The sequence below is a fragment of the Neoarius graeffei genome, chromosome 8 (assembly GCF_027579695.1).
Source record: "Neoarius graeffei isolate fNeoGra1 chromosome 8, fNeoGra1.pri, whole genome shotgun sequence".
Classification (NCBI taxonomy): Eukaryota; Metazoa; Chordata; class Actinopteri; order Siluriformes; family Ariidae; genus Neoarius; species Neoarius graeffei.
Genome location: NC_083576.1, coordinates 76,200,488 through 76,488,845, shown reverse-complemented (window position 1 = coordinate 76,488,845; position 288,358 = coordinate 76,200,488). Strand labels below are relative to the sequence as shown.

The 288,358-nt window shown below is 42.3% G+C and overlaps 5 protein-coding genes across 12 annotated transcripts; 4 read left to right on the top strand and 1 right to left on the bottom strand.

Annotated features, from left to right (window-relative positions):
* The first annotated feature begins 93,912 nt into the window (after positions 1 to 93,912).
* exoc3l1 (exocyst complex component 3-like 1) lies at positions 93,913 to 142,528 on the top strand. 2 transcript variants are annotated; one of them, XM_060928270.1, is made up of 13 exons: positions 93,913 to 94,103; positions 97,496 to 97,674; positions 98,413 to 98,632; positions 111,220 to 111,638; positions 116,271 to 116,560; positions 121,359 to 121,476; positions 121,580 to 121,705; positions 125,592 to 125,692; positions 128,797 to 128,913; positions 129,049 to 129,256; positions 133,444 to 133,599; positions 134,336 to 134,469; positions 141,840 to 142,528. In XM_060928270.1, the coding sequence occupies exons 1-13, from the start codon at positions 94,064 to 94,066 to the stop codon at positions 142,024 to 142,026; spliced, it is 2,295 nt and encodes a 764-aa protein (XP_060784253.1). In that variant the 5' UTR covers positions 93,913 to 94,063; the 3' UTR covers positions 142,027 to 142,528. The 2 variants fall into 2 exon arrangements, with proteins under 2 accessions (XP_060784253.1, XP_060784252.1); XM_060928269.1 differs by having other exon boundaries at positions 129,049 to 129,319; positions 141,840 to 142,499.
* A 2,466-nt stretch (positions 142,529 to 144,994) lies between these two features.
* On the top strand, positions 144,995 to 190,212 carry prmt7 (protein arginine methyltransferase 7). Its single transcript, XM_060928268.1, has 17 exons — positions 144,995 to 145,208; positions 150,210 to 150,246; positions 150,451 to 150,600; positions 150,707 to 150,815; positions 158,183 to 158,295; positions 159,778 to 160,007; positions 165,933 to 166,113; positions 166,262 to 166,386; positions 168,360 to 168,483; positions 172,901 to 172,984; positions 173,083 to 173,130; positions 173,243 to 173,332; positions 175,772 to 175,933; positions 179,091 to 179,165; positions 180,721 to 180,881; positions 189,413 to 189,509; positions 189,643 to 190,212. Exons 1-17 carry the CDS (start codon positions 145,093 to 145,095, stop codon positions 189,799 to 189,801), a joined length of 2,061 nt encoding a protein of 686 aa, XP_060784251.1. The 5' UTR covers positions 144,995 to 145,092; the 3' UTR covers positions 189,802 to 190,212.
* A 3,912-nt stretch (positions 190,213 to 194,124) lies between these two features.
* On the bottom strand, positions 194,125 to 215,511 carry ciapin1 (cytokine induced apoptosis inhibitor 1). 2 transcript variants are annotated; one of them, XM_060928264.1, is made up of 9 exons: positions 215,426 to 215,511; positions 209,776 to 209,938; positions 205,585 to 205,728; positions 205,172 to 205,254; positions 202,998 to 203,148; positions 198,897 to 198,970; positions 194,932 to 195,050; positions 194,691 to 194,772; positions 194,125 to 194,564 (listed from the first exon to the last, which is right to left on the bottom strand). In XM_060928264.1, the coding sequence occupies exons 2-9, from the start codon at positions 209,930 to 209,932 to the stop codon at positions 194,454 to 194,456; spliced, it is 921 nt and encodes a 306-aa protein (XP_060784247.1). In that variant the 5' UTR covers positions 209,933 to 209,938; positions 215,426 to 215,511; the 3' UTR covers positions 194,125 to 194,453. The 2 variants fall into 2 exon arrangements, with proteins under 2 accessions (XP_060784247.1, XP_060784246.1); XM_060928263.1 differs by having other exon boundaries at positions 215,385 to 215,507.
* Positions 215,512 to 216,163: 652 nt separating this feature from the next.
* On the top strand, positions 216,164 to 248,018 carry coq9 (coenzyme Q9 homolog (S. cerevisiae)). Of its 2 annotated transcripts, none has more exons than XM_060928266.1 (9): positions 216,164 to 216,272; positions 225,846 to 226,029; positions 229,528 to 229,663; positions 229,748 to 229,890; positions 240,234 to 240,318; positions 240,411 to 240,515; positions 246,168 to 246,323; positions 246,408 to 246,461; positions 247,549 to 248,018. In XM_060928266.1, the coding sequence occupies exons 1-9, from the start codon at positions 216,215 to 216,217 to the stop codon at positions 247,582 to 247,584; spliced, it is 957 nt and encodes a 318-aa protein (XP_060784249.1). In that variant the 5' UTR covers positions 216,164 to 216,214; the 3' UTR covers positions 247,585 to 248,018. The 2 variants fall into 2 exon arrangements, with proteins under 2 accessions (XP_060784249.1, XP_060784248.1); XM_060928265.1 differs by having other exon boundaries at positions 225,843 to 226,029.
* Positions 248,019 to 252,674: 4,656 nt separating this feature from the next.
* polr2c (RNA polymerase II subunit C) lies at positions 252,675 to 279,595 on the top strand. 5 transcript variants are annotated; one of them, XM_060928260.1, is made up of 10 exons: positions 252,806 to 252,888; positions 261,879 to 262,275; positions 263,464 to 263,513; positions 263,629 to 263,697; positions 263,836 to 263,888; positions 266,308 to 266,436; positions 266,580 to 266,631; positions 269,168 to 269,336; positions 277,561 to 277,635; positions 279,289 to 279,595. In XM_060928260.1, exons 3-10 carry the CDS (start codon positions 263,492 to 263,494, stop codon positions 279,431 to 279,433), a joined length of 714 nt encoding a protein of 237 aa, XP_060784243.1. In that variant the 5' UTR covers positions 252,806 to 252,888; positions 261,879 to 262,275; positions 263,464 to 263,491; the 3' UTR covers positions 279,434 to 279,595. The 5 variants fall into 5 exon arrangements, with proteins under 5 accessions (XP_060784241.1, XP_060784242.1, XP_060784243.1 ...); XM_060928262.1 differs by lacking the exon at positions 261,879 to 262,275 and adding an exon at positions 263,227 to 263,275 and having other exon boundaries at positions 252,833 to 252,888; XM_060928261.1 differs by lacking the exon at positions 252,806 to 252,888 and having other exon boundaries at positions 261,879 to 262,017; positions 262,109 to 262,275.
* The last annotated feature ends 8,763 nt before the right edge of the window (positions 279,596 to 288,358 follow it).

The following is a 288,358-nucleotide window of genomic DNA, read 5'->3' as shown; positions in this document are numbered from 1 at the left end:
TTACAATTAAAATGATTCATACAGGTAGCGGTCTGAGTGAATGACCTTGACGTCCGTAACGTCACAGCAGAAGTTGATCAGTCTCACCGCCATTTCCGCTATACTAAAACACAGAGCTAACTGCAACTCCGATCCTCCATTTTGAGCTAATTTATTGCCATGCCACATAGATATGTTGCTGCACCCTCCAGTAACACAACAGAAGGTGGATTTACGTTGCATTCATGGTCCAAGAATGTCCAAACTACAAAGATTTGGACACGTTTTGCAAGAAATTCACGGATTGGGCGCCTACAAAGTGGTCTCTCCTCTGCTCTGCACATTTTACTGAGGGCTCGTACGAAACCTCTGATCTGTTGAGGAGTGTTGGCTATAAGCCTGTATTGAAAGAGGGTGCAGTACCAACAATTAAAGAAAAAGAAAACTACAAGAAAAGGAAAGTAAGTTCAGTTGCACCAGTTCTCCCAGAGTGTGAGCCGAGCAGTTATGGCGGAGTACTTAGTATGGAGAAAATGGAGAATGAGTGGACCAGTCGTCAGATTTCTCTGCTGGGTATGCTTGCCTCAGCAGCAATATCTTGCCCTTACGTGGAAGAAGCGAATGAACGAAGAACTGAAAGTCAGATTGTTTCAAAACAATCGGCCACAAGCTCAGCCTTCAAGAAGCGAGAACACAGATGGGTAAGATGCGACTCTCATTTGGTTACATAACAACAACAAAAACAACAACACTCGTTGTTTACCTGCATTTAGATTAATCCATGTAACTTGTATTGTGTATTTAAGTTACCAGTATAAGATTATTTAATTTGCTTCAGAATGTGATTGTCTCAGTTCATCTGATTATTTAATTAGCCTTTTACGTCTTATCAGTGAAAATGCATGCATGTACATGTATGTTGCATAAGTTATAATGCCTATCCTGTTTTAATGAGAGTCACATGAGACTGTCAGTTCAATTCCATCCAATTCTCTAGACAGCTTTGTTTTCTGGCTTTATTTCGTAAGGTGGGGGCCTCCGTGGCCGACGTGTTACTATCGGATTCACTTTCCGATAGTTCAAACTGATATGGTTCTACATGTATAGCAGTAGCATGTACACACAGTCCAATTAAAGGATTATCACAGTCAGATGTATTACTATATGAGGAATCTGAAGAATCTCCAACAAATGCGAACGAAGAGGCCATTGCAACCACTCTCCCCTGCTGAGCCTGGCTTTGGTCTATAGCACCGGTTTCCGCTGTGATGTCATGCACTCAAGGCTGACTGGCTCAGCGGGGCAGCTCGAATGCCAACTTTGCAGTCGATTTTAACTCTCAAAAATATATTTTTTAAATTCCCAATTATGCAGCAGACAAGAGTCAAGGATGGAGATACTATCCACTCAGAAATGTATTTAAAAATAAAGGTTCTGCGTATCTCCTTTAAGTAATGCATAAGCAGAAAACGTGCAATGTGTAGCAGTGAACAATATTTCATTTGAACAAGATTCAATTATTAATAACATTTCAATGGTGACCTGTAAGGGCAAAACACATTAGCTTACACAACAACAAAATACCAGAGGGGAACAGTCAGGGCCTTCTAGGCCTTCAGAGAAGGCTCAAACATATCAGAATTTCAAATATTAGCCAATCCAATCCAATCCAAATGGTAGCCAATCCAACAACCCATGTTTTTGGGATGTGCAAGGAATTTCTTTAATTCTTTCATTCTTTCATAATTTCATTATAATTATTCTCTTCTAGAGCGGCACGGTGATGTAGTGGTTTGCACTATCGCCTCACAGCAAGAAGGTCCTGGGTTCGAGCCCAGAGGCTGGTGAGGGCCTTTCTGTGTTGAGTTTGCATGTTCTCCCCATGTCTGTATGGGTTTGCTCCGGTTTCCCCCAAAGACATGCAGGTTAGGTTAATTGGTGGCTCTAAATTGACCGTAGGTGTGAATGTGAGTGTGAATGGTTGTTTATCTCTATGTGTCAGCCCTGAGATGACCTGGCGACTTGTCCAGGGTGTAGCCCACCTCTCACCCATAGTCAGCTGGGATAGGCTTCAGCTTGCCTGCGACCCTGTACAGGACAAAGCGGCTACAGATAATGGATGGATGGATATTCTCTTCTAATTTGGCCTCATTTTCTATCAAATTTGCTTCAGAAACATTAAAATAGAGTTGATGATGATGATGATGATGATGATGATGAGTTTATTTAGTACAATAATGTACAAAATACAAGTATAGTGCACATTAAAATACATGGATAGCACAGTAAAGTGTAAGCATAAACACATTAGTGTACACAACAACAAAATACCAGAGGGGAACAGTCAGGGCTTTCTAGGCCTTCAGAGAAGGCCCAAACATATCAGAATTTCAAATATTAGCCAATCCAGTCCAATCCAATCCAATCCAAATGGTAGCCAATCCAATGGAAATAACCATTGTGATCCAAGTATATCAAGTGCCAAAAAAGGGGCTATGGACAAAAGGGGGGGAAGGTGTCCAGGAGGAATACAAAATAAAATATGGCATGAACTAGAAGGTTAACTAGGACATAATAAAAGGATTTTGTGAATGCTGATAAAATTGATCAAATAAAAGATTATTGACATTGGATTTAAAACTATGTAAAACAGTTATGGACTGCAACTGACTTGGTGTGAGATGTGAGATATCTTGGAGCATTACCAAATAACATGATGTTATCCAATGAGATTTTTTTGTTTGTTGCCTCTAGGCTGAGAAGAGTTTCGAGCTGCTCACTCATTGGTTAGGACGTCAGTGCCGGGACAGAAGGCCATGGGAGTGTATGTTTATGTAGGAACTGACAGATGAATTAACCAATCAGTATTTTTCACTCTGACTTAACTATTCATTTCACTGTGTAATTTACTTAATTACTTTTAAAATCAACACAGCGGAGCGACCTGGCACCCTGCCGTTAATCCCTTGCAAAATCCTTTACCCTGCTGCTTTCTTGGTGTGTCTGGCTAAGTTTTGGCTGAGCTCAAGTCCCAGCTCTAATAGTAACGTTTGCCACTGCAAAACACAACCGCAAAATCAGAAATATGTCACCGTTAACTCTTGTTAAGTCTTGTCTTGTGATATGATTTTGAATTTTTTTTTGCTCTTATGGACCAACTAATCAAAAATTTATTTCTTCATGCTCATCACACATGGACTAATCTGCTTTCAATGAGTCATTTGGTCAAGTAAAGAATCTGAGCTATGTTTCATGACGCTGGGGCATCTGTTCATCACAGGCATCCGGTTATTTAGCACAAAAGTCTTTTAGCACAAGTTCTAAAGTCTCTAAGCACAACTCTATGTTCTTTCGCACAACTCTGGATTATGGTCACAGTAATCGAAAAAAAATACTCGTCTTGATATAGGAAGGGGTTTATTTATGTTATAACATCAATGAAACAGACTTCATGTTAAAACTGTTAAAAATGTTATAATCACGTTGTCTGTTATCACCCAAATGAGGATGGGTTCCCTTTTGAGTCTGGTTCCTCTCGAGGTTTCTTCCTCATGTCGTCTGAGGGAGTTTTTCCTTGAAACCGTTGCCTCAGGCTTGTTCACTGGGGATAGATTAGGGATAAAATTAGCTCATGTTTAAAGTCGTTAAAATTCTGTAAAGCTGCTTTGCGACAATGCCTATTGTTAAAAGCGCTATAAAAATAAGCTTGGCTTGACTTTATTATGATCGCTTAGGGACTGGAAGCCAGAATTTCTGCTGTGGTGCATGTTAAGGATCAGTTGTTGATCCCTGAAACGTAGAATGAAAATCTGTGTCACAGTCAGGTCCAGTCCATCCATGTCTTAGATTGTGGGACTTCCGTGCTGGCTCTAGGCCAGATCCAGGACAGGAATTCAGTCCTGCCTTGCTGAAGGCCATTTCCTGAAGTGGCACTCCCACACCTGCTACCACTCCTCTCCCATCAGCCAGGGCTTTTTAAGAACTCTTTGGAGCTACTCTATTTGCCAAACTGTCTCTTGTAGACTTTCCTCACCTCGCTACAGCTCATTGGTATTGTGTCTTCTTGATTCCCCTTGCCTGAATTTTTCCTTGGTTTTTTGTCAAGTTTTTCTGTCCAGTTTTTTTGTCCCTGTTTTCGCCTGCCTGTTCTTTTGGATTGTGTCTTTTGCTACCTCTGCCTGGATTTCCCTTGTCCCTGTGCTCATCAGTTTTTGTGAAGATTTTTCTTCCCTGTTTTTTGTCCCAGATAGTGTCTACCTGCTCCTCTGTGTTTTTGACCTCCTGGCCTGTTTTTTGACTACCGATTTTTGCCTGAGCCCTACTATACCTTTTGCCTTTCTGCCATCTATTTCATTAAAGAAGCTTTCTCTTTACACTGCCTGTTTTCTGAGTCTGCTCTTGGGTCCTCACTTCACCTCAGCTCACCACTCGTGACAGCACAGTCTGGCCAACATGGACCAAGCAGATTTCATCCAACTAAGAGCAGCGGTGCAGAAACAGGGAGCTCTCCTTGGGACCCACCAACAGGACATCCAACAGGTGAATCAAAACCTTGTCATCATCTCTGACACTCTCAATCTTCTTGCCACTCAGCTACAACAGCTTCAAGTAATGTCTGCTCCTACACAACCCCCTCCACCTACCACTCCTCCAGCTCCTGCTCCAGCCCTCTTCAGAGAGCTGAGACTTCCCACCCCACAGCCATATGACGGAGAACCGGGTACCTGCAGGTCATTTTTATCTTAATGCTCGCTAACCCTTGAGCTTCAACCACTGGCCTTCCATACAGAGTGTTCCTGAGTGGCTTACACCATCACTCTCCTCGCTGGCAAAGCTAGGGAGTGGGGAACAGCTATGTGGGATGCCAATGCACCATGCTGCACCAGCTTCAAGGATTTCACAGAGGAGATGAGGCGAACCTTTGATTGCTCTCTGTCTGGCAGAGAGGCAGCAAGAGAAATCATGGGGCTGCGGCAGGGTGCCCGGTCCGCTTTTGACTATGCGATTGAGTTTTGCACTTTGGCAGCATCTTGTGGCTGGAATGAGTGCCTTGTTTGACGCATTTTTGAATGGGCTGTCAGACTCCATCAAGGATGAGCTGGTCTCATGAGAACTGCCACCTGATCTCCCCGGTCTCATGGACCTCACCAGTCGTATTGACTCCCGGATCAGACAGCGGGTGAAAGAGAGAACTCGGACTAGTCTTGCTACCCCTCAGCCTCCCATTCCTTCCACTGAGCCAATGCAGGTAGACCGAGTCCACATCTCACCTGAGGAACGACAGCGCTGTCGGGATATGAGGGCATGTTTTTATTGCGGACAGCTGTGGCATTTCTGCCAATCTTGCCCTTTAAAAGGAAGAGCCCACCAGTGAGTTTAGGGGCCCTGGTGGGCAATGTCCAGAATCAGCCCCCTACCGATCGACCACTACTCCCAGTGGTCATTATCCATGGCAATCAGCCCCACAACCTCCAGGCACTCATTGATTCAAGGGCTGACAGAAACCTGATCTGCTCTATCACCGCCAAGCGCTTGGGGATTCCACTACTGGCTCTGAATCCGTCCCTCACTGTCCTGACCTTTAACGATACTGGTCTGACCACCATCACCCATAGAACAGCCCCGGTCACCTTAAGAATTTCTGACAACCACTCTGAATCCATCCAGTTTTTTGTCATGAGTAATCCCCATGTGCCCATAGTTCTTGGTCTGCCCTGGCTAACTCTACATAACCCCCATGTCAATTGGACTAACAACACCATTTTAGGATGGAGTCAATTCTGTTTATCATCATGCCTGAGATCTGCCCTACCTCACACCGAGCTGCTCCAGCCCACCATTGGTGAAGATCCTGACCTCTCTAATGTGCCTCCCAAGTATAATGACTTAAAACCTGTGTTCAGCAAGTCTCAAGCTGTTTCCCTTCCTCCCCATAGGCCCTATAACTGTGGAATTGACCTTCTCCCTGGGACTGCACCACCTAAGGGGTGACTTTACTCTCTCTCTCCTTCTGAAAGGCAAGTCAAGGATAAATACATCACTGAGTCCTTAGCAGCTGGAATTATTCATCCCTCCTCTTCTCCTGCAGGGGCAGGATTCTTTTTTTGTGGAGGACAAATCCTTGCGCTCTTGCATTGATTACCATGGGCTAAATGACATCACCATCAAGAACCATTACCCCCTACCTCTCATGTCTACAGTGTTTGAGTTACTCCAGAAAGCACAGATTTTCACCAAGCTAGACCTACATAATGCTTACCACCTCGTAAGGATCAGGGAATGGGATGAATGGAAGACGGCGTTTAACACCCCCACAGGCCACTACGAATATCTTGTGGTTCCGTTCGGCCTGACTAACGCTCCCATGGTCTTCCAGGCCCTCGTTAATGATGTCCTGAGGGACTACCTTAACATTTGTTTTTGTTTATCCAGATGATATATTGATTTTTTCCCCTCTCCCTTGATGAACACCGCATCCACGTCAGGCAGGTCCTTCAGTGACTCCTGGAAAATAAACTCTTTGTTAAGGCTGAGAAATGTGAGTTCCATAGAAGTTATGTCTCCTTTCTGGGTTTCATTGTCTCCCCCACACAGATTCAGATGGACCCCCTGAAACTCAAGGCAGTTGCTGACTGGCCTACCCTGTCCTCTTGGTGAGAACTCCAGCGGTTTCTTGGGTTTGCAAATTTCTACAAGCGATTCATCAGGAACTTAAGTATGGTGGCTGGGCCCCTCATGGCTCTAACTTCCACCAAGGTCCCTTTCAGCTGGGAGGAAGGGGCCGAGAAGGCGTTCTCCGAGCTCAAACGAAGGTTCATGTCAGCACCTATACTCACTATTCCAGATCCGTCCCGGCAGTTTGTGGTTGAGGTCGATGCTTTGGAGTCAGGAGTGGGGGCCATATTGTCCCAAAGATTGGCTAGTGACAACAAGCTTCATCCTTGCTCCTTCATCTCTCGTCGGCTTTACCCCTCTGAGAGAAACTATGATGTTGGCAATAGGGAACTGTTGGCCATTAAACTGGCCTTGGAAGAATGGAGACATTGGTTGGAGGGGTCAGACCTTCCCTTCATTGTATGGACAGATCACAAGAACCTTGAATACCTCAGGACTGCCAAGTGCCTCAATTCTCGTCAGGCCCGATGGTCTCGCTTCTTTTCTCACTTCAAGTTCACATTTTCCTTCCACCCAGGCTCTAAGAATGATAAGCCCGATGCCTTGTCCAGAATGTTCTCTCCCCTCCAGGAGGACTCGACCTCCCCTAAGACCATCCTTCCTCCACGGTGCCTGGTGGGGGCTGCTCTGTTAGAGGTGGAAACCCTGGTCCAGAAGGCCCATGAGCAGGACCCAGGGCCCAGTAATGCACCTCCTAACCATATTTTTGTTCCTGTTTCTGTGCGGGCACAGGTGTTGCAGTGGGGTCATGATTCCAGAATGGTGTGCAACCCAGGAGCAGCCCGGACTCTGGCACTCATTCGACAGCATTTTTGGTGGCCATCCATCAAGGAGGACATCCAGAGGTTTGTGGCAGCTTGCGACATCTGTGCCAGGAACAAGACTGGCTGCTGCTGACCTGCTGAGACCCCTTCCTGTTCCCCACCAGCCCTGGTTACACATAGCCCTAGATTTCATCACAGGACTCCCTAATTCAGGTGGCAATACTTGTATCCTCACTGTTGTCTACTGTTTTTCTAAAGCTGTTCACTTTATCCCTCTCCCCAAGCTTCCCACTGCCAAGGAGACCACCGAATTGCTGATACTCCATGTTTTCCGTCTACACGGACTCCCCTCAGACATCGTATCAGACCGTGGACCCCAGTTCTCTGCCCAATTCTGGAAGGCTTTCTGTAAACTCATTGGTGCTTTTCACAGTCTGTCTTCAGGTTTTCACCCTCAGACCAATGGACAGATGGAACGGGCCAATCAGGAGCTGGAAATGGCTTTCAGGTGGATGGTGTCCAAGGATGCTGCCTCCTGGAGCAAGACCCTTCCTTGGATAGAGTATGCTTACAACTCCTTACCCACCTCTGCTACAGGTCTTTCCCCCTTCCAGTGCTCTCTGGGTTACCAGCCACCACTCTTCCCTGTCCAAGAAGAAGAAGTCGCCGTGCCCTTTGCCCAGATGTTTGTGCGCTGCTGCAGGAGAACGTGGGCGTTGACCAGGAAAAAGCTCCTACGTTCTGTCAAGATGTTTAAAGAGCAAGCCGACAAACACCGCTAGGCAGCTCCCATCTATCCCCAAAACGAGAACGGGTTCCAGAGTGGAAAAATCTGGCAACGGCGCCGTTGCGAAGTCATCTGGATGAGTAGAACGGATTTGTTTACGATGACGTCACAACCACATGACTAGAACAAGCAGCACTCTCGCTGTTTTGTATGAACCACTGCATTGCATTCACTTTTGTATACAGCTTTTCTTTTAAATAAACAAGTAACTGAACCATTTCTTGAATTTCTTTTTTTTATTGGATAAGACTGCTTTTCAAAATGTTCACACACAATATAAAAAGTTATATAAATTATATAAAAATGCTTTTCAAAATGTTCACACACAATAAGAAAATTAAGTTATATAAAACTATGCACACTAATAAAACTAATTTGTACACACAGAAGGCACGATTTCCTCGCGTAGTCGCAGCCATCTTCTTGTTGTTGTTGTGTGCTTGTTCCTGTGAGTGCTTCATGCCGGGTAGAAGAAGGGGTTTATGCGCATGCGTCCTACTTCTTCTATTGTTCTGGTGTCTCCGATGGGACCGTCTTACAGCGCACGTAGAGGTGTGGCATGTGTATTGCATCATTTTCAGCAAGTGTTGCGTTGCCATATGTACCTGATATTTTATTGATCCGTTGCCCATGTGGACGCGATAATTTTTTTAATAAAATCTCGTTGCCGTTGTCATGTGGATGTAGCCTAAGAACCCTTTATTCGTCACATGCACACTTCAAGCACAGTGAAATTCATCCTCTGCATTTAACCCGTCTGAAGCAGTGAACACACGCACACACAGACTCAGAGCAGTGGGCAGCCACACCAAAGCACCCGGAGAGCAAGTTCTGCTGTCTCGCTGTGAGAACACCAGCAAACAGGAAGCAAACAAACAGCCATGTGTTTCCTATAAACTCTTCAGCCTTTAAAAGACAACATGGGTGATAATGATTGACAGCTAGTGGTGGGACATTAGCATGGTGTCGCTCTCACTCGTCCTCAATACCACTAGCATGCTGCTAGCCAGACTTGGGCATTTTACGGCCCGCGGGCCGCATCCGGCCCTTTGGTTCATTCTGACCAGCCCGCGTAAGGTTAATGAGAAATTACAAAATAAACGTATTTTCTAATTTTACCTCATGCATGGACTGAATGTGCATTGCTTTTATTTTGAAGTTGTGTTCAACAAAAACGCAATGCGCGCGACATGAAAATGACATGAAATCCCACGAAACCTAATCGCGCGATAACTACTTCCATAATTTGTCCAGACCAACCACAAACTTGTACGTCCTCCTTCAAACGGTCCAGCCAATCACATCGTGTGACGTCACCAGCAGGCGCCGGAGCCGATCTCTGGCGAAAAACACCAAATGAGGTGATTAGACTACAAATGTGGGCATCATTATTATAATATGATGTATCTTGCTTGATATTTGGAGTAGAAAGACAATATTGTGATGTCTTTATTGTGTTTTGGGGTGAATGTGACTGAAAAAAAATGGTACAAACGTTCACATTTTGTTAACCATTGTTTTGGGAAATTTGATTGAATAAATGACATTTTTTTGTAAGGCGACCTCGTTTTTTCCAGACTCTTTCCAGTCTTAGCAGTTTGTAAGAACAATGTTATTTATTGCTTTATATAAAGAAATACAATTAATATTATGCAGAATTTAGTTCAGCCTTTTGGTCCGGCCCTCCACAAAATTTTCTGTTTCTCATGTGGCCCCATGGAAAAAATAATTGCCCACCCCTGTGCTAGACGCTGTAGCATTTCTGAATGATGAGTTTGAACGTTTTCTTTCATAATTTGTCATTCTTCCTCACTTACAGTGACAAAGTTGCCATTTTGCCGAGTCGCTTGAGGTGATTATCGAAAAATAGCCTGAATTTCTCAACCAGTCAGCGCGCACTATTTTCTATAATCACATCTGTCTTTATATATACTAAGTAATAATATAGGTTATTATATAACACTGTAATAACAAAGTGTCAGTTTAAATGTAATGACATGATAGAATTTTTATCAGTCATGAAAATTTTTTTTTCTACATGAAAAAGTCATATTTGTGAATGAAATTGGTCAAAGCGATCTCTGCTCATGTCCTCCATAAACACATGAGTGAAATCAAACGCATGGCGATTTAAAGACATGACGAAGTCACTCAGTTATTAGACACTCCGTTTATAAAAATATCGCTTGTGTGTAACTTGTAGGCTGTGCGTGTGTTTCGCAGGGTTTCTACCTGCAAGCAAGTGGAATACAGAAGTCAGAAGATAGTGTCGCTTTTTAGTGCTCATTGGTGTTGGATCTGAACGACCCTCTGCTTTTGTGTGTGTGCAGAGAGGGATGGACCTTTAGGGTGTGGGGGGGCTTTAGTTCTCCAACAGCCCCTCTCTTTTCAAACGCATCCCCCGAGCCGGGCCTGGGAGCCACTGGGCGCTGCTCACATCCTCGGAAAAATCAGGGGATGAGAAAAAGTTTATGGAAGCGAGTAGGAGTTTATTCAGCCGGCCCCACCGAGGGCTTTTTCACAGCCCTGAGAGGGCGACTGTCTAAGGGAGCAATCAAGCATGCGTTGGGAATGAGCTCGCTCGCCTTCCTACCTGTGACGGCCCCCTTCAAGTGCGCCTAAGAGAGCCACTGAGTCAGAAGGGGTGGGGGGTGGAGGGGGTAGGGGTGGAGGAGTACAATAGATGGAGGGAACAAACAATCCAGAGAAGTCTATCATTCTGTGCGCTGTTATCTTAGGCGATGAATGTGAGAGGAGTCCCCCTTTTCTCCCCTGATGGTCAGTAGTGTTTTCAGCAGCCAGCGACACTCCTCTCACTCTATTCAGTGCCTCTCGACAGGTTCACAAGGGCAACAAGTGCAGTATATTAAAAAAAAGTGAGGGGGAGAGAGAGAGAGAGAAATAACTTCACTTGTCTGGAGTCGAGGATGCTCAGGCAGGCTTCACAAAAAAACTTTGTTCTTTAATTTCTTGAGCCTTTTCAGAGATAAATGATTTATTTTAGATAGGATACTGATTGAAGACGTTTCTTTCTGAATTAGATGCCAAGGTGCAGAAAGTACAAACTATACAGCCAATATATTAAATGAGAACTGAAGTCATTTTTAAACTTGCTTTATTTCTTAATTATCGTGTTTATTCAGTTACGTTTTCGGTTTTAGTAACCTTATATCGTGACTCGTATTGGCAGCTAATTGCAATTAAATATTATACTTATCGGCCTATTCGGTTTTTAGCCGTGTTGAATTTAGTTCGTTTGGTCCACGGCAGGCGTCGCTTATCTGCGCGATCTTCACGAGACTTGTGCGAGGCTTCCAAACGTCAAGTGTCAGCCAGGTGTCAGTGCCGCCATTTTGAAAACTGTTTTCTAAATGAAGTATTGCACAAAAACGAGTTTAAATGACGATTACTGCCTACTTTTTTCAAACTTTCCTGATTGCTATCAAAACAAACAAAACTTCCAGCTTGATTACATCAGCATTCGAAAGAGGGCGCGCGCGTCTTTTGACAATGTTGGCAGATGTCGGTCATTTTGATTTCCGCTGTACGTTTTACTTCCGTCCTACGATGTCTCGCACAGGTCTCAACGAATCTCGTTTACGGCCATCGCTTTGACATACGGACTGATATATTACAGAGCATATTTCAAACACTCACTATAGCAGTGACAAAATGGCTATCAAAAATGCATTCCGATATTTAATAAAATGAGATAAAGAGAATTTTGATAATAAAAAATTTGCCTTAAGTTCTCCTTTAATTATCAATTAGCTTCTGTTTTTCCCGTCTGCCTCTCTGTTCGTCCTTGTGGTAAAGTGATGCTTGATGCTTCCTGGCCACCAGCGCTCTCCTCACAGACGCACCGCTCGCCCTGCCTGTGGGAAAGGGGAAACCATGACTTATCCGAACATATGGTTTCCCAATTCAAGTCAAAATGTCTGAGCCCTGTTGCATCTGGTGCCATTTTAGTTGGCTAAAAATGCCACACAGGGCTGTGACGAAAGGCGAAGAAGCGGAGGAAAATACAGTCGTTACACACCCATGGGTTCGGTTTCTCACCTCATTAGCCACTGGCCCCCGTGACCAATTAGGCTTTGTCATCGTTGCTGGGGTCATTATGCTCTCATTTTGCAGTGCGCTCATTCAGCTGTCTCCAGGGAGAAAACAAAGGCTGGCGTGAAAAACGCTCGCTGGCGGGGAGGCGCAGAAAGGCGATGTTCCTTTTATAAATTGATCGAAAAATTGGATAGAAAGAGATCTCAAAAAGTAATTAGAGCATTTTGTGGGCCATGTCATTGCCATTTCAGGGGATATATATATATATATATATATATATATATATATATATATATATATATATATATATATATGTGTGTGTGTGTGTGTGTGTGTGTGTGTGTGTGAGGGTAGGGGGTGTTACATCTCCATAACCGGAATTTCTTCAAACTTCAGTTGTCACGTGATCATAATACCTAATGGGTGAAAAGCTGCCAAAAGTTACACTGGACCTCACACAAACCAACACAAGTGATACCACCATGAGTACGGATTATGTCCAACCCAGGCACAAGTCATGTGAGAGGTTTAATTCTGTTTAAATGCATTGATGACTCGGTGCAGGTCAGCGAATGGCCACCGGGCCCCAAACAGAGGCCGGAGGGAAAGGGTAGTGCCGGTGTCAATCACTGAGTCAGACAGGACAAAAGGCTGTAATTGGCGTGAGTCCACCTCAAACCCCCTCCACATACACCTCACAGCACTCCTGCTGCGCCTGACCACAAGCTCACACACACACGGCTCAGAGCTGCACTCGCACACACTCACTATACAACTATGCTGCAGGGACCGTGGCAGAGACAGCGTGTTACAACACGTTTACAACAGCGTGGAAATGCAGCGCAGGTCAATGATGAGTAATCGCACCGACACAGAGCCTCGGCGGGAAAAAAAACTGTCTGATGCCATGTAACAAAAAAAAAAAGATGTGAGTTTGACAAAATGGTGCCAGTGCTCATCGGTGTTTCATATTAAAGTATTTTAAAATTGCATTGTCCTTTTACATAGTTACAGACAAATATATACAGATTACACAGAGTACTCATTTCTGATTACTTCAACAATACATTGGATTTCCCTGAAAGATTCAAAAGTAATAATAAGAAGAAGAAGAAGAAGGAGAGGAAGGAGGAGAAGAAGCATGATGAAGATGATGAAGCACGATAATGATGATGATGATGATGATGAAGGAGAAGAAGAAGGAGGAGGAAAAGAAGAAGCATGATGAAGGAGAAGAAGAAGTATGATGAAGGAGAAGAAGAAGTATGATGAAGGAGAAGAATAAGTATGATGAAGGAGAAGAAGAAGAAGAAGCACAATGATGATGATGATGATGATGATGAAGGAGAAGAAGCATGATGATGATGATAATGATGAAGCATGATGATGAAGGAGAAGAAGAAGCATAATGATGATGAAGATGAAGCATGATGAAGGAGAAGAAGAAAAAGAAGCATGATGATGATGATGAAGGAGAAGAAAAAGAAGCATGATGTGATGATGAAGGAGAAGAAAAAGAAGCATGATGATGATGAAGGAGAAGAAAAAGAAGCATGATGATGATGATGAAGGAGAAGAAAAAGAAGCATGATGTGATGATGGAGAAGAAAAAAAAGCATGATGATGATGAAGGAGAAGAAAAAGAAGCATGATGATGATGATGAAGGAGAAGAAAAAGAAGCATGATGATGATGAAGGAGAAGAAGAAGCATGATGATGATGAAGGAGAAGAAAAAGAAGCATGATGTGATGATGAAGGAGGAGAAGAAGAAGCATGATGATGATGAAGGAGAAGAAAAAGAAGCATGATGATGATGATGAAGGAGAAGAAAAAGAAGCATGATGATGATGAAGGAGAAGAAAAAGAAGCATGATGATGATGAAGGAGAAGAAAAAGAAGCATGATGTGATGATGAAGGAGAAGAAAAAGAAGCATGATGTGATGATGAAGGAGAAGAAAAAGAAGCATGATGTGATGATGAAGGAGAAGAAAAAGAAGCATGATGATGATGAAGGAGAAGAAAAAGAAGCATGATGTGATGATGAAGGAGAAGAAAAAGAAGCATGATGATGGAGAAGAAAAAGAAGCATGATGATGATGAAGGAGAAGAAAAAGAAGCATGATGTGATGATGAAGGAGAAGAAAAAGAAGCATGATGATGATGATGAAGGAGAAGAAAAAGAAGCATGATGATGATGAAGGAGAAGAAAAAGAAGCATGATGTGATGATGAAGGAGAAGAAAAAGAAGCATGATGATGGAGAAGAAAAAGAAGCATGATGATGATGAAGGAGAAGAAAAAGAAGCATGATGTGATGATGAAGGAGAAGAAAAAGAAGCATGATGATGATGATGATGAAGGAGAAGAAAAAGAAGCATGATGTGATGATGAAGGAGAAGAAGCATGATGATGATGAGGAGGAGGAGGATGAAGCATGATGATGAAGGAGAAAAAGGAAGAAAAGTTGGAAAAAAGCAGAAAAAGAAAAAAATGAAATAGGCAAATGCAATGCAAATGCAAAGAAGACAAAAAAGAGGTAGATGAAAAAGATGTAAATAAGTAGAAAAAATTAAGAAAAACAAGCGAAAGAAAGAAAGAGATGAAAAGGAAGAAAAAGAAGATTCAAATGAAATAAAGAAGAAAAGGTGAAGAAGAAAAACAGAATCAAAAATGAAAAACATGATGAAAATGAAGAAAGGGAAGAAAAAGATGATGAAAGAAAAGCCAATCCTCAGACAAACTTTTAAAATGAAAGTATAAGTACAAAGGTTCTCCTGGTGACACATGACATTTCTTGAACCAATTCTTCTTCTTCCTGTTTATTAATGTATTAATTCCACTCGTGCCTGCACTCGTTATCATGCATTACTTCAGCAGCTTTATTAGTGATGAATGCCGTTGCATGAACTGATGTTTGTTTAAAAGTTACCCAGCTTGAATCTGCTCTGATGTGAAGGGTGAAGTGTTCCAGCTGATGGATCAAAGCATGTGTAGTTTTATGCTTATGATAAATATTAAATAAATAAACTCAATAAGAAGAATAAGTAGCAAATAACAGGAAAAGGCACAAGGGCATCTTATCCTACCATATCCTACAGTATGTTCTGTCTCAGAACCTGCCACATGGAGAGAAATATATTATATTATATTATATTATATTATATTATATTATATTATATTATATTATATTATATTATATTATATTATATTATATTATATTATACAGACACGAGTGTTTTACTGGGAAATACACCACTCATATTTTTCATACGAGCTCCATCCGGGACACGGAGAACCCAAACTGGGACATAAATCTCTATATGTCAGTCGTGAGCAAATCGGTGAATAGTTTTGATAAATTTAGGTACTTTTTGTTTGTGAATGTGTCGATAAAATAAAAAGAAAATCACACATTGGCTTGAAGATATGAAGTTTATCTTCTCACGTTGAAAAATTCGCATTTTTCATATGAAATACATCACGGATCTGAGTGACATATTTAAATAATATTGGCTGGCGTTGAGTGGTATATCAGATATATTCCATTCAGCTAGCATGATATTGAACGAGTCGAAGACAAGCCAATATTATTATTATTATTATTATTATTATTATTATTATTATTATACATTCCTTTCAGGTGTTCAATGCGTCTTTCTCTTTCAAAATTCTCTCAAAAACTTTTGTATTTAATGAAGCAAACCTGGCGGCCATGTTTGTTTACAAATTGTCCCAGTCGCTCGCTAGCGCGGAAGTTTTACATCTCCGACGTGTGACGTCATGTTGTCTTGACAACCATGCAATATCGTAAACCATATTCGACGCTCATTCTCCATCGGGTAGAGTGACGTAATACATGTACGATAAGCGATATGCTAACAATATTGCATGCTATCAAACCAAATGAATGAAACCTGCTAGAAGGGAATAGAACACGTTTTTATTCCATCAAAAAAGTGTCCTGCATGTATAATAATTCCCGATATTTCACTCCGATGATGTCACTCCCAGTGTTTTCCCGCTGACTAGACACACGTTGTCAAAATGATGAACTGGTTCAAAATTATTATTTTTTTTTAAATTGTGGATGTGTCTATATAATATAAAGAACATTGCACGGTGGCATGAAGATACAAAGTTTATCTTCTCATGTTGAAAATATTTTCACTCATTTGCTTCGCTTACTCGTGAACATGTTCACTACTCAAAGATGAACTTCATATCTTCATGCAACCGTGTAATATCCTCCCTCTCTATATATATAATTTTTTTTAATATAGTGATGTTATACACATTAAAAGTCCTATCTAACCTTTCTCCGGGTCTCATAAAACTTTAACTGCTTCAACATGTTACCTTTTTCTAACACCTTGAGTGAAATTGTTTAACATTTTACACTTTTATTGCAGTTATTTTCTGACCTCTGCGAACTCACAATCGAGATCTTTCAGTCCATAGCCTTGACATGTCGCCCTGTTTCACCATTTATTATTTATTCTATAGTGTCACATCTCTAATAAAAGATCTCGACAAGAGCCCAGCGAGTTCTCTCTCTCTCCATCTCACTCTGTCTTTCTCTCTCTGAATGAATGAATGAATGATTGAATGAATGGGAAACCAGTCCTTAACAGCAGGCTGAACATTAGACTAATTCCTTGTGTTTAATACAAAAGGAGCAATTATATGCTAATCAGCTCAACTCGGCGCTGGCTCGGCTCCATCCGTCTGTCTCATTGGAGGCTAAAGGACCGGCCTGCTTCCTCTTACACACACACACACACACACACACGGGCAAATCTGCTTAGATGTGTGTCGAATAAGCATTTGTTAGGAAATGTCAACGTGAAACAGACACTGATGTGGCTTATCTGTGGTTCCTCAATCTTATTAAAGCTCATTAAGTTCATTTCCTTTTGCGAACTGACAAACCTAGATACTCGTTCTCGATCAAATCGGGAGCAAACTTGTTTGATCAGTGTTAAGATAAAGTGATGGAAATGGTGTTGTTTAATACATGCTACAAAAATGAAGTGTAGATATTCTTTTGTTAAAAAAAGAGAAAGAAAGAAAGAAAGAAAGAAAGAAAGAAAGAAAGAAAGAAAGAAAATTTGCTATTGATCCTTTTACCTCATAAGCAAATTGCACCACACTATTTTTGTATATACTGTTTTTTTTTAAATTATCATATTTATACATATTGTACCACTGTACAGTTATTTATCTGCATACTGCCACCTTGCACACTGTCATAATTTTTATGTTTAATGTTTTTGTTTTTTATTTTGTGTTTAACCGTAATTCTCTGCATGCCTTTAAATTGCCCCAGGGGACAAATAAAGTGTTTTGAATTGAATAAGAAGCGGCTTTAGGACATGCCACCAAAAAGCCAAAAACTTTATCAGGAAGTACCTTGTGGTGGGACTGACATTGGACTGTTTGGACATTGGACCAAGGCAGTCGGTTACATATCTTGGTGTAAATCTGGATCAATCTCTCTCTGGCGAATTAATTGCGAAGAGAGTGATCTCAAAGACTTCCGCCAAAACAACATTTTTATACCGGAACTGTCGAAACTTTAATCTGAAAACCAGGAAGCTAATTGTATCTGCCTTGGTCCAGTGTCATTTTGACTATGCTTGCTCTTCTTGGTACAATGGCCTGACTAAGAAGAGCAAGTCAAGGTTACAAGTTGCCCAAAATAAGGTGATAAGGTTCATATTAGACCTCTCTCCCAGAGCACACATTGGTGTAGCAGAGTTCTCCAAAGTCGGTTTGCTGCCTGTACAGTATAGAGTTGAGCAACTCCAACTAAATCACATGTTTAACATTAAGCGTGGAAATGCTCCTTCATACCTGAAAGGTCAATTTCATAGTGCAGCACAAACACATAATACAAGACAGAGTCAATCAGCTTTTTTTGTCCCTAGGGTGAATGGGTTCGGAAAGAATTCTTTTTCATTTTGTGGTGTTAAATGCTGGAATGGATTGCCAATCGAAGCAAGACAAATAGATTCAAAGTTTACTTTCAAAAAATGTGTAAGGAACACCTAATGGCCAAAATAATGAATGAAGAAAATAACGATTTTAGTTACTATTAGTTATGTATGTATTAGGTGCCAAAATGTACAGTAATTTTCATTTTTTACAATGGTCAAATACTTATTATCTTACGAGTAGCTATTATCTCATCTCATCTCATTATCTCTAGCCGCTTTATCCTTCTACAGGGTCGCAGGCGAGCTGGAGCCTATCCCAGCTGACTACGGGCGAAAGGCGGGGTACACCCTGGACAAGTCGCCAGGTCATCACAGGGCTGACACATAGACACAGACAACCATTCACACTCACATTCACACCTACGCTCAATTTAGAGTCACCAGTTAACCTAACCTGCATGTCTTTGGACTGTGGGGGAAACCGGAGCACCCGGAGGAAACCCACGCGGACACGGGGAGAACATGCAAACTCCACACAGAAAGGCCCTCGCCAGCCCCGGGGCTCGAACCCAGGACCTTCTTGCTGTGAGGCGACAGCGCTAACCACTACACCACCGTGCCGCCCCGAGTAGCTATTATGTCAATTTTAATTATGTTTTTTTAAATACAATTTTTGTCTCTAGTGATAAATTAGTTTAATCATAGTATGTTTATAATTTAAATATTTACGTTGTCAATTCTATTATTTTTATGTGCTAAGTTTGCCACAACCATCTTGTCATCTTGAGGACCACAATGGAAATAAGTGTATTTTAATGCTTTTTGTGTCATCCTCGGCGATATGTACATGTATGTTTTTATCATATATATTTATATTGCCAAATCAAATCAAAGTACAGTGCACATTTAATGTTAAAGCTATATTACAGAATGCATCCTAAAGGGAAAAAAAAAAGCAAACACGGCGCCTTTCACTCTTTGCCCCGTCCCAATTCACTGTCAGACCCCTTTGTTTTAAAATGAACTTCCCTAAGTGGTTTCATTAAGTCCAGAGTCCACCACCCCAAAGCCTTAGCTTCACCCCCTGTTGAATCGGTCCCCACCTCCTCCAAAAGACCCCGAGAGTCTTTCTCCATCAAATGTACATTTACTAGTCGCTCGGCTTGAGACATCTGCTCCGTGCAACCAGTCAATATTGTTCCTCCTGCTCCCCCTCCCCGCTTCAAAGCAGCCAGTTCATTAGCTCTGTCGGCTTTACAAGTGCAGGCTAGCGCCTCTGAAAGTGAGCAGCCACAATGCAGGCCTCATTAGCCAGTGATTTATCATCAGGCAAAAGCCCAGGTTAACCTCTGACCAGCGCGGGCCTCCTTTCACCCTCTCAAAGACTCTATTGTCAGCTCCCCAGGGCTCCTGACTCCCTGAAAGGAGGAGAAAGATGATCCAGTTAAAGTCACGTTATTCCACTCGCCACAGCAGAGATAAATGGAGATGGGCTTGGCAGACTTTACTTCATAGAGAAACCTTGCTTAGATCGCTTTTGCTGTGTGCAAACAGCACTGTTATTAGTGATAACATTCATGCAGCTAAAATATGCCCCACTGTTATGCCACGTTCTCATAACATTCACTACACGACCATGAATCTTCTTTTCATAATCTGAAAAAAAAAAACATGGTGATCAGGAAAACACAAATACTGTACCTCTTTCACATATTCCACTTTTAACATTCAGATGAGGAATAAAAGCTAGTATCTGCCAGCTAGTTAGCTAGTTTCTTGTAATGTAACAGCATTGTTGACATTCAGTGTTAGCAAAATATATTTATTACGTTAAATGTTCATTTGAATCCCAGGACAAGTTCTGACTTACCGTACATACATTAAGTATACATCATGGACTACTGTATATTGTAGCAAGCGTGCTAATGCTTGCTAATAATTAGTGAAAGTTGGTGCAAGATTGTTGTCATGTGACCTGATCAGACATGCTAGTCATCACTGACTGTTAGCCAAATCACCGATTTGAAATGCTGTTGACCAAAAATGGCTTAAAAAATAATGATATAAATAGTTTCAACATGGGCAGCGCAGTGGTGTAGTGGTTAGCACTGTTGCCTCACAGCCAGAAGGTTCTGGGTTCGAGCCCAGTGGCTGACAGGGGCCTTTCTGTGCGGAGTTTGCATGTTCTCCCCGTGTCCATGTGGGTTTCCTCCAGGTGCTCCGGTTTCCCCCGAAGACATGCAGGTTAGGCTAATTGGTGGCTCTAAATTGACCGTAGATGTGAGTGTGAATGGTTGTCTGTGTCTATGGCCCTGTCCACACGGCAACGGATTCAGGTGAATCTGATAAAATTGTTTATCGTTTCGGCCTGGCGTCCACACGGCACCGGCGTTTTGGGTGCCCCAAAACGAAATCTTTTGAGAACGGGTTCCAGAGTGGAATGATCTGGCAACGGCGCCGTTGCGAAGTCATCTGGATGAGTAGAACGGATTTGTTTACGATGACGTCACAACCACATGTGCTTCACGCCGGGTAGAAGTGTAACGAACTCGATGCGAGTTGTCAACAAGTCCTATAACTTGGTTCGTGAAACGCGCTTACAAAATATTTTCACTGTGAATATTTATTGTGTAATGGTGCAAAGTGAGAGAGAGAGAGAGAGAGAGAGAGTGAGAGTCAATCCCGCCAGCAAAAATAGGGAAAAAAGGAGTGATCTCACCTCTTCAGATGTTGGTTTAAGTCCTACAATACATTCCTCAAAAAGGGCGTAGAAGAACAAATTAATCCATCAACGTGTAGCATTCAATTTATTCCGGACCATTAAAAACGCCGCCTTCCGCGTAGAATCATACGTCATCCTCGCCGCCATATTGGATGGGTCAAAGCGGAGAATAAAGATGCCTCATTCATGTGCTGCGTTTAACTGTACCAACAGGTTTACCGTCCAAACGAGATCACATGGGATTACCTTTCACAGGTGAGACTGGAAAAATACTTTTCATTGTATTTGGTCATTACAACGTAATTTTACGAACAGATTTTTCTGACTTTGTGGCTAATATGAAGTCTCGCGCATAATAGTTTATACACATGCGTCCTTACTTCTTCTATTGTTGTGGTGTCTCCGATGGGACCGTCTTACAGCGCACCTAGAGGTGTGGCATGTGTATTGCATCGTTTTCAGCAAGCGTTGCGTTGCCATATGTACCTGATATTTTACTGATCCGTTGCCCATGTGGATGCGATATTTTTTTTTTAAATCTCGTTGCCGTTGTCGTGTGGATGTAGCCTATGTGTCAGCCCTGTGATGACCTGGTGACTTGTCCAGGGTGTACCCCGCCTCTCGCCCATAGTCAGCTGGGATAGGCTCCAGCTTGCCCGCAACCCTGCAAAGGATAAGCAGTTACGGATAATGGATGGATGTTTCAACATTTAAAAAAAAAAAAAACTATAAGCAGTAAGCCATAATAAATTAAACAAAGTGTGAGATGACCTTTTGCTTTAAAAAAAAATAGTCATGTCAGGTATAGTGAGTGCAGTTTTATGCGGAAATGAGCTGTAGGTTTTACTGAGCATCTTGCAGAACCAGCCACAGTTCTTCTGGACACTTTGACTGTCGCACTTGCTTCTTAATTTTGCCTCAAAACGCAGTAGCCTTCATTATGTTTTCTTTTTTAATCTGAAAAGTGCTCTCTTATGTAATTGTAATATGCTGCTCAGATACAAACTTTTTTTTTTTTTTTCCCTGTAACATTTAATTTTGTGCTGGAAAATGAAGGAACGTTTGGACTCTAAAATGTTTTTGGACAGACTCGATAATGTCAAAGTCATAAAATAGAAATGCCAAGACTTTTGCACAGTACTGTATATTGAACATTTTGTCAATCTACTTTTGCACAGGACTGTATATATTATCAACTCCTTTAAATCTCATGAGATATCATGAAAACAGAACTTTATATGAGAAATTACAAGTGAATTATTATCTACAGTGGATGGTATATATTACAGGAGATGTGTTAATGTTGGCAATAATGAAAGAAAGCTAACATGCGAGCTGTCAGTGTGTTACACTTATTTCCTTATGAACGAACCATCACTCTAACGCTTGGCTATGACTTAACAGAGTGTAGTGGATCATGTTGCTTATAACAAATAAGTCCAAATGAGCCTTAATTACTAGCCTTAATTTGTTGTTAGCATTTTGCTACAAATGCTAAAGCCTGGCACAGGGTTAGCAAGTAATATATGCTTATTATTCTATCCATGTTCACTGGATATGAGCAGTCGCATGCTCTGGGTGGCGACTCGGCTACTAGGATATCAGCTCATATACTGTGAGTAGAGAAAAACAAAATGGCGGAGCGTGTTGCTGAACCAACCGAGGACGAAATAAAAACTCAACCTGAAAACAAAACCCCAAAAATACAAAAAAAGCAACAAAATATGGAATAAAAGTATTTGATAATTTGATAATTATCCTCCTAGGGCTTAGCGGTCACATGCGTGGACAGCACTTTTTAGAAATTCGGAACAAGAATCCACATATGTGGACATACTTTTTCTCTAAAAGTACATCTTATCAAAAGATGATGCTTAGTTTTTATTCTAATCAGGTTCTAATAAGCCCAAATAGCAAAGAGAAATAAAAAATGCATGTAAAAAAACAGCTTGGGCCTTAGGAGGTTAAGTATCTTTTTTTATTTTTTCAAGAATTATTATTATCTCATTTTTCACAAATTGCTCCTGTCATTTCGCCGGTTTGTCTACATTCTTCATCTTTAAGCATTAAAATTTGTTGAATTTTTTTCGACTGGTTCAAAAGGTCAAAGAAGTTTGAAAGTTACAGCATTAAAATATCCAAGGAAGAATTAAATAAATGTTTAAGGCTATTCTATACTTCAGCATGACGGCAAGATGGCACTTTCTACAAAAAAACAACACTAAAGTCAATTCGTGCCACCATCAATAGGTTTTTAAGAAGTCCGACGAAGAGGAAATTATTTTGTCGGAGTTTTTGTTTAAAGATTTTACTTATCGGCGGCACGGTGGTGTAGTGGTTAGCGCTGTCGCCTCACAGCAAGAAGGTCCGGGTTCGAGCCCCGTGGCCGTCGAGGGCCTTTCTGTGTGGAGTTTGCATGTTCTCCCCGTGTCCGCGTGGGTTTCCTCCGGGTGCTCCGGTTTCCCCCACAGTCCAAAGACATGCAGGTTAGGTTAACTGGTGACTCTAAATTGAGCGTAGGTGTGAATGTGAGTGTGAATGGTTGTCTGTGTCTATGTGTCAGCCCTGTGATGACCTGGCGACTTGTCCAGGGTATACTGCCTCTCGCCTGGGATAGGCTCCAGCTTGCCTGCGACCCTGTAGAACAGGATAAAGCAGCTAGAGATAATGAGATGAGATAAAAATAAAAATGCTCTGTTTATCAAAACCCAGTGAACGTGGATAGAATAAAACAGTTATTCCACCCAATCTGGTCGTACGTCATATCTTATATCAGCTCATATGCGACTCGATTTCGTGGAATAATTGTTAATTATGCAGATTTATACCACAGTGCTGTTGAATTCTTGAAGCTGATTGTTGATTAATTTTCTACAACAGCAGCTCTGAGATTAGCTCTAGCTTCAAGTCAAGTCACAGGTTCAGATTAACGCACTCGTTTTGATATGTTATTGTTTCTATAGCAACAGCTCATTCACCAGAACTTGCTTCATGGATATTCCAAAAATAAAAAAATTAAAATAAATGTAACTATAAACTGATAAAAAAAAGTACTTAAATAAATTACAAATTGCAATCCTTGGCTAATTGCTGTGGCATAAAAGGAATAAAACTCTTGAAGCTTTGTGGTTCAGTAAGTCCACTTCACTGTGTCGTTGATTGCTTTCCTATTACAACACACCTTGCTGTGTTTTAGTTCTGACATAAAATATAGTTGCGTAAGTTTCTCTTTTTGCTTTATACAGTCTATTTACTGAGACGAACAAATGTTATACATCGATGATGAAAACTACTCATTTATACTGTAGTCACCAAAGACTTCATTCACAGCCAACTGTGAAATTCTGATTCAGATTTTATTTTTCGAATTTTATATATATATATATATATATATATATATATATATATATATATATATATATATATATATATATACACACACTGACATGGTGAGTAAGTTTCGTGCCTGTCTGTCATGGCTGGGGTTTGGCAGTCACAGCGTCCGGCTGCATCCTGTGCTGCATTGTACGAGTCTTTATGTGTTAAACGCTGAATCCTTAAACTGCTGTCTCTCTTTGACAAGTCACACAAAGAGGATGTTGTGGCTTCCATATGGTCTTCACCCAACCCTCTGCTACATATAAATCTCGCCATAGACCAGCGGGATAATGCATCACCCGTGATTTGTAAACTGTTTTGTTAACCAGCGTATTATCAGAAAGAGGGAGAAAGGAGGGTCGGCGTTGAAAATGCGAACAGTTGGTGTGATGTAAGAGATGCGGTACTGGGGTTTCTTTCCTGCTCACCCTTTTCCCTCCCTCCTCCATACACCCACACCGGCGCAGGCTAACGAGGCATGACTGAGTCGTACCAGCTGCTCGGATCTGTCGCTCATGGGTGGTGCTGCCCCCTGTCAGACCCGCAGCGCTCCACCCACAGAGAGACACAGACAGGGGCCAAGGAGTTGGTTTTCAGTCATTAACTTTTAATTTTACAATCGTGATTGGATTCAGTCAGGTTCCAGTCTGAATTCGTCTTGTACAGGGTTAATTAACTCATAAAAGGTTCTGTTCAAGAAATAATTCAGCCAACAATGAAACTTACAATCAAGTTTATCCCTTCATAAAAAATACAGGATATCAGACAAGAACATGTTTGATAGAATAGAATGCCTTTGTCATTGTATTGTTAAAGGTGAACTGAAGTCATTTTTAAATTTGCTTTATTTCTTAATTAACGTGTTATTCAATGACGTTTTCGGTTTTAGTAACCTTATATCGTGACTCGTATTGGCAACTAATTGCAATTAAATATTATATTTATCGGCCTATTCGGCTTTTAGCCATGTTGAATTTAGTTCGTTTGGTCCACAGCAGGCGTCGCTTATCCGCGCGATCTTCACGAGACTTGTGCGAGACTTCGAAACGTGAAGTGTCAGCCAGGTGTCAGTGCCGCCATTTTGAAAACTGTTTTCCAAATGAAATATTGCACAAAAACGAGTTTAAATGACGATTACTGCCTACTTTTTTCAAACTTTCCTGATTGCTATCAAAATAAACAAAACTTCCGGCTTGATTACATCAGCATTCGAAAGAGGGCGCACGCGTCTTTTGACAACGTTGGCAGAAGTTGGTCACTTTGATTTCCGCTGTACGTTTTACTTCCGTCCTACGATGTCTCGCACAGGTCTCAACGAATCTCATTTATGGCTATTGCTTTGACATATGGACTGATATATTACAGAGCATATTTCAAACACTCATAACTTGCTATAGCAGCAACAAAATAGCGATCAAAAATGCATTCCTATATTTAATAAAATGAGATAAATAGAATTTTGATAATAAAACATTTGGAATGCAACTTGAGTAAGGTGCCATTAGTACAAAAAATATATATATTGTACCATACAAAAACAGCAATAACAAAAAGGGCAAGAAATAAATAGAAGTAAATACAAAGATAACAAATGACTGTAACAGCAAAAAAAAAAAAGAAAAAAAGATTATTTAAATAATATTGGCTGGCATTGAGTGGTATATCAGATATATTCCATTCAGCTAGCAGGATATTGAACGAGTCGAAGACGAGTACACGCTCTCTTCATATCAGCATTCTTGAAGGCTAACATGAGCTTAACCATGAGTTGGCGCTGTCAGTGCAGCAGTGAAGTAACTTTCCAGCCGGTGTAGCGTTCATCAGTAGTGTTAAAGCGGTCAAGCCAGTGCTATCGAGAGCAAGTAGCACAGGCTAATGACCGAGAAACTAAGATTTCTGTCTCATGACTCTTCTTGCACACTGCACGCTCGCTACAGTATTTTTCACTCAGACTTAAATATTCATTTCCCTGTGTAATTTACTTCGTTACTTTTAAAATCAACATCGACAACTACACACAACGGAACGACCTGGCAGCCTGCCGCTAATCCCTTGCAAAATCCTTTGCCCTGTTGCTTTTTTGGTGTCTGGCTAAGTTTTGGCTGAGCTCAAGTCCCAGCTCTAATAGTAACAGTTCACCACTGCTTGTAAATATGAGTGAAGAATATCTAAAAAAGGTTTGGGAGCCTTTCAGATGTTCAACACATCTTTCTCTTCCCCAGCGAACAAAGAAATGCTTCTGCGCATGCACAGCAGAAAACGTTCTCACTGGATAATCTCGAAAAGTTTCATCCAGTTGGTTGATTACTAATCTTAAAAAAATTCTTATGATACACAACTGAATAAATTTTCACTTACTTATGATGTTTTGATATCTTTCTTAGCTGATCTCTTGATCACATCTAACACTTGGCGTCTCTGGCCACCGCCGGATGGTGCATGTGACCTAGAAATCAGCTGATCCCATGAATGGCTCATTCAGCGGTGGTCAGAGACGCCAAGCGTAAGATGTGATCAAGATGTCAGCAAAGAAAGACATCGAAACATCATAAGTAAGTGAAAATTTCTTCAGTTGTGTATAATAAGAACTTTTTTAAGATTGGTTCTCATTGGATAGTCGCATCAGAGCTGACATGTGACGTCATGTTGTCTTGACAACCATGCAATATCATAAACTATATTTGACACTCATTCTCCATTGGGTAGAGTGATGTAATACACGTAGGATAAGTGATATGCTAATAATATTGCATGCTATCAAACCAAATGAATAAAACCTGCTAGAAGTGAATAGAACACGTTTTAATTCCATTGAAAAAGTGTCCTGTATCTATAATAATTCACTTTGTTGCACATATATGAGAAGTAACGCTCATCTGGTATGACTGAGTCTGTTTAAGGTGTGTATTGCTGTCGGGAAGAAGTTGTGATTGAATCTGTTAGTCTGAGTTTTGATAATATTGTTAACAAGTAAAGAAAGCCTTTAGGAAGCTAGTATAGTATTATTAGGTGCTTTTGGACTGGAGGAACTTCTTCATAGTTCTTAGAACTGTTGGATGAAGTTCCCCCCCTTTTTTTTGGTGAGTCCTGCAGGACCTGAAAATGATCGTAGATCTTAGAACGCCCTTTTGAGAGATTTTTTTAGCTCCTACTTTAGGGTAGGTTCTCTCCCACGTAGGAAAAATGACTGAGCAATTTTTCCAGAGATAAAAGTATTTTCCTCAAAAATAGTTAATTTTGCACTATTTTGAGTTTAGAGAGTAAAATTTGGAGTGGGAGTGGGAGTAGTACAGTTTCTCTCAAGAGAGTTGGTTGTGGCTCTGTCTGAATTGAGAAAAATAGTACAGGAGAATTTCAAGACACACTGAATTGAGTCAAATCCCACCACAAAGAGTAAAATATTAACACCGAATTGAGACGAATTGACTCTGGAAAAACAGCTCTATCAAAAGAGCAACTTTGACTCTTTTTCGAGAGGCACCAAATGTTATCTGGCAAAGAGTAAAATTTTCTTCAGTTTGAGGGAATTTTACTCAGGCAAATGTCCTGTGCGGCACAAGAGGAATCGTGAGTGACGTACAGTGGTGCTTGAAAGTTTGTGAACCCTTTAGAATTTTCTATATTTCTGCATAAATATGACCGAAAACATCATCAGATTTTCACACAAGTCCTAAAAGTAGATAAAGAGAACCCAGTTAAACAAATGAGACAAAAAATATTATACTTGGTCATTTATTTATTGAGGAAAATGATCCAATATTACATATCTATGAGTGACAAAAGTATGTGAACCTCTAGGATTAGCAGTTAATTTGAAGGTGAAATTAGAGTCAGGTGTTTTCAATCAATGGGATGACAATCAGGTGTGAGTGGGCACCCTGTTTTATTTAAAGAACAGGGATCTATCAAAGTCTGATCTTCACAACACATGTTTGTGGAAGTGTATCATGGCACGAACAAAGGAGATTTCTGAGGACCTCAGAAAAAGCGTTGTTGATGCTCATCAGGCTGGAAAAGGTTACAAAACCATCTCTAAAGAGTTTGGACTCCACCAATCCACAGTCAGACAGATTGTGTACAAATGGAGGAAATTCAAGACCATTGTTACCCTCCCCAGGAGTGGTCGACCAACAAAGATCACTCCAAGAGCAAGGCGTGTAATAGTCGGCAAGGTCACAAAGGACCCCAGGGTAACTTCTAAGCAACTGAAGGCCTCTCTCACATTGGCTAATGTTAATGTTCTTGAGTCCACCATCAGGAGAACACTGAACAACAATGATGTGCATGGCAGGGTTGCAAGGAGAAAGCCACTGCTCTCCAAAAAGAACATTGCTGTTCGTCTGCAGTTTGCTAAAGATCATGTGGACAAGCCAGAAGGCTATTGGAAAAATGTTTTGTGGATGGATGAGACCAAAATAGAACTTTTTGGTTTAAATGAGAAGCGTTATGTTTGGAGAAAGGAAAACACTGCATTCCAGCATAAGAACCTTATCCCATCTGTGAAACATGGTGGTGGTAGTATCATGGTTTGGGCCTGTTTTGCTGCATCTGGGCCAGGACGGCTTGTCATCATTGATGGAACAATGAATTCCGAATTATACCAGCGAATTCGAAAGGAAAATGTCAGGACGTCTGTCCATGAACTGAATCTCAAGAGAAGGTGGGTCATGTAGCAAGACAACGACCCGAAGCACACAAGTCGTTCTACCAAGGAATGGATAAAGAAGAATAAAGTTAATGTTTTGGAATGGCCAAGTCAAAGTCCTGACCTTAATCCAATCGAAATGTTGTGGAAGGACCTGAAGCGAGCAGTCCATGTGAGGAAACCCACCAACGTCCCAGAGTTGAAGCTGTTCTGTACGGAGGAATGGGCTAAAATTCCTCCAAGCCGGTGTGCAGGACTGATCAACAGTTACCGGAAACAGTTAGTTGCAGTTATTGCTGCACAAGGGGGTCACACCAGATACTGAAAGCAAAGGTTCACATAGTTTTGTCACTCACAGATATGTAATATTGGATCATTTTCCTCAATAAATAAATGACCAAGTATAATATTTTTGTCTCATTTGTTTAACTGGGTTCTCTTTATCTACTTTTAGGACTTGTGTGAAAATCTGATGATGTTTTAGGTTATATTTATGCAGAAAGATAGAAAATTCTAAAGGGTTCACAAACTTTCAAGCACCATTGTATATGCAATGGAGGAAATACAGCAAGATTTAGACACATCTAAACGAACTAGAAAAATCTTTGCTTGCATTTCTTACAAATGGCACGCAAGCAAGCCAGTGTTTTCAAATTTCTTCCTGTCTCAGAAAATGTCCTACCCGAGTTAACTGCACAAACGCACCACAAATCCTTCTCTATTTCATACATGGCCATAAATATACAGTGCCTTGCAAAAGTATTCATCCCCCTTGGTGTTTGTCCTGTTTTGTCACATTATAAGCTGGAATTAAAATGGATTTTTGAGGGGTTAGCGCCATTTGATTTACACAACATGCCGACAACTTTAAAGGTGCACATTGTTTTTTTTTATTGTGACACAAACAATAATTAAGATGAAAAAACATAAATCTGGATAAGTATTTAAGTGCATAAGTATTCACCCCTTTCGTATGAAACCCCTAAATAAGAGCTGGTCCAACCAGTTCACTTCATAAGTCACATAATTAGTTGATTAAGATCCACCTGTGTGCAATCAAAGTGTCACATGATCTGTCACATGATGTCTGTATAAATCAACCTGTCCTGGAAGGACCCTGACTCTGATGCATTACTAAGCAAGCAGCATGAAAACCAAGGAGCCTCTAAACAGGTCAGAGACAAGTTATGGAGAAGTATAGATCAGGGTTGAGTTATAAAAAATATCCCAAACTTTGAATATCCCATGGAGCACCATTAAATCCATTATAGCAAAATGGAAAGAATATGGCACCACTATAAACCTGACAAGAGAAGGCCGCCCACCAAAACTCACAGACCGGGCAAGGAGGGAATTAATCAGAGATGCAACAAAGACACCAAAAATAACAATGGAGGAGCTGCAGAGATCCACAGAGGAGATGGGAGTATCTGTCTATAGGACCACTTTAAGCCATACACATCACAGAGTGGGGCTTTTTGGAAGAGTGGCCAGAAAAAAGTCATTGCTTTAAAAATCACATTTGGAGTTTGCCCAACAGCATGTGGCAGACTCCCCAAACACATGGAAGAAGATTCTCTGGTCAAATGAGACAAAAATTGAACTTTTTGGCCATCATGGGAAATGCCATGTGTGCTGCAAACCCAATACCCTGAGAACAACATTCCAACAGTGAAGCATGGTGGTGGCATCATCATGCTGTGGGGAAGTTTTTCATCTGCAAGGACAGGAAAGCTGGTCAGGACTAAAGGAAAGATGGATGGCACTAAATGCAGGGCAATTCTGGAGGAAAACCTGTTTGAGCCAGCCAGAAGTTTCAGACTGGGATGAAGGTTCACAGTCCAGCAGGACAATGACCCTAAACATACTGCTAAAGCTACACTGGAGTGGTTTAAAGGGAAACATTGAAATGTTTTGGAATGGCCTAGTCAAAGCCCAGACCTCAATCCAATTGAGAATCTGTGGCATAACTTGAAGATTGCTGTACACCAACACAACCCATCTAACTTGAAGGAGTTGGAGCAGTTTTGCCTTGAAGAATGGGCAAAAATCCCAGTGGCTAGATGTGCTAAGCTAATAGAGACATACCCCAAGAGACTTGCAGCTGTAATTGTAGCAAATGGTGGCTCTATAAGTATTGACTTGGGGGGAGAGGATACGTATGCACACTCCAGATTTCTGTTTTTTTCATCTTAATTATTGTTTATGTCACAATTTAAAAAAGAAAAACAATGTGTATCTTTAAAGTGGTAGGCATGTTGTGCAAATCAAATGGTGCTAACCCCCCAAAAATCCATTTTAATTCCAGCTTGTAATGCAACAAAACAGGACAAACACCAAGGGGGAATGAATTCTTTTGCAAGGCACTGTATTTTCTTTTTTTAATCTGAAAAGTGGTCTCTTATGTAATATGCTGCTCAGATACAAACTCTGTTTTCTGTCACATTTAATTTTGTGCTGGAAAATGAACGAACGTTTGGAACTCTAAAATGTTTTTGTACTGACTCGATAATGTAGAAGTCATCAAATAGAAACCTATAACAAAGTTTGCATGAAAAAAATATATAGGGTGCCTAAGACTTTAGCACAGTACTGTAGGTATGTACATAAACTCGACATGGGTTAAGCGATATAGGATTTAAGACAGTTGATTGTTCTTGCTTGCTTACAGCACATGCGTTAAACTAAAGCATGAGCCGGAGAGCCGGAGCTGGAGGACTGAATCAGTGATAGCCCTGAAATACAAAAGACAGCTCTAAAAGCTACAAGCTGAAACTCCTTGAGTGATGAAGTGAAGGGGATTTACACAGTATAGAAATCAATATGAGAAAAAAACAAAACAGGACAATCTTTGTGATTTAAAGATTTAGATTTAGAGATTGTGGTCTGAGTCATCATATATATTGATAGATATTCTCATCTCATTATCTGTAGCCGCTTTATCCTGTTCTACAGGGTCGCAGGCAAGCTGGAGCCTATCCCAGCTGACTACGGGCGAAAGGCGGGGTACACCCTGGACAAGTCGCCAGGTCATCACAGGGCTGACACATAGACACAGACAACCATTCACACTCACATTCACACCTACGGTCAATTTAGAGTCACCAGTTAACCTAACCTGCATGTCTTTGGACTGTGGGGGAAACCGGAGCACCCGGAGGAAACCCACGCGGACATGGGGAGAACATGCAAACTCCGCACAGAAAGGCCCTCGCCGGCCACGGGGCTCGAACCCGGACCTTCTTGCTGTGAGGCGACAGCGCTAACCACTACACCACCGTGCCACCCCCTGATAGATATTTTATCAATAATAAAATTATTGTTATATTCTATGTTAATGTAATGCCTCTTGTGTTGTAAGCCTAGAAGTGAAACGTGACGTTAAACTGGGGGGGGGGGGGGGAATTAAGGGGGGAAAAAATCCCCGTTTTAAACAATTTTTTTTTTTTGCTACTATTAATTTTCAATTCTATTTTCCTCTCAAGTTGCATCCTATTTACTTATTTCCTTTTTTTTTCTCGACACCATCTCATCTCATTATCTGTAGCCGCTTTATCCTGTTCTACAGGGTCGCAGGCAAGCTGGAGCCTATCCCAGCTGACTACGGGCGAAAGGCGGGGTACACCCTGGACAAGTCGCCAGGTCATCACAGGGCTGACACATAGGTGGGGTTTACATTAGACCGTATCAGCGGATCATCAGATTAACGTTTTTAAAACGATTAGCGTGCACACAGCAACGCCAATACACGGATACGCTCGGCTCCGCAGGCATCCTGCGCTCCAAATCACTCCGCCCTGAACAGCAAGTGCCCTCTGGAGGGTGCGCACTCCGGCCCTGCGCAGCTCACAGAGCGCGCGAGTGAAGCGCACGAGCAGTGATTCGGGACTGAGCCGCTGTGTGTGTGATCTCAGTGCATATCGGGCATGCGCATCACTTACCACTTGCAAGTGGAAGGATGGCAAGCCTAAAGACAATCATAACTACACAATGGGCAGTATTTGCATCAGTATTTGCAGTATTTTCATACTTTTATACTCTTTAATGAAAGGTGATACAAGGCGGAAGTCCACGCCGTTTTTCAGCAGTGTAATATGACCAACGCCAGCGAATCAGGAAGGTGGATGTCACAGTGACGTTGTCCAATGACGACGCCAGCTAGAGCTCAGCACAGCGTATCCGCATATTCTCAATGTTTACACAGCACCGGACCAGACACGATCTGGATTGAATACGTGGACCCTGCCGGATTCCCGTTTCCCGGCGTTTCCAGGCGTTTTAATGTAAACGGACAGTGCATCCGCGAAGAAAATGAGACCGATACGGTCTAATGTAAACTTGGCCATAGACACAGACAACCATTCACACTCACATTCACACCTACGGTCAATTTTAGAGTCACCAGTTAACCTAACCTGCATGTCTTTGGACTGTGGGGGAAACCGGAGCACCCCTCGACACCATTAAAATTAAAAAAAAAAACAACATTTGACTCTTTGAAATTTTCACCTGCTTTCGCAACTTAACAGTTCAAACATTATTGAACTGACACTTTCAGCTGACGTCATGTGATTAAAATAATGGCGTCGTTTTTTCCGGTCTAATCCTTATTTCGACACTTTCAGGATCAAACATGCCGAAACAGTACTTCAGAGCAAATGGAAATGTTGGAAATTGTGTCAGAGGAGAAAAGTATTTCTGACAGGCTTACACTACAACTAAATAGTTTCTTTGCTATGGCAGGGTTTTCTCTTTTTCTCTTTTTATTTATTTATTTTTTTCACCCTTTGGACGGCTGGTAGAACTGTCGCATTGGAACTGCTGAATCTGTGGCTCACTTTGGTTAAAAGATGGAGCCGAATTAATTCTCTGAAATTATGGAACTCTTCAAATGTACCGTGTGTGTGTGTGTGTGTGTGTGTGTGTGTGTGTGTGTGGCTTAAAACCAGAGGATTTGTAGGCAATAAACTCTACAAACCATCAAGACGTTTGTATTGAAATTTCATTGAACATAATCCAATATGTGATTTTTCAGATACACAGAAAAAAAGAACCTTGGGGAAAAGAATTAATAATTGTGTCTTTTTTTTTTGTAAAAATGTTGCAGATATTTTTTAAAATCACCTGAAATTTTTTTTTCCTGTTGTAACTTATATATTTTTTAGTTTGGAAATAAATGAGGGGCGGCACGGTGGTGTAGTGGTTAGCGCTGTTGCCTCACAGCAAGAAGGTCCGGTTTCGAGCCCCGTGGCCGGCGAGGGCCTTTCTTTGCGGAGTTTGCATGTTCTCCCCGTGTCCGCGTGGGTTTCCTCCGGGTGCTCCGGTTTCCCCCACAGTCCAAAGACATGCAGGTTAGGTTAACTGGTGACTCTAAATTGACCGTAGGTGTGAATGTGAGTGTGAATGGTTGTCTGTGTGTCAGCCCTGTGATGACCTGGCGACTTGTACCCTGCCTCTCGCCTGGGATAGGCTCCAGCTTGCCTGCGACCCTGTAGAACAGGATAAAGCAGCTAGAGATAATGAGATGAGATGAAATAAATGAAAAAAATACAAGTTGATGCTATTATTTTTAGTTTTATCCAAGGTTCTGTTGTTGTTGTTGTTTCAGTATAGTACGCTCACTATTAAATAGCAAAATAAGCAATCTATTTATTCAAATCATGAGATTTCTATAGATTTCTTTCACTTTCCACAATAGATCCAAGCTGACATTGTGAACATAATGTGTTTTTGAGTTATTAAAGTTTACATTAAATCTATTTAGTTCATTTAACCAATAACATAATAATAATTATTGGAGATTGGAAAAAAATCTGTAGATTTAATCGATCCTTAAAGCACTTTGCATGAGTTAAAAAGTGTTTGATCAGAAACAGATGTGAAATTGTATGGAAATTGGGGAGGGGGGAGGAGTTAAAATGCTTAGAAAATAGCTTAGTTTAATTGTTATCCAGTTATCAGTGCTTAGTATTTTAAAAATACTGGCACATATTTCTGGTCACGCCTCATTTTGAAATATCGTTCTTCTTAAGAGGTTATTTATGTATAAATCTACAGACTTTTTTTTTCAATCTCCGATAGTTATAATTATGTTATTGGTTACGTGAACTAAATAGATTTAATGTAAATCTTTAATAACTCGAACACACATATGTTCACAATGTCATCTTGGAGCTATTGTGTTCTCGGGTGGAACGTTAAAGAAATCTATAGAAATCTCATTATTTGAATAAATATATTGTTTATTTTACTATTTAAATAGTGAGCCTACTATCCTGAAACAACAACAACAACAACAGAACCTTGGATAAAACTAAAAATAATAGCATCAACTTGTATTTTTTTTCATTTATTTCTTTTCCCCAAGGTTCTTTTTTTCCATGTATCCGAATTAGATCACATATCGGATTATGTTCAATGAAACTTCAGTACAAACGTCTTGATGGTTTGTAGAGTTTATTGCCTACAAATCCTCTGGTTTTAAGCCACACACACACACACACACACACACACACACACACACACGGTACATTTGAAGAGTTCCATAATTTCAGAGAATTAATTCGGCTCCATCTTTTAACCAAAGTGAGCCGCAGATTCAGCAGTTCCAATGCGACAGTTCTACCAGCCGTCCAAAGGGTGAAAAAAATAAATAAAGAAAAAGAGAAAACCCTGCCATAGCAAAGAAACTATTTAGTTGTAGTGTAAGCCTGTCAGAAATCCTTTTCTCCTCTGACACAATTTCCAACATTTCCATTTGCTCTGAAGTACTGTTTCGGCATGTTTGATCCCGAAAGTGTCGAAATGAGATTCCAGAAATACGAGTGGGCCTTTTCAGAGTGTTTATAGGTTTATAAAAACGGCTTTCTCGTCAAGCTCAGAGTTGTGTGGTCCGATTGGGCCATTCTCTCGAGCATCACTTGAAACATCCATTGCGGTTTTGGTGAGTCCGTTGTGCTAAGACTTTAAGGCCTTCGCTTTGTAGTGCTTAGTTTGGTTAGCATACAGAAGATTTAGAACAAAAAAAAAAAAAATCCCTGATACTTTCTCTCTCTCGCTCTCTCTCTAACACACATACCCAACCCCAGACAAACACACTGCTTTACAAAAGTCCCTCAGAGCTTTAAAGAGGGACAAAATGGAAAAGTTGTACATCCGCTAAGCAAACAGAACAGTCTAATGGATGGATCCCCTTCTTCTCCGCCCATTGCAATTATGCTGAGGATATACCTCGATTGGTTCACATCAACAAGACTCGCACTAATCCCTCACATACATGTACATATCACATTCAGCAGCATGACTTCACAGCCACCCAGGCAGCCCGAGAGCAGGCGTGGAGACCTCCAGGAGGGACAAGCGGCCTCCTTCAGCTCTGAATGAGCTAATGGAGGATATGTTAATGGAGCTAGAGATTATGGGATTACCACTTGTCTAACAGTTATTACAGATGTTGGTAAACGGGAATTAAGGGCTCAGTTAATGCTGTCCTATTCATCTGATGACCGATCCAGCAGCGCTGGAGCTGCGTTTGATACAGACGATGGGGGAAATGATGTTTTTGTGCTGTGGTGGTCCTCGTTCAGGGCTGGATCAAGCCACACACACTGGCGCAAAGACACAATGTATACACGGTCCGTCAATTGTCAGTTTGTTGACATACCAAGCCTTTGATTGTGTTAATCTTGTCTTAATTAATTATTTACACCTCCAATGTTTTCATCATTACATAAGTGCAGCGCGACACGTTCTCCCTCGCTGATAAACTGCAGGTAAACAGTTTGAAGAGTGACGCCATCCAGACTACAGCATTCACCATGTGTAAGAATGTCTGTTTCAGAGTAACTAATATCCCCCTTTGTAAGCAGTTCCAGTCAGTCATTAAGATTATCTCGGTATGACAAAAGAGAGGTTGGAAACACCAAACAGAGAAGGCTAATCAAACAGCGCTTTGTCTGAGAGGCTTTGGCATGTTAGTGAGGTCCATACCAATTTGGAGATTTATGAACTGTTTCAATCAAACTCTCACTTTCTCTCTGGTCTGGGAAAATCACAGAGCTCTGTCTTTCTGGTTTTTATGTGTTCGGATCAAAGCATTAACCATGTCTGGAACGGCTCGAATCAGCTTCTCTATTTACCACATTATCGTACAACAATATATGAATTGAGCACACGTTCAGTAATGCTAATGCTAATACTAGCACAACTACACTCGACAGACTATCACGAAGCATGATGGGTGTCACCTGACCAGATATAGCGGTCTTATCAGGTTGTATCGCTTTATCAGTGTCAGCCTTCTGTTAGCACTCTGTGCTTAGATTGTGTTCTGTGACTTTGGAACACAATTGGAATAAAACTTCTGTTATGGGCAATTCCATGTAAATGTCAACCTCACCATGCAAAAATAAAGCAACATGTAATACATCAAAACCACTCCCAGAGATATCACCTAGGCCTGTATTTTACAGATGTGAATAAGTTGAACCAATTTGTAACCAACATAATATGTCACTGTCAGTCTTTCTTTCTTATAATGTAAAACCCAAGTTAAAATCAACTTTGATCATGTACAATTCTATATTATTGCCACAAGCCACAGAAATGTATGCTAAAATCCACAAAACAGCAAAACAATAGCCCTCCTAAATATTATTTAAGAACTTTGATAGTTTTAGCTGATATTTAGAGAGTTTTTCAAAGGGTTATGGTGGTTAAATTGCTGATTTTCTAAACATATGCCATGTCTATTTCAGACGCGTCACATCCATAACGGAATTTCGTCACATCCATAACGCTGACTTTTCCTTCCGAAACTCTGCATGAAATACAAAATATTTTAAACAAAGATTTTTTAATATTCACCTTGGACCCCTCTATCAAATGGATATCTCCATTTTGACATTAGGTTTACAATTTCACAGAGTTTGATAAAAATGTACAGTCACCCAAGAAGTGTGATACTTTTTCTGTCACATCCATAACGCATCTTTTATTGGCATTTTCTGGCATGCCCTAGATGTACTATGGGAATTGTTCTTGTTCTATCACTTCTCCAGTATGGTACAGCCTTAAAATATGCAACACCTGTTTAAATACTGGGAGACAATAAAACATGCACTGGGTAATTTGTTGCCATTTTGAGTTCAAGTGTCACGTCCATAACGCTGGAATTGCTCTATATCCAATATATCAGTATGTCCACACACACACCAGGACTGAGAACAATACATTAGTACATGGCCCATTCTATAACTGCAGGTACATTTTCAAGCGTTGACTCTGTTCGTCATCGTCAACTCTGTTATCGTTAAACCGGAACAGAATTGACGATAACAGAGTTGACGTTGTTTCCCCCCACCGTTTTTTGTCTTAACTCCACATGCTAACCTCAAACTAGCCACCAAAAACAGAATTTTGTGGATTTTAATCATACTATTGTTTTTCAAAAACAAGTGAGAGATTCACTCCGATATCACAATAACAGCTTTGACGAATAAGTAATCTACTGTTGGTGTATCCTCAACATTTTGTTCAAATTAATGAGAGAAGAATCATAACATACCCATACCTCACTGCCTTTCTGAAGTTTCCCGCCAGAGGAAGTGACGTCTCTCGGTGCGGGTGTCGTGCGTATTATTAAAAGTCTTTGTGGATTTTATGTGGTTTTATAACAGAGTTAACAGAGTTGACCAGAACATTGGGACGGATAAAAATGTATTTTTTATGACTGAAATTTCACATAATACAGAAAATAGACTTCCCATGCAATTGATTTTTTTAAACAGTTCATAGGGTAAGCAAAAAAGCAAAACAAAACAGATTGTTAGACTGAATCACTTCATGTTTATTCGAGTTGAATGGATGAATCAGGAGTCGAAGACGGCCAATAATGTGGGGGGAGGCGTGGGAGTCATTTAGTGAAGGTTTTATGGATAAATTGGGTCTAAAATGTACATCAAGCACTGCTGTTGGTGAAAGTTTGTCATAATTTGCATTATTGTTCAAAACTGATTCAATAAAGATTTCTTTTGTGGAAAAATAACAAAAGGTTTATCTCGGAGATGTGAAAAGTAACCCGAATTCTAGAATGACCTGCATAAACAGCTTCAAAAGGTGTCACTATTTGCAAAATGGCGTAAAATGTTTTACAAACTACTGTCTCATCTCATCTCATTATCTCTAGCCGCTTTATCCTGTTCTACAGGGTCGCAGGCAAGCTGGAGCCTATCCCAGCTGACTACGGGCGAAAGGCGGGGTACACCCTGGACAAGTCACCAGGTCATCACAGGGCTGACACATAGACACAGACAACCATTCACACTCACATTCACACCTACGGTCAATTTAGAGTCACCAGTTGACCTAACCTGCATGTCTTTGGACTGTGGGGGAAACCGGAGCACCCGGAGGAAACCCACGCGGACACGGGGAGAACATGCAAACTCCGCACAGAAAGGCCCTCGCCGGCCACGGGGCTCGAACCCGGACCTTCTTGCTGTGAGGCGACAGCGCTAACCACTACACCACCGTGCCGCCCTACAAATTACTGTATGAGTTATAAATGAAATTGTACTGACACATAAGTTTAAGAAGATCAAAATCATTTACAGAGTTGTCACAGGCGGTTAATGACTTATAAGCTCTGTATTACTCAGTGATGATGCTTTGGTATAGTTCTATAAATGTAGTAATTGTGCATGGCTTAAGTTTAGGGCTATAAAGTTCCTCGAGTAAACAGAAGAAACTCTATAATGATGACACTCAGTAGCAGGGGCGCTGTTGGGGGGGAAAGTTAGAATGATTCTAAAACCTCACTCACAACCCGCCGTAAGTGTTTTGGACACGCACGGGTTGCAGGGTTTGGTAGCTCGCAGCCATGTGATTAGCACATGACAATCACTCATAACTTGCGTGTGACGCAAGCCAGGAGTGGGTATAAAACCAGCGTGTCTGCAGCATTCTGCATCTGTCTTTCGGCTGAAGAACATTGGATAATTTGTGGGAAAATTTTCAGTTTCAAGTTTAGAAAATGGCACCCAAGAAGAAGCGAGCAAAAGTGAAGTAACCCAGCCTGAAACAGCAGAGGGGGAGGAGGAGGAAGAATTTGATGATGATGCACCAGCGAGCCCTGCACGGACAGGGAGAAGTATGCCTTCAAGCCGGCAGAAGGCACAGCACCCCGCCAGAGGGATTTATTTCAGTATCTATATGCTTATGTAATTAATATTATATATGCTGATTTTCATGTATGTTTTAGCTAACGACGCCCAGAAGTGAGGACATTGCAGTCCCATCATCGCTGTCAGGCCATTGTGCCATGCTCAGTGATAAAGACAAGGACATCCCGACACCCCGTCCCACCGCTCAGCAGGAGTCGGAGCAGGACAGCAGCTCGGAGTCAAAGTGTGTTTCAGTGCCCAAACTGTTGGGTTATTTAGTTGGGATTTTTTACAATGTAATAAAATGCGTTATTCCCTTATACTCATGTTTTATTATTTGACGTTTGCATGGTAAATTAACATATACTCAGATAAAAACAGCAAATGAGGTGGTCTTCTTCCCTTCTACAATGCTACACGCTACATGATCGGTTCCTTGGTTCCTCCACCAATATATATATACCCAGAGTTTTGCTCCTCGTGTCGCGTACAGGTCACTTGTGCTGTGTGCACGCCACACATAGGGGTAGAAAGTGAGATGTACTTCTGTCTTGGGGGCCACACAAATAGTAAGTGTGGATACTTGTGTAGTACTTCTGAGGCACGTCACTCGGACAATGACCGTGCGTCACTCGTGCGTCTTACTGTCATCGCAAAAAGCCCCTACTAGCCTTGCTGCTGACTTGGTTCAGGCGTACAAAAGGAGTACGGGTTCCGTACGTAGTGTATGTGTTCTTGATTTTTCGCAAGACCTGTAGAATTTGCATATGCAGGACCAAAAGTGTCCACGGCCAGTCTGCGACCTTCTACCGTGCTGAACAGACGCGAGTGTCGCGCAAGTCTCAAGCACGGTTTTGCCAAATTTTTTACTGTATAGTAGCATGTATGGTGAGTTGTGAGTGAGCCTTAAGGACCCAGCATTGATAAAAGGCCTTCAGAGGACAATATTAATATTATTACCATGTGTAAATTAATTTTATAAAAATATTTTAAATAATTTTGTCTCTGGGCGGCACGGTGGTGTAGTGGTTAGCGCTGTCGCCTCACAGCAAGAAGGTCCTGGGTTCGAGCCCCGGGGCCGGCGAGGGCCTTTCTGTGTGGAGTTTGCATGTTCTCCCCGTGTCCGCGTGGGTTTCCTCCGGGTGCTCCGGTTTCCCCCACAGTCCAAAGACATGCAGGTTAGGTTAACTGGTGACTCTAAATTGACCGTAGGTGTGAATGTGAGTGTGAATGGTTGTCTGTGTCTATGTGTCAGCCCTGTGATGACCTGGCGACTTGTCCAGGGTGTACCCCGCCTTTCGCCCGTAGTCAGCTGGGATAGGCTCCAGCTTGCCTGCGACCCTGTAGAAGGATAAAGCGGCTAGAGATAATGAGATGAGATGAGATGAATTTTGTCTCTTATATTGAGCAAATACAACAACAGACCTTTTTGTCTGGTTTTCGATTTTCCGCAAAATTATTAGAATAGATTGTCTTTATATTTCACCCCCTCTCCCTTTTCATTACATGGAAAGTCTTGCATAGGTGGAGCCAGAGCGTGACACTGCATTATGTTTGTTGCTTTCCAATCCAGCACTAATGTTTGCTGTGCACGGTAGAAGCAGACTTGATGGTGAACCATCAGTAGATTGATACCATCATGAAGAAGTCAGGTGACCAGAAATGTAAAGAGAGGCAGCAGAAAGCTAAGAGAGAGGAAAAGGGCCAACAGTTAAGGCCAATTTATGCTGACAACCCAGTCCTCGCAGATAGCGTCGCAGACAGTGTCTGCGTAGCCCCCCCACCTTCGCAGACACTCTGAGCGCACCTCCCAAAAATTGTGACCACCACAGAAGCCTCGCAGACAGCGTCGCAGACAAGAGGGCTCTGATTGGTCCACTCTACATCCGCTGTACACGCACTTCCGCTTCCCTACTTTCCCGGTTTGTTTTGTTTTCACTACCACCATTTTTAAAAACACGAGCGAAGATGGAGCAGCACGAAGAGCGGTTGATCGAGGAAGTGAGGAAGTACGTACATCTATACGACTCCAGTTCTAGTCATTATAAGTAACCGGAGGATAAACACTCCACTAACCACACCCACCAAGTACTCCTAGCAATTTTGCGACTTCGCGCCCCCTTGCATTGTGGCGGTGAATAACATCACGCACGCCTATTACTCCCCGCTCAACGATAAATTACAACTGTCTGTGAAAAGCTATCTGCGAAAGCCTTGTCGCAAGAGCATGCAGAGTCACCCAGGGTTTTTTTTTTTCAAAGAAAGGTAGGCTATACATTTATTCACTGACCTTCCTTTGGTGGCAGAAGGTCAGGATGACATTCCAGTGGTGTAGCAGCCACAGTCCCACCAAAAGATGCATGAAAATAAGTCCTACACCGCAACGTCACCGGGCAACATCGCTCGGAACACCGCGCCATGGATCCACAAAGCGAGCACAGACGCACCGCCACACAGAGCACTGGTATGTCCCAAACCACCTGTACAGCTGTCGCAATGCCGCCGAGCAACATTGCTTGGAACACCGCGCCAAGCACAACAACACCGCCACATAGCGCTGGACAACCACAATGTTAAAAGAGCAACGAGTTCACTGCAGTCCATAGCGAGGAGCACAGGCATCACCCACAGCGAACCAAGGCCTGGAGGGAACCGACGCCCAAAACTGGGTCTGGAGCTACACCACAACCGGCGAACAAAACACTCAAACAAAAACAAAAAACAAACATTGAACTATACAAACACCAAAAAAAAAAAGGGAAAATTAAATTAAATTAAATAAAAAGCTCCAGTGAGAAGCGGCAGCCAGAATGCGCACAGCGTACTCTCAACCGGAAACGTTAGTTAACCTAACATGCTAACGTTGATGCTCAGAAGATTATTACTGTGGCTTAACCACTGCTTGGATGATCAAGCGAACAACTTAATTTATAATGCACTGTCGTTTTACTTAAATATTTCATAGGTTACCTTTATTGCTATTGAAAATGAGACGAGTAATGAATGCAATTTTGGTCTGCAAAGAACTCAGTGAATTTGTAGGTCCATTATACAGCTAGTGCACCAGCTAGGTTAACGTGCATGCTAATAACTAGCTTGTTCACTCATGAGGTCTGCCCTCAACATGCACAGATGCAGCCTCAGGATTAGGAAACCCTCCCTCAACCCCCCTCCCAGCTGAAACAGAAGCAAGTGAGCAGTATTTCGTTGATGATGTATTTACAGAGCAATCTGTGAATAAAGGACTTTGGGGTTAAGGCTCATGGAGACCGATTTTTAGTATTTATGTTGCATTAACCATGTGAGCAGCAGAGGTGGACAAAGTACCCAACTTCATTGCTTAAGTCAATGTACAGATCCCACTGGTCAAATGTTACTCTGATACAAGTGAAAGTTGTCCAGTCAAATTTTTACTTAAGTCAAAGTACTGAAGTACTTGCTTTTAAAAATACTTAAGTATTCAAAGTACATTTTCTGTCAATGCATCGTTGTATTATTGCCACAACGCTTACAAAACCTAATGCCGTTACCAAAGACAGAAATGTGAATTCACAAAATGAACGCATGCTGTGCCATCATGGTGGTTTAACGTTAAGCTAGCTAGTCACTGAAGCTCCACCTGACATGCTAGCAAACTCTTTTCAAACTCAAAATCATATTAGCTAATGTTACTAGAAAAGAAAGATTTCTACATTCTGTTTATTTGGCAAGATTATGCTAAAACATATTTCTGAAAGGACTTCAGATAAGTTAACATTATTCATGTTAGCGTAACTCCGTTTTTACATGCTAACTAACAGTGTCTAAGTTAACTAGCTATGTATTAACATTAACCATGGACAAGGCTACGGCAACTTGGTGGGCAAATCCATTTGACTAACCAGACTGCATAGCTATGTTTGCAATGTTATCGCTAGCTCTAAAAGCACAGCCAACTTCATTGCAAGCTTTCTCTTGGAATAAGATGTTTATATACCTCAATATGCTTCTGCAGGTTAGATGGCGAGTTTTTGTTGGCCGTGATTGTGGTTCATTTTAGGTGAACAAAGCAAACATTTAAAACGAAACATATCTTTAATCCTTTCAGAAAACTGAAACATGGGTTCCAGGTAAAGCCATGAGTGTGTGCATTCACCAGAAGAACCACCTCCTTCCATTCTGCCATCAGCTGATTGTGTTCACATAATGGTGCGGAGAAATAATTGATATTGATTTTATACAGTCTATGGACGAGACGTGACCCTAGTGATTACTGATAGTGTCTCAGTGTCACCTGGGGAAAAAATCAATCACATTTTAGAAAAGAAAAGAAAAAAACATCCACTTTCAAAGCTGCTTCATAGTAACGAGTAACGAGGACCTTGATAGAAATGTAGTGGAGTGAAAAGTACGATATTTGTCTTTCAAATGTAGTGAAGTTAAAGTCATAAGTGTCCAAAAAAAATACTCAAGTAAAGTACAGATACTCAAAAAGTGTACTTAAAGGATATGGGACATGGATTTTTTTCTGGGTATAATTATGTATAAAGGACATAAGAACTGCCCTCTAAATCACTGCAGGGCGTCAAAAATGTGAAAATCACCACATTATTCAACTTTTTTTATACATCAGCGTAAAACAATGATTCGTTAATGAGCTAGGTGGTCACGTGACCCGTGACGTCACAAAAACTTTCCAAGGAGCCAGCGCTTGGGAATCTAATGTAAACAGGTTACCGAAATGGACACCATCGACAGTGACATTCCTGATGTTTCACAGAGATGTGAAGTTAGACCCTATCAATTCGAACCGATAGCTGGAAATTCACATGAACATGGATCTTGTCTTTACTCTGACGGGTCGGATGATTCTGAGAGTGAGAGTTCATTCAATCCCCATGAAACTGAAAGCGGTTGGCTCGATAACACTTCCTGGTAAGTTAAAAACAATTCTGCTCAAAGGCTAATGATCTGTTGAAAGAAGTATTATTTTTGTATCATACATTGAAAGTTAGGCGGCACGGTGGTGTAGTGGTTAGCGCTGTCGCCTCACAGCAAGAAGGTCCTGGGTTCGAGCCCCGGGGCCGGCGAGGGCCTTTCTGTGTGGAGTTTGCATGTTCTCCCCGTGTCCGCGTGGGTTTCCTCCGGGTGCTCCGGTTTCCCCCACAGTCCAAAGACATGCAGGTTAGGTTAACTGGTGACTCTAAATTGACCGTAGGTGTGAATGGTTGTCTGTGTCTATGTGTGTCAGCCCTGTGATGACCTGGCGACTTGTCCAGGGTGTACCCCGCCTTTCGCCCGTAGTCAGCTGGGATAGGCTCCAGCTTGCCTGCGACCCTGTAGAAGGATAAAGCGGCTAGAGATAATGAGATGAGATGAGACATTGAAAGTTCATCATAGATCTAGCTAAAGTCCGTTGCAAGCTAGTTTTTTTTTTTTTTTGCTGATATTTTTCGAGATTGATTGAGATACAATGCTTCCAGAGTCCGAGATGAAAACATTCAAAATGGCAAAACGAGTCAGAATTATGATAATCAATAATTGATACACCCAAAATTATAATACTAATCCTTACCTCGGCTTTCAGTCGCTTAGCGCAGAGGTCTTCAACAGGGGGGTCGTGAAATCGCACCAGATCACTCATATCAACAAAAATATTCCTGCCCTGTCCCCTGGCCTCCGTGCAGGGATGCAAACAGCGCGCCTTTCGGCGGATGCCGCCTTTTTCACGGCTGAATCGCGCAGATCCGATTTTTTTTTTTTTTAAATAGCGATATTAATTCATGAAACATGAAACAGGAAGTATAAGGATGAGAAAAAAACAGTTTAAATCGGGAAGCTGCGCACATTTGTGCAGCCTGGCGCAAATGTGCTCAGCTTCCCGATTTAAACTGTTTTTTTTTCTCATCCTCATACTTCCTGTTTCATGAATTAATATCGCTCAGTACCTGAGTATTAATGTTGAAAGAATCCTCAGTGAAATGGTCCGAACACAGTTTGTGGGAAACAGTAGGTACAAAGTTTTTTCTACGGCAGTAGTGAGCCCACACTTTCCTCAGCTTCGGGTCCTTGGGGAATGCAAAAAAACTTACTCCAGGGCATTTCCCATTGGAATTATTGCAACCATAAGCAGCACAATATACCATGATGTTCAATGTACTTTAAAGACTATAAAAACAATTTTTTTGTCATCCACTTCTCCATTCATCTACCCGCTTGTGCTGTGCCCGAAAGTTTTTGTGACGTATGATCACGTGACAGCGGCTCTTCCGGTTGTAAAATATGCATATCGGAGCTCGAGCAGAAATGCCATATAATCATCACGAATATAACGATTTTGCTGAATTTAATAAATGATTTTGTATTTGTTGATGCAATTAATTCATATTTTTAATGGAAAGAAACTGATATAGCGTGCATTTATGTTTCATGTCCCATGTCCTTTAAGTACAGAACTCAAGTAAATGTACTTCGTTACTGTCCACCTCTGGTGAGCAGCTAGCTATAGCAAGCAAGTACAATTTTAGCTGATCACGTTCATATAGACATTCCAGTAATGAAATGGACAAAAACTGGCTAAAAAGATTGTTAGATAGCTTGACTTAAAATGTACAGTGCCTTGCAAAAGTATTCATCCCCCTTAGTGTCTGTCCTGTTTTGTCGCATTACAAGCTGGAATTAAACTGGATTTTTGGGGGCTTAGCACCATTCGATTTACACATCATGCCTACAACTTTAAAGGTGCACATTGTTGTTTTATTGTGACACAAACAATAATTAAGATGAAAAAAACAAAATCTGGAGTTTGTATAGGTATTCACCCCCCCAAAAGTCAATACTTTATAGAGCCACCTTTTGCTGCAATTACAGCTGCAAGTCTCTTGGGGTACGGTATGTCTCTATTAGCTTAGCACATCTAGTCACTGGGATTTTTGCCCATTCCTCAAGGCAAAACTGCTCCAACTCCTTCAAGTTAGATGGGTTGCGTTGGTGTACAGCAATCTTCAAGTTCTGCCACAGATTCTCAATTGGATTGAGGTCTGGGCTTTGATTAGGCCATTCCAAGACATTTAAATGTTTCCCTTTAAACTACTCCAGTGTAGCTTTAGCAGCATGTTTAGGGTCATTGTCCTGCTGGACCATGAACCTTCATCCCAGTCTCAAACCTCTGGCCGACTCAAACAGGTTTTCCTCCAGAATTGCCCTGTATTTAGTGCCATCCATCTTTCCTTCAGTCATAACCAGCTTTCCTGTCCCTACAGATGAAAAACATCCCCACAGCATGATGCTGCCACCACCATGCTTCACTGTAGGGATGGCGTTCTCAGGGTGTTGGGTTTGCGCCACACATGGCATTTCCCACGATGGCCAAAAAGATCAATTTTTGTCTTATTTGACCAGAGAATCTTCTTCCATGTGTTTGGGGAGTCTGCCACATGCTGTTGGGCAAACTCCAAGTGTTTTTTTCAGCAATGGCTTTTTTTTCAAGCCACTCTTCCAAAAAGCCTTGCTCTGTGGAGTATACAGCTTAAAGTGGTCGTGTGAACAGATACTCCCATCTCCGCTGTGGATCTCTGCAGCTCCTTCAGTGTTATCTTTGGTGTCTTTGTTGCATCTCTGATTAATGCCCTCCTTGCCCGGTCTGTGAGTTTTGGAGGGCGGCCTTCTCTTGTCAGGTTTGTAGTGGTGCCATATTCTTTCCATTTTGCTATAATGGATTTAATGGTGCTCCGTGGGATATTCAAAGTTTGGGATATTTTTTATAACCCAACCCTGATCTATACTTCTCCATAACTTGTCTCTGACCTGTTTAGAGGCTCCTTGGTTTTCATGCTGCTTGCTTAGTAGTGTTGCAGAGTCAGGGTCCTTCCAGGACAGGTTGATTTATACAGACATCATGTGACAGATCATGTGACACTTTGATTGCACACAGGTGGATCTTAATCAACTAATTATGTGACTTATGAAGTGAACCAGTTGGACCAGCTCTTATTTAGGGGTTAAAAAAACAATGTGCACCTTTAAAGTTGTCGGCATGTTGTGTAAATCAAATGGTGCCAACCCCGCAAAAATCCATTTTAATTCCAGTTTGTAATGCGACAAAACAGGACAAACACCAAGGGGGATGAATACACAACAAATTCAGAAGTGTTAAATTTTGGGTGTTAGTGAAATTTGAGCAAAAGTAGAGTTAATTTTACTCTGATAGAGTTAAATCCATTATATTTGACTTCAGTTGATAAGTTGGTGTCAAAATCAGGTGTAAAAACAAAGCGTCACTAAATCAAACCTGTCAGTGTAATTGTACAAATACTAACTCTGAACTTCTAACTCTCAACTCCGATCCTGGGTTTTACACTTGAAGTGTTCATGTCACCCCGCCCACTGCATAGACACACATCAATTGGCTAAAGCCAGAAGATCTATGCGCGCTTCACCAACTGCTGCATGAGGGACCGTGCTAATGACCTGCGTTTATTTTGATGAATACTTTCATGCATACTGTATACAGGAACAAAGTAATGAACATGCTTTGATTTTTGTTGACCAGTTGACTTACTTTAGACCATTTCAGAAGCAATATTCTAATGAGAGTGAAAGGACATATACTGTTCCATATTGTTACATTTTTTAATGTGACTTCATTTTTTTGGGGTGCAAATGTTTAAAATAAATGTTCAGTTGTAAAACACAAAATATATCCACCTTTATTTCAGCAAACTTTAATTTGAAAATCATTTCCAGGAAGAGCTGTATTTATACCTTTTAACACTGGCGGCTCGTTAATAGGGGTGATTTGGGCGACGCACTCCCAAACAGGGAGGGAGATTTTTTTTTTATCACTACTACTACCACGGCAACAGTAATGTCATTGTCCAATCAGGCTAAGGTCGCGCCTGGTGTAGCCATGCCCTTTTGGGGTGATTTCTGTCAGGTTCAGATTTGCCCCAAAATCTCCCATTGACACTAATGGTACGTACATTTTTTTCGAAAATCATCCTCCCAATGCATTTTCTATTGGGTTTTATGTGCTCGCACAAGCAGCGTGCTTACGTTATACGCCTGTTGCGCCACGCAAGTGTTGCCAGATCGGGGGGTTTTAAGTGCGTTTTGGCGGGTTTTGAACATAATTTTGGGCTGGAAAACGCAACTTGCGCGGGAAATGTGTGAACATTCTATGAAGAAGATGGTGGCGAGTGTTGAGTGCAACAATACGATAGCATCTCTGAAAGAAGTTCCCTTTAGTCATCGTACCATTGAGGAGAAAACGGCAATCAAACAGCTAGGACCTCCTAGACCGAATTTAAACATCAAGCAAGTGTCTACGAAGGGGGAGAAGACCTACTCAAGAGGTTTTAACAAGAACTGGTACCACCGGAAAACTTGGCTAGCTGGCTGTGATGTAGTCAATGCTCTTTTTTGCTACCCTTGCGTTCTCTTCCACCCTGGAAGTAGCACAGCAGACGGTACAGTGATATCTGATATTTGAATTTACTAGGCAAAAGGTTTTTTTTTTGTGTGTGTGTGTGTGTGTGTGTGTGTGTGTGTGTGTGTGTGTGTGTGTTTTACCAATGGAAGTTGTATGGCAGTTTAACATTGCCATGTTTTTGTTTTACCAATGGCAGTTTAACATTGCCATGTTTTTGTTTTACCAATGGCAGTTTAACATTGCCATGCTTGGAATATTTCAGTAGCCTCAAGTTCTCTCTGACTTGGTGTAAATTAAGCATATTTTCAGTTTTTATATATTGTACAGTATCTGTGTTCATTGGAGCCAGCAGCACCTTACCTTTTTTCCAACTTGTTAAGCCAAGTTGCACTGACTACAAAACCTTGTGTAACCTTGTGTGTATATAGCTAAATAACTAAAGCCTTTTGTGTTCATTGACATGCTTGTAATACTTTAAATTTCCTTTTAAGGCATGGCTTTCTGGAGGAATTCTTGGGGAAAAAAACTGCAGAATTTATTTAGAATTATTATTTGTTGTTAAAATGGTGCAATTCCATATAAAAAAAAAAACACATAATTAAGCTGCACATGTTTGTTTGATGGTTATGCTTTTCTTCATCTTTTTTAAAACTTAAATAAACACTTGTTTTGGATTTATATCCTGCCACTTTAATTGCATTCTTTAGAATGAAGAAATTAGAATATGTTTATAATTAAGAATTTGTGTCTACTTATTATAGAATACTGGAAAAATATGAGAAAATAAATGAGTAATGTAATATTAATTGATTGTGATGCCAAATGTTTGGCTTTGAAGGCTTCACAATGAATCTTCCTTGGTTTTAGCCTGGCAAGCCAGACTAAATGTGAATATTTGCCACTCGTAGGCAAAAATATTTTTGGCCGCTAGGCGGGTGGGTCTAGTTTACTCGGCTACCTTAGTTTGCCACCTTTAACTTGTTCAGTGTTGCCACCTAGTGGAGAGAAGAGATATTGTCTATATTGATATCTGAATTTACCAGGCAAAAACAAGTTCGGCCAATTGATTTGCTACCTACTGTAGGTCAATTTACTTCAGTCCTGTGGACATTTATGGTCCGTGTAGACATAACGGGGGAAAATTGCCCCCCCTGAAAAAAAGTTCAGGAGCCGCCACTGCCTTTTAAGTGTTATGGGGCTAAAGGCCTCTGCATGCTCGTGCGACAAGGCTTTCGCAGATAGCTTTTCGCAGACAGTTGTAATTTATTGTTGAGCGGGGATAATAGGCGTGCGCGATGTTATTCACCGGCACAACGCAAGGGGGCGCGAAGTCGCTAGGAGTAGTTGGTGGGTGTGGTTAGTGGAGTGTTTATCCTCCGGTTACTTATAATGACTAGAACTTTTTTTTTTATAATGACTAGAACTGGAGTCGTATAGATGTACGTACTTCCTCAATCAACCGCTCTTCATGCTGCTCCATCTTCGCTCGTGTTTTTAAAAATGCCGGTCGTGAAAACAAACCAAACCGGGAAAGTAGGGAAGCGGAAGTGCGTGTACAGCAGATGTAGAGTGGACCAATCAGAGCCCTCTTGTCTGCGGCGCTGTCTGCGAGGCTTCTGCGGTGGTCACAATTTTTGGGAGGTGCGCGCAGAGCGTCTGCGAAGGTGGGGGGGCTACGCAGACACTGTCTGCGACGCTATCTGCGAGGACTGGGTTGTCAGCATAAATTGGCCTTAACACTTTTATAGTCAACAAATGATCCTCTGAGAGAGTTAATGTCTAACACTATATATCAGTGTTGAGAAAAACTAACACTGGATGTTGTGAATAAGTGTTAACTTTTAACTCCAAAAAAAGTGAAAAATGACACCAAATTAGTGTTAAGATACCAACACTGCAAAAAGAGTTAAATTAACACTCATGGGGTGGACCCATATAGACACTTTAAAAGTGTTGAAATTAAATCTGACAGTGTTAATTTGGGTATGCGGATTTTGCTGTGTACTTTTGCAAGGCACTGTAAAGGGAATAATGCCATTGCCACTTTTAAGATCACCCTTTTAAGATATTTGCTTCCCTTTATCTCATCTCATTATCTCTAGCCGCTTTATCCTGTTCTACAGGGTCGCAGGCAAGCTGGAGCCTATCCCAGCTGACTACGGGCAAAAGGCGGGGTACACCCTGGACAAGTCGCCAGGTCATCACAGGGCCGACACATAGACACAGACAACCATTCACACTCACATTCACACCTACGCTCAATTTAGAGTCACCAGTTAACCTAACCTGCATGTCTTTGGACTGTGGAGGAAACCGGAGCACCCGGAGGAAACCCACGCGGACACGGGGAGAACATGCAAACTCCACACAGAAAGGCCCTCGCCGGCCACGGGGCTCGAACCCGGACCTTCTTGCTGTGAGGTGACAGCGCTAACCACTACACCACCGTGCCGCCCTGCTTCCCTTTATGATCAGCTAATGTTACTAACCAAGCACGCAGCTCATTCCATCCAAATATTAGTAATACATACACATAGTTCTCACCAGACACTGTGTTAGTACGATTTATATGACAGATTCTGAATTATGTACCTTATGGTTAAGGTTATGGATACTTTAGAGCCAGGGCCCTCTTCAAGCCATAATGCAGCCAGAGAGAGAGAGAGAAAGAATACCCTTTTCTGTTTTTGATGCGTCCATTTGCAGGGAGCATGGTGTGACCAATATGTTGATGTAAAATTCATTATGGTGTTCAAAAAAATGTTCCCCTCTGTTGCACAACAAAGCCCATAAGTCACTTTAAAACTGTATGTCAAGTATGTACAGTGGTTATCGAGCTCATCTGGGGCTGTTGAACATTAAATATTTGCGGTTGAGGGATTTATTCTCTGCCATTTGACCTCTTTGTATGTTTAGATGTTTTGCCATTATTCACATTTATATTTGTTGTTATTGTTGAAGTCTTTATTCAATAAGTTGATGAACATTGAGTTTTTCTCACTGCATTGCTGATTACTGTATTTACTGTATTTTCTATTAAACTGGCACAGCCGAAAAAGAAAAAGGGTGGAAAAAATACTCTGTGGATTTCTTGCAGCACACCTTGTAATCTTCTTCTATCAGTTAAATAGTTATTCATCAACCTAGAAATTTAACTGCATATAATGAGACAGGACACGAAGGAGACATAAGGATTAATTTGGAAGTCTGTTTGCAAGAACAAAGCCAATCTACACTAAGGCTGTGTCCGAAATCACTCACTCATTCACTATTCCCTACTCCCTATATAGGGAATTACTATATAGAGGACTATATAGTGAGCTCATTGGTAAAATGAAAGGGAAAAAACCCCACTTTTGGACAGTACTCTGTCACGCCGTTATTTACGTAATTACTGTCGCACAATTAAAACATGCCAGATCAGTCGACTGGTGGGTTTTCAAAATAATAAATACACGCATGTCTTTTTGTGATAAATCCATATTATACTGAGCGCATTTCCCACATTAATCAATACAAAGTACTTTGTGTCTGTTGCATCTTTCAGTTCTTTTAAATCAAGGCTGAATACTTTTCTTCTTTGCCGCTGCCTTTTACAGTGGTGCTTGAAAGTTTGTGAACCCTTTAGAATTTTCTATATTTCTGCATAAATATCACCTAAAACAACATCAGATTTTCACACAAGTCCTAAAAGTAGATAAAGAGAACCCAGTTAAACAAATGAGACAAAAATATTATATGTGATTATTTATTTATTGAGGAAAATGATCCAATATTACATATCTGTAAGTGGCAAAAGTATGTGAACCTTTGCTTTCAGTATCTGCTGTGACCCCCTTGTGCAGCAATAACTGCAACTAAACGTTTCCTGGAACTGTTGATCAGTCCTGCACACCGGCTTGGAGGAATTTTCGCCCATTCCTCCATACAGAACAGCTTCAACTCTGGGATGTTGGTGGGTTTCCTCGCACGAACTGCTCGCTTCAGATCCTTCCACAAAATTTCGATTGGATTAAGGTCAGGACTTTGACTTGGCCATTCCAAAACATTAACTTTATTCTTCTTTAACCATTATTTGGTAGAATGACTTGTGTGCTTAGGGTCGTTGTCTTGCTGCATGATCCACCTTCTCTTGAGATTCAGTTCATGGACAGATGTCCTGACATTTTCCTTTAGAATTTGCTGGTATAATTCAGAATTCATTGTTCCGTCAATGATGGCAAGCCATCCAGCCCAGATGCAGAAAAACAGGCCCAAACCATGATACTACCACCACCATGTTTCACAGATGGGATAAAGTTCTTATGCTGGAATGCAGTGTTTTCCTTTCTCCAAACATAACGCTTCTCATTGAAACCAAAAAGTTCTATTTTGGTCTCATCCATCCACGAAATATTTTTCCAATAGCCTTCTGGCTTGTCCATATGATCTTTAGCAAACTGCAGATGAGCAGCAATGTTCTTTTTGGAGAGCAGTAGCTTTCTCCTTGTAACCCTGCCATGCACACCATTGTTGTTCAGTGTTCTCCTGATGGTGGACTCAAGAACATTAACATTAGCCAATGTGAGAGAGGCCTTCAGTTGCTTAGAAGTTACCCTGGGGTCCTTTGTGACCTCGTTGACTATTACACGCCTTGCTCTTGGAGTGATCTTTGTTGGTTGACCACTCCTGGGGAGGGTAACAATGGTCTTGAATTTCCTCCATTTGTACACAATCTGTCTGACTGTAGATTGGTGGAGTCCAAACTCTTTAGAGATGGTTTTGTAACCTTTTCCAGCCTGAGGAGCATCAACAATTTTTCTGAGGTCCTCAGAAATCTACTTTGTTCATGCCATGATACACTTCCACAAACATGTGTTGTGAAGATCAGACTTTGATAGAGCCCTGCTCTTTAAATAAAACAGGGTGCCCACTCACACCTGATTGTCCCACCTGCAGAAATATAGAAAATTCTAAAGGGTTCACAAACTTTCAAGCACCACTGTATTCAATCAAATTTGAGGATTTTGATTAATTCTTCGTTCTGCACTCTAACTTTTATTCTTGTATTTTATGTCTTATTCTATTTTAGCTTTTCTATTCTCTTTCTATTTTTAATTGTACTTGAATGTCCATTTATAACGTGTTTCGTCCTCCATCCATTCACCCCAACACACTTTTTTTCTTTCAGCGTGACCACAGTGCATGATGGGATACATCGCTTGGTTAGTGACCATTGGTTGTACACTACTTTTCACGGTGCATTGTGGGATACTATGAGTCCAGTATATAGGGTGTAATAACTCAAACTATACATTCGGACAGCACTACAAAATGGCGGGCTCACTATATAGTCCACTATATAGTGAGTAGGGAGTGATTTCGGACACAGGGTAAGTTTATACTTGTTGACTGGGCAGCATGGTGGTGTAGTGGTTAGCATGGTCGTCTCACAGCAAGAACGTTCTGGGTTCGAACCCAGCGGCTGGCGAGGGCCTTTCTGTGTGGAGTTTGCATGTTCTCCCCGTGTCTGCGTGGGTTTCCTCCAGGTGCTCCGGTTTCCCCCACAATCCAAAGACATGCAGTTAGGTTGACGTGGGGCGGCCTTGGGCTGAGGTGCCCTTGAGCAAGGTACCGAACCCCTGACTGCTCCCCGGGTGTTCTGGGCTGCCCACTGCTCTGGGTGTGTGCGTGCGTGTGTTCACTGCTTCAGATGGGTTAAATGCAGAGGATGAATTTCACTGTGCTTGAAATGTGCATGTGATGAATAAAGGTTTCTTCTTCTTCTGGTTTATCTATTAGCTACAGCCTGGGTACGTCACTAACTAAATACTGACACCTAGTGGTGAAAGGTAAAATCGGGGTATAAACAAGGTCTGTTTCTTCTGTGATCAATTCAGGAGAGGTGTTCAGATCCAGTGGGTCATTACTGGTGTTTGACAAACTCAGACTTTTGAATTCATGTGTGTGTTTTGTTAGAAAATTACACTAATAACACTTCCTCTGGATAAACCAAGGGTTGGGGTTTTATTTTATTGGGGTATTATATTCTTTCATAGGGCCCAAAATTTCTAGCACCGCCCCTGCTCAGTAGGCATCAAATATCATCTAAATGGTACAGGACAATAAAGTAGAAAGTAAAGTTGATTGATTGATTGATTGATTGATTGATTGATTGATTGATTGATTGATTGATAAATAAATAAACCTTTTAGTCAGTGTTACACAATCAGAAGTACTGAGATTGTTCCTAAACCGGTTTATTTTGTAAAATATGTAATAGAATATTGTATATAATGACAATCTAGTGATACATTATTGTATAAATACATTTGTGCATCATTCAGTGCATATGTATGTGTTATGAAGCCGTTATATGGACAGCCTTCACAGAAAGTCTTACCAAGTCATCTTCCATTGCCCCCTGGTGACAAAAAAAGTACATGTTCAGCAATGTTTCTCTCATCTCATTATCTCTAGCAGCTTTATCCTTCTACAGGGTCGCAGGCAAGCTGGAGCCTATCCCAGCTGACTACGGGCGAAAGGCGGGGTACACCCTGGACAAGTCGCCAAGTCATCACAGGGCTGACACATAGAGATAAACAACCATTCACACTCACATTCACACCTACGGTCAATTTAGAGCCACCAATTAACCTAACCTGCATGTCTTTGGGGGAAACCGGAGCAAACCCATACAGACACGGGGAGAACATGCAAACTCCACACAGAAAGGCCCTCGCCGGCCACTGAGCTCGAACCCAGACCTTCTTGCTGTGAGGCGATAGCGCTAATCACTACACCACCGTGCTGCCCCTTCAGCAATGTTTGATAATTATATTTGAAAAATATGCCAACCTTAGTGAGTATCATCATCATCATCTATTGGCCTTACTGCTCAGGTTTGCCTGGTTTATCTGCGAACTTCACCAAATCCCATTTTTCATTCGTTAGTACAGTAGTGGGGTGTATGGGGTGTCTAGTGGGAGTAGCTCTTCTGATGGGGGGCTAGCACCTCTGATGGGGGAGCTTGCCGTGTCCTTTTTAGGACAGCTCATCCATCTTTGGCCTTCCCTCTGGCACCCAGCTCTCACCTGTGGCTCCTAGTCACTGTGGATGTGGCCACACCCCGGCCACACCCTGGTAAACAGCTTCGGCAGTCGGGCTAAACTAGGTGAGGGTAGCTGTTGGGCCTCAAGCCCTCAGCGAGCTTTAAGGAATGCCCTTCCCAAGCATGCAAAGTCTGGACTTGCACTGACGGGGCGGAGGTGACCAACAGCAGGTCCAACGGCCAAGAAGGCGAACCAGCAGGTCTTGCAGAAGGCTCAGGGCATGGCGGGGCACAGGAGGATCCATGGCTATCTGTTGCATCCATCCCTATCACCAGCCGTCTTGCTCTGTCTTGCCACTAGAGTATGATAGGAATGGACGAGAGAGTGAGGCTGACTCCGTGCAACTCTACCTCACTTTAATCAAATTCACGCGCATCTCACGACATCACCCTTTCTTAATTTCCCTGAGGGAACCCGCCCAAAGGGATCAATAAAGTTTTATCTAATCTAATCTAATCTAATCTAATCTAATCTAATCTAATCTAATCTAATCTAATCTAATCTTTTCACTTATTGGCCTCATCAGCCATACACGAACATATAATAAACAGTAAACGAGGGAGATGTCAGTGGTCCTCATCGAAACACGATGGACAAGAGAGAGAGTACAGTAGTACAGTAGTTCATTTTAGTCAAGTTACATTAGATCTGAGTATTTACAGTTAAATACAACATCTTAAAAACAAAGTAATTGAAGGCAGCACAGTGGTGCAGTGTGTAGCATTGCTGTCTCGCAGCTCCAGGTTCTCCAGTTCAACCCTGAGCTTGGGTAACCTGAGCGATATGCAGAATATCATGCGTTCTTCTCGTATCTGTTTGGGCTTCCTCCAGGTTCTGTGACTCCCTCCAAGCTCCTATAAACATGCCGGTAGGTGAATTAGAGACTCAAAATTGCACCATATATAGAGTTTTTGATAAAACTGCAATGAATTGGTGTCCTATCCAGAGTGTATCCCTACCGTGTGCCCAGTGTTCCTGGGACAGGCTCCAGATCCACCACAACACAGACCAGGATAAAGTGCTTACTTAAAGTGAATGAATGAATAAATACATTTGTTGGAACATTTGTTTTGTCTTTTCCTTATTTATTTTCATTTCTGTAATTCTTTCATTTTCCATGCTCGAAAGAAACTTTTCAGAAACTGAAACTGTACAGGGGCAGCACGGTGGTGTTAGCGTAGTCGCCTCACAGCAAGAAGGTCTGGGTTCGAGCCCCGTGGCCGGCGAGGGCCTTTCTGTTTCAGTTTGCATGTTCTCCCCGTGTCCGCGTGGGTTTCCTCCGGGTGCTCCGGTTTCCCCCACAGTCCAAAGACATGCAGGTTAGGTTAACTGGTGACTCTAAATTGACCGTAGGTGTGAATGTGAGTGTGAATGGTTGTCTGTGTCTATGTGTCAGCCCTGTGATGACCTGGCGACTTGTCCAGGGTGTACCCCGCCTTTCGCCCGTAGTCAGCTGGGATAGGCTCCAGCTTGCCAGCGACCCTGTAGAAGGATAAAGCGGCTAGAGATAATGAGATGAGATGAAACTGTACAAAGCTGTATATATGACTTGATTTTGTTTTACTGGGAAATACGCCACTCATATTTTTCATATGAGCTCCATCCGGGACATGGAGAACCAGAACCATGACATAAATCTCTATAGGTCGGTCGTGAGGAAAGTGATGAATTGTTTTGATAAATTTGTGTACTTTTTGTTTGTGAATGTGTCAGTATAATAAAAAGAAAATCACATGTTGGCTTGAAGATATGAAGTTTATCTTCTCATGTTGAAAAACTCGCATTTTCATACAAGATACATTGCAGATCTGAGTGACATATGTAAATAACATTGGCTGCCATTGAATAGTATATCAGATATACAGTATTCCATTCAGCTAGCATGATACTGAACAAGTCGAAGACGAGTGCTGAATGGAATATATCTGATATACCATGACAAAAAATCCAAGCCATTATTATTATTATTATTATTATTATACATACACATTCCTTTTGGGTGTTCAACGTGTCTTTCTCTTTCAAAATTCTCTCAAAATCTTCCTTATTTAACGAAGCAAACCTGGCGGCCATGTTTGTTTACAGAACTCTCGCTAGCACTGAAGTTTTATGTCTCTGATGTGTGATGTCATGTTGTCTTGACAACCATGCAATATTGTATTGGAAGTCATGGCCTAATGGTTAGAGAAACAGCTTTGGGACCAAAAGGTTGCTGGTTCGATTCCCCAGACTAGCAGGATTGACTTAAGTGCCCTTGAGCAAGGCACCTAACCCCCAACCGCTCCGGCAAGAGTGGTGGCGTACCTTGTGTCTGATTAGCCAAAGAAAAACTGATGATGTGATCATCAGTTCGGGCATTGAACCCCACCAACTGAACTGATATTGTAAACCATATTCAATACTCATTCTCCATTGGGTGGAGTGATGTAATACATGTAGGATAAGCGATATGCTAACAATATTGTGTGCTATCAAACCAAATGAATGAAACCCACTAGAAGGGAATAGAACATGTTTTTATTCCATCGAAAAAGTGTCCTGGATGTATAATAATTCCTGATATTTCACTCCCAGTGTTTTCCCGCTGACTAGATATGTGTTGTCAAAATGGCGAACCAGTTCAAAATTAAAATTCTTTTGATTAACTTGCATATTTTTTTGTGGATGTGTCCATACAATATAAAGAACATTAAACATGGTGGCGCATATATATATCTCATTATCTCTCACCACTTTATCCTTCTACAGGGTTGCAGGCAAGCTGGAGCCTATCCCAGCTGACTATGGGCGAGAGGCGGGGTACACCCTGGACAAGTCGCCAGGTCATCACAGGGCTGACACATAGACACAGACAACCATTCAAACTCACGGTCAATTTAGAGTCACCAGTTAACCTAACCTGCATGTCTTTGGACTGTGGGGGAAACCAGAGCACCTGGAGGAAACCCACGTGGACACGGGGAGAACATGCAAACTCCGCACAGAAAGGCCCTCGCCGGCCACGGGGCTCGAACCTGGACCTTCTTGCTGTGAGGCGACAGTGCTAATCACTACACCACCATGCCGCCCCTGTTGAAATATGTCGTTTTATATTTATTTTTAACCCTAATGTATGAATTTGGGCAGTGTAGTGGTTAGCACTGTCACCTCACAGCAAGAAGGTCCTGGGTTCGAACCCAGTGGCCAACGAGGGGCTTTCTGTGTGGAGTCTGCATGTTCTCCCCGTGTTTGTGTGGGTTTCCTCTGGGTGCTCCGGTTTCCTCCACAGTCCAAAGACATGCAGGTTAGGTTAACTGGTGACTCTAAATTGTCTGTAGGTGTGAATGTGAGTGTGAATGGTTGTTTGTCTCTATGTGTCAGCCCTGCGATGATCTGGCGACTTGTCCAGGGTGTACCCCGCCTTTCGCCCATACTCAGCTGGGGATAGGCTCCAGCTTGCCTGCAATCCTGTACAGGATAAGCAGTTACGGATAATGTATGTATGAATATTAAACACCTTGATCAGCAATTTACAGGAGAAGGCTCAATATTCAAGAGAATGTCCTCAACATTGGATTCTCATTTGTATTATAAATAAAACATAAAAAACCCAGATACAATCAATCAATGCATCTGTCTGTGAACTTCAATCAATCTGATTTTCAACAGATTTAAATCAACCTGGGTCTCCGTTCGCTTCAGCTAATCTCTTTTGAAGTGCAGTTCTATGTAAATGATGTGTCTATAAACACTTTATTCTGTCATAAATTCCCCTGAAGAATTTCTACTATATGTAAGACAAACCTCTCCACAATACACCACCATTGTGCTGAAAGGAATCGGCTAAATATGTGTGAAGCTCAGATGTTTTCAGCCTTTCCTTATGATCTTGTTCCAGGGTCCTTTTCGTTATTTACAGAAAAGACAAGACAAGACTGGTCATTGTAATATTGCGACACTATGGCATTAGTGCAAAGCAGGAGCGATGGGAACCCCACTGTGTCCAAGGATGTGTCCTTTTCTTTTGGTGGTGGCATCTATTTTGTGCTCATAAAACCACGTTTAGGGTGAACTAGTGTGAGGTGAGCGTCGCCTGGATAAATGGAGCCTATTCATGTGGGTTTAAGAGTGCAGCGTGGGGCTATAGGGGGCAGCGTGGGGCAGCGTGGGTCTCTGGCTGTGTTCTAATCCCACTACTTGTGTTCTAACTAGGGCACTTAGCTGGTGTGTAGGATTCTGAACATTTGTGCTCTGGGAATAAGACAAAAAAATTAAATGATGTCAAGTAACCTGATAAAATGTTTTATTCCCAAAATTCCATTGTATGTTGTTTTGATCAGTGAAGAAGTATCTGTATTTGATTCAGAAAATTGAAATCCACGTGTTTTGATGCATTATATTTAATAGTTATTGCATGAAATCGAGTCGTATATGAGCTGATAGCTATAAACCATGTACGACAAGACTGAGTGGAAGAACTGTTTTATTAGATAGATAGATAGATAGATAGATAGATAGATAGATAGATAGATAGATAGATAGATAGATAGATAGATAGATAGATAGAACTTTAATGATCCCTTCGGGAGGGTTCCCTCAGGGAAATTAATTTTATTTATTTATTTATTTTTTATTTTTTTATTTTACCAACTTTATTGGACTGTTACAAAATAAACATAAAAAAAAGAAATAAACATAATAAAGTAAGTCAGCCCAAAGGGGAGAACGCCAACAGGCAACCCATGCAAGGCATTTCCCTGAAGGTATAAAAGAGAAAAATCATACAATTAAAATAAGACTAAATTGATCTGTGGCAACCACAGTCACGGTACACAGACCAAGTACGAGTACATGAAAAGTCCGTATTATAGGTGGAGGTCAGTAATTCAAAGTACAGCTCTAACAGGGATGATTTGAAAACAGGGAGGCTACGGAATTTATTAAGATTCCAGCAGCATCATTACAGGATAAACAGAGAATAGAAAATAGAGAAAAAACTTCTAGATAAATTAAAATAAATTAAGTATTTACATATACAATATAAAAAGAATAAGATATTCTATCCATATTCACTGGATTTTGAGAAACAGAGCATTTTTATTTTTATTTTTTTCAAATTCACTAAATAAAAACTTGATACAAAATGTCCGACAAAATCATTTCCGCTTCGAAAGTAAAGAAACCGGCGAAACGACAGGAGCAATTTGTGAAAAATGCGATAATCATAATAATTCTTGAAAAATATAAAAAGATACGTTCTTACCATCAAATACTTTTTATTCCATATTTTGTTGCACTTTTTTTAATATTTTTGGGGGTTTGTTTTTGAGTAATTTTTATTTCGTCCTCGGTTGGTTCAGCAACACACTCCGCCGTTTTGTTTTTCTCTACTCACGGTATATGAGCTGATATCCTAGTAGTCGAGTAGCCAATCAGAGCACACGATTGCTCATATCCAGTGAATGTGGATAGAATAAAACCAATTAGATTTATGCTAACGTGAACGTTATGTCAACATAAATGTTTTAATCATTTGTCTTTACGTAATTCCTTCAGTTTTGAAAATGATGATGTCCAAATATCTTGGACACAGCTAATTTGTAGACCCCAACACTATTTAACCCTCCTTAATTTTCACTCTGGAGGGTGAAGTTGACTTTGTAGGGAGTAGGGAAGAGGCATGATGGTGTCTAAATAAAACACAACAATCACCCCTGTGTTCCAGGGAGGATCCGCCTGTTGTTCACAGGGTTTAGAGAAAAGGGACGCGTCTCATACTCAGGTTTGAACCGCACTAATTTAACTGCGTAAAATCGGATTGAAAGTGAGCCAGCGGTGTTTATGTCAGTTCACATCTCATCACATTGCAAGGGGTGTGAACTGAATTCGACAGTACAGAGGGCTAATCCAGAACTAAAGCCTAAATAATTAGGGGCACCATATCTAATCCGTCCTGCTCCTGAATCGCATTAAACTAAGGCAGCGCTGGCAGCTCGAACTTTCCTCAGAGAGCAAACTTTAAATGTGTAAAAAATGTGACAGCAAAGAAAAGTAAAGGATCATGAAGTTGTTAATAATCAGCATATAATCAGACTAAATATAATAACTGGAAGCAATGCCTTAAAATGTAAAGAGTCTCAGTAGAAGAGGATATCCTCACCTATTCTTACCATTTTGGTCCTGAGACTTTTCTAACATGTTATCAGAGTCTGATCTTTGTTCCTAATATTTTAAACAATTTGGATTTTTAGAAATTTTTGGGGGTGGCACAGTGGTGTAGTGGTTAGCGCTGTCGCCTCACAGCAAGAAGGTCCGGGTTCGAGCCCCATGGCTGACGAGGGCCTTTCTGTGCGGAGTTTGCATGTTCTCCCCGTGTCCACGTGGGTTTCCTCTGGGTGCTCCGGTTTCCCCCACAGTCCAAAGACATGCAGGTTAGGTTAACTGGTGACTCTAAATTGATCGTAGGTGTGAATGTGAGTGTGAATGGTTGTCTGTGTCTATGTGTCAGCCCTGTGATGACCTGGAGACTTGTCCAGGGTGTACCCCGCCTTTCACCCGTAGTCAGCTGGGATAGGCTCCAGCTTGCCTGCGACCCTGTAGAACAGGATAAAGCGGCTAGAGATAATGAGAATGAGAGAAATTTTTGGGGGTGGCACAGTGGTGTAGTGGTTAGCGCTGTCACCTCACAGCAAGAAGGTCTGGGTTCGAGCCCCGTGGCCGGCGAGGGCCTTTCTGTGTGGAGTTTGCATGTTCTCCCCGTGTCCGCGTGGGTTTCCTCTGGGTGCTCCGGTTTCCCCCACAGTCCAAAGACATGCAGGTTAGGTTAACTGGTGACTCTAAATTGACCATAGGTGTGAATGGTTGTCTGTGTCTATGTGTCAGCCCTGTGATGACCTGGCGACTTGTCCAGGGTGTACCCCGCCTTTCGCCCGTAGTCAGCTGGGATAGGCTCCAGCTTGCCTGTGACCCTGTAGAACAGGATAAAGCGGCTAGAGATAATGAGATGAGATGAGATGAGATGAGATGAGATGAGATGAGATGAGAGGTTGTGACTAAAGTCACAGTAATTTGCGCTAGCTAACCTTTGTCAGTTGAAGGTCAAGGAAAAGTTGTGCCCTGCCGCCCTGAACAAAATTAAAAAAAAAAAAAAAACCTGATTGAAAAAATCATGCAAATTGACAGAATTATAAGTGATTGAAAAAAAAATCCCATTTTTTCATGCATCATTCTGGTTTGGTGATCCAGATCAGCACCAAAAGTCATAGCAACGTAATTTAGCCCAGAGGTATTCTTCATGTTAAATTTGGTGCTGACTGGGAGGCATGGTGGTGTAGTGGTTCGCACTGTTGCCTCACAGCAAGAAGGTCCTGGGTTTGAGCCCAGCAGCCGGCGAGGACCTTTCTGTGTGGAGTTTGCATGTTTCCCCGTGTTTGTGTGGATTTTCCCCACAGTCCAAAGGCATGCAGTTAATTGGTAGCTCTATTGTGAGTGTGAATGGTTGTGTGAATGCCCTGTGATGATCTGGCGACTTGTCCAGGGTGTACCCCACCTCTCGCCCATAGTCAGCTGGGATAGGCTCCAGCTTGCCTGCAACCCTGTAGAACAGGATAAAATGGCTACAGATAATGGATGGATGGATGGTTGAAAACTGAGGGAGAAATAGCATCCTAAAAACATAAGAAGAAGAAAGTAGAAAGATCTTGAGTGAGACTAACAATTTGCTCTACTGGTGCTAGCGCAAATTATTAATAATAATAATAATAATAATAATAATAATAAAATGGCTTTAGGAGCACCACACTAAGTCTCAGTGCTCTTACAAGCTTAGAAAATAAAAGAAACTCAGTTCAACAGTATTTTACAAACAGAAATGTTTTGAGCAGAGATTTAAAGTTGTTTAAACTCTCTACATTGCGGATGTTCTTGGGGCACAAACCATAAATGCTCTGGCTCTGTAAGTCCTTGAGTCTGATGGTGGTACTGTGAGCAAACTTTGGTTAGATGATCTTAAGTTGCATTGAGGCTTGTAACTTGTCAACGTGTAAATTGACAATTTTATGTTGTTTTTTTTTAATTGAAGTGCATTTAATTGAAGTGCATAGGGCGGCATGGTGGTGTAGTGGTTAGCGCTGTCGCCTCACAGCAAGAAGGTCTGGGTTCGAGCCCCGTGGCTGGCGAGGGCCTTTCTGTGCAGAGTTTGCATGTTCTCCCCGTGTCCGCGTGGGTTTCCTCCGGTTGCTCCGGTTTCCCCCACAGTCCAAAGACATGCAGGTTAGGTTAACTGGTGACTCTAAATTGACCGTAGGTGTGAATGGTTGTCTGTGTCTATGTGTCAGCCCTGTGATGACCTGGCGACTTGTCCAGGGTGTACCCCGCCTTTCGCCCGTAGTCAGCTGGGATAGGCTCCAGCTTGCCTGCAACCCTGTAGAACAGGATAAAGCAGCTAGAGATAATGAGATAATGAAGTGCATTTGATTGCTGCGATTTTTACTTTTAGATTAATAGACAACTTGAAGAAGAAGAAGAAGAAGAAGAAGCCTTTATTTTTGTCACATGTACACTTAAGCACAGCAAAATTTCTCTTATGCCTTTAATCCATTTGAAGTAGTGAACACACACATGCACACACAAGTGACCAAAGAGCACACACACACTGAAATTGTACACTATGCACCAGAGGTTTAGTGGCAAAGCTTAGCCAAAGTGAATTTACTTCAGTATCCTGGTAGATGGCAGCAGATTCTTATCAAGAATGTCTCGGTACATTTCTCCATTCATCCTTCCTTCAATTATATGAAGTCTGCCAGTACCATATGCAGAAAAACAGTTCAGTTCAGGCAACTTTATTAGTCCCCGAGGGGGCAATTCAGTTCAATCAGTTCCTGAACATAAAAAACACCAACAGCAACAACCATGACAACAAGCAGCAGACAACAGACAGGAGTACGATATGTCAGAAACAGCAGGCCAGTACATAATTGTATGGAGTGGCACAGTTAAGTAACAGAAAAATAAAAATAATAAATAATTATAAATAAGTGGGCATACAGAGATGCATTGCACATACATGAATACAAAAGTTACAAAATATGACTACCACTATCCAGGTTTAAGAGCCTAATGGCAGATGGGATGAAAGATTTAGCGTATCTATTTGTCTTCCTGATAGGTGCTATAAAACGGCGGCCTGAAGGCATCACCGTGAACTCAGAGGACAGGATGTGGCCTTATTGGGAAGTTATTCCTTGAGCTTTATGGACCACCTGCCTCTCCCACAAAAAACTCAAATCCCTCTGCTGGACACCAGTTATTTTAGACCAGACCTTTACAATGCTGCAAAGGCTGTTTTTGTCTTTTAAAGACAGACCACCAAACCAGCAGATGAAGGAGAAAGTTAAAATGCTCTCGATAAAAGACTGATAAAACATACACAAAATTCTGTTACAGACCTTAAAGGAGTTCAGCTTTCTTAATAAACGCATTCTTTGCTGGCCTCGTTTGACAATACATTCAGTATTTTTATCAAACTTCAATTGGGACTCAAACACAGTACTTAGGTACTTGTGAGTTTCAACAATTTCGACCTCGTTCCCATGAATTGAACTTGCCTTAGGTTTTACACCGTTTTTTCTGAAATCAATGACAAGCTCTTTTGTTTTTTTTTTTCACATTAAAGTCAAGGAAGGGCGGCATGGTGGTGTAGTGGTTAGCGCTGTCGCCTCACAGCAAGAAGGTCCGGGTTTGTGGCCGGCGAGGGCCTTTCTATTTCAGTTTGCATGTTCTCCCCGTGTCCGCGTGGGGGTGCTCCGGTTTTTCCTCACAGTCCAAAGACATGCAGGTTAGGTTAACTGGTGACTCTAAATTGACTGTAGGTGTGAATGTGAGTGTGAATGGTTGTCTGTGTCTATGTGTCAGCCCTGTGATGACCTGGCGACTTGTCCAGGGTGTACCCCGCCTTTCGCCTGTAGTCAGCTGGGATAGGCTCCAGCTTGCCTGCGACCCTGTAGAACAGGATAAAGCGGCTAGAGATAATGAGATGAGAGATGAGAAAGTCAAGGAAATTTTCATCACACCAGTTAACAAAATCAGGCAGGGCGCTACCATGGTCCGACTCTGACCCTTGGAGGAGAGTCAGAAGTGCTGTATCGTCTGAGAATTTTACCAAGTAGCCGCCCTCTTTACGAGGTCTGTATACAGGATGAAAAGAAGGGGAGATAAAACGCAACCCTGAGGGGAGCCTGTGTTTGAGACTACGACATCTGACAAAGCTCCATTAACTAAAACTTGCTGCCTCCTATCAGTTAAAAAGTTTAAAAGCAACAATAAGAACTGATCAGGTAAATTCAAATAAGAGGAGAGTCGTTGAATTAAAATGTGTGGTTGCATCTTGTTAAAAGCTGAAGAAAAATCAGCAAATAAAAGTCTCACATGTGATTTTGGCTTCTTCAAGTGCTTGTAGATTTTGTCAAGAATGAGGAGTTTAGCATCCTCTACCCCCTTTCCAGCTTGATATGCAAACTGTAAGGGGTCTAATTTGTCACACACTAAAGAGACAATCTCATCTTTCATGATTTTCTCAAAGATTTTCATAAGAAGTGATGTGAGAGCAACAGGCCTAAACTCAGGCCAAGTTTACATTAGACCGTATCTGTCTCGTTTTCTTCGCGGATGCACCGTCCGTTTACATTAAAACGCCTGGAAACGCCGGGAAACGGGAATCCGCCAGGGTCCACGTATTCAATCCAGATCGTGTCTGGTCCGGTGCTGTGTAAACATTGAGAATACGCGGATACGCTGTGCTGAGCTCTAGCTGGCGTCGTCATTGGACAACGTCACTGTGACATCCACCTTCCTGATTCGCTGGCGTTGGTCATGTGACGCGACTGCTGAAAAACGGCGCGGACTTCCGCCTTGTATCACCTTTCATTAAAGAGTATAAAAGTATGAAAATACTGCAAATACTGATGCAAATACTGCCCATTGTGTAGTTATGATTGTCTTTAGGCTTGCCATCCTTCCACTTGCAAGTGGTAAGTGACTTGCGCACAGCGGCTCAGTCCCGAATCACTGCTCGTGCGCTTACCTCGCACGCTCTGTGAGCTGCGCAGGGCCGGAGTGCGCACCCTCCAGAGGGCACTCGCTGTTCAGGGCGGAGTGATTTGGAGCGCAGCCGCTGAGGAGGAAGCGATGAGCTGCACTGACACATTTCTCAACTTACGTGCCGAATTAGTCATGTGATTAGCGTATCCGTGTATTGGCGTTGCTGTGTGCACGCGAATCGTGTATTGGCGTTGCTGTGTGCACGCTAATCGTTTTTAAAAACGTTAATCTGATGATCCGCTGATACGGTCTAATGTAAACCCCACCTCAGTTATTTGCCCAGGATTTTTTGTTTTGGGGATTGGAATTATTGTTGAACTTTTCCAGATGGAAGGAAGCTGACAATGATTGGCACACATCTGAAAGAGTGTAGAGAAAACTCCACTGAGCTGGTTAGCACAGTACCTCAGTGTGCGCCCACAGACAGCATCAGGGCCAGCAGCCTTCCTTATGTTGGTTTTCTTCCTGGTAGATGGCAGCAGATTCTCATCAAGAATGTCTCGGTACATTTCTCCATTCATCCTTCCAGAAAAACAGCCCCAACACCATGATGTTCCCACCTCCAAACTTCACTGTTGGTATGGTGTTTTTGGGGTGATGTGCAGTGCCATTTCTCCTCCAAACATGGTGTGTGCTCTGACATCCAAAGAGTTCAATTTTGGTCTCATCTGACCAGACTATATTCTCCCAGTATTTCATAGGCTTGTCCAAATGTTGTGCAGCAAACTTTAAACAAGCTTCAACATGCTTTTTCTTCAGCAATGGAGTCTTGGACGGTGAACGTGTATAGAGCCCATGACAGTTGAGCGCATTACTTATTGTGTTCTTTGAAACAACTGTACCTGCTAATTCCAGGTCTTTCTGAAGCTCTTCACGAGTGCTTCTTGGCTCTTGGACGACTCTTCTGATTATTCTTTTGACTCCTCTTGTTAGGACTAGGACTGTTTTGGCCTCTAGAGGCCGCTGTTATTTCCTTTTCTTGTCGTGTTTATTTTGGCCTCTAGAGGCCGCCACTGTTCCTGTGTTTTGTGTTTGTGTTAATTGCCTAATTATCTTCACCTGTGTCCTTAATTAGTTTGTCTATTTATACCCCTGAGTTCAGTCCTCTTGTCACGGAGTCTTTGTGCTGTTATGTTTATCTCCAGTTTCCTTTGTACTGTGTTTTTTGATCTTCTTAGCTTTTGAATTTTTGCACTTTGCTTTTCTTTTGGATTATACTCTTTGGTTTTTTTTTGTCTTTTGTTTTGCCCTGTATATAGTGTATATAGTTTAAATAAACCTTTTGATTCTTTTTCTACTTCCGCCTCACGCCTCTGCATTTGAGTCATCCCCCTGGTGGCCTAGTGGGGGTTTGCTGGATTATCACACCAACGAACCAGGTTCAAATCCCAGCAAAACCCTAACAGAAAGACTCCGTCATGACCGACTCAGCAGAGGCTGCTTCAACTGTCTACCCGGCCAACCTTCAGGGAATTATGGCAGCTTTGACACGCTTCGGAGCGACCATGGACGCTCATGGACGTACGCTCACCAGCCAACGTGAGGCCCTCGCTCGCCACGAGGAACTGCTTCAGCAAATTGGGAAAACCCTGGCACAGCTGACATCTCTGCCTGCATCTCCTGCTCCTGATCCAGTTCCTGCTCCTGATCCAGCTCCCACTCCTGCTCCAGTGCCTCCTGCAATGCTGCCTTCTTCACCTCGCGAACCCAGCCTTCCTGCACCACAGAGGTATGACGGCAAGCACAGTGAGTGCCGAGAGTTCCTTACCCAGTGTCAACTCACCTTTGAGCTTCAGCCTACCACCTACACTACGGATTGCCGCAAGATTGCCTTTGTGCTCACCTTATTAGCTGGTAAGGCGCGAGCCTGGGCTACTGCTATCTGGCAAAGACAGGGACCTGAGTGCTTTGATTTCCAGCTGTTTTCTGAAGAGATGCTTCGGGTCTTCGATCAGGCAGACATCAGTACCGACGCAGCCCGAAAGCTCATGTCCATCCGGCAAGGAGGAAGCGTCGCAGATTACGCCATCTCGTTCCGAACACTCGCAGCAGTAAGTGGATGGAACGAGACTGCCCTGGTGTCAGCCTTCCACCATGGTCTGTCTGACCCCATCAAGGACGGTCTGGCCTCTATTGGATGCCCAAGTGACCTCGAAACCCTCATCTCACATGCTATTCGTCTGGACAACAGGATGAGAGAACGCCACCAAGCCTTGAGCCCCCCCAGCCTCCCTACCTCTACCTGGAGATCGTCTACCTCCTTCAGTGACTGTCCAGAACCCATGCAAGTGGGTCGTACTCGCCTCTCCGCATCTGAGAGGGAGCGCAGAAGGAGGGACAAGTGCTGCATCTACTGTGGCAAGCCTGGTCACTTCCGAGCATCATGTCCCGAACTCTTGGGAAAAGGACCGCCCCGTCCAGCCGAGGGAGGGTTGTGACGGGGCCTACCCTCTCTCCCGGACTCCCTGGCCAAGGAATCTACATCCTGGTCTCCATCTCCTGGGGTGAGTCTGTCCACTCTTGTCAAGCTTTGATAGACTCAGGGGCGGCTGGGAACTTTATGGATATTCACTTCGCCCAAAGCATCAATATTCCGACTGCACCTCTTGAAGTCCCACTGTCTGTGTCTGCCCTCGATGGCCAAGCGTTAGGTGATGGAAGAGTCACCCAAGTTACTTCTCCAGTTTTCCTCCAGTCTCAAGGTCACAAGGAAGAAATATCCCTGCACCTGATTCCTTCACCTGAGTTCCCAGTTATTCTAGGCCTTCCTTGGCTTACTCGCCACAACCCTCGCATAGACTGGGTAACAAGCCAGGTTGTGGAATGGGGCCCTGCATGCCATGCCTCTTGTCTGCTCTCTAGCTCTCCTGTGTCTCCTGCCGAGCCCCCTGATCTCACCGAGTTATCTCAAGTTCCCACAGAGTACTGGGATCTCAAGGAGGTATTCAGCAAGAGCAGGGCCGCCGTTCTTCCTCCGCACCGGGCCTACGACTGTGCCATCGACTTGCTCCCTGGGACTACCCCTCCTCGTGGCAGACTGTTTTCACTCTCTCAGCCAGAACGCAAGGCCATGGAGGAATACCTCAAAGATGCCCTGGTCTCTGGGTTTATTCGACCCTCCACTTCACCTGCTGGAGCCGGCTTCTTCTTTGTCGGCAAGAAGGATGGGGGGCTCCGACCATGTATTGATTACAGGGGCCTGAATAAGATCACTGTGCGCAACCGATATCCCCTTCCGCTGATGTCCACAGCTTTCGACCTGCTCCAAGGCGCCACCGTCTTCACCAAGTTGGACCTACGGAACGCATACCACCTCATCCGTATCCGACAGGGAGACGAGTGGAAGACTGCCTTTAACACCCCGTCTGGGCACTACGAATACCAGGTGATGCCCTTCGGACTCACCAACGCACCAGCTGTTTTTCAGGCCCTAATCAACGACGTCTTAAGGGACATGATTAACCTATACGTTTTTGTCTACCTCGACGACATCCTTATCTTTTCCAAGACCGTGCAGGAGCACCGCCACCATGTCCGCCAGGTTCTCCAGAGGCTGCTACAGAACAATCTGTTCGCCAAGGCCCAGAAATGCGAATTTCATGTTCCCGAGGTCTCCTTTCTGGGATTTATTGTACGGACAGGCCAACTCCAAATGGACCCTGCCAAGACCCTGGCCGTCCGGGACTGGCCTACTCCCAAGTCCGTTAAGGAGGTTCAGCGGTTCTTAGGATTCGCTAACTTCTACCGCAAGTTCATCAGGAACTTCAGTTCTGTGGCAGCACCCATGTCAGACCTCACCAAAGGGACAGGTGGATCTTATGGCTGGTCTCCTCAGGCAGAAAAGGCGTTCAAAGACCTCAAGGACCGCTTCTGCACGGCACCCATTCTGGTTCTCCCGGACACCTCCCAACCATTCATCGTGGAGGTGGACGCCTCGGACAGTGGTGTCGGCGCGGTGCTCTCTCAACGTTCGGAAGGAAAGCTGCACCCCTGCGCTTACTTCTCCCACCGCCTGAGTCCTGCTGAGTCCCGGTACGATGTGGGGGATCGAGAACTGCTAGCGGTCAAACTGGCCCTTGAGGAGTGGAGGCACTGGCTGGAGGGAGCACAACATCCATTCCTGGTTTGGACTGACCACAAGAACCTGGAGTACCTCCAGCAAGCCAAGAGACTGAACCCTCGACAGGCTAGGTGGGCCCTGTTTTTCAGTCGGTTTGACTTCACCCTCTCATACCGCCCCGGCTCCAAGAACACCAAACCTGACGCACTGTCCAGACTGTTCTCTGCCACTAACAGGGAGAATGAAGTCGGGCCTATTATCCCTGTGTCCCGGATTGTGGCCCCTGTCCGCTGGGGTATTGAGGAGGCTGTCCGACGAGCCCAACGCCAGGACCCCGGTCCTGGGACGGGGCCACCGGGCCTCTTGTACGTCCCACATCAAGCCCGGGCCAAGGTTCTCCAGTGGGGTCACTCTTCCCCTCTCACCGCCCACCCGGGAGCTCGGAGGACCCTGGACTTCCTGAAAAGACGCTTCTGGTGGCCTAACATGGAGAAGGAAGTAAGGTCATTTGTCCTGTCCTGTGAGGTTTGCACCAGAACCAAGAACCCACGACAGCGTCCCCAGGGTCTCCTGCATCCTCTGACCATTCCCCGGCGTCCCTGGTCCCACGTGGCAGTCGACTTTATCACGGGTCTCCCTGAGTCACAAGGTAACACGGTCATTTTGGTCTTAGTTGACAGATTCTCCAAGGCCTGCCGCTTCATACCACTGTGCAAACTCCCCTCTGCTCTTGAAACTGCGAAACTTTTGTTTAATCATGTCTTCCGAGTCTTTGGTCTTCCACAGGACATCGTCTCAGACCGAGGGCCCCAGTTCTCCTCCCGAGTGTGGCACGGGTTCTGCAAGGTCATCGGAGCCACTGCCAGCCTCTCCTCTGGGTTTCACCCACAGTCCAATGGTCAGACGGAGAGGCTCAACCAGGACCTGGAAACCACCCTGCGAGGCCTGGCTATGGATAACCCGACATCGTGGAGCACCTGGCTGCCATGGGCGGAGTACGCCCACAACACCCTGCAGTCATCGGCCACCAAGCTGTCGCCATTCCAGTGCCAATTCGGGTTCCAGCCACCTCTGTTCCCGGACCAGGAGGAGGACGCGGGGGTGCCCTCGGTCAACCAATATGTGAGACGGTGTCGCAAGACCTGGAGCAAGGTCAGGAAGACCCTCATACAGACCTCCAGAACCAACCAGACTCAGGCCAACCGCCATAGAAGACCTGCACACGCTTTCCGCCCTGGGCAGCGTGTTTGGCTGTCCACTAAGGACCTTCCACTGCGGGTGGAGAACCGCAAGCTTGCTCCTCGCTACATTGGCCCCTTCAAGGTGGTGCGCAGGGTGAACCCTGTCTCCTACCGGCTCCAGTTGCCCCGGACTCTGAGGATCAACCCCACTTTCCATGTTTCCCTGTTACGGCCCGTACTGACATCTACGTATGCCCCTGCCCCTAGGAACCCCCCACCCCCCCGCATCTTCCAGGGGCAGACTGTGTTCACTGTGAATCGCCTGCTTGACTCCCGCCGGGTCCGCGGCGGGTTGCAATATCTGGTGGACTGGGAGGGCTATGGTCCTGAGGAGCGCTGCTGGGTTCCTGCTCGGGATGTCCTTGATAAAGAACTATGTCGGGACTTCCATTCGGCCCATCCGGATCGCCCTGGGAACGTCAGGAGACGCTCCTAGAGGGGGGGGGTCCTGTTAGGACTAGGACTGTTTTGGCCTCTAGAGGCCGCTGTTATTTCCTTTTCTTGTCGTGTTTATTTTGGCCTCTAGAGGCCGCCACTGTTCCTGTGTTTTGTGTTTGTGTTAATTGCCTAATTATCTTCACCTGTGTCCTTAATTAGTTTGTCTATTTATACCCCTGAGTTCAGTCCTCTTGTCACGGAGTCTTTGTGCTGTTATGTTTATCTCCAGTTTCCTTTGTACTGTGTTTTTTGATCTTCTTAGCTTTTGAATTTTTGCACTTTGCTTTTCTTTTGGATTATACTCTTTGGTTTTTTTTTGTCTTTTGTTTTGCCCTGTATATAGTGTATATAGTTTAAATAAACCTTTTGATTCTTTTTCTACTTCCGCCTCATGCCTCTGCATTTGAGTCATCCCCCTGGTGGCCTAGTGGGGGTTTGCTGGATTATCACACCAACGAACCAGGTTCGAATCCCAGCAAAACCCTAACACCTCTGTCAGAAATGTTGTGAGAAGCACCTGGTCGTGGCCGGTTTACGATGAAATTATGTTCTTTCCACTTCTGGATAATGGCCCCAATGGTGCTCATGGGAACATTCAGAAGTTTAGAAATACTGTACGTTTGTAACCAATGTCATCAGTATTTTGTGCAACAATAAGGTTGCAAAGGTCTTGAGAGAGCTCTTTACTTTTACCCATCATGAGATGCTTCCTGTGTGACACCTTGGTAATGAGAAACCTTTTTATAGGCCATCAATTAGGACTAAACCAACTGATATTAATTTTCACTGATCAGGGGCAGGATTGCTTTCTAAATACAGGCAGATTTCAGCTGGTTTCTTGGCGTTCTATGCCTTCTTGCACCTTCATGTGTTCAATACTTATTCCCTGTGTCATTCTCTGTGTCATTCCAACCGACTAGTGGCCTAGTGGTAGCGTGTCCGCCTCTCGATCGGGAGATCGTGAGTTCTATTCATGGTTGGGTCATACCAAAGACCATCATAAAAATGGTACCTACCGCCATCTGGCAAGGCACGCTGCAATACAGATGTGCATGGGGAGTTAAACTCTCGTGGTTACCAGAGGATTAGCCCCCCCACTGTAACCCTAGCTATGTGAGAGGCCGAGGGCTATGGAAACGGAGATCGGCGCTGCCCGATGCGCCACATACAGGTTGGGCCTGGTTAGTACTTGAGTGGGAGACTGCCTAGGAATACCAGGTACTGTAAGGTGTGGAAAGGACATTCCACTTTATTACACTTAATTTATGGACATATATGTTTTGATTTCTTTGTATGTGTGAATTACTTGGGTTGTTACCGACATCTGGTGAAAATTTCATGTCAATAGCCCCATCAGAAATACATTTACTGAGAAAAATGTTGACACATTCAATACTTATTTTCCCTGTTGTGTTTTGTTTTGGATGAATGCAGAGCTTGTGAAATTCAGTTTAGTGGATTTACCAGCAGATGGTGAGCTTGAGTAATGAATATCTCTCAACATCCAACATCTTCGTCATGATACACCAGAAACATCTCATCTCATTATCTCTAGCCGCTTTATCCTTCTACAGGGTCGCAAGCAAGCTGGAGCCTATCCCAGCTGACTACGGGCGAAAAGCAGGGTACACCCTGGATAAGTCGCCAGGTCATCACAGGGCTGACACATAGGTGGTGTTTATATTAGACCGTATCCGTCTCGTTTTCATCGCGGATGCACTGTCCGTTCACATTAAAACGCCGGGAAACGACTCCACAGGCGGAACAACTTGAATCCGCCAGGGCCCACGTATTCAACCCAGTTCGTATCTGATCCGGTGCTGTGTAAACATTGAGATACGAGGAAACGCAGTGCTGAGCTCTAGCTGACGTCGTCATTGGACAACGTCACTGTGACATCCACCTTCCTGATTCGCTGGCGTTGGTCATGTGACGCGACTGCTGAAAAACGGCGCGGACTTCACTTCCTGCTATTGTTTCCGCCTTGTATCACCTTTTTGTTTTTCATTAAAGAGTATAAAAGTATGAATATAATGCTTTGCTATTCTTAATGTTGTTCATGGTAAGATGCAAATACTGCCCATTGTGTAGTTATGATTGTCTTTAGGCTTGCCATCCTTCCACTTGCAAGTGGTGAGTGACTTGCGCATGCCCGATATGCACTGGGATCACACACACAGCGGCTCAGTCCCGAATCACTGCTCGTGCGCTTCACTCGCGCGCTCTGTGAGCTGCGCAGGGCCGGAGTGCGCACCCTCCAGAGGGCACTCGCTGTTCAGGGCGGAGTGATTTGGAGCGCAGCCGCTGAGGAGGAAGCGCTGAGCCGCACTGACACATTTCAACTTACGTGCCGTCTAATTAGTCATGTGATTAGCGTATCCGTGTATTGGCGTTGCTGTGTGCACGCGAATCGTGTATTGGTGTTGCTGTGTGCACGCGAATCGTTTTAAAAACTTTAATCTGATGATCCGCTGATACGGTCTAATGTAAACACCACCATAGACACAGACAACCATTCACACTTACATTCACACCTACGGTCAATTTAGAGTCACCAGTTAACCTAACCTGCATGTCTTTGGACTGTGGGGGAAACCGGAGCACCCGGAGGAAACCCATGCGGACACGGGGAGAACATGCAAACTCCACACAGAAAGGCCCTTGCCAGCCATGGGGCTCGAACCCTTCCTGCTGTGAGGCGACAGCGCTAACCACTACACCACCGTGCCGCCCTACACCAGAAACATGACAGTCCACAATTCTAAAGACTGTAAAATATAAATAAATTTACAGCAAAGTTATAGTTACATAGTTATATCTCAAGTTTCTTTGTTATTTATTTCGTTTATTTTTTTTTTTAATACAGCACCATTCAGGACAATAATCCTGGTTTCAACGTTTAACTTATTTTACTTCCTATTTTATAATTTATATGTTCTAACTTTCATAATTTATCTGATAAAATTTACTAGACAGCTACACCCATTCAAAACAGTCTCTGTGTTGCAAATGTTTGTACGCCCATGCTGGCTGAATGTATCTGTGTGGCTCATTATTAAAGAAGCTATATTACATGAGTTTCCTTTGGCACTGAACATTTCCTTATTACTCTCTCTCTCTCTCTCTCTCTCTCTCTCTCCCCCTTCCCATGTTCTTCTCTGTGCCTTTCAGTGCCAATCCATTTGTTAAGCCATGACGTTATGATGGTATTTCCAGGGCCAAGCCTTGTCTAGTTAACATGCCGTAGTGCTTTGAATAGATCTGAATCCAAAAAACTATGCAATTGCCATGAAGAAAAATATTTACTTCATTTTAGTACTTATAAAGTGTAATATCTCCAAAAAGAAAGTTTGAAATGAAGAACAAAGAGGAGAGAGGGTGGGACAAACAGCGGTGATCAGCGATTGGCCAGTGGGGACATTGGTTATCAGTGATTGGTCACAAGTGCATGCCAGGTGTTACACTGTGAGTAGAGTGAACCTGCTTTCTAAACTCATAGAACATGGCTGTGATGTGAGCTGGAGAACCGTATCGAGTTCATGACAATCACTAATGTGTGCTGAAAAAGTCACTAGGCTTTTTTTAAAAATTTATTAAAGTCACTAAAGGGATCTAAAGGGGCATCTGACCTCAGTGAAAGCTACATGGACTATGTGACTGTCAGCTGTAGTGAAAAAGGTGTGACTTTATATTTGTCAGTCTCAGTGAAGGGTGTGGTCTCTGTGCCTGTCAGTTCCAGTGAAAGAGGCGTGGCAGTAAATAAGGAATGGCCATGACACCTGTCAGTCACAGTGAAAAAAGGGTGTGGCTTTTATGTCTGTCAGCACCACTCAAGGAGGCATGGTCTCTGTGCCTGTCAGTCAGAGTAAAAAAAGGCGTGGCCTTTATTTACGTTAGCAGTATTGAAGGAGGCTTGGTTTTTGTGCCTGTCAGAGTGAAAAAAGGCGTGGCCTTTATGTCTGTCAGCAGTACTGAAGGAGGCATGGTCTCTGTGCCTTTCAGTTGGAGTAAAAAAAGGCGTGACCTTTATTTATGTCAGCAGTATTGAAGGATGCGTGGTCTCTGTGCCTGTCAGTCAGAGTGAAAAAAGGCATGGCCTTTATGTCTGTCAACAGTACTGAAGGAGGCGTGGTCTCTATGCCTGTTAATCAGAGTGAAAAAAGGCGTGGCCTTTATGTCTGTCAACAGTACTGAAGGCGTGGCCTTTATTTACGTTAGCAGTATTGAAGGAGGCTTGGTTTTTGTGCCTGTCAGAGTGAAAAAAGGCGTGGCCTTTATGTCTGTCAGCAGTACTGAAGGAGGCATGGTCTCTGTGCCTTTCAGTCAGAGTAAAAAAGGCGTGACCTTTATTTATGTCAGCAGAACTGAAGGATGCGTGGTCTCTGTGCATGTCAGTCAGAGTGAAAAAAGGCATGGCCTTTATGTCTGTCAACAGTACTGAAGGAGGCGTGGTCTCTATGCCTGTTAGTCAGAGTGAAAAAAGGCGTGGCCTTTATGTCTGTTGGCACCACTGTGCCTGTCAATCACAGTGAAAAAGGGTGTGGCCTTTATGTCTGTCAACAGTACTGAAGGAGGCATGGTCTCTATGCCTGTTAGTCAGAGTGAAAAAAGTTGTGGCCTTAATGTCTGTTGGCACCACTGTGCCTGTCAATCACAGTGAAAAAGGGTGTGGCCTTTATGTCTGTCAGCAGTACTGAAGGAGGCATGCCTGTTAGTCAGAGTGAAAAAAGGCGTGGCCTTTATGTCTGTCAGCAGTACTGAAGGAGGCGTGGTCTCTATGCCTGTCAGTCACTCTGGAAATAAAAGACTGGGCTTTTATATCTGTCAGCATCACTGAAGGAGGCATGGTCTCTATGTCTGTTATTCACAGTGAAAAAAGGCGTAGCTTTTTATGTCTGTCAGAATCACTGAAGGAGGCGTGGTGTCTATGCCTGTTAGTCACAGTGAAAAAAGGCGTGGCCTTTATGTCTGTCAGTAGGATTGAAGGAGGTGTGGTCTCAGTGCCTGTCAATCAAAGTGAAAAAAGGCGTGGCTTTTATGTCTGTCAGTAGGATTGAAGGAGGTGTGGTCTCAGTGCCTGTCAATCAAAGTGAAAAAAGGCGTGGCCTTTATGTCTGTCAGTAGGACTGAAGGAGGTGTGGTCTCAGTGCCTGTCAGTCAAAGTGAAAATGGCATGGCATATATGTTTATCGGTTGCAATGAAGGAGGCGTGGTCTCTGTTCCTGTAAGCTTCAGTGAAGGGAGCATGGCATCATCCACTTCAAAGCTAACACTTTGTTTAGATTAAAACCATCCACACAATACTGACAGTCACACAATACTGACAGTCACACAATACTGAATCACACTGTATTACATAATATTACACGGAAACAGCTGTCTATCACATTTCACTGAATCACTCACTGTTCTGAATGTGTCTTTTAAATATCACAATTTGCTCACGTGGGGAAATACTCATCTTACACAGCCCTGAAAGAAAGGGGGAAAAATCGGCTGGATGAAAGACTCTTTATCATGGGAGCCACAGCGGAGGTCTGGAATTCTGGGATTAGAACTCACAACATGTTACTTAAAAGTTATCTTTGTTAAAACTTAAACATTTATGCTTTCTGTTCTTCTTTGTATATTATAGATTTTATATGATTAGGTAACGTGATAGGGAACAGTACTGACACCTAATTTCTGCAGAAAGAGCCATGTGGGAATATTTACATATTTCCGTGTGTGTGTGTGTGTGTGTGTGTGTGAGGGAGAAAGAAAGAGACTGCAAGTCTGTTTATGCGTGAAACTGCTTTGGCAAAGCAGGAACTCAGCCCAGGTCAGGAATGTCAGGCAGGAAGTCCTCCGGTTGCTTCAGAAATAGACTTCCTGTTCCCTGCTGCCCCTTTGGGTGTGGGTTGGGCTTCTTCTGAGGTGTTGACAGAGAAGGTGGGCCATTTTGAGCTACAGCTGGGAGCCCACCATCTGGCACAGGATCTAGCTTCAGTTTGGCACAGTGTGTGTGTGTGTGTGTGTGTGTGTGTGTGTGTGTGTGTGTGTGTGTGTGTGTGTGTGTTGTTGTTTGTTTTTTATAAGTTTGCAGTTTAGCAAAGTTTGAGTACTTTTACTGCTTTAACACACCCAATCACTTCATCTAATCTCTTCTTTATTTCAGAATATAGTAATAAGTGTTTTGGATTAGGTTTTACTTAAGTATGTTGCCTGAGCTTTGCTGTGTTTACACTTCCATACATTTACTCATTTTTGGTGTTTTTTTACTCTGCAGCGGATTAAAAGTGAGACAGAATTTGATCCAAGTTGCTAAAGGAGCTACAGCGATATAGTTTTTCACCGATCGACCCCAAATACAAAGACCACTGAAATCAACAACTAAGCAATCAAGTGATTTAATACTTTGTCAATGCAGCACTAGTGATAAAGCATCATTCAGCTCAGCAAAATGAGGCATTTCATTCATTCATCTTCAGTAAGCGCTTTATCCTGGTCAGGGTCCCATTGGAACACTGGACATGAGGTGGAAATAAACCCTGGATGGGAAACCTGTCCATTGCAGAGTACAAGTTCACATCAAGGGGGCATTTTATCATCACTGATCTTTAATCTCTAAGACCCCGTCCACATGTAGCCGGGTATCTGCTAAATCGAAGATATTTTTCTACGTTTTGGCCTGTCATCCACATGAAAACACATCAAAAACGAATATTTAAAAAAACTCCGGGCAAAGTGAAGATTTTTGAAAACTCCGTGTATGCCTTTTCATGTAGACAGAGATAACCGGAGTTTTGCGTTTTAGAACATCACAATCTGCACCAAAAAAATGACGACAAATCTGCCCTGACGTCAAACGTGCGACCTTTGTTTACTGCAGAAGCCAGATTAAGCATGGACAAAGAGTAATGGATCGGAGTAGTGCCTTGAAAGCGTTAATTATTGTGCAGGTGCTATTTACATGTTTAATTTTAGAAGCCCAACTACTGCTCCAAAAACAGGGTCAATATGTCCACATATTTGCTTTGACAAGATTCCCAATCAACGTTTTCTTGCGTCTTTTGAAGTTTATACTCCAAAATTGTGTTTAGAAGCAATTCTGTCTCCGAGTCTGTCCAGACGAACGAGCTTGGCGCCATGTTTTATGTTTAGGCAGAAGTGACGCCAACAGAGGGCTATTCTGATGTGATTAGGGGGTAGGATTTGGGGAAATAATGCCATCTACAGGTTTGGAATGCTTATGAATGTGATTGAAAACGCAGATGTTCGGTTATGTGTGGAAGGGATTTTTTTCGAAGACGAGGTGGTGTGGATAAAACATTTTTATAAAGTGGAGGGGGGGAAATGTTCGGTTTTAAAAATACCCGGCTACGTGTGTACATGGCCTAAGTCAGCATGACTATACTAGGAGTTCAAAAACAAACAAATGAACAAACAAACAAATAAACAAATTAAAAGTTGTGCACAGCACGATACTTGTGAAAATCACAAAGAAACGGAAGTTATGGCCAATTAGGTGTTTTTACAAGATTTGACCTTGGTGACCTTGACCCTTGACCTTGACCCACCAAAAACTATTGATGTATTTGTGTGACCCTAGTGAGTTGTCCTGTGCATTTTGGTGAAGATTGGTCAAGAAATGACAATGTTAGAGCACCAACAAACAAACGGATAGATTGGAGATTTTGGCAAGTAACAAATAAACAAATGAATGAATAACTAAATAAATAAACAAATAAACAAACAAATAAATTAATGGATAAATAAATGAATAAGCAAATAAATGAATAAATGAATAAACGAATAAAATTAAAATTCACAAAAAATAAATAAATAAAATTACAATTCATACAAACAAACAAATGAAAAGTCAAACAAATACTATTTGTGAAAATCACAAAGAAACAGAACTTATGACTGATTAGGTGTTTTTACAAGATTTGACCTTGGTGACCTTCACCTTTGATCTTGACCCACCAAAAACTAATGATGTCTTTGTGTGGCCCTAATGGATTTTGGTGAAGATTAGTCAAGAAATGACGACACTAGAGCACCAACAAACAAACGGACATATCAACATGCTTGCAAAAATCTCCGATTTTCGCAAGTAACAAATAAATGAATAACTAAATAAACAAACAAATAAATAAAATTTACATTTTAATAAATAAACAAAAAATTATACATTTACAATTCTAACAAACAAATAAAAAGTCATACAGAGCACGATACTTGCGAAAATCACAAAGAAACGGAAGTTATGGCCGATTAGGTGATTTTACAAGATTTGACCTTGGTGACCTTGACCTATTATCTTGACCCACCAAAAACTAATGATGTCTTTGATCTTGACCCACCAAAAACTAACGATGTCTTTGTGTGACCCTAGTGAGTTGTCCTGTGCATTTTGGTGAAGATTGATCAAGAAATGACGATGCTAGAGCATCAACAAACAAACAAACGGACAGATCAACATACTTGCACAAATCTCTGATTTTTGCAAGTAATAGATAGATAGATAGATAGATAGATAGATAGATAGATAGATAGATAGATAGATAGATAGATAGATAGATAGACTACCGTTCAAAAGTTTGGGGTCACCCAGACAATTTTGTGTTTTCCATGAAAAGTCACACTTTTATTTACCACCATAAGTTGTAAAATGAATAGAAAATATAATCAAGACATTTTTCTGGCCATTTTGAGCATTTAATCGACCCCACAAATGTGATGCTCCAGAAACTCAATCTGCTCAAAGGAAGGTCAGTTTTATAGACCCCTTTCACATGACGTCACCGCGCCGCGAGATTTTGTTAGGCGCCATATTGGAAGACCAAGTACATGCACTCACAATATAAAACAAAGTACGAGCAAGAGTAAAGTGACACGATGGATGATAATTCGGGTTATGTGAGTACATTACCAGTTGCAGAAAGGGCAGGTATGTGGAGAAACTGGCTGTGATTGATGGGTTTGACCCATATGATAAGACTCAGAGAAAATTATGTGAATCCAAGCACACAGTTTAACGCAAAAGTTCATTTATATCCCAACCTTGTCAGCTGTCAGATTTATGTTAATGGACTGGTAAATAATATATATTTTTTTCTTTACCAAATTCTAACAGAAAACGAGAGCGCCCGAAAGGGAAAACCGAGCCGAGCCGCCTCACGGCTGTAATGCAAATTGCTTTCCTCCTCGGTATACAAGTGCGCTTCCATGGCAGGGAAAAAGAAACTACATTCTGCCGCCTATGTAGTCCCTTATTTAAACAAATAGGAGTCATTCAGGATTCAGCCATGTTTTTGCTCCGTGTTTTTACTCGACCAAAGTTATACAGTATTATGAGCTTTAAATTGCATAAATAAAACCATTTGGTGAAACTTTGAAGAAGAGATTGTACTGGTTTAGTACTAGTTTTTACCTAACGTTTTCATGTCGACTCCAATTAATACACTAGTAGAATCGATGAGTAGTTTAGTAGGCCAAAACTTTTTTCAATTTTTGACTGTACCAGCCTGAAAAAACTTGCGACAGTCAAATGGAAAAAAAGCAAGCTGGTCATGTTGTACTGGACTAATCTATGACTGATGAGTATAGTAAGTGATACTAGTACTGATACAATAAAACAGACGACTGTAATCTGGTAGGCAGCACGATTTATATTATTTCTCCATGTCAGATACATAAGGAGGACCGGACACCAATTCTGCCATCTGTTTGCTACCCACATTGTAAACTATTTGTTGTTTACACCCAGTGCCTACACTGCTGATGACTTGAAAGCCTACAAAGGGCTACAGGCTTACAATTATGTTGTTAGTGGCTTGGGTGAACACATATTACAGCTGTTATTAAGAATAACCTACACATAGTTATGGCCAAGGTAATCTTGTTGATATTTATCTTTTAATAATATATCTTTTCAGTTGAAAAATTAATACTTTTTGTTACTATTAAGGTATCCATAATTTAGGTTAATTTATCCAAATTATACATATGTATTTATGATATATGCCTACACAACAACTATGTTTTATTTATATAATAGGAGAGAGAGCAAGCCCCAAACCATCCTAAATTATTATTATTATTATTATTATTATTATTATTATTATTAAATTGTAGAAGTCTGGGAGGCTTGCTCCTCATACAGTTATCAACTTGGGGCCAATTTAGCATGTTTTAAATCTGAATTTCTTGCGTTTGCTTACCTCAAAGTGTCCGCAGATCATGCACAGACTTATCCATTATCTCATCTCATCTCATTATCTCTAGCCGCTTTATCCTGTTCTACAGGGTCGCAGGCAAGCTGGAGCCTATCCCAGCTGACTACGGGCGAAAGGCGGGGTACACCCTGGACAAGTCGCCAGGTCATCACAGGGCTGACACATAGACACAGACAACCATTCACACTCACATTCACACCTACGGTCAATTTAGAGTCACCAGTTAACCTAACCTGCATGTCTTTGGACTGTGGGGGAAACCGGAGCACCCGGAGGAAACCCACGCGGACACGGGGAGAAAATGCAAACTCCACACAGAAAGGCCCTTGCCGGCCCCGGGGCTTCTTGCTGTGAGGCGACAGCGCTAACCACTACACCACCGTGCCACCCTTATCCATTATATCCACAGTTTTTTGCCAAGTCTCACACAGGTTTCTTTCAAGTCTACTGTTGGGCCAATAAATCATAAATAAAACAGCTCAGATTTGTTTGTTTAAGTCGTTTGCCACTCCACTTTATTCTCGTGGGTTCACATACCGCTGCCGTTATCACGAGTTTGTTGGTCTTCCAAAATGGCGCAGGGTCTGTTTACTTCCGGATGACGTCAGTGAAAGGGGTCTATAGCTTCTCTAAAGAGCTAAACTGTTTTCAGCTGTGCTAACATGATTGTACAAGGGTTTTCTAATCATCCATTAGCCTTCTGAGGCAATGAGCAAACACATTGTACCATTAGAACACTGGAGTGAGAGTTGCTGGAAATGGGCCTCTATACACCTATGGAGATATTGCACCAAAAACCAGACATTTGCAGCTAGAATAGTCATTTACCACATTAGCAATGTATAGAGTGGATTTCTGATTAGTTTAAAGTGATCTTCATTGAAAAGAACAGGGCTTTTCTTTCAAAAATAAGGAAATTTCAAAGTGACCCCAAACTTTTGAACGATAGATAGATAGATAGATAGATAGATAGATAGATAGATAGATAGATAGATAGATAGATAGATAGATAGAACAAAAAAAATTAATCCACCTAACAGCATGTTTTTGGGATGTGGGAGGAAAAACCAGAGAACCCAGAGGAAACCCTATTGAAGAACATGCAAATGTCCATACAGACAGTTACCAAAGTTCAAGATCAAGCCTACTTTGCTAGATCACAGCCCCGTGTTTGCTAGAAAACAGTGAAAGAGTGCTTCAATATTGACATACAAGTCTGTTTGAAAGATTTCTCAGCCATGAAAATGAAAGAAATGGACATTCTGGTAGCTAATAATCAAATTTGCCCAACTGAGATCCTGTGAATCCGATGTACAGCCCAATCTGTTGATTTTCCTGTTCCAACAGACTTACGACACTTTGTCATGAATCATTAAGGGGTGTGTTAAAGTAGGAAATGGTCAGTTCTGGACTCCAGACACACAGGCCCGCTACAGTTCCCTGTAGTTGGTAAAAATGGTTAATAAAAGGTTTGGCTGTTGGCTTGAATGACAGTATAAGCATTATGACTGGGAAAGAAGTCTGTATGAGGCCATATAAGTGCTCTCAGTGGACTTAATGATCAAGTAATAACAATGGCTTTATGCCCTTGAGAACGAGATCAGGACTAAAACTAAATAAAAACTGGCTTTTTCCTCTTCCTTATCCAAAGGGAACTGCTGCTGTCAACGGAAAGGCTCAGTTAGTCTGTCATGGTGCTTTAATTAGTATGGCATTTTGTGCCGTAGACATACAATTGATACCTATTTTTGGGACACAATGTGGCCAAACAGGGAAGTTATGCCACAGCATTCTTAGCGGGTGTATTCATGAAACACAATTAATTCTGAACAATGTTTTATTATGAAGAACTTGTGACTTATTAAAGAATTTTACTGTCTTACAGACAATATATTCTGAAAAAAAGCTCTGTATCTCTTGAAATTCCATTTTCACCATCTTGACAAACACACTTGTCCTCACACCCTCTCTGACATCAGCAGCTAGGTCATTCTTCCAGGCAGTGTGCATGTGTTCTTCTCTGGGAAGCATAAACATAGAAATGGGGTCAAGGTCAAAGGTCGCATGTATAAACAGCCTCCTGAAGCGGTCTCAGTCTTCACATCGCAATTGTGTTTTTCCCAGAGAGTGCAGCTGTGCACCATCTTTTGCACATTTCCTGAGAAGCCCTAAAACTTTGCTTGACTATTACCACTACACCCTCGAACAGCTGGGAGTCAAGATTAAATTTTAAATGGTTTGACCTCAGGGTTACAACATGATGTAAGTTCATCTCACTATTTATTTACATCTATCAAAACACACAGCTGATTACATCTAATGGCGTGTAATGGTGTTGTGAAGAAATAGAAAATAAAAATTTAAAGGAGATACGCAGAACCATGGCCTCACTTTCGTTTATAAATGCCTTGAGACCTCAAGAATGGCATAGGAATAGTTTTAAGCGTTAACAATAAATATAATATAGTAATTTTTACAATTAAAATGATTCATATCGGTAGTGGTCTGAGTGAATGACCTTTACATCTGTGATGTCACCACAGGAAGGCTATCGGTCTCATTGCCATTTTCGCTATACTAAAACACAGAGCTAACTGCAACTCCGATCCTCCATTTTGAGCTAATTTATCGCCATGCCACGTAGATGTGTTGCTGGCGGGTGCAGCAACACGGCAGAAAGTGGATTTACGTTGCATTCATGGCCCAAGAATGTTCAAATTGCAAAGATTTGGACGTGTTTTGCAAGAAATTCATGAACACATTGGGCACCTATGAAGTCATCTCTACTGAGGACTTGTACGAGACCTCTGATCTGTTGAGGAGTGTTGGCTATAAGCCTGTATTGAAAGAGGGTGCAGTACCAACAATTAAAGAAAAAGAAAACCACAAGAAAAGGAAAGTAAGTTCAGTTGCACCAGTTCTCCCACAGTGTGAGCCGAGCAGTTATGGCGGAGTACTTAGTATGGAGAAAATGGAGAATGAGTGGACCAGTCATCAGATTTCTCTGCTGGGTATGCTTGCCTCAGCAGCAATATCTCGCCCTTACATGGAAGAAGCAAATGAACGAAGAACTGAAAGTCAGATTGTTTCAAAACAATCGGCCACAAGCTCAGCCTTCAAGAAGCGAGAACACAGATGGGTAAGATGTGACTCTCATTTGGTTACATAACAACAACAAAAACAACAACACTCATTGTTTACCTGCATTTAGATTAATCCATGTAACTTATATTGTGTATTTAAGTTACCGGTATAAGATTATTTAATTTGCTTCAGAATGTGATTGTCTCAGTTCATCTGATTATTTAATTAGCCTTTTACGTTTTATCAGTGAAAATGCATGCATGTACATGTATGTTGCATAAGTTATAAACACCTATCCTGTTTTAATGAGAGTCACATGAGACTGTCAGTTCAATTCCATCCAATTCTCGAGATGACTTTGTTTTCTGGCTTTATTTCGTAAGGTGGGGGCCTCCATGGCAGATGTGTTACTATCGGATTCATTTTCCGATGGTTCAAACTGATATGGTTCTACAGTATGTGTATAGCAGTAGCATGTACACACAGTCCAATTTCAGGACTATCACAGTCAGATGTATTACTATCTGAGGAGTCCGAAGAATCTCCAGTAAATCCGAACGAAGAGGCCATTGCAACCACTCTCGCCTGCTGAGTCTGGATTTGGTCTATAGCACCGGTTCCTGCTGTAACGTCACGCACTCAGGGCTGGCTGGCTCAGCGGGCAGCTCAAATGCCAACTTTGTGGTCGAGTTTAACTCTCAAAAAAATATATATTTTTTATTCCCAATTATGCAGCATACAAGAGTCAAGGATGGAGATACTATCCACTCAGAAATGTATTTTAAAATAAAGGTTCTGCGTATCTCCTTTAAATACAAAAAAATTGTATTGGAAACAAAGAAAAAATTTTAACATCACAAATACACACCCACCAGCCTCTTTAAAAGGAACTTATTCTTGATTCTAAGATTCCTGTTCTTGGCTGCAGGAGTGGAACCCAATGTGGTCTTCTGTTGTTGCATGCTGAGATGCTTTTCTGCTCACCATGCTTGTAAAGAGTTGCTATGAGTTACCATATCCTTCCTGGCAGCTTGAACCAATCTAGGGTGGGTTTCCCAAAAGCCTCTTAATGCGAAGAGCAGCTTAAGTAGCAGAGAGAGTGTTCATCGTGATGCTCGCTCTACCATTTAACAATGATCTTTGTGCTATGATTCTTTTGGGAAACTCACCCCTGGTCATTTTCCTCTGATCTCTCTTATCAATAAGGCATTTGTTTCCATCCACAGAACTGTCACTCACTCACTCACTCACTCACTCACTCACTCACTCACTCACTCACTCACTCAATGTTTTTTGTTTTTCACGCCATTCTGTGTAAACTCTACAGACTGTTGTGTGCGAAGAGATCAGGAGCAGTTTCTGAAATATTCAAACCAGTCCATCTGGCTCAAACCAACACCCATGCCACAATGAAAGAAAGTCACACTTTGAGATCACAATTTTTTCCATTCTGATGTTTGAATGATGTGAACATTAACTGAAGCGCTTGATTGGTATCTGCTGGATTTGCTGCATCATGCTGCTGTCAAGGGATTGACTGATTAGAGAACTGCATCAAACAGCAGGTGTGTGGGTGTTCCTAATAGATTGGTGAGTGTACAGTAAGTTTTCATTTACAACCCCAATTCCAAAAAAGTTGGGACAAAGTACAAATTGTAAATAAAAATGGAATGCAATGATGTGGAAGTTTCAAAATTCCATATTTTATTCAGAATAGAACATAGATGACATATCAAATGTTTAAACTGAGAAAATGTATCATTTAAAGAGAAAAATTAGGTGATTTTAAATTTCATGACAACAACACATATCAAAAAAGTTGGGACAAGGCCATGTTTACCACTGTGAGACATCCCCTTTTCTCTTTACAACAGTCTGTAAACATCTGGGGACTGAGGAGACAAGTTGCTCAAGTTTAGGGATAGGAATGTTAACCCACTCTTGTCTAATGTAGGATTCTAGTTGCTCAACTGTCTTAGGTCTTTTTTGTCGTATCTTCCGTTTTATGATGCACCAAATGTTTTCTATGGGTGAAAGATCTGGACTGCAGGCTGGCCAGTTCAGTACCTGGACCCTTCTTCTGCGCAGCCATGATGCTGTAATTGATGCAGTATGTGGTTTGGTATTGTCATGTTGGAAAATGCAAGGTCTTCCCTGAAAGAGACGTCGTCTGGATGGGAGCATATGTTGCTCTAGAACCTGGATATACCTTTCAGCATTGATGGTGTCTTTCCAGATGTGTAAGCTGCCCATGCCACACGCACTAATGCAACCCCATACCATCAGAGATGCAGGCTTCTGAACTGAGCGCTGATAACAACTCGGGTCGTCCTTCTCCTCTTTAGTCCGAATGACACGGCGTCCCTGATTTCCATAAAGAACTTCAAATTTTGATTCGTCTGACCACAGAACAGTTTTCCACTTTGCCACAGTCCATTTTAAATGAACCTTGGCCCAGAGAAGACATCTGCGCTTCTGGATCATGTTTAGATACGGCTTCTTCTTTGATAGCTGGCAACGGTGGATGGCACGGTGAATTGTGTTCACAGATAATGTTCTCTGGAAATATTCCTGAGCCCATTTTGTGATTTCCAATACAGAAGCATGCCTGTATGTGATGCAGTGCCGTCTAAGGGCCCGAAGATCACGGGCACCCAGTATGGTTTTCCAGCCTTGACCCTTACGCACAGAGATTCTTCCAGATTCTCTGAATCTTTTGATGATATTATGCACTGTAGATGATGATATGTTCAAACTCTTTGCAATTTTACACTGTCAAACTCCTTCCTGATATTGCTCCACTATTTGTCGGCGCAGAATTAGGGGGATTGGTGAGTCTCTTCCCATCTTTACTTCTGAGAGCCGCTGCCACTCCAAGATGCTCTTTTTATACCCAGTCATGTTAATGACCTATTGCCAATTGACATAATGAGTTGCAATTTGGTCCTCCAGCTGTTCCTTTTTTGTACCTTTAACTTTTCCAGCCTCTTATTCTCCCTGTCCCAACTTTTTTGAGATGTGTTGCTGTCATGAAATTTCAAATGAGCCAATATTTGGCATGAAATTTCAAAATGTCTCACTTTCCACATTTGATATGTTGTCTAAGTTCTATTGTGAATACAATATCAGTTTTTGAGATTTGTAAATTTTTGCATTCCGTTTTTATTTACAATTTGTACTTTGTCCCAATTTTTTTGGAATCAGGGTTGTACAATGAAAGTTACATTACCAAGATACTTATACAGATAAAGGACAATCAATTGGCATGTTATTTAAAATACAAATATAATTAACATAGTCATCAACATCAGAACAACATCAAAATGTATTAATCATTTAGTTCAAATGTAAGCTTTATATTTCACTTTGAAGAGTATAAAATGCGATGAATCTCCTAAGTACGTTAATTTATACTTACACTACTTACATAAATAGAAATTACATGAAGGACACCTTTGTTTATGGAATGAAACATGACAATGTGTGCTTTTAGAGGACAATAATCAGTGCTAAGGTGGTGTGATGTGGCTGACACAAAGCAGAGTTACTTTTTCCAGGACATTCCAGAGTGTTTTATACTAAAGAGTGTTCTTATACTAAAGAGATTATTCAATTATTATATCCAACAAATATAATTGATGTAAGAATGGCAATTTTTTTATTAGTTGATAGTTACACTAGGGGCGGCACGGTGGTGTAGTGGTTAGCACTGTCGCCTCATAGCAAGAAGGTTCTGGGTTCGAGCCCAGTGGCCGACGGGGGCCTTTCTGTGCAGAGTTTGCATGTTCCCCCCGTGTCAGCGTGGGTTTCCTCCAGGTACTCTGGTTTCCCCTACAGTCTAAAGATGTGTAGATTAGGTTGATTGGCTACTCTAAATTGCCCATTGGTGTGTATGTGTACCTGCCACCAGATGAGGATTTGGGTCCCTCTGGTGTGCTATAATCACCCAAGAGAATTCAGAGAAGCTAGTCGATAGCTTCCTGGATCACCGACCCTCAATTATGAGGATGGCAAAAGACAGACAGATGAAGAAACAAACAGTGAAAGTGAATCTAGCAATATTGGAAAAAATGAAATGCAGCCAGGGCGGCACGGTGGTGTAGTGGTTAGCGTTGTCGCCTCACAGCAAGAATGTCTGGGTTCGAGCCCCGTGGCCGGCGATGGCCTTTCTGTGCAGAGTTTGCCTGTTCTCCTTGTGTCTGCGTGGGTTTCCTCCGGGTGCTCCGGTTTCCCCCACAGTCCAAAGACATGCAGGTTAGGTTAACTGGTGACTCTAAATTGACCGTAGGTGTGAATGTGAGTGTGAATGGTTGTCTGTGTCTATGTGTCAGCCCTGTGATGACTTGGCGACTTGTCCAGGGTGTACCCCGCCTTTCGCCCGTAGTCAGCTGGGATAGGCTCCAGCTTGCCTGCGACCCTGTAGAACAGGATAAAGCGGCTAGAGATAATGAGATGAGATGAAATGCAGCCATTTCACCGCTTGCTCCTTCAAAGAAATATCCTTTATAGAATTGGGGATGGCAAAAAGCAATTTTTCACTTATTTTTACATCCAAACGCTTGACACTCGGGCATCTTCAGGGTTGTTTACAACAATTCAGAAGCGATACATCCACTCGATCTCAGCCGCGGTAAGTCATATGGTGTGTAAGTTACATCACAATCTCGGATTCTCTCGCATAATTTGTATTCAGAGCGCGATATTTGAATCTCTGAGAAAGTAAGATGGCAGCACCCAGGGAAGTTTTATTTTAACAGAAAAACAATGTGTACACAGTATAATCTACAGTCTGGGCTAGAAAGAAATCAGCCCCATTCATACCATTCTGTGTATTTTCAAGCAAGGGTTCCTGGTGCGGCGGCATGATGGTGTAGTGGTTAGCATTGTCGCCTCAGAGCAAGAAGGTTCTGCATTCAAGTCCAGTGGCTGATGGGAGCCTTTCTGTGTGGAGTTTGCATGTTCTCCCCGTGTCTGCGTGGGTTTCCTCCGGGTGCTCCGGTTTCCCCCACAGTCCAAAGACATGTAGGTTAGGTTAAATTGGTGGCTCTAAATTGAGCGTAGGTGTAAATGTGAGTGTGAATGGTCGTTTGTTTCTGTGTCAGCCCTGTGATAATCTGGCGACTTGTCCAGGGTGTACCCTGCCTCTCACCCATAGTCAGGTGGGATAGGCTCCAGCTTGCCTGCGATTCTGCACAGGATAAGCAGCTATGGATAATGGATGGATGGATAGTTACACTATGTTTAATGTTGTGGAACGTCTGCAAGACAAGATAGTTGCTGATATCACTTATGTAATCACAGCTATAAATAGCTGTTACCTCACCAGGCCTTATATTTTCTCTCTTTTACAGTTAATAGCACAAAAATTTCAGTTTTCTGTGTTAGTGATAAACCGGAAAGTGCAAAGTCCTCTCATCTGAAGACTTTCCCATGATGGAAAACTGACTCTTATAAAGCGCTGACAGCACTGGAGACACCTTCCATAAATGTTACATGACAACTTTCTTATCGAAAACACCACTATATCAACAATGATCTGTTTTTCTTGGTTAAAGGAACAGTCCACCGTACTTCCATAATGAAATATGCTCTTATCTGAATTGAGACGAGCTGCTCCGTACCTCTCCGAGCTTTGCGCGACCTCCCAGTCAGTCAGACGCAGTCAGACGCGCTGTCACTCCTGTTAGCAATGTAGCTAGGCTCAGTATGGCCAATGGTATTTTTTGGGGCTGTAGTTAGATGCGACCAAACTCTTCCGCGTTTTTCCTGTTTACATAGGTTTATATGACCAGTGATATGAAACAAGTTCAGTTACACAAATTGAAACGTAGCGATTTTCTATGCTATGGAAAGTCCGCACTATAACGACAGGCGTACTAACACTTTCTGCGCGCTTCGACAGCACATTGATACGGAGCTCAGATATCAATGCGCTGCCGAAGCGCGCAGAAGGTGTTAGTACGCCTGTCATTATAGTGCGGACTTTCCATAGCATAGAAAATCGCTACGTTTCAATTTGTGTAACTGAACTTGTTTCATATCACTGGTCATATAAACCTATGTAAACAGGAAAAACGCGGAAGAGTTTGGTCGCATCTAACTACAGCCCCAAAAAATACCATTGGCCATGCTGAGCCTAGCTACATTGCTAACAGGAGTGACAGCGCGTCTGACTGCGTCTGACTGACTGGGAGGTCGTGCAAAGCTCGGAGAGGTACGGAGCAGCTCGTCTCAATTCAGATAAGAGCATATTTCATTATGGAAGTACGGTGGACTGTTCCTTTAAATAACAACACTTTTTTAAAATCTGCTTATTATTAGTTTTAGATTATGTGGCATCCAGTATAGAAGTTCTTTGAACGTAAACAATAATGTACAGTATTACAATGAGGGCATTAATATAAACCTTCTGACCAATCAGAATTGAGAATCCAACAGCTTCAATCTTCTACACCAGCGTTTCTCAACCTTTTTTCAGTCACGGCACCCTTCAGAAGTATGCAAATTCTCAAGGCACCCTCATATAAAATATACGCAGTCACGCTGACCATACGCTGACCCCGGCAGTGACGTTGTGACACGGGAAAGGGGTCCGTGAGACAAATTTTGATGATGCATGAGGCGGCGATGATCTGCATTAGTGTAACTATCATTTTTTGGAATTTTAATTCATTTTACTTATTTCAATGTTAGAATATATAATTTTTTGATGGCACCCCTAATGAAGCCAGACGGCACCCCAGGGTGCCACGGCACCCCGGTTGAGAAAGGCTGTTCTACACGTCATTATATTTCATGTAGTGAATTCTGTCACCATTTATAGTGAGAAACTAATTAGTAACAATGACATCCCTGAAGGTTTAACACATTTCTCCAGCTTGTAAATGCTTTGACCTTGATATCATTCTGGAAGCTAATCTGAAACTGGTCATATTGCTGAAGCTGTCTGTTTTAGCCTGAGAGATTTGATTAAACCTGGCGCAAGGGCACAGCGTCTGTGTTGGATATGAAGTACACCCCCACCCTAACAATTCTACATCTGGATCCTTTCTACAAACCAAGGCCCCTCCCTTTGTCCCCCCACCTCTCTCTTCCTTGCTCTCTCTCTCTCTCTCTCTCTCTTGCTCCCCCTCCCTTCCTGTCTACTGTAGCGTGGAGGATGTGTCTGGAAGAGGGACAGAGGAAGGCTGGAGGAAGGCAGCAGAGCGGCTATGTACCCTCTCTTCTCTTCCCCCTGTTTTCTGTCTCTCGTGCATGCTGCTGGCCCTCAGCGAAGGGCTCCTTCTTCACAACCGGGAAGCCGACAGCTGAACTCCAGCAAACCTGAACCTAAATGTCACAAGGAAATGAGAATGGCTGTGACAGTCATAAAGGTACAGCTCTACCTTTTCACTCACTATGCACTTTTCTGTATGCTTGGCGAGCCAGTGTTTCAGCACAAGTTGTGAAAATAATTATAGCTCATGCAGAGAGTGATATGAAGGTAGAAAAGTGTGAAAGGTTTGATTCGCCATCATAAGAATAGAAGACTAGAGGACGATACTAAGCTGAGTCATTCTTGACAGCAACAATAATCCGGTAAACTGTGGTGCTGGAGACAGTGATGATGTCAAACCCTTGCATTACATTCTGCTTGAAATGATTTCAGTCTCATGACCACAGCGAAGGATGAACAGGCTTATTCATTTAAAACACTCATGAGACTTAGCTAAGGTTCTTCTATTGCAACAGAACATGCATAATCACATTAGATCTCAGTATTTCAGTTGTACATCTAAATGAGATGCACAGGTCACGCCATAGATGTGAAGAATGCAAAACAAATCATGTAATCATGCTTTACTGGTGGGGAAGGGAGAGAGAAGTTGGTTGTTGTTGCAGTATCGATTTTAGTGTAAATGATACATGATAAGAGGGCTTCGGCTTTCAGGATGTCTCAGATGAAGAGTCTTTAGATGAAACGTTTCCAATCCCTGTCCTTCATCATCATCATCATCATCATCAATTTCCCCTTCTGAAGTTGTACACTCCTTCGGGTGCTTCTGTCAAGGTTCTATCCAGAAGTCACTTAAAGTCTGATTTTGATATCCTTATACACCATATCTGCTGGGCATCTAATCCCAGCCAATTCTTGAACCTAGTCCACTTTGGTGACCTTGTGTCAAACAGAAGTTGTTTCTGCAGGTCCCCATGATCCATGTGACAAATGTGTGTGATGTATTTTTATCGGTGGTGTCTTGGGTGGCATGGTGGTGTAGTGGTTAGAACCGTCACCTCACAGCAAGGAGGTTCTGGGTTTGAGCCTAGTGGCCAACGGGGGGGGAGCCTTTCTGTGTGGAGTTTCATCGGAGTTCACAATCGTGCCAGGTTATTGAACAGGTTCACTGTCATTATAGGTACATTTTTGTTCCCAGTGGTATACAAACAAAAGAAATGTACCACCCAAGGTGCAACATGTTTGCATGTTCTCCCCGTGTCTGCATGGGTTTCCTTCGGGTGCTCCGGTTTCCCCCACAGTTCAAAGACATGTAGTTAGGTTAACATGGGGTGGCCTTGGGCTGAAGTGCCCTTGAGCAAGGTACCTAACCCCTAACCCCGGGCGCTGTACTACTGTACTACTACTCTGGGTGGGTGTGTTCACTGCATCAGATTGGTTAAATACAGAGGATGAATTTCACTGTGCTTGAGTCTGCATGTGACAAATAAAGGCTTCTTCTTCTTAGTTATCTCACACAGGCCATCGTTTGATATCTTGAAACTCCAATCCAATTCCCCCTCAACATAAACACTTTGTCACATTAGTACTTGTCAAGGGCATTCTTGCGCTTGTAACCGCCCTTTACCATTTTTCATAAGAACCCATGCCATGTTGCTTCAACCTGGAAGTCATGGCCTAATGGTTAGAGAAACAGCTTTGGGACCAAAAGGTTGCTGGTTAGATTCCCCAGACTAGCAGGATTGACTTAAGTGCCCTTGAGCAAGGCACCTAATCCCCAACTGCTCCGGCAAGAGTGGTGGCGTACCTTGTGTCTGATTAGCCAAAGAAAAACTGATGATGTGATCATCAGTTCAGGCACTGAACCCGACCAACTGAACTGCTTCAACCTTATCAATATCACTTGCAGATAACTGCCATGCTTGTACACTGTGTAATAGGTGGGATCTAACACATGCCTTAAGAAACTTCATTCTAGTTGATAAATGGATGTGGTGATCAGTGAGAGTATGTTTTAGTTCGTTCCATTTCTGGAACACAGCACCAATCCTGGTGCCAAGAAATCGAGGTTCATCATTGGAGTTCACAATAGTGTCAGGTTATTGAACAGGTTCACTGTCGGTATAGGTACATTTTTGATCCCAGTGGTATACAAACAAAAGAAATGTACCACCCAAGGTACAACACTGGTTGTTAAGCTACCTTAGTGCTGTTCCAGAGTAGGGTGCCACCCTAGTGCTTGTGATATTGAATGGGAATCTAAAATCAAATGTGTGTCAATATTAGGGTTGGACATTGCATTACATCACTAGGTCTCATCAGTGGCATAAGGATGATGTGGGGAAGTTATTACACACACAAAATATGAAATGCCTACTGACCTCATGTTGTGTTTCCCCAAAACACCAAACATGGTAAGCTGAAAAACTCACTAAACTTATATTCCTGTCCTGACATGACTGGCCCTGATCACTCAATGGGCTTTATTAATCTACAGCCTGGGCTAGAAAGAACTCAGCCCCATTCATACCATTCTGAGTATTTTCAAGCAAGGGTTCCTGGTGCGGCAGCACGGTGGTGTAATGGTTAGCACTGTCACCTCACAGCAAGAAGGTTCTGGGTTTGAGCCCAGCGGCTGACAGGGGCCTTTCTGTGTGGAGTTTGCATGTTCTCCCCGTGTCTGCGTGGGTTTCCTCCGGGTGCTCCGGTTTCCCCCACAGTCCAAAGACATGCAGGTTAGGTTAATTGGTGGCTCTAAATTGACCACAGGTGTGAATGTGACTGTGAATGGTTGTTTGTTTCTGTGTGTCAGCCCTGCAATGACCTGGTGACTTGTCCAGGGTGTACCCTGCCTCTTGCCCATAGTCAGCTGGGATAGGCTCCAGCTTGCCTGTGACCCTACACAGGATAAGAGGTTACAGATAATGGATGGATGGATGGATGGATGGATGGGTTCCTGGTGCTGTGGCACTTGGTTCCACAAAAGTCCAAAATTCTCCTTGATTTATTTAACAGCAAATAATCAGATGTAGATGCCAAAAATAAAATTACATAGATGCCTGTTTATCTTTGAAAGACATAGGGCTTAGCTCTGATAACCCATTTATACCAGCCACCTTAGTAAACAGTGTACTGTAACAGCCTATTTTTGTACATTTTTATTAAGATTGTATAGTCATATGACATTAAGGGCAGTTGTAGCTCAGTGGTTAAGCTTTTGGGGGCCTAGGCTACTGATTGGAAGGTTGTGAGTTTGAATCCCATCCCTACCAAACAGCCATGGTTTGGTGCTTGACCAAGGCCATTATCCCTCAACTGCTCAAATGTAAGTTACTCTGGATAAAAATGTCAGGTAAGCGTAAACCTAAAGAAATACCCATAAGATGGTATAGGGAAGAAACCACAAGAGTAAGACCCTCATCATTTGTCTGGGTGGGACAAGATAAAGGAATGATTGGTGGAAATTTTAAAATGTTGGACTCCTACAACAATTTCAAATCTCAGATACAGTATATAAGATGAACTAATCTTTCTCCTTTGGTATGCTAGATTTCCCGGCAGCAGGCGAGGAGGTTTGGCCAGAATTGGAGCGAGCAGAGCGCTTGGCACGGGGCGCCGCTCTCAAATGGGCTTCAGGTGTGTTCTGTCGCCCAGAACACCTTGAGAGACTTGCATACTACAGGAAGAGGGAGAGTCAAAGAACAGCATCCATAAATTCTAGGTTAAAGGTACAGTTCATCTTCATAACTTTTTGTGTCAACATTAAGTGTGTACGGAAATTGTTTTTTGCTTGATCTGCTTTAAAAAAAAATTCTGGATTTGAGAAAGGAGATGCAGTAGGGTCTAGAAGTCTGAGTCCATTAACAAGAATTGTTCCTGTTTTGTCAATTATTTATGATGCCAGCACAGTGGTGCAGCAGCTAACATTGCCTACTCACAACTGCAGGGTTCCCAGTTCAATCCTGAGCTCTAGTTAGTGTTTGCATAGAAGTTTGCATGTTCTTCCCATGTCCATGTGGGGTTTCCTCCAGGTTCTTGGCTTCCTTCCAACCTCCTGAATACATACCGGTTGGTGCATTGGCTGTGCTAAATTGCTCCTAGCTGTGAACATGTGTATGCCCTGTGATGGATTGGTACTGTATCCTAACCAGGGCACATAGAACCTAGAACCCAGTGTTCCTCACAAAGACTCTGGATCCTCCTCAACCCTGACCAGGATAAAGGACTTACTGATGATCAATGAATTAATGTTATTAATTATTAATTATTGCTCTCAGTCAATAAGAATACATGTTTCATTTACAACAGTAAGAGTTGATGAAATCTTGTTTGAGAGATTAAACAAAACTATCACTAATAAAAATAGTTCTTGGTAGCGGACTCATTATTTTTGACCCTATTGCATATACATGTTGTACAACAGTTATTCTTCATCTTCCTGATTAAGTGCTGTGGTTTTCTTGCAGTCAGTTGTCCAGTCCTATCTAGAAGGTGTCGACTGGGGACTGGGACAGCTCAGAGACGCTCGTGCTGAGCTGAGAGAAGTGTCTGACGCTATGAACTTGGTGAGACTTGAATCCCGTAAGAATGCTGAAAGTATTAACGCCCTGGATACACTGAGAGAGATGTCCATCAATCACTGTCAACTGCTGGCTGCTGTTACTAACCTGCCACACCTCCACTCAGGTTAGGTTCTATTATGACATTATTTTACATGTATTTATTCTGACATTAATTACATTTACATGTATTTATTGGCAAAGGCATGTTTAGCCAAGCAAATCATGATAGGATAAAGCTCAAACACAGAGCTGGATAAGGGCCTTGTTCAAGGGCCAAGCCCATCAGTGGTTCTTGAACAGTCCGAGGATATAAATTCAGAGTTTTCTATATTACATTACATTAATGAGACACTTTTATCCAGAGTGATGTACAACATACCCAGAGCAGCCTGGGGAGCAGCTGGGGGTTAGGTGCCTTGCTCAAGGGTACTTCAGCCATTCCTGCTGGTCCAGAGAATCAAACCAGCAACCTTTTGCTCCCAAAGCTGCTTCTTTAAACATTAGGCCATGGCTTCCCCGTTTTAATTTAGGCTACTAGTTTATTTATATTTCAGGAAATGAGACTAGCTGACAACCTGACATTTTTAGCCATCTAGGGTTATTAGCTCATCCGGCCGACAGGCGATGAGCTTATGCCATCATGTGTTGTCCGTTGTCCGTCCAGCATTGTCCACATTTCACGTAAATCGCTTCTTCTCTCTCAATTCTTCACCGATTTTTATTATTTTTGGCAGGAAGGTAGGTCTGCCTGGGGTGCATATGGCTTCTACCCAAATTTGCATAATTGCAATTAATCTTGAAGATATGGAGTAATTAAGCCCTAACGAGCAGTTTCCACACAAATCGCTTCTTCTCCCTCAATTCTTCACATGAAGGACTTAGCATACTTATTTTTGCATTGTGAAACCCTAAATTAGGAGTTGTCAGTGAGTGGACCGTGTTCTGGATGTGGTCTCAAGTACATGATACAATACTGTACCAGAGTCAATAAATGTTTGGGGGAAACAGATGTAGTTCAGTTTTGTAGCAGATCTTCCTTTGTGGATCATCCAATCTCATGCATTTAGATCAATTCTTTAACTTAAGGGGCTGGACCAGATACTAGCTACTAGACTAGAAACATTCGGACAGAAAGGAAAGATTTTTCACATACAATACTTTCGTGGATTTTTCATTTTATTTACTTGCTCCAGTCTAATTAGCAAACTGACAAGTTGGCTTGTTTCAAGGAAAACAAAACCCAAAAATAAATGCTGTTTGCCAGTCACGGCAAGTGATGCACCCTGATGTGCCCACGTTTAAATTAAAAATAAAACTATATAGCAACAATTTACCCATTTAAGTTCTGTGAGTTTTACTGGCAACAAAATACGCAAATCAACAGACTGTGACTAAATCTAACTCGGCAAAATAATGCGTAAGCAGTACTGACACAGATACTAGTGAACAATGCCATTGTCATCGCAACATGATTCTTGCCTTCCAAAAGGATCACTTTTCTCAGTGAATAAAAACAAACAAAAGCACGTCATAAAAATACAGGGAAAATTGTAATTAAAAAAAAAACTGAGTAGCTGGCGATGGAGTGTTTATAGGCAGCAAAAGGCTCCCAAAGGCTGGGTATGTGTGCGTTCACTGTTTACTTGTGTGCGTGTATGTGTGCGTTCACTGCTTCAGTGATCAGGCTTGTTTTTACAGCCAAACACTTGACACTTGGGCATCTTTAGAGGTTTTTTTACAACAATTTAGAAGTGATATACAGTACTGCGCAAAAGTCTTAGGGTAGTATCTCACTGGGCTGCGACAGCCTACGACTAGATGGAGACACAACAATTGCGATAAAATATGCGAATTAGCAACAATTTTCACGTGGAATTACACTGAATTGATATTCGCATATTTTATCGCAATTGTTGTGTCTCCAACTAGTCGCAGGCTGTCGCAGCCCAGTGAGATACACTCGCACTTCCTGTCTCACGGAAACTGACTTGAGAAGGGTTCGTGACGGCTTTGCGACACCAGCGACGCATTTGTGGCTATTTTGAGAGAAATTTTGTCGCACATGAGAATTTTTTGAACATGTTCAAAATTTCAGCGACGAAGGAGCGACACTTTGCGACTCATGCGAGGAAATTGAGAAACCCTGCGAATGTTTCAAGACACTTTTGAAACTCTCTCGTGAATGAAGTTCGCAATTTGTCGCAAGCTGTCGCAGCCCAGTGAGATACTGGCTTTAGGCACCCTATATATATTTTTTTTTTAAAGTTTGTATCTGAGCAGCATATTACATAAGAGAGCACTTTTCAGATTAAATAAAAAACCATAATGACGGCTACTGGGTTTTGGTGCAAAATTAAGAAGCAAGTGTGACAGTCAAAGTGTCCAGAAGAACTGCGGCTGGTTCTGGAAGATGCTCAGTAAAACTTACAGCTCATTTTCACATAAAACTGCACTCATTGTACCTGAGACTACTATTTTTTTTAAAGCAAAGGGTCGTCTCACCCCAAATACTGACTTTGTTTCATTTACTGTGGCTTACTGCTGACTGTTTATAGTATTTTTTCATGTTGAAACATTTCATTTGGTTATTTTTAAGCCATTTTTGGTCAAAAGCATTTTTTACAGGTGCCTAAGACTTTTGCACAGTACTGTATATCCACTAGATCTCAGCCTGGATAAATCATGTGGTGGGTAAGTTATGTGGTGGGTAAGTGACATCACAATCTGACATCTGAGCACAATAGTTGAACCTCGGAGAGAGTAAGATGTCAAAGCCCAGGGAGGTTTTATTTTAAAAGAAGAACAATCTGTACACAGTATACAGGAACAAATATGAACAAGTGAACACTGGAACATGTCTTGTATGGATATTATCTGACATTGTAAAGGAGTTTATTTGTTGGGTTTTGTTTGATTTTAAAAAGACGTCACCGATAAATGCCAATGAATGGACAAAGAAAGTTGTTTTTCTTTCCAGTATCAAATTCAAAGAAGATCTCTCCCCTGTTTAGAGTCTGTGCCAGTCGTCAAAAGTGGGAACAGTCATAGTAGTTGCTTATCCAGGTCTTTATAAGCAAGAATTTTCATGTAACTGCATCTTCACTATTTGAAGCTGAAATTGGTAGATATCTCTGACCTAAATAATCTCATCTCATCATCTCTAGCCGCTTTATCCTGTCCTACAAGGGTCGCAGGCAAGCTGGAGCCTATCCCAGCTGACTATGGGTGAAAGGCGGGGTACACCCTGGACAAGTCGCCAGGTCATCACAGGGCTGATACATAGACACAGACAACCATTCACACTCACATTCACACCTACGGTCAATTTAGAGTCACCAGTTAACCTAACCTGCGTGTCTTTGGACTGTGGGAGAAACCAGAGCACCCGGAGGGAACCCATGCGGACAACATGCAAACTCCACACAGAAAGGCCCTCCCCGGCCACAGGGCTTGAACCCGGACCTTCTTGCTGTGAGGCGACAGTGCTAACCACTACACCACCGTGCCGCCCACCTAAATAATGTTTTTAAGAAATATTTTCATCTCAATTCTAATAGTACTTTAATTAACAGAATCTGAAACTTTTGATTCAGAGTCCTAGAACCATTACACTATGGAACCAGATCATGACATTATCTACCCATCATGTTGTCATTATGTGTAATGACAATAGCATGTGTTATTAGTAAGGCCACATGTCTGAGCATCTCATTTCTCTTTACTGCTGATAGACCACCAGCTAAATTCCCATTTTAATGCTACTCAGGGAACAGCTAAGCAAAATTTAGACGTAATGCCTGCAGGAAATTAACAATATGCTTGTCATAAAACTGCTTGTTCATTTTCCTGAACACTGGCGCTGAATGCCAGAGTTCAACAAATGATCGCCAACCACTGAGCATTCTGTTCAGTAAACTCTAAAGCAATTCACCGGAAGGGTTATAGTTCTCCTTGGAGCAGTCCTACTGCAGGGACCTCAGCTAAATGACATGAAACATCTGCCTCTTGTGAAATCTGCATTAAGCCAAGCAAAGGCAATTCATTATTATGTGTTATACTGTCTCTATGTGCATGCGAAGTGGAATGAAATCTAAAACCACCAGGATTCATAAAGTCCCCATTATTAAGATAGCACAAGATCAAATTCTGTTGGAGCCACTGGGATCTGTGGCTTGAAATCCAAGACAGGATAACTGATCCAGATGTCTGTCTGTCTGTCCTTCTTTTCTTTCCTGTTGATTCAAGGGATGCTAACCAATCATATGCACCTGTTAGCTCATTTATATGGAAGAGGGGTGTAATGCAGTGTTACTACCTGGATCTCGATCTGTTTGGTGCTCCAAATATATAGATGTGTATCTGTATAATCAGCATGTCTTAGGGAAGCAGACAGACACAGGAAAATTCTCCCAGGGGTAGAACTGCAGCACTGGGGCATCGTGGTTCAGGTGGATAAGGCGCCATACCATAAATCCAGGGACCTGGGTTTGATTCCGACCTGAGGTCATTTCTTGAGCCCCCTCTCTCTCCTGCTCATTTCCTGTCTCTACACTGTCCTATCCAATAAAGGTGAAAAAAGCCCCAAAAAATACCTTAAAAGAAATGCAGCACTGTCAGCATGATATGTGTGTGCATTCTGGCTCTGTCAAGTTCCTCAAACTCAGCTATATCACTTAAGTTCATAAGTATTATTAATGAGAGATGCACATGGAACTGTTTTTTTTTCATTGCGACTATGTAGTTCCTAATTTTCATTTGTATCTGCCTGTCATATTTTTGAACAAATTGAGCTAGTCGAACAACAACAACAACAATCTCTTTATTAGCTCATCCAGCCAATAGGTGATGAGTTTATGCCATCATGTGTTGTCTGTCGTCCATCGACCGTCCAGTGTCCACATTTCATGAAAATCCCTTCTTCTCTCTCAATTTTTCACTAATATTTATTCTTTTTGGCAGGAAGGTAGGTCTGCCTGGGGTGCATATAGCTTATACCCAAATTTGCATAATTGCAATTAATAATGAAGATATGAAATAATTAAGCCCAAACGAGCTATTTCTATACAAGTCACTTCTTCTCCCTCAATTCTTCACCGATTTTAATTCTTTCTCTCATGAAGGTAGGGGTATCTAGGGTGCATATAACGTCTACCCAGATTTGCTTAATTACAATTATTAATGAAGTTATGGACTAATTAAGCCTTAATGAACAGTTCAACAAAAATTGTTTCTTCTCAGTCGATTCCTCACCGTTTTGGATTCTTTCTGGCAAATAGGTCAGTATTCCTAGGGTGTATATAGCTTCTATATATGGCTTGTATATAGCTTGCAACATTTATTACGCAAAGTGGCCCACTTTAGATTTTTCCTTCTGGACGAGATTGGGCCGGAGTAAGCTACGGTCTCGTTACCCCTTATTAGCGCTATTTACATATTTTTGAACAGATATTTTTCATAAGTTTTAATAAAATAGACTGAGGGTACTGGCAACCTGAAGTAACCCAAGATGGCTAAAAAAGCCAGGTTGTCAGCAGGGGCGCAGATACGTTTTTTGAACTGGGGGGGACAAAGCTGCCAGCAAACCAACCCCAACCCCACCCCCAACATGTGTTGTCAACATGTGTTGACTTTCTAACTATGCCTGTGTGTTGCGTGAGCGGCAGTCAGTCAACAACTCTTCGCAAAGTTTCCTTATGAAACAATATGCTCGCTGAAATTATGGCAGGGAACGCCAGATTAAACATTAAAACTGCCTTCTGAGCACTGTATCTACAGGCTACCACCGAAAGAAGGAGGCTACCAGAAAGGCATCTCTACTCCGTATGATTTTACTTTCACTACGACATTACTTTCAAAACATTTTTACTATCAAAACATTTTTACTATCAAAAAATTGCAAGGTGATATGATAAAGTAAGGCACAGTTTACTTACAGTCGTTGTTTTTTGAAAAAACGATGCACTCGTTTTCTGCCTTTTCGGTTTGGCACCCTTCATCATGCCGTGTTGGGGTCCTGAACTAGGAGCTGTCCCCGATATGCCTGTCAAACTTGTTGTGGGTAACCATAGCAACCAAGCTCGAGCTCGCAACCTGTGCAGTCTGCACAGCTCAACCAACCGAATATCAGTCTTTGTTTTGTTTTATGTGAGTTGTTGCAACTATGTATGTACTGCTGTGTACCTCAATAAACCGAATGGTAATTAGTCTTTTGATTTTTCCGTGAGGTTTGCCTTATGCAAAGAAAGACAGCATAGATGTTTTTTCCTCCCTATAAGTGGGGGGACCGAACGAGGTGAATTTAAATCTGGGTGGGACGAATCCTACCCGTCCCACCCTCTATCTGCGCCCGTGGCAGCGAGTCTTGTTTCCTGAAATATAAATAAACTAGCAGCCTAAATTACACCACTACAAGGCAGTTACTAAGGATGAATGAATGAATGCTGTAAATGCATTACATGTTGTCTTTCTTTGTCCTATGAGCTTTATATCGGACCTCCTGCCTAAATGAAAGTACCAGAGGTGGACAAAGTACCCAAATTCATTACTTAAAATTACAAATCCCACTGGTCAAATGTTACTCCGATACAAGTGAAAGTTGTACAGGCAAATTTTTACTTAAGTTAAAGTACTGAAGTACTTGCTTTTAAAAATACTTAAGTATTAAAAGTACATTTTCTGTCAACTCATTGTTGTATTATTGACCCAACGCTTACAATAGCTAATGCCTCTGAAGCAACCTACTGGATTTACTGACTAGCTTGTAGAACTTGTAGAATAAACACCTGGTCAAAAAGTCAAAGTCAGTCCCATATACGTTTTCGTACATACGTTGGGGAGTACCTGTTAGAGAGCACACTCTGTCTAGGCCACGGCATGGTGAGGTAGGGTGGCCAGTTCCTTTCCTCGCCGCCTTTTAACTTCCCCAGTGTTTCCACCAGGTCCCCATTCACTGCTGGGTGGACAGGAGGCGAGCCCCAGATCACCGTCCGAGACGAGGCTCAAACCGGGGACCATTCGCTTAGTGGTCAAGCACTCTAACCACTTGGCCACTTCACCTCAAACACCTGGTAGAATGTTACAAAATTAAACACAAGTGAACTGAAAAACAACCATCGTCATTTTCATTTATTTTTTTAATTGTAACACTCAGCCCTGTGATGACCTGGCGACTTGTCCAGGGTGTACCCCGCCTTTCGCCCATAGTCAGCTGGGATAGGCTCCAGCTTGCCTGCGACCCTGTAGAAGGATAAAGCGGCTAGAGATAATGAGATGAGAATTGTAACACTCCTCCCCACCCCCACAAAGCAGCATGGTAGTGTTCTGACCCAGCTCTGGCAGTGTGTGCACACATGTATGTGTTAATCAGGAAGACAGTGGAATAGCTGTAAATGCAGCTTGCTCAGAAAATAAAAATGACGATCCAACCTGATTAAAACCCAGGTCCACACCCCGAGCTTAATAACTCCCCAACAGCAACACTGCTTTAAGCAAGACAAAAAAAAAAAATGCAAGACAATCATCTGACATCAAAACAAAAAATTCCAACAATTTTCGTGACTGACTAGTACAATACTGTCCATCTCACAGGTCATGTGTGCGTGCGTGCAAGTGTATTTATGCACATATGAATCTGCCTGTGGAATCATAGTGGTTTAATGTTAAGCTAGCTAGTCATTGAAGCTCCACCTGACATGCTAGCAAACTCTTTTCAAACTCAAAATCATATCGGGTAGCTAACGCTACTAGAAAAGAACGATTTCTACATTTTGTTTATTTGGCAAGATTATGCTAAAACATTTCTGAAAGGACTTCAGATAAGTTAACATTATTCGTGTTAGTGTAACTCTATTTTTACATGCTAACTAACAGTGTCCAAGTTAACTGGCTATGTGTTAACGTTAGCCGTGAACAAGGCGATGGCAATTTGGCGAGCAAATCCATAGAAAGTTCGCTAGCTCTAAAAGCACAGACAACTTCATTGCAAGCTTTCTCTTGGAATAAAATGTTTACATGCTTCAATATGTTTCCGCAGGTCGGACGGCAAGTTTTTGTAGGCCGTGATGTGCTCCGTTTTAGGCAAACAAAACAAACATTTCAAACAAAATGAATCTTTATTCCTTTCAGAAAACTGAAAAATGGGTTCTAGCTATAGCCATGGGTGTGTGCATTCCCTAGAAGTACCGCCTCATTCCATTCTACCATCAACTGATCATGTTAAATAATACTGCGGAGAAATCATTGATCTTGATTTTATATAGTCTATGGACGAGACGTCTATTACTGATAAGCTGTCTCAGTGTCACCTGGGGAAAAATCCAATCATGTAGAAAAGAAAAAAAACATCCATCTTCAAAGTCACTTTATCGTAACGAGGACCTTGATAGAAATGTAGTGGAGTGAAAAGTACGATATTTGTCTTTCAAATGTAGTGAAGTTAAAGTCATAAGTTTCCACAAAAATTAATACTCAAATAAAGTACAGATACTCAAAAAGTGTACTTAAGCATAGTACCCAAGTACTGTAAATGTACTTTGTTACTGTCCACCTCTGGAAAGTACAACCTTCCACTTGCATGACTCCCAGGATTGGTGCACACCTCTAGTCTCAACTAGATGCTAAGTAAACCTTTCTTGCAAGCTTTCTGAAAAAAAAGACAAAAAAAGAAAGGCAAATAGTACATCTCCGACAACCCTGATTCCAAAAAAGTTGGGACAAAGTACAAATTGTAAATAAAAACGGAATGCAATAATTTACAAATCTCAAAAACTGATATTGTATTCACAATAGAACATAGACAACATATCAAATGTCGAAAGTGAGACATTTTGAAATTTCATGCCAAATATTGGCTCATTTGAAATTTCATGACAGCAACACATCTCAAAAAAGTTGGGACAGGGGCAATAAGAGGCTAGAAAAGTTAAAGGTACAAAAAAGGAACAGCTGGAGGCACGCCCGGATCACCGCACAGGCTTCATATGGCTTCAGTCTAGGGGCCCCCACGCCCCCCGCCTCGCAGGGGGGCCCCCAATTGGTCAAAAGAAAAAAAAAAACCTTCATATTCATTGGCTCAAAATGAATATTTAAATAAACGGACGCTGATTGGGTGAGGCAAATCCGCCTTCCATATATAAACGTTAGACGTCATGCACGACGTCACTCCACAGTTGAACAGTGAACACGTGTGACAGAAAATACGAGAGCTGTGCTCAAAAGCGCAAGGCACAACGGCAAAAAGCCCAACGTGACAAAGCTCTATTGAGCAATATACCAAAACTAACAGGGTTTTTTAAACCTAATGAAACTCAACTGGCAAGTGCAAGTCATCATGACACTAGCGTAGCAAACGTTATGTTAGCTGCAGCTGCAGCCAGTAGTACTACTAGCTCTGGTGAGGGTGAAGGACCATCCCTTTCAGACCCCGTCCCATTTGTGGATGAATGTGCCACTGCCACTAGTTTCACAAACACACACACACACACACACACACACACACACACACACACACACACACACTCACTCCGATGACATTGACATGCATGATAGTTTCCTTCAAGCATCAACATCAAACATTTCACATCTAGATCCCCCCTCTGTTTCTGGGACCGCAAGCTCATGCAATGTTAGCTTCTCTGACCAGGCGGCTGCCTGTGACGTGTCTCTGGGATATTCTAGCCATGTCGATGCTAACTTAAATTCAGATCCAGGGTTTTGAGGCAAAATAGATGAACCTACTAGGAAATACTGGATAAAAATGGGACCTGATAAGTGCCGTAACAAAGACGCTGATAATGCAGCATCCGAAAGGATCCACAAGCAGCAGAAGAGGTATTTTTCGAAGTCTTTATTCATGAGGAAATTTGGCAATGGTGAACTTGTGCAGAGAGAGTGGCTCCTCTACTCTCCTTCAAAGGGTACAATCTTCTGTTTTGCATGCAAATTATTCGGTACAAACTGTCCGTTGACGTGTGGGTACAGCGATTGGAAAAATGCATACTTGCGCTTGTCTGAGCACAAAGGATCAAAGTACCACAGAGACGCGATGATGGTTTACCTTAAACGGTGTGCTAATGTTGGATGCATTGACCATGAGCTGAGAAGCCAGTTTGATAGTGAGTGTGCGTACTGGAGAGAGGTTTTGAGGAGAGTGGTTGTGGTGGTCAGACATCTAGCGGAGCGAGGGCTGCCTTTCAGGGGGAATAGTGAAATCTTTGGCAGATTGGATAATGGCAACTTTATGGGAATGCTGGAAGTAATTAGCGAATTCGACCCCTTTCTGAAAATGCATATCGAGAAATATGGCAATGCTGGCCCAGCTGTACAAAGTTTAATAATGAAAAAAAAACAAAAAAAATAAAAAAAACAACAAAAAAAACTTTAAATGTAGAAAATAGTTCTTTACAGGTAGATGGGATAAAGGCCTCTGCATGCTCTTGCAACAAGGCTTTCGCAGATAGCTTTTCGCAGACAGTTGTAATTTATCGTTGAGCGGGGAGTAATAGGCATGCGCGATGTTATTCACTGCCACAACGCAAGGGGGCGCGAAGTCGCGAAATCGCTAGGAGTAGTTGGTGGGTGTGGTTAGTGGAGTGTTTATCCTCCGGTTACTTATAATGACTAGAACTGGAGTCGTATAGATGTACGTACTTCCTTACTTCCTCGATCAACCGCTCTTCGTGCTGCTCCATCTTCGCTCGTGTTTTTAAAAATGGTGGTAGTGAAAACAAACCAAACCGGGAAAGAAGGGAAGCGGAAGTGCGTGTACAGCAGATGTAGAATGGACCAATCAGAGCCCTCTTGTCTGCGACGCTGTCTGCGAGGCTGTCTGCGGTGGTCACAATTTTTGGGAGGTGCGCGCAGAGCGTCTGCGAGGGGGGGGGCTTCGCAGATGCCATCTGCGACGCCTTCTGCGAGTACTGGGTTGTCAGCATAAATTGGCCTTAAGATGGTGGTGGTCGGGGGGGGCCTACAGCAACTTGTAGCCTAGGGGCCCCTGGCCATGTTAATCCGGCCCTGGCTGGAGGACCAAATTGCAACTCATTAGGTCAATTGGCAATAGGTCATTAACATGACTGGGTATAAAAAGAGCATCTTGGAGTGGCAGCGGCTCTCAGAAGTAAAGATGGGAAGAGCGTCACCAATCCCCCTAATTCTGCGCCGACAAATAGTGGAGCAATATCAGAAAGGAGTTCGACAGTGTAAAATTGAAGAGTTTGAACATATCATCATCTACAGTGCAGAATATCATCAAAAGATTCAGAGAATCTGGAAGAATCTCTGTGCGTAAGGGTCAAAGCCGGAAAACCATACTGGGTGCCCGTGATCTTCGGGCCCTTAGACGGCACTGCATCACATACAGGCATGCTTCTGTATTGGAAATCACAAAATGGGCTCAGGAATATTTCCAGAGAACATTATCTGTGAACACAATTCACCGTGCCATCCGCCGTTGCCAGCTAAAACTCTATAGTTCAAAGAAGCCGTATCTAAACATGATCCGAAGCGCAGACGTCTTTCTCTGGCCCAAGGCTCATTTAAAATGGACTGTGGCAAAGTGGAAAACTGTTCTGTGGTCAGACAAATCAAAATTTGAAGTTCTTTATGGAAATCAGGGACGCCGTGTCATTCAGACTAAAGAGGAGAAGGACGACCCGAGTTGTTATCAGCGCTCAGTTCAGAAGCCTGCATCTCTGATGGTATGGGGTTGCATTAGTGCGTGTGGCATGGGCAGCTTACACATCTGGAAAGACACCATCAATGCTGAAAGGTATATCCAGGTTCTAGAGCAACATATGCTCCCATCCAGACGACGTCTCTTTCAGGGAAGACCTTGCATTTTCCAACATGACAATGCCAAACCACATACTGCATCAATTACAGCATCATGGCTGCGTAGAAGAAGGGTCCGGGTACTGAACTGGCCAGCCTGCAGTCCAGATCTTTCACCCATAGAAAACATTTGGCGCATCATAAAACGGAAGATATGACAAAAAAGACCTAAGACAGTTCAGCAACTAGAATCTTACATTAGACAAGAATGGGTTAACATTCCTATCTCTAAACTTGAGCAACTTGTCTCCTCAGTCCCCAGACGTTTACAGACTGTTGTAAAGAGAAAAGGGGATGTCTCACAGTGGTAAACATGGCCTTGTCCCAACTTTTTTGAGATGTGTTGTTGTCATGAAATTTAAAATCACCTAATTTTTCTCTTTAAATGATACATTTTCTCAGTTTAAACATTTGATATGTCATCTATGTTCTATTCTGAATAAAATATGGAATTTTGAAACTTCCACATCATTGCATTCTGTTTTTATTTACAATTTGTACTTTGTCCCAACTTTTTTGGAATCGGGGTTGTACTTACATCTGTATTTGTGTCTGTTTCGAGCATATTGGTGTATTTATTAAATTAGAGACAAAAGAATCCAAAAAAGTTTCTTCATAGCTTGCTACTTCAGTGAATTGCTAAAACAAATTATTCCTTTGGCTTGAACTTTTATTCAAAGTGACTTGCAAATGAGGCAAAAAGCATAGAGCTGGACAGAATATCCCTAAGGGCTCAACAGTGACTCAATTCTGGGAACTGAACTTTTGTAATCTTCTGGTGCCTGAGGTGTATCGTTTTTTTTTTTTTCACATACTGTTCATACTGCAAGAAATCCAGTCATCTGTCTCACTGTGCTTCCTTATATCTTTGGATTTTATCAGTGAAGAGCATGGTGATGGAAACGGAGCGCCTCGTGGAGTCGCGCCGGTTGCTGGAAGCCCATGCTCATCTCATGGAGCTGGAACGCTGGCAGGATGAGGTTCTTCTGCAGCTCCATGGACTCAGAAGCTCATCCCGGACCTTGCTGAGCCCAGACGATGATGCACTGGTGCAGAATTATTTTTCAGGAGTGGGGCGGCTGGTAGAGGCCCTGGCGAAAGAGCTGTGGGCAGTAGTGGGGAGCGGACTGACTCTGTCCCTGCAGAACCCCACGCCGTTTGTGTCAGCAGTACGCATCGTGGAGCGTGAGGAAGTGCTTGATCAGTATTTCCTAGAGGAGAGGCAGTGTGCATCAGGTGCAAGGCATGGCAGGCCCATGCCCCCAGGAAGGCCTCGCTACTGGAGAGAACGCTTCTTTAAGGTTTGATGCACATTAATGATGGGATTAAGTGCAAGAAAGCAGTAAGACTTTGTTCCTAATCTCACTGTAATGCGATTGCAGTAATTAATAACAATAACAATAATAATAAGACGTTCTGAAATAGCTTTTGTCAATTCGTTAAGGTTCCCAGTTCATTCAGTGTATAAAGATGGACAAAGAATGAATCTGTTAGCTAGTGCTGCAGTTCCATATTTTGGTTGCCTGGAAACATAACCGTGTAAACATTAAATAATTTAATGATTATATAATGAGCTAGTAGTTTGCTAGTTGCTTGTGCATTCATACACAAGGGAAATAAATTAGTATATGATTACTGTCCTCTTCTCCTCCTCGAAGTTTCTAATGTAGCACATCATGTTGCGCCCTCAACAGAATGTCAGCAAGTCATTGACCAAAGTTTTGCCTATGACTCAGTGTAGGAAGCAATATGGTGGCTCTTCCCTTGTCTTTTCTCAGTTTCGTCAGTGTTTCCACATACCTACATGTTCCTCATTCTGAAAAGGTCATCTGCAATCTCATCTCATCTCATTATCTCTAGCCGCTTTATCCTGTTCTACAGGGTCGCAGGCAAGCTGGAGCCTATCCCAGCTGACTACGGGCGAAAGGTGGGGTACACCCTGGACGAGTCGTCAGGTCGTCACAGGGCTGACACATAGACACAGACAACCATTCACACTCACATTCACACCTACGGTCAATTTAGAGTCACCAGTTAACCTAACCTGCATGTCTTTGGACTGTGGGGGAAACCGGAGCACCCGGAAGAAACCCACGCGGACACGGGGAGAACATGCAAACTCCGCACAGAAAGGCCCTCGCCGGCCACGGAGCTCGAACCCGGACCTTCTTGCTGTGAGGCGACAGCGTTAACCACTACACCACCGTGCCGCCCCCATCTGCAATCTATGCGTGTGAAATAATCTGCCTCGTAAGAACAGGTTCCTGCTGGAAACCAGTGCAGAGAACCAATCAGATGGCAACCTTCAAGAATCTGGTGTTTGAAGCCAGAAAAGTTTATAAAAGTTCTGGCTGAGATGAATCCACAGGCAAATCTGTTGGTTCTCATTCTGCAATTTCAAGACTTTGAGATAAGCTAGCTGTAGGTTAGCGATATCTGCCTAGACACCTACCTAGGATATTTTTGCTGTTGGATTTTAACCATTAAATAAAATCACCTATAAAATTACAGACATGTAGGTGTAGAAAGCTTGGGTTTCCCTTTGAACAGTATGAGTATGTTCTGAGAAAGGGAAGTCCAGTTTCAGTCCTAGAGATACCGTACACAACAGCAAAATGCTAGTAAGGAGAATAGGGATGGAGATGAAGTGCCTGATAAATTCCTGCTAATGAAGGAAAAGAAAAGAACTTTAGACAAAGTAAAGACCTTAAAGCAAATCTTAGATAAGAAATTGTGGATAAAGGACCTTGCACAAGGACACAACAGTTGCTCTTGAGACATTCTTGAATTTAACCTCATTATATATTCATTTGGAAGATGGAAGATTGTTTTTCCAAAGCTATTTATGAGTGAAATATAATTCAAGAAGATGGGCGGCACGGTGGTGTAGTGGTTAGCGCTGTCGCCTCACAGCAAGAAGGTCCTGGGTTCGAGCCCTGGGGCCGGTGAGGGCCTTTCTGTGTGGAGTTTGCATGTTCTCCCCGTGTCCGCATGGGTTTCCTCCGGGTGCTCCGGTTTCCCCCACAGTCCAAAGACATGCAGGTTAGGTTAACTGGTGACTCTAAATTGACCGTAGGTGTGAATGTGAGTGTGAATGGTTGTCTGTGTCTATGTGTCAGCCCTGTGATGACCTGGCGACTTGTCCAGGGTGTACCCCGCCTTTCGCCCGTAGTCAGCTGGGATAGGCTCCAGCTTGCCTGCGACCCTGTAGAAGGATAAAGCGGCTACAGATAATGAGATGAGATAATTCAAGAAGGTTTAGACAAATAACTCGGTATGTTAAGAGAAATGAAGCTACAAAGTTGTGATTACTAGAAACCAAATATATGATTGTGAAACATATTTCCAGACATTTCTACTAATTTCAAGCTCGAAATAGTTGGCAGATAATCTTCTATTATTCTATCCACATTCACTGGATATGAGCAATCGCGTGCTCTGATTGGCTACTCTGCTACTAGGATATCAGCTCATATACCGTGAGTAGAGAAAAATAAAATGGCCGAACGTGTTGCTGAACCAACCAAGGACGAAATAAAAACTCTACCTGAAAACAAAACCTCAAAAATACAAAAAAAGCAACAAAATATGCAATGAAAGTATCTGATGGTAAGAATGTACCTTTTTTATTTTTCAAGAATTATTATTATTATCACATTTTTCACAAATTGCTCCTGTCATTTCACCGGTTTGTTTACATTCTAAGCGGAAATGATTTTGTCTGACATTTTGTATAAAGTTTTTATTTATCGAATTTGCAAAAAATAAAAATGCTCCGTTTCTCAAAATCCAGTGAATGTGGATAGAATAAAACAGTTATTCCACTCAATCTCGTTGTACATGGCTTATAGACAACTTGGTGCTACACGCCTCATCAGCTATCAGCTCATGTACAACTCGATTTCATGGAATAACTATTAAATGTAAAGCACAATTATCTCCTACTAGGATAATATTAGAAAATGTAAAGCTTGAAATGTGTAAAAGTATCTAAAACAAGCTGGATACTAGAAGGGCACTCGGTAGAGTGCATACCCCCACCAAGCCACATATTATCAACATCAAAATCAAATTACTTGAGCCAAGGATAATATTAAAGCTATCCACCAAATTTCATCCAAATCCGTTCACTACTTTTCGAGTTACGTTGGAAACAGATTAAAAAAAAAATCTTAGCTCCACATACATATCTGGATTTGCATCAAAGTCTAATCAATTGTTCCTTGGTCCGTGGCTCACCTTTTCTCCAAATTTCATCCAAATTCATTCAATACTTTTAGAGTTACATTGGGAGCAAACAGACAAACAAACAAATGGAGGCGAAAAAATAGCCTCCTCCAACAAAGTTGGTGGAGGTAATTATGTTTGATTTCTAATAATCTTATAATAACAATTATTCTATCCACATTCACTGGATACACTACTGTTCAAAAGTTTGGGGTCACTTTGAAATGTCCTTATTTTTGAAAGAAAAGCACTGTTCTTTTCAATGAAGATCACTTTAAACTAATCAGAAATCCACTCTATACATTGCTAATGTGGTAAATGACTATTCTAGCTGCAAATGTCTGGTTTTTGGTGCAATATCTCCATAGGTGTATAGAGGCCCATTTCCAGCAACTCTCACTCCAGTGTTCTAATGGTACAATGTGTTTGCTCATTGCCTCAGAAGGCTAATGGATGATTAGAAAACCCTTGTACAATCATGTTAGCACAGCTGAAGACACTTTAGCTCTTTAGAGAAGCTATAAAACTGACCTTCCTTTGAGCAGATTGAGTTTCTGGAGCATCACATTTGTGGGGTCGATTAAATGCTCAAAATGGCCAGAAAAATGTCTTGACTATATTTTCTATTCATTTTACAACTTATGGTGGTAAATAAAAGTGTGACTTTTCATGGAAAACACAAAACTGTCTGGGTGACCCCAAACTTTTGAACAGTAGTGTATGTGCAATCACACACTCTGATTGGCTACTGTACTACTAGGCTATCAGCTCATATGCCATGAGTAGAGAAAAATAAAATGGCTGCACGTGTTGCTGAACCAACCGAGGACGAAATAAAAACTACTCGAAACAAAACCCCAAAAATACAAAAAAAAGCTACAAAATATGAAAGAAAAGTATTTGTTGTTAAGAATGTATATATTTTTTTATTTTTCAAAAATTATTATTATCACATTTTTCACAAATCGCTACTGTCATTTCGCTGGTTTGTTTACATTCTAAGCAGAAATTATATTGTCAGATGTTTTGTATTAAGTTATGTATCGAATTTGCAAAGAATAAAAATGCTCTGTTTCTCAAAATCCAGTGAATGTGGATAGAATAAAACAGTTATTCCACTCAATCTTGTCGTACATGGCTTATAGCCGATTCGGCGCTATGTGCCTCATTGGCTATCAGCTCATGTATGACTCAATTTCGTGGAATAACTGTTAAATGTAAAGCACAATTATCTACTAATAGGATAATATTAAAAAATTTAAACCTTGAAATGTGTAAAAGTATCTAAAACAAGCTGGATACTAGAAGGGCACTCGGTAGAGTGCATACCCCCACCAAGCCACATATTATCAACATCAAAATCAAATTACTTGAACCGAGGATAATATTAAAGCTGTCCACCAAATTTCATCCAAATCCATTCACTAGTTTTCGAGTTACGTTGGAAACAGATTAAAAAAAAATCTTGGCTCCACATACATATTTGGATTTGCATCGAAGTCTAATCAGTTGTTCCTTGGCCATGGCTCACCTTTCCTCCAAATTTCATCCAAATCCATTCAATACTTTTAGAGTTATGTTGCGAACAAACAAACAAATGGAGGCGAAAACATAACCTTATTGCATCCTATATTCTACATTGTTTCAGTAATAAATAAAACACTGTATTTACAGTAATTAGTGACACAGTACTCTGTATTACTCAGGTGCTGGAGGAGGCCGTTGCGGCTCGTTTCCGCAGCGCATCATATTTACACACTCGAGGCCCCGGACTCGCTGGCCACCTTTCAGCCCTACAGCACAGCATCATGGGAGACTTGGCTACAGTGCGCAACCTGCTGGAGCAGTGTGTTCCTCCACATTACCACATCACAAAATCGTACTTACATGCATGTCACCGCTGCCTTCAGGGCCATTTCAGCCAAATCATTAGCTGGGAACTACAAAGTGGGGAGATCTTCGCTGTCCTGAACTGGGTTCTTCACATCTACAACAGGTAAGCTTGTGTCTGTATCTGTATCTGTGTCTTTTTATCTGTTTATGGTTGCATTTAATGTCATCGAACATCTAAGAATGGCGTTCCTGATATGAACATCTGTACACAGTCGTTCCCTCATCATCCTCTCCCCCCCCCTCTTGAAGTTAATAAACAAATATAAAAAGCAACGTGTCATATTACAGAGAAAGCACAAAGTCCTGAAGACATTTCAGGCTTCAGAGAACATAAAGTTACAGTTTTGTAAGCGCTGACACTGGAGACTCCTTTCATAACTGTTACATAAACGTGTCCCAACAACAAACTTCACCATATCAACAATTCTACACAATTTTAATGATCTGTTTATGTAGCGCGTCCACCATAAGCCCTTGTGTAATTTGTTACCCAAGGAACAATGGAGTCGAACGAGCACATTAATATACAGTAAACCTACTGTGAGAGCTCCTGTTATAGAAGAATAATCAACACCTTCTAACCAATCAGAATCGAGAAATCAACAGCACTGTGATATTTAACAGTTATTCCACGAAATCGAGTCGTACATGAGCTGATAGCCGACGAGACACATAGCACCAAGTTGGCTATAAACCATGTATGATGAGAATGAGCGGAATAACTGTTTTATTCTATCCACATTCACTGGATTTTGAGAAACATATAATTGTATTTTTTGCAAATTCGATAAATAAAAACTTTATACAAAATGTTTGACAAAGTCGTTTCCGCTTAGGTGGACCCCTTAAAAACCTATCGATGGCGGCATGAATTGACTTTAGTGTTGTTTTTTTGTAAAAAGTGCCGTCTTGCTGTCATGCTGCAGTATAGAATAGCTTTAGACATTTATTTATTTCTTCCTTGGACATTTCAGTTCTGTAATTTTCAAACTTCTTTGAGCTTTTCAACCAGTCTAAAAAAATTCAACAAATTTTAATGCTTAAAGATGAAGAATGTAAACAAACTGCCAAAATGACAAGAGCAATTTGTGGAAAATGTGATAATAATAATAATGATTGCAAAATTTTAAAAAAGATATGTTCTTACCATGAAATACTTTTATTCCATATTTTGTTGCTTTTTTTGTATTTTTGGGGGGTTTTGTTTTCGAGTAGAGTTTTTATTTCGTCCTCAGTTGGTTCAGCAACACGCACCGCCATTTTAATTTTCCCTACTCACGGTATATGAGCTGATATCCTAGTAGTAGAGTACACATTCACTGTATTTTAAGAAACAGAGCATTTTTATTTTTATTTTTTGCAAATTAAATAAATAAAAACTTTATACAAAACGTCTGACAAAATCAGTTCCGCTTAGAATGTAAACAAACCGGCGAAATGACAGGAGCAATTTGTGAAAAATGTGATAATAATAATTCTTGAAAAATAAAAAAAGATACATTCTTACCATCAAATACTTTTATTCCACATTTTGTTTTTTGTTTTTTTAGCATTTTGTTTTTTGTTGCTTTTTTGTATTTTTGGGGGGTTTTGTTTTCGAGTAGAGTTTTTATTTCATCCTCGGTTGGTTCAGCAACAAGCTCCACCATTTTGATTTTCTCTACTCACGGTGTATGAGCTGATATCCTAGTAGTAGAGTACACATTCACTGTATTTTAAGAAACAGAGCATTTTTATTTTTATTTTTTGCAAATTAAATAAATAAAAACTTTATACAAAACGTCTGACAAAATCATTTCCGCTTAGAATGTAAACAAACCGGCGAAATGACAGGAGCAATTTGTGAAAAATGCTATAATAAGAATTCTTGAAAAATAAAAAAAAGATACGTTCTTACCATCAAATACTTTTATTCCATATTTTGTTGGCTTTTTTTTTTTTGCATTTTGTTTTCGGGTAGAGTTTTTATTTCGTCCTCAGTTGGTTCAGCAACACGCGCCGCCATTTTAATTTTCCCTACTCACGGTATATGAGCTGATATCCTAGTAGTAGAGTACACATTCACTGTATTTTAAGAAACAGAGCATTTTTATTTTTATTTTTTGCAAATTAAATAAATAAAAACTTTATACAAAACGTCTGACAAAATCATTTCCGCTTAGAATGTAAACAAACCGGCGAAATGACAGGAGCAATTTCTGAAAAATGTGATAATAATAATTCTTGAAAAATAAAAAAAAGATACGTTCTTACCATCAAATACTTTTATTCCATATTTTGTTGCCTTTTTTTTTTTTGCATTTTGTTTTCGGGTAGAGTTTTTATTTCGTCCTCAGTTGGTTCAGCAACACGCGCCGCCATTTTAATTTTCCCTACTCACGGTATATGAGCTGATATCCTAGTAGTAGAGTACACATTCACTGTATTTTAAGAAACAGAGCATTTTTATTTTTATTTTTTGCAAATTAAATAAATAAAAACTTTATACAAAACGTCTGACAAAATCATTTCCGCTTAGAATGTAAACAAACCGCCGAAATGACAGGAGCAATTTCTGAAAAATGTGATAATAATAATTCTTGAAAAATAAAAAAAAGATACGTTCTTACCATCAAATACTTTTATTCCATATTTTGTTGCCTTTTTTTTTTTGCATTTTGTTTTCGGGTAGAGTTTTTATTTCGTCCTCAGTTGGTTCAGCAACACGCGCCGCCATTTTAATTTTCCCTACTCACGGTATATGAGCTGATATCCTAGTAGTAGAGTACACATTCACTGTATTTTAAGAAACAGAGCATTTTTATTTTTATTTTTTGCAAATTAAATAAATAAAAACTTTATACAAAACGTCTGACAAAATCATTTCCGCTTAGAATGTAAACAAACCGGCGAAATGACAGGAGCAATTTCTGAAAAATGTGATAATAATAATTCTTGAAAAATAAAAAAAGATACGTTCTTACCATCAAATACTTTTATTCCACATTTTGTTTCTTTTTTTAGCATTTTGTTTTTGTTGCTTTTTTGTATTTTTTGGGGGGTTCTGTTTTCGAGTAGAGCTTTTATTTCGTCCTCGGTTGGTTCAGCAACACGCGCCGCCATTTTGATTTTCTCTACTCACGGTGCATGAACTGATATCCTAGTAGTAGAGTACACATTTGCTGTATTTTAAGAAACAGAGCATTTTTATTTTTATTTTTTGCAAATTAAATAAATAAAAACTTAATACAAAACGTCTGACAAAATCATTTCCGCTTAGAATGTAAACAAACCGGCGAAATGACAGGAGCAATTTGTGAAAAATGCTATAATAAGAATTCTTGAAAAATAAAAAAAAGATACGTTCTTACCATCAAATACTTTTATTCCATATTTTGTTGCCTTTTTTTTTTTTGTATTTTGTTTTCGGGTAGAGTTTTTATTTCGTCCTCGGTTGGTTCAGCAACACGCCATTTTGTTTTTCTCTACTTACAGTATAAATGATTTGCCACCACATGATCAAAATGTGCTACGTCATGAGCATCTGCCATGATGGTGGATATACAAAGCAACTAGGATGGCAGCTGCTGAAAGCGTGTCTGTAAACAATGCTGAATTTTCTCACTATTACCATGATTTGAATGGTCGAGTGAAGATTTGATACAAAGAGAAGATAGTTATGTATGGGTTTTGACCCATATTATTTACAAAAGTAAGACTTTTCTGAAGATAAGACGCTTCTACCGATCATTGAGTACGAATACAGGTCATTTCGTCCAATAGTTAAGACATTTCGTCCAAAGCCTTTTTCATACACACTATCAATTATTTTATATTTCAGGTATTTGTTTGCTCGAAAAAAGGAGGAATTCTCAATGAAATTTGACTGAAGCAGCTTCGACACTAAAGAGCGTACTAAGGGGGGTAACCATGTCGGCCCGTGCCACTTGCTGACCCTAGGATGAGTTTAACTCCCTTGTCATTGCAGGCTGCTCGCTTGCATGTCTATGTTTCCGGCTGGATCATATTAAATCTTCAGGTGTGAAGCAGTGCTCTCACAGGGGCTTTCATTTGCGAACACTGGAATACCTGAAATATAAAATAATTGATAGTGTGTGTGAAAAAGGCTTTGGACGAAATGTCTTAACTACTGGATGAAATGGTCATTGGACGAAGTGTCCTGATCCCTTCGTCTCCTCTCTCAGAGTTTCCTCGCCCTCTTTCCGAATCACGGCCAGAATTCTAAAAAATCGGAACGTGCCACGGTCATGAGTACTGTTGTGACCACAACCATATACAGCACAAAGATATGGCATCGCTAAAAGAACGCTTAAAGCAGTGTAAAAACAAAGAGAGTTGCACACGCATGACTATGTTTTGTCTGGAATGTCGCTTGACCCCGCATTTGTATCTCCACCAACATGGCTGACATCCGGGTTTCTATTTTGCTTTGACGTCACTTGCAAGTCAAGGGTATGAGCTGATATCCTAGTAGCAGAGTAGCCAATCAGAGCGTGCGATTGCTCATATCCAGTGAATGTGGGTAGAATAAAAAGAAATATTATAAATTCTGCATCTTTATATGTTTGTTTTCCTTTTGAAAGATGTCCTTTTTTTGAATAATTTATGATTATTTGTCCTGTTGTATTTTCTTTACTGTTGTTTTATGATATCAAATGACCCAGCTTGCCTTTTCTTTCTTCAAGAAAGCTACTTTCATATTTTTTATCTGGTCATTATATTAGATCATTAAATACGCCCTGCTGAACCCATGAAGCTTCAGGGCTTTTGTTTGTTCACTTTTCTCCTCTAGTGTGTGTTTTTTTCTGTTTTTTTCTTTTTTTTTTTTTGCTTATCGACAAAATATCTCTTTATTCTGCAGTCAAAAGGTTGAGTGCGCAAATAAATATTTTCTCCTACAGCTCAGAAATGATGGGCGACCCAGGCCTTGCTGCACATCTGGACCTGGAAGAGATGGGCCCTCTGATATCTCAGGAAGGTCTGGAACAACTGCAGAACAAATATGTTCAGTGTGTTCGGGTAAGACAGCCATTTGTCGTGGACAGGAAACATGAAGTCACCACAAAACATTTGAGGAATGCAGGGTTGTATGGCTGAAGTCCCTCTGTGAATTCTCTTGTAGAAAAGCCTCTCGGAATGGATGCAGAAGGCGCTGGAGGTTGAACTGACGGACTGGCAAAGGGATCAGGAGCCTGATATTGACCACGAGGGCTGCTACCATACCAGCCTTCCTACAATCATCACTCAGGTTAGTGCAGAGTTTCATCTAACTACACATACTAATTAGGAATGTGGAATTAGTGAACTGAACTGGCGTCATTTACATGGACACTTTGACGTCAATATGTTTGGCAACTTTGGAAAACCTTTAAAATGTAATGTTTTCTCCTAGATGTACTCCTGAAAAAGACAGGTTTTCCTGAACTGAAATATGTTTCTACAGTGGGGCAAAAAAGTATTTAGTCAGTCACCAATTGTGCAAGTTCTCCCACTTAAAAAGACGAGAGAGGCCTGTAATTTTCATCATAGGTACACTTCAACTATGAGAGACAAAATGAGAAAAATCCAGAAAATCACATTGTCTGATTTTTAAAGGATTTATTTGCAAATTATGGTGGAAAATAAGTATTTGGTCAATAACAAAAGTTCATCTCAATACTTTGTTATATACCCTTTGTTGGCAATGACAGAGGTCAAACGTTTTCTGTAAGTCTTCACAAGGTTTTCACACACTGTTGCTGGTATTTTGGCCCATTCCTCCATGCAAATCTCCTCTAGAGCAGTGATGTTTTGGGGCTGTTGCTGGGCAACACGGACTTTCAACTCCCTCCAAAGATTTTCTATGGGGGTTGAGATCTAGAGACTGGCTAGGCCACTCCAGGACCTTGAAATGCTTCTTACGAAGCCACTCCTTCGTTGCCCGGGCGGTGTGTTTGGGATCATTGTCATGCTGAAAGACCCAGCCACGTTTCATCTTCAATGCCCTTGCTGATGGAAGGAGGTTTTCACTCAAAATCTCACGATACATGGCCCCATTCATTCTTTCCTTTACACGGATCAGTCGTCCTGGTCCCTTTGCAGAAAAATAGCCCCAAAGCATGATGTTTCCACCCCCATGCTTCACAGTAGGTATGGTGTTCTTTGGATGCAACTCAGCATTCTTTCTCCTCCAAACACGACAAGTTGAGTTTTTACCAAACAGTTCTATTTTGGTTTCATCTGACCATATGACATTCTCCCAATCCTCTTCTGGATCATCCAAATGCTCTCTAGCAAACTTCAGACGGGCCTGGACATGTACTGGCTTAAGCAGGGGGACACGTCTGGCACTGCAGGATTTGAGTCCCTGGTGGCGTAGTGTGTTACTGATGGTAGCCTTTGTTACTTTGGTCCCAGCTCTCTGCAGGTCATTCACTAGGTCCCCCCGTGTGGTTCTGGGATTTTTGCTCACCGTTCTTGTGATCATTTTGACCCCACGGGGTGAGATCTTGCATGGAGCCCCAGATTGAGGGAGATTATCAGTGGTCTTGTATGTCTTCCATTTTCTAATAATTGCTCCCACAGTTGATTTCTTCACACCAAGCTGCTTACCTATTGCAGATTCAGTCTTCCCAGCCTGGTGCAGGTCTACAATTTTGTTTCTGGTGTCCTTTGACAGCTCTTTGGTCTTGGCCATAGTGGAGTTTGGAGTGTGACTGTTTGAGGTTGTGGATAGGTGTCTTTTATACTGATAACAAGTTCAAACAGGTGCCATTAATACAGGTAACGAGTGGAGGACAGAAGAGCCTCTTAAAGAAGAAGTTACAGGTCTGTGAGAGCCAGAAATCTTGCTTGTTTGTAGGTGACCAAATACTTATTTTACCGAGGAATTTACCAATTAATTCATTAAAAATCCTACAATGTGATTTCCTGGATTCTTTCCCCCCATTCTGTCTCTCATAGTTGAGGTGTACCTATGATGAAAATTACAGGCCTCTCTCATCTTTTTAAGTGGGAGAACTTGCACAATTGGTGGCTGACTAAATACTTTTTTGCCCCACTGTATTTTGCATGTATCCCAGCCACAAGTTATAGCATTTTATACCACAGTCCTGTAGGTCCTGTAGAGTCCTCAAATCTGACCTATCAGAAGGTGTTGATTAATTTTCCATAACATTATTTATGGCTGTAATTCAAATCACAGTGTTATACCAAAAGGGCACTCGTTAGAGTGCAAATGTTACAGGTGATTTTTGAAATCAGGTGAATCTGGATTCACATAGGTGATTCTAGATTTATTGAGGTGAATTAGGTCGACATTCTTAAAAGGGATTTTTTTGGGGGGTGAAGCTCATTTAAAAAAAGGGGCTTGGATTTTTTTAGGGGGTTCATAAAAGAATGAATACACTTTGACAACCAGTCTCTATTCACCTTTCCCCCTCATTTTTCACTCACCCCCTTCGATCCTCTTATACCTCTCTACCCAGAATTACACTTAGAAACCTGTCTTTCTAATTACCTCACCCGCGATGGGGTAAGTGGGGTGAGGTATTGTAATCATTGCGGTTTGTTTGTTTGTCTGTTTGTTTGTTTGTCTGTCTGTTAACAATCTAGTGTCTAAATGGTTGCACCGATTGACTTCAAATTTTCAGGGTAGGTGGGCAATGGTCCGTTGATTACCTGATTAAATTTTAGGGGTAATCGGGTCAAGGTGAAGGTCAAGGTCACCGGAAAGGTCAACCTTTCGGTCAAAATAACATTTTCCGTTATAACTCAAAAAACGGTTGCCGATAGACAGATGTTTACTATTATGATCATATAGGAACTCCCATATGGCCTTTCATTTGGCACCATGATCCTTGACCTTGAGTGACCTTGAAAGGTCAAACTCAAGGTCACAGATTTTCAGAGGGTTGTAACTTGAAAACGGTTGATGGTAGACAGATATTTACCATTATCAACTTATAGGAAGTGCCATATGGGCTTTCACTGGCACCTTGACTGACCTTGAAAGGTCAAACTAAAGATCATGGGTTTGCAAAGGGCTATAACTTTAAAATGGTTTATGATAGCCAGATGTTTACCATTATCAACATATAAAAAGTCCCATATGGGCTTTCAGTTGACGCCATGACCTTTGACCTTGAATGACTTTGAAATGTCAAACTCAATATCATGGATTTTCATAGGACTTATAACCTGACAGCTGATGATTGACAAATATTATCATTATCAACATATAGGTATAAAATAAGTGCTAACGGGCGAGGTTTGTTTTGCCTGGCAACACTTGTTTCATTTGCTTTTTTTTCTTCAACTTTTTACTGTCCATGCTGGGAATCGAACTCAACAAGTTGCAACAAAGAAAATAAACAGTCCACGAGCTTACCTAACCCTAAACCTAATTCACGTAGATAAATCTAGAATCACCTCGGTGAATCCAGATTCACCTGATTTCAAAAATTACCTGTAATACATACCTCCGCCAAGCCAGATATTCTGGATCCTGGATCCACATACATATTCAGATTTGCTTCAAAATCTAACCAGTTGCTCCTTGGCTGATGGCTGACCTTTCTTCCAAATTTCATCAAAATCAGTTCACTACTTTTTGAGTTACATTAGGAAAAGCAAGCGAACAAATGGAGGTGAACACAACCTCCTCCAATAAAGTTGGCGAATGTAATAAATGTGCTAATTTTAAAATATTATTAGTTCTATGATACCCATTTACATGGGGACTTGTATGTAGATACTCCATAAAGGCTAATCTAATCCTAATAGTGAACAAATAAAAAAACAAGCATGTTCTTTAACAAATAATATAGAGACATTTCTTTAACATTGTTGGAAGGAGTCTCCAGTGTCAGTACTTTGTAATAGCTAGAGATAAAGCTGTAACCACTGGAAAGGGTTTTGTGGTTTCTTGGTAGCATGATAAGCTGTGATTTTTGATTTATTAACTTCAAAATAGAGGAAAAACAGAGGTTGGTGAGGGAATGACTGTTTATAGCTATAATGTAAGTGATAAAAGGGGCTAACTTGCTTCATAGGTGTTTCACAATCGTTAATGTAACTATAAATGAATAAAAAAGAAAACAAGTGGCATCATTTACGAACTAAAACAATTCATATTTTTGTCTCCGGATTGTTAGATGTTAGAAGAGAATGCACGCGTGGCTCTGATGATCAGTGAAAGTCTGCGGGATCAGACAATCCAAATGGGTCTGTATGAAATGGAGACCCTCCTAACCAGGTTTGTGCTTTAATATAATATAGGTGACAATATATAATAGTTTTCCTGTGTCAAAACATACCCATGTATTATTGTGGAAGTCTAGAAAGAAACTCTCAGTAATAATGGGACCAAACAATACCTTTCTTTGTTGCTGTAGTACCATCAAGATTAAATTTTTTTGTACCGTTAGAATATATTTTTGCATGTACACTATCAGAAATAGGGGTACAGTAGGAGTAATTTCTGTACAAGGTACAATTTACACTAATGTACCCCCTAGGGCTCTTTATTGGACCTCAGGGTAACTGTGTGTACCTTTTTAGGGCCAAAAAGGTACAACCCCGATTCCAAAAAAGTTGGGACAAAGTACAAATTGTAAATAAAAATGGAATGCAATAATTTACAAATCTCAAAAACTGATATTGTATTCACAATAGAACATAGACAACATATCAAATGTCGAAAGTGAGACATTTTGAAATTTCATGCCAAATATTGGCTCATTTGAAATTTCATGACAGCAACACGTCTCAAAAAAGTTGGGACAGGGGCAATAAGAGGCTGGAAAAGTTAAAGGTACAAAAAAGGAACAGCTGGAGGACCAAATTGCAACTCATTAGGTCAATTGGCAATAGGTCATTAACATGACTGGGTATAAAAAGAGCATCTTGGAGTGGCAGCAGCTCTCAGAAGTAAAGATGGGAAGAGGATCACCAATCCCCCTAATTCTGCGCCGACAAATAGTGGAGCAATATCAGAAAGGAGTTCGACAGTGTAAAATTGCAAAGAGTTTGAACATATCATCATCTACAGTGCATAATATCATCAAAAGATTCAGAGAATCTGGAAGAATCTCTGTGCGTAAGGGTCAAGGCCGGAAAACCATACTGGGTGCCCATGATCTTCGGGCCCTTAGACGGCACTGCATCACATACAGGCATGCTTCTGTATTGGAAATCACAAAATGGGCTCAGGAATATTTCCAGAGAACATTATCTGTGAACACAATTCACCGTGCCATCCGCCGTTGCCAGCTAAAACTCTATAGTTCAAAGAAGAAGCCGTATCTAAACATGATCCAGAAGCGCAGACGTCTTCTCTGGCCCAAGGCTCGTTTAAAATGGACTGTAGCAAAGTGGAAAACTGTTCTGTGGTCAGATGAATCAAAATTTGAAGTTCTTTATGGAAATCAGGGACGCCGTGTCATTCGGACTAAAGAGGAGAAGGACGACCCGAGTTGTTATCAGCGCTCAGTTCAGAAGCCTGCATCTCTGATGGTATGGGGTTGCATTAGTGCGTGTGGCATGGGCAGCTTACACATCTGGAAAGACACCATCAATGCTGAAAGGTATATCCAGGTTCTAGAGCAACATATGCTCCCATCCAGACGACGTCTCTTTCAGGGAAGACCTTGCATTTTCCAATATGACAATGCCAAACCACATACTACATCAATTACAGCATCATGGCTGCGTAGAAGAAGGGTCCAGGTACTGAACTGGCCAGCCTGCAGTCCAGATCTTTCACCCACAGAAAACATTTGGCGCATCATAAAACGGAAGATACGACAAAAAAGACCTAAGACAGTTGAGCAACTAGAATCCTACATTAGACAAGAATGGGTTAACATTCCTATCCCTAAACTTGAGCAACTTGTCTCCTCAGTCACCAGATGTTTACAGACTGTTGTAAAGAGAAAAGGGGATGTCTCACAGTGGTAAACATGGCCTTGTCCCAACTTTTTTGAGATGTGTTGTTGTCATGAAATTTAAAATCACCTAATTTTTCTCTTTAAATGATACATTTTCTCAGTTTAAACATTTTATATGTCATCTATGTTCTATTCTGAATAAAATATGGAATTTTGAAACTTCCACATCATTGCATTCCGTTTTTATTTACAATTTGTACTTTGTCCCAACTTTTTTGGAATTGGGGTTGTACTTATATGTTCCCAAGCAGTATATAAAGGGTATAAATAAGTACTAGATGGTATTGCCCCAGTGACAAGCTGTTGTACCCCTCAAGGTACAATAATGTACTTTATTTTCCGAGAGTGTAGTGTACCTTTTCAGACTAAAGTTTTAAAAGTAGTGGTCTTAAGGTCTAATTATCAGCCTGAATTTTATTTTTAGATGTATATACAAACATGGGTGCATGGGTTTCCTCCAGGTGCTCCAGTTTCCTTCCACAGTTCAAAGACATGCAGATTGGGTAAAATACCCAGCCACTGGGGTTGCACAAGCCAGTGCATACTTAGTGCCAGTCCCAAACCCGGATAGATTGGGGAGAGTTGTGTCAGGAAGAGAATCCTGTGTAAAACCTATGTCGAATCAATCCATCCATCCATCCATCCATCCATCCATCCATCCATTTATCCATTATCTGTAGCCACTTCTCCTGTACAGGGTCGCAGGCAAGCCGGAGCCTATACCAGCTGACTATGGGCGAGAGGTGGGGTACACCCTGGACAAGTCACCAGATCATTGCAGGGCTCCTGTGCCAAATCAATTATTATTATTCTTTCAGCTGCTCTCGTTAGGGGTTACCACAGCAGATCTGTTCTGCATCTTTGGCATAGGTTTTACACCAGATGCCCTTCCTGACGCAACCCTTCCCAATCTATCTGGGCTTGGGACCGGCACCAAGTATGCACTGTGTTGTGCAACCCCAGCGCCTGGGTATTTTACATAATTAGTATGTCTTTGAACTGTTGGAAAACTAGAGCACTCAGAGGAAACCCACACAGACATGGGGAGAACATGCAAACCCCACACAGAAAGACCCCCATCGGCTGTGAGGTACGAACCCAGAACCTTCTTGCTGTGAGGCAACAGTGCTAGCCACTGCACCACCATGCCACCATGCCAAATCAATTATGCAGATCATAAATTGGGAAAGATGATCCACTATGGTGACCCCTAACGGGAGCAGCTAGAAAAAGATGATACAGTACTAAAAATATCAACGGTGTACTCTTGATGGCACTACCACAGTGATTAAGAGTTCATTTCTAAGAGTGTAGTATTGATTAGTCCGGTTTCATGTGACTCTGTCCTTCCAGAAGATGTAAAAAACAAACTAACTTTAGGTCTTTCATTGTCCCTGTAACTTCCACTCAGATTTCGAGACGCTATAATCGAATATGGCAAGGAGCATCGAAAGGATCCAATGACAAACAACACCAAATTCTACCTCCATTACCTCCTGGCCTGCATAAGCAACTGCATCATCCTCAAGTGAGATGGTGAACAAGTATCTTTTTACAGTATGTCTGTGTTTGTGCTGCTGACATAACAAGCCTTAAACTGTGCCCAGGAAATGGGGTTCTACATGGACTTATTTTCACTATATGCTTTTAAATGTTCCTCCAGGACATCCACAGAGACCCTTCATCAGCAGGTTAGCTCTCATCAATCAGTGCGGTTTTCCCGGATTCCCCCTGGGCCACTGGCTGCTCTGGACCGGGCCGTGAGGAAAGCATGTCGCCTCATGATGGACCAGCTGCTCCTGGATCTTCAGCCCTACTTGCAGGGGCTTCTGTCACGTTCCTGGCTGGTCCAGGGAGACGTCATCCCTAAGGTGTGTGGTGTTCTGGAGCACCACTGTGAACTATACAGCCGAGTGCGCTCACCTTGCAGAGAGGTTGGTGTTTATGCCATTTTACAAAAGTGGTGTTTATGCCATCCAACAAAATGTCAGCATAAATGTACAATGCTTTGTATTAATTTGATGATACTTGTGGTTGTCTGGGAAGAACCATCAGATGTTGCTGTGTCTGAATTCTGGTGAACAGCCAAAATTGTGCAGCCTTTTTTTTTTTAACTAACGTTTAATTTCATTCATAACCACAAATAAATTCTACTAAAATTAAATGGAAATGCATTTATTTACTCTATGATCTTGCCCGAGAACCAGATGATCTGATTTGATTTAAGTATTTAATGGGGAAGCCATGGCCTAATGTTTAGAGAAGCAGCTTTGGGACTAAAAGGTTGCTGGTTTGATTCCCTGGACCAGCAGGAATGGCTGAAGTACCCTTGAGCAAGGCACCTAACCCCCAACTGCTTCCCAGGATGCCCTAGTTATGTTGTATGTTGCTCTGGATAAGTGCATCTGCTAACCAACTGCTGATCTCCTGATCATTTTCCCACACAACAGTTTCTCGTGTTTACACAGAACAGTGTGAAAAAGTGAGTGACAGCTCTATGGGTGGAAATGCCTTGAGATAAAAGAGGTCAGAGAAAAATGGCCAGATTGTTTCAAGCTGCCAGGAAGGTTATAGTAACTCATATAATCACTCTTTACAGCTGTGGTGAGCAGAAAAGCATCTCAACATGGACAAAACTTTGAACTTTGAGGTGGATGGGCTACAACAGCAAAAGGCCACATTGGGTTCCAGTTCTGTCAGCCAAGAACAGGAACCTAATGCTATCATGGATAGTTGAAGATTAGGAAAAAATAAACCTGTCCAGTTTGGGTGAGTCTGTGCCCATGATAGCCTCAAATTCATGGCTTGTTCTTGGCTGACAGGATTAGAACCTGGTATGATCTTCTTCTGTTGTAGCTCAACCACCTCAAGGTTTGATATGTTGCATGTTCTGAGATGCTCTTCTGCTCAACACAGTTGTAAACAGTCATTATTTGAGTTATTATAGACTTCCTGTCAGTTCAGACCAGTCTGGTCGTTCCACTCTCTCATCAACAAGGTGTTTCAGCCTGCAGATCCTCCAATCAAAAGATGTTTTTTTTTTTGCACAATTCTGTGTAAACTCTTTAGACTGTTATGCATGAGAATCCCAGGAGCTCAGCAGTTTCTGAAATACTCAAACCAGGCCATCTGGCACCAACAAACATACCACAGTTAAACTCAAGGCCAATTTATGCTGACAATGCAGTCCTCGCAGATAGCGTCGCAGACAGTGTCTGCGTAGCCCCCCCACCTTCGCAGACGCTCTGCGCGCACCTCCCAAAAATTGTGACCACCACAGAAGCCTCGCAGACAGCGTCGCAGACAAGAGGGCTCTGATTAGTCCACTCTACATCCGCTGTACATGCACTTCCGCTTCCCTACTTTCCTGGTTTGGTTTGTTTTCACGACCGGCATTTTTAAAAACACGAGCGAAGATGGAGCAGCATGAAGAGCGGTTGATTGAGGAAGTACGTACATCTATACAACTCCAGTTCTAGTCATTATAAAAAAAAAAAGTTCTAGTCATTATAAGTAACCGGAGGATAAACACTCCACTAACCACACCCACCAACTACTCCTAGCGAGTTCGCGCCCCCTTGCGTTGTGCCGGTGAATAACATCGCGCACGCCTATTATCCCCGCTCAACAATAAATTACAACTGTCTGCGAAAAGCTATCTGCGAAAGCCTTGTCGCACGAGCATGCAGAGGCCTTCAGAGATCACAATTTTCCCCCCATTCTGATATTTGATGTGAACATTAGCTGAAGCACTTAACCTGTATCTGCATGATTTTATGCACTATGCTGCTGCCACATGATTGGCAAGTTTCGATGACTGCATGAATGTGGTTTTTCTTGCTATGTGTCATTACAATGGTGCTTGAAAGTTTGTGAACCATTTAGAATTTTTTAGATTTCTGCATAAATATGACCTAAAACATCATCAAATTTTCACACAAGTCCTAAAAGTAGATAAAGAGAACTCAGTTAAGCAAATGAGACAAAAATATTATACACCGATATTACATATCTGTGAGTGGCAAAAGTAGGTGAACCTTCGCTTTCAGTATCATGACCCACCTTCTCTTGAGATTCAGTTCATGGACAGATGTCCTGATATTTTCCTTTAGGAGTCACTGGTATCATTCAGAATTCATTGTTCCATCAATGATGGCAAGCCGTCCTGGGCCAGATGCAACAAAACAGGCCTAAATCATGATACTGCCACCACCATGTTTCATAGATGGGATAAGGTTTTTATGCTGGAATGCAGTGTTTTCCTTTCTCCAAACATAACGCTTCTCATTTAAACCAAAAAGTTCTATTTTGGTCTCATCCATCCACAAAACATTTTTCCAGTAGCCTTCTGGCTTGTCCACGTGATCTTTAGCAAACTGCAGACGAGCAGCAATGTTCTTTTTGGAGAGCAGTGGCTTTCTCCTTGCAACCCTGCCATGCACACCATTGTTGTTCAGTGTTCTCCTGATGGTGGACTCATGAACATTAACATTAGCCAATGTGAGAGAGGCCTTCAGTTGCTTAGAAGTTACCCTGGGGTCCTTTGTGACCTCGCCGACTATTACACGCCTTGCTCTTGGAGTGATCTTTGTTGGTCGACCACTCCTGGGGAGGGTAACAATGGTCTTGAATTTCCTCCATTTGTACACAATCTGTCTGACTGTGGATTGGTGGAGTCCAAACTCTTTAGAGATGGTTTTGCAACCTTTTCCAGCCTGATGAGCATCAACAACGCTTTTTCTGAGCTCCTCAGAAATCTCCTTTGTTTGTGCCATGATACACTTCCACAAACATGTGTTGTGAAGATCAGACTTTGATAGATCCCTGTTCTTTAAATAAAACAGGGTGCCCACTCACACCTGATTGTCATCCCATTGATTGAAAACACCTGACTCTAATTTCACCTTCAAATTAGCTACTAATCCTAGAGGTTCACATACTTTTGCCACTCTCAGATATGTAATATTGGATCATTTTCCTCAATAAATAAATGACCAAGTATAATTTTTTTAATCTAATTTGTGCAACTGGGTTCTCTTTATCTACTTATAGGATTTGTGTGAAAATCTGATGATGTTTTAGGTCATATTTATGCAGAAATATAGAAAATTCTAAAGGGTTCACAAACTTTCAAGCACCACTGTATTTTATAGTACTTTTTTTAGTCACGAAGTGCTAAAGTCCCCAGCTGTTTCTTTGTTTACTCCTCACAAAGTCCATATGCATGAAGGTTCGCGACAAAATTCTTCCCCAGCCATACAGTTACAATGCGCCGTGATCACTTCTTCTCCGTCTTGTTTAACTAAGATCCAGGTCTTTAAAGGGGTTTCTGATGATCTTTGTGAATGATTTAGCTGAGAGATAAGCGCCAACACAAGTGAAAATCAAGGCAACTGTTGTTTGTTTACACTTCAACTTGCAGCACTTCGTTGTAAAGACGAGAACAAAAAACTTAAAAAAAAAAACCATACTGTACTCACATGGGCAAAAACAATCCAGGATTCATTGGGCAGCGACTTGATGGTGAGGTCCTTTACCCAGCCACATACAAAAAAAGTTGTAAGCCTCCATACTCTTCCACGCTTTCATCTGTTTTGTGGTGTAGAAGGACGTCTGCAACACCAGATAGTTCAAGATGTCGGGGAACTCGGCTGAAGGGTAGTTTTCGAGATCGTATGACAAATCCTTCTTTCCCAGACTGTAGGGGTCGATTCCACTGCACATAGCAATCTTCTGAATATATCTAAAGCGAGCAGTGGCTTCTAGATTATGAGCATACTCTGATAAGTTATCACTAGTTGTTTGCACTACGGCAGCCGTTTAGGCCACCAGCTATTTCACTTCAGGTAAAACCGCTAAGAAAAATCACGTGACTGAAACCCAGCAATACTGTACTTATGTCATCAGTCTGCTAACCAAGTATAAAGGATTAACACGCGCCTAAGAATATTGAGGCATTCTTAATTACTTGCTCTAATATACTGATTTATTGACTTAAATGTAAAGTGGTTAAGATAGCCCACTCAGTGTGTGTGTATGTGTGTGTGTGACTGTACAGAGGCTGCAGGAGGAATGCCAGTGGCTGACGGTGGTGGAGTACGTGCGTGCGCTGATGCAGAAGAAGCTGATATGCCGGAGCGATGAAGAGAGGCAACTGTTAGCGCAGCAGATGGTTCAGGACGCCCAGCAGCTAAGGGAGCACTTCCAGAGCATGGTGAGAATGAATGAAGCATACTGCATAAAGATCGTTTACAAACTACAAAAATATCTCATCACAACTGATGATGAAGGGGTACATGCAGTGTACAGTATATCACTGGTTCAAACCTGAGGAGCAGTATGAGCTTGTTTTTCTTGAGTCCGAAGTCATTATTTTGTGGTTATTTGATTATGTAAGACCTGAAATGGTTGGAAATGAAATATGCACCTCTTGGCCAGTTGAGGCAGTCAGCTTCAACATCCATCCATTATGTGTAGCCGCTTATCCTGTATAGGGTCACATGCAAGCTGGAGCCTATCCCATCTGACTATGGGCGAGAGGCGGGGTACACCCTGGACAAGTCACCAGGTTATCACAGGGCTGACACAGAGACAAGCATCCATTCACACTCATATTCACACCTACGGTCAATTTAGAGCCACCAATTAGCCTAACCTGCATGTCTTTGGACTGTGGGGGAAACCGGAGCACCCGGAGGAAACCCATGCAGACACGGGGCGAACGTGCAAACTCCACACAGAAAGGCCCTTACCAGCTGCTGGGCTAGAACCCAGGACCTTCTTGCTGTAAGGCGACAGTGCTAACCACCGTGCCGTCAGCTTCAACAGTGCATGATTAAAATTGTGTTTGAAAGCACAGCAAAATTGACTGCTTTTCCTTCTTAGCCATGTTAGCATGCATGTTTGATTTTGGTCATACGGTTTCTTTCAAGTTGTCTGTTGATCTTTAGGAAGTTGATGGGTCCGTCAGTGAGGTGGAGCCCACAGCTCTGATCCCTGTGCTGGCTGATTTAATCAAGCTAAAAGATCCTGGCATGCTAACACTTGAGGTGTCTGGGCTGATATCCAAGTACCCTGACATCAGGTAGGTTACCTTCCTGCCAACAATTATAGATTAACATTTTCTGAATGTTCCATTTCTTGAAAATGGTCTTTTAAAGGTGACATATTATCTCCCCTTTCCATAAGTTGACGCAGTTCCCTGAGGTCTTAATGAAATGTCTGGACATCTCACCCTGTCTGAACAGCCCTGTTCAAAACGGCTGATTTGAGTATCTGTTCCTTTAAATGATAACGAGCCACTGCTCAGCCCAACCTCCTCTTCCACCAGCCAATCAGGGAGCACTTTCCTCATGAATATTCATTCACAACGCCAGTTCTCAAGCCATAAGTGGAGATACTCAGATGAGGGGGTGGGATTATTCTAATGAGCTCCACTTGTGACATAGAAAGAGGAGCCAAATCTGAACAGCTTCTTGAAGCTCATGTTTTCTGAAATAGGCAGCGGAAAAGAAACTGACTGGGTGTCTTTTTTCAGAGTTTGTGCATTGGTTGGCTCCAGATACCCAAATGTATGTGCACAACCACTGAAAAAGTGAGTTTTTCATAATCCGTCCCCTTTAAAGAACATTTGTTAAGTTTTTTTTAATGCTTTTGCCATCATTTTTATATAACATTCCTCCAATGATGTTAAATAATTTTAATTATAGGAACATTAATAGTAATCGTTTGATAATTTTAGCTTTTATCTAAACTGAATATAAAGGAAATTATTCATGAATTAACTTTTCTTCTTAAGTCCCAAATACCCGAGACTTCTTAGGAAATCTCAAATAAAAGAAACTATGCCCCCTCCTAGAACTGCCACCTTATTGTGGTGGAGGGGTTTGTGTGCTTGAATGATCCTAGGAGCTATGTTGTCGGGGGCATTATGCCCCTGTCAGGGTTTCCCAAGGCAGACAGGTCCTAGGTGACAGGCCAGACCAAGAGCAGTTCACCAAAAACCCCTATGGAGAAAAAAGCAAGGACCGTGACGTCGCCCGGTATGACGCAGCCGGGGCCCCACCCTGGAGCGAGGCCCGGGGTTGGGGCTCGTATGCGAGCGCTTGGTGGCCGGGCCTTTGCCCATGGGGCCCGGCCGGGCTCAGCCCGAAGAGGTGACGTGGGCCCGACCTCCTGTGGGTTCACCACCCACAGAGGTAGCAGTAGGGGTTTGGTGCAGTGTGGATTGGGTGGCTTGTCGAAGGCAGGGGCCTCGACGACCTGATCCCCGGACACAGCGGCTGGCTGTTGGGACATGGAATGTCACTTCGCTGGGGGGGAAAGAGCCTGAGCTTGTGCGGGAGGTTGAGAGGTACCGGCTAGAGATAGTCGGGCTCACCTCCACGCACAGCTTGGGCTCTGGAACCCAGCTCCTCGAGAGGGGCTGGACTTTGCACTTCTCTGGAGTCGCCCGTGGTGAGCGGTGGCGGGCTGGTGTGGGCTTGCTTATAGCTCCCCAGCTCAGCCGCCATGTGTTGGAGTTTACCCCAGTGAACGAGAGGGTCACCTCTCTGCGCCTTCGGATTGGGGAGAGGGCTCTTGCTGTTGTTTGTGCCTACGGGCCAAATAGCAGTATAGAGTATCCGGCCTTCTTGGAGTCCCTGGGAGAGGTACTGAGGGGTGCTCAGACTGGGGACTCCATTGTGCTACTGGGGGACTTCAATGCTCACGTGGGCGATGACAGTGACACCTGGAGGGGCGTGGTTTGGAGGAACGGCCTCCCCGATCTGAACCCGAGTGGTGTTTTGTTATTGGACTTCTGTGCTAGTCACGGTTTGTCCATAACGAACACCATGTTCGAGCATAGGGGTGTCCATAAGTGCACGTGGCACCAGGACACCTTAGGTCGGAGGTCGATGATCGACTTTGTAGTCGTTTCATCTGATCTCCGGCCCTATGTCTTGGACACTCGGGTGAAGAGAGGGGCTGAGCTGTCAACTGATCACCACCTGGTGGTGAGTTGGATCTGCTGGCGGAGGAGGAAGCTGGACAGACCTGGCAGGCCCAAACATATGGTGAGGGTCTGCTGGGAACGTCTGGCCGAGCACTCTGTTGGGGAGGTCTTTAACTCCCACCTCCGGTTGAGCTTTTCCCAGCTTCCGAGGGAGGCAGGGGACATTGAGTCTGAGTGGACCATGTTCTCTACCTCCATTGTGGACGCAGCTGTTCGGAGCTGTGGCCGCAAGGTCTCCGGTGCCTGTCGTGGCAGCAATCCCCAAACCCGGTGGTGGACACCGGAAGTAAGGGATGCCGTCAAGCTGAAGAAGGAGTCCTATCGGGCCATGTTGACCTCCGGGACTCCTGAGGCAGCCGACGGGTATCGGCAGGCCAGGCGTGCTGCAGCTCGGGCAGTTGCGGAGGCAAAAACTCAGAACTGGGAGGAGTTCGGGGAGGCCATGGAGAAGGACTATCGGTCGGCCTCGAAGAAATTCTGGCAAACCGTCCGGCACCTCAGGAGGGGGAAGCAGTACTCTGCCAACACTGTTTACAGTGCGGGTGGGGAGCTGTTGACCTCGACTGGGGACATTGTTGGGCGGTGGAAGGAATACTTTGAGGATCTCCTCAATCCCACCGTCATGTCTTCCACTGAGGAGACTGAGGCTGATGACTCAGAGGTGGACTTGTCCATTACCCAAGCCGAAGTCACTGAGGTGGTTTGCAAGCTCCTCGGTGGCAAGGCACCGGGGGTGGATGAGATCCGGCCCTGAGTATCTGAAGTCTCTGGATGTTGTGGGGCTGTCTTGGTTGACACGCCTCTGCAACATCGCGTGGCAGTCGGGGACAGTGCCTCTGGAGTGGCAGACTGGGGTGGTGGTCCTTCTTTTTAAGAAAGGGAACCGGAGAGTGTGCTCCAATTATAGGGGAATCACACTTCTCAGCCTCCCAGGGAAAGTTTACTCCAGGGTACTGGAGAGGAGAATTCGACCAATAGTTGAACCTCGGATCCAGGAGGAACAATGCGGTTTTCGTCCTGGTCGCGGAACACTGGACCAGCTCTATACCCTTCATAGGGTGCTCGAGGGTTCATGGGAGTTTGCCCAACCAGTCCACATGTGTTTTGTGGATCTGGAGAAGGCATTCGACCGTGTCCCCCGTGGTATTCTGTGGGGGGTGCTTCGGGAGTATGGGGTTCGGGGCTCTTTGCTAAGGGCTGTCCGGTCCCTGTACGAACGGAGCAGGAGTCTGGTTCGCATTGCCGGCAGTAAGTCAGACCTGTTCCCAGTGCATGTTGGACTCCGGCAGGGCTGCCCTTTGTCACCGGTTCTGTTCATAATTTTTATGGACAGAATTTCTAGGCGCAGCCAGGGGCCGGAAGGAATCCTGTTTGGGAACCACAGGATTTCATCTCTGCTTTTTGCGGATGATGTTGTCCTGTTGGCTTCTTCAAACCAGGACCTTCAGCATGCACTGGGGCGGTTTGCAGTCGAGTGTGAAGCGGCTGGGATGAGAATCAGCACCTCCAAGTCCGAGGCCATGGTTCTCGACCGGAAAAGGGTGGCTTGCCCTCTCCAGGTTGGTGGAGAAGTCCTGCCTCAAGTGGAGGAGTTTAAGTATCTCGGGATCTTGTTCACGAGTGAGGGAAGGATGGAGCGTGAGATCGACAGGCGGATCGGTGCAGCCTCCGCAGTGATGCGGTCGCTTTACCGGTCCGTCGTGGTGAAGAAGGAGCTGAGCCAAAAGGCGAAGCTCAGTTTACCGGTCGATCTACGTTCCGACTCTCACCTATGGTCATGAGCTTTGGGTAATGACAGAAAGAACAAGATCGCGGATACAAGCCGCCGAAATGAGCTTCCTTCGCAGGGTGGCTGGGCGCTCCCTTAGAGATAGGGTGAGAAGCACAGTCACTCAGGAGGAGCTCGGAGTAGAGCCGCTGCTCCTCCACATCGAGAGGAATCAGCTGAGGTGGCTCGGGCATCTTTTTTGGATGCCTCCTGGACGCCTCCCTGGGGAGGTGTTCCAGGCATGTCCCCCTGGGAGGAGGCCCCGGGGAAGACCCAGGACATGCTGGAGGGACGATGTCTCTCGGCTGGCCTGGGAACGCCTCGGTGTTCTTCCCGAGGAGCTGGCCGAGGTGTCTGGGGAAAGGGAAGTTTGGGCTTCCATGCTTAGACTGCTGCCTCCGCGACCCGGTCCCGGATAAGCGGAAGAAGACGAGACGAGACAAGAAGAAACTATGCTTTAAACACACACACACACACACACCTCAAAAAAGGTTTCTTTGAGGGATCTTTGGATAGCTGTTTCTTCCTAAAGGGGTTCAATCTGTGAGGTGTATTTTCCATAGAAGACGAAACCTTTTATTCACAAAAAACATCGAGTGAGTGAGCGACAGTTCTGTGGATGGAAACAAACGCCTTGTTGATAAGAGAGGTCAGAGGAAAATGGACAGATTGGTTCGAGCTGTCAGGAAGGATATACTAACTCATAGCAACTCTTTACAACCGTGGTGAGCAGAAAAGCATGCAACAGCAGAAGAACACATTGGGTTCCAGTCCTGCAGCCAAGAACAGGAATCTTAGAATCAAGAACAAGGTCCTATTAAAGTGGCCGTTGAGTGCATACAATGTGGATGCCGACATCTCTTTAGATTTCAGAGGTTTTGATATAATAAGGGTCCTTGAACAGATGCTCCGGGCAAAATCAAAAACTGCCTTCTCACATCACGCACAATGACTCTGGTGGGTCTATAGCAAGATGTTGCAGATTTTAAGTATAATGGAAGTGGAAGCAAAATTTGAGCAACATTTGAAAGGCTACAAAGGCTGGGAGTGGATATTTGTGGAGGAAGGAGAACTGCGGGTTGTTTTCATTGGGCTAATGTTAAAGCCATATAGCTAGCTGGCTACTGTTACAAAGTGATCACTTTTTTGTAAGTGTTGTGATGGAATGAATAGATTACTCAAGCAACAAAAATGATTCAATGGATGAAGATTTCTTTGAGTTACTGTTGCACAGTGAAATCCAACCATACATTTTCAAGACAGAATATACAGAAGAAGAACGAAAGTAAACTAAACCATGGCCTGAAGGTTAGAGAAGCAGCCTTGGGCCCAAAGCATCGCCGGTTTGATTCCCTTGAGCAAGGCACCTAACCCCCAACTACTCTTTGGGCGCTGTACTGTAGCATGGCTGCTCATTGCTCTGGGTGTGCTCATTGCTCACTTGTATGTGTGTGTTCACTGCTTCATGCAGAGGAAGAATTTCACTGCGTTTAAGTCTGTGCTTGAGTGTATGTGTGATAAATACAGTGGTGCTTGAAAGTTTGTGAACCCTTTAGAATTTTCTATATTTCTGCATAAATATGACCTAAAATAAATATGACACCGGCTTGGAGGAATTTTAGCCCGTTCCTCCATACAGAACAGCTTCAACTCTGGGATGTTGGTGGGTTTCCTCACATGAACTGCTCGTTTCAGGTCCTTCCACAACATTTCCATTGGATTAAGGTCAGGACTTTGACTTGGCCATTCCAAAACATTAACTTTATTATTCTTTAACCATTCTTTGGTAGAATGACTTGTGTGCTTAGGGTCGTTGTCTTGCTGCATGACCCACCTTCTCTTGAGATTCAGTTCATGGACAGATGTCCTGACATTTTCCTTTAGAATTTGCTGGTATAATTCCGAATTCATTGTTCCATCAATGATGGCAAGCCGTCCTGCCCAGATGCAGCAAAACAGGCCCAAACCATGATACTACCACCACCATGTTTCACAGATGGGATAAGGTTCTTATGCTGGAATGCAGTGCTTTCCTTTCTCCAAACATAACGCTTCTGATTTAAACCAAAAGTTCTATTTTGGTCTCATCCATCCACAAAACATTTTTCCAATAGCCTTCTGGCTTGTCCATGTAATCGTTAGCAAACTGCAGATGAGCAGCAATGTTCTTTTTAGAGAGCAGTGGCTTTCTCCTTGCACCCCTGCCATGCACACCATTGTTGTTCAGTGTTCTCCTGATGGTGGACTCATGAACATTAACATTAGCCCATGTGAGAGAGGCCTTCAGTTGCTTAGAAATTACCCTGGGGTCCTTTGTGACCTCGCCAACTATTACATGCCTTGCTCTTGGAGTGATCTTTGTTGGTCGATCACTCCTGGGGAGGGTAACAATGGTCTTGAATTTCCTCCATTTGTACACAATCTGTCTGACTGTGGATTGGTGAAGTCCAAACTCTTTAGAGATGGTTTTGTAACCTTTTCCAGCCTGATGAGCATCAGCAACACTTTTTCTGAGGTCCTCAGAAATCTCCTTTGTTCGTGTCACGATACACTTCCACAAACATGTGTCGTGAAGATCAGACTTTGATAGATCCCTGTTCTTTAAATAAAACAGGGTGCCCACTCACACCTGATTGTCATCCCATTGATTGAAAACACCTGACTCTAATTTCACCTTCTGCTAATCCTAGAGGTTCACATCCTTTTGCCACTCTCAGATATGTAATACTGGATCATTTTCCTCAATAAATAAACGAGCAAGTATAATATTTTTGTCTCATTTGTTTAACTGGGTTCTCTTTATCTACTTTTAGGATTTGTGTAAAAATCTGATGATGTTTTAGGTCATATTAATGCAGAAATATAGAAAATTCTAAAGGGTTCATAAACTTTCAAGCACCACTGTAAAGGCATCTTGTATTCTTCTTGTAACTACTACAGAAGGCAAGCAGAGAGCAAATGTAGGTCTTTCAAAATAGCGAAAGAACTAAAGTTAGCAACAACACAAGAAGCTACCATTTATGTTAGCTAGCAATGTTACATGTTATCTAACTTTGTGTTAGTGACCTTGCTAGCTATGACCTAATGGTTCGAGAAGCAGCTTTGGGGACCAAAACATGGCTGGTTTGATTCCCTAGATCAGCAGGAATAGCTGAAGTGCCTTTGAGCAAGGAACCTAACTACTCCTTTGGGTATGTTGTATCTTGCTCTGGATAAGAGTGTCTGCTAAATGCCTGTCATGTAATGTAAGGTTACTGTGTATGGGTGAGGAGAAGCATTTTCTAGTGGACATTAACTCGATGTTATACCTTTGTTCAGCTACTTTTGGGTCCTCTGCTCTGGGTTCCTTTTTGTACTAAACACAGTAGGTTTCTTTTGCATCTTCTTTGGTGGAGAATCCAGTCAACTCTACTTTGAAATCTCTTTCATAGTCCTCCAGTTTGAAGTGCTGGCTGCATGTTCTTAAATATCAATCATTTTTCGGTGGTGTACAGGCTGCTTAAGTGTTTTGTGAACAAAATAATATTTGAAATTTTAGTATTAGGAGAAATAAGAAATGATGATGTCACAAATCTTGAAAAATCCACCCATGTTTGGTCGAAGAGGAAGTAAACACCTTTTATATTCGTGAGGTGGGTTTTTTTCATAACATCTAGCTGTTTATAATCTCCTAACGTTTCTCGTTTTATAGTGAGGAACATGTCTCTGTGCTGCTGGACGTACGCGGGGACGTTCCCCGAGACGTGAGAGGGACAGTATTGTGTTTACTGGAACAGAGCTCGCCGCCGCTGCCACCAGGATACCGTCCAATCTTCCCAGACATCCTTGTGCCTCCTTCCAGCATGCCTTTCTGCTTGCCGACAGCCAAGTGTGCTTGATGAGTGCTCTCCATGCAACAGCCTGAGTCACACCATCCTGTCCAGCCAGAGCAAACAGGAATCAACTTGGCGTCAAATCTAAATTTAGTAACTTCCTTTCCTCACTGACCTCTGACTGGTGGAAGCTTAGTAGTTTAGGTTCTGTGCTTCAACGCCAGAGAGCCACTGTTGAACCCATGAGCAAGATCCTCCACGCTTGGTATTATTTAGGGATAAAAATGTCACTCAAAATATACATGTGCATTTGGAAATTGGTGAAATATACAACATTTCTGAAATCAAATATCATGCACAATAACAGAACAGGAGGCCGGGACCCCAAAGATGAATTGGTGTGGGTTATTTTAAGTGTAAACGTAAAGATTAACTGTGATACACTGTGCCGTAATAAAGTCATTGTTGTACTATTGTTTACAAAATATCTGTATATCATGACTTAATGTGTATAATAAAGTCTTTCTATATTATACATGATGCACAGTGGGGTTGGTCCATTGTGAGCTGGGGTTCTGAGCACATAAACTGAGTTTCTAAATATACTGTTACTATAGACATATTGTAGAATTCCTGCTATATTGCAGTGAAATGTGACCTTTTTTTTTTATAAAATACACATATAATTTATATAGCCATGGCCTAATGGTTAGATAAGTAGCTTTGGGGCCAAAAGGTTGCCGGTTTGATTCCCTGGGCCAGCAGGAATGGCTGACGTGCCCTTAAGCAAGGTACCTAACCCCCAACTACTCCCCAGACTGTTCTAGGTATAAGAACATGGATAAGAGCATCTGCTAAATGCTTGTAATGTCAATGAGAGGTTTTGATCTGTCTGTACTGAAAAAAGTTGAGTTGACAAAGTAGGATCTAGAAATGTCGCCTTGGAGATTCTACCTCATGGATATCCGGAAGCAACATTCACGATGCAGACACAGCTGTTCAGAGATGTTTATCAGTTTATTGACAGACAAACATTTAACAGTTATGCCATGAAATTGAGTCATACATGAGCTGATAGCTGAGTTGGCTATAAGCCTTGTATGACGAGATTGAGTGGAATAACTGTTTAATTCTATCCACATTCACTGGATTTTGAGAAATGGAGCATTTTTATTTTTTGCAAATTCAATACATAAAAACTTTCTACAAAATGTCCGATAAAATCATTTCCGCTTAGAATGTAAACAAACCGGCGAAATTACAGTAGTAATTTGTGAAAAATGCTATAAAAATTCTTGAAAAATAAAAAAAAGATACATTCTTACCATGAAATACTTTTATTCCATATTTTGTTGCTTTTTTGTATTTTGGGGGGTTTTGTTTTTGAGTAGAGTTTTTATTTCATCCTCGGTTGGTTTAGCAACACGCTCCGCCATTTTGTTTTTCTCTACTCAAGGTATATGAGCTGATATCCTAGTAGTAGAGTAGCCAATCAGAGTGCGTGATTGCTCATATCCAGTGAATGTGGATAGAATAAGAGTATATATCCACATTTAAATGTGTGGTGTAGCTAAATGATTGGAAGATGTGATTTACGAAGCTGAGTTGTCTGTGTGTGATAGGGTAGCTTCAATGGGTGATTAAGAATTACATTACTGATCAGGATAGCCTTATGAAAACGGAGCGCAGATATATGAGAGAAGACAACAGACCGCCCAAGTAACCTGCATCTGGTGGGTCAGACCTGCAAAATCAATTTCAAGGATTTATCTGAAACTAGCCAAAACAAGTAGCAAGCATGCCAAACAGATATCTCTATTACATAGTTAAAGATATGCAAACTAGGGTGGCATGGTGGTGTAGTGGTTAGCACTGTTGCCTCACAGCAAGAAGGATCTGGGTTTGAGCCCAGTGGCCGACGAGGGCCTTTCTGTGTGGAGTTTGCATGTTCTCCCTGTGTCTGCGTGGGTGGGTTTCCTCCGGGTGCTCCGGTTTCCCCCAAAGACATGCAGGTTAGGCTAATTGATGGCTCTAAATTGACCGTAGGTGAGAATGAGTGTGAATGGTTGTTTGTGTCTATGACCTGGCGACTTGTCCAGGGTGTACCTTGCGTCTTGACCATAGTCAGCTGGGATAGGCTCCAGCTTGCCTGTGACCCTGTAGGATAGGATAAGCAGCTACAGATAACAGACGGATGTAAGATATGCGAACTGAAGTGACAACTGTCAAATATTATTCATGTTACAAGCCACTCATCCATCCATTATCTATAGTGCTTATCTGACAAAGGGTTGTAGGTGAGCTGGAGCTAATTCCAGCTGACAGTGGGTGAGAGACAGGGTGCACTCTGGGGTCCAATCAATCACAGCACGAACACAGAGAGACAGACAACCATTCATACAGTTTATCATGATATAGATATTATATCAGGGCGGCACGGTGGTGTAGTGGTTAGCACTGTCGCCTCACAGCAAGAAGGTCCGGGTTCGAGCCCCGTGGCCGGCGAGGGCCTTTCTGTGCGGAGTTTGCATGTTCTCCCCGTGTCCGCGTGGGTTTCCTCCGGGTGCTCCGGTTTCCCCCACAGTCCAAAGACATGCAGGTTAGGTTAACTGGTGACTCTAAATTGAGCGTAGGTGTGAATGTGAGTGTGAATGGTTGTCTGTGTCAGCCCTGTGATGACCTGGCGACTTGTCCAGGGTGTACCCCGCCTTTCGCCCGTAGTCAGCTGGGATAGGCTCCAGCTTGCCTGCGACCCTGTAGAACAGGATAAAGCGGCTACAGATAATGAGATGAGATGAGATATCATCATTTTGCTCTAACTTTGTCTCCACAAAAAAAGCTCTAAAATGTTTTAACAGCAACAAGAAAATAATCTGATGTAGATCACAAACTTTACATTTGTATAATTTATGTAATTAATTCGAATAAATCAGAATGATCAAGAATATTTTGTCCCAAACTGGACTACAAGGCAAAGATAGACAGCACTACTCCAGAGGCAGATCTGATCACGTGACCTGAGAGGGCGTGGTTACGAGAAACAATATGGCGGCGCCCAGCGTCGTCACACCGGATTAGTTCAAAAACCTTTCTAAGCTTTTTATTACTTGTTGTTTTGTGATTTTTTTTGTGATGTTCAGTAATCGTGGGATAATGAAGACGTTTTGTGGTCGTGCGAACCCCACCACGGGCTCGCTGGACTGGGTGGAGGAGGGAGAGGAGTATGATTATCACCAGGAGATCGCCAGGTGGGTGTCTGGTTGAGACTCGTGCTCTCAACACTGTTGTGGTGTGGGAAATAATGATAACAGCAAAGATACCAATATTCAACACATAATGTACAGAGATTTACCATGAGTTTGGAAAATATATTACAACCCTGATTCCAAAAAAGTTGGGACAAAGTACAAATTGTAAATAAAAACGAATGCAATGATGTGGAAGTTTCAAAATTCCATATTTTATTCAGAATAGAACATACATGACATATCAAATGTTTAAACTGAGAAAATGTATCATTTAAAGAGAAAAATTAGGTGATTTTAAATTTCATGACAACAACACATCTCAAAAAAGTTGGGACAAGGCCATGTTTACCACTGTGAGACATCCCCTTTTCTCTTTACAACAGTCTGTAAACGTCTGGGGACTGAGGAGACAAGTTGCTCAAGTTTAGGGATAGGAATGTTAACCCATTCTTGTCTAATGTAGGATTCTAGTTGCTCAACTGTCTTAGGTATTTTTTGTCGTATCTTCCGTTTTATGATGCGCCAAATGTTTTCTATGGGTGAAAGATCTGGACTGCAGGCTGGCCAGTTCAGTACCCGGACCCTTCTTCTACGCAGCCATGATGCTGTAATTGATGCAGTATGTGGTTTGGCATTGTCATGTTGGAAAATGCAAGGTCTTCCCTGAAAGAGACGTCGTCTGGATGGGAGCATATGTTGCTTTAGAACCTGGATATACCTTTCAGCATTGATGGTGTCTTTCCAGATGTGTAAGCTGCCCATGCCACACGCACTAATGCAACCCCATACCATCAGAGATGCAGGCTTCTGAACTGAGCGCTGATAACAACTTGGGTCGTCCTTCTCCTCTTTAGTCCGAATGACATGGCATCCCTGATTTCCATAAAGAACTTCAAATTTTGATTCATCTGACCACAGAACAGTTTTCCACTTTGCCACAGTCCATTTTAAATGAGCCTTGGCCCAGAGAAGACGTCTGCGCTTCTGGATCATGTTTAGATACGGCTTCTTCTTTGAACTATAGAGTTTTGGCTGGCAACGGCGGATGGCACGGTGAATTGTGTTCACAGATAATGTTCTCTGGAAATATTCCTGAGCCCATTTTGTGATTTCCAATACAGAAGCATGCCTGTATGTGATGCAGTGCCGTCTAAGGGCCCGAAGATCACGGGCACCCAGTATGGTTTTCCGGCCTTGACCCTTACGCACAGAGATTCTTCCAGATTCTCTGAATCTTTTGATGATATTATGCGCTGTAGATGATGATATGTTCAAACTCTTTGCAATTTTACACTGTCGAACTCCTTTCTGATATTGCTCCACTATTTGTCGGCGCAGAATTAGGGGGATTGGTGATCCTCTTCCCATCTTTACTTCTGAGAGCCGCTGCCACTCCAAGATGCTCTTTTTATACCCAGTCATGTTAATGACCTATTGCCAATTGACCTAATGAGTTGCAATTTGGTCCTCCAGCTGTTCCTTTTTTGTACCTTTTAACTTTTCCAGCCTCTTATTGCCCCTGTCCCAACTTTTTTGAGATGTGTTGCTGTCATGAAATTTCAAATGAGCCAGTATTTGGCATGAAACTTCAAAATGTCTCACTTTCGATATTTGATATGTTGTCTATGTTCTATTGTGAATACAATATCAGTTTTTGAGATTTGTAAATTATTGGATTCCGTTTTTATTTACAATTTGTACTTTGTCCCAACTTTTTTGGAATCGGGGTTGTATTATTATTATTAACCTATACACCTATAAGGATATTTTTGTGTTTGAGTATACAAGGACATGTTTATTGCATGATAGGTTTGTGTGTGTGTGTCTGTGTTAACTACTTCAGATGGATTAAATGCAGAAGAGGAATTTCGCTGTGCTTGAGTGTAAATATGACAAAAATAAAGGCTTCTTCTCCTTAATTTACCCACAAATGTATTTATTCCACTTGAAAAGCATATGACAAACCAGCTACCAGATTTGGGACACTACAGTATCCTGAACCATTTACTAGTATTTGGGACTTCTAAATACACTGGAGATGCTAAAGGCATCTAGAAATACAAATGCCAACCAATATTCTGAGGCAGGTTTCGTGCCGGAATGTTATGGGAAATTCCTGATCAAGAAAAAGACCTTATTATGACAAAAATAAGCTCAAACATGGACTTCTAACAGTAATAAACAAGCCAGGGCCTAGATCTAGCATATTTTATGGCGTTTAGCCGAGTCTACATTATCAGTACATAACAAGCATGTTGCTATTCGAGCCAAGCATTAGGTCTCATAAAATATATCACGTCCAAAGCCCACATCCAAATCTAAATTTTAACGTTGCACATAGCATTCACACTAACTGGATATAAAATGTTCTCCATAGACATGGTTTATCATCCAGTCTTCCTCTTTAACTGCAGCTCACCATTTTTCTTGTCTTTCTGGTTTCGCCGGGAAATAGTGAAAAGTTAATCCAGGCTCATCGCCACATCTGTTATTACATCCAAAAGCAATACAGGTCTCTGGCGTTGTTCTTAACTTCTACAAGTTTATCTGGAGATGTTTACTGAATTTGGCTTACAATCACGGGCGTACACTTGTGCCGGTTGCTGGCAAACACAAAACTTGCCAGGCAACCTGGCCACGTAAACAAATCCGCAGTTATGATGATGTCATGTGAAAGTCCCTGATAGGGTAAAACATCTGCAGTAATCAGCTGCACACATTGAAGGACCTGAGCCTCCTCGGAAAGTACCGTCTACTCTGTCCTTTCCTATAGAAGGCCTATACGGTTAATGGCTCATATGAAAGTAGACACTTAGTGCTTTAAGAATTTGCAGTTTTTCATAAGTATTTATTTTTTAACCTATTCTACTAGGTTTAAATGTAATAATTATATTATGGCAGCTGTATATGAAGTTTTACTCTGAAAAAATCTTGAGCCATGCTGTCTGTTTTATCTCTGTCCCAGTATTGTTGTGCAGAGGTGTGACTTGTTTGCCCTGCAGGGGGCTCACAGCCCTCCATTTCCCATCACCTGCTCACCAGAAGCTAAACACACAGTCATGAGTCTGTACACAGAAACCTACAGTGGTGCTTGAAAGTTTGTGAACCCTTTAGAATTTTCTACATTTCTGCATAAATATGACCTAAAACATCACCAGATTTTCACAAGTCCTAAAAGTAGATAAAGAGAACCCAGTTAAACAAATAAGACAAAAATATTATACTTGTTCATTTATTTATTGAGGAAAATGATCCAATTTTACATATCTGTGAGTGGCAAAAGTATGTGAACCTCTAGGATAAGCAGTTAATTTGAAGGTGAAATTAGAGTCAGGGGTTTTCAATCAATGGGATGACAATCAGGTGTGAGTGGGCACCCTGTTTTATTTAAAGAACAGGGATCTATCAAAGTCTGAGCTTCACAACACATGTTTGTGGAAGTGTATCATGACACGAACAAAGGAGATTTCTGAGGACCTCCGAAAAAGCGTTGTTGATGCTCATCAGGCTGGAAAAGGTTACAAAACCATCTCTAAAGAGTTTGGACTCCACCAATCCACAGTCAGACAGATTGTGTACAAATGGAGGAAATTCAAGACCATTGTTACCCTCCCCAGGAGTGGGCGACCAACAAAGATCACTCCAAGAGCAAGGCGTGTAATAGTCGGCGAGATCACAAAGGACCCCAGGGTAACTTCTAAGCAACTGAAGGCCTCTCTCACATTGGCTAATGTTTATGAGTCCACCATCAGGAGAACACTGAACAACAATGGTGTGCATGGCAGGTTCGCAAGGAGAAAGCCACTGCTCTCCAAAAAGAACATTGCTGCTCGTCTGCAATTTGCTAAAGATCACGTGGACAAGTCAGAAGGCCATTGGAAAAATGTTTTGTGGACGGATGAGACCAAAATAGAACTTTTTGTTTTAAATAAGAAGCATTATGTTTGGAGAAAGGAAAACACTGCATTCCAGCAGAAGAACCTTATCTCATCTCTGAAACATGGTGGTGGTAGTATCATGGTTTGGGCCTGTTTTGCTGCATCTGGGCCAGGATGGCTTGCCATCATTGATGGAACGATGAATTCTGAATTATACCAGCGAATTCTAAAGGAAAATGTCAGGACATCTGTCCATGAACTGAATCTCAAGAGAAGGTGGGTCATGCAGCAAGACAACGACCCGAAGCACACAAGTCGTTCTACCAAAGAATGGTTAAAGAAGAATAAAGTTAATGTTTTGGAATGGCCAAGTCAAAGCCCTGACCTTAATCCAATGGAAATGTTGTGGAAGGACCTGAAGCGAGCAGTTCATGTGAGGAAACCCACCAACATCCCAGAGTTGAACTTGTTCTGTACGGAGGAACGGGCTAAAATTCCTCCAAGCCGGTGTGCAGGACTGATCAACAGTTACCGCAAACGTTTAGTTGCAGTTATTGCTGCACAAGGGGGTCACACCAGATACTGAAAGCAAAGGTTCACATACTTTTACCACTCACAGATCTGTAATATTGGATCATTTTCCTCAATAAATAAATGACCAAGTAATATTTTTGTCTCATTTGTTTAACTGGGTTCTCTTTATCTACTTTTAGGACTTGTGTGAAAATCTGATGTTGTTTTAGGTCATTTATGCAGAAATATAGAAAATTCTAAAGGGTTCACAAACTTTCAGGCACCATTCTATGTGTATTCAGACTTGTAAGATCTTATAACAGACTTTTTCAATGATTGAAAAATTCTGAGAAGTTGACTTCCATTCCTTCAACAGAATGCAATGCCGGTGTACTGTTAGAAAGGGTTACAGCTAAGAAATTGTTTTTATCATTTTTTTTTCTCTGATATTTAAAAGGTTTCTATTAAAGTGCCTGTTCTAATCTGTTATTGTTTCTCTAGTAACAACTCTCACAGGGACTGGTGAGCACGTCCCTAAGTGTTTCATTCCTTACATAATGTTTTGAGATGTGTTTCTGCTCATTGCTGTACTTTTTTGCTTGTTGGTCAGGTCCTGTTATGCTGATATGCTGCACGACAGAGATAGGGTGAGTCTCATTTGTGGAAAACATTTCACCACAGCGTCCATACATTCGATATCCTTGAGACCAGGTTTAATAAATATTATCGAATAACCGCTTTTGGGCTGATCCACAAAGTCCGTACCAGGAATCCAGACCTGATCTGAGATGCTGAAAATCTCAGGTGTCATTAATTTGTGGTTTTGGAAAACTGTGCTTTGTGTCCATCAGAATGAGAAATATTACCAGGGCATTCGAGCAGCAGTTAGCCGGGTGAAGGCTCGAGGCGAGCGAGTCATCATTCTGGATATCGGCACAGGAACAGGTCTTCTCTCCATGATGGCTGTTACTGCAGGAGCGGATTACTGCTACGCCGTAGAGGTGATCTCGAAGCTCTAGACTATGATCTGAAGTTTTTTGAATGTGGGGGGGAAAAAAGTTGCCCTGGATAATAAACTCTGTATTCTTTGCTCTGTGTGTTATGCAGGTGTTTAAGCCCATGGCTGAAGCTGCAGCTTGCATCGTAAAGAAAAACGGCTTCTCGGACAAGATCAAAATCATCAATAAGCACTCAACTGAGGTTACAGTTGGTCCAGGTTAGATCAGTTTATCTAAGGGCTGTTTTACAATCAAAATTCAGATATTTCTGTTTCTCTTCTGCCGAAATCGACCTTTAGAAATGGAAATGAACTGCGCAGAATTTCAGAGCTACAGGTCGTATACTGGGCGTGTGACTTGTCGTGAGAAGAGGCATATACAGGAGTGTATTTCTAAAACTGACCACCTTTCTAATAGTCCACGAGAGTAAGGGATACAAAGTGAAAAACTCTTGAAATGCACTGTATGTGATTTCAAGTGCAAATTTTCAAGTATGTACGAGGGTAAGTCAAAAAGTTCTAAGACGGATGTTATAATTTCAAAAGAGTTTAACAAAAAAAAAAGGAATACAAAGAAGGAATTCTCTGATGGAAACATCACTTGCAGAAGTGCTTAGACTTAAATGGAGGATATATAGAGAAATACAGTGGTGCTTGAAAGTTTGTGAACCCTTTAGACTTTTCTATCTTTCTGCATAAATGACCTAAAACAACATCAGATTTTCACACAAGTCCTAAAAGTAGATAAAGAGAACCCAGTTAAACAAATGAGACAAAAATATTATACTTGGTCATTTATTTATTGAGGAAAATGATCCAATATTACGTACCTGTGAGTGGCAAAAGTATGTGAACCTTTGCTTTCAGTATCTGGTGTGACCCCCTTGTGCAGCAATAACTGCAACTAAACGTTTGCGGTAACTGTTGATCAGTCCTGCACACCGGCTTGGAGGAATTTTAGCCCATTCCTCCGTACAGAACAGCTTCAACTCTGGGATGTTGGTGGGTTTCCTCACATGGACTGCTCGCTTCAGGTCCTTCCACAACATTTCTATTGGATTAAGGTCAGGACTTTGACTTGGCCATTCCAAAACATTAACTTTATTCTTCTTTAACCATTCTTTGGTAGAACGACTTGTGTGCTTTGGGTCGTTGTCTTGCTGCATGACCCACCTTTTCTTGAGATTCAGTTCATGGACAGATGTCCTGATATTTTTCCTTTGGAATTCGCTGGTATAATTCAGAATTCATTGTTCCATCAACGATGATAAGCCGTCCTGGTCCAGATGCAGCAAAACAGGCCCAAACCATGATACTACCACCACCATGTTTTACAGATGGGATAAGGTTCTTATGCTGGAATGCAGTGTTTTCTCCAAACATAACGCTTCTCATTTCAAACAAAAAGTTCTATTTTGGTCTCATCTGTCCACAAAACATTTTTCCAATAGCCTTCTGGCTTGTCCACATGATCTTTGGCAAACTGCAGACGAGCAGCAATGTTCTTTTTGGAGAGCAGTGGCTTTCTCCTTGCAACCCTGCCATGCACACCATTGTTGTTCAGTGTTCTCCTGATGGTGGACTCATGAACATTAACATTAGCCAATGTGAGAGAGGCCTTCAGTTGCTTAGAAGTTACCCTGGGGTCCTTTGTGACCTCGCCGACTATTACACGCCTTGCTCTTGGAGTGATCTTTGTTGGTCGACCACTCCTGGGGAGGGTAACAATGGTCTTGAATTTCCTCCATTTGTACACAATCTGTCTGACTGTGGATTGGTGGAGTCCAAACTCTTTAGAGATGGTTTTGTAACCTTTTCCAGCCTGATGAGCATCAACAACGCTTTTTCTGAGGTCCTCAGAAATCTTTGTTCGTGCCACGATACACTTCCACAAACATGTGTTGTGAAGATCAGACTTTGATAGATCCCTGTTCTTTAAATAAAACAGGGTGCCCACTCACACCTGATTGTCATCCCATTGATTGAAAACACCTGACTCTAATTTCACCTTCAAATTAACTGCTAATCCTAGAGGTTCACATACTTTTGCCACTCACAGATATGTAATATTGGATCATTTTCCTCAATAAATAAATGACCAAGTATAATATTTTTGTCTCATTTGTTTAACTGGGTTCTCTTTATCTACTTTTAGGACTTGTGTGAAAATCTGATGATGTTTTAGGTCATATTTATTCAGAAATGTAGAAAATTCTAAAGGGTTCACAAACTTTCAAGCACCACTGTCGCTTTGCTATTTTCATAAATAAAGATTTTTTTTTTCAGTTTGTCTTAGAACTTTTTGACTCACCCTCGTACTGTGCAGTGATGTTTGTACACAGTGGTAACTGTAACAACTGAAGCGCTGACCATAATCCATGTGATTTTCCGGAGAGGACGCTTTTTGACAGACTCACATTTCAACCACATGTGAAGCTCTGCAGCAAAAGTGTCTCACATCTGTTAAAAGTCCTTTTTTTAACACTGTAAAACAACAGAGTATTCTGCTTCAAAAGAGAGAAATATTTTCTTAAAGATCATTTATAACCTCATCGTATGGTGCGTGTTTTCCGGAAAGGACAGTTTTGACTGATAAAGGATGCTGTCGGAGGCATTTAGTTTCCAAAAAAATAAACTTCCACTTAAATGTATTTCTATAGTGAATGAAAGTACTGTATCCGTCCCAAAGTAAAACCTAGTTCGTGCGGGGGGGAAATGCAATTCTGAATTTAACCAGTAAAAGTGTCCAAGTGTAATAATTAAAGTAGAATTAAATGAAATGACCACAAGGTCAAAACTGACCCTGCATTTGACCCTTAAACTTATTTATTAGAACCTATAATGCCCCTTTTCCACCAAAGCAGTTCCAGGGCTGGTTCGGGGCCAGTGCTTAATTTGGAACCGGGTTTTCTGTTTCCACTGACAAAGAACTGGCTCTGGGGCCAGAAAAACCGGTTCCAGGCTAACACCAACTCTTTGCTGGGCCAGAGGAAAGAACCGCTTACGTCAGCGGGGGGGCGGAGTTGTTAAGACCAACAACAATAACAAGACCGCGAAAGATTGCCATTTTTAAAGGAACAGTCCACCGTACTTCCATAATGAAATATGCTCTTATCTGAATTGAGACGAACTGCTCCGTACCTCTCCGAGCTTTGCGCGACCTCCCAGTCAGTCAGACGCAGTCAGACGCGCTGTCACTCCTGTTAGCAATGTAGCTAGGCTCAGTATGGCCAATGGTATTTTTTGGGGCTGTAGTTAGATGCGACCAAACTCTTCCACGTTTTTCCTGTTTGCATAGGTTTATATGACCAGTGATATGAAACAAGTTCAGTTACACAAATTGAAACGTAGCGATTTTCTATGCTATGGAAAGTCCGCACTATAATGACAGGCGTACTAACACCTTCTGCGCGCTTCGACAGCGCATTGATACGGAGCTCAGATATCAATGCACTGCCGAAGCGCGCAGAAGGTGTTAGTACGCCTGTCATTATAGTGCGGACTTTCCATAGCATAGAAAATCGCTACGTTTCAATTTGTGTAACTGAACTTGTTTCATATCACTGGTCATATAAACCTATGTAAACAGGAAAAACGCGGAAGAGTTTGGTCGCATCTAACTACAGCCCCAAAAAATACCATTGGCCATGCTGAGCCTAGCTACATTGCTAACAGGAGTGACAGCGCGTCTGACTGCGTCTGACTGACTGGGAGGTCGCGCAAAGCTCGGAGAGGTACGGAGCAGCTCATCTCAATTCAGATAAGAGCATATTTCATTATGGAAGTACGGTGGACTGTTCCTTTAAGCGATGAGAAGCAGCAGCGGTACAAACGCGAAGTCATCCATTATTATTATTGTTGTTGTTGCTGCTGCTTCTTCCGTGTTGTTTTTGCTTCGATATTTGCGCCAAGGTTTATGCAAACTTGGCGACGTAACTGACGTATACAGCGACGTAATGACGTGGCTTCCCTTAGCACCGCGAGCTATGGAAAAGCAAACTGGTTCTCAGCTGGCTCGCAAGTTGAACGAGTTGTGAACCAGCACCGGCCCCGAACCAGCCCTGGAACTGATTTGGTGGAAAAGGGGTATTTGAGACCTGAGTGCTGTTGGGAGGGCTGTCAGTGTGTCCTTGTAAAATAACATATAAAAAACTCCAGTGTATAAATACTAGACCTAGTTGCAGGAGTTAGTTGGCGTTTTTCCAAAAGACAGCCATGATTGTGAAACAGCCCCTAAGATGACCTTAATTTATGCTTAAAAAAAGCATCTTGTTGTCGATATATTTTTATTAATTTATCTATCCATAAGGCCGATGAGCTGTTGCCGTGGCATGGCATCCGTCGTCCGTCTGTCACCCACAATTCAGTTAAATCGTATCTCCTCCGTCAGTTCTACACGGATTTCCGTTCCGGTTGTTTTGTTTGAAAGAACTCCTCACTCCGCACAAAACTTGGTCGTTGTTTGTTTTGTCTAATTTTTTTGTTCGCGAGTTACTAACTCGGCCAAATTTACAATTTTTCCAGGCTTCTCATTAGAATTTTATCTCCTCTCTCATTTCTCATCCGATTCCAGTTCTGATCGATGTTTTGGTAGATCTTCCCATGAGGAACAAAACTTCCATGTTTGTTTGTTGATTTTCCTGTTGTAAACAATTTGTTTACATCTGTGTTTATTTTCAGTTAAAGGAGAACTGAAGTCATGTTTAAACTTGCTTTATTTCTTAATTAACGTGTTATTCAATGACATTTTCGGTTTAGTAACCTTATATCGTGACTCGTATCGGCATCTAATCGCAATTAAATATTATACTTATCGGCATATTCGTTTTTTAGCCACGTTGAATTTAGTTCGTTTGGTCCACGGCAGGCGTCGCTTATCCGCGCGATCTTCACGAGACTTGTGCGAGACTTCGAAACGTCAAGTGTCAGCCAGGTGTCAGTGCCGCCATTTTGAAAACTGTTTTCCAAACGAAGTATTGCACAAAAACGAGTTTAAATGACGATTACTGCCTACTTTTTTCAAACTTTCCTGATTGCTATCAAAACAAACAAAACTTCCGGCTTGATTACATCAGCATTCGAAAGAGGGCGCGTGCGTCTTTTGACAACGTTGGCAGATGTTGGTCACTTTGATTTCCGCTGTACGTTTTACTTCCGTCCTACGATGTCTCGCACAGGTCTCAACGAATCTCGTTTACGGCCGTTGCTTTGACATGTGGACTGATATATTACAGAGCATATTTCAAACACTCATAACTTGCTATAGCAGCGACAAAATAGCGATCAAAAATGCATTCCTATATTTAATAAAATGAGAGAAATAGAATTTTCATACTAAAAAAAATTGCCTTCAGTTCTCCTTTGTCTCCTCCCTCCGTCAGTTCTCAATGTATTTCAGTTCTGATTGTTTTATTTGAAAGAACTCGTCCTTCTGCACAACACTCGGTCGTTGTATTGTCAATTTTTTGCTCACGAACTGCTAATTAGGTCGCCTTCACAAATTTTCGGACTTCTCATTAGAATTGTATCTCCTCTCTCAGTTCTCAATGGATTTCAGTTCTGATTGTTTTATTTGAAAGAATTTGACCTTCTGTACAAATCTTGGTCGTTGTATTGTCAATGTTTTGCGAACAAATTAGTAATTAGGTCAACTTAACACATTTTCTTCTGACCAGACTTGTATCTCCTCTCTTATTTATGCCGTGAATTCAGTTCTGATTGATGTTTCGGGTCGATTTTCCCTTGGGGAACAAAATTTAGGAAATCCTTTGTTGATGTTCCTGTTGTAAACAATTTCCGTGGAGGTTGGTCCTCTCTCACATTGTCACATTTCAGTTCTGTTTGATGTTTTGGTCGTCATGGTTGTTTTGATGGCAGGTTAGATGAGCTCCTACGTCTTTGATGTTCTGGTTTTTAACCTGTCACCATCCCCCTCTTCAGAGGCTCATGGCATCTTTTCTGAGCAATATATAGAGTTAAAAAAAATACATATTTGTATTTATTATTATTATTATTATTATTATTTTATTTTTTGGTGGCACGGTGGTGTAGTGGTTAGTGCTGTCACCTCACAGCAAGAAGGTCCGGGTTCGAGCCCCGTGGCTGGCGAGGGCCTTTCTGTGCGGAGTTTGCATGTTCTCCCCGTGTCCGCGTGGGTTTCCTCTGGGTGCTCCGGTTTCCCCCACAGTCCAAAGACATGCAGGTTAGGTTAACTGGTGACTCTAAATTGACCGTAGGTGTGAATGTGAGTGTGAATGGTTGTCTGTGTCTATGTGTCAGCCCTGTGATGACCTGGTGACTTGTCCAGGGTGTACCCCGCCTTTCGCCCGTAGTCAGCTGGGATAGGTTCCAGCTTGCCTGCGACCCTGTAGAAGGATAAAGCGGCTAGAGATAATGAGATGAGATGAGAGATGAGGTTCAATGCCCGAACTGATAATCACATCATCAGTTTTTCATTGGCTAATCAGACACAAGGTACACCCCCACTCTTGCCGGAGCAGCTGGGGGTTAGGTGCCTTGCTCAAGGGCACTTAAGCCAGTCCTGCTGGTCCAGGGAATCGAACCAGCAACCTTTTGGTCCTAAAGCTGTTTCTCTAACCATTAAGCCATGTCTTCCCCCAACAATAAAAGCTTATGTATATTAGTGTTTACATGTATTAAAAAATTATGAAAACAAATTAACCAAAGCGAAGATTAGTATTCGAATCATAAGAAAATTATGATAATCAAAAACATTTCATAAAGAGTAGTTCTGCTCAAAATGTCTCAAATGTATTTGGAGAAAGAGGAAAAACTGAGACCAGAGTGAGTCATAAAAAGTGAGGAAGCCTTCTTTTCTTTTAAAACGGTCTTAAAATTTGTCTACTTGTATGCAAAGCGAGACAACAATTTGAAATAATTCGGTCAGAGACATTGAACCCATCTCGGCTCAGATTAAATAAAAGGTAAAAACCCCAACAAGCTTCACTGCAGCTAAATAAAGCAGTGAAAATCCTGTATGTGTTGTGTTTCTAAGGAACTCCATCCATCCATCCATCATCTCTAGCTGCTTTATCCTGTTCTACAGGGTCGCAGGCAAGCTGGAGCCTATCCCAGCTGACTACAGGCGAAAGGCGGGGTACACCCTGGACAAGTCGCCAGGTCATCACAGGGCTGACACATAGACACAGACAACCATTCACACTCACATTCACACCTACGCTCAATTTAGAGTCACCAGTTAACCTAACCTGCATGTCTTTGGACTGTGGGGGAAACCGGAGCACCCGGAGGAAACCCACGCGGACACGGGGAGAACATGCAAACTCCGCACAGAAAGGCCCTCGCCGGCCACGGGGCTCGAACCCGGACCTTCTTGCTGTGAGGCGACAGTGCTAACCACTACACCACCATGCCGTCTCTTGAAGGAACTCATGGTCTCATATTACACACTATAGTCTTGTCCTCTACACTATTATACTTCGTGATGTGGTAGCTGGATTTTTGTAGGCTTGTAACATCTCAATGATGTTTTCACCCCAACATTAGCGTGAATGTTGTATATTGTAGGATGCTGTAATGACTGCTCCCCCTTTTTTTTTTTTAAGATGGAGACATGCAAGAGAAAGCGAACGTATTAGTGACGGAGCTGTTTGATACAGAGCTGATTGGAGAGGGAGCTTTACCCAGCTATGAACATGCACACTTACACCTGGTACAGGTACGAGCCATGTCTGTGAATACTGTTCTTCTTCTCTCTTTCTAATTGAGCCAATCACTTCAGTCCACGCCCATTACCCCCCCCCATCAGAACTTTAATGCAGAAATGGATGACCATCCAAGTTTAATGACATCTGTTCATTTATCATTATTGTTTTTATTTCTCTTTTTGTCCCTTAAATGTCTTAGTTACCATTCAAGACCATTTTCCTAAATATTGTTTACTAGCAGGTTACCCGGCATTGCCCAGGTTTTGCCAAATTCTGGGTTGCCCCCAGACTTCCATGTCAAATTTGGTGAAAATCCGTCAAGAAACGGTGATGTTAACCCAAGACAGACAAAAATCCAAACATCCACCACCCAAGAGCCCACCAGGGACCTCCTGGGGCCCGTACATGAATTTTGTTTATATCTGTGAAATTCCAGGTCATCCCTGGACCTACTTGCCAAATTTGGTGAAAATCCATCAAGAACTGGCGACGTTAGCGCAAGACAAACAAACAAACTTTGCCGCTTATCATATAGATAGATTCAAAGATGGTTGGTTTGTATTTATTTATCTGTCTATTTATTTCTTTATTTAAATTGATTTTTACAATATTTTCTTCATAATTTTCTCCTAAATGTTAGTTGCAAGGTCAAGTGAATTGTCTATTACAGCATTATGATTTATAAATATCATTTGTAAAAAAAAATTATAAATATTACTATTTGTATAAGAAAAAAGATACAAGGATATAATTTATAAATAATAAATGTAATTTGTAAATCATTTAAAATGTAATTTTATAATGATAATAAATTAATATTAATGCTACTGCTGCTAATCATCATCATATTTCTCAAATGATTTGTGTTTCATTTAACATGGACAAATTCAGGAAGCCAAATTTTTTTTTTTTAATTTGATTTTTACAGTATTTTCTCAGCAATTTTCTCCTAAATGTTAGTTGCAAAATCAAATGAATTGTCTATTACAGCATTATGATGTATAAATGATTTAAAATGTAATTTTATAACAATTATTGCTTCATTTAATATAATAAGGATTCTACTTTAATAATTTAAACATGCTCACTTTTTCATATAATAAAAAAATGTACTTCCTGAATTTGTCCATGTTAAATTAAACACAATAATTTGAGAAATGTGGTGATGATGCTGATGATTCGTAGCAGTAGTAGTGTTTAATATTAATTTACGATTTGTATCGCAAAAAAGAGTTAACTATTAGAAGCAGTGCGACTACTATCTTTTTTTTTTTTTTTTAAGAGATAATGTTGATACAACAATTGGTAAAAGCTTGAGATTTTGGGACTATCCATTCATTCAGGCTGACACTCGGATCTATGGAATAGCATGATTGTCAGGATGACGGTTCTCCACTCAAGGAGTTTCACGCAGTGGAAGTAGCTCAAGGAAGCGAGTCTTGGCTTTGTTTTTCTAAAATGAAAGTGTCCTCGTGTTCGTGTCCTTCCTGTAGGTGGGCTGTGAAGCCGTACCTCACCGTGCCACCGTCTACGCCCAGGTGGTGGAGTCAGAGCAGCTTTGGAGCTGGGCACAGATTCAGCCCATCCAGGTGGAAGAGTGCACGCTGCTGCCCCCTGCTGCTGTGACGCGGTGCGCTGGAGCACCATCTGTCTGTGATCTGCAGCTCAGCCAGGTGACCCCCAGTGCCTTCACCAAGCTCGGACCCCTGTGTACCATGTTCAGGTGGGGCTAACGTATGAATTATGTCTCTTATTTACTGAGTGGTGCTTGAAAGTTTGTAAACCTTTTTAGAATTTTCTAGACTTCTGCATAAATATGATTTAAAACGGCATCAGATTTTCACACGAGAGAACGCAGTTAAACAAAAGGGACAATAATGTTATACTTGGTTATTATTCCCCGCCACGAAGTGCACAGGGGGGATATAGGAACAGCGTCCGTCCGTTTCAATCTGGACAAGTTTTCTCAGAAACTACATAAGCTACATCAATGAAACTTTGCATGCTCATACTACTGAAAAAAAGCTGCATAGCGTTTTATGAAGGTGTCCTAGCACTTACGACATCATAAGTCAATATTAAAGGAGAACTGAAGGCAATTTTTTTTTTTAATCAAAATTCTATTTCTCTCATTTTATTAAATGTCGGAATGCATTTTTGATCGCTATTTTGTCACTGCGATAGCAAGTTCTGAGTGTTTGAAATATGCTCTGTAATATATCAGCCCACATGTCAAAGCAACGGCCGTAAACGAGATTCGTTGAGACCTGTGGGAGACATCGTAGGACGGAAGTAAAACGTACAGCGGAAATCAAAGTGACCAACATCTGCCAGTGTTGTCAAAAGACGTCTGTGAAGATTCTCAATCATCCAGGTCATAGTAAACTGTGGGTGGTAGAAATGGGCAACTGGACTTGCTTGAAGATTCTTGAAAACGTTTCGCCTCTCGTCCGAAAGGCTTCCTCAGTTCTGTCTGACTAATAGGGAGTGAGAGGTGAAACGTTTTCAAGAATCTTCAAGCAAGTCCAGTTGCTCATTTCTACCGCACACAGTTGTCAAAAGACGCGCGCGCCCTCTTTTGAATGCTGACGTAATCAAGCCGGAAGTTTTGTTTGTTTTGATAGCAAACAGGAAAGCTTGAAAAAAGTAGGCAGTCATCGTCATTTAAACTCGTTTTTGTGCAATACTTCGTTGGAAAACAGTTTTCAAAATGGCGGCACAGACACCTGGCTGACACTTGATGTTTCGAAGTCTCGCACAAGTCTCGTGAAGATCGCGCGGATAAGCAACGCCTGCCGTGGACCAAACGAACTAAATTCAACATGGCTAAAAACCGAATAGGCTGATAAGTATAATATTTAATTGCAATTAGTTGCCAATATGAGGCATGATATAAGGTTCCTAAACCCCAATTCCAAAAAAGTTGGGACAAAGTACAAATTGTAAATAAAAATGGAATGCAATAATTTACAAATCTCAAAAACTGATATTGTATTCACAATAGAACATAGACAACATATCAAATGTCAAAAGTGAGACATTTTGAAATTTCATGCCAAATATTGGCTCATTTGAAATTTCATGACAGCAACACATCTCAAAAAAGTTGGGACAGGGGCAATAAGAGGCTGGAAAAGTTAAAGGTACAAAAAAGGAACAGCTGGAGGACCAAATTGCAACTCATTAGGTCAATTGGCAATAGGTCATTAACATGACTGGGTATAAAAAGAGCATCTTGGAGTGGCAGCGGCTCTCAGAAGTAAAGATGGGAAGAGGATCACCAATCCCCCTAATTCTGCGCCGACAAATAGTGAAGCAATATCAGAAAGGAGTTCGACAGTGTAAAATTGCAAAGAGTTTGAACATATCATCATCTACAGTGCATAATATCATCAAAAGATTCAGAGAATCTGGAAGAATCTCTGTGCGTGAGGATCAAGGCTGGAAAACCATACTGAGTGCCCATGATCTTCGGGCCCTTAGACGGCACTGCATCACATACAGGCATGCTTCTCTATTGGAAATCACAAAATGGGCTCAGGAATATTTCCAGAGAACATTATCTGTGAACACAATTCACCGTGCCATCCGCCATTGCCAGCTAAAACTCTATAGTTCAAAGAAGAAGCCGTATCTAAACATGATCCAGAAGCGCAGATGTCTTCTCTGGGCCAAGGCTCATTTAAAATGGACTGTGGCAAAGTGGAAAACTGTTCTGTGGTCAGACGAATCAAAATTTGAAGTTCTTTATGGAAATCAGGGACGCCGTGTCATTCGGACTAAAGAGGAGAAGGATGACCCAAGTTGTTATCAGCGCTCAGTTCAGAAGCCTGCATCTCTGATGGTATGGGGTTGCATTAGTGCGTGTGGCATGGGCAGCTTACACATCTGGAAAGACACCATCAATGCTGAAAGGTATATCCAGGTTCTAGAGCAACATATGCTCCCATCCAGACGACGTCTCTTTCAGGGAAGACCTTGCATTTTCCAACATGACAATGCCAAACCACATACTGCATCAATTACAGCATCATGGCTGCGTAGAAGAAGGGTCCGGGTACTGAACTGGCCAGCCTGCAGTCCAGATCTTTCACCCATAGAAAACATTTGGCGCATCATAAAACGGAAGATACGACAAAAAAGACCTAAGACAGTTGAGCAACTAGAATCCTACATTAGACAAGAATGGGTTAACATTCCTATCGCTAAACTTGAGCAGCTCGTCTCCTCAGTCCCCAGACGTTTACAGACTGTTGTAAAGAGAAAAGGGGATGTCTCACAGTGGTAAACATGGCCTTGTCCCAACTTTTTTGAGATGTGTTGTTGTCATGAAATTTAAAATCACCTAATTTTTCTCTTTAAATGATACATTTTCTCAGTTTAAACATTTGATATGTCATCTATTTTCTATTCTGAATAAAATATGGAATTTCGAAACTTCCACATCACTGCATTCCGTTTTTATTTACAATTTGTACTTTGTCCCAACTTTTTTGGAATCGGGGTTGTAAAACCAAAAACGTAATTGAATAACACGTTAATTCAGAAATAAAGCAAGTTTAAAAATGACTTCAGTTCCCCTTTAAAGCAATGGGCTTTCAGGTTATAAGTGTTAATCTTCATAAAATGCTCGTGATGGGGAATAGTGATGACCATGTCTTCTTGAGGAACATGATCCGATATTACAGTTCTGTGAGTGGCAAAAGTATGTGTATCTATTGTTTTCAGTATCTGCTGTGACCCCTTTGTGCAGCTGCAACTGTAACTGTGGATCCGTCCTGTGCATCGGTTTGGAGGAATTTTATCTCATTCCTCCGTCCAGAACGACTTTGACTCTGGGCTGTTAGTTGTTTTCTTCACATGAACCGCTTGCACAATATTTGTATTGGATTAAGATCAGGACTTTGACTTGGCCATTCCAGAACATTATTCTTTGGTAGAATGTTTTGTGTGTTTAGGGTCGTTGGCTTGCTGCATGACTCGCTTTCTTTTGAGAGTCAGTTCACAGATGGATGTCCTGATATTTTTCTTTAGAATTCACAGCTTTAACTCAGAATTCATTGTTCCACCAATGATGGCAAGCCATACTGGTCCAGATGCAGCAAAACAGGCCCAAACAGTGATCCTACCACCACCGTGTTTCACAGTCAGGATAAGGTTCTTATGTTGGAATGCAGTGTTTCCCTTTCTCCAAATAATGCTTCTCATTTCAACCAAAAAATTCTACTTTGGTCTCATCCAAAATACAATACAATATTTTTCCAAGTATCCTTCTGGCTTGTCCATATGAGCTTTACCCAATGTGAGAGAGGTCTTGAGTTGCTTAGAAGTTACTCCAGGTTCCTTTTTAACCTCACGGTCTATTACACACCTTGCTCTTGGAGTGATCTTTGTTGTGTTGGTGGTCCACTCCTGTGGAGGGTAACGGCCATCTTGAATTTCCTCTATCTGTCTGACTGTCAGTTGGTGGAGTCCAAACTCTTTACAGATGGGTTTGTAACCTTTTCCATCCTGAGGAGCCTCAGTAACTCTTTTTCTGAGGTCCTCAGAAATCTCCTTTGTTTGTGCCCCTTGAGACACATCCAGAAACTTTGATAGATCCCTGTTCTTTAAATAAAACAGGACGCCCACTCACACATGATTATCAATAAAATATTTTGTGAAAGTATATAACCATTTACAGTTGAGTGGAAGTTTGCATACCCGTAGACGAAAATGAACAATGTGTATACCGATGTAACATTTTAGGTTTTATAGATATTTATTCTTTATCATGTAAATAAGAAGAATGGTTCTAGAATGACCTGTATGGCCGGTCTTTGTCTTTATAAACGTTCCCAACCTTCCTCACGTCCTTTCGATCATCTGTTTCTTCATAATATCTCATTCAGTCTGTCCGAGCTTATACACTGCCGCCTTTGAATGTTTTAAAGGAACAGTCCACCGTACTTCCATAATGAAATATGCTCTTATCTGAATTGAGACGAGCTGCTCCGTACCTGTCCGAGCTTTGCGCGACCTCCCAGTCAGTCAGACGCAGTCAGATGCGCTGTCACTCCTGTTAGCAATGTAGCTAGGCTCAGCATGGCCAATGGTATTTTTTGGGACTGTAGTTAGATGCAACCAAACTCTTCCGCGTTTTTCCTGTTTACATAGGTTTATATGAGCAGTGATATGAAACAAGTTCAGTTACACAAATTGAAACGTGGCGATTTTCTATGCTATGGAAAGTCGGCACTATAATGACAGGCGTACTAACACCTTCTGCGTGCTTCGACAGCGCATTGATATCTGAGCTCCGTATCAATGTGCTGTCGAAGCGCGCAGAAGGTGTTAGTACACCTGCCATTATAGTGCGGACTTTCCATAGCATAGAAAATCGCTACGTTTCAATTTGTGTAACTGAACTTGTTTCATATCACTGCTCATATAAACCTATGTAAACAGGAAAAACGCGGAAGAGTTTGGTCGCATCTAACTACAGCCCCAAAAAATACCATTGGCCATACTGAGCCTAGCTACATTGCTAACAGGAGTGACAGCGCGTCTGACTGCGTCTGACTGACTGGGAGGTCGCGCAAAGCTCGGACAGGTACGGAGCAGCTCGTCTCAATTCAGATGAGAGCATATTTCATTATGGAAGTACGGTGGACTGTTCCTTTAAAGATCAAGAATGTCTTTTGTAAATTGCCAGCTAAAGATACACTTAATCCCCCTCCTCTTTCATCCATCCATCAATCTGTCTGTAGATCTATCGCTGTCTGTCTCTATATCTGTCTCTATTGGCCCTTTTCCACTACCCTTTTTCAGCTCACTTCAGCTCGCTTCAGCTCACTTCAGCCCAACACGGCTCGTGTTTCGACTACCAAAAACCAGCATGACTCAGCTCGCTTCAGCCCTGCTTAGCCCCTAAAACTCGCACGGTTTTGGAGTGGGGCTGAAGCGAGCCAAAGTGAGCCGAGTGAGGCTGGGGGCGTGAGCAGACACTCCCCTGTGCAGTGATTTGGTGAGGAGGAGTGTCCTCACATGCCCACACACGCCCCGCGAGCGCGCTGGGATCTGTAAACACTGCAAACCCGGAAGGAGAAGAATTACGAATTACGAGAATTTCTGAAGCCTTATGCGCCTCGCCTCATCTGTACGCTCTTGCCAGTATCTGTTGGCGTTGTCGGTGACAACAAGCCACAGCACCAAGACCAGCAACACTAACGACTCCATGTCCTCCATGTTTATTGTTTACTATCCGGGTCGTGAGACTACCGCTTAAAAGCTCACTGATGTCACTGTTTGCGCTGCTTAACGACATCACCTGACGTCCACCCACTTTCGCTAACTCCACCCAATGTGTCCACCCACTTCCAGCCAGCACGGTTCAGCGCGGTTGTAGTCGAAATGCAACTCCAACAGCCCCGCTCAGCTCGACTCAGCACGGCACGGCTCAGCCCGACTCAGCCGCGTTTGTAGTGGAAAAGCGGCATATGTATCTCTATTTTCTCTATCTATTGATGTCTGTCTATATCTCTTTTGATTATCTATCTATCTATCTATCTATCTATCTATCTATCTATCTATCTATCTATCTCTGTAGTCTGTGTATGGTGTTGTGTACACACGGGTGAAGGCAGGTGTGTGTGTGTGTGTGTGTTAGTGTGGACTTCAGCAGGCTGGTCAGCAGCACTGCTCAGTCACACTCTTGCAGGTTTGTGGTGGAGGCCAGCGGTCGAGCTCAGGTCGTTTTGTCTTGGTGGGATTTGGACATGGACCCGAGCGGCAGCATCGTCTGTTCCATGGCCCCCAGCTGGACTTACTCGGCCCTGCGAGAGTATCCTGTACGCCACACCCAACATCCTTACATACTTTTACACATCCATCTGTAACATACAGCAAAACCTCACCTAATCACATTACAGGATGAATAAATCTGTGTAATGTGATTGATGTTTGGAGTGTTGTGTTTGTGTTGTGTTTTGGACTCAGTGGAGGGATCACTGGATGCAGAGTGTGTACTTCCTGCCTGCTGAGAGAAGTGTGTGTGAGGGAGAAGAGCTCAGTCTAACTGTCTCACATGATGACTACAGCTTGTGGTACAGCCTCTCTGAGAGGTAAATACAGCTTCTTTACAGTTTGTAGCAGATCCTCGTTCAGACAACTATAAAAGATCAGTATAGCTGCAGAGATGCAAGCAGACCTTAAAGAGCCTGAGCACTTTCTGGCCCCATACCATAGGTGGGGTTTACATTAGACCGTATCAGCGGATCATCAGATTAACGTTTTTTTTTTTTTTTTATTAAAGATTTTTTTTGGGCTTTTGTCACCTTTATTGGATAGGACAGTGTAGAGACAGGACAGGAAATGAGCGGGAGAGAGAGACGGGGAGGGATCGGGAAATGACCTTGGGTCGGAATCGAACCCGGGTCCCCGGATTTATGGTATGGCACCTGAGCCACGACGCCCCCAGATTAACGTTTTTAAAAACGATTAGCGTGCACACAGCAACGCCAATACACGATTCGCGTGCACACAGCAACGCCAATACACGGATACGCTAATCACATGACTAATTAGACGGCACGTAAGTTGAAATGTGTAAATGTGTAATGTGTAAATTTCTCCTCAGCGGCTCGGCTCCGCAGGCATCCTGCGCTCCAAATCACTCCGCCCTGAACAGCGAGTGCCCTCTGGAGGGTGCGCACTCCGGCCCTGCGCAGCTCACAGAGCGCGCGAGTGAAGCGCACGAGCAGTGATTCGGGACTGAGCCGCTGTGCGCAAGTCACTCACCCCTTGCAAGTGGAAGGATGGCAAGCCTAAAGACAATCATAACTACACAATGGGCAGTATTTGCATCAGTATTTGCAGTATTTTCATACTTTTATACTCTTTAATGAAAGGTGATACAAGGCGGAAGTCCGCGCCGTTTTTCAGCAGTCGCGTCACATGACCAACGCCAGCGAATCAGGAAGGTGGATGTCACAGTGACGTTGTCCAATGACGACGTCAGCTAGAGCTCAGCACAGCGTATCCGCGTATTCTCAATGTTTACACAGCACCGGACCAGACACGAACTGGGTTGAATACGTGGACCCTGGCGGATTCCCCTTTCCCGGCGTTTCCCGGCGTTTTAATGTAAACGGACGGTGCATCCGCGAAGAAAACGAGACAGATACGGTCTAATGTAAACTTGGCCATAGTGATAGAGGAAGACCAGAAGTGTTTGGGATCACCAGTGCGTGTTTACATGGAGATGTACTAAATTTGATGACAACACATCAAGCTGTTACTAGGCTATATGGCCTCATGTCCTATGTATTTATTTTTAAAACTTCAGGATCGCTCTTGTTACAGATGAATCGTCTTTATCAGAAATGTGTAAGTTTTATTCAGCATGGTCTGACAGTGCGGTGGTTCACATTTCATTAAGGTTAGAGAAAGTTTCCAGGTGAAGAAGCAAAAAAGAAAAGTTTTGCGAAAATTCGAAAACTTGCAAATCACAGAATTGTTATATCACGAATGCTCGGCACCTGCCCAGTATATTTAATAGTTATTCCATGAAATCGAGTCATACGTGAGCTGATAGCCGATGAGGCGCGTAGCACCGAGTTCGCTATAAGCCATGTTCGACGAGATTGAGTGGAATAACTCTTTTATTCTATCCGCATTCACTGGATTTTGAGAAACAGGGCATTTTTATTTTTTACAAATTTGATAAATAAAAACTTTTTTGATACGAAACGTCCAACAAAATCATTTCCGCTTAGAATGTAAACACACCGGTGAAATGACAGGAGCAATTTGTGAAAAATGCGATAATAATAATTCTTGAAAAATAAAAAATATGTTCTTACCATCAAGTACTTTCATTCCATATTTTGTTGCCTTTTTTTGGGGGGGGGGTGTTTTCGAGTAGAGTTTTTATTTCATCCTCGGTTGGCTCAGCAACACGCCGCCATGGTGTATGGGCTGATATTCTAGTAGTAGAGTAGCCAATCAAATCCCGCGATTGCTCATATCCAGTGAATGTGGATTAAATAATGTGTTATCAGTGCAGTGGACGGGTTATTTTTATTATTTTTTTCAGCGACCAGTCTGATGTGGCCACACCATGTTGTACCTGTCAAGCCCACCTGCTGTGGACGCGACCGCGCTTCGGGGAGCTTAATGACCGGCGGAGAAGAGAGTGTTACCTCAGTGCTCTCCGCAGTGTAAGCACTGTTACAAACTGACACACATCTGAACGTACGCATGCTTATGAATTACATTTTCAACGTTCATCAACTGTAGCATGAAAATGCCCATAAAATTTGGTCAATAAGTAAAAATATTTTACGTTTCGTAAAAATAAATAAATAAAATAAAATAACCAAGTGGGACGGCACGGTAGTGTAGTAGTTAGCACTGTCGCCTCACAGCAAGAAGGTCCGGGTTCGAGCCCTGGGGCCGGCGAGGGCCTTTCTGTGCGGAGTTTGCATGTTCTCCCCGTGTCCGCGTGGGTTTCCTCCGGGTGCTCCGGTTTCCCCCACAGTCCAAAGACATGCAGGTTAGGTTAACTGGTGACTCTAAATTGACCGTAGGTGTGAATGTGAGTGTGAATGGTTGTCTGTGTCTATGTGTCAGCCCTGTGATGCCCTGGCGACTTGTCCAGGGTGTACCCCGCCTTTCGCCCGTAGTCAGCTGGGATAGGCTCCAGCTTGCCTGCGACCCTGTAGAACAGGATAAAGCGGCTACAGATAATGAGATGAGAAAATAACCAAGTGTTCCCTCAATTCCTAAATTCCTCAGACTTTCCATGTTTTTTTTTTTTTTTTCTTGTAATGAAATAAAGTCACAAGCTTCTCAGCTGATGTAGTCCTACAGTACTGTACAAAAGTCTCAGGCACGCTATTTTTTTAATACAAAATTTGTTATAGGTTTTTATTTTATGACCTTATACATTATCAAATCAGTACAAAAACATTGTAAATTTCCAAAAATTAGTTTTCAGGAAATAAAAGTGTGTGTTGAAATATATATAATGAGTCGTAGGTGCTAAAGAAGGCAACTGGACTTGCTTGAAATTCTTGAAGATGTTTCACCTCTCATCCGAAAGGCTTCTTCAGTTCTGTCTAGGGATGTTCATACGGCAACTTTTACTCCGGTGTAGCACCGGGGCTGCCCCGGTAGAGCGTTCACACGGTACAAAGTTATACCGGTGTAGCCCCTGAAAGCTGCTTAAACCGGTGCAAATCTAACCCTGCTCGGGAGGTGGTTTAAGAAATTTACTCCGGAGTAAATGCTAGTTTGCGGGGCAGCACCGATATAAAATGGGCCGTCTGAACGCTACAGGGGTAGACTCGCTACGCGTGAGGAGAGTTGATTACATACGGGCATTGCATAATTTGCATCCTGGTATTTTGCGCTTCCAAAATGGCGAATATCAACAACAACAGAACTGCGTGTCTTCCAGTGTTGCCAGATTGGGCGGTTTTAAGTGCATTTTGGCGGATTTGAACATATTTTAGGCTGGAAAACGTCAGCAGTATCTGGCAACACTGGTGTCTTCATCCACGTTGTTTTCCCGGCGCTTGGTGATGCCATGACAACTGGGAACAGGAAGTACATTTTCATGCATGCGCGTATTTCATTTCCGCATTATTACTATCGTATAGCACGGTCACAAAAACTGCCGTGTGACCTCATGTGGGGCTGCACTGGTGCTAACACGCTTCTCTCTAGTAAGCAGGGTTGTGATGTGTGAACGCTCCACAAAATTTACACCGGTGTAAGATATATCGCAACAAAATACATCGGTGCAGCATCGATGCAAATATGTGCCGTGTGAACACCTCTTCTGATTAGTGGGGAGTTCCAGGTATTTATCTTCTACTGGACCAGAAACAACCCTAAGGAGAGTCGTTGAGGTCACATGGGTCGTTGACCCTCTCAGTCATCCTGTAGGTGTTAGGGTCGCTGGAGGCTGGGTGTGAACGGTGTTAGCAGCCTAGAGAGTCGTTTGGGTGATCTGTGGGTTGTTGGCTCTCTTTGCCATCACATGAGTCATTGAAGTCAGCTGAGTCTTGGTGTGGATGTGTATTCAGTTTTCTGGGAAGTGTGCCAAGGACTGCATTGGAGGTGGCTGATAATGGTGTCTCAGACCACCTCTTCTGTTCAGTGATGGTCGTTCCAGGTTGACAAAGATGGCTTCTTTTACTCCTCAATAACAAGGACACTCGTTTCAGGACTGCAGTGTACGCATTCTAGCCAGAGAAGACCGGTGGTTTGAAAGAGGAGTAAAAGAAGCCATCTTCGTCAACCTGGAACGACCATCACTGAACAGACGAGGTGGTCTGAAGACCAGTTTATGCTGACAACCCAGTCCTCGCAGACGGTGTCGCAGATGGTGTCTGAGTAGCCTCCCCCCTTCGCAGACGCTCTGCGCGCACCTCCCAAAAATTGTGACCACCGCAGAAGCCTCGCAGACAGCGCCGCAGACAAGAGGGCTCTGATTGGTCCACTCTACATCCGCTGTACACGCACTTCCGCTTCCTTTCTTTCCCGGTTTGTTTTGTTTTCACTACCGCCATTTTTAAAAACACGAGCGAAGATGGAGCAGCACGAAGAGCGGTTGATCGAGGAAGTGAGGAAGTACGTACATCTATACGACTCCAGTTCTAGTCATTATAAGTAACCGGAGGATAAACACTCCACTAACCACACCCACCAACTACTCCTAGCGATTTCGCGACTTCGCGCCCCCTTGCGTTGTGGCGGTGAATAACATCGCGCACGCCTATTACTCCCCGCTCAACGATAAATTACAACTGTCTGCGAAAAGCTATCTGCGAAAAGCTATCTGCGAAAACCCTTGTCGCAAGAGCATGCAGAGGCCTTGAGACACCACTTATCAGCCACCTCCAGTGCAGTCCTTGGCACACTTCCCAGAAAACTGAATACACATCCACACCAAGACTCAGCTGACTTCAATGACACATGATGGCAGAGAGAGCCAACGACCCACAAATCACCCTAACCACTCTCTAGGCTGCTAACACCGTTCACACCCAGCCTCCAGTGACCCTAAGGGCCTCTGCATGCTCTTGCGACAAGGCTTTCGCAGATAGCTTTTTGCAGACAGTTGTAATTTATCGTTGAGCGGGGAGTAATAGGCGTGCGCGATGTTATTCACCGCCACAACGCAAGGGGGCGCGAAATCGCGAAATCGCTAGGAGTAGTTGGTGGGTGTGGTTAGTGGAGTGTTTATCCTCCGGTTACTTATAATGACTAGAACTGGAGTCGTATAGATGTATGTACTTCCTCACTTCCTCGATCAACCGCTCTTCGTGCTGCTCCATCTTCGCTCGTGTTTTTAAAAATGGCGGTCGTGAAAACAAACCAAACTGGGAAAGTAGGGAAGCGGAAGTGCGTGTACAGCGGATGTAGAGTGGACCAATCAGAGCCCTCTTGTCTGCGACGCTGTCTGCGAGGCTTCTGCGGTGGTCACAATTTTTGGGAGGTGCGCGCAGAGCGTCTGCGAAGGGGGGGGGGCTACGCAGACGCCATCTGTGACGCCATCTGCGAGGACTGCGTTGTCAGCATAAATTGGCCTTAACAACCTACAGGATGACTGAGAGGGTCAACGACCCATGTGACCTAACGACTCTGCTTAGGGTTGTTTCTGGTCCACTAGAGGATAAATACCTGGAACTCCCCACTAGTCAGACAGAACTGAAGAAGCATTTCGGATGAGAGGTGAAACGTCTCCAAGAATTTCAAGCAAGTCCAATTGCCTTCTTTAGCATCTACAGTTTACAACAGACTTGGGCATTTTACGGCCCGCGGGCCGCATCCGGCCCTTTGGTTCATTCTGACCGGCCCGCGTAAGGTTAATTAGAAATTACAAAATAAACGCATTTTCTAATTTTACCTCATGCATGGACTGAATGTGCATTGCTTTTTATTTTGAAGTTGTGTTCAACAAAAACGCAATGCGCGCGACATGAACATGACATGAAATCCCACGAAACCTAATCCCGCGATAACTACTTCCGTAATTTGTCCAGACCAACCACAAACTTGTACGTCATCCTTCAAACGGTCCAGCCAATCACATAGTGTGACGTCACTAGCAGGTGCCGGAGCCCGAGACGATCTGTAGATCTGATACCTATACCGAATCGACACAGCATCATTATTATAATATGACGTATCTTGCTTGATATGTGGAGTAGAAAGACAATATTGTGATGTCTTTATTGTGTTTTGGGGTGAATGTGACTGAAAAAAAATGGTACAAACGTTCACATTTTGTTAACCATTGTTTTGGGAAATTTGATTGAATAAATGACATTTTTTGTACGGCAACCTCGTTTTTTCCATACTCTTACCAGTCTTAGCAGCTTGGAAAAACAATGTTATTTACTGCTTTATATAAAGAAATACAATTAATATTATGCAGAATTTAGTTCAGCCTTTTGGTCCGGCCCTCCACAAAATTTTCTGTTTCTCATGTGGCCCCATGGAAAAATTAATTGCCCCCCTGGTTTACAATGACCTGGATGGCTGAGAACCTTCAGAGTGAGTGAGGTGTATAATTCAGTAATAAAACTGTAAATCCTGTAAACATGTGTTTTATGTTCCCTGTAGATTCTGAGGCCGGACAGTGTGTGTTTATCCGTCAGCGATGGGAGTCTTCTCCCCATCTTTGCACATCTGCTTGGAGCTAAAAAGGTGCGTATTTCTTTCTATTATTCATCTACACTGTCTAATGTTCCAGACTGTTCACTTCCAGAAATGAATATTTCTGTCTAATTACACCTGTCCCACAGGTGTTCAGTTTGGAAAACTCCGGAATGTCAAAGCAAGTGATTGAGCAGGTGAGACCAAGACGGAAGTCAACATCCTGAAGTGACAAAAATGGATAAATTTTTTTTTTTGCTTCTGTTCAGCATTTCTTATTTATTTTTTGTGCGTATGTGCTTTATTCAGTTTTTGGAGGCAAACTCGCTGAAACACAGCGTCAAGCTGCTACAGATTCGGCCGGAGCAGCTGACACCAGCTGATGTGGACGGAGAACAGGTACAACTTGATACAGCCTCGGAGATTTATCTGATATAAAATCTGACCTGTCTTTTATTTATTTATTGAATGAATGCGTGAAACACCATTATAAGTAATGTTATTAATTATTGTCTGTCTTTCATATTACATTTTTTAATTCATTACCTCCACCGACTTTATTGGAGGAGGTTATGTTTCTTTGTTTGTTTGTTCCAAACATAACTCAGAAAGTAATGAATGGATTTGGATGAAATTTGGTGGAAAGGTGATCCATGAGCCAAGGAACAATTGACTAGATTTTGATGCAAATCCAGATATGTATTGCCTCGGTCACAACCGGTCATACGTGCTCCTACGGCCGGTCTATGTGCAAAAAACGCAAGAAATGCACGGAGGGCACACGTGTGACGTGCTGATTTTCGAGCCGTAGACTGGCCGCAGACCGGCCGCAGAGGTTCTTTGTCATGTCAAACAAACTCGACGGGCGCTTACGTTTTTTTCAGGTTGCAAGACAAACTTACAGCCAGCGTGCGTCTTTCTCCACGAACAAAAAAAACGCAGCGATTTGGGGAAACGCCAAAAATCGCACGCCCAAAAAAATCGTACATCCGGTTGTAACCTAGGCTTATGTGGATCCAGAATCCGGAAATGTATACGGATCCAGGATTTGTTTGTTTTCAATGTAACTCAAAAAGTAGTGAACGGATTTGGATGAAATTTGGTGGAAAGGTGATCCATGAGCCAAGGAACAATTGATTAGGTTTTGATACAAATCCAGATATGTGTGAGGATCCGTTTTTTTTTTTTGTCTATTTCCAACGTAACTCAAAAAGTAGTGAACAGATGTGGATATAAAATTTGGTGTCTAGCTTTAGTATTATCCTAGGTTCAAGTGATCTGATTTTGATGTTGACGATATGTAGCTTGGTGGAGGTATACACTACTGACTGCCCTTCTGGCTTGTTTATATTCTACCTATTTATTTACATTTAATTGAGCTATTTCAATTAGTTCCTTTTTTAGGTTATTTAATATAAGGTAATGCTCATTTATTATTATTATTATTATTATTATTATTATAATGTCTTTACAAAGGTTTTGAAATATATAATCAAGTATTTATGTTGAGCTCTCATTCTCCATTTTCCATCACTTCTTTTGTCTCTTTCTTCCATCCACTTCCTCTCTGTCTACACCACAGAGCTCTATATAAAATCTGGAGCTCATTGGCTCGTCAGAGTGAAGCCAGCTGGCTGCCATCTTGCCACTCCCATCGCGGAGCGGAACTGTCATTTAGATTACTGGAAGCGACACAAAATTGGACAAGTTATTTATGTAGTTAGTTGGTGAGGAAAAATGATAAGAAAAACGCCTACATGTGCAGCAGTGAACTGTCCAAACCGTCAGGTCAAAGGTCGTGGACGGACAAACTGAATCGTTTGTGTCTAAAATGACAGTGAATTATGTGACCAATAACTACTGTTAAGACATGACTGTGAGAATGACGTGAAAATGGCAAATAACATGAGAAAATAATCCTGTTTCAACAACTGTCCTAAATAGAAAGGAAGTACTGTAAAGCCTTTGTGTTGGTATAATAATTTTAAGTAAGTAAATAAATTTTATATATATTATGGAAGAAGAAATATGTGAAAGAGAAAGGTACACTGTAAAAGAGAAAAACTGAAATAATCTCTGTAAAAATAATTATAGTAGTAAAAAAAAAAGTCATTCAAAAAAATGATCAGAGACTGAACTGGAAAAGGGAAAAAATACCCAATAACAGTGAAGCGGAGCGCTATAAAGATATGTAAGGAATGGGGGGTAAAGTTGAGAAAATAAGAGGAGGTAATGAAGGGGGGGGAGTCAGGAGATACTTTTCTTGGGACAGATTTTATCGGATACGACAGTTTAACACCCAAGCCAAGTAATGGTAATATGGTGGCCAGGTGGCTTCACTCGAATCTACAGCGGGGAATAGGCTCTGAGCTCTCCAGATTTTATTTAGAGCTCAGTGGTCTACACCGAGTATTTCCTCTCATCTGGCTGTCTACCTATTCCTATCTATCCAATGAGCATTTTTTTTAAGCATCTTTTTTTTTTAATACTTAAACAGGAATTGTACTCAAAACCTTCTGATTCTTAATCCAGCACCTTAACCACTAGACCAGCGATGATTGCGATGGAAGGAGTGATTTTATATTTTGAATTTATTGAGTCCAGTCTTATTACGTCATCAAGTAGTTTAAAATACAAAGTCTTCCCAAATCCGAACCCTAACCCTATAGTAAGTCTCCCTAATACAAGTAGCAAATTATGAACTGGGTTAAAAATTCTAACCGAGGTTGAAAAATTCCACCTGACCTACTGTACAATTCTGACCTGAAGATTTTTAGCTATTTTGAATATTGCATTTTAAGCCAAGACCTAAGCTTGGTCTGTGTCCCCCACTGTTAGGTCTCAGCGCTGATTGGCGAGCCGTATTTCAGTACCAGCCTGTTGCCGTGGCACTCTCTGTTCTTCTGGTACTGCCGTACAGCACTGAGCTGTCTCCTCCGGCCCGATGCCACCGTCCTGCCTTCCTCCGCTACGCTCTGCCTGATCGCCGTGGAGTTCCAGGTGCTTTAGCTTCTCTGCAGAAAGCCTCAACTTCTAAGTGCAGATACAACACATTAATCCAAACCTTAAAATCAAACACATTGCAATCAAATTGAAACAGCAATGACTATACATCAGGCTGCGCTATAGTCATCCTATAAATCATCCTCGAAGGTTTTGCACCGCAATGCACTCAACAGGGGTGGACCAAGTACCGAACCTCATTACTTAAAGGAACAGTCCATTGTACTTCCATAATGAAATATGCTCTTATCTGAATTGAGACGAGCTGCTCTGTACCTGTCCGAGCTTTGCGCGACCTCCCAGTCAGTCAGACGCAGTCAGACGTGCTGTCACTCCTGTTAGCAATGTAGCTAGGCTCAGCATGGCCAATGGTATTTTTTGGGGCTGTAGTTAGATGCGACCAAACTCTTCCACGTTTTTCCTGTTTACATAGGTTTATATGACCAGTGACATGAAACAAGTTCAGTTACACAAATTGAAACGTAGCGATTTTCTATGCTATGGAAAGTCCGCACTATAATGACAGGCGTACTAACACCTTCTGCGCGCTTCGGCAGCGCATTGATATCTGAGCTCCGTATCAATGTGCTGCTGAAGCGCGCAGAAGGTGTTAGTACGCCTGCCATTATAGTGCGGACTTTCCATAGCATAGAAAATCGCTACGTTTCAATTTGTGTAACTGAACTTGTTTCATATCACTGGTCATATAAACCTATGTAAACAGGAAAAACGTGGAAGAGTTTGGTCGCATCTAACTACAGCCCCAAAAAATACCGTTGGCCATACTGAGCCTAGCTACATTGCTAACAGGAGTGACAGCGCATCTGACTGCGTCTGACTGACTGGGAGGTCGCGCAAAGCTCGGAGAGGTACGGAGCAGCTCGTCTCAATTCAGATAAGAGCATATTTCATTATGGAAGTACGGTGGACTGTTCTTTTAAGTCAAAGTACAGATCCCATTGGTTAAATGTTACTCTGATACAAGTGAAAATTGTCCAGTCAAATTTTTACTTAAGTTAAAGTACTGAAGTACTTGCTTTTAAAAATACTTAAGTATTAAAAGTACATTTTCTGTCAATGTGTTGTTGTATGATTGCCACAACGCTTACAATAGCTAATGCCTCTGAAGCAACCTACTGGATTTACTGACTAGCTTGTAGAACTTGTAGAATAAACACCTGGTAGAATGTTACAAAATTAAACACAAGTGAACTGAAAAACAACCATCGTCATTTTCATTTATTTTGTTAATTGTAACACTCCTCCCCACCCCCACAAAGCAGCATGGTAGTGTTCTGACCCAGCTCTGGCAGTGTGTGCACACATGTGTATGTTAATAAAGGAAGATAGTGGAATAGCTGTAAATGCAACTTGCTCAGAAAATAAAAATGACGATCCAATCTGCTTAAAACGCAGGTCCACACCTCGAGCTTAATAACTGCCTAACAGCAACACTGCTTTAAGCAAGACAAAAAAAAATGCAAGACCATCATCTGACATCAAAATTAAAAATGCCAACAATTTGTCATGACTGACTAGTACAATACTGTCCATCTCACAGGTCATGTGTGCGTGCGTGCATGCAAGTATATGTATTCATGCATATATGAATCTGCCTGTGCCATCATGGTGGTTTGAAGTTAAGCTAGGTAGTCAGTGATGCTCCACCTGACATGCTAGCAAACACTTCAAACTCAAAATCATATTGGGTAGCTAGCGTTACTAGAAAAGAAAGATTTCTACATTTTGTTTATTTGGTAAGATTATGCTAAAACATATATTTCTGAAAAGACTTCAGACAAGTTAACGTTATTCATGTTAGCGTAACTCCGTTTTTACACGCTAACTAACAGTGTCCAAGTTATTTAGCTATGTGTTAACGTTAGCCGTGGACAAGGCGATGGCAACTTGGTGGGCAAATCCATAGAAAGTCATTTGACTAACCAGACTGCATAGCTACGTTTGCAACGTTATCGCTAGCTCTAAGGGCCTCTGCATGCTCTTGTGACAAGGCTTTCGCAGATAGCTTTTAGCAGACAGTTGTAATTTATCGCTGAGCGGGGAGTAATGGGCGTGCGCGATGTTATTCACCGCCACAACGCAAGGGGGCGCGAAGTCGCGAAATCGGTGGGTGTGGTTAGTGGAGTGTTTATCCTCCGGTTACTTATAATGACTAGAACTGGAGTCGTATAGATGTACGTACTTCCTCGATCAACCGCTCTTCGTGCTGCTCCATCTTCGCTCGTGTTTTTAAAAATGGCGGTAGTGAAAACAAAACAAACCAGGAAAGTAGGGAAGCGGAAGTGCGTGTACAGCGGATGTAGAGTGGACCAATCAGAGCCCTCTTGTCTGCGACGCTGTCTGCGAGGCTTCTGCGGTGGTCACAATTTTTGGGAGGTGCGCGCAGAGCGTCTGCAAAGGGGGGGAGCTACGCAGACGCCATCTGCGACGCCATCTGCGAGGACTGCGTTGTCAGCATAAATTGGCCTTAAAAGCACAGACAACTTCATTGCAAGCTTTCTCTTGGAATAAAACGTTTATATACCTCAATATGCTTCCGCAGGTTGGACGGTGAGGGTTTTTTTTGTAGGCCGTGATGTGGTTCGTTTTTGGCAAACAAACCAAGTATTTAAAACGAAACGAATCTTTATTCCTTTCAGAAAACTGAAACATGGGTTCTAGGTAAAGCCATGGGGGCGTGCATTCCCCAGAAGAACTGCCTCCTTCCATTCTGCCATCAACTGATCGTGTTAAATAACAGTGCTGAGAAATCATTGATCTTGATTTTATACAGTCTGTGAATGTGACGTGACCCTAGTGATTACTGGTCGGCTGTCTCAGTGTCACCTGCGGAAAAACCATCATGTTTTAGAAAAGAAAAAACATTTATTTTCAAAGCCACTTCATAGTAACGAGGCCTTGATAGAAATGTAGTGGAGTGAAAAGTACGATATTTGTCTTTCAAATGTTGTGAAGTTAAAGTCATAAGTTTCCAAAAAAAACAATACTCAGGTAAAGTACAGATACTCAAAAAGTGTACTTGAGTACAGTACTCAAGTAAATGTACTTCGTTACTGTCCACCTCTGGCACTCAACATCCTGAAACTGTCACTTTAATGCTAGGTGACATCATTTTCTCTTCTTTCTCCGTCAGGATTTGTGGAGAATCCGAGCCCCATGCGGAACCTGTGAAGGATTTGATGTGAGCCCGATGGATGAAATGGTGCAGGTAGACTTTACGCAGATTTTTCAGTCATGTCGTCATCATGTATCATATCACATCACTGCTTTATCCATAGGAGAGCGGTGTCGTTTGCTTCCATCAGGTCTCGGTTGGAGCATGCGGTTCCTCTCTCACTTTGTCTCCAAGCCGTCCTACACGTCCTGTCCCTTTTTAATATTCTCATTTCCAGTGGTGTAGTGGAGATTTTTAAAGTGGGGGTATGCGATTCGTGACGTCTCCCCTCCCCTCTCCTCTCTCTCTCTTCTTCTGTTCCTCTCCCTCGCCCCATTCCCCCACCGCGGAGGCGGGGGCCGGCTCCACCCCATTCATTTCTATGGAATTAATTGAAAAAAAAGCACTTTTTCAAACATCCGCTGCTCTGGCATGCTTTCACCTAGAGACGTGATTCAAACTCTAAAACGTAGGAAAACTTCTCCTCTGTGGCTCTGGCATTCAACTTTTCTGCTAGGTTCTACACTTTCGGATCAGTCCCGGCTCAAACGCCATGTGGGTTCCGGGAGAAAATCCGGCTTTTGAATGGGTGTCTATTGCGTTACACACCAGTGGAGCTCGTTTAGTTAGAGTGTAGAGAGCTTGAAAAAATAGCTCAAACTTTCTCGCTTAAACTGTGTTTTCAGCCACAAATTTCACTCTACAGACATGATTTTCTCAAAAGTAGTAGTCACACTTGTCCTGATTCACACAATGTGTCTACCTAAACGATAGGATTTACAGTTTTTGAATGAGAAGCCTCAAACTGAGGAGAGTGCAGCTGAGAGGCCTCATTGACACCCATTATAAACGTGACAGAAAAGTCACTCATTTTTAACTCGCTCTAGTGTCCTCATTTTTAACACTACAGACAAAAAAATTACATCAGTGTATTCAGAAGACCCATGTAGCGCTCACTGTGAAAGAATTTTGTGAATAGCTGCTTTCGTTTTCGAGTTATTCGTCGTTGTTCGGGGCCTGCTCCTGAGCAAAAAACAGCAGAAAACTGACAAGATCTTGTGTGACTCAGCGCTCCTGCTCAGGCCCGTCGCCATGCCGACTGGGGCCAGTGAGGGAGCAGAGAGGGGAGGGGCTGCTGTCTCAAGCACACACATAATCATTGTAGCGTCATAGCAGGTCACACATTCATGGCCAGCATGGCCACATGCGTGACCGAATTGCTTCGCGCACTGCATCCTCTCACAATTTCCCCCGGGGAATTGTCACCTCGGGAGAAGTGGGTGGACGGCGTACCCCCGCGTACCACGCCCACTACACCCCTGCTCATTTCTAATCCTGTCCAACTTTTCCACTCCCAATGAGAATCTCAGCATCTTCAGCTCCGCTCCCTCCAGTTCAGCCTCCTGTCTTCTTTTTTTTTTCTTTCTCTTTCACTGCCACTGTTTCCAGACCGTACACCATCGCTGTTCTTATTATTGTCTTGTACATTTGGGTAAACTTTAATGGTGTAAAATGACTGTTAGTCTTATGTTCAGGGAAGATGACTTTTTTTTGCTGTGTGTAAAGACTGAAATAGCAGTGAGTCATGCGTGACGCTTCTCTTCCTCAGCGTTCTCTGGACTTCCGGGAGTCTCGTGAGGCAGAACCTCACCCCCTGTGGGAGTACCCCTGTCGAGCCCTGTCCAAGCCATGCTCTGTGATGACCTTTGACTTCCAACGGTGTGTCCCTGAGCAGCCAATCAGCCGTCAGGGAACAGTGCCTCTTACAGGGTAAAAAAAAAAAAAAAGCTTTCAAAATAAATATCAACAAGAATCAGGTCTTGAAATTTAACAGAGGTAAATATTTACGATGGAGTAGGAGTGGTGTAAAATGATTCTGATGTGCTCGTGTTTGCTTATTAGGGCTTTAGATTTCGAGCTGGATGTCTGTAGTGCTGCGCTGCGCCTATTACAGAAAGTGCCTTCGAAATAAATTGGACTATACAAGTCAGTGTAACATTTTTGATCATAGTATATTCCTTGTATAACAGGACAACATTCAGAGCCGTATAACACTATTCTGACTGTCGGAGGATTCAGTTACTTGGTTAGGAAGCTGATTTTTGGCTACAATAAGTATGTTAACCTGCTAATTTCTATTCTTGTTACAACCCAATTCAAAAAAAATAAAAATAAAAAATTGGGACGCTGTGTAAAATATTCATCCCCCTTGGTGTTTGTCCTGTTTTGTTGCCTTACAAGCTGGAATTAAACTGGATTTTTGGAGGGTTAGTGCCATTTTGATTTACACAACATGCCTACAACTTTAAAGGTGCACATTGTTTTTTGTTTTTTTTTCCTTTTTTTTTTATTGTGACACAAACAGTAATTAAGATGAGGAAAAAAAACCCCAGAAATCTGGAGTGTGCTTAAGTATCTCCCTCCCCAAAGTCAATACTTTTATAGAACCACCTTTTGCTACAATTACAGCTGCAAGTCTCTTGGGGTATGTCTCTATTAGCTTAGCACATCTAGCCACTGGGATTTTTACCCATTCCTCAAGGCAAAACTGCTCCAACTCCTTCAAGTTAGATGGGTTGCGTTCAGGGCTCGAAATTAACTTTTTTTCTTTGTGTCCCCCAGTGGTCCCGAATTCTGTGTTGTATTGTCCCGAATGGAAGCAATAGTGTCCCCATTTTTTTCCTCTCTGAAATAACCAGTGGTTAATATTATCATATGAAGTTACTATTATATTTGTAACTATGCGATTTTGAACCCTTTATATCATTTTTACAATAAGTCACAAAACACAAGTGACACATGTCCTATACATCATCTACTTCAAAATTACAGTTATTGCATTTTCAGTTTATTAAACTTTGGCGATCTCACTGTATGAATAGATACCCATTTATTTAATGGGGCCAATTAGCTCATTCAGAAAATGTTTCAACTCACTACATCTGCAGTACACTTTAGTTGAAAATAAGACCCCTTTTATGTTCATTTCATCTACTTATATCTTGAATATCTGTTGGCATATATAAGGCCAACTTATCATTTTCACCATCACCGTTATCCATTTTTATGTAATATACCTGTTGCCCCATTCAGAGATGTTTTGAAAGCCATCAGCCATACCATCAATAGATGAAATGCCCTTGAGCAAGGCACCTACCCCAACATTGCTACAGGGACTGTAACACTGTAAAAAAAAAAAAAATTGTAAAGTCACTTTGGATAAAAGTGTCATGTCATATATAAGTGCAAACAAAGCAATGTAATGCAAGTTTTTTTTTTATTGTAACCTTTAGTCATAGAAATCATTTACATTATTTACAGTGACTTTTCTGATTTTGCAGTCACAGCGCAGCCACGTTTATAATGGCAGTCTATGGGGCTGAGCGCCCGTCCTCTCCTCACTTTCAGCCTTCTCATGCAAAAACTCGTTTTTAACTCGCTCTAGTGACCTCAATTTTTACACTACAGACAAAAAAATTACATCGTGTTCAGGAGAGCCTTGTGGCACTCAATGTGAAAGAATTTTGTGACTATCTCCTTCCGTTTTCGTGTAAATTCCCATTGTTTGGAGGGAGCGCTCTGAGCAATTACTGCCCTTTCTGTGTCTCTCAGCGTGCAGGTGGGGGGGGCTGCTTGCTCTCTCACACACACACACACACACACACACACACACACACACACACACACACACACACACACACACAGCGCGCTGCTCCCTCTCAGAGACACACAGGCTTGTCGCCTCAACGCAAATCATTCATTCACAGAGTGCAGCTCAGGCCCTGCAATTGTGACTGCTACGCGCACTGCATCACTCTCACAATTTCCCCCATGTAGAACTTTTTTTCTAGATCTATTTTTTTCCATTGTCCCGGGATTCTCCCAGATATGATAATTTTGTGTCCCAATGACATTTTTTATGGTCCCCGGGATGTCGGGACACCGTTAGTTTCGAGCACTGGTTGCGTTGGTGTACAGCAATCTTCAAGTTATGCCACAGATTCTCAACTGGATTGAGGTCTGGGATTTGACTAAGCCATTCCAAAACATTTCAATGTTTCCCTTTAAACCACTCCAGTGTAGCTTTAGCAGTATGTTTAGGGTCATTGTCCTGCTAGACCGTGAACCTTCGTCCCAGTCTCAAACCTCTGGCTGACTCAAACAGGTTTTCCTCCAGAATTGCCCTGTATTTAGTGCCATCCATCTTTCCTTCAGTCCTGACCAGCTTTCCTGTCCCTGCAGATGACAAACATCCCCACAGCATGATGCTGCCACCACCATGCTTCACTGTAGGAATGGTGTTCTCAGGGTGTTGGGTTTGTGCCACACATGGCATTTCCCACGATGGCCAAAAAGATCAATTTTAGTCTCATTTGACCAGAGAATCTTCTTCCATGTGTTTGGGGAGTCTGCCACATGCTGTTGGGCAAACTCCAAATGCTTTTTTTTTTCTTCTTCTTCTTCTGGCCACCCTTCCATAAAGCCCCGTTCTGTGGAATGTACGGCTTAAAGTGGTCCTACAGATACGCCCATCTCCGCTGTGGATCTTTGCAGCTCCTCCATTGTTATTTTTGGTGTCTTTGTTGCATCTCTGATTAATGCAGTCCTTGGCCGGTCTGTGAGTTTTGGTGGGTGGACTTCTCTTGTCAGGTTTGTAGTGGTGCCATATTCTTTCCATTTTGCTATAATGGATTTAATGGTGCTCTGTGGGATATTCAAAGTTTGGGATATTTGTTTATAACCCAACCCTGATCTATACTTCTCCACAACTTTATCTCTGACCTGTTTGGAGGCTCCTTGGTTCTCATGGTGCTTGCTTAGTAATGCAGCAGAGTCCGGGTCCTTCCAGAACAGGTTGATTTATACAGACATCATGTGACAGAGCATGTGACACTTTGATTGCACACAGGTGGATCTTAATCAACTAATTATGTGACTTATGAAGCGAATTGTTTGGATCAGCTCTTATGTAGGGGTTTCATACGAAAGGGGGTGAATACTTATGCACACTCCAGATTTCTGTTTTTTCATCTTATTGTGTCACAATAAAAAAAAACAAAAAAAAAAACAATGTGCACCTTTAAAGTTGTCGGCATGTTGTGTAAATCAAATGGTGCTAACCCCGCAAAAATCCATTTTAATTCCAGCTTGTAATGCAACAAAACAGGACAACCACCAAGGGGGATGAATACTTTTGCAAGGCACTGTATAAATAAAAACAAAATGCAATGATTTGCAAATCTCATAAACCTATATTTTTTTCACAATAGAACGTGGACAACATATCCAATATTTAAATTGAGACATTTTACTATTTCATGAAAAATATTAGCTCCTTTTGAATTTGATGGAAGCAACACATCTCAAAGTTGGGACGGGGCAACAAAAAGCTGGAAAAATAAGTGGTACTACAAAGAAACAGCTGGAGGAACATTTTGCAACTAATTTGGTTAATTGGCAACAGGTCAGTAACATGATTGGGTATAAAAAGAGCATCTTGGAGAGGCAGAGTCTCTTAGAAGTAAAGATGGGCAGAGGTTCACCAATCGGTAAAAAACTGCGTCTACAAATTGTGGAACAATTTCAGAATAATGTTCCTCAACGTAAAATTGCGAAGACCTTTTTGAATATTTCATCATCTGCAGTACATAATCAAAAGATTCTGAGAATCCGGAGAAATCTCTGTGTGCAAGGAACAAGGCCAGAAATCAATATTGGATGCTTGTGATCTTCGGGCCCTCAGGCGGCACTGCATTAAAAGCAGGCATGATTCTATAATGGAGATCACTGCATGGGCTCAGGAACACTTCCAGAAATCATTGTCCGTGAACACAGTTCGCCGTGCCGTCCACAAATGCTGATTCAAGCTCTATCATGCAAAGAAGAAGCCATATGTGAACATGATCCAGAAACGCCACCATCTTCTCTGGGCCAAAGCTCCTTTAAAATGTCCTGCGGCAAAGTGGAAAACTGTTCTGTTGTCAGATGAATCGAAATTTGAAATTCTTTTTGGAAACCATGGATGCCACGTCCACTGGACTCAAGAGGAGAGGGACTATCCGCCTTGTTATCAGCGCTCAGTTCAAAACCCTGCATCTGTAATGGTATGGGGTGCAATCGTGGCAGCTTGCACATCTCAGGGATGACAGTTTTCCATGGATCCACAGATTTCCGTAGTTTTATTAGCCAAATGAGTCGTTCTTGTGAATCGTCCAAATCCGAGGAGAAAATTTTTAAGGAGTAGTTTCAGTTTTTGCCGAGTCCCTTTCAGTGTAGAAGTGAACTGGGGAACATTCAGCACAAATCGCTTCTTTCCATAAGCGGAAAATCTCTTGAAAGCCATACATTTTGCAAAACATGCAGCGATTGGCTGACCCAAACTATCTTTTGATCTTTGATCCAATCAGTGGTCTCACTGTTAAGGGCATCGCTTGAATCCATACAATGTCACCTATCTGAAACAAACTTAAAAATGCATTTGATAATGTGCTTTCAAAAATACTTGGAGGAAACGATTGAATATGGAAATATTTCTATCATTTTGGGAATAACATACTCTGTGGGTTTGACGTTGAGTCACTTTCTTGTACTGTATGTGAGAATCTTTTATTAAAATCTGATTGCATGAAATATGAAATTTTTATTCAAAGTAGAGGTTTTGAAAGCCCTTAAAATTTCCTAAAACCTAGGAGCTTTGGGGGGGGCCCCCCTTGTCCCCCCCACCAAGGCGCTGCCTTGGAACTGGCTGGGGCCCCCAGACCCCTGGCTCACTTTTAGCTGAAATAATAATTTGCTGTTGTCATGTCTGACATCTGGAAAGGCACCATCAATGCTGAAAGGTATATACAGGTTTTAGAGCAACGTATGTTCCCATCCAGACGCCGTATTTTTCCGGGATATGCCCTTGCATATTTCAGCAAGACAACGCTAAACTGCATACTGCATCTATTACAACAGCATGGCTTCGTAGTAGAAGAGTCGGGGTGCTAAACTGGCCTGCCTGCAGTCCAGACCTGTGTCCCATTTAAAATATTTGGTGCGTCATGAAGTGCAAAATACGACAAAGGAGACCCCGAACTGTTGAGCAATTGAAATTGTATATGAGGTAAGAACGGGACAACATTTCTCTTTCAAAACTACAGCAGCTGGCCTCCTCAGTTCCCAAACGTTTACAGAGTGGTGTTAAAAGTAGAGGTGATGCAACACAGTGGTCAACATGTCCCTGTCCCAACTTTTTTGAAACGTGTTGCTGACATGAAATTCAAAATGAGCACATTTTTCAAAAAAAAACAATAAAATTTGTTTCATAATTTGATGTGTTGTCTTTGTACTATTTTCCATGAAATATCGGGTTTCCATGATTTGCAAACTGTTGCATTCTTTTTTTATTTACAGTTTACACAGCGTCCCAACTTTTTTGGAATTGGGGTTGTATAACACTACTCTGACTGTCAGAGTAGTGTTAGGCACTTAGTTGGTTAGGCAGCTGATTTTTGGCTATAAGTATGTTAACCTGCTAATTTGTATTCTTATTAGTCACTAAATAATAATAAATCTGACGTGTAATGCAGGGTGTAGCAACATGAGGTTTTTTTTTTTTTCCAGTCATTTAGTGCTCATCAGCAGTGATGATTAGTTACAATGATGATCTCGAGCCTGAATAATCAGAGATCAAGTATTTTTTTTAATATGTTTTTGTATTGAAAATGTGCATGAGTCTTGTAGGGGAAGAAATGGCTAACAATGATTTAAAAAAAGAAATATGGAAAAGCTGAGATTTATGTACAGTGGATATAAAAAGTCTACACACCCCGTTAAAATGTTCATTTTTCTGATGTAAAAAAAAAAAAAACACGATAAATAATTTCAAAACTTTTCCCACCTTTTAATGTGACCTATAACCTGTACAATTCAATTGAAAAACAAAGGGGGAAAAGCATAAAAAATAAAATGCGTACAATAAGCTGGCTGCATAAGTGTGCACACCCTTAAACTAATACTTTGTTGAAGCACTTTTTGATTTAATTACAGCATTCAGTCTTTTAGGGTCGGAGTCGATCAGCCTGCCACGTCTAGACTTGGGAATATTTACCCACTCTTCCTTGCAAAAGCGCTGCAAATCTGTCAGATTGCGAGGGCATCTCTTGTGCACAGATTTTCAACTGGATTTAGGTCTGGGCTCTGGCTGGGCCGTTCCAAAACTTTAATTTTCTTCTGGTGAAGCCATTCTTTTGCTGATTTTTGATGTATGCTTGGGGTCGTTGTCATGCTGAAAGATGAAATTCCTCTTCACCTTCAGCTTTCTAGCAGACACCTGAAGGTTTTGGGCCAAAACTGACTGGTATTTAGAACTGTTCATAATTCCCTCCACCTTGACTAAAGCCCCTGTTCCAGCTGAAGAAAAACACCCCCAAAACATGATGCTGCCACCACCATGCTTCACCGTGGGTATGGTGTTCTTTTGGTGATGCGCAGTGTTGTTTTTGCACCAAACATACCTTTTGGAATTGTGGTCAAAAAGTTCAACCTTGGTTTCATCAGACCATAACACATTTTCTCACATGCTTTTGGGAGAGTTGTATTTTTTTTTTGCAAAATTTATCCGGGCCTGGATGTTTTTCTTTGATCCTACCTCATAGTCCAGACATATGGAGAAATACAGGAGAATGTTGTCACATGTAGTACACAACCAGTACTTGCCAGAAATTCCTGCAGCTCCTTCAGTGTTGCTGTAGGCCTCTCGGCAGCCTCCCTGACCAGTTTTCGTCTTGTCTTTTCACCAATTTTGGAGGGACGTCCAGTTCTTGGTAATGTCATTGTTGTCCTATATTTTCTCCACTTCTTGATGACTGTCTTCACTGTGCTCTATGGTATATCTAATGCTGTGGAAATGTTTTTGTCCCCTTCTCCTGACTTTCAACAATGAGATCCCTTTGCTGCTTTGTAAGCTCTCTGTGAACCCTGGCTTTTGCTGGAGGATGCAACTGAGTAAATGTCTGAGCTTTATTTGGGGTGAATCAGAGTCATTTTCATTGATGGCAGGTACGAACCCAAAAAGACTGAACGCTGTAATTAAATCAAAAAGTGCTTCAACAAAGTATTAGTTTAAGGGTGTGTACATTTATGCAGCCAGCTTATTGTACTTTTTTTTTCCAATTGAATTGTACAGGTTATAGGTACGGAAGCCGCGAGAGGCCCTTCATATAATCTTTTTTTATTCACCTTGTTATCCTGAGATAACGACATAATTCAGGATCTTGAGAAAACAACACAACTAATTCGAGATCTCGAGAAAACAAGACAATTATTCCGTGATCTCGAAAAAACAGCTGAGATTTCTAGCAGAGGCGGCACGGTGGTGTAGTGGTTAGCGCTGTCGCCTCACAGCAAGAAGGTCCTGGGTTCGAGCCCCAGGGCCGGCGAGGGCCTTTCTGTGCGGAGTTTGCATGTTCTTCCCGTGTCCGCGTGGGTTTCCTCCGGGTGCTCCGGTTTCCCCCACAGTCCAAAGACATGCAGGTTAGGTTAACTGGTGACTCTAAATTGACCGTAGGTGTGAATGTGAGTGTGAATGGTTGTCTGTGTCTATGTGTCAGCCCTGTGATGACCTGGCGACTTGTCCAGGGTGTACCCCGCCTTTCGCCTGTAGTCAGCTGGGATAGGCTCCAGCTTGCCTGCGACCCTGTAGAACAGGATAAAGCGGCTAGAAATGATGAGATGAGATGAGATTTCTAGGAGAGCTGCGCCCCCCGTGGGACTTAATGCAATCTCTCCCTGTGTCAATCGCCTTATTAGGTGATCGATTATTCCAGACATTCTAATGACCAAAGTTGCGTCTATACAGAATGAGAAATAGCCCCAAAGTCAGCATATCACAAGTCTCTTGGCGGACCTGAATGAACCATTTCTCAGCTGTTTACTCGAGATCACGGAATAATTGTTTTGTTTTCTTGAGATCTCGGAATAACAGTTTTGTTTTCTCGAGATCCTGAATTAATTATGTCGTTATCTCGGGGTAACAAGGTGAATTTAAAAAAAAAAGGGATTATATGAAGGGTCTCTCTCGGCTTCCGTATATAGGTCACATTAAAGGTGGGAAAAGTTTTGAAATTATTTATCGTGGTCTAATTTTTTTACATCAGAAAAACCGATCATTTTAACGGGGTGTGTAGACTTTTTATATCCACTGTAACCTTGAAAATGATGTCCACAGCTTGCGTTTTGAACGATTTTTTTGCTTCTTACACTGCTAATCTGTGTACATTAGAGCAATTCAGGACTGGTATATAAAATGTTTTTACCAGGAGAGGGCGTTGTCACGGCGTGGCTTTGTGGATGGAGTACAGCCTGACTGATGACATCACCGTCAGCATGGGCCTGACTGAGCCCGTCAACGAGGAGGTATTTCTTGACCATCCTTTACTTCCTGTAAATGTAGCAGGTTTCATACGTCTGTGTATGAAATTGGATATTCAGTAAATGATGAGCTGAGATGTTGGTGAACATGTTCCTTTATACACCTGTATTTCAACAGGGAGAGTGTGTGTGGAGTCCACACCGAAAACAGGGAGTGTATTTCTTACAGGATGCGTGGGAAAGCTCAGGAGACGGACAGGCAAGCGTGGACTACAGATTAACCTTCGACCCGAATATCGGCGACATCAAAATGGACTTTTCAGTCACTCGGCCTTGACCAAATAAAATGTACTGGGCAGGATTTTTTTTTTTCTTCCCCTGGTGGTTGTTTTTTGTTTAGTTTTGTTTTTCTGGATCACAGAAAACGATGTGATTGAAAGAAATATTTATACTAGATGATGTTGTGTGATGTTGACTTTATTACAAATCCCTTTTAATCCGAGAGTTGGCTGGTTTTACAAAATAACCAGGGATGTGATTTTTTTTTTCCGCGAATTCGCGGAATTCCGCTTTTTTCACCTCAAAACTTGAAAAAAAAAATGTTTCCGATTTTTCCCTCAAATCCACATTCATATCCTATTCGTTCCGACTTTGTTTGAAAGATGGCAGCCTCGGATTTGCATCTTTATGCCTTGATCACGGAGGCTGCCATCTTTCAACTCTTTGTTTGAAGCGAGCGCGTTCATTGGTTGTTACAGAGCGATGGGCCAATCACGTACCTCGTTTCATCTCATTGACGTAATTACGTCATTTACGTCATTGAGATGAAACGAGGTACGTGATTGGCCCATCGCTCTGTAACAACCAATGAACGCGCTTGTTAGCTGTACGTAAGCTCGCTTCAAACAAGGAGTTGAAAGATGGCAGCCTCCGTGATCGAGCGTAAAGATGCAAATCGAGTTAAAGAAATCGACAGAATAGTGAAAAACAAGTTCCGCTGGGAATGGTTGGAGAAAGAGGTTGCTACAGACGTTGGACATAAGACTGAGACATTTGTTCAGCGATTTCGTTCTTTGGGGAGAGGGCAGAGGTCTCTGGCTGTCAAGTTTGGGGATACTGGGACCTCCCCTGCCCGAGCTACGAGCGTCCAAAGTCGGGCTGGAGCCCGGGATAGAAACGAAACCTAAGCGGAGCGCCGCAGCTCGCCTCGGGGCGAATTACGTCCCAAGGCGCAGGCCTTGCCCACGCTGGTTCTTTGGGGGGGGGGGGAGTGAGTGTGTGTGTGAGAGTGTGTGAGAGTGAGTGAGCGTGTGTCAGAGTTGCATGTTGACCATTAAATTGGCTTGAATTTGTTAATCATGACAAGTTTTTTTTCTTGTGTGTTTTGCTTGCCATTTTAGTACATTTTTTAAGTCAGAAAACCCCAAAACCCAGGAGCTTCGGGGGGCTTCCCCCCTTGTCCCCCCACCAGGGCTCTGCCCTGGACCAGCTGGGGGCCTGCAGCCCCCAGACCCCTGCCTAAAATTTTCAGATAATTTCACCAGCCCCAAATCACATCCCTGAAGAACATTTCCTGTTTCTTTATTTTTGCACTGGAGCGCTGAGGTTAAAATCACCAAGTGCTGAAAGTTTACCTCCCCCAAAATCTTTCCTGTAAATCTGTGCCCTAGGTTTCTTGCAAGGCCGTTCAGACATTATGATGTGGTTTCGGACTCTTTAGAACTCTATAAACACGAGCGAAACATCACAGCGTAACCGAACTGTAGTATTATGGACAGTCAAAAGTTTGTGCACCCCTACTTACTCATAGGTTTTTCTGTATTTTCGACATTGTAGAACAATACTGAAGACATTAAAAACCATAGAATTATATATGATATAGTGTTAAAATGTTTGATATTTTAGATTCGTCAAAGCACCCAGCGTTTACCTTGACGCTTTGCACGCTATCGGCGTTCTCTTAACCAGCTTCATGAGGTTGTCACCTGGAATGCTTTTCAATTCACAGCTGTGCCTCGTCAAAAGGTAATTAGTGGACGAATTTCTTGCCTTCTTGATGTGTTTGAGATTAAATAGTAAATAATAAAAATACAATAAGTAAATAGCCCTGTTCCACATCACAACTGGAGTAATCCGTATTATGTCAAGAACCGCTCAACTAAGTAAAGAGAAATGACATCCATCATTACATGAAGTGACTCTTAATGAATAAAAAAATAAAGAAAAAACATTGAATTGGTGTCTAAACTTTTGACTGATAGTGTACATATATTTGTAAATACAGAACATTTACAAATTTGTTTGTTTAACAAGGCGGTGTAGCTTAACGATGTCACTTTAAATTCAGTACGTAACCTTTTTGTGCCTGTATTTACCAATACAATTTTGGGTAAGCTTGACTTCCATTAGTGTCACAGCTCTAGTACAAAACCAAAGAAGCAAATATCAGACATCAAGTAGCTACACCTAAATTAGCTTAGTCATTTGAACTGATTCTGTTCAGACGCATATGATTTCTACACGTTCACATACGGTAGCTTGGGTGGCACGGTGGTGTAGTGGTTAGCACGATCGCCTCACAGCAAGAAGGTTCTGGGTTCGAGCCCAGCGGCCGGCGAGGGCCTTTCTGCGTGGAGTTTGCATGGGTTTCCTCCGGGTGCTCCAGTTTCCCCCGCAGTTCAAAGACATGTGATTAGGTTAATATGGGACGGCCTTGGGCTGAGGTGCCCTTGAGCGAGGCACCTAACTCCCAACTGCTCCCTGGGCATGTGTGTTCACTGCTTCAGATGGGTTAAATGCAGAGAGGAATTTCACAAGCGTGTGATGAATAAAGTTCTTCTACATTAAGTAGTGAAAAGTTTATCTGCTCATGAATTTCCTTATTTTTGTGTTTAGACTTTTAACACAGTAAACACACTGGGATTCACTTTGGGTTGCAGTACATCTGAATTTGGGTCAAATCTGAAATTTGAGCATGAACATTTATTCCACGAAATCGAGTCGTACATGAGCGGATAGCCGGCGAGGCACGTCGCTATAATCCACGTACGACCAGATTGAGTGGAATAACTCTTTTATTCCATCCACATTCACTGGATTTTGAGAAACAAAATTTTTTTTTTTTTAATTTTCAAATTCGATAAAGAAAAACTTTATACAGGCGGCACGGTGGTGTAGTGGTTAGCGCTGTCGCCTCACAGCAAGAAGGTCTGGGTTCGAGCCCCGTGGCCGGCGAGGGCCTTTCTGTGCGGAGTTTGCATGTTCTCCCCGTGTCCGCGTGGGTTTCCTCCGGGTGCTCCGGTTTCCCCCACAGTCCAAAGACATGCAGGTTAGGTTAACTGGTGACTCTAAATTGAGCGTAGGTGTGAATGTGAGTGTGAATGGTTGTCTGTGTCTATGTGTCAGCCCTGTGATGACCTGGTGACTTGTCCAGGGTGTACCCCGCCTTTCGCCCGTAGTCAGCTGGGATAGGCTCCAGCTTGCCTGCGACCCTGTTGAACAGGATAAAGCGGCTAGAGATAATGAGATGAGATGTTCTACCATCAAATACTCATCTCATCATCTCTAGCCGCTTTATCCTGTTCTACAGGGTCGCAGGCAAGCTGGAGCCTATCCCAGCTGACTACGGGCGAAAGGCGGGGTACACCCTGGACAAGTCACCAGGTCATCGCAGGGCTGACACAGACACAGACAACCATTCACATTCACACCTACGCTCAATTTAGAGTCACCAGTTAACCTAACCTGCATGTCTTTGGACTGTGGGGGAAACCGGAGCACCCGGAGGAAACCCACGCAGACACGGGGAGAACATGCAAACTCCACACAGAAAGGCCCTCGCCGGCCACGGGGCTCAAACCCGGACCTTCTTGCTGTGAGGCGACAGCGCTAACCACTACACCACTATGCCGCCCCCATCAAATACTTTTATTCCATATTTTTTTCCTTTTTTTTTGGGGGGGGGATGTTGAGTAGTTGGTTCAGCGATATACGCTGCCATTTTTTTGTTTTGCTTTAGGGGTTTTTGGCGGTTAGCAAACCAACTTAAAGCTGCATTACCGCCACCAGCTGGGCTGGAGTGAACAGGTGATATTGCAGGGGAAAAACTGTTCTTTTTGCCATTTCTGATTCTTTTAAATACTTTATCGGACTTGATGTGCGCCGCCATTTTGTTTTTCTCTATTAGCTGATCTAGTTGCAGAGTAGCCAATCAGAGCGTGCGATTGCGCATATCCAGTGAGTGTGGATAGAATAATTGTTGTAGTGCAGGAGGTAGCATTGTTGGCTCACAGCTCTACAGTAGGTTCTAGTGTTCAAACCTCAGCTTGGGGTCGAGTTTCACATGATCATCCCAGTGTCTATGTGGTTCCTTCGGGTTCTCTCTTATCTCCTGAAAACCTGCTGGTGCGTGGATTGCCAAAAGGCGTGAATAAAGTGTGTGGATGTTCTGGCGTCCTGCACAGCACAGACGGAATTTGGTTCAGGGCCGGTGTGTTCCTGGGATCGATTCTGACTCCGCCTCCAGGATCAAGCTCTCAGTGAACATGACTGATCCACTGATTTGACTTTTTTTCTCTCACACACGCTGGCTGCTTCACATCTATCTTCGACAGAGTGGATTGTGGGTATTGCAGAAGCAGAATACACACTGGTTCAGTAGGAATGTGTAAATCCATTTATTGTTGTTTCAGATGCCATTCTATATTATACAAACACACACATGGTCAAGACATCCTGGAGTTTGATCAGTTCAACTGGGGGGGGGGGGGGGGGGGGGGAGTGTCCGGTTTAAATAGCAGTGGATCGACTTCTTAAGGCTTATATGCTGTAATATATATAGTTTAGGTATTACACATGTATTGCATTTATACTTGAGTGAATAAATTTGGTTTTGAGAGCCTCAGGTCTGATACTGCTGGTGATTATTCAATCCACCACACATGACCATAACTGAAGGACTGAATCATCACTTTGGGGAATCGGCGTGTTTTAGGTATCTGTGATCTGTGTGTTCGCCAGGACGACCTTCTCTCCTGGTTTAAACGCTGGCATGCCGAGATACGGACAGCTGGCACAGCGGAAAGCATCTCCTAAATAACACTGAGACAAAACGAAAAATTACTCCATGTATAATGAATCGAATGCAGTGGATTAAGAGGTAGGGGAAAGGAGTCTCAATTAAACTTGACTCGCTCAGAACTGAAACGCAAAATTCAAAACGCTTACATTCCCACAGGCAGATTTCGGCTGACTGGTTTTCTGAGCGGCTCTGGTCTCCTGCTCCAGTTCCTCCGCAAGGCCGCACGTGCTTCACCGAGACACGACCACACACACACACAATCAGCAATTACGATAATTACAGACGATGTCCAATTTCCAAGTTCATAAACAATCATTTCCGTGCATTAAATGAAAGCTCGAGTTTTCAAGACACACAGAGATGCTAATCTTCTTCAAGCTTTCTCACCAGTTCTTGCAGGCTTTCTTCTTAGCTCCCGTTTCTCCACATGCCGACGCTCTGAGCGAAGCCGGATCAGGCTTCTTCAGGTCTTCGGCATCCAGGAGTGCATCCGAGTCCACCAAGTCCTACATGAAGAGATGAGCAAGGGTTTGTGAAAGCAGACGTCAAGATGGACCTCAGGATCCTTGAATACAATCCAGTGAAATCGTATCTTCTCCGTCAGTTCTACACGGATTTTTGTTCCGATTGTTTGTTTTGTTTGAAAGAACTCATCATTCTGCACAAAACTTGTTTTGTCTAATTTTTTGCTAACGAGTGACTAATTAGGCCAAATTAATGAATTTTCCAGGCCTCGCACTAGAATTGTATCTCCTCTCTGATTTTCTCATCCGATTTCAGTTCTGATCGATGTTTTGGTAGATCGTCCCTTGAGGAACAAATCTTGGTCGTTTGTTTGTCGATTTTCCTGTTGTAAACAATTTGTTTACTTTCAGTTAAATCGTATCTCCTCCCTCCATCAGTTCTCAATGGATTTCAGTTCTGATTGGTTCATTTTGAAAGAACTCGACCTTCTGCACAACACTTGGTCGTTGTATTGTCAAATTTTTGCTAACGAACTGCTAATTAGGTCGCCTTAAAGAGTTTTCGGACTTTTCACTAGAATTGTATCTCCTCTCGCAGTTCTCATCCGATTTTCAGTTTTGGTAGATCTTCCCTCAGGGAACAAAATCAACAAACAAATAACCAAGTTTTGTTCCCTGAGGGAAGATCTACCAAAACTGAAATCGGATGAGAACTGCGAGAGGAGATACAATTCTAGTGAAAAGTCCGAAAACTCTTTAAGGCGACCTAATTAGCAGTTCGTTAGCAAAAATTTGACAATACAACGACCATGTGTTGTGCAGAAGGTCGAGTTCTTTCAAATGAACCAATCAGAACTGAAATCCATTGAGAACAGAGAGGGAGGAGATACGATTTAACTGAAGGTAAACAAATAAGTTTTGTTCCTCAAAGGAAGATCAACCCAAAAGTCCGCAAACTCGTTAAGACAAGGTTGAAACTTTGAGTTAGATTTTTGTGACATCGGTGTGAAAAAAATATTGTTGAATAAATAAAGGCTCTATATGCAATGTTGTGTTTTCCTTATAGAAAAAATGCTGTAGTTTCAGAATATAACACCTAAAAAGCTGTATGATCAGCCCTTACTTGACTTTTTGCATGATTTTTACTAAAAAGTAGGCGAAAATGACCTATTTTTGGTGACAAAATATTTTGAACATCCACATTAATCCTGTTGCAGTTTGCAAAATAGTGATAAACTTGCTATCTATTAACCTTAGAATAAGAGTTTATGTTGTGTTCTTTTAAATAAGTATCAGTTTCAGTGGCTGCAGCAAGTAATGATGTCATACCAGCCAGTTTCATCAACGAACGTCATGTGACAATTTTTTAGGAATTTTGAGCTTCTGGGTAAGGATTTGGCTTTTCATTCTTCCTGTTGAGTTTATACACTAAGTAACTTTAAAAACGCACATGGATAAAACTTGCTGAATTCGTGCTGAGTTTATCTCAAGAAGAAAAGAAATATATCACAATGGAAAAATAACTTCGTTCCGCCCGAATAAGTTCCAAATCTGTGCTCAAATCAGAATTTAAGGGAGTTGTACTCAATAACGTACAATATGACTCGGGTAGTCAATGACATGGACAGGCTTTAATTTTCAAACAAATTTTGCATACACTGTACACACACAATCTTGCCTATAAATACCCGGAGGAAATGATGGGAAAATTGTCATTATTGAAGATGCGACGCCTAAGCCAAAATCAACGTGAACAGGCCATCGGGATGTTGCGTGCCGGAAGTACACAGACAGAGGTCGCCCGGCACTTCGGTGTTCATCATTCGACCATTTCCCGTTTGAGTCAGCGTTACAGACAGACAGGGAGCACCAGGGATCGTCCACGCCCTGGTCAGCCTCGAGTCACGACGCCAGTTCAGGATCAGCACATCAGGCTAGCTCACCTCCGTGACAGATTCCTGACACCCTCAGTCACTGCTGCTGAGACCCCTGGACGACACAGACCCAGAATCTCCAGCATGACGGGCCGAACATGGACCAACTGTCACTTGGAATTTTTTTTATTGTGAATTAATTCTTGAGTTTGACAATAAATGTCCTTTATCGATGTTTCAAGATGTGTGTGCATTACATACAATATCAAATTTCAAATATATGCATGGATCTAAAGTGATATCGTGTTGAATTCCATTGTGCGTTTTTAAAGTTACTTAGTATATAATGATAAACCTGCATGTATTATACATCAATCTCTTTGTAATTTTGTTGGGAATAAGACAGTACCCAATACATAAGTTAATTCTAACACCAGATAAGTAAAATTAGTACTTTTACTAACCCTACCCCTATCAATTTTCAGTTCGTGAAAAAAAATACACACTGTTGTAAAAAAAAAAAAAAACTTGCATTCATTCAATTTTGAATGTAGAGTTACCAAAATTTAATCAATTATACCCATTTATATGGACTACAACCAGTTTACATTATTTTGGTCTAAAATCTTTTCTGAAATGAGTGAGGTTTTTTTACGACAAAATTTCACATCCGTTTTTACCAATTTTTCAAGTATTGTCATGACCTCAATTGACCTCAATAAAGTCAATTGACTTCAATGATGAAGTCAATCGACCCAATCGACTATTAAAGATTTTGCATAAATGTCATTTTCAGATTCCTGAGAAAATTTGACCCTATACTGATATATTTTCAGTCCATATATCACAAATTGATTTTTTTACCCTAAAATGTCACTAAAATCTAACTCAGTCCTCGAACCTTGTCTTAAGGCGACCTAATTAGCAGTTCTTTAGCAAAAATTTGACAATACAACAACCATGTGTTGTGCAGAAGGTCGAGTTCTTTCAAATAAAATAATCAGAACTGAAATCCATTGAGAACTGACAGAGGAAGGAGATATGATTTAACTGAAAATAAACAAAGGTGTAAAATTGTTTACAACAAGAAAATCAACAAACAAATAACCAAGTTTTCTTGTTGTAAACAATTTGTTTACACCTTTGTTTATTTTCAGTTAAATCATATCTCCTCCCTCCGTCAGTTCTCAATGGATTTCAGTTCTGATCGTTTTATTTGAAAGAACTCGACCTTCTGCACAACACATGGTTGTTGTATTGTCAAATTTTTGCTAACGAACGGCTGATTACGTCGCCTTAACGAGTTTTCGGACTTTTCACTAGAATCGTGTCTCCTCTTGCAGTTCTCACCCGATTTCAGTTCTGATTGATGTTTTGGGTCGATCTTCCTTTGAGGAACAAAACTTATTTATTTGTTGATTTTCTTGTAAACAATTTGTTTACCTTCAGTTAAATCATATCTCCTCCCTCTCTCAGTTCTCAATGGATTTCAGTTCTGATTTTCAAATAAAACAGAACTGGACCTTCTGCACAAAACTCGGTCGTTGTAGTGTCAATTTTTTGCGAACAAATTAGTCATTAGTTCAACTGAACACATTTTCTTCTGACTAGAATTGTATCTCCTCTCTTATTTATGATGCGAATTCAGTTCTGATCGATGTTTTGGGTTGATCTTCGCTCGAGGAACAAAAATTTAGGAAACCCTTTGTTGATTTTCCTGTTGTAAACAATTAGTCGTGAGGTTGGTCCTCTCTCACGTTGTCACATTTCAGTTCGGTTTGATATTTTGGTCGTCATGGTTGTTTTGATGGCAGGCCAGATGTGCTACTACGTCCTGGTTTAATTTTCATTCAGTGATCAGCATTAACACATGTGTGAGCTGTGTGACTCATTTCTGTCACGTGACCCCATTCATCTTTTTTTTCCCTTCTTCTGGACTGTATTCAAACGAGAAAATTCCACTGAATGAAGAGGGAAAAAAAAACCAGCAGGCAAAAATACAATCTATACTTACAACATCATCGTCATCCATGTCATTCGCTGAAAGCGTCCACAGTTTGGCAGCACCTGGATCGAGCGCTGGCTTTTCTGTGAAGCGAGAGATGACATTTAACACTCAGCTCTGTAGCACAGTAACATTGTTATCTGTTACTTTTTGGCTGAGATATGAGCTCACTTCCCTTTCGTTTGGTTGTAACAGACGAATGATTTTGGAAGTTAAAAAAAAAAAAAAGTGAAAAGTTTCATGAGGCTGTGTCCGAAGATCCGCTGTGCCAAAGTTGGTGAAGGTTGGACAAAGTTTGTTGCTTGTGGAAATTTTTAAAAACATTTGATAAAATCCAGTATGGCAGCCAGATCTCATCTCACCTCATTATCTCTAGCCGCTTTATCCTTCTACAGGGTCGCAGGCAAGCTGGAGCCTATCCCAGCTGACTACGGGCGAAAGGCGGGGTACACCCTGGACAAGTCGCCAGGTCATCACAGGGCTGACACATAGACACAGACAACCATTCACACTCACATTCACACCTACGCTCAATTTAGAGTCACCAGTTAACCTAACCTGCATGTCTTTGGACTGTGGGGGAAACCGGAGCACCCGGAGGAAACCCACGCGGACACGGGGAGAACATGCAAACTCCACACAGAAAGGCCCTCGCCGGCCACAGGGCTCGAACCCGGACCTTCTTGCTGTGAGGCGACGGTGCTAACTACTACACCACCGTGCCGCCTGGCAGCCAGATCAATTATTCAAATTCAAAGTCGATTGTTGACTTCAATTTGCCGTGTCTCGGCCTCAGGAACTCCCACGGTATCAGCAGACACAAATTATTGTTTTTAAAGGCAAACACATCAACAGTTATTATCTCAAACACCTTTTTGCTTATTGCAGCACCCCCTAGTGGTTAAATGGCAAGACGTTTTGTGCTTCCTCAAAATTTTATCCTGAAGTCTTGTACAAAGTTTGGTTTTGATGCATTGCTGGCTTGGGCGGCACGGTGGTGTAGTGGTTAGCACTGTTGCCTCACAGCAAGAAGGTTCTGGGTTTGAGTCCAGTGGCCGACGATGGCTTATCTGTGTGGGTTTCCTCCGGGTGCTCCGGTTTCCCCCACAGTCCAAAGACATGCAGTTTAGGCTAACTGGTGACTCTAAATTGAGCGTAGGTGTGAATGTGAGTGTGAATGGTTGTCTGTGTCTATGTGTCAGCCCTGTGATGACCTGGCGACTTGTCCAGGGTGTACCCCGCCTTTCGCCCGTAGTCAGCTGGGATAGGATCCAGCTTGCCTGCGACCCTGTAGAACAGGATAAGCGGTTGTTATGGATAATGGATGGACATTGCCGGCTTTGCCAATGATTTTGATTCGCTGTAACGGATGAACACTTTTTACAAATAAAAAAGCCAACAAATAACTTTTGTGAGGCTTGGTCTGGAGATCATCTGTGCCAAATTTCATGAACATTAGACAACATTTCTAATCTGTGAAAATTTAAAAGACTTTTGATAAAACCAAAAATGGTGGAAATTGGTGTCATGGGGTGCATTTAACTCTGCTTGAGCCAAGGAACCCGATGGTATATCTTTATTTTTTTTTAAATCAGACATCACGCTTCAAGGGCGGCACGGTGGTGTAGTGGTTAGCGCTATCGCCTCACAGCAGGAAGGTCCGGGTTCGAGCCCCGTGGCCGGCGAGGGCCTTTCTGTGTGGAGTTTGCATGTTCTCCCCGTGTCCGCGTGGGTTTCCTCCGGGTGCTCCGGTTTCCCCCACAGTCCAAAGACATGCAGGTTAGGTTAACTGGTGACTCTAAATTGACCGTAGGTGTGAATGCGAGTGTGAATGGTTGTCTGTGTCTATGTGTCAGCCCTGTGATGACCTGGCGACTTGTCCAGGGTGTACCCCGCCTTTCGCCCGTAGTCAGCTGGGATAGGATCCAGCTTGCCTGCGACCCTGTAGAACAGGATAAAGCGGCTAGAGATAACGAGACGAGATGAGGTCACGTTTCAAAAGTTACATGCCTCCAAATTTGACCTGTTGGTGGTGCTAGAGCACTCGAGGTGCAAATATGAAACTTGGTGAAAAGAATCAGTTCCCAATCAGTGGGCTAAGTTTCAAAATGTTTTTCAGTACGTCTACGGGCTGCCAAAGACGCCCTCGCCAGAAGATGAATAAAGCTTCGCCAGCAAATATAGATGTACCTCAGAAAATACTATTCATACTTCGCTGAAATAGTATTTTGGAAATAAATAAAAATAAAACCTGCACAAGTGCGTATGTCCCAAGTTCGTGATTGTGACATTCATGATTTGTCAAAACTGGTTTAAAATTTCTGAAAAATGGAGTCGAATATATCCACGGATGAAACAGGAGGAAAGGTGCAAACTGTGTCACTACGATGTGAAGAAGAAGGAGAGAGAAAGGTTCGAATTACTGATCACGTAGCAAGATATTAATCAAATATACGATGCACCGAGAGGCTCCGGGTGAAATTACGGATTCTCTGAGGTGACTGAGGGGCGCAGAGAATCCGTAATTTCACCTGGAGCCTCTCGGTGCATCGTATATTTGATTAATATCCCTCATCATAAAAATTCCAAACTAAAAGTGTTCAGATTGAATCTTGGCATAAACTCACTGGAGGCAGCCATGCTTGTTGTTCACGGTGAGGTGACCTTCGACCTGCGCATGTGCATCGTACCAAGCCATCACCTGCCTCGCTAGGCACGATCACGATGCGTAGATCTACACACACGGAAATGCTCACAGAGCCACAGCTGTGACTCGAGTCAAACATAAAGCACAAAATTGTGACATCAGTTCATGATATATCCAGGATATACCATGACTGACTCATACCATATCCTTTTTTTTTTTTTGACGTCACGAGATACATTGCTTAAAGTGCATATCCTGGACCAATTTAGTGGTTTTTTTAATATGAAAGTATGTCCCTTTACACACTCATCCAGAAGGGTAATTTTGTACAAGGCCATCTGTCTACAGCAGAAAAAAAAATGCGTCTGGAAAAATCCCAAGCGAGTCTGGAGCCAGATTCGTGACGTCACCTGCGGATCTGCCAGCAGGCTGCGAGAGCTTTGCACAGTTTCAGTGCACAGCCTGTGTAGACCAAGTTTAGCAGCAAGCGATTTTGCATTGAAGTATGGAATTGTCACCTGAGCGCAATGTTACTTCACCTTTGGATGAAGAATGTAATGAGAGGTCAGAGTTATTTCTTGGGGGCGTCGTGGCTAAGGCGCCATACCATAAATCCGGGGACCCGGGTTCGATTCCGACCCGAGGTCATTTCCCGATCCCTCCCCGTCTCTCTCTCTCCCACTCATTTCCTGTCCTGTCTCTACACTGTCCTATCCAATAAAGGTGAAAAAAAGCCCCAAAAAAAATCTTTAAAAAAAAGAATTATTTCTTACCCTGGCAACGGTCAACTTGTGAACTGCCGATTTTCTTGGTCTTTTTCTCGGCTCTGCTTGGTCCTCAGCTTCCGGGTGCCTCGCACGAAGCGCTCCCATTTCTCTCTCATTGTCCGGTCTTTTGGGAAACGATGAGTACTAATCCCATCATGATTGGTGTTGCTACACCCTCCTACGATACATCCGTACGATACATTTTAATAATTGCGTGATAACGTTGAAGAAATTTGCAGAAAACCACCAGGTCGTTTTCTCATAAACAAACTAGCGCTGACGTAGGATTCAGAAGGAGGCGTCCCGCACGCGACGCCACGAAAATCAATGTTTCTCGGGAAATCCAAAGGCCAAGTTTTTTCAGAGGCGGACCAATTCGCCTCAAATGCCTTGATTTCAACTGAATTTTTCTGGTATTGCGCAAGGTAAAAACATTGCACAAAATGCAAAATGTGACAGATATTTGACCAAAGTTTAATATAAAATAGGAGAATTACATTGATCTTGCTCCTGAATTTACCCGTGATATGCACTTTAAATCAATGGTGGAACTATTTTATGTCACGCGAGTCCTTTGTTGATTTTCCTGTTGTAAACTATTTCCCATGGCAGGTGGTCCTGTCGTCGTCGGGTTTGTTTTGATGGCAGGCCAGATGAGCCACAGTAACGGAGACGTGAATGTCGGTAAAGACTGACCTGCTTTCTTGGCGAAGGACAGTTTGAGCTGAGATGATGATCCGACCTCAAAGTTGGGTTTGGACGCTGTAATTCGCACCCGAGACAGAGGTTTTCCCTGGACGTCTGGGAGCTGATTAAGCGCCTCAGGGCTCAGGGCTTCACTCTTCACCTACAGCACAAGTTAGTCAAGTCATTTATAATACGGGAGTCGACCTCACCTTCTTCGATGATGCAGTAGAATATGGTCAGGATCTATATAAATTTTACATTTGTACAACAAGGAAGGAATAAACTGGCAGGTGTGAGTTACTGCTAGCCTGGGCCCACCCATCCTAAGCGTGACGCAACACGAGGGCCTGTTGCGAGCTTAGTCTGGCCAGGCAAGCTATCTACAGCTCTTCCAAGCTCCCGAAAAATCGGGAACCAATCAACTTTGAGCATCTCCAACGGCCCTGGGTAGAGGCGTGTTCAAGGCAGTGACGTAGTAGAACTGCGACCGGAAGCCATAGATTGTTTACAGAATCTATGCCGGAAGCGCTTCATTCACATCACGAACATGGAGCAGCGGCAAGCCTTTAACACAGCGGTAGATGCTGTATTGAAAGCATTCAGCGGGAAGTTCTCATTGAAAACGGAGCAAAGAGCAGCCCTGGAGGTATTTATTGAAAGGAAGGACGTTTTCGCCTTGCTGCCGACCGGCTTCGGTAAGAGTTTAATCTACCAGTTAGCCCCGTCGCGTCGCATACGTCAGAGGAAAGAGTGATGTGATTGGTTTAAGCTTCGTCACAGCCTTTTCTGGCTTCGACCAGTAGCAAACTGAGGCATTTCAGGGAGGCGGGTCAACCACGGGCTCTGGGAAACGGTTGGGCTTAATATCTTGGCCAGACTAATAGCTCGGAGAGCTTTGTCGCGTTAGCCAGACTAAGTTATTGCTACCATCATGATCATTTTCCTATCATCGCAAGTCCTGAGGTGTTTTATTCCCCGAATATCACAATCTACCAATGAATCTAATCTTTTATTTAATACAGAGTAAAACGCTGTGCTTTTTTAACCATTTATAGTTGTAGAAATTCCACAAACCACTTAGTTCCTTTCATCACTTGCATTATAGCAGCTATAAGCTGAAGCCATTCCTTCAGTAACCTCTTCCTAGTTCTCCGTCTTGAGATTTAATAAGACGTTTCCAAGAAACCACAAAACCTCCATCTAGAAGAAGTTTTACTTTGACTGACACTAGAGACGCATTCAAAAAAAAAAAACAAACTACATAGCGTCCGCAATACCAGTCTCTGTGTACGCCGTTACTACAGCAATGTTCATATATTAGAAAGATTAACAGAAATTAACATAAACCTGAGATTTGAATAGCAGCCAGGACTATCATCAGAGCTGGTGCAGGGTTCTAACTCGGCCTTTTCAGCGTATCGGACCGATACGCAATGTTTCCTTACTGCTTCGCCCAGAATATTGCCGACACGCCTGTAAAAGTGGCCGCTACACTAATAAAAAGACATGTCAATCTTGAAAATGTGCTCTTTTGTTTAATTTTCTCGTCCCCGTAATATTAATTATAATAAGTCTTCAATCAAAAACAAGTCTCAGCAACTTTTAGCAAAAAAAAATTTAAAAATAAAATAAATAATAAACGAACAGCTGATCACACCGAGGTGCTCGCTGAGCGCCGGTATTTATTAGTTTGGTCCTGCATTTCCTTTCCTTCGTATATAACATAACGTCTTTTCTTCTCGCTTTCTTTCCGTGACCGTAGTCCGTCTTTCACGTTTCGTTCGCATACTCACGTCCTCCATTTTTCTCTCCTGTTTCAAATTTGTATCCCACAATGCCTTGCGTGAACGGGGAAAGCCCACCATGTCATGCATGACGTAGTATCTTGTATTGGGTCATGGTGAAGCAGGAAAAAATAGGGGAGAATTTAGGGCCATGTGGCCTTAAATTCATTAATTGTTCTATTAAAAAAAGGATTAAAATCGGAAGTCTGTGATTCGAATTCAGTAGCTTTCGCTCCACTAAACAAAAATAACTGGGTGTTGGGGAAAATTCTTTTTATGACCTAAACTTGAAAAATCTGAAAGGCGGTCTACCTTTAAAATCAATTTTGTATTTAACATGAGGAGGAATGAAGAGAAATTTAGTCCGTATTAAGAGATTCTGGTGCACAAAGTTCTCACCTCCGTGACGGACACCAGGCCGGACAGTTTGAGGGCCGATATGAGCTTTGCAGTTGTTCTAACTCCAGTCACCTCCTCAGAACCTACAGATACAAAAGTTTATTCGTTCATCCTCTTTACTTGTCAACTCTATTACCTGAGCAGTTAAATAGACCATGTGCCTGTATATGATTTGATGCATTGTGCTGCCGTCACAGGATTGGTTGATTAGATAACTGCATCAAACAGCAGGTGGATGGGTGTTCCTAATAAAGTGGCCAGTGAGTGGATATAACCATATAGAAACTAATGGAACAAGAAAATCTTCCCAAAGGGAAATGGCGAGGGAAAGTTAACAATGGCGTGTTTAAAAATAGCCCTGAAACAATGAGATACGCAATCTGTTCTGTAATTAAACGGAAACGGAATCTAACCTGATACTGGCTCCTCCAGAATCAGCTTCCCATCAGGTTTCAGGACCCGGGCCATCTCTGCCAGAATCTCAGAGCTGTGGACTGAAGCGGTGTCAGGAAGCAGTTGGGACAGAACCCAGTCGTAACTTGAAGCCGAGTGAGAGGCTGGAACGGAAAGAAAAGGCGTTTAACCTTCACGTTCTGGGATATAAAATCAGATATCCTGAAAAATCACTTTTCTGAAATATCAAGTATAAAAAGTTTTGTTTATTAAAAAAACAAAACCACACTGATTGGACACAGCTGATCTCACGTGCTGAATTTAAACTCGTACAATTCCGTTAAGGACGGCACGGTGGTGTAGTGGTTAGCGCTGTCGCCTCACAGCAAAAAGGTCCGGGTTCGAGCCCCGTGGCCGGCGAGGGCCTTTCTGTGTGGAGTTTGCATGTTCTCCCCGTGTCCGCGTGGGTTTCCTCCGGGTGCTCCGGTTTCCCCCACAGTCCAAAGACATGCAGGTTAGGTTAACTGGTGACTCTAAATTGACCGTAGGTGTGAATGGTTGTCTGTGTCTATGTGTCAGCCCTGTGATAGAGCCCGGGAGTCCCGCAGGACCCGACGCAAAGCAGTGCGGCGCAGGACAAATTTTGAAAGCTCATTGCGGGCGCGGGCGGGAGGGGGAGTGCACAATGCGGGAGCGGGCGGGAGAGGTGATAAGCTGCAGTCCCGCTAACTAAAAACGTGCTTAAAATAGACATAAATTAATTTATAAATTTTATCATATATAATTTGTGCTGGATATTTTATTTGGCATTAATAAAAACATTTTAAGATGCCAGCCCTGTGATAACCTGGCGACTTGTCCAGGGTGTACCCCGCCTCTCACCCGTAGTCAGCTGGGATAGGCTCCAGCTTGCCTGCGACCCTGTAGAAGGATAAAGCGGCTAGAGATAATGAGATGAGATTTTAAGATGCCTAAATTTGCGGATGTGGTCTAATCTCGCGTACGTTTCCGATTCCTTTCCGCTCTTCCGTGTTTGAGATCTCCAATACGCTGAATAAGAATTCATCACGCTGTGTCTTTAAATTATATTAATTTCTTAGAGGCCTACTTGTATTTCCTAGAATGTAAATGTGAGGAGTGACATATAAGCTATGTGCAATATTCTTAATATGCACTGTAGATTTTGGTAGGTGTGGTGGGTATCTCTGTAAAGCCTCAGCTGCGCATGCTGCCTGGCAACGCGCACCCTCGCTACGTGCGCTAGGTGAAGGATCGGTCAGTGGAGAGCTCAGCTAAGCTCAGCATGTTTAATTCCCCAAGCCAATGACAAGAACTTTCGTGAGAAATAACGTGAACGTCTGCATCATGCAGGATTTGCGGGCGGGAGCGGGACAAAATATGGCAGGCGCGGGTGGGAGTGGGACTGAAAATCATAATTCTTTGCGGGAGTGGGACTGAAAATTCTGTCCCGCGCAGACCTCTACCCTGTGATGACCTGGCGACTTGTCCAGGGTGTACCCCGCCTTTCGCCCGTAGTCAGCTGGGATAGGCTCCAGCTTGCCTGCGACCCTGTAGAACAGGATAAAGTGGGTAGAGGAGATGAGATGAGACGAGACAATTCCGTTAAAACTTCAATGGCATTTCTTTTCCCTTCGTTCAGTGATAATTTTTATGTAACGTTTACAAAATTATCACTGAACTCAATTCGGAGGCGTTTCAAAACACGGCTGTTTTACTGGCAGTTTGTTAGGAAATCTATATCCTAACCTCCAGGACATCCGAAAACTCCAGAACCGACGAGAGTAAAAATACACATACGTACATTTACAGTGGCCTCCACAATTATTGGCACCCCTTGTAAACATTAGTAAAAAAAGGGTTAGGAAAAAAAATCCACCTTTTGGTGAAATCAAGTCAAGTCACACTGAGGAAAAAGAAAGAAAAAAAAAAGAGGAAAAAAAGTCCAACCTTTTATTTGAAATTAATTTATTCAGGGGAAAAAAAAATCCCATATCAGAAAATTATTTTCAACAAAAACACACTGCCACTGTTATTGTCACCCTGTATTTAATACTTTGTACACCCTCGCTTTGAGAGTAAAACAGCACCGAGTCTCTCCTGTAACATTTGATAAGGTTGGAGATACAGAGCAGGGCATCGGAGACCGTTCCTCTTTACACGATCTGTCCAGATCATCCAGGGTCCGAGGCCCTCTCTTGTGCTCTCTCCTCTTCAGCTCAGGCACAGGTTTTCACTGGGGTTCAGGTCAGGGGACTGAGATGGCTAGGGCAGAAGCTTGATTCTGTGTCTCAGTGAACCATTTTAGTGTTGATTTGGACATCGGATCATTGTCCTGCTAGAAGATCCAATGACGACCCAATTTTAGTTTCCTGGCTTTTGATTTTGATTTAAAATGTCCTGGTATTTCATGGAGTCCATGATGCCATGGAACCTAACAAGGTTTCCAGGGCTTTTGGAGGAAAAACAGCCGCAAAACATCACAGAACCACCACCATATTTTACAGTAGGGATCGGGTTCTTTTCATTACAGCCATCCTTCTTTTCACACCAAACCCACTGCGAGTGTATATTTCCAAATTTCTCTTAGATTAGACCAAAGAACATGGTTCCAGTCTAAGTTGTAGTAGCGTTTCACAAACTCCAGGCGCTTACGTTTGTGTTTAACTGACAGAAAAGGCTTTTTTTTTTCTCTGTCATATCTTCCAAATAACCTGTTGGCATGGAGGTGGAGTCTGATGGTGGTTTTGGAGACTTGGAAACCCCAAGATTTTACTTTTTCTTGTAATTTCACCAACAGTCATCCTTGGGGATTTTTTTGCCTCTCTTACCCTCCTCCTCACTGTACGTGGGGGCAAAATAAACTTGGCTCCTCTTCCAGGTGAGTTTGTAACAGTTCCAGTTGGTGTCTCATCTCATTATCTCTAGCCGCTTTATCCTGTTCTACAGGGTCGCAGGCAAGCTGGAGCCTATCCCAGCTGACTACGGGTGAAAGGCGGGGTACACCCTGGACAAGTCGCCAGGTCATCACAGGGCCGACACAGACAACCATTCACACTCACACCTACGGTCAATTTAGAGTCACCAGTTAACCTAACCTGCATGTCTTTGGACTGTGGGGGAAACCAGAGCACCCGGAGGAAACCCACGCGGACACGGCGAGAACATGCAAACTCCACACAGAAAGGCCCTCGCCGGCCACGGGGCTCGAACCCGGACCTTCTTGCTGTGAGGCGACAGCGCTAACCACTACACCACCGTGCCGCCCCCAGTTGATGTCTTTTTTTTTTTTTTAAATTGCCCTAACAGTAGAAATGGACATTTTCAGGCGAGTAGCTATTTTTATCACCATTCCCTGATTTATGAAAAGTCAACACACTTCTCTCTCATTTGGTTTGTGTTTTCTTATCTTTCCTATGTTGATGTTGAGGGAATTTGGCCTCTGTCTCACCTCATATTTGTCCCCCAGTTAATCAGGAAGTCATGGATTACAGCTTGAAAGTTCCTACACACCAATCAACTCAAATATGTTCAATTTAAACTGGAAACATGCTTCAGGTACATTGTGTTCACTATCATTCCCAGGGGTGCCAATAATAGTGTACGGCACGTGTTTTTGTGAAAATGATTTTCTTGATGAGGGATTTGTTTTTCCTCTGAATAAATTTGTTTCAATTAAAGGTTGGATTTTTCTCATTTTTTCAGTGTGAGATGAAGCGACTTCACCAAAAGGTGGATTTTTTTTCAAACTCTTTTTACTAACCTTTACAAGTGGTGCCAATAATTGTGGAGGGCAGGGTATATTTATTATTTACAAGGCATGCTTTACATATTCCCTCTTTCACGCAGATCAATTTCTCATCTGCTCTTGTTGACACATCTTAACATATTGGGACATGATATTTTTCTCATATCATCCAGGTTGCGTCCCACTGACTCAGACCAACTCTTTAGATCTGAAATCAACTGAATTCATTCATCCGGCACATGCATCCCATCACTCTGGATGGGATGCCGGTCCATCAAAGGGTCCCAGACACGCACACGTTCAGTGAAAACATGACATAAACTCAGCTTAATATAACGTAATCCCTCCAATAATGCTGCATTTAGAAGTCATATGGATCCACCATAGTACGTATATCCAGATACTACAAACAAAAAATTTCCAGATGTGTTGTGTAGTAGCTCACAAATCTGGAGTCTTTCCATGTTCTCAAGGGACACCTGGTTCTGGCCCCCAACCACAGCGCCGACACCCTCAGCAAACGCCACCAAAGCTGTCGGAGAAGACGGGTGGGTCCATAACACCAACACTTTATCTCCCTGTTTCAGTCCGAGATCTGCCATGACCACCTGCCAACAAAACCAGTTATTATATTTGTGACTAATACAACACAGTGTAGCACAGCACACACTGACTCAGCAGAAACTCAACAGAAAAATGACTTCGGGGTTTTCATGAGTCATACACTCAGCTTAACAGAGACACTGCGTTTTGTGTAGTGTTTATATTTCGTACTCTTTCAATAAATAAAGATCAGGTCAAATTATAGTAAAAAGACAGTTTTAATGTACACTAGATATAAAAAGTCGAGACACACACACACACACCTATTCAAATTGCAGGTTTTCGTGATGGAAAACATAAAACAAGGACATATCTTATCAGATCTTTGTCCACCTTTAACGTGATACAACCAACACCAAAATTCAAGTGAAATCAAACAAACATTTTAGGAAAAAACTAAAAGAGAACACTTATGACAACCTAGTTGCTATCCACTATTTGCTCTATCTTGACTAGTACTGTGGTCCCTCCCAGAAGAAAAGAAAGATACAGCCCCATAACACGATGCTGCCACCACCATGCTTCACTGTGGGTATGGTGCTCTTTGTGTGGTAAACTGTCTTGTTTTTGCACCAAATGTACCTTTTAGAATTATACACCAAAGTCTACCTTGGTCCTATCAGACCATAACATTTTGCTACATATTTTTGGATGACAGACATGCCTGGATGTTTTTCCCTTCTTGAGAAAGAGATTCCGCCTTGCCACCCTAACCTATAGCCCAGACGTGCGAAGAATACACAAGACTGTTGTCACATGCAGGGAGGGACCAGATACTCCTGCAGCTCCTTTAATGTTGAGGAGTTTCATCTCTTGGCAGTCTCACTGATGTGTTCTTCTAGTCCTTTTGTCAAGTTTGGAGGGACATCCCGTTCTTGGTAACGTCACATTTTCTCCACTTGTTGATGATGGTCTTGACGGTGTTCCATGGTACATAACGTTTTGGAAATTATTTTGTACCCCGCCCCTGATTGATACCTTTCCACAATGAGATCCCGTAAATGCTTTGGAAGTTCTTTGCAGCCCATGGCTTTTGCAATCGTATGAAACCAAGAAGGGGTCAAGAAAATATTATAGAAACAGCTTATCTTTTGTTACCGCCACATCTTTGTTGAAGGAGGTTATGGTTTCGTCTCTGTTTGTTTGACTTTTCCCAACGTAACTCAAAAAGTAACAAATGGATTTTGATGAAATTTGGTAGAAAAGTGGGCCATGGGTGAAGGAACAACTGATTGGACTTTGATGCAAATCCAGATATGCATGTGGATCCAGGATTTGTTTGTTTGTTCCCAAAGCAACTCTAAAAGTAATGAACGGATGATCTTTTGTTACCTCCACATCTTTGTTGAAGGAGGTTATGTTTTCGCCCGTTTGCTCAACTTTTCCCAACGTAATTCAAAAAGTAATGAACGGATTTTGATGAAATTTGGTGGAAAGGTGGGCCAAGGAACAACTGATTAGATTTTGATACAAATCCAGATATGTATATGGATCCAAGATTTGTTTGTTTGTTCTCAACGTAACTCAAAAAGTAACAAACGGATTTTGATGAAATTTGATGGAAAGGTGGGCCATGGGCAAAGGAACAACTGATTGGATTTTGATATAAATCCAGACATGTATGTGGATCCAGGATTGATTTGTTTTTTTCTCAACGTACCTCAAAAAATAACAAACGGATTTTGATGAAATTTGGTGGAAAGGTGAACCATGGGCCAAGGAACAACTTATTAGATTTTGATGCAAATCCAGATACGTATGTGGATCCAGGATCCGGAAATGTATACAGATCCAGGATTTGTTTGTCTGTTCTCAACGTAACGCAAAAAGTAGTGAATGGATTTTGATGAAATTTGGAGGAAAAGTGGGCCATGGGCCAAGGAACCAATGATTAGATTTTGAAGCAAATCACAACAACATGTGCACACTACTAAATCCCTTTCTAGTTTATATCCTCTTTTTTTGCCATTTGTTCTTCACTTGACCCTATTATTTTAATAAGTGTGTAAACTTTTGAGTAATCTATACTGAGAAGCCCAGTATTCAGTCTCACATATCAGATTTCATAGATTTACTTCTAATTTAATCAAGAGGATGACATTTTATTTATTTAACTTTCCTCTGGTGTTAGCTTTCTGTTACTCTTATGTTAACGGGTCAGCTTTGACCCGTGTCTTAAACCAGCCATGAAATACCCTAAAAACAATTATGTATCATCCAATTTGTTTCTTACCTCTTGGCTACCTTGTTAGGCTTCCTTATCCATGAAAAGATTGGTTTTAATATTTTTGTTGTGGTCCCCTGGGCCTTTCTTTTAACAGCATACCCCTCGTTTTCAGTATAAAAAAGTTGTCAAATGAACCTCAAGAGAATAATGTAAACAAATAAAAGGTTGTTCTGTTACCTGACTATTACTGAGGGGTATTAGATCACATCTCTTAAATGTTCCAAAAAAAAAAAAAAGAAGAAGATTTTAATTTTAATATTATCAACTATAGTAACATCTATGGTGTTTCAATTTCGACCCATATATATTTACTTCAAGAAAAGGGCAAAAAACAAGTCTTTTTTTTTTTTTCTGCTGACTATCAATGGCCTCATTGCTGGATCTGTACACTCCAGCAAGGAGAAGAACACCAACGTAGGCATCCAGGCATGCCCAGATTTTTATGCCATATTTGCCTGGCTTACTGGGCATGTATTGCCGGAACAGGCATTTTCCACGGAAAGGGAGAAAACGTTCATCTATTGTCACCTCTGGCCCTGGGTTGAACATCAGTGGAAGGAGTTGCACCCATCTCTCCCAGACATCCCTGATGGGAGCAAGCTTGTCAGATTTTGCTCTGGTGTCTCTGTTGTCAAATCTGAGGACTCTTGATATCATTCGAAAGGTCTGAAGTGACATTGTTGCCCGGAGAATATTCCTGCCTGTCGATGCGTCCCAGAGACCATCAGTGGCCTCATTGCTGGATCTGTACACTCCAGCAAGGAGAAGAACACCAATGTAGGCATCCAGGCATTCCTCATCAATGTCATTCCACATGTTGCCATGGACGTTTTTTCCTTCAAGGTTTGTCATAGCAATTATGACTTTTTTTAGTGACAATGGCATAAACAGATCAAAACATGACTTGATGTCACTTACACTACGTTCACACTGCAAGGCTTAATGCTCAATTCCGGTTTTTTTGTGAAATCCGATTTTTTTGTGAGGTCGTTCACATTAACAAATATATGCGACTTGTATGTGATCCTCAGTATGAACGAAAAGCGACCTAAAAGTGTTCCGCATGCGCATTGCAGGATACGACGATGTCACACACAGTGAGCATGGCCAGTGTTTACGGAAGTAACCTAAAGTTTCCTGTGTATGACAGTAGCCAGCATGGAGTACCTGGCGATGATGCAGTTGTTGTTGCGACGGAGCCAGAACATGCACAATAGCCTGATGTTAAGGAGGAGGTTGAGAAGGAAGAGGGCAAGGGTTTTGGCTCAGGCGTTCTGCTGGGTAGTGACTGCAACCTCCGTTCAAAGGAACGTGTGGGTGCGGAGTCGCATTGATGTCATGCGCCATGTTGTTGTAACTTTTTTTGAGAGACCCGCCGCCTACTTCAGCGCAGAATAGTGACGTTTGTGGCTTGTTGATGACGTGTAAGTCGGATGAATGCGACCTGGTGGTTCAGACTGAAGTCGCATATGAAAAGATCCGATAGGAATCGGAATTAGGACAACATATCCAAACGGCCTGGGTCGGATTTGAAAAAAATCGGATCTGTGTCGTTCATATTGTCAATAAAAGATTGGATACAGGTCACATATGGGCGAAAAAATCGGATTTGAGTCACTTCAGCCTGCAGTGTGAACGTAGTGTTACTCTCGTCACAGCAAACCTTGTGATCCCAGGGGTCATTTTGATGACATTTGCAGCAGCTGTCCTGCCATGTACGTCAGGAGGTACTGAGCTCCAACAGATGTTGCCACTTTTGGATCTGAATGTTTCAGCAGGAGCAGCTTCAGCACCGGTGACCTCCTCATCAGACTGATCAGATGTGTTTGTGTCTTCCGGTCGATACGCCACATCATCTTCCTCCTCAGAGACCTGCTCATCTCCATCGCTATACTGCTCTGTGTCCTCTGCCTCATTATCAGCAAAGATATGATCCAGAGCTTGGCTTACATTCAGTCCTCTTCTCATTGCTGCATGCTGTAAATTGGAGATGTGTACTCTGCAAGTCACCAACTCTAAACTCAATCAACTTACATGCCTGTCTTTGTTTGTTCTGTCAAACAGGCAAAGAGAAAAGCCCCTGACTGAAGCTAAAGTGGTTGGAGGAAGAGCTGGCTGTTGGCTGATTGTGTGTTTATGATTTCAGTTTTGGCATTTATTATTATTGTTTTATAATCTTATATTTTAACTGGGTCGAAATTGACCCTAACAACACAAAGGTCACAATTTTCACCAGAGCATTTTATAAATTATAAAAGTTCCTGACGGGGCAGCACAGTGGTGTAGTGGTTAGCGCTGTCGCCTCACAGCAAGAAGGTCCTGGGTTCGAGCCCCGGGGCCGGCGAGGGCCTCTCTGTGCATTACTTTATTTAGATATATAAAAATAATTTTTATTCAGAAGAACACCTACATCATACAATGATTTTCAGTAGGGCTCTAGAAAAAAAAATCATTAAAAACTACACTTGGGTAAACAGTAACTCACTGTAATAGGCAATATAATAAGAAACAACAAAGACAAAAAAAAAAAAGATCATACATAAATAAAAGAAACAAAGCCTAATTATTTACTATGATTTTTAATAAGGGCGGCACGGTGGTGTAGTGGTTAGCGCTGTCGCCTCACAGCAAGAAGGTCCTGGGTTCGAGCCCCGTGGCCGGTGAGGGCCTTTCTGTGTGGAGTTTGCATGTTCTCCCCGTGTCCGCGTGGGTTTCCTCCGGGTGCTCCGGTTTCCCCCACAGTCCAAAGACATGCAGGTTAGGTTAACTGGTGACTCTAAATTGACCGTGAGTGTGAATGTTTGTCTGTGTCTATGTGTCAGCCCTGTGATGACCTGGCGACTTGTCCAGGGTGTACCCCGCCTTTCGCCCGTAGTCAGCTGGGATAGGCTCCAGCTTGCCTGCGACCCTGTAGAACAGGATAAAGCGGCTAGAGATAATGAGATGAGACGTTCCTGACAAAGTCAAAAAGTCTTGATGCAATAAACAAATGTATGTAGTACTTTTATGCATGCTAAACCTAAAAACGTGTCGGTGCCGACCCGAACACTAGAGGAAGGTTAAACTATTGAAAGTGATTCAACTTGATGCTCTGCATTCAGATAACCTTGCGTTGACGCAATATATGACGCAATATCAGGAAACAAATTAAAAATATGTATTCCTTTAAATATTACAAAGATGTCTACAAATCCGTTTAGTTTTAAAAATGCAGTAATACTTACTCCTATTTTAAAATGTTCACCAGATGCAGGAATCAACTCACCGTCGTTCGCGTCCGGTGATCCGACTGATTCGGCGTCGCGATAAAATGACGTCAACTTTGCTAACATTAGCACGCTAGTCGGTTTCGGAGCCGCGATAATAATAATTTTGAAAAAAAAAAAAAAAAGACCGTTCTTCTTTTTATTTAAACTAAATTAGCGATATGAATTTTAAATATTAACTAATAATAAAAACGTATAAAAATATATCATACATTTTGACATTTCTGATGAATATTTCACTTCTGTACCCCATAGCGACGACGCTAGCCTTGGTTACCGGTGTCGCGCTGTGATGACGTCAAAGCTGCTGATATTGTTATGCTAAAAGAAGCTTAGCCCGGGGTGTCATGGCTCAGATGGCTAAGGCATCATACCATAAATCCGGGGACATGGGTTTGATTCCGACCCGAAGTCATATTCCCGATCCCTCCCCGTCTCTCTTTCCCGCTCATTTCCTGTCTCTCTACACTGTCCTATCTATAAAAAAAAAAAAAGAAGCTTAGCCCTGTGCCCACTGTTGATATGGCGATACTAATACTTTTGGAAAAAAAAAAAAAAGACCGTTCTTCTTTTTATTTAAACTAAATTAGCGATATGAATTTTAAATATTAACTAATAATAAAAACGTATAAAAATATATCATACATTTTGACATTTCTGATGAATATTTCACTTCTGTACCCCATAGCGACGACGCTAGCCTTGGTTACCGGTGTCGCGCTGTGATGACGTCAAAGCTGGTGATATTGTTATGCTAAAAGAAGCTTAGCCCTGTGCCCACTGTTGATATGGCGGCGCTAGTTCGAGGCCTGCGTGCTGGAAGAGCCCTGCTGGGTTACAGCAGCGGTAAGCTGGGTCTAGTGAGTTACTTTCTGTCCTGCTGGTTTGCATTTCAAGTCTTTATGCGTATTTTCTGGTGAGAACTTGTGTTATTTTGTGCATATTTGCTTTGTAAATTTGATATCCATGTCATATGATCGTTGCAAGGTGACCCTGAGACCCTAAACTCCAAGTCTGAGTCTCAACTTACTTTACTTTAAGTGGATGTTTTGGTTTTGTGATTTGATGACTCCAATTTTTAGATCCTCAGCCAGAAAGTCAGATAAACCTCTTCAACCTTAACAAACAAAACTGCAGCAGAGATCCCTAGAATTTTATCTGAAACGTTTTAATATTTTAGACAGAAGATGACTTTTAAAAAAATAGATCCCTAATTATTTTTGGCTCATGGGTTGTTTTACAATCAGGGTACGCAAGCTAAAAATCACATTTAACACTTATTATCTTCAATATCAAAAGGCTTGACTAAATACACTTGGTTGTTTATTGTAGCCCTGTGATAGCTCTATTTACCATGCAAAAAAAAAAAAAAAATTGGTGATAACGTTATTTTTGGTGAATGTATGGCAATATATGTCATATTTAGCAAAATTACTCGTGTCATTTAGAAAAAGTGCTTTTTTGACCACAGGTAGCTCCAAAAGGGATGCACTTACATCATTCTTTATACCATAAAACACATATTTGGTTCCATATCATTGGAAACATAGTTAAGTTTTAATGTTGAATGCCAGTAAGTTTTCAGACTATTTTGATCAAATTAGTATGTAATTGTGTCCAAAAAAAAGTCCTCTCCGAGACTTTTTGGATTTTATTTTGGTTAAATAGAAGTTCCTGACGGGGCGGCACGGTGGTGTAGTGGTTAGCGCTGTCGCCTCACAGCAAGAAGGTCCGGGTTCGAGCCCCGTGGCTGGCGAGGGCCTTTCTGTGCGGAGTTTGCATGTTCTCCCCGTGTCCGCGTGGGTTTCCTCCGGGTGCTCCGGTTTCCCCCACAGTCCAAAGACATGCAGGTTGGGTTAACTGGTGACTCTAAATAGACCGTAGGTGTGAATGTGAGTGTGAATGGTTGTCTGTGTCTATGTGTCAGCCCTGTGATGACCTGGCGACTTGTCCAGGGTGTACCCCGCCTTTCGCCCGTAGTCAGCTGGGATAGGCTCCAGCTTGCCTGCGACCCTGTAGAACAGGATAAAACGGCTAGAGATAATGAGATGAGATGAGATCTAAAATGATTATTTTCATCCTAAAATGTGGTCAAGATATTGGGACATAAATATTAGAGACAACACAAAGCTTACAGCCTTAAAAGCACTATGGAAGTAGTGGATTCTGAATTGTCAAAAAAAAAAAAGTCCTTTCCGAGAATCCCTTCATTTGTTTCTCCCAGCCCTGCTTAAAGCTACACTTGGACCCCGTCCACACGTAGCCGGGTATCTGCTAAATCGAAGATATTTTTCTACGTTTTGGCCTGTCATCCACATGAAAACACATAAAAAACGAATATTTAAAAAAACTCCGGGTAAAGTGAAGATTTTTGAAAACTCCGTGTATGCCTCCGTGTATGACCGACCGTTTAAAAAATGCCCGACCCTAGACTTTTTTGTTAGATGTTTAAAAAAAATGTATTTTCGCCGACCAACAATAAATTTTGAAAAAAAAAAATCTGCATTACGATTTGCATAATATTGTCGATCTGACAAGTGACTAATTCTAAAACGCATATATCGGACAAGAAACACTCATTGATTTCTCACAGCCTCAATCTGACGTCATGACCTCTTTCCGGGAAACTCCGGCTTGTGTCGTACACAACGCTAGGCATCATGGCGGCCAACGAAGTGTTCTCGATTACCGTGAACGGTTGCGACCACACGGAAGATTGTAAGACAATAAGTTCATTTTATAAGTTTTCAACTGTAAAAGAACTCTACGAACATTATCATCCTCCGCTGGACGAGTCATGCAAACAGTATACACACAGCGCCCAGGCTAACGGCGGTATCGATATCGCGATGGAAGTCACGTTGGAAAGCCTGCTCAGCAATTTTGGCTTGCGGGCACTGACATTTGAATGTAAACGGAAGCCGGAGTTTCAAAAAATGTTAGCTATCAAAACAAAAATACTAAAAGTACACGAGGACGCAAAAGTAGAGGCAACAAAGGTGACAAATAATGCCACACCTAAAATTTATTTTAAAAAAAAACCTACCTGCCCGGTATTTTGTGTGATAAAAAATAAATAAATAAAATAAAAAGACCTACCTACCCTATTTTTTTTCAAGATGTAATAGGAAACAAACAATTATTTTTTCTTGGCCTTACTGCAGAAGCCAGATTAAGCATGGACAAAGAGTAATGGATCGGAGTAGTGCCTTGAAAGCGTTAATTATTGTGCAGGTGTTATTTACATGTTTAATTTTAGAAGCCCAACTACTGCTCCAAGAGCACAGGCGACGGACAACATTGCGGTCGGTGATTTACCCCAACAGAGGGCTATTCTGATGTGATTTGGGGAAATAATGCCATCTACAGGTTTGGAATGCTTATGAATGTGATTGAAAACGCAGATGTTCGGTTATGTGTGGAAGGGATTTTTTTCAAAGACGAGGTGGTGTGGATAAAACATTTTTATAAACGGGGGGGGGGGATGTTCGGTTTTAAAAATACCCGGCTACGTGTGTACATGGCCTTAATCTTGTTATAATACAAACTATTACGCATGCCTATCTGTTCTTTAACTTGTCCTTCACTTAAAAACTGGTACAAGAACCAGTTTGAATCAATTTGAATTTTGGACCCCTGTAACGCAAACTTTGTACCCTGATTGTAAAACAACCCTTAAATAAATACAATGCAATGAAAAACTTTTTTTTTAATTGTACGCTGGTGTTTGAAAGTTTGTGAAGCCTTTAGAATTTACTGCATAAATATGACCGAAAACATCAGATTTTCACAAGTAGATAAAGAGAACCCAGGCAGATTCTACCGTAACTGGATCCATTAACCACTTGCCCACAAAATAAGAAATTTTTCTTGTCCTTTTTTCAGTGAGGTAATATTTTCAAGATTGAAAATATGGTATTTGGTCTTCTAAAACAGTACGTCATTTAAAAATACACTGAGTATATCAATAAAAGATTTTTAAAGAAAAGTTCTATTTCTTTGACATATCTGACAGACATAACTCCCATTTTAAAAATCACTTTCATTATCCCTGTTGCTATCGTCAGTGAATTTCTGTCAGATGACCTGACGATAGACTCGGCCATTATGGATCTTTGGTAGTTATCGTGTGGAAGCAGGCTTTATCATTTTTGGGTGTCAACAGATAGAGTTGAAATAGATTAACAGCGAAAAAACTATTTTGTTCACGAGAGAAGCCCACGGTTATTTTTAAAAAATCCTATCGTCAGTCAAATGCACCTGACGATAGCAAAATTCAAGCCCTCACCACGCACATGTTGACTGACGCAAAGAGGAAATTCTACTGCGCATGATTTTTGTGACAGCAGACATTTACTTCCGGGCAAGACTTGGAGTTCTGACGGCTAGATTTCATCAAATAAATCAAGGTAAGATTTTCAGTCAGCTATCCTGACGATAGAAATATTTGACGATAGAAACATTGAGAATATATTTGTGCATTCATATTTAAAGTTTTCTGGAGGAAAACTATCGTAAGTTGAGATAAATCAGAGCCACTTGCGACCCTTTCAGCCGACAGGCCATTTCAATGTGTTATTTATGGCCCAATCCCAATTCTAATTTCTACCCCTCCCCCTTCCCCTCCGCCTTCCCCTTGGCCCTTCCCCTTGAAACTGAGCTACAAGGGATAGGGCTTGAAATTCAACCCTTACGTATTGGGATAGCCCTTCAACGATTGCATACGTCATCGCGTACCTCCGTCAGCGTTTACGTTAGCAAAACGTGACGCGTCATTGGCTGTGACCAGCCGCTACAGTCAGAGCCAGAGGCAGAACCAGAAATCTCTGCTGGCAGGGTGTGATTTGTTAACTAACACCACTGAATGGGATATCTTTGGCGCTTCGTGCACCACATCCGACAGAATGAGGTGTCAGAACACTCATGTAAACAATAAAAGCGAGAATAACAGAACAAAACGTACGCAGTCAAGCAACCGAAAACAATACTCACTCCCAAAGCTTTTTAGCAGCAGCTTGGATTTCAGAAATCGCTGCTCATTCTCAGCTCGAAAGCGAATCAAGCGGCGTGTTTCCTCTGGATAACAACTTAAAACATGTAAATAATGGAGAAAATACATTTATGACAATCTTTCGCCGCGGGAACCGCCATCTTTCTGAAATCCGCATGAAATCTCGCTGAAATCCGCATGGCATTCTGGGAAATCACTCAAACCCCTTCGTTCGGAGTCTGCTTCAGGAAAATCTCCGTTTGGAGGGGTACAGAAGCCCTTCCCCTTCCCCTACCCCTCCGCGTTAACTGGGATTGGGATACCCCTACCCCTTCACGTGAACGCGCAAAATGGAGGGGAAGGGCCAAGGGGTGAAATGGGATTCGGCCTTAGACTAGGTCAGAATTGCAAAAAGGGGCTTAAATAAGGAGTTGCAGGCATTTGTGAGTAAAAGTTGGCAAACAAACTTTTCTAAAGGTATTTTTTGCGCTGAATCCATTTTTGCTGTTTGCCAAGCTGTATCTCATACGTGGAGCCCAGTAGAGGGCACATTTGCATATAATTTGCATATTTCGAGTATTTCAATATAAAACTCTTCAATGTTGTACAGTATGAAAAAAGTAAAATAGCAGAAAGTTGCATATACCTCTTGGCTAAATAAGTACCAAATTTGGCTTCAATTGGGTGAAAGGAACTCTCAAAAACAGACTTTAGGTAGTGTGTGTGGACCAAATTACCATATTAAATTATAAAATTCGTGGTCTTGAGTTTATAGACTATATAATAGACTATATAAAGGGTAATTCTTTCTGCTGAATCCATTTAGGCAGTCTTTTTATTTGTAACTCAGTAGAGTGGCAGTCTCATAGGCTAAAAAAATAAACAAATTTCTCAGCTCTGGCTCAAAAATAAAATCTTAAATTGCGACAGAAGATTTATTGGGTACAGAAAACAAACATAGGCTAATATTTAAAATACAGCCTAGAAATGTGGTTTTTACTGGTAAACGAAGCATAGCACATACGGTGCCAGAAGACATTCTGTATGTTCTGAACAAGAAGCACTCTTTGGATAGCATCTCTGTAATTAGTGTCTTGAAGCCTTTTTCTGTCTTCTGCAGCTGCTTTTAATGTGTGAAGGCCCTGTTCAGTTGCTTTGAATACCTGATCTCTCTTGGACTCTTTGCATATAATGCAGGTATCCAATGGTATTGACTGGTCTAGCTTCAAGCTACACACAGCTTCCATAATGATGTTCTTACAATCTGACAGACTTCATGGATGATCTTACCGACAGAAATATTTCAAATGCTACCAGAAATGTTGGCTTATATAGCTCTTTGGATAGAGTTTTATGGTGATGAACTAGGGCTGGGCGATATGGAGGAAAAACATATCTCGATTTCTTCTATATCTCGATATACGATATATATCTCGATATTTTCAAATCCCCCTAAATAAATAAAAAATAAGTAAAACTTCTGCTAGTAGGGACAGAACTGTATCAGTTTTTAAACTGCTGTGGGACAAAACTGTCTGTGCTGCTGCTCCGCAGTAAGATGTTTGCCTACTGCAGCATGGGCGATCGAAGCACGGGCAGTCTGAGTGAAGTCGCTGGAGTAGCCAACCGAAGGCATGCAGTGGAAATATGTGAAAACGCAATCAAGTAAATGCTACTGCACAATATTAAATGCTACTTATCTTTCAACTAACAGTGTTTTGAGGTGTTACAGAGTGATAGGGTGACCAAACCTCTGTAATTCCAAAAAGTAATTTTTTTTCTCGATTAATTCGACATCTCAAAATCCATATCGAGATACTTGTCCATCTCGATACATCTTAAATATCAATATATTGCCCAGCCCTATGATTAGCAATATTTAAACACTGTATGGAAATAGAAATGATGGCAAAAAGTGATTTTATTTTGAATTAAAGTTCTTGTGGATAAGTTTGAAGTTAATTTACAAACTCTGATGTGATGGCAACAGTTTCCTTGCATCCTCAATGAAATGACTCAGGAATGTAAGATTTTCTATTTGTCTGCTTGAAATATAGGGATAAAAGAAGACATATTCAGGACAACAATAAGAAATGAAAGTGCAATTGTCCTTGTCACATACAAGTACCATAATTCTCACTACAAATAAACCTCCTAGACTTGATCATTATTGTTGTACATGATGTAAAATTAAAAAAACGGAATTTACTGAAATTTTAGAGGTTGTCTTAGATTTTGTGCTCTACAGACTTCCACATAAGAGATACAGCTTGGCAAACAGCAAAAATGGATTCAGCACAAAAAATACTTTTAGAAAAGTTTGTTTGCCAACTTTTACTCAAAAATGCCTGGGGGTGTCACATTATCTGAAAATCGACCTAGTCTATTTCCCCGCGAAAGTGACACAGTCGTGTCTATCGTCACTGTTCTGATAATTATTGTTGATATTTCAATTTTGAAAATAAATTTTATCTTTTTTATTTCAGTATTTTATTTTATTATTTGGTTCTAGTGATGAGGTATTTAATATTATTACTAAATTTGTCAGATTAATAATGTAAGAAACAGTTTTGTTGCTATTGTCATCTAGAGTGTCTGTCAGAATATGATGGTAGACGTTAGTTTGTCTGTCAGGTTTTGATGATAGAAACCGATGTGTTTCTATTGTCATTTAGCATGTCTGTCATGTCAGGCTTTTATTAATTAGTTACCAGGACTACTGTCCTAAAATTTACTGTGAATGTCCAAGACCCCAAATGCTACTAGAAAAACTTAATAGAATGATCAAAATAATCAATTCAGCAATTTGAGGAGATGGGACTTAACTGGCCTCTGTTATGGTAGAATCTGCCCCCAGTTAAACAAATCAGACAAAAAATATTATACTTGGTCATTTATTTATTGAGGAAAATAATCCAATATTGCATATCTGTGAACCTTTGCTTTCAGTATCTGGTGTGACCCCCTTGTGCAGCAATAACTGCAACTAAACGTTTCCGGTAACTGTTGATCAGTCCTACACACCGGCTTGGAGGAATTTTAGCCCATTCCTCCGTACAGAACAGCTTCAACTCTGGGATGTTGGTGGGTTTCCTCACATGAACTGCTCGCTTCAGGTCCTTCCACAACATTTCCATTGGATTAAGGTCAGGACTTTGACTTGGCCATTCCAAAACATTCACTCTATTCTTCTTTAACCATTCTTTGGTAGAACGACTTGTGTGCTTAGGGTCGTTGTCTTGCTGCATGACTCACCTTCTCTTGAGATTCAGGCCCTGTCCACACGGCAACGGATTCAGGTGACTCCGATACAATTGCTTATCGTTTAGGCCTGGCGTCCACACGGTACCGGCGTTTTGGGTGCCCAAAACGCAATCTTTTTGAGAACGGGTTCCAGAGTGGAAAGATCTGGCAACGTTGCCGTTGTGAAGTCGTCTGGATGAGTAGAACGGATTTGTTTACGATGACGTCACAACCACATGACTGTGAGTGCTTCACGCCGGGTAGAAGTGTAACGAACTCGATGCGAGTTGTCGATAAATCCTATAACTTGGTTCATGAAACGCGCTTACAAAATATTTTCACTGTGAATATTTATTGTGTAATGGTGCAAAGTGAGAGAGAGAGAGAGAGAGAGAGAGACTCTGCCCTTAGGGCAGAGTCAATCCCGCCAGCAAAAATAGGGAAAAAAAGGAGCGATCTCACCTCTTCAGATGTTGGTTTACAGTAAGTCCTACACTACATTCCTCAAAAAGGGCGTAGAAGAGCAAATTAATCCATCAACGTGTAGCATTCAATTTATTCCGGACCATTAAAGACGCCGCCTTCCGCGTAGAATCATACGTCATCCTCGCCGCCATATTGGATGGGTCAAAGCGGAGAATAAAGATTAGCTGTGTTTAACTGTACCAACAGGTTTACCGTCCAAACGAGATCACATGGGATTACCTTTCACAGGTGAGACTGGAAAAATACTTTTCATTGTATTTGGTCATTATAATGTAATTTTACGAACAGATTTTCCTGACTTTGTGGCTAATATGAAGTCTCACGCATAATAGTTTATGCGCATGCGTCCTTACTTCTTCTATTCTTCTGGTGTCTCCGAAGGGACCGTCTTACAGTGCCCCTAGAGGTGTGACATGTGTATTGCATTGTTTTCAGCAAGCGTTGCGTTGCCATATGGACCTGATTTTTTACTGATCGTTGCCCATTTGGACGCGATATATTTTTAAATAACATCTCGTTGCCGTTGTCGTGTGGATGTAGCCTCAGTTCATGGACAGACGTCCTGACATTTTCCTTTAGAATTCGCTGGTATAATTCAGAATTCATTGTTCCATCAATGATGGCAAGCCGTCCTGGCCCAGATGCAGCAAAACAGGCCCAAACCATGATACTACCACCACCATGTTTCACAGATGGGATAAGGTTCTTATGCTGGAATGCAGTGTTTTCCTTTCTCCAAACATAACGCTTCTCATTTAAACCAAAAAGTTCTGTTTTGGTCTCATCTGTCCACAAAACATTTTTCCAGTAGCTTTCTGGCTTGTCCACGTGATCAAACTGCAAACTTTCGCGGGGAAATAACACATTGAAATGGCCTGTCGGCTGAAAGGGTCGCAAGTGGCTCTGATTTATCTCAACTTACGATAGTTTTCCTCCAGAAAACTTTAAATATGAATGCACAAATATATTCTCAATGTTTCTATCGTCAAAAATTTCTGCAAACTGCAGACTAGCAGCAATTCTTGTTTTTGGAGAGCAGTGGTCATATTTATGCAGAAGTATAGAAGACTCTAAAGGGTTCACAAACTTTCAAGCACCACTGTATGTGCGTTACTTTTACAATCACGAGTAAACAAAAACACATCTGAAGACTAAAGCGTTTCCTGAACTTCAAAACATCGCAAAATAACAGAAAATGGAGAGAGAACTGATTTGCGAATCCAAACGGAAAAAAATCGGAGGAATTTACCAACCTTTCATGACGTGATCACTGCAAACTCGAGCGATCTTCAACTTGGCTCCTTTCCATCACAGCAAAAAGTTCAAGAGCCACCTTTCTCATCATCTTTTGGTAAAATCCTTTGCTCTTTCACCCTTTATCACTCCATGGAGAACCCGGAAGGTTTTTTTTCCCCCAGTTTCACGGTTTTTGATTCGAACAACGCAAACGTAGTTGTTAAAATGCCCTAGCAAGGCACTCCAGCAATAGTAACGCTTTGTGAACAGCGAGCTTTGCTGACCATCACTTCATGTCTTGCATATCTTATGAGCCGGATGTGATGTCGGATGCAACCCAGCATTCTACTTAAAAAAAAAAAAAAATTAGCTTCAACTTGGAAAAAAAAATTTGGGTGTTTCTCACTGAAGTAGAGAACTTTTTTTTTTTTTAAATGAAAGTATTTTCTATTCCTTTGCAGCAGTAGTGGTCCAGAGCAGCCCTCGTCCCCAGTACAGAGCACTGACGCGTGCCTTCCATCGTGCTGCCATCCTCAGATTTACTGATGACACCAAAGTTCACCAGAACACCCCGCCTCTGTCCGACCATCAACACCAGCAAACCTGTGCTACTGATGCTCAGCAGGAGGAACCGCAGTCTAACACCAGGTTAGAAAGTACATCATGTAGCAGCTTTTACGATAGCATCCTCACCTCGGGGTAGTTTTGGCCCACATCAGAGGAAAACTAGAAGGGCACTCGATAGTAGTCTGGCTAACGCGACTTCAAAGCTCTGCGAGCATTTGGTCTGGCAAAGATATTAAGCCCAACCGTTTCCCAAAGTGCGTGGTTGACCCGCCTCCCTGAAATGCCTGTTTGCTACTGGTCGAAGCCAGGAAAGGCTGTGACGAAGCTTAAACCAATCACATCACTCTTTCCTCTGACGTATGCGACGCGACGGGGCTAACTGGTAGATTAAACTCTTACCGAAGCCGGTCGGGAGCAAGGCGAAAACGTCCTTCCTTTCAATAAATACCTCCAGGGCTGCTCTTTGCTCCGTTTTCAATGAGAACTTGCTCCACGTTCGTAATGTTTCTAGTGAATGAAGCGCTTCCGGCATAGATTCTGTAAACAATCTATGGCTTCCGGTCGCAGTTCTACTACGTCACTGCCTTGAACACGCCTCTACCCAGGGCCGTTGGAGATGCTCAAAGTTGATTGGCTCCCGATTGTTCAGGAGCTTGGAAGAGCTGTAGATAGCTTGCCTGGCCAGACTAAGCTCGTGTGACGCCTGCGAGCGTTTCGGGGGCAGTGCTTCTGTTGACAGCGCGGAGCTGGAAGTTGATTGTGCTGAATGTCGCCAGCTGCGAAGCCTTCACCTGGGCCTATTAATAGGACTTTGTTTGTGTGTGAGTGGCCGGTGAGCGTTAGGCTTCACGTTGGCCATGGGTTTGGTAATTTGTATTTGTTAAAATTGTATGAATTCCAGTAAAGAGCGTGATTTCCCGGACGAGCCCCCATTATGTTACATTCTGACTCAAACAAATAACCCCAAACCCAAAATAAGGCACTCAAAACAGAAAATCACGCTCTTTACTGGAATTCATACAATTTTAACAAATACAAATTACCAAACCCATGGCCAACGTGAAGCCTAACGCTCACCGGCCACTCACACACAAACAAAGTCCTATTAATAGGCCCAGGTGAAGGCTTCGCAGCTGGCGACATTCAGCACAATCAACTTCCAGCTCCGCGCTGTCAACAGAGGCACCGCCCCCGAAACGCTCGCAGGCGTCACAGCTCGCAACAGGCCCTCGTGTTGCGTCACACTTAGGATGGGCGGGCCCAGGCTAACTCGATAGAGTCCATACCTTCGCCAAGCCACGTATTCAGATTTGCATCAAAATCGAATCAGTTGTTCCTTGACCCATGGCTCACCTTTCCTCCAAATTACATGAAAATCTGTTCACTACTTTTTGAGTTACGTTGGTAAAGGCAAACAAAAACGGAGGTGAAAACACAACCTCTTCAAACAAAGTTATCGGTGGTAATTGAACCAGATCTGCAATACTGCTGTACGGCAATAAATAAAATGAAGTAATGCACATCTGACAGTAATAAGTATTTAAAAAAGGAAAAGAAATGAAGCCTAATTATTTACTATGAACGAACTTTTTAAAAAGAGCGCTTAAAAAATTATAGTAAATTATTAAAAATCTCATCTCATTATCTCTAGCCGCTTTATCCTGTTCTACAGGGTCGCAGGCAAGCTGGAGCCTATCCCAGCTGACTACGGGCGAAAGGCGGGGTACACCCTGGACAAGTCGCCAGGTCATCACAGGGCTGACACATAGACACAGACAACCATTCACACTCACATTCACACCTACGGTCAATTTAGAGTCACCAGTTAACCTAACCTGCATGTCTTTGGACTGTGGGGGAAACCGGAGCACCTGGAGGAAACCCACGTGGACACGGGGAGAACATGCAAACTCCACACAGAAAGGCCCTCGCCGGCCACGGGGCTTGAACCCAGACCTTCTTGCTGTGAGGCGACAGCGCTAACCACTACACCACTGTGCCGCCCTTATTAAAAATCATAGTAAATAATTAGGCTTTGTTTCTTTTATTTATTTATGATCTTTTTTTTTTTTGTCCTTATGTTGTTTCTTATTATATTGTCTATTACAGTGAGTTACTGTTTACCTAAGTGTAGTTTTTAATGATTTTTTTTTTCTAGAGCCCTACTGAAAATCATTGTATGATGTAGGTGTTCTTCTGAATAAAAATTATTTTTATATATCTAAATAAAGTAATGCACAGCTATTAATAAATAAAATAAATGAATTATGCATACAATCAATGTAAATGTAAAATAATGCAAAAAATTTTGCTATCGTGCCAGTAAATAAATAAAAGTAAACTAATGCCGCTTTTCCACTACAAACGCGGCCGAGTCGGGCTGAGCCGTGCCGTGCTGAGTCGGGCTGAGCGGGGCTGTTGGAGTTGCATTTCGACTACAACCGCGCTGAACCGTGCTGGCTGGAAGTGGGTGGACACACTGGGTGGAGTTAGCGAAAGTGGGTGGACGTCACGTGATGTCGTTAAGCAGCGCAAACAGTGACATCAGTGATCTTTTAAGCGGTAGTCTCACGACTCGAATAGTAAACAATAAACATGGAGGACATGGAGTCGTTAGTGTTGCTGGTCTTGGTGCTGTGGCTTGTTGTCACCGACAACGCCAACAGATACTGGCAAGAGCGTATAGATGAGGCGAGGCGCATAAGGCTTCAGAAATTCTCGTAATTCGTAATTATTCTCCTTCCGGGTTTGCGGTGTTTACAGATCCCAGCGTGCTCGCGGGGCGTGTGTGGGCATGTGAGGACACTCCTCCTCACCAATCAGTGCACAGGGGAGTGTCTGCTCACGCCCCCAGCCTCACTCGGCTCGCTTTGGCTCGCTTCAGCCCCACTCCAAAACCGTGCGAGTTTTAGGGGCTAAGCAGGGCTGAAGCGAGCTGAGTCGTGCTGGTTTTTGGTAGTCGAAACGCGAGCCGTGTCGGGCTGAAGTGAGCTGAAAAAGGGTAGTGGAAAAGGGCCATAATACACACCTGCCAGTAAATAAATAAAAGTACATACAACTGCCAGTTAATAAATGAATAAAATAAAACGCACCTGTCAATAAATAATGAAAATAAAGCACACTTGCTGGTAAATAAATAAAATACCATGGTGCACACCTGTCAAATAAATAAATGAATGAATAAAATAACATGCACCTGTCAGTAAATAAATAATTTAAAATAAAGCACATCTGCCAGTAAATATAACAATAAATAAATATGATAAATTAAATAATGCACACCTGTGAATAAATAAATGGAATAATATAAGCTGCACCTGTCAGTAAATAATAAAATTAATTCATGACCATAAATTAATACGATAAAAGTAAAATCAAACACACTCCTGCCAGACGAATTTGAATGTGTTTTTTTTTCAATGCACAATATTAATTCCGATCATGTTTATATTTATTGCCGTTAGTTAGTTTAAATGGCTTAAGTCTTTGTGAAAATTTGTACCAGATGCAGTTTTATTGGTTTGTTCGTCTAAATATGAGGTTAATATCCTTGTTCCCGTTCTCCACTCTGCGTGTCAGTTACCAGGATCAGGGCGGCGAACAGGCGGAGGATTATGAGACCGAGGAGCAGCTCCAGTCTCGGATCCTCACCGCTGCGCTGGAGTTTGTCCCCGAGCACGGCTGGACTGTGGAGGCCATCGCTGCTGGAGCAGAGGTGTGGAGAACCGATGATGTAATGATGTGATCGGTGTAAAGAGGCTTGTTGTGTAACCTTCTGTCTTTTTTTGCTGTGATTCAGACTCTCGGCCTGTCAGCTGCCTCTGCTGGGATGTTTAATAACGGCGCAGGAGACCTGGTGCTACATTTCATCAGCCAGTGCAACGCTCAGCTCGCAGACATCCTGGCAGAGCAGAATAATCAGGTCCAGCTTGGACAAGCAGAGTAAGCATCTCTGAGCACGTCTTCAGTTCGGAGTAAACTTTGAATGGAACAGGAACTAATCAGGAACGGGTTACATGAGAACATTAGACAGTAAGGGTGCAACAGGACGCAAAAAATCACGGTTCGGTTCATTTCTGGTACAGTAAGAGGAAAAAGCACACAGTGTAAAATTGCAAGTTGTTTATTATGAACTTTTGTAAACGCCAACAGTTTATTTTAATATCATTTTTATCCCCCGCTGGCTGAAAGGCCCGAAGGGGGATTAGTATGTCGTGGTGATTTCCGTCTGTCCCAGGAAGGGGACTCACCTGAAAGCAAGTCCTCTCACAATTTTTGGAGGAATTTCACAAAACTTGGCAGGATTCTTTGTTATATGTCGGTAGTACACATATTGCAATTTTGTTCGATTCGGTCCCATTTTACCAGAGTTACAGCCCTCGATTAACAAAATTTATACTTTGACAATTTCATGAGAGTGTTTTCCTTCCGAAATCAACTCCTCTCACAATTTTTGGACGAATTTCTCGAAGCTTGGTAAAAGGCCTCGTTATAGGACGGTCATACGCGTATTGCGATTTAATTTCATTTGTGACAAATTTTCCCAAAGTTTTGACCCTTGATTAAATAATTTTGATAATTTCATGACTGTGTACGTTTTTCTGAAATCAACTCCTCTCACAATCTGTGGAGGAATTTCACCAAACTTGGCAAAAGGCATTATTATTATGTGTCAGTAGTACGGATGTTGTAATTTTGTTCAATTGGGTCGCATTTTACCAGAGTTGTGGCCCTTGATTACCAAACTTGTACTTTGACAATTTCATGAAGGTGTGCTCGCCTTCTGACATCAACTCCTCTCACAATTTTTGGACGAATTTCTCGAAGCTTGGCAAAAGGCCTTGTTATATGACGGTAATACGCAGATTGCGATTTAGGCCCACTTTACACGGGGACGGTCTGAAACAAAAACGCAAAAGTCCGTTTTCGTTCTCACTTTTTTCCGCGTCTACACGACCGTTTTCAAGGAGGAAATCTGCGTCTATACGGTGACGCATAAATGTGTGGAATTCAATTGGATGTGCATGCCAGGCGGCTAGGTGGTGCTGTGAAAGACCTCCGCTATGTCTGCATGCATGCGCAACGTCTTCCGTCTTGTCTGATCTGCACATCTGCGCCACGAAAACTTTGACTACTCTGGCTATGGTAAGTAAGAAAGTAAGTAAAAAAGTAAGAGCATGCTATACCCGCCTCTGTTCATTAACGGTATATGTGCAGATTCGGTATAGATGTTCGAAGGACTCCTGGACGTTTATTAAAGCTGCCAGAGCAGCTTGAAGGTCCGTTGGATCGATGTAATCAGACATGCTCTTAGTTTTTTACTTACTTTCTTACTTCCCGGGCTGGCATGTACAGTATATGACATATGTATGACGTAAACGCGTACCCGACGTGAGCAGATCCAAGCAGAGTTTTGCGTATTGGGTAGTTTAGACGGATATGCAACGGGGGCTGTTTTTAACTTATCCACTCTGGAAGGCGTTTTCAATTTTTTCCGTTTTTCAGCCTCGGAAACGCCGTCCCCGTGTAGACGAAAGGCACTTCCGATAAAATATTTAGTCGTTTTTACCCGACAGCGTCCTCATGTAAACGGGCCCTTAATTTCGTTTGTGAAAATTTTCCCAGTTTTGACCCTTGATTAACCTCCTAGGGCTTAGCGGTCACATGCGTGGACACTTTCTGGAAATTCGGAACAAGAATCCACATATGTGGACATACTTTTTCTCTAAAAGTACATCTTATCAAAAGATGATGCTTAGCTTTTATTCTAATCAGGTTCTAATAAGCCCAAATAGCAAAGAGAAATAAAAAATGCATGTAAAAAAACAGCTTGGGCCTTAGGAGGTTAAATAACTTGTACTTTGACAATTTCATGAGGGTGCACGTTCTTCTGAAATCAACTCCTCTCACAATTTGTGGAGGAATTTCACCAAACTTGGCAAAAGGCTTTGTTATATGACAGTTATACGCATATTGAAATTTCGTTTAATTTGGGCAAATTTTACCAGAGTTCTGCCCTCGATTATTAACAAACTTGTACTTTGGCAATTTCATCAAGGTGTGCTTGCTTTCTGAAATCAACTTCCCTCACAATTTTTATCCCCCGCTGGCTGCAAGGCCCAAAGGGGGATTATATCATACCTGCAAACTAGTCACCTTTCGGCAAAATTTGCCGTTTTGATCCCAAAATAGGTCACTTGTGTGAATCGTGTAGATCCGAAGAGGTTTTTTTTTTTTGGGGGGGGGGGGTGCGTGAGGCTATGTTGCCGAACATTTGGTTTCAATGTACTACTACTTCAAAGTACTACTCCTACTTTTCTCCTCACATCCACATTCAGACCATTTCCGCCTTCTTCATACTTCAAACGTCTCTCTGATTGGATGACATTCCAATGAGCCAATAGTCTTACAGAACGCTGGACAGTATCCGCGAATTGTAACTGAATAGAGGCGGGGTTTTCTTGAATATGGGTGTGTATAGGAGGATGGCAGAGATCATCCAAACGCAATGCAGAACAGGACACTGAGTCTTGAAAACAGCTCACGTAATCATATTTTCTGATTTTTTCCAAAACTCTATATTACATCTGGAGACAGAAACACATTTTTAGTATGCGGAGAAAGCTGTGTTACGAGTAGTGCGATTTAAAGAGGCTTTAGGGTGTTTTTTTTGGTACCTGTGATTTGGTGGTCTGTGAGTCGTGTTTTTATGACGTAAGACGCAAGGGGCGGGGCTGTTACGTTTGAACCGAACGCGCGACACGGAAGATGTTTCCTTGGGCTGAAACAAAACAGAAAAAAAATGTCAAATCAGTTGGAATAAAGTCATTTTTTGTTGAACATAAGGATCTATAAACGCGTGTTTTGGGTAAGAGAAATCATTTTTATGTGAAACTATTGGTGGGATTGTCAAAATTATAACGTAATACGTGTTGATCTTGGTTGTATTCAGAGAACCAGCTGTGCGTGTGAGAGAGAGAGTGTGTGTGTGTGTGTGTGTGTGTGTGTGTGTGAGAGAGAGAGAGATTCTCTCACTCTCACACACACACTCTCACACACACTCTCGCACCATGAATTTGGCAGCACTGAAGGAAAGGAGGGCTGAATTTGGTGTCCAGCCATCTACCAGTGCTGCTGGTAATAGGGCAGAGGTGGTGAAGAAGGATAGCATGGCGCGAAAGAGGCACATGGCAGAGCAGCATAAACGTGCCCTTGAACGGCTTGTTCGGGCCAAAAGGTCTAAAAAATGATAAACTGGTCTGCTGAAGAAAGTTTCCAGTGTCACACTTCAAAAATTACTTTTTTAAATTCAAATTTTGGCGGCACGGTAGTGTAGTGGTTAGCGCTGTCGCCTCACAGCAGGAAGGTCCGGGTTCGAGTCCCGTGGCCAGCGAGGGCCTTTCTGTGCGGAGTTTGCATGTTCTCCCCGTGTCCGCGTGGGTTTCCTCTGGGTGCTCCGGTTTCCCCCACAGTCCAAAGACATGCAGGTTAGGTTAACTGGTGACTCTAAATTGAGCGTAGGTGTGAATGTGAGTGTGAATGGTTGTCTGTGTCTATGTGTCAGCCCTGTGATGACCTGGAGGCTTGTCCAGGGTGTACCCCGCCTTTCGCCCATAGTCAGCTGGGATAGGCTCCAGCTCACCTGCGACCCTGTAGAACAGGATAAAGCGGCTACAGATAATGAGATGAGAGATGAAATTCAAATTTTACTTTTTACTTTTTATACTTTTCCTTCCTTAATGGTAATGTAATGAGGTGTCAGATGCAAAACTGAAAATTGCAAAGCTAAAAATGAATAAATCTTGTCTTTGTTTTAAATGTTGTCTTTTCCCTTTATTTTCCTTGATCGCGCGCTGTTTAAGGGGGCCGGGGGGTTACCGGTAGTTTGTCACCTTTTTCAACCCTCGTGAGTTTGCAGGTATGTATATCGTGGTGATGTCTATCCCGGAAAGGGTACTCACCTTCTGAAATCAACTCTCTCAATTTTTGAAGGAATTTAATGAAACTTGACGGGATTCTTCGTTATGTGTCAGTAATACGCATATTGCAATTTCGTTCAATTCAGTCGCATTTTACCAGAGTTATGGCACAGTTGCCAGCGGGGGATATTGTACTCTCTGAGCGCTCTTGTAAATGAAACGTAGTGATGCAGACCACTGATAACTTCAAGAAATAAGATTCTCAAATAAATTAAAATTAAATGAAGTGCAGCATCAACAGTTCCAGCTTGGAGGCCTGCTCAGATTCATTCAACCCTCCCGCCAGAAAAATGAACTTGTCCACATTGTCCTCTGAAAGGACAGATCTGCTGGCAGGTACGGTATCAGCTGTAGAAAAGACCCTCTCGCTTGGGACAGAGGTTATGTTCACATTGGCGTGATGCCGTTTCAAATCAGTCATCATGTTCCGTGTGTTGCCAGAAGTGTACCCGATTATTACTGAGCAATGTCTGTCAGTGGAAGCGGATATGTGCTGTATATTCCTGAGACAAATACTCGAACACGATTTGCGAGAGCCGAGTTAAAACCTAAGAGCAATAAATAAAGCAACAGCAGGAAGACCACAAAGCTTTGAGAAACAGGAGAAATGTCTGTTCATTCGAGTGATTCAGAAATAATGAAGCTGTTTGTTCATCTGTATGGATGCATCATTTTTGAGCAATTATCCAAATGCTGTCCAGGTCGCATCATTTCTGAGCAGCAGACATTTGAGAATGTGGCGCACACAGAGAGAGAGAGAGAGAGAGAGAGCAGCTGTGGGTGAGAGATGTTGCACTAAATCTGTTGGTTTGTCACAATGGGGCTCATTTTTATTAATATGGAAACAGAACAGCAAATTCTGATTTTATCTGTACTCGCATGAACATGTTAAACTGCTGCAGATTAAAGGAGCCGGCTCACCTTTCCCAGAATCCTCAGCGCCAAGTAGCAAGTTGCCATTTTCAATACTAGCGATATTCCAGAAAAAATTGAGACACCCTGAGCCAGAGAGCTTAAATTGTGACATGAAAAATTGCAGATATTTTATCAAAGTATTTTTATATTTTATATTCATTTATTATTTATATTTTATTTAAAAAAAAAATTTTTATACCCCTGCTCCAAACCGGGGGGCGGATACTGGTTTGCCTCTGTCTGTCTGTCCGTCCATCCGAAACACCCTTTTTCTCAGCAACCACAAATCATAGCCACTTGGTACCAAACTTCAGCTTGGGGTTCTGTACCGTGTATACCGTTTTCAGGTCTGTCGCACGTCAACTTCCTGTTTACCGACTGAACGTATTTACGAAACGCATAGTGTGGGTTTACAAAATTTTTGTAACACTTTTCTCAGCAACTACAAATCACAGCTGCTTGATATTTGGTACCGAGCTTCAGCTTGGGGTTCTATACCGTGTATACCGTTTTCAGGTCTGTCACACGTCGACTTCCTGTTTACCGACTGAATGTATTTATGAAATGCATAGTGTGGATTTACAAAATTTTCGTAACACTTTTCTCAGCAACTACAAATCACAACTACGTGATATTTGGTACTGAGCTTCAGCTTGTATTCTAAATATTTTATTTAAAAAAAATTTTTATACCCCCACTCCGAAGGAGGGGGGGTATATACTGGTTTACCTCTGTCTGTCTGTCTGTCTGTCCATATCTCCCTCCATCCGAAACACCCTTTTTCTCAGCAACCACAAATCATAGCCACTTGGTACCAAACTTCAGCTTGGGGTTCTATACCGTGTATATCATTTTCAGGTCTGTTGCACGTCGACTTCCTGTTTACCGCCTGAATGTATTTATGAAACATATAGCGTGGATTTACAAAATTTTCGTAACACTTTTCTCAGCAACTACAAATCACAACTGCTTGATATTTGGTACCGAGCTTCAGCTTGGGGTTCTATACCGTGTATATCATTTTCAGGTCTGTCGCACGTCAACTTCCTGTTTACCGACTGAACGTATTTACGAAACGCATAGCATGGATTTACAAAATTTTCGTAACGCTTTTCTCAGCAACTACCATACAAATCGCAACTGCTTGATATTTGGTACCGAGCTTCAGCTTATATTCTAAATATTTTATTTAAAAAAAAAATTTTATATACTGGTTTACCTCTGTCTGTCTGTCTGTCTGTCTGTCCATATCTCCGTCCATCCGAAACACCCTTTTTCTCAGCAACCACAAATCATAGCCACTTGGTACCAAACTTCAGCTTGGGGTTCTGTACCGTGTATACCGTTTTCAGGTCTGTCGCATGTCAACTTCCTGTTTACCGACTGAATGTATTTACGAAACATATAGCGTGGATTTACAAAATTTTCATAACACTTTTCTCAGCAACTACAAATCACAACTGCTTGATATTTGGTACCGAGCTTCAGCTTGGGGTTCTATACCGTGTATACCATTTTCAGGTCTGTCGCACGTCGACTTCCTGTTTACTGACTGAATGTATTTATGAAACATATAGGGTGGATTTTGACGCTATTTCAAGAAGCAAAATGCTATTTCAAAATGACAGTTTACCAGGATGCTGTTTGAAATCCCTGGGGAGAGACACGGCTCTTTACTTACTTGTTTCAGGGTTAATTATTTGTTGAAGTCAACATTCATAATAAGTGTCCTATTCCTTCGATCGCTTGCATTCTGATGTAAGCGAGAGTGAGCGGATACATAAGTGAGCGGTAGCTCACAGTTGAGCTTTGTTTATATTTGTATTTTTATATTTTAGATTTTAAGTTCTTTTGATTGGCCAATCCATTCCGTTTCCATGTAGTAGTTGATGTAATGGAGCCGAACAGGCCTCAGCCTCTCGCAGGCAGCCGCAAAGGAAAGGAAAGAAATGAAACTATAAGGCAAAAGTTTCCACATACGATGCATAGATGAAGAAAGTTTTGAGTTTCAAAGGAGTTGCTAATTGTAAATTTGTGGAGGTTTGCCTACGCAGAGAGCTCATAGAGTATCGGTGATGTAATTTCAAAACTGAGTGGCCTGTATGTAAACAAACAACTTTTTAAGAATTTACTGACTCCCACAACGCTCCATAAAAGGCAAAGCTCAAAGTAAACGATGATAAAATGACAACTAAACCATGAACGAGAGCCTCTTAGGTCCTGTGTGTGCTCGAGGGAGCCATTTATTTTGTCCTAATTGAACAGCTAGTCTTAGGCTACATCCACACGACAACGGCAACGAGATTTTTTTTTTTTTTTTTTAAATATCGCGTCCACATGGGCAACGGATCAGTTACATTTCCGGTCCATATGGCAACGCAATGCTTGCTGAAAACGATGCAATACACATGCCACACCTCTACGTGTGCTGTAAGACTGTTCCATCGGAGACACCAGAACAATAGAAGAAGTAGACGCATGCGCATAAACCCCTTCTTCTGTAGCATCAGCCACATAAAGTTTTGATTATTAATCAGTAGCGTAAAACGAAAGACGCGGAAAGAAGAATGAATGGGGGTAGATGGAAGCCAGTACGCCAACATTCTGATATCCTCCAGAATTCTTTAATGGTCTGGAATAAATTGAATGCTACACGTTGATGGATTACTTTCTTCTACGCCCTTTTTAAGGAATGTATTGTCGGACTTAAACCAACATCTGAAGAGGTGAGATCGCGCCTTTTTTTTTTTTTCCTATTTTTGCTGGCGGGATTGGTTTTGTTTTTGGAAAGCGCACAGGCGGTGCGCGGTTTTGGTTACTGCTTCCGCAGTGTTTGGACTAGTTATAGGATTTGTTGACAACTCGCATCGAGTTCGTTACACTTCTACCTGGCATGAAGCACTGACAGTCATGTGGTTGTGACGTCATCGTAAACAAATCCATTCTGCTCATCCAGACGACTTCGCAACGGCGCCGTTGCCAGATCTTTCCACTCTGGGACCCGTTCTCAAAAGATTTTGTTTTGGGGCACCCAAAACGCCGGTGCTGTGTGGACGCCAGGCCGAAACAATAAACAATTTTATCAGATTCACCTGAATCCGTTGCCGTGTGGACAGGGCCTTATTCATCTTAATTTATGGATTTGTTTTGGACCTCCTTCTTTCCATCACGTTAAACGTTAAAATTTTGTGCAGCTTCTGTAAATGGATTTAAACTTGATGGCGTAATCCATTTTAAAATTGCAGCATAAAGTTTCCCGTTATGATTTTGAAGTTGATATGAGTACCCTGTGTCTGAAATCACTCACTCGTTCACTACTCACTATATAGGGAATTACTATATAGAGGACTATATATAGTGAGCTCATTGATGATGATAAGCTCTTTCGGACACGACTCAGTCATGCCGTTATTTACGTCATTACTGTTGCGCAATTAAAATGTGCCAGATCAGTGGGCTGGTCGGTTTTCAAAATAATAAATAAATGCATGTGTTTTTGTGATGCATCCATATTATACTGATCGTATTTTCCACATTAATCAATACAAAATTGCTTTCTGGCTGCTACATCATTGAGTTCTTTGAAATTAAGGCTGAATACTTTTTTTTTTTTTCCTTCTTTGCCGCTGCTTTTTATTAAATCAAATTTGAGGCTTTTGATTTGATTTTTCAGCGTCACCACAATGCATGATGGGATATGATGATGCTCGGTTAGTGACCATCAGTTGTACACTACTTTGCATGATGCATTGTGGGACACTTTGAATGCACTACTGAGGTATTTCACCTGACGTCACAGGGTCACGTGACGCCCCGGTGTCCGCCATTTTGGACGGCAAGCTACATACTAACGCTGCAGACAGAGAGGGAGAACCAGCTTGAAAAAAAACGTACAAGTACAATTTCTTGTTAAGAATGTAAATAATATACTGCAGATGAATTCAGTAATGCACCAGAAATCACCAGTAAATTGAAAAACAAAATATTGTATCTTTTTTTATGACGAATGAGCCCCCTAAAGTAAATCATTTAATTTTTCCTGTTTTCTCTGTTTACCCTGTTCGAACTATGCTGATATTTTCGGGGGGTCCCTTTTTTCCCTTGGGGGGGGTGCTTGTGCTTGTCTCAGAGCGCGGATCTTTTTTTTTTTTTTTATATTGAAAGTATCAAGTCATTACAAAACAAGTAGATAAAGTGACATCAGACATAAAACGCAATAACAGAGGCTAGAAAGAAACGGGACAGAAATAAACAGGGAAATTACGTAAAAAGAAAGAAAAAAGAAAATAAAAAGAGCGCGGATCTCCAAACACATGAGGAGCCTATCTTACGCACATATCACGCGGACTCCACACACGCATCGCGTCTGAAGTCATAACTCATCAGGGGAAATCGTGTCCGCATTGGCATGTTCAAAAAAACAACCTCGCGTCAACAATGATACCACACGCAAGAAAAAAAAAACAGTCAGGCTACTCAACAACCAACCTGGCAGCAGCAGTCGTTGTCAAGTAAACACAACACTTCGGATATGCAAATGCTTCCCGTTACGCACGATTGCTATGTCAATAAACATCATTTTGCCAATATTTTAGAGACCCCCCAACATTTCCCAAATCATGTTTTCAAGGGATCTCATGTCTGTTTCAGGGGATCTCGGATTCCCCGAGTAACAAGAAAGTGTTGTGAACATAGCCTACCTTGTACCGTTTCAAACTGCTGGGGTCATCCTTCATCAAATTGTTGACTTCTGTCGACAACCTTGGCTCCATACCAAGGCTGGGTAGTGTTTATGATAAAAGACAGATCCAATTTAACACGAATCACTGCTTACTTTCTTGTTAAAACGCGCAAAGGTCTCCACCATCTCATACCGCCTTGCACTGAAGGACTTAAGCGTGCCGTCCAAAATGGCGGCATCACGTGACTTGGTCACGTGAGTGAAATACCTCAATATAGGGTGGAAGAATTCTCACGATACATTCAGACAGCACTACAAAATGGCGTCCCCACTATTTAGTCCACTATGTGGTGAGTCTCGTTATACTTAATTTACATGATGTCAGGAGAACCGGATTTTCATAAATACCACGTTTCTTGTGTAAAGACTAGAGTGAAAGATTTACGGAATAAACGTGTTTGTGTCCAGCTGGATAAATGATTCACAAGTGACTAATATTACAGGAAAAAAAACCCGAATTGGATTTCGCCTTAGTGACTTCCATTGGACTTGAGATCAGACCAAAAAAAAATCAATCGTGTGTGTGTATACGCTGCCTTAGAGTTTTTTCTGAAATACAGATAAAGGGGAGGCACAGATTTCCAGAGTAAATTTTTATTTATTTATTTTCTTATTGCGTGGTACTGATTTTCTATATCGTTTTCTTTCAGAAAGAAGAAAACCGACGAGTTCCTGAGGGATGCAGTCGAGACCCGCCTCCGGATGCTGATTCCATACATCGACACTTGGCCGCAGGTGATGGATCTGTTTCCCGAAAGTGCAGCCTCACGTGTTTAGTAACAATCCCAGATTGTAAAAAGCAAGTGTGTGTGTGTATGACTCTGTAGGCGATGAGTATACTGCTGCTTCCTCACAACATCCCAGACAGTCTGAAGCACCTCGCCACCATGGTGGATGACATCTGGTACTACGCAGGCGATCGCTCCACAGACGTGAGTGTCTCCTCTTAACCCCGTCTCTCTGTGTCTTGTCTGCATTCGTTTTCTCCTTCGTGCCTTATTCAGTCTACATTTGTCTGCTTTTAATGTGTTCCTGAGTCAGATGTGTGGTGACGCGCCGGAGAGACTCCGTTTTATTTATTATTATGTTGGCTTCATTCTCCTACCAGTGTCATTAGTCTCAAAAATGATTCTCTTGGGGAAAGTCATCAGGATGGAGGGCTCTCTTGGTTTCTTGGTAGTTGTGCTGGTGGGTTTTTTTTTTTTATTATTATTAACTTTAAAATGAGATAATAAAGCAAGGCTACCAAGGGAACGAATAACAGGAGCTACCTTGCTTCCATTTGGACCACACCGCACCACCTTGTGCTGTGATGGCTGGAGCCAATGTGACCTCTGTTAGTCAAACAAAACCCAGAAATAAACTGTTTTCCGATCACAGCAAGTTCCCTGATGTGCTCGCTGCACGTCTGAATGGATAAATTATTTTCAGTGTTGCTAAAAATAAGCTTACCTAGGCGTGGCCATTTGCGCTGAAACCAGATGTCCGCTTGTGACGCTGCTTGTACACCGTTTGCATTAGTAACACAGAGCCATCGACTCAAATTTTCTGTACCAGAAGCGATGAAATGCAGCCGTTTCTCTGCTTGTTCCTTCAGAGTATTATACTTGATAGGATTCAGGATGGCAAGAAAACAGTTTCCTTTTGGGCTTCTTTTTACATCCAAGCGCTTGACACTCGGGCACTTTAGGGTTGCTTACAACAATTTAGAAGAGATATCTACTAGATCTCATTCTCGGCAAGTCAAGTGGTGTGTAAGTTGCATCACAATTAGGGCTGTTCATAATTCACTGTTTAACTGATGAGAAGAGTTTTACAGTGGTGCTTGAAAGTTTGTGAACCCTTTAGAATTTTCTATATTTCTGCATAAATGACCTAAAACATCATCAGATTTTCACACAAGTCCTAAAAGTAGATAAAGAGAACCCAGTTAAACAAATGAGACAAAAATATTATACTTGGTCATTTATTTATTGAGGAAAATGATCCAATATTACATATCTGTGAGTGGCAAAAGTATGTGAACCTTTGCTTTCAGTATCTGGTGTGACCCCCTTGTGCAGCAATAACTGCAACTAAACGTTTTCGGTAACTGTTGATCAGTCCTGCACACCGGCTTGGAGGAATTTTAGCCCGTTCCTCCGTACAGAACAGCTTCAACTCTGGGATGTTGGTGGGTTTCCTCACATGAACTGCTCGCTTCAGGTCCTTCCACAACATTTCGATTGGATTAAGGTCAGGACTTTGACTTGGCCATTCCAAAACATTAACTTTATTCTTCTTTAACCATTCTTTGGTAGAACGACTTGTGTGCTTAGGGTCGTTGTCTTGCTGCATGACCCACCTTCTCTTGACATTCAGTTCATGGACAGATGTCCTGACATTTTCCTTTAGAATTCGCGGGTATAATTCAGAATTCATTGTTCCATCAATGATGGCAAGCCGTCCTGGTCCAGATGCAGCAAAACAGGCCCAAACCATGATACTACCACCACCATGTTTCACAGAAGGGATAAGGTTCTTATGCTGGAATGCAGTGTTTTACTTTCTCTAAACATAACACTTCTCATTTAAACCAAAAAGTTCTATTTTGGTCTCATCTGTCCACAAAACATTTTCCAATTGCCTTCTGGCTTGTCCACGTGATCTTTAGCAAACTGCAGACGAGCAGCAATGTTCTTTTTGGAGAGCAGTGGCTTTCTCCTTGCAACCCTGCCATGCACACCATTGTTGTTCAGTGTTCTCCTGATGGTGGACTCATGAACATTAGCCAATGTGAGGCTACGTTTACATTAGACCGTATCTGTCTCGTTTTCTTCGCGGATGCACTGTCCGTTTACATTAAACCACCTGGAAAAGCCGGGAAACGGGAATCCGCCAGGGTCCACGTATTCAATCTAGATCGTATCTGGTCCGGTGCTGTGTAAACATTGAGATACGCGAATACGCTGTGCTGAGCTCTAGCTGGCGTCCTCATTGGACAACGTCACTGTGACATCCACCTTCCTGATTCGCTGGCGTTGGTCATGTGACGCGACTGCTGAAAAACGGCGCGGACTTCCATCTTGTATCACCTTTCATTAAAGAGTATAAAAGTATGAAAATACTGCAAATACTGATGCAAATACTGCCCATTGTGTAGTTATGATTGTCTTTAGGCTTGCCATCCTTCCACTTGCAAGTAGTAAGTGATATGCGCTGGGATCACACACACAGCGGCTCAGTCCCGAATCGTGGCTTGTGCACTTCACTCGCGCGCTCTGTGAGCTGCGCAGGGCCGGAGTGCGCACCCTCCAGAGGGCACTCGCTGTTCAGGGCGGAGTGATTTGGAGCGCAGGATGCCTGCGGAGCCGAGCGTATTCGTGTATTGGTGTTGCTGTGTGCACGGCTAACGGTTTTAGTGTAAACGCGAATCGTTTTAAGAACGTTAATCTGATGATCCGCTGATTCGACGTAATGTAAACGTAGCCTGAGAGAGGCTTTCAGTTGCTTAGAAGTTACCCTGGGGTCCTTTGTGATCTCGCCGACTATTACACGCCTTGCTCTTGGAGTGATCTTTGTTGGTCGCCCACTCCTGGGGAGGGTAACAATGGTCTTGAATTTCCTCCATTTGTACACAATCTGTCTGACTGTGGATTGGTGGAGTCCAAACTCTTTAGAGATGGTTTTGTAAACTTTTCCAGCCTGATGAGCATCAACAACGCTTTTCCTGAGGTCCTCAGAAATCTCCTTTGTTCGTGCCATGATACACTTCCACAAACATGTGTTGTGAAGATCAGAATTTGATAGATCCCTGTTCTTTAAATAAAACAGGGTGCCCACTCACACCTGATTGTCATCCCATTGATTGAAAACACCTGACTCTAATTTCACCTTCAAATTAACTGCTAATCCTAGAGGTTCACATACTTTTGCCACTCACAGATATGTAATATTGGATCATTTTCCTCAATAAATAAATGACCAAGTATAATATTTTTGTCTCATTTGTTTAACTGGGTTCTCTTTATCTACTTTTAGGACTTGTGTGAAAATCTGATGATGTTTTAGGTCATATTTATGCAGAAATATAGAAAATTCTAAAGGGTTCACAAACTTTCAAGCACCACTGTAACTGATGGTATTAAACATCCATCTCTCCATTATCTTTGGCCGCTTATCCTGTATAGGGTCGCAAGCAAGCTGGAGCCTATCCCAGCTGACTACAGGCGAAAGGCGGGGTACACCCTGGACAAGTCGCCAGATCATCACAGGGCTGACACATAGACACAGACAACCATTCACACTCACATTCACACCTACGGTCAATTTAGAGTCACCAGTTAACCTAACCTGCATGTCTTTGGACTGTGGGGGAAACCGGAGCACCCAGAGGAAACCCACACGGACACGGGGAGAACATGCAAACTCCACACAGAAAGGCCCTCACCAGCCACGGGGCTCGAACCCAGGACCTTCTTGCTGTGAGGCGACAGCGCTAACCACTACACCACCGTGCCGCCCGAGTTACACCCTTGATTAACAAAATTATTATCCCCCGCTGGCCGAAAGGCTCAAAGAGGGATTATGTCGTGGCGATGTCCGTCCCAGGAAGGGTACTCCCTTTTGAAATCAACTCCTCTCACAATTTCTGGAGAAATTTTACGCAACTTGACAGGATTCATTGTTATATGTTGGTAATACGCGTATTGCAATTTTGTTCAATTCGGTCGCATTTTACCAGAGTTCTGGCCCTTGATTACCAAACTTGTACTTTGACAATTTCATGACGGTGTATTAAGCACTTTAGCATAGATATAGTTGCCAGCAGGGAATATTGTGTTAATCTGTTTTGTTCATTACAAAGTCTGACAACGTCTTGCTAATTATTTACATAAGTTATGAATTGTTTGCATTTGGGAGGGGGAAAAAAGCACTTCTTATTTCTTAAGTACTTTTTGTATTGGTGTTATGCCGTTTTTCCACTACCAACGCAGCTGAGTTGGGCTGAGCCGTGCCGTGCTGAGTCGGGCTGAGCCGTGCCGTGCTGAGTTGGGCTGAGTCGAGCTGAGTGGGGCTGTTGGAGTTGCATTTCGACTACAACCGCGCTGAACCGTGCTGGCTGGAAGTGGGTGGACACATTGGGTGGAGTTAGCGAAAGTGGGTGGACGTCACGTGATGTCGTTAGGCGGCGCAAACGGTGATATCAGTGATCTTTTAAGCGGTAGTCTCACGACCCGGATAGTAAACAATAAACATGGAGTCGTTAGTGTTGCTGGTCTTGGTGCTGTGGCTTGTTGTCACCGACAACGCCAACAGATACTGGCAAGAGCGTATAGATGAGGCGAGGCGCATAAGGCTTCAGAAATTCTCGTAATTCTTCTTCTTCCGGGTTTACGGTGTTTACAGATCCCAGCGTATGGGCATGTGAGGACACTCCTCCTCACCAATCAGTGCACAGGGGAGTGTCTCCTCACGCCCCTAGCCCCACTCGGCTCGGTTTGGCTCGCTTCAGCCCCACTCCAAAACCGTGCGAGTTTTGGGTGCTAAGTAGGGCTGAAGCGAGCTGAGTCGTGCTGTTCTGAGGTAGTCGAAACGCGAGCCGTGTCGAGCTGAAGTGAGCTGAAAAAGGGTAGTGGAAAAGGGTCATTAGTCACTCATCCGTTCTAAATAGGCCAACACTTTCTTAATGGTTAATAATCGATGAAGGAGTGTCGACTATCAGTGATGAAAAAAATCCGAAATGGACATCCATCGTCACAATCTTGAATTCTTTTACATAATTTGAAGGAAGTCATGGACTAATGGTTAGAGAAGCAGCTTTGGGACCAAAAGGTGGCTGGTTTGATTCCCTGGACCAGCAGGAAATGCTGAAGTACCCTTGAGCAAGGCACCAAACCTCCAACTGCTCCCCAGGCTGCTCTGGGTATGTTGTACGTCACTCTGGATAAGAGCGCCTGCTGAATGCCTGTAATATAATGCACTCGCACTCTGAGTGTGATATTTGATCCTCGGAGAGAGTGAGATGGCAGCACCTAGGGAAATTTTATTTTAAAAGGAAAAAGTCTGTACAGGGCGGCACGGTGGTGTAGTGGTTAGCGCTGTCGCCTCACAGCAAGAAGGTCCTGGGTTCGAGCCCCGGGGCCGGCGAGGGCCTTTCTGTGTGGAGTTTGCATGTTCTCCCCGTGTCCGCGTGGGTTTCCTCCGGGTGCTCCGGTTTCCCCCACAGTCCAAAGACATGCAGGTTAGGTTAACTGGTGACTCTAAATTGAGCGTAGGTGTGAATGTGAGTGTGAATGGTTGTCTGTGTCTATGTGTCAGCCCTGTGATGACCTGGCGACTTGTCCAGGGTGTACCCCGCCTTTCACCCGTAGTCAGCTGGGATAGGCTCCAGCTTGCCTGCGACCCTGTAGAAGGATAAAGCGGCTAGAGATGATGAGATGAAAGTCTGTACACAATATACAGGTACAAATATGAACCCTCGAACATGTCTTGTATGGATATTATGTCAGTATAAAGGATTTATTCATTTTATTTGGATTTCAGAAGTATTTTGGAACAGTAGCGTGTCATCACTGTACCTTTTTCTCATCCTGATCTTTTAGCTAAACTGGTACACGCGCCGCGCGGCATTAACAGGAATCTACAACACTACGGAGCTTGTGATGCTGCAGGACTCCTCCCCTGACTTTGAGCAGACTTGGACCTTCCTCAACAACCGTATCAACGACGTGGTCACTGTGGCCAACACGGCGAAACAGGTACAGAGGATTTTCCTTATCAGCGGGCTGTGATTCTCTGATCAGGTGTCTGATGGCTTTCTCCCTCGGGCGGTTTTGTTGTAGGTGCAGTCAACGGGAGAGGCTGTAGTGCAGGGGTTGATGGGTGCTGCGGTCACGGTTAGTGCACTTAATTATGTACACAGCCAGCGACAGTTTTACACAAGTTTGTGCACCCCAGTCAAATTTCCTGTATTTGTAGAAATGTCATGTTGTCATTTAGAAAATCCTGCATGTAATTTGACCAAACTTTTCTACAAGACCACAGAATACGACAACGTATTTTACATAAGGGGTGTTCACACGGCAACTTTTACTCCGGTGTAGCACCGGGGCTGCCCCGGTAGAGCGTTCACACGGTACAAAGTTATACCGGTGTAGCCCCTGAAAGCTGCTTAAACCGGTGCAAATCTAACCCTGCTCGGGAGGTGGTTTAAGAAATTTACTCCGGAGTAAATGCTAGTTTGCGGGGCAGCACCGATATAAAATGGGCCGTCTGAACGCTACAGGGGTAGACTCGCTACGCGTGAGGAGAGTTGATTACATACGGGCATTGCATAATTTGCATCCTGGTATTTTGCGCTTCCAAAATGGCGAATATCAACAACAGAACTGCGTGTCTTCCAGTGTTGCCAGATTGGGCGGTTTTAAGTGCATTTTGGCGGATTTGAACATATTTTTGGCTGGAAACCGTCAGCAGTATCTGGCAACAATGGTGTCTTCATCCACGTTGTTTTCCCGGCGCTTGGTGATGCCATGACAACCGGGAAAAGGAAGTACATTTTCATGCATGCGCATATTTCATTTCCGCATTATTGCTATCGTATAGCACGGTCGCAAAAACTGCCGTGTGAACGCAAGTGGGGCTGCACCGGTGCTAACACGCTTCTCTCTAGTAAGCAGGTTTGTGACGTGTGAACGCTCCACAAAATTTACACCGGTGTAAGATATATCGCAACAAAATACATCGGTGCAGCATCGATGCAAATATGTGCCGTGTGAACACCCCTATATTAAGTGACTCCTTTAATCATGTTCTGGAAGTGCTCAAATAATTTCTCTGTTGTAAAAAAAATTTAAAAAATAACAAGCTCCTTACAAACCTGATTTAATCTAATAAAGTAACAGAGAAGATTGTAAAATTCACGATTAAAAATCACACATGCATGCTGTTCAATACTCACCCAGCTGTTTTTCTCCACTGCAGCTGAAGAACCTCACTGGGTTGAACCAGAGACGATAAACCAGTCTCCAGTCCTCCATTTCATCCACTCTTCATCCGTTGTGATCTGCAGTTGCAGCACGTTATGAATGTCTGTCTGACTGTCTGATTATTCTTCATTGTGAGGATCGCTTCAGTCACTTTGCTTTTATTTTAAATGTAGTTTGGGGAATTTAATTTGTCTGCTACAGTCAGCTGTGCCAAAGCTCTCAAGGTTGACTGACCTGCAACTCTGCTCTAATCTAACGAATCGAATATTCAGATTTCAGATGTTCCTGAATACGATGATGGGCTTTTGATTAGGTGTGGTATATTCAGGTCAGTACATTTCCATAGAGCAGGTTAATCGGCCCCAGTTCAGACCCTGTGCACATTAGCTTTGTGTTTTGCTCACTGTATAAACTTTTTGAAGAATAAATGTATATTGTATCTGCAATTAAAGTTTTCTTAAAATATTCTGACTGATTTGAGTTTCTTCATTTAAAGCCAAAAAGTAATATTTGAAAATTTGAATTATTTACGTGTTTTTGTGGCAGGTGTAAAAGGAAGGCAGCAAAACCTTGTTGCCAAAGAAAAAAAATTTAAACCCATTAGAAATTTGTAGTATTCGCTAATGGGGTTTAGCATAAATATGCAGGTGATTTATAGACAATCGTATGTGCTGATTGGCCGAGAAATTTGGACTATTTCTTGATTAGTAACTCAGCAAAATGGCGGTCAATCACTTAATCACCGTGAGGAAGAATTAGAAATGAAAGAAAATGCTGTTCCTAAAAGCACTAAAGATGCTATGAAGTTTGGTCTAAAACTATTCAAAGGTAAGGTGGAATTGTAGGACAGGATAAGCGGCTACAGATAATACACTGACAGTCAATGAAAATGTCCAGGTGACATTTATGAAAATAATTTTATTCATAAGCTATGAAATCATGTACTAGAAGCTTACAGATCAATATACTGACATTTAACTCGAGATGAATAAACAAAAAAATCACAATTGTTGTGAGCTTTGATAATGTACAGTCCGAACAAAATGGATACCCTGTAATTGGAAAGTTGCAGCTTCAGTACCGAGTATTGTCCCCACCAACAGCAATACAAGCCGTCAGTCTGCGACGCATACTGCGTATCAAACGGCGAATCCTGTCTTGTGGAATGGCCTGCCACTCCTCTTGAAGAGCCTGGATCAGTTGACCTCTGTTCATGGGACAAGGAACACGGTTCTGGAACTGAACACCAAGGTGATCCCATAAATGCTCAATGGGATTGAGATCAGGTGAATACGCAGGCCATGGCAGGGTTTGGACATTCAATCGACGCCCAACTTCTGAAAAACTTAGGCCGGCTTGCACCATGCCGAGGGCCCGCCATCTGTCATCTGGATTTAACCGTGGCATCTTGGACATAAGGAATACAAAAGTCGGCTTTTTCATGGCCTTAATAAAGGCTATCCAACCCATCCTTTCAACCGTGTACAAATTTTTGTTTTTCTCCAAAACAGCACTTTGAGCTGATTCCTAAAGACCACTCCCTGAAGACTACTGAAAAATGTTTGGATTGAGGAGAACTCATTAATGACTTCTGTGCACGCTATTCAATAGAAACATCTCAAAACAAACATTTCCCCAACTCCGTATTGCATATGTTGAATTATTGACCTGGACTTTTTCATTGACTGCCAGTGTAGATGGATTTCAAAAAGTATTTTCTATGACTCGGCATAGATAAGCGCCATAAGTCTGTGCCGCGCTTTTATTACATTTGCATGCTGCTTTTGAAGTTTGAAATTTTTTTTAAATACAATTCTTATAAACGTACTCGCTGGTGTATTTATACTAAAACAATTATCCGCCTCAGGCTCGCTGAATATCTGCAAATAATAACCTCGACTTTATTTTCTCATCTCATCTCATTATCTCTAGCCGCTTTATCCTGTTCTACAGGGTCGCAGGCAAGCTGGAGCCTATCCCAGCTGACTACGGGCGAAAGGCGGGGTACACCCTGGACAAGTCGCCAGGTCATCACAGGGCTGACACATAGACACAGACAACCATTCACACTCACATTCACACCTACGGTCAATTTAGAGTCACCAGTTAACCTAACCTGCATGTCTTTGGACTGTGGGGGAAACCGGAGCACGCAGACACGGGGAGAACATGCAAACTCCGCACAGAAAGGCCCTCGCCGGCCCCGGGGCTTGAACCCAGGACCTTCTTGCTGTGAGGTGACAGCGCTAACCACTACACCACCATGCCGCCCCGACTTTATTTTATAAAAGGTTATTATACACTGATGTTCACTTTGCCATCTGCAAATAATTGTTAATAATCAATGTGTTGTTGGTTGTCATTGTAGCAGTAGTTTAAAGGAATTGTTGTACGTAATGGTTGTGCCTTTTTCTAATGTTATTCTGCCGATGAAGGGGGACTCTACTGGGTTGAGCTGTGTTTTTTTTTTCCCCTCTGTGGTCTCATCTCATTATCTCTAGCCGCTTTATCCTTCTACAGGGTCGCAGGCAAGCTGGAGCCTATCCCAGCTGACTACGGGCGAAAGGCGGGGTACACCCTGGACAAGTCGCCAGGTCATCACAGGGCCGACACATAGACACAGACAACCATTCACACTCACATTCACACCTACGGTCAATTTAGAGTCACCAGTTAACCTAACCTGCATGTCTTTGGACTGTGGGGGAAACCGGAGTACCCAGAGGAAACCCACGCGGACACGGGGAGAACATGCAAACTCCACACAGAAAGGCCCTCGCCGGCCCCGGGGCTCGAACCCAGGACCTTCTTGCTGTGAGGCGACAGCGCTAACCACTACACCACCGTGCCGCCCCCCCCTCTGTGGTAATATTTTTAATAGGGAGGCCATGGTAGGGCGGCACGGTGGTGTAGTGGTTAGCGCTGTCGCCTCACAGCAAGAAGGTCCTGGGTTCGAGCCCCATGGCCGGCGAGGGCCTTTCTGTGCAGAGTTTGCATGTTCTCCCCGCGTCCGCGTGGGTTTCCTCTGGGTGCTCCGGTTTCCCCCACAGTCCAAAGTCATGCAGGTTAGGTTAACTGGTGACTCTAAATTGACCGTAGGTGTGAATGTGAGTGTGAACGGTTGTCTGTGTCTATGTGTCAGCCCTGTGATGATCTGGCGACTTGTCCAGGGTGTACCCCGCCTTTCACCCGTAGTCAGCTGGGATAGGCTCCAGCTTGCCTGCGACCCTGTAGAACAGGATAAAGCGGCTAGAGATAATGAGATGAGATGAGGGAGGCCATGGTTGAATGGTTAGAGAAGCAGCTGCGGGACCAAAAGGTTGCTGGTTTAATTCCCTGGACCAGTAGGAATGGCTAAAGTGCCCTTGAGTAAGGCACCTAACCCTTAACTCCTCCCCAGGCTGCCCTGGATAAGTGTCTGCTGAATGCCTGTTATATGTAATAATGGATACCGTTACACCAATCTGAAAAATAGTGATTTCAATTTTTTTAAGGGACATTTTAGTTAATCGATTCAAAGGCTTTGTCACATACATCAACATTGCAAAGCAACAGTGTATGGAGTGAAATTCTTAAAATGTAGTTATTCTGTCATAGTTAGTTTTGCTGGAGTCCCTGCTTGCACTCGGTGCAAAATGTATACTGTTCCTATTTATTCAGGTGACATTGGGCATACCTAACTACCTGTGTTTTCTCTCTCTCTTCCCTCTCCCCCCTATTTGTCCCTCTGAGTTACATGTCAATCCTGAGATCGAGATGCTGACCTCTTCTGCTCTTCGTACCTGCCTGATCCATCCTGATGCCCTACTTCTGGTCGGATTCTCATCGCATCGCTCCTGTGGAGGACGTCCCCATATGGACAGTTGAAAGTCGCACTTGGAAGATGCTCTGGACACTTAGAGTAATGCTTTTATGGCTGAGGACTACAGTTGTCATGAACCGTTTTGCACTCAAGTTTCCATCAGTGACGTGTTATCAACAAAAACAGTTAAAACTGTGAATGTTATCGTCATGCTGTCTGTTGTTGCCCAAATGAGGATGGGTTCCCTTTTGAGTCTGGTTACTCTCGAGGTTTCTTCCTCATGTCGTCTGATGGAGTTTTTCCTTGCCACCGTTGCCACAGGCTTGCTCATTGGGGATCTCCATCCATTATCTATAGCCGCTAATCCTGTCCAACAGGGTCGCATGCAAGCTGGAGCCTATCCCAGCTGACTACGGGCGAGAGGTGGGGTACAGCCTGGACAAGTCGCCAGGTCATCACAGGGCTGACACATAGACACAGACAACCATTCACACTCACATTCACACCTACGGTTAATTTAGAGTCACCAGTTAACCTAACCTGCATGTCTTTGGACTGTGGGGGAAACGGGAGCACGCGGACACGGGGAGAACATGCAAACGCCACACAGAAAGGCCCTCGTCGGCCACTGGGCTCGAACCCGGACCTTCTTGCTGTGAGGCAACAGCGCTAACCACTACACCACCATACCGTGTCGCCCCTTCATTGGGGATAGATTAGGGATAAAGTTAGCTCGTGTTTTGAGTCAGGGCGGCATGGTGGTGTAGTGGTTAGTGCTGTCGCCTCACAGGGTTCGAGCCCTGTGGCCGGCGAGGGCCTTTCTGTGTGGAGTTTGCATGTTCTCCCCGTGTCCGCGTGGGTTTCCTCCGGGTGCTCCGGTTTCCCCCACAGTCCAAAGACATGCAGGTTAGGTTAACTGGTGACTCTAAATTGACCGTAGATGTGAATGTGAGTGTGAATGGTTGTCTGTGTCTATGTGTCGGCCCTGTGATGACCTGGCGACTTGTCCAGGGTGTACCCCGCCTTTCGCCCGTAGTCAGCTGGGATAGGCTCCAGCTTGCCTGCGACCCTGTAGGACAGGATAAAGCGGCTAGAGATAATGAGATGAGATGAACATGGATGGTGTTTAAAAGTAAGAAATTTTATAATAAAAAAATATTGATGGAAACAGTTAAGTCAGTACTTTTATTTTGTTTGTCATTGTTAGCTAATTTTAATTTAAAAAAAAAAACAACACCGCATAAATGTTACTGCAATTATACTTCCGGTTTTGTTTAGACGAACCGGAAGTACTTGCTTGAATAACCCGGAAATGAACCAATGAAACGGCATTGAATGATGTCTCAAAGAAGCGCCGAATAGTGAAGCTATAAAGAGCTGTTTATTGATTAAATACACACAGCGGTCATTTTTAAAAGCATTTAAAGTCGTTTAATTCCAGCTGAGGATGCCGTACGCCAACCAGCCGACAGTGAAAATCACAGAGCTGACGGACGAAAATGTGAAGTTTGTCATCGAGAACACGGACCTCGCGTGAGTGCTGAGATTAGCCGAGCATGCTAGCGAACCCGGCTAGTATCAGCTAGCATCATAATAATGTGAACCAGTGTTGTGCATTTTCATTCTGGTCTTCCTGAACCCCGAGGCATTTGGGGGTGATGTTAGTGTAACAGTGTAGAAGATGATATTAAGGAATGGTTGACTCTAATCGGGGTTGTTTTACAATCAGGGTACGCAAGCTAAAAATCACATTTAACACTTATTATCTTCAATATCAAAAGGCTTGACTAAATACACTTGGTTGTTTATTGTAGCCCTGTGATCGCTCTATTTACCATGCAAAAAAAAATTGGTGATAACGTTATTTTTGGTGAATGTATGGCAATATATGTCATATTTAGCAAAACTACTCGTGTCATTTACCGTAGAAAAAGTGCTTTTTTTGACCACAGGTAGCTCCAAAAGGGATGCACGTTCAAAAGTTTGGGGTCACTTTGAAATGTCCTTATTTTTGAAAGAAAAGCACTGTTCTTTTCAATGAAGATCACTTTAAACTAATCAGAAATCCACTCTATACATTGCTAATGTGGTAAATGACTATTCTAGCTGCAAATGTCTGGTTTTTGGTGCAATATCTACATGGGTGTATGGAGCACTTGCATGTGACGTCACAGCCGATCCAGATTGTGACAGACGCCATCGTGTCGGTCAAACGCCATATTTCCGCCTTCTAGTTCTACTTCTGGTTCTACTTCTACCTTTTCTTCTGGAAAACCCTACTATATACAATTCTACTACAATGGCTGCGGCTACAAGCTCTCCCTACCTGTGCACGTTTTTTATTTTTGTGTGTATTTTTGCGTGTTGTTCGTCTGTACCGGACTTCAATATCCACTACAACCGTATGGACTTACTGGACATTGGTTTCCAGCAGAAAATGACGGTTTGTAGCGATTTCCATCGCATGCACAACATTCCGGACGAGAAAAAAAAAACCATTCCGGACGAGATAGCGAGACCAGCAGGGTCTCCGTGGATTGTTATCGGAAGCAAAGCTAAGGAGGCGGCGCCGGGAGCGGAAGCAAAAGCGAGGCTGCAGGCAGAGCTGGCCTGTTGTCTAAGCTCAGAAAACAGCCACTCAAACCTCCACTGCTAAGCCTTTACCTCTCCAACGCCAGGTAAACAACACGGACGATTTGGAATTACAGCTGGAATTACCTTCTTCTATTCTATAATCGGCTGGTCAGTGCTATACTCAATACTTAAGTGACTTACCCATCCAGTGAGGATCATTTTCTTGTTTACAAGATGCCACATCGGAGTCGCTGACAAATCCTGAATTTCTGTAAAGATAACTGTCCAGAGATTTATAAGCACGCAGTGCTTCACCACTGAACAGCGAGGGAAAGTTAATGAGGTAATTATACACCTCCGGGTATTCCATCTCTGGCAGTTCAATATCCACTGACACGGTTGTGAAAACTCCGTCCGGTAAGCCATAAGGGTCACAAATCTGTAGGTCGTTTATTTTAGACATTATATCTAGTTATCTGTTCATTTGAAAAATGAGCCGTGTAGTCCGTCGGTTGAAATTGATCCATTCTGTACACGAGTGCAGCAGTATTCAGCGGTGCTGTTGACCGACAAGATGGCGGCTGTGTACTTTCCGGTCACGTGACTGCAAGATCTCTATAGAGGCCCATTTCCAGCAACTCTCACTCCAGTGTTCTAATGGTACAATGTGTTTGCTCATTGCCTCAGAAGGCTAATGGATGATTAGAAAACCCTTGTACAATCATGTTAGCACAGCTGAAAACAGTTTAGCTCTTTAGAGAAGGCAAGGCAAGTTTATTTATATAGCACATTTCATACACAATGGCAGTTCAATGTGCTTTACAGAAGTAAAAACAGTAAACAATAGAGAAATAAAATTACATAAAATAATTTTATCTTTATTCTAAAATAATTAATTAAAATAATTAAAAGAAAATAATAAGAATTAAACAATAATAGAAATAAAATATTAAAATGCCAAAAAGAAAAAGGAGAAAGAGAAAGGGGAAAAAAAACTAGCAGAATAAAATAGAATAAAGTTAAAGTAAATTTAAAACATGCAGAGAAAGTAAAGATTATAAAAAATGTAAAAATATTAATTATTTAACAGAAAGCATCTGAAAACAGCTTGGTCTTTAACCTAGATTTGAAGCTGCCAACAGCAGGAGCATTTTTAATGTCCTCTGGCAGTTGGTTCCATAGCTGTACTGCATAGTAGCTAAAAGCTGCTTCACCACACTTTGTTTTAACAACTGGTTTTAATTAGGGATGTCCCGATCAGGTTTTTTTGCCCTCCGATCCGATACCGATCATTTGATTTTGAGTATCTGCCGATACCGAGTCCCGATCCGATACTTCTTATAATCCATAAAAAATAATAAAGACGAGGAAAGAAACGGATCCAGGATGTTCCTCATTTTTTTTAATTTAACACCTTATTTTAACATCCAACAACTCCGTTAGCAAACAGAGCACTTACGTGAGGTAGTTTGAACAATAAATAACATAAATTAAAAACATAACCTTAAAATACCTGGCAGGAATGTAAACAAATAAAAAAATAATAATAAAACTGCCACAGTGCCAGTAATTTGCTTTTAAGAATGCATCTCACAGTGGTATACAGTAATTTCAATTAAGGAAATGAACGTTTTTCTTGATGAAAACAAGCATTTCTACCCTTTCAGGTTTGAGCCTGTTTTTGTCATCCAACATGTTTGCAACAGCACTAAAAACTCGCTGTATTGTGTCGGGTGTTTGTTTTTCAGGTGCCGTATCAGGTTTGTTGTATTAAATGCGGCCCTTTCCTGTCCACCCCTTGAAATTCCAGCTTTACATATTTCACAGTTTGCTATGGCAATGTTGTCATCAACTTTGAAATACTGCCACACCGCAGACATGCTTTGCTTTCCGCTTCGAACTGCTTCCGTGTTCAACTTCGCCGGCAACAGGCAGCCAATAACCAATAGCGTCTCTGCTACAAAGTGATGTCATGCTGCACGCGTTGATGTTGCTGTGTTGAGACAAGAGGTCTGGTCTCACTCTGTGCCAACGCATAGCTATTGATGTGTTAAAAATGAGAATATATTATATAGATATATATCCGATCCCTGATCGGGAGGTAATGCCCGATTCCGATCGAGTCTGAAACCACGTGATCGGGCCCGATTTCCGATCACGTGATCGGATCGGGACATCCCTAGTTTTAATAGTAAATTTTTCTGTTGCGATCTGGTAGATCTGATTGGGTTAGGCCGCTGCAACATATCAGAGAGGTAATTGGGCCCTGTACCATTTAGAGATTTGTACACCAGCAGCAATGCTTTAAAGTCAATTCTGTAGCTTACTGGAAGCCAGTGAAGGGACCTTAGAATTGGAGTAATGTGCTCTGTTCTTTTTGTTCGTGTGAGAACCCTAGCCGCTGCATTTTGAACCAGCTGAAGTCGTTTGATGGTCTTTTTTGGCAGGCCTGTGAAAAGGCCATTGCAGTAATCAACCCTACTAGAGATGAAGGCATGTATTAGTTTTTCCAGATCATGTTTTGACATAAGTCCTCTTAGTTTGGAAATGTTTTTTAGGTGATAAAATGCCGTTTTAGTGATTGCTTTCATGTGACTGTCAAAGTTTAGCTCGCTGTCAATGAAAACACCAAGATTTTTAACTATTTCTTTAGTTTTAATCCCTTTTGTGTCAAGAATAGTGGTAATCCTGAGTCTTTCATCTTTTTTTCCAAATAGAATTATTTCTGTTTTATCTGTGTTCAGCTGAAGAAAATTTTGTGACATCCAGCTATTGATTTGATCGATACACTGGTAGAGACATTCAAGGGGGGCATAATCATTTGGTGATAGAGCAAAATAAATTTGGGTATCATCTGCATAGCAGTGATACAAAATTGAATTTTTATTGATAATTTGCCCAAGTGGGAGCATATAAAGGTTGAAAAGTAATGGTCCAAGAATCGACCCCTGGGGGACACCACAGGTCAAGGGCATTGACGTTGAGGAACAATTTCCCAGGGTAACAAAGAAGCTTCTATCTTTTAAGTATGATTTTAACCAATTGATCACTTTACCAGTCAATCCAACCCAGTGTTCAAGTCGATATAGCAGTATGTTGTGATCAACAGTATCAAAAGCTGCACTGAGGTCCAGTAACACCAGGACCGATGTTTTGCCTGCATCAGTATTAAGACGTATGTCATTTATAACTTTAATCAGCGCTGTTTCAGTGCTATGATTGGCACGAAATCCTGACTGAAAATTATCAAAACGGCTGTTTGATATCAAGAAGGCAGTTAATTGATTGAAGACAATTTTTTCCAGGATTTTCCCGATGAATGGTAGATTTGATATTGGCCTGTAATTATTTAACACTGAAGGATCCAGATTATTTTTTTTAAGAAGGGGCTTTACAACAGCTTTTTTTAGGGACACAGGAACAACACCAGTCTCCAAGGATGTATTTATAATTTGAAGCACATCTGTAATTATAAGATGAAGAACAGACTTAAAAAAAGTTGGTGGGCAGAATGTCCAATTCAGATGTTGAAGAACTGAGATTTTGTACAGTTTTTTCAAAAGTCTCATAATCAATTAAACAAAATTCTGACATTGTGTTAAAGTTATCTATCTGTGTCACTGGTGATTGCAGTTTTTCAATTTTTTGCAACTGAGATATATTATGAGAAATATTCTGCCTTATTTTATCAATTTTCCCTTTGAAGAAGGATGCAAACTCATTGCATTTATTAACTGAGAGAAGTTCAGGTGCTAATTGTGGTGGGGGATTAGTTAGCTTCTCTACTGTTGAAAATAGCACACGGGCATTGTTCATATTCCTGCTGATGATATTGGAGAAGAAAGACTGTCTTGCTTTACGAATTTCATAATTATAATTACAAAGCATCTCTTTATGGATTTGATAATGGATGTGAAGTTTAGATTTGCGCCATTTTCTTTCAGTCTTTCTACATTCTCTCTTTAGCAGTTTAACAGCCGGGTACTGCTTCCATGGTGCTTTCTGCTTATCATTGACTCTCTTTATTTTGAATGGAGCAATATCATCCATAATTTGGGTCATATTTAAATTAAAAAATTCCAGTAAATCATCTACAGAGTCTGACATTTTGGTTGAGTTCTGAGAGAGAGCTTGCTTAAAAAGAGCACGTGTTGTCGTTTATGACTCTCCTGCCTATAGTCGTTGAGCTATTCTGAATGTGAGGAGACATAGAAACTTCAAAGAAAACACAGAAATGATCGGATAAGGCCAGGTCAACAACAGTATAAGAAACAGTAAGACCCTTTGTGATGACGAGGTCAAGAGTATGACCACGAGAGTGGGTCGGTCCCTGTACATGTTGTACTAGGTTAAAGTTATCAATAATTGCAAATAGTTCTTTGGCATAAATGTTATCAGTATTATCTACATGCAAGTTAAAATCCCCAGATATAATAAGACAATCAAACTCTAAGCAAATGACTGATAACAATTCACCAAACTCTTCAAGAAAGACTTTGGCTGAATGTCTTGGAGGCCTGTATAGAGAAGCTATAAAACTGACCTTCCTTTGAGCAGATTGAGTTTCTGGAGCATCACATTTGTGGGGTCGATTAAATGCTCAAAATGGCCAGAAAAATGTCTTGACTATATTTTCTATTCATTTTACAACTTATGGTGGTAAATAAAAGTGTGACTTTTCATGGAAAACACAAAATTGTCTGGGTGACCCCAAACTTTTGAACGGTAGTGTATATCATTCTTTATACCATAAAACAAATATTTGGTTCCATATCATTAGTTAAGTTTTAATGTTGAATGCCAGTAAGTTTTCAGAGTATTTAGATCAAATCACAACCCTGATTCCAAAAAAGTTGGGACAAAGTACAAATTGTAAATAAAAATGGAATGCAATAATTTACAAATCTCAAAAACTGATATTGTATTCACAATAGAACATAGACAACATATCAAATGTCGAAAGTGAGACATTTTAAAATTTCATGCCAAATATTGGCTCATTTGAAATTTCATGACAGCAACACATCTCAAAAAAGTTGGGACAGGGGCAATAAGAGGCTGGAAAAGTTAAAGGTACAAAAAAGGAACAGCTGGAGGACCAAATTGCAACTCATTAGGTCAAATGGCAATAGGTCATTAACATGACTGGGTATAAAAAGAGCATCTTGGAGTGGCAGCGGCTCTCAGAAGTAAAGATGGGAAGAGGATCACCAATCCCCCTAATTCTGCGCCGACAAATAGTGGAGCAATATCAGAAAGGAGTTCGACAGTGTAAAATTGCAAAGAGTTTGAACATATCATCATCTACAGTGCATAATATCATCAAAAGATTCAGAGACTCTGGAAGAATCTCTGTGCGTAAGGGTCAAGGCCAGAAAACCATACTGGGTGCCCGTGATCTTCGGGCCCTTAGACGGCACTGCATCACATACAGGCATGCTTCTGTATTGGAAATCACAAAATAGCTCAGGAATATTTCCAGAGAACATTATCTGTGAACACAATTCACCGTGCCATCCGCCGTTGCCAGCTAAAACTCTATAGTTCAAAGAAGAAGCCGTATCTAAACATGATCCAGAAGCGCAGACGTCTTCTCTGGGCCAAGGCTCATTTAAAATGGACTGTGGCAAAGTGGAAAACTGTTCTGTGGTCAGACGAATCAAAATTTGAAGTTCTTTATGGAAATCAGGGATGCCGTGTCATTCGGACTAAAGAGGAGAAGGACGACCCAAGTTGCTATCAGCGCTCAGTTCAGAAGCCTGCATCTCTGATGGTATGGGGTTGCATTAGTGCGTGTGGCATGGGCAGCTTACACATCTGGAAAGACACCATCAATGCTGAAAGGTATATCCAGGTTCTAGAGCAACATATGCTCCCATCCAGACGACGTCTCTTTCAGGGAAGACCTTGCATTTTCCAACATGACAATGCCAAACCACATACTGCATCAATTACAGCATCATGGCTGCGTAGAAGAAGGGTCCGGGTACTGAACTGGCCAGCCTGCAGTCCAGATCTTTCACCCATAGAAAACATTTGGCGCATCATAAAACGGAAGATACGACAAAAAAGACCTAAGACAGTTGAGCAACTAGAATCCTACATTAGACAAGAATGGGTTAACATTCCTATCCCTAAACTTGAGCAACTTGTCTCCTCAGTCCCCAGACGTTTACAGACTGTTGTAAAGAGAAAAGGGGATGTCTCACAGTGGTAAACATGGCCTTGTCCCAACTTTTTTGAGATGTGTTGTTGTCATGAAATTTAAAATCACCTAATTTTTCTCTTTAAATGATGCGTTTTCTCAGTTTAAACATTTGATATGTCATCTATGTTCTATTCTGAATAAAATATGGAATTTTGAAACTTCATCATTGCATTCCGTTTTTATTAACAATTTGTACTTTGTCCCAACTTTTTTGGAATCGGGGTTGTAGTATGTAATTGTGTCAAAATAAAGTCCTCTCTGAGACAGCTAATTTTTCAATATAAAATAACATATCTAAAATGATTATTTTCATCCTAAAATGTGGTCAAGATATTGGGACATAAATATTAGAGACAACTAACACAAAGCTTACAGCCTTATATTTAAAAGCACTATGGAAGTAGTGGATTCTGAATTGTCCAAAAAAAAAAATGTCCTCTCCGAGAATCACTTCATTTGTTTCTCCCAGCCCTGCTTAAAGCTACACTTAATCTTGTTATAATACAAACTATTACGCATGCCTATCTGTTCTTTAACTTGTCCTTCACTTAAAAACTGGTACAAGAACCAGTTTGAATCAATTTGAATTTTGGCCCCCTGTGACACAAACTTTGTACCCTGATTGTAAAGCAACCCATTGGTGATGCGATATGTGGTGAAAGTAGAAAGGAGGTTGAGCTGGGTTTGGAGAGATGGAGGGATGCCCTGGAACGAAGAGGAATGAAGGTGAGCCGTAGCAAAACAGAATACATGTGCATCAATGAGAATGGGGATGAGAGTGCAGTGAAGATGCAAGGAGTAGACGTAAAGAAAGTTGGTGAATTCAAGTACCCGGGGTCAACTGTGCAGGAAAATGGGGGCTGCGATAGTGAGGTGAGAAAGAGAGTGAGTGCAGGCAGGGTGGAGCAGTTGGAGAAGAGTTTCGGGAGTCATTTGTGATTGAAAAGTCCCAGCAAACGTGAAAGGTAAGATGTATAAGACAGTAGTGAGACCAGCTGTGATGTATGGATTGGAGACCGTACCCTTAACGAAGAGACAGGAGGCAAAGTTGGAGGTGGCGGAGTTGAGGATGTTAAGGTTTGCGATGGGAGGTTGGACAGGATAAGGAACGAGCACATCAGACGGACAGCACATATGGAGAGCTTGGGAATTAAGCTAAGAGAGATGAGACTGAGATGGTATGGGCACATCCTGAGAAGAGATGCAGAGCATGTTGGAAGGAGAATGTTGAGGATGGAGCTGCCAGGCACACGAAAACGAGGAAGGCCAAAGAGGAGATGCATGGATGTAGTGACAGAGGACATGAAAGTGGTAGAGAAGGATGTGGAAGACATGGCGCAATGGAGACGAAAGATCTGCTGTGGCGACCCCTAATCGGGAGCAGCCAAAAGAAGGTTGATTCTGATTGGTCAGACGGTGTTGATTAATGGCTCTGAAAGTAGTTCCGGCTCCAAGGCAAATCACATACGGTATTAATGCGCTCGATGCTTCATATAAACTGAATGATTGATGAGAAAAACTCTGAAGTCTCCTGTGAGATGTTTATGGAGCGGTTTGTGGAAGGAGTCTCTGGTGTCGGTGCTTTCTAACAGTCAAAATTAAAGCTAGAACTTAAAGTGCATATCACGGGTAAATTCAGGAGCAAGATCAATGTAATTTTCCGATTTTATATTAAACTTTGGTCAAATATCGGTCGCATTTTACATTCTCTGCAATTTTTTTTTACCTTGCACAATACCAGAAAAATTCAGTTGAAATCGAGCCATTTGAGTTGAATTGGTCCGTCTCTGAAAAAACGTGGCATTTGGATTTCCCAGGAAACACTGGTTTTCGTGACGTCGCGTGCAGGACGCCTCCCTCTGAATCCTACGTCAGCGCTGGTTTGTTTATGAGAAAACGACCTGGTGGTTTTCTGCAAATTTCTTCAACGTTATTGCGTAATTATTAAAATGGTTAACAGATGTATCATAGGAGGGTGTAGCGACACCAATCTTGATGGGATTAGTACTCATCGTTTTCCAAAAGACCGGACAATGAGAGAGAACTTCGCGCGAGGCACCTGGAAAAAGCCGAGGACCAAAGCAGAGCCGAGAAAAAGACCAAGAAAATCGGCGATTCACAAGTTGACTGTTGCCAGGGTAAGAAATAAGAGAGACTATACGCTAAATTAGGTGTTCCTGTGTTTGTGTGGTACACAGATAATGTTATTTATTGACGCACACAAAAGTAAACAACACGAAAGCGCCGGGCAATAATACACTTCACATGTATCAAGGGATCTGCGTGTCAGGGCTTGAGAACTTGGGCCCTGTCAAACACATTAAATGTATATCCAACCCTGCTTAGCCGATTCCATGTGTGTAGCTTATGAAATCTTTCTCCTGCAGTAGCCGGTACTCTTCTAAATGAAGAAATATATATATAAATACATAATAGTAATTAGAAAAAACATGATTTATGTAACAGTAGATAGATGAGCATTGATAGATGAATCCATGGGTTTAGAAGCTCAGGCGACAATTCCTTATTTCGATGCAAAATCGCTCGCTGCTAAACTTGGTCTACACAGGCTGTGCACTGAATCCACGCAAGCTCTCGCAGCCTGCTGGCGGATCCGCACGTGACGTCACGAATCTGGCTCCAGACTCGCTTGGGATTTTTCCAGACGCGTTTTGTTATTTTATTTTTTTCTGCTGTAGACAGATGGCTTTGTGCAAAATTACCCTTCTGGATGAGTGTGTAAAGGGACATTCGTATTAAAAAAAAAAAAAAACTACTAAATTAATCCAGGATATGCACTTTTTAGTTTACAGAAGTCAAATGAAAAATTCAGTCAAGAACTTCAAGCTTTCCTTTAAAAAAAGCTCCGTTGTCTTTAAGTCTAGAATGATCAATCATAGCTACACATTTGATCAACTTTATTCACATTTAAACATAGGGCTAAAGCCGCCTGAAGTCGGAACTAAAACCACCGGGTACACTTTGTGGATGTTCCGTAACGCTAAATGCCGCTATAACTGAATCAGCTTTATAGTGTATTGTTCTTTGAGGATAAAACTGTAATCGTTGACAATTTTCTGTGGTATCAGAGCAATAAAACACTTCGAGGTTGTAACCGTCAGGCTGCGTCACATCTCGGTAATTTTCTTTAATTTCCTAAAACATCAGCTCACAAGTCTTTTATTCCTTACATTGTATTAGTCTTTAAATGTGTAACGTTTTATGAGATGGTGTTATTTTCAATACTTCTTTCCCTCGTTTTTTTTTTTCCTTAAAAAGTTAGATTTATTTGTGTGTTAATAAAACCTGCTTGTTTTTATAAACAGCGTTGCCAACTCCATCAGGCGAGTGTTCATGTCTGAGGTTCCAACCATCGGTGAGTGTCTTGGCGTTAATTCAAAAACCTTAACGTTATGAAAAATACACATTTTTTTTTTTTTTATGCATCTAACAAGTTTTACACAGACTGCGTCCATTTTCACTTTTCATAGCAATCGACTGGGTTCAGATCGACGCCAATTCTTCAGTTCTCCATGACGAGTTCATCGCACACAGAGTGGGTGTGTGTCTGCGTTTTAGTTCATTTTAGAGTTGCTTCTTCTTCCTGATGCTTTTGCCATGATCATGTGCACATGTGTATGAGATGTAGTGATGTTATGATGTGTGTTTTTTGTGTCTCCCCCCACCCCCTCTCTCAGGGCTCATACCGCTGACCAGCGATGACATCGTAGACAAAATGCAGTACTCAAGAGTGAGTTTATTGGTTTCTCTTGTTTATAATCAGCTTCATAATCAAATGTGGTTAGAAAAGTCTTTCCAACATTTCATGCAAAACCAGGAAGTAATAATTATAAGTAGATGATGCATACTTCTTTCATTCAGCTTAAATCTTTCACATCCCACCCTTCCCCTGTCACTTCAGGTGTGCCCCAGGGCTCTGTCCTGGGGCCCCTCTTTTTCATCACTTATCTCCTTCCCTTTGGCAACATCTTCCGTAAATATAACATCAGTTTCCACTGCTACGCGGATGACACCCAGCTCTACGTCTCCAGTAAACCCACTTCCAACCTTCCACCCTCCTCCCTTACTGACTGCCTAGCAGAAATAAAAACCTGGTTCTCCTCCAATTTCCTCAAACTAAACAGTGACACAACTGAGGTTCTCCTCATTGGCACCAAATCGTCACTATCCAAAACTGACAGTTTCTCTCTTTATATTGGCGATTGCTCTGTCTCCCCCTCCCCACAGGTTAAGAGTCTGGGTGTCGTCCTCGACAGCACTCTTTCCTTCCAATCCCACATCAAGAACATTACCCGGTCTGCGTATTTCCATTTACACAATATCAACCGTCTCCGCCCCTCCCTGAAGGCCTCTGCATGCTCTTGCGACAAGGCTTTCGCAGACAGCTTTTCGCAGACAGTTGTAATTTATCGTTGAGCGGGGAGTAATAGGCGTGCGCGATGTTATTCACCGCTACAACGCAAGGGGGCACGAAGTCGTGAAATCGCTAGGAGTAGTTGGTGGGTGTGGTTAGTGGAGTGTTTATCCTCCGGTTACTTATAATGACTAGAACTGGAGTCGTATAGATGTACGTACTTCCTCACTTCCTCGATCAACCGCTCTTCGTGCTGCTCCATCTTCGCTCGTGTTTTTAAAAATGGCGGCCGTGAAAACAAACCAAACCGGGAAAGTAGGGAAGCGGAAGTGCGTGTACAGCGGATGTAGAGTGGACCAATCAGAGCCCTCTTGTCTGCGACGCTGTCTGCGAGGCTGTCTGCGGTGGTCACAATTTTTGGGAGGTGCGCACAGAGCGTCTGCGAAGGTGGGGGGGCTACGCAGACGCTATCTGCGACACTGTCTGCGAGGACTGCGTTGTCAGCATAAATTGGCCTTTACTCCCCATGCCACTGCTATTCTTGTCCACAGCCTCGTCACTTCTCGTCTGGATTACTGCAACTCCCTCCTCTCTGGTCTCCCTCACAAATCTGTCCATAAGATCCAACTGGTCCAGAATTCAGCTGCCCGCATCATCACCAGAACTCCCTCCATCCACCACATCACGCCCATCCTGCAGCAGCTCCACTGGCTCCCAGTCAAGTTTCAAATTGAATTCAAAATCCTTCTGTTAACTTTCAAGGCCATCCACAACCTCGCTCCCCCATATCTGTCCGATCTCCTCCATGTTGCCACTCCCTCTTGTTCCCTCAGATCTTCTTCTATCCACTTGACTGTCCCCTCCACCCGTCTCGCCACCATGGGGAGCAGAGCTTTCAGCCGCTCTGCTCCCCGGCTTTGGAACGCATTACCTTCCGAACTTAGAAATATCAATTCCCTTCCACATTTCAAATCCTCACTCAAAACACACCTGTTCAAACTTGCTTTTCAAATTTAATCACTGCACTGTCTAATTTTTAATTTTGAATTGTGACTTTTTTTTTTTTGTAATTTTAATGTATGGTTTGTCTTTCATTTTTGTACGGTCCCCTTGGGTGCTAGAAAGGCGCCTTTAAATAAAATGTTTATTATTAGAATATTAAGCCGAGTACACAAAGTATCCAGAGAAACGTCAAAAATCATCAGCTGTACAAAGTGCAAACTTTCTACAGTACTGTGCAAAAGTCTTGGCACCCCATACAAACTTTTTTTTTTATATATAGAGTTCTATTTGATGACTTCTACACTATCGAGTCGCTCCAAACATTCATTTAGTCTCCAGCACAAAATTAAATATTACAGAAAAGAAAGTTTGTATCTGAGCAGCATATTCCGTAAAAGAGCACTTTTCAGATTATAAAAGAAAACATAATGAAGGCTGCTGGGTTTTGGGGCAAAATGAAGAAGCGAGTGTGACAGTCAAAGTGTCCAGAAGAACTGTGGCTGGTTCTGGAAGATGCTCAGAAAAACCTACAGCTCATTTCCGCATAAAACTGCACTCGTTGTTCTGGAGACTGCTGTTTTATTTTTATTTCTTTATTTTAAAAAGCAAAAGGTCGTCTCAAACCAAATATTGACTTTTCATTTATTATGGCTTACTGATTACGTTTTTTTTTTTAAATGTTGAAACCTTTTTATTTTCAAGCCATTTTTGGTCGACAGCATTTCTTTACATGTGCCGAAGACTTTTGCACTGTACTTTATATCACTGACATTGTTTCTTTAACTTGTGTTAGGACTGCACGTGCGATGATTTCTGTCCAGAATGCTCAGTCGAACTCACGCTGGATGTGAGATGCACGGAAGATCAGACGCGTCATGTGACTTCACGGGACCTGCTGTCAAATAACCCTCGAGTTATCCCTGTAAGTCACACTCACCTGACCACGCCTAAAGTGAACTTTTACACTTAAATCGTTCCAACGATTTGCTTTTTTTTTTTTTTTTTTAAATATTCCGGATTTTCATCTGTGCACAAACAGAAAGCCGATTCTTTGCCTTTCTTCAGGTGACGTCCAGAAGTCGAGATAACGACCCCAATGACTATGTAGAGCAGGACGGTGAGGATCTTCACACTCTCTCTTCTCCAGTTGAGACTTGCATCCATTCTCTTCACATTTTCAAACCCTTATTTTAGGGCTGGGTTCAAAAGATCGATCCACGATCCGATATCGATTCACGTTCAGAAAATACGAGATCGATTCAAAAATGTGTGGCTCGATCTCTTCCAGGTGGCTATAGGCACTATTTTCTCGACCGCACAAGGACCGCTATAAAAAGCGGGTGCCGGGAAACGAAACCGAAACTTAAGAACGCGAGATGGCTGAAGCTGCACAGCTAAAATCACCGCCTGGCCTGAAAGCTGATGTATGGTGTTACTTTGGATTCAAACGTTATGAGGACAGAGACGAAGTCGACAGAACAAAAGCAGTGTGCAAACTGTGCCGCATGGAGGTAAAATATAGTGGCAATACAACCAATCTCCGCAACCACTTATCCAGGCACCACGCCAACACAGTTTCAGCTAAACCTGCGGCGAATCAAACTGCACTGGAGAAGGCATTTGGTGTTAAATTACATGCACAAACACACATGGGGCTGTTCCTGTCAATGGAGCACTTGCATGTGACGTCACAGCTGATCCAGATTGTGACAGACACCATCTTGTCGGTCAAACGCCATATTTCCGCCTTCTACTTCTGGTTCTACTTCTACCTTTTCTTCTGGAAAACCCTACTATATACAATTCTACTACAATGGCTGCAGCTACAAGCTCTCCCTACCTGTGCACGTTTTTTATGTTTTTTGTGTGTATTTTTGCGTGTTGTTCGTCTGTACCGGACTTCAATATCCACTACAACTGTATGGACTTACTGGACATTGGTTTCCAGCAGAAAATGACGGTTTGTAGCGATTTCCATCGCATGCACAACATTCCGGACGAGATAGCGAGACCAGCGGGGTCTCCGTGGATTGTTATCGGAAGCAAAGCGAAGGAGGCGGCGCCGGGAGCGGAAGCAAAAGCGAGGCTGCAGAGCCGGTCTGTTGACTAAGCTCAGAAAACAGCCATTCAAACCTCCACTGCCAAGCCTCTATCTCTCCAACGCCAGATCCATGGTAAACAAGACGGACGAGCTGGAATTACAGCTGGAATTACCTTATTCTATTCTATAATCGGCTGGTCAGTGCTATACTCAATACTTAAGTGACTTACAGTGTTGCCAGATACTGCTGACGTTTTCCAACCCAAAACATGTTCAAATCCGCCAAAATGCACTTAAAACCACCCAATCTGGCAACACTGCTGACTTACCCATCCAATGAGGATTGTTATTTTCTTGTTTACAAGATGCCGCATCTGAGTCGCTGACAAATCCTGAATTTCTGTAAAGATAACTGTCCAGAAATTTATAAGCACGCAGTGCTTCACCACTGAACAGCGAGGGAAAGTTAATGAGGTAATTATACACGTCTGGGTATTCCACCTCTGGCAGTTCAATATCCACTGACACGGTCGTGAAAACTCCGTCCGGTAAGCCATAAGGGTCACTAATCTGTAGATCGTTTATTTTAGACATATATCTAGTTATCTGGGCGGCACGGTGGTGTAGTGGTTAGCGCTGTCGCCTCACAGCAAGAAGGTCCTGGGTTCGAGCCCCGGGGCCGGTGAGGGCCTTTCTGTGCGGAGTTTGCATGTTCTCCCCGTGTCCGCGTGGGTTTCCTCCGGGTGCTCCGGTTTCCCCCACAGTCCAAAGACATGCAGGTTAGGTTAACTGGTGACTCTAAATTGACCGTGAGTGTGAATGGTTGTCTGTGTCTATGTGTCAGCCCTGTGATGACCTGGCGACTTGTCCAGGGTGTACCCCGCCTTTCGCCCGTAGTCAGCTGGGATAGGCTCCAGCTTGCCTGCGACCCTGTAGAACAGGATAAAGCGGCTAGAGATAATGAGATGAGATGAGATCTAGTTATCTGTTCATTAGAAAAATGAGCCATGTAGTCCATCGGTTGAAATTGATCCATTCTGTACACGAGTGCAGCAGTATTCAGCGGTGTTTTTTACCGACAAGATGGCGGCTGTGTACTTTCCGGTCACGTGACTGCAAGATCTCTATAGGGACAGTTTTTACTTTAAAGTGACAATCCAGCAATATCTAAGTAGATCGATATCGAATCGGATCGTGACCTTATGAATCGGAATCGAATCGATCCAGGAAATCTGGATCGATTCCCAGCCCTACCTTATTTAGAGATTCTGTATGGACAAAATTAAAAAAAAAAAAAAAGTGCATAGTTTTACAATTCAGATTCAGCTGAGCTGCCTGGTGTGTCTTTAGTTGTACACTGGAGGTACAAGGTTAATGATGTATGTCTAGATCATCACACCTTTTCCGTAAACAGTGCTGAGCTCAGACAGATGTGTTTATGTGACCCGAGACCCTGTAATCTGTAAAATTGTACGCAAGTATTTCAGTAATCCACCATGGTTACAAGTAGTAATAGTAACCTGCTTATTCACTGATACATCTACGTCAGCATTCTTGAATCCGTCTTGGCTTGACCTTTGAACCCCGGGTTGTGTTCTCCTCCTGATTTCAGACATCCTGCTGGTGAAGCTCCGAAAAGGCCAAGAGCTCCGACTCCGAGCGTACGCCAAGAAAGGCTTTGGGAAGGAACACGCCAAGTGGAACCCGACAGCAGGGGTGGCTTTCGAGTACGACCCGGATAATGCTCTGAGACACACGGTGTACCCCCGTCCTGAGGAATGGTATGTACCGAAGAAGCCTTTGTCACATACATACACATACATACACTCAAGCACAGTGAGATTCTTCCTCTGTATTTAACCCATCTGAAGCAGTGAAAACATGCGCACACTAGGGGTGTGCAAAAATATCGATACGGCGATATATCGCGATACTTTGTCTTCCGATTCAATATCGATACTCAAAATTTGAATATAGATATTTTTTCAAATAATAAATCATGTTTCAGACGGGTTGTAAATCCAGTACGACTTCCGCACCTCCGGTCCGCGAGGTGTCGCTGTGCCGCTCCCTCACTGCAAGGCACTCTTCGTCTTCTCTTTTTTCCCCGGCGGTTGCAGTGAGGAAAAAAAACAAGCAAGCATGGCTGTTAACGTAAACCTAGAGACGCCGCCGAACTTTAAGGCAGATGTTTGGAGTCACTTTGGATTCCAAAGGAAAGGAGAAAAAAAACAGTGAGCCGGAAGAAGAGTATGCACTCTGCAAAACCTGTTTCGCTCCAATTAGATATTCAGGTAACACAACAAACTTGCGAACTAATTTAGCACGACACCACCCCGACATATTAGCTCAGCCGGAGCCGCTGAAACCCGACCCGAAGCAAACTACACTGGACAGCGCCGTGTGACTTACTGTAACTGTGAACTTAATTTTGTCATTTAAGACCAAAGGCAAGAATCTGCACTTTATCTTGCATTTTCAGTTTTAGTGTGTGTGAGACACTGCATTTTATTTTGAGTATTTACTCAAAGTTCAGAAGAAACATGATTCACTGAGGTTTCAGTTCAGTTTCAGTGTGTGGACACTGACCCACACTGCACTTTGTTTCATAATTGTGCTCAGGGAGACTAAGGCCGAATCCCATTTCACCCCTTGGACCAACCCCTTGGCCCTTCCCCTCCATTTTGCGCGTTCACGTGAAGGGGTAGGGGTATCCCAATCCCAGTTAACGCGGAGGGGTAGGGGAAGGGCTTCTGTACCCCTCCAAACGGAGATTTTCCTGGATCTGACTCCGAACGAAGGGGTTTGAGTGATTTCCCACAATGCCATGCGGATTTCAGCGAGATTTCATGCGGATTTCAGAAAGATGGCGGTTCCCGCGGCGAAAGATTTTCATAAATGTATTTTCTCAATTATTTACGTGTTTTAAGTTGTTATCCAGAGGAAACACGCCGCTTGATTCGCTTTCGAGCTGAGAATGAGCAGCGATTTCTGAAATCCAAGCTGCTGCTAAAAAGCTTTGGGAGTGAGTATTGTTTTCGGTTGCTTGACTGCGTACATTTTGTTCTGTTATTCTCGCTTTTATTGTTTACATGAGTGTTCTGACACCTCATTCTGTCGGATGTGGTGCACGAAGCGCCAAAGATCTCCCATTCAGTGGTGTTAGTTAACAAATCACACCCTGCCAGCAGAGATTTCTGGTTCTGGCTCTGACTGTAGCGGCTGGTCGCAGCCAATGACGCATTTGGTCGCGTTTTGCTAACGTAAACGCTGACGGAGGTACGCGATGACATATGCGATCGTTGAAGGGCTATCCCAATACGTAGGGGTTGAATTTCAAGCCCTATCCCTTGTAGCTCAGTTTCAAGGGGAAGGGGGAGGGGTAGGGGGAGGGGTAGAAATTAGAATTGGGATTGGGCCTAAGATGCACACTGCACTTTTCAATGTGTTGTTCCTGCAAAATAAGCACAAGTTAAATGTTCTCAGGTCTATGTTCTCAAGTTTACAAAGAGCAAATTGATATTAGTGTTAGCACTGAAATGTATGTGCAGTCTGCAGTGCAAGTTTTAAGTTTTCATAAAACAATTTGATTCTGCTTGTTAAGCAGCACTGATGTGTCCATGCTTACAGAAAAGTTGAGAATACTAGCACAGAAATGGGAATTTTCTGTATGTTGTAGTGAAGCAACTCTTGGTTTTGCCAGCAGTGGAATAGGGACAAATATATGTCTGGTAAGAGTGTGTAGTTATGTATGTGAAATGTAATTTTACAGTGGTCAATAAATTCTGATTTTCTTCAGTGACAGAGATATCGTGATGTGGTTGAAATTTCTTGCAATATATCGATTATCGCAGAATCGCTGTACCGTGATATTATCGTTATCATGGGCAAAATATCGCCATAGTATCGTATCGTGAGGTATCTGGTGATACCCAGCCCTAGCGCACACATACCCAGAGCAGTGGGCAGCTACAGTGGTGTGAAAGTGTTTGCCCCCCTTCCTGATTACTTTTTTTTTTTTTTTCCATGTTTGTCACACTTAAATATTTCAGATCATCAAACAAATTTAAATATTAGACAAAGATAACACAAGTAAACACAAAATGCAGTTTTTAAATGAAGGTTTTTATTATTAAAGCGGGGAAAAAATATCCAAACCTACATGACCCTGTGAGGAAATGATTTGCCCCCTAAACCTAATAACTGGTTGGGCCACCCTTAGCAGCAATAACTGCAATCAAGCGTTTGCGATAACTGGCAAGGAGTCTTTTACAGCGCTGTGGAGGAATTTTGGCCCACTCATCTTTGCAGAATTGTTGTAATTCAGCCACATTGGAGGGTTGTCGAGCATGAACCGCCTTTTTAAGGTCCTGCCACAGCATCTCGGTCGGATTCAGGTCAGGACTTTGACTAGGCCACTCCAAAGTCTTCATTTTGTTTTTCTTAAGCCATTCAGAGGTGGACTTGGTGGTGTGTTTCAGATCATTGTCCTGCTGCAGAACCCAAGTGCGCTTCAGTTTGAGGTAACGAACAGATGGCCGGACATTCTCCTTCAGGATTTTTTGGTAGACAGCAGAATTCATGGTTCCATTTACCACAGCAAGTCTTCCAGGTCCTGAAGCAGCAAAACAGCCCCAGACCATCACACTACCACCACCATATCTTACTGTTGGTATGATGTTCCTTTTCTGAAATGCTGTGTTACTTTTACGCCAGATGTAATGGGACATACACCTTCCAAAAAGTTCAACTTTTGTCTCGTCAGTCCACGGAGTATTTCCTCAAAAGCCTTGGGGATCATCAAGATGTTTTCTGGCAAAACTGAGATGAGCCTTTATGTTCTTTTTGCTCAGCAGTGGTTTTCGTCTTGGAACTCTGCCATGCAGGCCATTTTTGCCCAGTCTCTTTCTTATGGTGGGGTCATGAACACTGACCTTAAGTGAGGCCCGCAGTTCTTTGAATGTTGTTGTGGGGTCTTTTGCAGGGCTTTGAACCGGTTCAAGGAACAAAAACGAAAACTGGGAACTTTTTCTATTTCACATGGAACAGAAACGAAACCAGAAACTTTATTATTTTTTATGTTCCGGAACAGAAACGCTTATTAAAAATAATGGTAACTGGTTAATACCGGTTTTTATTTCGTTCCTCAAAGTTTCCGTAGCCTACAAATAAAAAAAAAAGTCATTCTTGTCCTGCGCAAGTTTCTATGACCCGCTGGGGTTCACTTCCTGTGTGACGTTCGCTGACTGAATGTAGAGAGCGGGAGGGTGGACTACTATCACGTCTCCACATCTTAAATAAGAGGTAAATATTGCAGTCTATCGTTATTCAAAAACGTCAATTTCAAACACGATATCAATATATTTGTCCACGTTAATGAGAGGCTCGCGAACATTAAATGACGTTAACCTCTGTTAGCCTATCAATGCATAGGGCCTGACTAGCCTTTGGTAACACACTAAACGAATTATCTTTCATTTTTGGCACTTTTTCTGTTTGTGTAGATGGGAAGACATACCGAGAATCCAAATCGCCAACATTTGAAATAATTGTTTTGAATTATTTCTTGTCTTATTTAATGAAGGTTGTAATAGAATTAGCCTACATTTGGCTTAAGCTGGATGAGACAGAGACATAATTTTATAGCCATTTGTTAAACAGCTGACAGGGAACGTAATTAACCGTTCCGGGAACGAAATTTTTTTGTTCTAACCGGTTCGGGAACGTCTATTTAATGGTGGAACCCAAAACCGGAAACGTTAAAATTCCGTTTCTGTTCGGAACGAACCAATAGGAAAAAAATTCTGGTTCAAAGCCCTGGTCTTTTGTGACCTCTTGGATGAGTCGTCGCTGCGTTCTTGGGGTAATTTTGGTCGGCTGGCCACTCCTGGGAAAGTTCACCACTGTTCCATGACGTCTTCATTTGTGGATAACGGCTCTCACTGTGGTTCGCTGGAATCCCAAAGCTTTAGAAATGGCTTTATAATCTTCTCCAGACTGATCGATCTCAGTTACTTTGTTTCTCATTTGTTCCTGAATTTCTTTGGATCGCAGCATGATGTCTAGCTTTTGAGGATCTTTTGGTCTACTTCACTTTGTCAGGCAGGTCCTATTTAAGTGATTTCTTGATTGAGAATAGGTGTGGCAGTAATCAGGCCTGGGTGTGGCTAGAGAAATTGAACTCTGCTTTCCAAAGATGTTTTTCACACAGGGTCATGTAGGTTTGAATTTTTTTCCCCTTAAAGGAACAGTCCACCGTACTTCCATAATGAAATATGCTCTTATCTGAATTGAGACGAGCTGCTCCGTACCTCTCCGAGCTTTGCGCGACCTCCCAGTCAGTCAGACGCGCTGTCACTCCTGTTAGCAATGTAGCTAGGCTCAGCATGGCCAATGGTATTTTTTGGGGCTGTAGTTAGATGCGACCAAACTCTTCCGCGTTTTTCCTGTTTACATAGGTTTATATGACCAGTGATATGAAACAAGTTCAGTTACACAAATTGAAACGTAGCGATTTTCTATGCTATGGAAAGACCGCACTATAATGACAGGCGTACTAACACCTTCTGCGCGCTTCGGCAGCGCATTGATACGGAGCTCAGATATCAATGCACTGCCGCAGCGCGCAGAAGGTGTTAGTACGCCTGTCATTATAGTGCGGACTTTCCATAGCATAGAAAATCGCTACGTTTCAATTTGTGTAACTGAACTTGTTTCATGTCACTGGTCATATAAACCTATGTAAACAGGAAAAACGCGGAAGAGTTTGGTCGCATCTAACTACAGCCCCAAAAAATACCATTGGCCATGCTGAGCCTAGCTACATTGCTAACAGGAGTGACAGCGCGTCTGACTGACTGGGAGGTCGCGCAAAGCTCGGAGAGGTACGGAGCAGCTCGTCTCAATTCAGATAAGAGCATATTTCATTATGGAAGTACGGTGGACTGTTCCTTTAACAATAAAAACCTTTATTTAAAAACTACATTTTGTGTTTACTTGTGTTATCTTTTGTCTAATATTTAAATTTGTTTGATGATCTGAAACATTTGAGTGTGACAAACGTGCAAAAAAAAAAATCAGGAAGGGGGCAAACACTTTTTCACACCACTGTATATTACAGCGCCCAGGGAGCAGTTAAAGCAGATACGCAGAACCTTTTATTTTTAAAATAAATTTCTGAGTGGATAGTATCTCCATCCTTGGCTCTTGTATGCTGCATAAATGGGGAATAAAAAAAAATATATTTTTGAGAGTTAAAATCAACCGCAAAGTTGGCATTCGAGCTGCCCCGCTGAGCCAGCCAACCCTGAGCGCGTGATGTCATGGCGGGAACCGGTTTTAAGGCCGAGGCCTTTGACAGCTATAGACCAAAGTCATATAAATAAAAATTCATGGTGAAAGTAAGAAATACTGTTACCGATAGGGATGGGAATTGATAAGATTTTTCCGATTCCGATTCCATTTTCGATTCTGCTTAACGATTCGGTTCTTTATCGATTCTCTTATCGATTCTCATTTGAAAAAAGAGGAGAACAAACAGCTCAATTAGCATCAACTTTGTTTAGTTTATGAGTAACACAGATTCACCAGTCCAAAGCGTGTCGAAAACGTGACCTTCATTTAAAAGTATCGTGTGCTGTGTGCGCAAATGTTTTTGCATATTACTTGTGTTCCCGAGGCGGCACGGTGGTGTAGTGGTTAGCGCTGTCGCCTCACAGCAAGAAGGTCCTGGGTTCGAGCCCCGGGGCCGGCGAGGGCCTTTCTGTGCGGAGTTTGCATGTTCTCCCCGTGTCCGCGTGGGTTTCCTCCGGGTGCTCCGGTTTCCCCCACAGTCCAAAGACATGCAGGTTAGGTTAACTGGTGACTCTAAATTGACCGTAGGTGTGAATGTGAGTGTGAATGGTTGTCTGTGTCTATGTGTCAGCCCTGTGATGACCTGGCGACTTGTCCAGGGTGTACCCCGCCTTTCGCCCGTAGTCAGCTGGGATAGGCTCCAGCTTGCCTGCGACCCTGTAGAAGGATAAAGCGGCTAGAGATAATGAGATGAGACTTGTGTTCCCTCCCGACGATGTAATATCTACTTTGCAATGGCTGCAGGTCGCCTGGTTGTCATCTTTCCTTGAAAAATGCAGCCAAACTTTTGAGCGTTTAAACCGCTTGGTTGCCATGTTTACTGCTTACTGCATGTCGCTACGCACGTTGCGTAACTTGCGTAATATACATGACGTTAGTCGTGCCCGCTGGAATCGATAAGGGAATCGTTAGCAAATCTGGCAGACGATTCCATGGAATTGAAACACTGGGAACCGGTTCTCAACAAGAACCAGTTTTCAATTCCCATTCCTCGTTACCGACTTGCTCAACTAAGACTGATTTGACTTCATTGATTGTGGGTTGACTCTCATTAAAACAGGATAGGGTGTTATAACTTATGGAACATACATGTACATGCATGCATTTTCACTGATAAAACATGAAAGGCTAATTAAATAATCAGATGAACTGAGACAATCACATTCTGAAGCAAATTAAATAATCTTATACCGGTAACTTAAATACAATACAGTTTACATGTATTAATCTAAACGCAGGTAAACAGCTTTTTTTTTTTTTTTTTTAATCCAAACGAGAGTCGGAGCTTACCCTTCTGTGTTCTTGTTTCTTGAAGGCCGATTGTTTTGAAACAATTTGACTTTCAGTTGTTCGTTCAGTTCTCCGTTCATTCACTTCTTCCACGTAAGAGTGAGATGGCAGCACTATCCAGTTTAAAAATCAGACGGCTGCTCCACTCATTCTCTGTTTTGTCAATACGGAGTACTCCGCCATTACTACTCGGCTCAGGCAATTACTAAAACCTAGAACGGGATCTCACCAGTGTTAGCAACAACCGCGGGGAGATCACTGCCCGAGCGATAGGTCACGTCCCGTTCCATCCCGGGTTTTAGCAACAACCCTCGGCTCACACTCCGGGAGGGCTGGTGCAACTGAACTTTGCTTTAAAAAAAAAAAAACCTTTTCCTTTTCTTGTAGTTTACTTTAATTGTTGGTACTGCACCCTCTTTCAATACGGGCTTATAGCCAACACTCCTCAACAGATCAGAGGTCTCGTATGAGTCCTCAGTAAAATGTACAGAGCAGAGGAGAGACCAGTTCGTAGGTGCCCAATGTGCCCGTGAACTTCTCGCAAAACGCGTCCAAATCTTTGCAGTTTGAACATTCTTGGGCCATGAATGCAACGTAAATCCACCTTCTGTCGTGTTGCTGGCGGGTGCAGCAACACATCTACGTGGCATGGCGATAAATTAGCTCATAATGGAGGATCGGAGTTGCAGTCAGCTCTGTGTTTTAGTATAGCGGAAACGGCGACGAGACCGATAGACTTTCCTGCTGTGACGTTACGGATGTCAAGGTCATTCACTCAGACCGCTACCTATAGAAATCTCTTTAATCATAAAAATTGCTATATTAGATTTATTGTTAACGCTTAACTATTCCTGTACCATTCTTGAGGTCTCAAGGCATTTAGAAACGAAAGCGAGGTCATGGCTCTGCATATATGCTTTAAGGGGTTAGGTGCCTTCCTCAAGGGCACTTCAGCTATGATGCAGAGGGAGAGGAAAGTGCTGTTCATTCACTAAACTCCACTCACATTTTTCCTGCCAGTTTCAGGAATCGAACCAGCGACCCTTTGGACCCTCTGACAGTTACGAAGACTCCTTCTAAAAACACAACCCATATCAAGAGTTACAAACATTTTGAAAATACGTTTATGTGGTGCATCCAAGTCCCTGTACAAGCTGTTACTATAGAAACGATAACCTGTTAGAATGAGCACGTTAATATAAATAAACCAGTGATTTTTTTTTTTTTTTTTGCCTTGTAGCTGGAACTACTGTCTGAGCTACTGTTATAGAAAACTAATCGACACCTCCTGACCAATCAGATTCGAGAGAATTCAACCACACCGTGATGTAATACGTTCATTTGCATTTTCTTCTTTCTCAGGCCAAAGAGTGAGTACTCGGAGCTTGAAGAGGAAGAAGTCCAAGCTCCATACGACCCCAACGGCAAACCAGAGCGGTAGGTGACGCAGTGTAGCGCCAGATACAGCCCTCTAAAGTCAGCTCGTCCATTCACTCATCCATCCGTCTTCATTATATAGAAGTCCCCAAGAAAGGGGGCGTCGTGGCTCAGGTGGATAAGGCGCCATACCATAAATCCGGGGACCCAGGTTCGATTCCGGCCCGAGGTCATTTCCCGATCCCTCCCCGTCTCTCTCTCCCGCTCATTTCCTGTCTCTACACTGTCCTATCCAATAATAAAAAAGGTGAAAAAAGCCCAAAAAAAATCTTAAAAAAAAAAAAAAAAGTCCCCAAGAAATGTTTTAAAGGGGAACAGAGGGCAATATATAGAGTAAATATAACAATAAAACACACCATGACGAACCTTATTCAAGACTTACAAAAGTTTTTTGTTCTAAGGTTGGAAAGTTATAGTGTTTTGAAAGTAGCTCGAGCAAACTATTTCCGCAGTTTGAACAGCCCGCCATGATATTAATTTTATCCAATCAGAATGCACCTTAATTTTCTCTGCGTAACGCTTATGACGTATGTATGTGCCCAGGTGTAAATAAACAATATGGCTCATTGAGGTTGGAAATACCTGTTTCTGCCTCTTGCGACGATTTCGCAAGTCCACGGGTGGCGCCTATCTCATTGCAGCAAATAAATTCTGCTGGACTCGTGAGCAACTCCACGTTACATTTTCCGCACGAGCACCACGCCGTGTCACCTGCACGCAGACGCTCTGCCCCACGCTCAGCATCAGTATCGGTCTCATCCTCGCCGTCATCCGAGCTTTCTTCTCTTATTTCGTCATCACCGGAGTCAAGAGTACCTCTCCTAGGTTCAAACTGGTACCCTTCTAAGCCATAGCCTGCTTGCAGTGTGTCTTGCGGGATCTCCGTACGATTCGACAGAGCTGTCGCTTTCACTTGATGCGCCCGACGCCATGATTACACGAGTTCCACTAGTGCAGTGGGTAGGGCTGACGTCACCGTCTTTTAAAAATGGTGACTCTTGTGCGGTTTAGCATACTGACTATTAATAAAGTATTATATTTACAATTACCAAGATATTTCGTTGTTTTCTAGTACATAAATTTGATAGAATACTTTTGAATACGTTACTTTGTCACATCAGCAAGGTTATATTTTGGACGCCTTTAATTAGTATTCATCAAAAATCACACTATGGACACCTGACCATCACACCCATGTGTGGTTCTTGAACAAAGTATTGCCACAAAGTTGGAAGCACACATTGTATAGGATGTCTGCCTCTGCATGCTGTAGTATGACCGTTTCCCTTCACTGGAACTACAAGGCGCAATCTTGTTCCAGCACGACAACGCCCTTTGAGAACGTTGGACTGGAAGAACTCGAGTGTCCTGCTCAGAACCCTGACTTCAACTCCACTGAACATCTTGGGTTCAGATCCCTACAGCTACATTCAAAGATTTAGCGGAAAGACTTGGAGTGGAGGTTATTATAAGAGGGAATAAATTTGTCCGGTGTCCACAAACTTTTAACCATATAGTGCATGTTTCACTTAAAACGAAGCTCGTATAGCAAAATGCGTACCGGTATATAATGCTTATTATACAAGCTCAATGTGTTTAATATAAAAGCAAGATGTCGTTCTTTATTAACCGACTTGTGTTGGTGCTCCACAGGTTTTACTATAACGTCGAGTCGTGCGGTTCTCTCCGACCCGAGACGATCGTGATGTCCGCGCTCGCTGTGCTCAAAAAGAAACTGAGCGACCTGCAGACGCAGCTGAGCCACGAGATCCAGACCGACGTCCTCACCATCAATTAAGCGGAGTTAGGAGAGTTCATGCACTCGGGTGCAGAGAGAGAGAGAGAGATTTGTGGAGAGATGATGTACAGTAGGAATTATGTAGGTTTTTTTTATTTGTTGGATGTGGGTGGTGGGGAGCGCATGCTGATGAATCAATAAATAGTCTTGATGAAAGGAAAACTGGATTTTGAATTGAATTCTGTTCATCAACTTGGTGGGGGGGACGATATGGTGGCCTAGTGAGCAAGGTTTTGAGCATAAGTCAGTGATTTGAAGGTTGGCAATGAAATGTTTTTGATGCAATGTGCCGTAAATCTCATATTAGCTCACTAACAAAACTTCTCATCTCATTATCTCTAGCCGCTTTATCCTGTTCTACAGGGTCGCAGGCAAGCTGGAGCCTATCCCAGCTGACTACGGGCGAAAGGCGGGGTACACCCTGGACAAGTCGCCAGGTCATCACAGGGCTGACACATAGACACAGACAACCATTCACACTCACATTCACACCTACGGTCAATTTAGAGTCACCAGTTAACCTAACCTGCATGTCTTTGGACTGTGGGGGAAACCGGAGCACCCGGAGGAAACCCACGGGGAGAACATGCAAACTCCGCACAGAAAGGCCCTCGCCGGCCACGGGGCTCGAACCCGGACCTTCTTGCTGTGAGGCGACAGCACTAACCACTACACCACCGTCCCACCCCAGATCTGTATGTGGATCCAGGATTTTTTTTTTTTTTTTAGGGTCCCAACAAAAACTAGTGAACAGATTTTGATGAAATTTGGTATACAGCTTTAGTATAAACCGAGATTCAAGGGATTTGATTTTGATATGTGGCTTGGCAGAGGTATACACTCTACCAAGTGCCCTTATAGTCGTACTACCAAGTTGTACTTTTTTCCTTTTTAAAGGGATATAGAAATAGGGTCTGTCCGTCCAGTCACGTTTTCGTTTCCGGGCCATATCTTTAAAACTACTGAAGATATCGTCATGTAGCTTTGTATACATATCAAGCAACCTGTGAACTGGTGCCTTTTCCTATTTTGGATTTTTGAAAAAAAGTATTTTTCAAATTTTTTACATAAATAGATTTTGGCGGCACGGTGGTGTAGTGGTTAGCGCTGTCGCCTCACAGCAAGAAGGTCCGGGTTCGAGCCCCGTGGCCGGCGAGGGCCTTTCTGTGTGGAGTTTGCATGTTCTCCCCATGTCCGCGTGGGTTTCCTCCGGGTGCTCCGGTTTCCCCCACAGTCCAAAGACATGCAGGTTAGGTTAACTGGTGACTCTAAATTGAGCGTAGGTGTGAATGTGAGTGTGAATGGTTGTCTGTGTCTATGCGTCAGCCCTGTGATGACCTGGCGACTTGTCCAGGGTGTACCCCGCCTTTCGCCCGTAGTCAGCTGGGATAGGCTCCAGCTTGCCTGCGACCCTGTAGAACAGGATAAAGCGGCTAGAGATAATGAGATGAAATAGATTTTGACTTAGTTTCTAAAAGCAATGTTCATTTCCAGAGTATCTATCCAAAACTATTCATGATACGGATTTGAAACTTGGTGTACATGTTAACAAGGTGATGTAGATGTGCTTTATCATACTAAGAAATTTAAAATTTTCATGTTTCCATGGAAACAATTTCAGACTTGGTCTCTCAGGTTAGTCTTAGGGGTATTAGGTTTTGTTTCTGGAGCAGAACTTGAAAACTGAGTGGTATGGCCTTGAAAGTTGGTGTATGTGTTGATTTAAGTAATGTATATGTGCCTTTTGATATTAAAAAATGTGGAATTTTAATCTTTAGCTCACCTGGACCAAAGGTCCGGTGGGTTTATGCCCTCAGTGTAAAGAGGTAGGGTTGGTTTCCTGCAGCACAACTTGAAAAATGTGACAAATAATACCTTGAAAGTTGGTATATAGGGTGGGGGATATAGATGACTCTCTGTCTTCTTGTTCTCTGCACTCCCTGGATAAAAGCACTCACCAAACGTCTACATGTTAATCTAAAAAGAACACCAGAAGGCAGCAGAGAACATTTTTTCAATTTCTTATCAACTAAACGGCTTAAGCTGTGCAAAAACTCCAACCCTGGAAAAGTAAAACGGCTTCAGGTAAAGCTTCCGATGTCAGCACTTTGAATCCAATGGCATCATCAGTGAATGGGTTTACTGACCGCTAAGACGTGTATCCCATGAAACACATTCACGTTCCTCACACGTCAGTTTGTATATTTATTTCTCCCTGCTTTGTTCCCCCTCCCCCATGCATATTTAGGATACAGATGAAAAGACTGCTCATATCAGCTTCTTTTCTTCATCTTAATCCTTAAACATGTCGACTAAAATGCGTAAAAGGATTTGCGGCGCAAAATTATATCAGTCTGTGAATCTTCTTTGCATATAATCGAATAAGGAGTACTGTCCAAATGTAATCACTTCTTTCATACATCACTACTTTATTTCAGATAAAATGTCATGTACATGTGATTCATACGTCGTAATCCCATCTGGGGAGAAATAATTTCTTCCTGCATTACTTTCTAAACTAAAAAAAGCATGGAATTGATAAACTGGTCTCCTAATGAAATTGAGACAGTTTTCTCGACGAGAAGTTTGGGTTTGGGGAACCCGTCTGTCCTACCGGAACGTTTGCGGCTGGTTACATGATGGACGCGTGGGAGCGATGGCGGGTCGTGTGCCTGGCGATTCTTTCTGTGGAGGACATTGAAGATATCTACCTATTCGGAACCATGATTACAGGACTTTTGCTGATTGGATTAGGCATTGCCCTGGTATATCGAGGAAATCAGACAACGGTGACAGCTGTCCAAAGCCCCACAAAGCTGCCCGATATGATTGGAGTGGTGGGCAAAGCTGTTGGCACTCAGACTGTGGACACTCAGAACTTTGACCACAAAATGGTCATCTCGGAGCAGCTTTCAGCTTTGCAAGGAATACGTTTTTCGGAGATCAATTCGAATAGAATGGACGGAATGGACAGATATGGACGAGCGGTGTGGACATGCAAAGACTGCGTCTGGAAAGACCAAACAATTCATATCTTATCGACATTCGGCGCCCTGAGACAGCACCGTCCTTGGTTTAGGCCATTGCTGAGGCAACATTCCCCCCTGAAGGTCACTGCCAGGAGACACTCTTGCATTCCTTCTCTAACTCTCCGCGGTCGCCATTTTTACCCCCAGTGTGACGAGCGGGTGCGTGACCAGCGCCTTCATGGCTGCAGGAGCGGACGGCTGCTTGCTTGCGCTGGATTACCTCCTCCCCTCCCCCCCTACCCCTGATTCCCCCCCTCAAGTCCCGTGTTTAAAGTGTACTCGTGTTGTTGTGTGCTTATGTGCAAAGGTTTTTAAATGTTCCCACACTGTACTCCTGACAGGAGCATAGTGGGGGTGTGTGTTTTTTTTTTTTTTCCTTATCTCTCCTCATGTTGTTTCCTTTTTATCTTTATCCCTGTCTTCCTGTCCTGTCTACCCTATGTCAATTGTATGTTGTATATGTACGGACAGGTTGACGGCTAATTTCGCTGGTACATGTGACTAGTGACAATAAAGGGCATCATCAATTTTCGGATTAAGAAGCTGCGCAGGTGAGGTTTAACGGGCCACGCTGTGTAAGGCACCGTGTGCGATTTCTCTTCTCTTTTGTTTGTAAATTATTCACACCACACAAATCTAAATTTTAACTTCATCTTTTAATTACAGGATCTAAAAGAAGCAGGTGACAGCCATTAGCTCAATATTTAAATATTTTCTATTTCACTGAGACCTATATATAAATTCTTGATTCATTGAAATAGCATTGATATACTGTACGTGGAATACTGGCAGAAACTAAATCAAAACAAAATGAAAAGAAAAGGAAAAAAAACCCCAAACAGTTTCCCTTAAGAGTGTGTATTGCTTCTTAACCGATATCACATCAATTTTTGGCACACCACAAGTCAGTTAAATGTCATAAAAATCTCAAATATTTCTATAAATCTTTAAAATACTGTGCTGTTTGTTTTTTTTTCTCTCCTAAAATAAGCTATATAGAGATGATCGAGAACTCTAACTCCTCTAAGGTAGAGATAAGCAAACAAGTTGCTGCACTTTTTCACTGCATACTTACATCACTGTGTTTTTAACCGTCCTCTCTTACCCTCCTTCAGTTCACACGTTCACACGGGATGCACAACTTAAAAGGTGAGATGTGTGACGATCGTTTATAACTAATTTGAGCAGTGTATGCGATCGGATTGTGGGACTGAAACAAAGCATTTCATTAAAGTGTTGATGAAACTGATGAGCTTCATAAACAAGTGGCCAAAATTAAATTCAATGACCAAAACTGACCAATTCCACACAGACTGGACAGAAGTCATTTTTTCTCCTTGTTTAATTTAAAAAATATATATATTTAAAGCAAAACTCCACCCTGATAGTGATACACATTTAATAGTAAAATGTATATTGAAATATCTGATGTGTTTAGTGATTCTGGTGTTAGTTTGTGGGTTGGTGCTGCACTCCGTTATTCCTCTGACAAGTTAGATGTCGTCCATGGATGATGTCACGATGCACCAGAAGAAGAAAGAAATCAACAACACCGAAAATAACTGATGTCACGTTTCACTGTTGGCTCTTAAAAACAAAAGCCACCATTTTCTAATGAAGTTGAATGTCGTATTAATGGGAAATCCAACAAAAGTAGTGGTGGTGATGAGGCATGTTGCGATGCGTCATGTGACGATAAGTCATGATACAAATTCATAATTTGAATCAATCAATGGATTAAACATGAATCATGATCCATGAATCTCTTAGTGTTTTCTAGCTGTAGTTGTGCTGTTTAGACAGCAGAGAACGGTGTTTGACGTACAATCGTGGGAATACATGCGACTTCACTCTAGGTCGAAGTAACACAGCTCTAATGCCATGGGGGGGGAATAAAAATCAGATCTAAAATGGGAAAGCTGTTGTGTGATTGACTGTACAAATAGATATAACAAGAAATTGGAGCTCTATTTTTACAGACTTCTGAAAGCTGAAGAAAAGAGAAGAAAATGCAGGTGGTACAAACAGATTGGATTGCAAATTCTCATCTCATCTCATTATCTGTAGCCGCTTTATCCTGTTCTACAGGGTCGCAGGCAAGCTGGAGCCTATCCCAGCTGACTACGGGCGAAAGGTGGGGTACACCCTGGACAAGTCGCCAAGTCATCACAGGGCTGACACATAGACACAGACAACCATTCACACTCACACCTACGCTCAATTTAGAGTCACCAGTTAACCTAACCTGCATGTCTTTGGACTGTGGGGGAAACCGGAGCACCCGGAGGAAACCCACGCGGACACGGGGAGAACATGCAAACTCCGCACAGAAAGGCCCTCGCCGGCCACGGGGCTCGAACCCGGACCTTCTTGCTGTGAGGCAACAGCGCTAACCACTACACCACCGTGCCGCCTTGGACTGCAAATTAACAAGGATAAAACCAAGGTGATGCACATTAATTCCACTTTGTGCACTTCTTAGTCATTAGAAAACGGCAAAACCTTGAACACTGTAGATGATTTTATTTACTTGGGAAGCTGCATTAGTAAAGATGAAGGGCCCCAGAAGGATATCAAGATAAGGCTTGGAAAGGCCAGAAGTGCATTCATCAGGCTTAACCTCATCTGGAAGTCCAGAGTACACACTTAAGACCAAAAAAAAAAAACTACAGTAGCAATGAGGCGGCACAGTGGTGTAGTGGTTAGCGCTGTCGCCTCACAGCAGAAGGTTCTGGGTTTGAGCCCCGTGGCCGGCGAGGGCCTTTCTGTGCGGAGTTTGCATGTTCTCCCCGTGTCCGCGTGGGTTTCCTCCGGGTGCTCCGGTTTCCCCCACAGTCCAAAGACATGCAGGTTAGGTTAACTGGTGACTCTAAATTGACCGTAGGTGTGAATATGAGTGTGAATGGTTGTCTGTGTCTATGTGTCAGCCCTGTGATGACCTGGCGACTTGTCCAGGGTGTACCCCGCCTTTCGCCCGTAGTCAGCTGGGACAGGCTCCAGCTTGCCTGCGACCCTGTAGAACAGGATAAAGCGGCTAGAGATAATGAGAGAGATGAGATATTTAATTGATCAAGAACAGAAAAATTAATGTTGCACTTTTTTGGTAATAAAATTTTCTTCATTTAATTTTTTTAAAATATCACTGGGAAATCTCATCGTGAATTGGGTGAATCGTTACAGGCCGAGTGGTGATGGGGTAAACGTTACTCGAAGTTGCAGAATGCAGTGCAGCTATACGACTCAGTTTGCGATTGATGAGACGATCAGCTCAATGCTGTTAGTTAAATATGGGAAAGTTGATCAATAGGCAAATGAACTAAAGTGAAAACACAGCAACATGTCGATGAAACATGAACTCGTATACCACTGATCACGTTAATTATAAAGATTCATACGCATGTCATACAGGGTGGAGTTTTCCTTTAAGTAGCTATAATCTTTCGCAGGCACTTTGTTAGCAAAACAAAATATCACATACGTCGTGCATTGTAAGAATTCATCAAGAATTTGACTGTTATGATTTTAGGATTGTAATATGACCCACCTCTAGTCAATGTTTGAGGTTCTGTGCTACTTCTAGAGAGCCACCACTGAGCTTATGAGAGCCTAAGGTCTTTAAAGAGCAACTCCAGTGTTTTGTTTCCTGTTTGTCCTGCTCCTGTGTTAAAACATCTGTTAAGACATCACCATAAAACATGCCTGGTCTCTAACACACACTGTTACCCGTCACATTTTACTTTGACTTGTTTAATCACGAGGTGATGACGCTAATTGTCAAAGTCCTGACCTTAATCCAATGGAAATGTTGTGGAAGGACCTGAAGCGAGCAGATCATGTGAGGAAACCCACCAACATCCCAGAGTTGAAGCTGTTCTGTACGGAGGAATGGGATAAAATTCCTCCAAGCCGGTGTGCAGGACTGATCAACAGTTACCGCAAACGTTTAGTTGCAGTTATTGCTGCACAAGGGGGTCACACCAGATACTGAAAGCAAAGGTTCACATACTTTTGCCACTCACAGATCTGTAATATTGGATCATTTTCCTCAATAAATAAATGACCAAGTATAATATTTTTGTCTCATTGGTTTAACTGGGTTCTCTTTTTCTACTTTTAGGACTTGTGTGAAAATCTGATGATGTTTTAGGTCACATTTATGCAGAAAGATAGAAATTCTAAAGGGTTCACAAACTTTCAAGCACCACTCTGTGTGTGTGTGTGTGTGTGTGTGTATGTATATATTAGGGATGGGAATCTTCATCATCAACACGATACGATACGCATCTCGATGCACTGCCAACGATTCGATACATTAACGATTCATGAAATTGCCAATGGTAAGATGCGATACGATTTTCCAACCTACTGCGATACAGTGCGATACTGTACGATTTCATTTTAACACAATGCGATGCAGTGAGATTCGATACGATGCGATGCAGAAGAAAATTATACCATGGAATACATAGTATTTCTCAAGTACTGGCACTTAAAGCATTACCACTGGCTGGGCCTTTTATTTAAAAAACAGGAATTACACAATTTCAAAATTCAGACCTGAATAATGAACAATTAACTTTCTGCTACATTTTTATGTTCGCCTAAGCAGCTCACGCTGCGTTAAGTTTTTGAAAGAGGTTTAATAAAGAATCAGATTTATACTAATAATAAAAAGAAAAAAGCCATGAGATTTTAGGATAGTGGATCCCATCCAATATAATAACTCGTAAATTAACAAAAAATTAACCCGTTGACAAAGATTTGTTCAGCTCTCCACCTCGCTTGTAAAAGCCAAAACTTTTCCAAACAATTGATTTAAAGCCAACCGGTGAATGTACAGTATTACTTCAGATTCTTCCATGTTTCGCTGGCCACCTCTGACTCAAAATCTGACCGCTGTTCGTTTGCTTGGCCCGCCTCTCCGCGCGAGACGAGAGTTGGGCTGAATCAGCCAATGACGGCTGCATAGATAACTCAACCCAGAAACAGGCCAGTTTCTAAAAAGTTAAATACTAGGTATTATTCGGTTCGTATCGATGCAGATATTTGAGTCGCGATGCATCTCGATCCCATTCGAATTTTTAACCGATTCAGACGTTTGCCAACCGATGCAACCGCATCGTATGGTTCGCATCGATTCCCCGACGCAAATCGGTGAATCTTCCCAACCCTAGTGTGTGTGTGTGTGTGTATATATATATATTCAGAGAGAGAGATACTAGGGTGTTTCAAAAAAGTTATCATTTCACAATCTAATAAATAACTTTGTCAATTCTCTTTCAATTGACCTCAAATTTTAACAGCATGGAAACAGGTCAGAATTTTCTGTTTAATGTTTATCTTTTTAGGTATAGAAATGGGGGCAGCACGGTGGTGTAGTGGTTAGCGCTGTCGCCTCACAGCAAGAAGGTCCGGGTTCGAGCCCCGTGGCCGGCGAGGGCCTTTCTGTGCGGAGTTTGCATGTTCTCCCCATGTCCGCATGGGTTTCCTCCGGGTGCTCCGGTTTCCCCCACAGTCCAAAGACATGCAGGTTAGGTTAACTGGTGACTCTAAATTGAGCGTAGGTGTGAATGTGAGTGTGAATGGTTGTCTGTGTCTATGTGTCAGCCCTGTGATGACCTGGCGACTTGTCCAGGGTGTACCCCGCCTTTCGCCCGTAGTCAGCTGGGATAGGCTCCAGCTTGCCTGCGACCCTGTAGAACAGGATAAAGCAGCTACAGATAATGAGATGAGATGAGGTATAGAAATGCCATTCAGTGGAAAAGAAAAGGCATTTTGTGTGTGTTAGAGGACGCTTGAACACAGTCAAATAAGACTGTGCAGCGTGCATTTATGAGAGAGAGAATTCTCTAAAAATGCACCAACTGCACTGCAGATTTGGACACGGCACAAGAAG

Coding starts and splice junctions, on each gene's coding strand:
- exoc3l1 (XM_060928269.1), top strand. CDS start 94,064: ATGTCACAAGGAAATGAGAATGGCTGTGACAGTCATAAAG. Junction 94,104..97,495: donor TGGCTGTGACAGTCATAAAG/GTACAGCTCTAC, acceptor TTGGTATGCTAG/ATTTCCCGGCAGCAGGCGAG. Junction 125,693..128,796: donor ATGGAGACCCTCCTAACCAG/GTTTGTGCTTTA, acceptor ACTTCCACTCAG/ATTTCGAGACGCTATAATCG.
- prmt7 (XM_060928268.1), top strand. CDS start 145,093: ATGTTCAGTAATCGTGGGATAATGAAGACGTTTTGTGGTCGTGCGAAC. Junction 150,816..158,182: donor TGAGGTTACAGTTGGTCCAG/GTTAGATCAGTT, acceptor TTTTTTTTTAAG/ATGGAGACATGCAAGAGAAA. Junction 160,008..165,932: donor CCCCTGTGTACCATGTTCAG/GTGGGGCTAACG, acceptor TGTGTGTGTTAG/TGTGGACTTCAGCAGGCTGG.
- ciapin1 (XM_060928263.1), bottom strand. CDS start 215,492: ATGTTAGCAAAGTTGACGTCATTTTATCGCGACGCCGAATCAGTCGGA. Junction 198,971..202,997: donor GTCCTTCGCCAAGAAAGCAG/GTCAGTCTTTAC, acceptor CTCGCTTCACAG/AAAAGCCAGCGCTCGATCCA. Junction 194,565..194,690: donor CGAAATCTGCCTGTGGGAAT/GTAAGCGTTTTG, acceptor GTTTTGTCTCAG/TGTTATTTAGGAGATGCTTT.
- coq9 (XM_060928265.1), top strand. CDS start 216,215: ATGGCGGCGCTAGTTCGAGGCCTGCGTGCTGGAAGAGCCCTGCTGGGT. Junction 226,030..229,527: donor GAACCGCAGTCTAACACCAG/GTTAGAAAGTAC, acceptor TCTGCGTGTCAG/TTACCAGGATCAGGGCGGCG. Junction 240,319..240,410: donor ACATCGACACTTGGCCGCAG/GTGATGGATCTG, acceptor ATGACTCTGTAG/GCGATGAGTATACTGCTGCT.
- polr2c (XM_060928258.1), top strand. CDS start 252,803: ATGCCGTACGCCAACCAGCCGACAGTGAAAATCACAGAGCTGACGGAC. Junction 263,698..263,835: donor GTTCATCGCACACAGAGTGG/GTGTGTGTCTGC, acceptor CCCCTCTCTCAG/GGCTCATACCGCTGACCAGC. Junction 266,632..269,167: donor TGACTATGTAGAGCAGGACG/GTGAGGATCTTC, acceptor TCCTGATTTCAG/ACATCCTGCTGGTGAAGCTC.